The following is a 288358-nucleotide window of genomic DNA, read 5'->3' as shown; positions in this document are numbered from 1 at the left end:
ATTGGGCCTAATTCGAATAGGGCGTAACAGGCCTTGGGTTAGCGGGCTGTAAATGGGCTATATGCGAACATGCCGTTAACAGGCTTTCCATGGGCCAACCCGCCACCTTTTGACCAAGTCAAACGGGCCGGCCATTTCACAGGAATGGGCCTCTGTTGGGCCGTGCCATGTGTCGACGTATCATAGGCGCCTTTCGTCCAATGAGTGGTTGACATCCGGCCCAACAATGAGCCAACACGTGTTTCCTCCAGCCAATGATGATTTTGCACGTGGAAAATCCCCATTGGTCGGGGCTGTTAACGGGTTATCGGATCCAAAACCCAACCCAATAGCTTAACGGCATTCCGTTACGGTGGATACCACGTGTCGGTCACCCTTGACGAAAGCACTTCTGTGACGCGCGATTTATCGTCATGGAAGTGGACACTTCCGTGATGATAATTTTGGTAATGTCATGGAACACTTCTACAACAGCACAAGTATGACTATCTTGATTCTGTCATAAATTTGTCATGGATGTACATGCATGACAAAAAAAGTGATCTACTGTGACAAACATGTATCATCACGGAAGTGTATTTTTTTGTAGTGATGTCAAATACATATTCCTTCGGCTATGAGATTATGCAACTCCCGGATACCGGAGGAATACCTTGTGTGCTATCAAACATCACAACATAACTGGGTGATCATAAAGATGCTCCACAGGTATCTCTGAACATGTTTGTTGAGTTGGCATAAATCGAGATTAGGATTTTTCACTGCAAGTATCATAGAGGTATCTCTGGGCCCTCTCGGTAATACACATCATAAGCTTGCAAGCAAATGACTAAGGAGTTAGTCACAAGGTGACGTATTACAGAATGAGTAAAGAGACTTTCCGGTAATGATATTGAACTTGGTATGAAGATACCGATGATCGAATCTCGAGCAAGTAACATACCGATGGACAAAGGGAATTACGTATGTTGTCATAACGGTTCGACCAATATAGATCTTCGTAGAATATGTAGGAGACAATATGGGCTTCTAGGTTCTACTATTGGTTATTGATTGGTGAAGTGTCTCGGTCATGTCTACATAGTTCTCGAAATCGTAGGATCCGCACGCTTAACGTTCAATGACGATATAGTATTATATGAGTTATGTGATTTGGTGACCGAATGTTGTTCCGAGTCTCGGATAAGATCACAGACATTATGAGGAGTCTCGAAATTGTCGAGAGGTGAAGATTGATATATAGGACGATGGTATTCTGACACTGGAAGTGTTTTGGGGAGTACCGGGTACTTATCGGGTCACCAGAAGGGGTTCCGGGCACCCTAGGCAAAAGATATGGGCCTTCTGGGCCAAGTGGGGAAACACACCAGCCACAAGGTGCTGGTGCACCCCCCATAGCAGGCCAACCAAGGAGGAGAAGGAAAGGGGGGAGGGAAAGGAAAGTGTGGATTGGGATTCCCACTTCCTTCCCTCTCTCCCCCCTCTTTCCTTCCCCCTTGGGAAAACGTGGCAGGGGCGCAAGGCAAGGCAGGGCCCCTAGGGGGCCGGCGGCTAGCCCTAGGGTGCGCCCTAGACTCTCCCCTCCCACTCCCACCTATATATATGTGGGAGGGGGGCGCCTAGCACAGACCATATCAATTGTTAGCCGTGTGCCCCCCCCCCACTGTTCACACCCCCGGTCATATTTTTGTAGTGCTTAGGCGAAGCCCTGCGGAGATCACTTCACCATCACTATCACCACACTATCATGCTGCCGAAAATCATCTAATACCTCGCCGTCTTGCTGGATCAAGAAGGCAGAGGACGTCACCGAGCTGAACGTGTGCAGAATATAGAGGTGTTGTGCGTTCAGTACTTGATCGGTTGGAGTGCGAAGAAGTTCGACTACATCAACCGCGTTGTTAACGCTTCTGCTTACGGTTTACGAGGGTACGTAGACACACTCTCCCCCACGGTGCTATGCCTATCCATGGATATATCATTGCGTGAGCATAGAAAATATTTTGTTTTCCATGCAACATTTCCCAACAAAAAGATGGGCCAATAACGTCCCCTCCGAAGAAGTTTATTAATAATGTTGTAACCGTGTCGCCATGATCATGTGATGCTCCTTGGATGCGTGTGTTGAGGCCACGTTGGGTGTTCTCATCGTCCCATGTACGATCAGGTATGTCCTACAAAGAGAAACATTATAAATAAACCGTTAGAGGATAATATATGATATCATTGTAAATGCTTTAAAAATGTAAACATGACTACCTGATGAGATCCCTCGCCTCTAGTGTGTGGCCATTGTTCGTCCTAGTAGTTTATCTCTGGGACACGAGTCTCCTCGGGCATGGAGATCCCTCGCGTGGATAGATATGAATAAGATCCCTCACATTGGGTGTATGCGCCATATCCTATGTACGCATATGGGTTCGGGGAAAGAGTCTGCTTGGGCATCGAATCCAAGCCCTTGCCATGGTACTGAGACATCTTCCCTTGACGAAGCTATACCAAAGAAGAGTGATGCACTCCAGTGACAACGCCGTTGTCTCTACCGCATCGCATCTTTGTGGCCACGTAGTCTTGAATACATTTGAATGTTGACTACTCCCCCGCCATCTGCCCTACTTTGTTGAATATTTCAAGATGAATAATATTTGGTTGTTATTTGGTTGAAATGATTATGAAATGATGGACCTGAAAAATTTACTTGTGATTACCACGTAGTCACGATAGTAAGCTACTGGCAGCTCAATCTGTCCCTGCATCTGCTCCTTGATACATCTCCAACGTATCTATAATTTTTGCATGTTCCATGGTGCTATATTATCATTCTGGGATGTTTTACGTTCATTTTATAGCAACTTTATATCTTTTTTGGGACTAACCTATTGACATAGTGCCCAGTGCTAGTTGTTGCCTTTTGCTTGTATTTTACTTCGCAGGAAATAAATATTAAAGGGAGTCCAAACACAGCGAAAAAATTTGGAGAACTTTTTCGACCAGAAGACCCAGGATGGGACAAAATGTACCAAAGGGGAGGCCCGAGGTGGGCGCGCCCAGGGGGTTGTGCCCCCCTCGGTGACCTCCCGCACCGCCTCTTTGCCCTATAAATTGCCAAATATTCCAAAAACCCTCGGGGTAACTCTGGATCGGAAGTTCCGCCGCCGCAAGCCTCTGTAGTCAGGAAAAACCAACCAGGAGCCCGTTCTGGCACCCTGCCGGAGGGGGAGATCATCACCGGAGGCAATCTTCATCATCCCTATGGTCTCCATGATGAGGAGGGAGTAGTCCACCCTCGGGGCTGAGGGTTTGTAGCAATAGCTATGTGTTTAATCTCATTCTCTCTCTCTCTCTTGTGTTCTTGATGGCACGATCTTGATGTATCGGGGGCTTTGTTAATATAGTTGGATCATATGGTGTTTTCCCCTCTCTATCTTGTTGTGATTAATTGAGTTTTCCCTTTGAGAATTCCTTTTATTGGATTGAATACTTTTATGGATTTGAGAGCACTTGATATATGTCTTGCATATGAATACCCATGGTGACAATGGGGTATTATTTTGGTTCACTTGATATATGTTTTGGCACTCAACTTGCGGAATCCCAAGGTGACATTGGGGTAATCTATGCATAGGGGTTGATGCACTTTCTCAACTTTATTTCTCCGGTAGAAATCTTGGGGCACTCTTTGAGGTTCTTTGTGTTGGATCGAGTATTATAAATCTGAATTTGCTTTGGTATTATTTTTGTGCGAACTCTTGATAGATCGATCAAAAAGAATAGCTACAAACAATTTCTTCTTATGTTCTTTGCTAGATAAGAACTTTGGAGTGATTCTTTGTTGCACGTTGAGGGATGGTTATGTGGTCCAATTATATTAACATTGTTGAGAGATTGCACTAGTGAAAGTACGGACCCTAGGCCTCATTTTCAAGCATTGCAATACCGTATGTGCTCACTTTTGTTACTAGCTACCTTGCTGTTTTTTTATTGTTACTGTTATAAAAATCAATATCTACTATCATTACTACACTAGTATCACCATCTCTTCGCCGAACTAGTGCACCTATACAAATTACCATTGTATTTGGTGTGTTGGGGACACAAGAGACTTTTTATTATTTGGTTGCAGGGTTGTTTGAGAGAGACCATCTTCATCCTACGCCTCCCACAGATTTATAAACCTTGGGTCATCCACTTGAGGGAAAATTGCTGCTGTCCTACAAAACTCTACGCTTGGAGGCCCAACATGAGTCTACAAGAATGAAGTTGCGTAGTAGACATCAAGCTCTTTTCTGGCGCCGTTGCCGGGGAGGTGAGTGCTTGAAGGTATATCTTTAGATCTTGCAATCGAATCTTTTAGTTTATTGTTTTATGACTAGTTTGGTTTATAAAAAGAAAATTCTAATAAAATGGATTTGAGGTGGTCTCATGTTGTTAATCTTTATAATGTCTTTCTTGAAAATGATGGAAAGGAAAATTGTGCTCAATTGATAGAAGAAGAATTCAATGAAATGGTTGGCATGAATGATGAGCATGATTGCAATGTTGTTAGTATGACTTCTTGGAATATCCTAAATACTAATGATTATTGCACTAGTCATAATAAAAATGTTTCTTATAAGCATGTCAATTTTTGTGGAGTGCATAAAGTTTGTGAAGACGTGCCTTATAGGGAATATGGATTTTGTAAGAAGCATAAACATGATAGAATAAATTTTTTGCTCGAAGTGATAGATGAATTAGCTATAAAATTATTTTCTCTTTGTCCTATTACTTATGAACTTTGCAATAAAGTTGGTCACCTTAATTTCCAATGCATGCTTTTTCATGACCGAATCATGTCCAAATATTGCAATAACTTGATCACCCTAGAACTTTATAATGAACTTTGTTTATTTTTGGGGAGTGAAGAATTGACATATAAAAGTAGTTGGTTTGAAGTATTCATTTTCACAGACGATATTGAAACTAATCTAAAAAATATGTATATGTTTTGCATGGTAAATTGCAATGAGAATGCTTATATTGCCAACTATAGAAAGATGGGAAACCCAATAGAATATAAAAGGAATACTAATGAAAGGGTAAAGATATCCACTTTCCCTCCTATTATCTCTCATGATGAAATAGGTGACGAGGGGGAGCTCCCTATTCAACCAATCTCATCAATAAGAAGCTTGAAAAAATTAATTAAACCCACACATGATGTGGTGAAGAAGAAGAAAAGTAGAAAGAATAGAGGTAAAAAGGCATCTCTCCCAAATAATGTTGCTCCTATTATTGTTGTGCCTCATAAAAATGAATCAAAAATAATTGTGGAAGATGATGCGCTTGATGATGATATTGCTTCTATGTCTTATGGCACAATGTCCTAGAGCACTATTGATGATGATTTTTTTATGCCTATTGCTTGTTGTGATGATTATGATTGGGAAGATAATGGTACTACTTATAATCTTGGTAATCTTTTTGGCACCAACATGGGAAATTATGATGATAGCAATTGTTATACCATTGGCGCTATTCATACTATTAATGATGAGAGTGATTATGCTTATGATATGCCAAGCCACAAGCTTGGGGACGCTATGTTTGATGAGAATGACATGTTTGAAAATTTATTTGCTGCAATTAATGTTTGTCCCAAGCTTGGGGATGATATGCTTAATGAAGATGATCTTTTTAGCCTCCCTACTTCGAATGATCAAATTTGCTATGATGATTGCATGCCTCCTATCTATGATGATAACAAAGTTGCTACTTATGATGATTATTGTGATGATACTTATGCTATAAAAGTAGTGATAATTATTTTAATAATTTTGAATATCCTTTTACTGAACATTACTCTTTTAATGTGGAAACAATTTTTAGAATTCGAGTTTCATATGATACTCCCACTATTGTGAATGAGAATAAAATTGCTTATATGGAGAGTAATAAATTTTCTATGCTTTTGGATCATGAAAAGTATGATTTATGTGATGGTTATATTGATGAATCTATCCACGATGATACTGAAAATTATTATGAGATAGGAACTTATGAATCATGATGCTCTTGTTATGATTCAATCCTTATCTTTTATGCGAGCATCATTGAACTCATCATGCCTAGCTAAAAGGCATTAAAGAAAAGTGCTTGTTGGGAGACAACCCAACACTTTTACCTATTGTTTTTGTGTTTTCACATGATTATGCTACTATAGTAATAATTTTTATTTCTTTTGTTTCAATGAAGTGCCAAGTAAAGCCGTTGGGATAGTGTGGATGATAGTTGACTTAAATCTGTGCAAAAACAAAAACTTTTGTGCTCAGTCCATGAATTTTCAAAATTCACTGGAACGTGATTTTGATCCGAATTTTTTACAGATGATAAATATAAAAATTACCTATGTTTTCCTAATTTTTCAGAATTTTTGGAGTAGCATAAGTATGGTTGTTTTCCCATCATTACAGACTGTTCTGTTTTTGAAAGATTCTGGTTTCAATGCATATTTTGCTTGTTTCCTAGTTTCTATGGCTTGTATTGCTCAATATAAATTGTGAAAAATATAAGGTACAATAGGAATTGTGTGAGGACAATTATGAAACTTGTCTTTGATAGTACCAAGTGAATGATTTACTTTATCATACTAACCTATCTCACAAAATTCCGTTAAGTTTTGTGTGATTGAAGTGTTCAAGTTTTGGGTGAGATATCGATATGAGGAGAATAAGGAGTGACAAGACCATAATCTTGGGGATTCCCAAGGTACCCCAAGTTAATATTCAAGGAATATCCAAGCAACTAAGCTTGGGGATGCCCCGGAAGGCATCCCCTCTTTCGTCTCCAACATTATCGGTAATCTTACTTGGGGCTATATTTTCATTCGTCACATGTTATGAGTTTTGCTTGGAGCATCATTTTATTTTGTGTTGATTTACTTTCTAATATCTATAATAATTTTTTGAATCTTTTACTTCAATAAAAATGTCAAGTATAGCATTTGCCATGCTTATTTTGCAAGTATATTAGTTGCTTTTTCAAAACAGAAAGTTTATTGTTGTTGCAAAAATTCTCTAGAAAAGTCAGAATGTGATAAAATGTTGAAACTTTTTGCACAATAAGCTAAGATAAATTTTCTACAGCGTGGTAATCTTTCAGAATTTTTTAAGTTGAATAAGTATGGATCCTTCTTCATCCTTTACAGACTGTTTTGTTTAGACATATTGCTATTATGATTGCATTGTTTGCATATGTTTGTTATTTTAATGATTCTATTTGAGGATAGGTGTATTAAATATATAGAGGCCTTAAGTATGCAATGTTAAATTATAATTTTATTGATTTTCTACAGTAGAGAATGATAAGGTGTTGCATTGATTTATGAGTTCTTGTTGAGTTTTGTGTGGATGAAGTTTTTAAGAATTAGGGAAACCGTGTTATGAGATGGATGAAGAAGACACAAGAGCTCAATCTTGGGGATGCCCAAGGCATCCCAAGTTCATATTCCAAGAAGTCTCAAACATCTAAGCTAGCGGATGCCCCGGTAGGCATCCCACTTTTCTTCATCAACAATTATCGGTTATCCTCGGTTGAGCCTAAGTTTTTTGCTTCTTCACATGATGAGTGCCATTCTTAGAATTACATTTTATTTTGTTTTATTTTGTTTTTTGTTTGAATAAAGTACTTAGATCTGAATTTTTTAAATAAGAGAGAGCCCTGAAATAGCTACCCATTTACTTAACTACTCACTTGATCTTCACTTATATCTTTTTGGAGTAGTTTGTTGAAATCTCTCATGCTTCACTTATATTATTTTGAGAGATGAATTTTTTTATGCTCATGGTCTTCAATTAAATTTGTTTGAGCTTTTCAAAAGAAATTGCAATATATGAAATTACTCCCAAAGTGCTAGATATCCAAGAAGGATATAATAAAAACTTTGATGAAGATCATTGGACAAAATAAACTTGATTTTTTGTAATAGTTTTGCGGTATGATGATAGTGATATGTGAGTCATGTTAGTGAGTAATTATGCTCTAGTAAGAATATTGGTGTTATGGTTTGTGATTCCCTATGCAAGCATGAAAGTCAATAGTTATGCAATGAAATTACATCCTACTTGTGGTGCATTATTCGGTGTTAGTTGTGCTTAATGCTCGCTTATGTGAATTTTCGTTTCTTGGTTGGTTGCTTCTCAATATATTTGCTAGCCTTCATTTGTACTAAGTAGAAAAACTACTTGTGCATCCAAAATCCTTAAACTCGGTTTTGTCATATGAGGCCACCATACCTACTTATATGCGGTGTTTCCATGCCGTTCTCAGAAAATTTGTATGTGCCATCTCTAATTTTCAAAATAAATTTCCTTTTTGTGTGCTCGTACCGCTCATGACTGTAGGGGCTGGCTGATATTTTTCCATGCTAGATGTGTTATTATCAAGATGAGTGTTTATTCACTTGTCATTACACGAGAGTATGGCAAAGGTATTAGGGATGCCCAGTCCCGAAATGAGAAATGAATTTACTTTATGTTGTCAAATAATAAATTCCTTGGAAAGTGTTGGTATGGACGGCACCTGTGGATACGGTTAGCCGTGGAATGTGAAAGTATTGTGGAAAAAGGAATAAACTTTAATTTTTGTTTGGGTATCGCCTATGATATATCTAGCATGGAAAGTATTGGGAACTAATCGATCGTTTTCGTTGACAGGAAAAGCATGCCACCCAAAATGTTTTATCTCTATCTTTTTCGCTTTGAGCTCTCGCACCTCTACAAATCCCTACTTCCCTCTGCGAAGGTCGTTTCTATTTACTTTATGCAATTTTTATTTTGAGTCTCCATCTTCTCTTATAAAGCACCAACTAAGGGGCACTATGATCGTACTTGAGCATTGGGTGTAGCTAATTTGCGAGTGTGTTTCATGAATGGATCAATGATTGAGCATGATGGGCTAGGGATAACTTTATTTAGTGTTGATATTTTTAAAGACATGGTTGCTTGTTGATATGCTTGAGTATTGAAATCTTCATGTGAAAACTAGACTATTACTTTGAACCATATAATAGTCCATATGTCCATGCTACAAAAGAGAAAGAATATGTGATGAACATGTTAGGCAGCATTCCACATCAAAAATTCTGTTTTTATCATTTACCTACTCGAGGACGAGTAGAAATTAAGCTTGGGGATGCTCATACATCTCCAACGTATCTAATTTTGTTTGCTTGTTCTATGCTGCTATATTATCATTCTTGGATGTTTCACAATCATTTTAGCAACTTTATATCATTTTTTGGGACTAACCTATTGACATAGTGCCCAGTGCCAGTTGTTGTTTTTGCTTGTTTTTTACTTCACGAGAAATCAATATCAAATGGAGTCCAAACACAGCAAAATATTTTGGAGATTTTTTTGGACCTGCTGACCCAGGATGGGCTAAAAAGTACCAGAGGGGAGGCCCGAGGTGGGCACAACCCACCTGGGCACGCCTAGGAGCCCAGGCGCGTCCAGGGGGTTGTACCCACTCGGTGACCTCTCGCACTGCCTCTTCGCCCTATAAATTGCCAAATATTCCAAAAACCCTTGGGGTAACCCTAGATCGGAAATTCCACCGTCGAAAGCCTGTGTAGCAATGAAAAACCAAAGGCCATCTTCCTCTTCCATATGGTCTCCATGATGAGGAGGGAGTAGTCCACCCTCAGGGCTGAGGATTTGTACTAGTAGCTATGTGTTCAATCTCTCTCTCTATCTCTCTCTCTCTCTCTCGTGTTCTTGATGGCACGATCTTGATGTATCGGGGGCTTTGTTAATATAGTTGGATCATATGGTGTTTTCTCATCTCTATCTTGTTGTGATTAATTGAATTTTCCCTTTGAGATTTCGTTTTATTGGATTGAATACTTTGATGGATTTGAGAGCACTTGATATATGTCTTGCATATGAATACCCATGGTGACAATGGGGTATTATTTTGATTCACTTGATATATGGCACTCAACTTGCGGATTACCGAGGTGACATTGGGGTAATATATGCATAGGGGTTGATGCACGTTCTTGTCTTTATTTCTTCGATAGTAATCTTGGGGCAATCTTTGAGGTTCTGTGTGTTGGATCGAGTATTATAATTCTGAATTTGGTCTGGTGTTATTTTAGTACGAACTCTTGATAGATCGATCGGAAAGAATAGCTACAAACAATTTCTTCTTATGTTCTCTGCTAGATAAGAACTTTGGAGTGATTCGTCGTTGCACGTTGAGGGATGGTTATGTGATCCAATTATCTTAGCATTTTTGAGAGATTGCACTAGAGAAAGTATGGACCCTAGGCCTCATTTTTTAGCATTGCAATACCATGTGTGCTCACTTATGTTACTTGCTACCTTGCTGTTTTTTATTGTTACTATTACAAGAATCGATATCTACTATCATTACTACACTAGTATCACCATCTCTTAGCCAAACTAGTGCACCTATACAAATTACCATTGTATTTGGTGTGTTGGGGACACAAGATACTTTTTATTATTTGGTTGCAGGGTTGTTTGAAGATACCATCTTCATCCTACGACTCCCACGGGTTGATAAACCTTAGGTCATCCACTTGAGGGAAGATTTCTACTGTCCTACAAAACTCTGCGCTTGGAGACCCAACAGGAGTCTACTAGAATAAAGTTGTGTAGTAGACATCACTCCTCCTGTGTGCGATGTGTTGGCATCGTTGCTGGTTGACCGGTTAGGCTAGTACACGTGCTGATGCAGTACTAGTGGTTGTACGCTTGAGCTGAAGTTGCATCGCACGATATGCAGAATTAAATAATTATATCAAACTTTGTGATGAAAGCAAAGAATCTTCACGCATCGTATGGTCATCATAATAATAAAATAATGTAAATAAATTTTTACCTAAGTTGATGCACTATATCTTCTAGTGTTTCATTTTTCCCACTTGTCTACCCACTGAATGTTCTGTGCCCTCCAGTCGTAACAACCATTGCCCATATTGCTCAGCCGGTAAATTATGTAACAATGTCTGAGTTTAGTAAATTAAAAATGACACTAACTATTTAGGGAGGTCACATCTTACTTATGGATTTCCTCATCAATACATTTTGGAAAAGGTGGTGGAATATCCTGATAGAGACCGAAGTGTCTCATGACATGCTCTGGGTTGTAAGGCTCAACACACCTGCTACTTCTTGAGCTTGCGTTGGTTTTTCCCTTGAAGAGGAAAGGGTGATGCATCATAGTAGAGATAAGTATTTCCCTCAGTTAAGAACCAAGATATCAATCCTGTAGGAGAAACGCGCAAGTCCCCAATAGATGCACCTACACAAGCAATCAAACACTTTCACCCAACGCGATAAAGGGGTTGTCAATCCCTTCATGGTCACTTGCAAAGGTGAGATCTGATAGAGATAGATAGAACTAAACAAAATATAAAATACTTTTGGGTTTCTTGGTTTATAGCTCTGAAAAGAAAAGATTGCAAAATAGTAGAGCGGAAACAAATATGATGGAAAATAGACCCGGGGCCAAAGGTTTCACTAGAAGCTTCTCTCATGAAGGCAAATAATACGGTGGGTGAACAAATTACTATCGAGCAATTGATAGAAAAGCGCAAAGTCATGACGATTTCCAAGGCAATGATTATGCATATAGGCATGATGTCCGTGTCAACTAGACCGACTCCTGCCTGCATCTACTACTATTACTCCACACATCGACCGCTATCCAGCATGCATCTAGAGTATTATGTTCATAAAGAACGGAGTAATGCCTTAAGGAAGATGACATGATGTAGAGGAATAAACTCAAGCAATATGATGAAAGGCCCATCATTTTATCCTCGATGGCAGCAATTCAATACGTTTCTCGCTACCCCTACTTTGTCATTGGGTGAAATCACGCAAGATTGAACCCAAAGCTAAGCACCTCTCCCATTGCAAGAAAAACCAATCTAGTTGGCCAAACCAAACCGATATTTGAAGAGAAATATAAAGATATGAAATCATGCATATAAGAATTCAGAGAAGATTCAAATAATATTCATAGATAAGCCGATCATAAATCCACAATTCATCTGATCTCGACAAAAGAAGATTACATCAGATAGATCTCCAAGAACATCTAGGAGAACATGGTATTGAGATTCAAAGAGAGAGAAGAATCCATCTAGCTACTAGCTATGGACGAGTAGGTTTGTGGTAAAGTACTCATACTTCATCGGTAGGGCAATAGAGTTGATTTACATGCCCTCCATGATCGAATCCCCCTCCGGCAGGGTGCCGGAAAATGCCCCAAGATGGGATCTCATGCGAACAGAAGGTTGCGGTAGCAGAAACGTATTTTCGTCTATGCTTCTGGTGGTTTTGGAATATATGTGAATATATAGGAGGAAGAGCTAGGTCAAGGGAGTCCCGAGGGGCCCACCAGGTAGGGGGCGCCCCCTCCACCCTTGCCGCTGCCTCGTGGCTCTTCTAGCTTGGACTCCAAGTCCTCTAGGTGTCTTCTGGTCCCAAAAATCATCGTGAAGTTTTATTCTGTTTGGACTCCGCTTAGTATTCTTTTTCCGTGAAGCTCGAAAACAAGGAAAAAACAGAAACTGGCACTGGGCTCTAGGTTAATAGGTTAGTCCCCAAAATAATATAAAATAGCATATTAATGCATATAAAAAATCCAAAACAGATAATATAATAGCATGGAACAATAAAAAATTGTAGATACGTTGGAGACGTATCAACACCAGAGGAACAATAAGTTGCAGCGAGTCAGCCATAATGCACTATCGCTCACGCGTTCTCCTATGATTTGTCGTATACCGAAGACCATTTGTAATTGCTGCTTAGTCCATGGGCTCCATGTGACTAGTGCCTCATCAAGCATCTCAAACTATTGGTGGCACTACAGAGAAATGACACATCTGTGACATTTTAGCCCGAACGAATATACTTTCTATCATGCTTATGACACTTCTATGACGATAATTGTGACAAAACCCGGTATCATCATAGATGAGGTGGGCTCCTACTTCTATGACAAAGAATAATGAGAGACAATGGGCTTTTCGTCCTGGGTGGGTCTAGAGACGCACCTACATGACATTATTTGGGTCGTCCATGACAGAAAAATCGTGGTAGAAGCGAGGGTGAGGAAAATTTCGGGGAGTTCCCGGTTACGGTGGGTGGTCGGGGCCGAGCGATGCACGGAGGTCTGTGCATTTCTCTCGTATACGTATGCGCATGTGTGCGAGGTGTTGGGCTCTAACTGAACCCGAGCGAGGCATTCGCTTACTAATCGACCCAGAGCAATTGCACTAGCTACGTTACTGAACCCGAGTGATCGATCCATTGGTTGTTAACTGAACCCAAGCGATTCCTTCGCTACTGCTGCTAACTGAACCCGAGCGATCAATCGATCGATCGCTCTTGCTCTGGCTTACTGAAGACGATCGAACCTGCGGCCTCTTGATGAACAGTGAATGTGGGGGTTATTTGAACAAGTCAAGATGTACATGGTTGGGTTTGGATGAACAGTTCCCGGTGGGTGTTGGATGAACAGGACCCCGTAGTAGTAGGCCGTTGCCGCTGGATCAACAGGACCCTAAGAGGAGGCTATCACAGCCGATTTGGTTAGGGGTGGAACAATAGCCGGTGGAGGGCTGGTGGAACAATAGTCGGTGGAGGGCTGCATTAACAGTAGCCAGTGGATGAACAATAGCTGGTGGAGGTAGGAGGAAGACATGGTGGATGAACAGTGCAGGTGAGGGCTGAAGGAAGTTGACGGTGGGTGAACAGTAGCCCGTGGAATCCTGTTTTGCGGTATGCCACACCCCTACCGATGAACAGGACCCCCGTTTCGACCATATCCCTCCAACACAAGTCTGTTTCCTCTGTTTTGCGGTATGCCAGACCCCTCCCGATGAACATAATGTCATTTCGACCATAGCCGGTCAAATTGCGGTACACCAGACCCCGTTTCAGATGTTCTGTCCAAGCCGGTTGGCTCCCGTTGAACAAGGCACATTCCGACCCAGTCTCTTGCCTGCCGATGAACATGACATTGTTTCTCCGTTCAGACCCAGCCGGTTGGCTGCACGATGAATAGGACGCCGTTGATGCCGTCTGTTGCCTCTCCATGTACACGAATCTTGGCCGTACGTATGCGCCAGTAGGCGTTCGAGACCCCGCCCGTATGTATGTACATGGCCGTATTTTTTGGCATGTGGTTGTATGTACATGTACACAGTTTAGAAGGGACTTCCTAAAATACTACGTCGGGGGCTCTACTACTACATGTGTCGCTGCTTGCTCGGCCACGCTGCATCGTTGCACAAAGACCGACCAACTACTATGTACATACACATTAGCAACCAGAATGACAACGTGACGTACGCTTCGACCAGGTGGGTCCCGACTGTTAGGGGGGATAAGGAGGAACTTCCTTGTGTGCAAAGATAGAGATGGTCAGTCCGAGATGTCAAGGGGAGGATTCATTTTTTCGTGCCTAATATGGAGGTGCTTCCTTGCGTCCGAAGATATAGCTGGTGGGTCCCAGTTGTCAGGGGGGAATGTTTTTTTCGCAAAATACAGCTAAGCCAAAATACAGAGGCCCTTCCGGTAGGTCCCCGCTGTCAGGTGGAGGAATCATTATTTTGCGTGTAATAAGGAGGCACTTCCTTGCTACGGCCGTGGACCCACCTGTCAGCCTCTCCACATACAGTTCTCTTCCAATGTAAGTCGTTCCTTGACCACGTTGACCACACCACGCCGAGAGCACCAAGGCGGTGGACGATGGCGAGGCCTAGGAAGCGAATGACTCGGGGCCGGGGAAGACTCGACAATTGTTTCCCAAACGGAGGGGAGTACGAGGTTTACTGGTTGGGCTGCAGTGTTAGGCTACCGTCGTCTAAGAATAACAGGAGGTCTGGGTGAGTACAGGGATGGCCAGGCCAGCAATGGGAGTAGGGTGGGGCGGTGAGGCATGCACGGCAGTAGAGCCGGCCATGGGAGGCAGGAGCAGGCGGCACGACTGGCGCTAGTTTGGGCGGCTGGAGCAAGAAGACCAGAGGTTGAAGAAGCACTACGGCTGTTGGATGGATATTGTACGATCACTAGAGCTAGAATGGATCATATTGACTAAGTTGACAAAGCCCTCCGTCCGCGTCAACTTAGTAGGCTGAAGTCGCTTGAAGCTACGTCGGTATTTCCCCAAAGAGGAAGGGATGATGCAGCAGAGTGGCGGTAGGTATTCCCCTCAGATATGAAACCAAGTTTATCGAACCAGTAGGAGAACCAAGCAACACAACGTAAACAGCCCCTGCACACAGATAACAAATCCTTGCAACCCGACGTGTTACAGGGGTTGTCAATCCCTTCCAGGTATGGCGCCTCAAGATAGGAAAACGGACGTGAGATAAAATTGTAGTAGATTGATAGATCGAATGCTAAATAAAATAAATAAGAATAAATTGCAGCAAGGTATGTTTGTATTTTTGGTTTAATAGATCTGAAAATAAAAGCAAAGCAAAAGTAGATCACAAAGGCAAATGTGTGAGGAAGAGACCCGGGTGCCGTAGGTTTCACTAGTGGCTTCTCTCGAGAAAAATAGCAAACGTTGGGTGAACAAATTACTATTGGGAAATTGATAGAACTTCAAATAATCATGATGATATCCAGGCAATGATCATTACATAGGCATCACGTACAAGATTAGTAGACCGACTCCTGCCTGCATCTACTACTATTACTCCACACATCGACTGCTATCCAGCATGCATCTAGGGTATTAAGTTCATGGAGAAATGGGGTAATGCAATAAGAACGATGACATGATGTAGACAAGACCTATCTATGTAGAGATAGACCCCATCGTTTTATCCTTAGTAGCAACGATACATATGTGTCGGTTCCTCTTCTGTCACTGGGATCAAGCACCGTAAAATCGAACCCACCACAAAGCACCTGTAGCGATCCGACCTTAGACGGTCAAATCTGTGTGTTCAGTGTCATCCCTGGATCTATAATGCCGACACACACAATACTCGAAGGATTTATAACAGAGTAGCAATCACACACTTATTACATCGAATGTCTCAAAAGAGAACTTATTACAATAAATATGGCTTACGACCATCTAGATAAGATAATAGCGGAAGGATTGGAAGATAAAGTGAGTCCATCTACTCCAACGGCATAGCTGAGTGCATGACAAACGACCTAGCGCACCTTACTCCTCGTCTGAAAAGTCTGCAACATGATATGTTGCAGCCCGAAAACGGGTCAGCATATGGAATATGCTGGCAATATAACACGGTAAAGCAATGAACAGAAAAATGCTATCATTATATGCATATATGGCTGGTGGAGGCTCTATGGTTATAATGTTTTTGCGAAAAGCCAATTTTTCCCTACAACAAAGGAATATATTTTATTTAACTATCATTGTGGTTGAAACATTGAGAATGGTACCCCTATCTCAATCCCAATTTAACTAAATCCCAATTTAAAAGTGTACATTAGCAACCCAACAAATTAATTAGAGTGATGAGATCAAACCAATAATTCAAGTACCAGGTACTCAAGTTGTCCATAACCGGGGACATGGCTAACCATGATTAGTTTATACACTCTGCAGAGGTTTGCGCACTTTTCCCCACAAGACTCGATCTCCTCCGTTGGATTTCTCGCACTACATGGTGTTTGAGAAGTGGATGACCGAGACACTATCTTTCAGAAGCATTAACTCTAACCCCAGGTAGACAGTACCAACCTACATCCCCTACATCTGCTAGCCTACCACTGGAAGAGGTCATGCAACATACTCAACTATGCTAGAGCCGATAATAGCTTGTGGCTGCACACGGAAGTTTCTAGCATGAATAATCTTATGATCCCTTTGATACTGGGTGGCGGACCATAGGAGGATCACACGGTATAACCTCGGGATCTCCTGGGACAACACTGGTATAACCCCAGGTGCCCAAACCAACAATCCACCCAAATGTGTATTAAAGTTGCCACCTTAAGTTGTACCATTAGTTAGCAATCTCACATCTGTCATGGATACACTCAAACCCAATCCACGTCTACGAGCATAGCATGGCATGGAGATATAAGCATAACATAGAAGTAACTCGCAAGGTTTGATAATAAAACAGGTAATAGGTTCTACCTCATCATCTACTTCCCAATACCCACAAGTTAAACACATCCTAATCATACAATGTTTGAGGATTGTAACTAATGCATAAAAACTGGGTATGAAAAGAGTATGATCAATGTGTTACTTGCCTTGCTGACGATCCGCAAAACCTAGTGACTCATAGTAGCACGCTTCGCACTTCGGGAATTCTATCGCAAAAAACAATAGCATACATAAGCACTCAAGCAAAGATGCATGGGTAAAACTCAAATAAGAAGATCGAATCTGAAAACTCAACTAAAAGTATCCGATCTGCAAAAAGAATCAACCAAATCGGAGCTACGGAACTGAAACTACGAAAGAAACAAGATCCGTTTACCAATCTGGACTAAAGTCAAATTTTACAGTACCAAAATCTTGTTCAAGTTGGTTAAACAGAAAGAGGGCTTCGAGACAAAGATCTAGGCGCTTGTTTCACCCGATTTGGATAAACGAGCAAAAAGATAAACTAAAACGAAGATCAGGGCAGAAATCGCGATCGACAATAATCACGGAAAAACCCTAGAAAATAAAACGAGATTAACAGGCCAACGAATGAACGTTCGCTGTCTGTGGCTAACTGACGAACAACGCTCATTAAAATGAACGTCCGCTATTTAACTAAACCAAAGACAACTGAACAAAAACCGATCTAGGGTTTTACCGAAAACAAAACTGACGATCGGCGAAGAAAACAGGTGGTTCGAGCTCCGGTGAGGCGGCGAGGCGACGGGCGGCGGCGCGGGAGGCAGCGCGGCGGCGGGTGGCGGCGGTGGCTGGGCGGTGCTAGGGTTAGGGTTTGGGGCGGCGGCGGCTGGGCCTCGGGGCGCCTCGGGCTTGGGCTTATAAAGCCTGAGCTCGGACGAGTCCGGCTCGGGCACGGCCCGATAGTGTGTTAACTTTTTTTAAATAATCATGACGCGGAAAAACTAACAAAAGAAATACTAAACGGAGTCCAAAAATCCCAAAATAAATTTTCACGGTCCTTTAATAATATTGTGGACAAGGTGAACATTTATTTGGGCCTCTAATGCAATTTTGAAAAACGCATATTTTTCCTAATTCGAAATAAAATAGCAATAAAATCCAAATAAATTTATTTATTTGATTTTAAAATTTTTCCTTCAATATTTCTTTTATTTTGGAGAAGTCATATTATCTCCTCTCATATATTTTAATATGAAATTTTTTCAAAGGGAAAAATAATTAAAACCAAAATGATCCTTGTTTCGATATTTGAAAAAAAAATTCAAATATGAAAATCGTGAAATCCCCAACTCTCTCCATGGGTCCTTGAGTTGCTTAGGATTTTCTGGGATCGCAAAACAAAATGCAATAAAATATGATATGCATGAATGACCTATTTATAACATTCCAAATTGAAAATATGGGATGTTACAAACCTACCCTCCTTAAGATGAATCTCGCCCTCGAGATTCAGGTTGGCTAGAAAAGAGGTGTGGGTGGTCTTTCCGTAGATCATCTTCTCATTCCCAGGTGGCTTCATCCTCGGTATGGTGGCTCCACTGAACTTTGCAAAACTTGATAACCTTGCTGCGTGTAACTCGGCTGGCAAACTCGAGAATCTTGACGGGTTTCTCCTCATAGGCCAGATCACTATCCAACAGAATTGCTTCCAGGGGCACTATATCTCTTAGAGGGATATCGGCCATTTCAGCATGGCATTTCTTTAACTAGGAAATGTGAAACACATCATGAAATCCTGACAGTCTTTCGGGTAACTCCAACTTGTAGGTCACCTCTCCCATACGTTCCAAAACTCGGTATGGTCCTACAAATCTCGGGGCTAACTTTCCCTTTACTCCAAAGCGTTTAACTCCTCGCAGTGGTGACACACGAAGATATGCTCTATCTCCGATTTCATAGACTACCTCCTTGCGTTTTGAGTCTGCATAACTCTTCTGCCTGGATTGAGCTACCTTCAGTCTATCTCGAATTAGCTTAACCTTCTCTTCTGATCTTTAATCAAATCCGGTCCAAACAACTGACGGTCTCCAACTTCATCCCACATCAACGGTGTCCTGCACCTCCTTCCATACAAAGCTTCGAAAGGTGCCATCTTCAAACTGGCCTGGTACCTATTGTTGTATGAGAACTCCGCGTAGGGTAAATTGTCGTCCCAACTAGATCCATAATCTAGTGCACAAGCTCGCAACATGTCCTCCAGAATCTGATTGACTCTCTCGGTCTGTCCATCTATATGCGGGTGAAAAGCTGTACTGAACTCTAGCCCGGTATCCAAAGTCTGGTGCAGCTGGTGCCAAAATTTTGAAGTAAACTGCGTTCCTCTATCTAATACGATGGTCCTCGGAACTCCATGCAGACATATGATCCTGGTCATATATATCTTGGCCAACTTTGCACTTGTATAGGTGGTCTTCACTGGGATAAAGTGAGCAGCTTTGGTCAAACAATCCACTACTACCCAAATAGAATGATATCCCAATCGGGTCCTGGGCAATCCGGTGACGAAATCCATGCCAAGCTTGTCCCACTTCCATTCGGGTATCGGCATAGGTTGCAGTAATCCTGCTGGCTTCTGATGTTCTGCCTTCACTTTCTGACATACATCACATATGGCCACATACTCGGCAATATCTTTCTTCATTCCAGTCCACCAGAAACGCTCCTTCATATCCAAATACATCTTGGTGTTTCCGGTGTGTATTGAGTAGGGTGAGTCATGAGCTTCCTAAAGTATCAGCTTCCTGATCTCTGCATTATTGGGCACATAAACACGATCCTCAAACCACAAGGTGTCATTCTCATCCTCCCAAAAACCATTGGATTTTCCTTTGCTCATTCTCTCCTTTATCTCGGCAATTTCTTTGTCATCCTTTTGAGCTTCTCGAATCTTTCCCAATAATGTTGACTGAACCTCCATTGCTGCAACAAAACCTCTAGGGACTATCTCCAAACGAAGCTCCCTGAGATCCTCGTCTAACTCCTTTGGCAATCCTCCACTTATGAGGGTATTGGCATAACTCTTCCGGCTCAAGGCGTCTGCTATGACATTGGCCTTACCTGGATGATAGTGCAACTTCATATCACAATCCTTTATGAGCTCCAACCATCTCCTTTGCCCGAGGTTCAGCTCCTTCTGCGTGAAAATGTACTTCAAACTCATATGATCCGTGTACACATCATAACGGTTTCCAATAAGGAAATGTCTCAGGTCTTGAGCGCATGCACTACGGCTGCTAACTCCAAATCATGTGTGGCATAATTCAACTCATGTGGTCGAAGCTGTCGTGAGGCATATGAAACAACTCTTCCGTCTTGCATAAGTACTCCTCCAAGTCCTAAGTGAGATGCGTCGCAATACACATGGAAATCCTTGCGTATATCTGGCAAAATCGGCACTGGGGATGTAACCAAACGTTTCTTCAACTCCTGGAAACTTGCTTCACATTCTTCTATCCATTTGAACTTAGTATCTTTCTTCAGCAACACCGTCATAAGCTTTGCAATCTTGGCAAAATTCTCAATGAATCTCCGATAGTATCCCGCGAGTCCAAGAAAACTGTGGATCTCTCCAACTGAGGTGGGTGCCAACCACTTAGTGACTGACTGAACCTTGGTGGGATCCACTGCTATACCTTCTCCTAATATAACGTGTCCAAGAAATCCAACTTACTTCAACCAAACCTCAAACTTGCTGAACTTGGCATATAACTGATGTTCCCCGAGCTTCTCAAGAACTAAACGCAAATGCTCCTTGTGTTCCTCTTCATTCTTCGAGTATACCAAAATATCATCAATGAACACCACAACAAACTTATCCAAGAACTCCATGAATACCTGGTTCATCATGCTCATAAAATAGCCAGGGGCATTAGTCAATCCAAATGACATAACCATATACTCAAATAGCCTGTACCTTGTGGTGAAGGCGGTCTTAGGTATATCCTATTCTTGGATCTTCAACTGGTGGTATCCGGAATGCAGATCGATCTTGGAGAATACTTTAGCTCCTTGCAGCTGGTCAAAATAGATCATTTATCATCGGCAGTGGGTACTTGTTCTTGATCGTCACTTCATTCAACGCACAATAATCAACAACCATTCTTAATGATCCATCCTTCTTCTCAACCAAGAGCACTGGGGCTCCCCATTGTGACAAGCTTCGTCGAATGTAACCTTTCCCCAATAACTCCTTAATCTGCTTTTTAATCTCCTCCAGATCATTTGCGGGCATCCGGTATGGTCTCTTTGATATTGGTCCGGTGCCTGGCAATAACTCTATCAAAAAATCAGTGTCTCAATCTGGCTGCATGCCTAGTAACTCCTCTGGAAATACGTCTGGGTAATCCTTCACTACATGCACTTCCTCCTAAACAACTCCTGAGAGAGAATTTACTTGGGTTCTCCTCGGCGCATGCCTGGATACATACTTGATCCTTTTTCCCTCTGGGGTGGTGAGCAGAATTGACCTACTAGCACAGCCAATATTTCCTCCATACTTCAATAACCAATCCATTCCCAGTATCACATCCAATCCTTATGACTCCAAATTATTAGGTCTGAGGGGAAAACATGGCTACTAATGGTTAAGGGTATCCGATCGCACCATCGGCTGGCCATATACTCTACACCCGGTGAGCTTACTAACAAGGGTTTCCTAAGGGCTACGGTGGGTAACTTAAACTTGCCCACAAATCCCCTTGAAATGTATGAATGCGATGCACCAGTATCAAATAGAACAAGAGTGGTAAATGACTTAAAAATCTTACCGATAACTGCATCTGGTTCACTTGTCCCCTGTTGAAAGCGTTGGGCTTCTTCCCAGTGCTTCCATTGCCATTTCCGTTCTTCAACTCCGGACAATCATTGGTGTAGTGCCCAGTCTTCCCGCACTTGAAACAGGTAATGTGACTTTAATCCTTTTGGGCGGGTGTGGCTAGGTTAGAGCGGTTCTGATTGCTGCCTGCTCCATTCCCGTTTCCGTTCTTGGGGCCACTGTGGTTATGCGTACTTCCTGCATTGTGAGTGTGGCCTCCATGGTTATGGGTATATCCTCCCGAGTTCGGGGTAAATCGAGGCTTCTGCTGGGCTCCTGAATTGTACTTCTCTTGTCCATACTTCCTTTTGCGGCTCTCAATCTTCTGTTGCTTCCCTTCAATCATAAGAGCCCTGTCTACCAACTCCTGGTAGTTAGCGAATGTTGCTACCATCAACTACATGCTCATCTCATCATTCAACCCTTCCATAAACTTCTCCTACTTCGTGGCATCTGTGGCCACATCATCTGGGGCATAGCGAGATAACTTACTGAACACATCTATGTACTGAGCCACAGTACGATTTCCCTGGCATAAGTTGCGAAACTCACGCTTCTTCATACTCATAGCTCCAGTTGAGACATGAGCAGTGCGGAATGCTTGCTGAAACTGATCCCAAGTGATATTGGCTATAGGGAAAGTGGATGTGTAATTCTCCCACCATGAGGCTGTTGGTCCATCCAACTGATTTGCGGCAAAACACACCTTCTCCGCATCTGTGCAACCTACAGTGGACAACTCCCTTCCAATCCTGTGTAGCCAGTCATCCGCAACTATTGGCTCGGTGCTAATGGAAAACACCGGCGGCTGCAACCTCAGAAAACGGGCTAAGTTTTCAATTGGAGGTCGTGGTGGCAGGTTGTTGTTGTTGTTGTTGTTGTTGCCTTGGTTCTGGACTAATAGCTGCATCAAGGCATTCTGCTGCTGCATCAACTGGGTGAGCTCCGGTGGGAAGGCAAATCCGGGGTCTCGTCTCGAAGGCATCTGATGGGTTTAGAGGGGAGAGATTAGAATAGAATAAGGTCTAGTGAGGAAACACAACCCATATGCACATGAGTCAAACACAATCATATCACACCAAATCAATTCAAGCAAGGGCATACAATCGGTCTAGAGCTATTGTTACAAAAGTGCTCGGACTACTACTATATACATGGGGGAATACCACTAATCTTATGGTGGTCATTTAGAAATTTTGATCGGTGGAAGACTCCACGATATCCCCTCCAGCTTCATCTTCATAATCATCATCACTATCATTGGGGTCGGAGTCGGTGTCGTCGATGATGATGTAGTCTTTAGAACAAATTTCCTTGGGTTCGTCATCTTCTCCTCCTGGCGTGGGGTCTCCCATGAATACTCCAAGCTTCCTTGCCAGGTCGTCATTCATCTCCACTAGTATTGCGATTTCCTCCTCATATCCATTGCGTGTATACCTGAGTTCCTCTTCTAGATCCATCTTCCTGGTCATCGCCTTCTTTAAATCTATCATGCTTGCACACATCTGGTTCTCCTGTCGACGGATGTGCTGGTTTATCTCCTGGATGAAAGCTGCAATGGACATGTCCTTCCTGGTGTTGATCATCTCCCATTGCTCATCTCGGCGCCCACATATGTGGTAGATAGTGTCCTTCAGCTCCTGTTTGAAGACTTCTCCAATTCGTCCCATAGCAATGTGGGCTGCCATGCTCTTTCCTAGACTCCAGGTGGGTGCATCAAAGGAAAACTCTATGGGCTCAGTGACTAGCGTGAATGTCCTTCCTGGAACTTGAACTTGAATCATCCAACGCTCCTCTTCTGGTAAAGTGGTGGTATAGGTCCCGGTGAAGCTTGGTATTCTGATGTTCAGGTACCTAGTGACTTCCTTCAAGTGTCGTCCAAAATGTGTGTCTTCATCCAGTTGTGCAAACTTGTTCCTTGAGTCCGCCATACTAAAGGGTAGAAAATGGAGAGGAGTCAGAAATGAGTAGAAAAGAGTGACCTATGGCTCATCTTAGTGGTCATGTCCTACATTCAGCGTGTGCTCTGATAGCATCTTGTAGCGATCCGACCTCAGATAGTCAAATCTCTGTGTTCAGTGTCATCCCTGGATCGATAATGCTGACACACACAGTACTCGAAGGATTTATAACAGAGTAGCAATCACACACTTATTACATCAAATGTCTCAAAAGAGAACTTATTACAATAAATATGGCTTAAGGTCATCTAGATAAGATAACAGCGGAAGGCTTGGAAGATAAAGTAAGTCCATCAACTCCAACGGCATACCTGAGTGCATGACAAACGACCTAGCGCACCTTACTCCTCGTCTGAAAAGTCTGCAACATGATATGTTGCAGCCCGAAAACGGGTCAGCACATGGAGTATGCTGGCAATATAACATAGTAGAGCAATGAACAGATAAATGCTATCACTATATGCATATATGGCTGGTGGAGGCTCTATGGTTATAATGTTTTTGCGAAAAGCCAATTTTCCCTACAACAAAGGAATATATTTTATTTAACTATCATTGTGGTTGAAACATTGAGAATGGTACCCCCATATCAATCCCAATTTAAAAGTGTACATTAGCAACCCAACAAATTAATTTAGAGTGATGAGATCAAACCAAAAATTAAAGTACCAGATACTCAAGTTGTCCATAACCGGGGGCACGTCTAACCATGATTAGTTTGTACACTCTGCAGAGGTTTGCGCACTTTTCCCCACAGGACTCAATCTCCTCCATTGGATTTCTCGCACTACATGGTGTTTGAGAAACGGATGACCGAGACACAATCTTTCAGAAGCATTAACTCTAACCTCGGGTAGACAGTACCAACCTACATCCCCTACATCTTCTAGCCTACCCACTACAAAAAAATACACTTCCGTGATGATACGTGTTTGTCATAGTAGGTCGCTTTTTTTGTCATGCATGTACATCCATGACAAATTTATGACCGAATCAAGATAGTCATACCTGTGCTGTCGTAGAAGTGTTCCATGACATTACCAAAATTATCATCATGGAAGTGTCCACTTCCATGACGATAAATCGCGCGTCACAGAAGTGCTTTCATCAAGGGTGACCGACATTTGGCATCCACCGTAATGGAACGCCATTAAGCTATCGGGTCGGGTTTTGGATCCGATAACCCGTTAACAGCCCCAACCAATGGGGATTTTCCATGTGTAAAATCATCATTGGCTAGAGGAAACACGTGTCGGCTCATCGTCAGGACAGATGTCATCCACTCACTTGACAGAAGGCGCCTATGATACATCGACACGTGGCACGACCCAACAAGTTTAAATGGGCCGGCCCAACTAAAGGCTCACAAGATTTTTCGGACCATAATGGGCCGGCCTAGCTAAAGGCCCACGAGATTTTGCGGACCATAATGGGATGGCCCAGCTAAGGGCCCACAAGATTTCGCGGGCCATAATGGGCCAGCCCAGGTAAAGGCCCACAAGATTTTTGTGTGCCATAATAGACCGGCCCAGGTAAAGGCCCACAAAATTCTTGCGGATCATAATGGGCTGGCCCAACTAAAGGCCCACGAGATTTCACCGACATTAATGGGCCGGCCCAGCTATAGGCCCACAAGATTTTGAGGACCCTAGTAGGCCGGCCCGTTAACTGGTTGCCATGTTTTGGGCCAAATGCCGGCCCATATTTGATACGGTCTATTAATGGACTGCCACGCTCCAGGCCTAATAGTGGCCCATATGAGATCTGGCCCGTTAAAAGCCTACCACGTTCTGAGCCAAATTACGACCCAGATCAGGTCTGGCCCTTTAAGAGGTTTTGGGCCTAATTATGGCCGATATCAGATTCGGCCCGTCAACTGGACACTATGCTTTTGGGCCCACTTGCCAAAGGCACACTTAGTAATTCGGCCTGATATTAGTTTGGGCCTGTTAAGGGCCCGTTTAACATTTCGGCCCTATATTAATTTCAGCCTGTTAAAAGCCCGTCATATAGTTGGGCCTAACTACGGCCCGGTTTGCATCCGGCCTGCTCGCAGCCAATATCTGATTGGGCCAAACAAGGACCGAGACTATTTTTCGGCCTGTTAAAAGCCCGTCATATGATTCGCACAATCATGGGCCGGGGTTCATTTCGGGTTGCTGCCGGCCCGTGAGCTGATCAGTACGTTTCAGGCCCATCCTACATCGTGATTGCATGACGGCCCGATTATGTACCGTAATTTTACGGTTTGGCCGGTTTACTGCGAAGACAGGATATATATACAGTAAAATAACTACAACATCGTGAATAAGAAAAAACCTATACTATACAATAAACAAATTGCGGCATATTACATCCACTGGGCATCAAAGTTCACCACTATGATAATAAAGCACAAGCAGACAGCAGATTACATACACTAGGCATCAAAGATTGCCACCAGTGCAAATAAACACGCCGACAAAATAATATACAAAACCGACAACACTTCAATAGAGTTCAAGAAAGGTTAGCCCTGCTGGGGAGCTGCAGCGCAAGCAGCTGAGCAAGATGATGAGACTACGCTTGTTCAACACTTATATCTTCCTCACTCTGAAAGATAAACAAGCAGACAGATGACATGTTTTGCACATAAAGGTATCAGTGCTGACAATTCATCACATTTCTTACTGACGAATAAAGTGAAACAGTTTAAATTTTCATCAACACAATATGGTATTGTTCAGGTCAAGACATGGCAGGAAATGACATTGTGAAGGAGTTAGCAGCTTCACGACACCACTGGATTACAGATCAAGAACTCATAAGTATCAATGGTTAGTGTGCTGTCAGTTTATACCATTTCAGATTGGAAAATAAAGAGACGGTTTAAATAATAGTAGAATGATATGACATTTTTCATAGTTAAGACATTGCAGAATATGACATTGTGCTGTAGTGGGTAGGTTCACCACACCACTGGATTACAGATGAAGAACAGAAGCATACATGTAGTGCAAAAGAAGATCACTTGCTCTGTATAGTTTAATTTACATGGTATGAAGAAGGAACTTGGTTGTATAACTGAAAACTTAAATTGAGAAAGGACGAACTTTTGTTTATGAACTACATATAATAAACTTTAAACAAGCAATTTGATGCAAACACCAAAAATAAACAGCTGTTGCAGTCATTCCTAACCAAATATATACAACAACGTTTGAAGGCTTGAGATGGACAAACTTACATTATTGGTGAAGACAGGCTCTATAAAGGCCTTGTCCATGCTGATGGGGGGGGGGACAATTCAAGAAGTTTACCACAAAATCTTCTTCAAAAGCATTGCCTTTATTCTACATTTTGTTAAGAGTAAATATAGATGTGATAATATAAGAAAAAATGGAGAATATTTAAGATAAGATGAAGAGTGATGCTACATAACCAAGTAGCTATAAATGTAAGTGCAGCGACACAGGCAAAAGGTACAGCCAAGAGCAATGCACAGCTAAACTTCTTCAGTACCAACCTTATGGTAAGAGTAAATATAGATCTGATGTATAGAAAATGGAGGGCAAAGGAAAATAAGCTGCAGAGTGATGGTACATGAACAACTACCTGTCATTATAAGTACACTGATAAAGGACAACATGTACTTACAAGAAGAATGCAGAGCTAAAAAAACATTGGCATTGGATATATTCTACACTAATGTAACCATTCATACAGATCAGATAATTTGGAGCGAACAATTGATAAGCAAGCTATCATTCATACTGCTCTCACATAATGAACCAGGTATGTATGCAAGTACAGTGATACAGGACAACAGGTACTAACAAGAGCAAAGCAGCGGGCAGCATATTTGCGATATCCTGTTGTTCTTGTCAAACCGGAATTCTTCTTCGAGCAGATTTCCTGCAAAAAAGATCCGTAAGGCACATGCCAAAAAGTAGAAGTTCAAATTGTCATGTGATTTCACAGACAGTACCTCATCCTGGGAACGAGACCAGTGCATAACAAGGTTTTTCCATTCAATGTCTTCTAAATTTAGCATAGGAGACTTCACCGGAAATTCGTTTATAGACTTGCCATCAAAGTGTGATTTCCTCAGGTAACACCGATACTGCTGCAATGCTTCCTTGAAAAGCACAAGCAAGCTTTGCTCGTCATGACTATCCAGATTGACCCTCGCCTAGTTACAACAATGTAATGTAAATCATTGATGTGTTCAATCAGCAGAAAACAGGAAAATAATAGCCATGAATAATAGCACTTACATGTAAGTTGGACAAGAAGATGTGAAAATGGTGTTTGTCTTCACAATAATCTTCCCATGATGGGAATATATGCACGTAGTCCCTAACAACATTGAAAGCATTGTCTTTTAAACTGGGAATAAATGGAATGGGTTTCCAATCTGCAGGAATTGGCCGTCTCTGCAGTTGGGATAGGTCTTCGGCCGGTGGACTTGCTGTACTTTTTGCTGGAGTGGGATTTTTCTGTGGTACAGCTGGTGCTATGGCAAATGAAATCGGTATACCTTTTGCTGAAGTGCAGGTCCTGTGTGGTGGGGCTAGTGGTGTGGCCAGTGAAGTATGGGTACAGTCTGCTGGAGTCGGTCCTACATTTTGTGTCACTGGTTGTACAGCCAATATAAGTGGCGTGCTGTCTGATTTCTCCGGCACCACCATGTTTTTCAAGGACTTTGCTGGTGCTCCTTCAGGTTCAGCAATCACCCTCTTCCTTTCTGATGTCTGATGCACAAGAACATCATTTGAGTGGAAAAGCATGGTATGATGACAGATGGAATATGTATTGATAATGGATGGGCATGGCATCTCGACATATATGATGAGTAAACTAAGCAGATGGCGGTGCAACAAAGTAGAAGAAATGCAAGACAACATATGCAAGATACCCGCAATCAATAAAACATTGCCAAATTAGAACAGGCACCTTGATGGGTGAACAGGACAGGCCATCTGCCTTTGACTCCTCGAGGTTAGAATAGTCATTAGGATGATATTGTGAACAAGAATCAACAGGTGGGGAGCGTATGAGTTTCATTGCATCCAGAATGGCACTCAATGCCTTCCTACCAATTTTGTAAGTCATTGCAGTGTTTAGCTTCAAGAGTGGACTGCTGCTAGTGCGACACAAAGCAGCTACACAAATCATAGTGTAGATATAATGGGAAAACCTTAAGCATCAAAGTAAAATCAGCAAAGTGGAACTTGCTGAATATATGTGCTAGTATTACCGGTACGGCTAGAAAGGCTTCGGATACCAGCTCTCTTCAAGTGAAGGTGCGGTACTGTTAATATCAATGTAACTCTCAAAGGCGACACAACTCCCCGCATTTCCTTGCTATTCTTATAGGATTCAAGTGGGAAGGCCACAACAAATCCTATACCTATGTTTACAAGATCCTACGAATCAAAGAGGCTCAAAGTGTCCATCACAACCGACCGTATAGACCTCTACACTACAAATGTCCCTGCTCATCTTCAGTACAATGAACATACTGTACTACTATCATACTCCCTCCGTTCCAAAATATAAGTCTTGGTAGAGATTTCCACTATGGATCACATACAGATGTATCCAGGTACATTTTAGAGTGTAGATTCACTCATTTTGCTCCATATGTAGTCCATGGTGGAATCTATACAAAGACTTGTATTTAGGAATGGAGAGAGTACATATTAAAGAAGAACGGAAGAGGAACATGGTAAAGAAGAGCAAGCAGATTTTGGATAATAAAATGTTGGTTGCGCAGTGCCCACACATGATGAACCAGAGCGCATTAAGAATGCAACTCCTAGCTATCTCTCGGCCATTTCAGGCGGTTGGATGAAGACCCTACGTCTCCTAACCCTTCTTCTTCCTCGTCTCTGATTATTCCCATACAGAACACCGCACAGGCCGCCGGCTGGACCACCGGCCCCCACCGCCTGTGTTCCTCCGCCCCCCACCCCCACTCGCACCCCAACCCCCACCCGCGTTGAGTTTTCTTCGTTCGGCGAGGCCCCACAACCACCCAAGCCCCTTCGATCGCACCGGCGAACTCTGGCGAGCTCTAAAAAATCGACTGACCCTATTTTGAAATTTAGTCTACTGTGATTTAACTAGTGTGGAATATAAAAGGGGAAAACCATAAGCATTGTGAGTATGGTGTTGAGCGTGCCATGGCAGATCTGAAGGTGCAAACCGGACAAAGGCAACTTCGCAACCAAGACAAGAAATCAGAGTAAAGTAGTGGCGATCTATTTTCTTGCTGCGATAAATAAGTTGAGCAGATACGAAAGAGTACCGCCTCTGGTGTGGCGCAGTGTACGCATCTGCTGAGAATTTGACGGTGCTGCGGTAGCGATGGCTGTCGGCGGCGTGGAAGCAGATCTAGGAGGGTAGACGGTGGTGGCGGGGCGCGGTGGACAAGACGGTCGTAGGAGCGGCGTCGGCAAGCTGGACGACGGCGGGGATGAAGCGAGAGGACGGGATGCAAGGATCCCGGTCCGAAGCCGTGGATGAGAGAGGTCGATCTCTTGTAATGGACGGTGGCGTCGGGGTATCAGCTTTGGCATGGTGGAGGAGGACGGCGGTGGATGGGGTGGCGGACGGCGGCTGACGGAGGAGGGTGGGGTGGAGAGAGTGTTTTGGCGCCCACGGAGTACGAATGGGGAAAAGGGATGTAGAGAGGAAGGGGGGAACCATGTATTCAGGGCGCGCTTGTCTCAAATGCAAGGAAATTTACAAACTTAGCACCCGTTTCAAATTTCTACTACATCACAGCAACACTAGTCGGTTGGGGATAGGACGGTAATCTCGCATACACCGAATATTTGCCGACGAGAGTTTGTTTTTGGCGCCCACCGTGTATGAATATGAATCGGGGAGGGAGTCGATTTCGGCCGAGGAGACACTGTGTATTGGCGCCCACCGTGCATGAATCCGGGTGAGATGCGGTTACGTCATGTTTGGGTGAAATTACAAACCTACCCCTATCGAAACCTATAGAAATCCAGCATATAGGCTTTGCGTGGCAGGGATAGGCAGTAGTGATTTCCATCTCGCAGATTTTGGTTTCTGGCGGTTACTGCGACTTTCCCCACTTCGTTCAAATTTTGCAGAGTGCACGTTTACCGTGCCAACTCAATTCGAATCCCGTTTGTATTCTATTTTTTTCGGGCGAGTTCCATTTTCAATTTGAATTACATTCTATATACATCATTTTATATATATACTTTCAAAAGCACAACAAAGAATTCTGCTCCTTTATATGTATAATATGATTTACAAATACAACGATCTCGAAATCTTAAGGTTGAATTCGAATTTTTTTAACCAAATTATGTTCTACTAAAATGTATGGATCAGTAATATCTATATATTAAATAACATAGATGTGCGTTAATTCATATGAGTATGCATGTTTGATAGATCAATTTTGGTTTGAGAATTGATTACATGTATCATCATCTCAAATTCAAATATTTGAATCCCTTTTTTGTTCACTCCTTTCACACCCATCTCTCTCGCATGCATGCTCCTTCAGGTAGCTATCACTCTCTTTTCTCCAGCTCACCCACACGCTCACTTCATGTTGCTCCTATCCTCGCTAACATGGTCTCTCGATGTCTCCCTTGAGAAGTGTCACACTCTCCCTATGATTATAAATTACATGGTTTTCATTTTCTCTCACGTCTCTACTGTTCTCTGGTATCACTCGGTACCTAAGCTTTCTTTTTCACCGCCAAACACGCAGTCTCCACTCGTCTTTCACTTTGTCTTTCTCTCTATGGGATTCTCTCACACACCCTATATGTCTCTACATATGACTCATACCACTAAAATTACTCTCTCTATCTCTCCTGTAGACACAACATTTATTGCGGTCTCCTTTTCGTCTCCATCCCAGACTGACATTATTCATTTGTTTACCGATCAGACAACCCCGACTACCGTCTCCTCTCTCTCTCTCTCAGACACACACGCACAACTCCTACGACTAAAATGTGAATGGAAAATGAGATTTTGTTATACCCAAACAAAAAAGGACTGGAGGGAGTGATTGCTCTGACACGGATGCGACCTCTCATAGCGCAGGCATTGAACCGGCGCGCCGGCCAAGAGGGTCGCACTGGCTGTAGGCCCGGCTGAGCATGCCTCCTCGCCGCGTGCAACCAGCTTAAGACTGCCCCGTCTGCCTTCATTGAATCCGCGCGTGTGCCGGCAACACGTCCTTCCGCGAGCCGGCAGGCATTTTAGAACACAAAAAATGACTAAAATATAATTAATTTATGCATGGTCTTGACTTGTTGTGCTCGCACTGGTAGCAGGAACTAGTAGAGGATTTTCTTTATTTATAACTCTCCTCACATTTTTTTGGCTTTGAAGTGAATCATGGTTGTGGATATTATGTATGAATATGCAGATATCTGTGAACATGAGTTTGATGTGGAAGTTGAACTTGGAATGTCAGGCTTGCGCGTGAACTATACCATGTCCAATGCTTCATCTGTTATTGTTTGGAAAGTAATTGTTGTTATTACATGAACTAAAAAAAACATTTTGTGCCACATCAGTAGATGCACGGACATCACAATGGGCATGCTGACTGGATAAACATTTGAACCTAGCTATTTTGAAGGAAATTTTGTATTGACAACAGTTTTAGATAGCAGGAGATGCCTAGCCTGCTCTGCCTCTGCTAGCTTATTTCTGGCTTCTTCCATCTCTTCTTTGGCTTGGGTGAAGAGAGCATCTGATGGCTCTTTTCGCTTCTTCAGGAACTCAACTACATTCTCAAGGGCTGCTGCACGCTTTCTTTCAGCCTTTACTAATTCCACGAGGACACAAACAGCTGACGACCCCACCTGGCTTGTGTGTAATCCAGCATCATCTGGGAATTTGCACCTTGTGTCTAATCCAGCATCATTAGGGAACTGGCACCTTGTGTGTAATCCAGCCTCATTTTGGAAACATCATCTCGAGGTTGACCATACTTACCTCCTCGTAGGAACTGCATCCTGACATGAAGTTACTTCTTTTTTAGATCAATACTCAGAGCAACTTAGATCCATTTAGTAGAAGCCAGATAAACAGAACTCGGAGAAGTGAATTCAAAAGGAAAAAAATAAATAAAAACAGACTACAAGGTGAGAACACCCACTTCCTACATCAAGCTAAAAATGAAAGCATTAGGACGATTAAGACTCTTCTTATTACACATCGAAGAACACCACGCTTAAGAGAAACGGAAACTACAACATATACACATCGAAGAACACAAGGCTATACGAAAGTAATTGAAAGGGTGTTACTTACCAAAGCTCATTTTACAGGTTCGGTGCAGCTCCTCTTTAACTTGCCACGCTCCTTGAAGATGTCCTGAATATCCCGTGTTTGATCTTCATTGCTCCTCTGCATGTTCGCACTCGTGGTTTTAAAATCTCGACATGGCAAGAAAAATATACTACTAGTAATACTCGAGCATCCTGTGGGCAACATTAAAGCACTCGCCTGCCATGTTAGAGCATCTCCAACAAGATAAACTACTCATACAAATGCATCTTGATGCGTGCAACGCATGGGCATTTTGCTATTTCTAAAAACCTTTCCATCATTTGCCACACTACTGGTTGCAGATGAAAAACCTACCCAAGCACAGAACGATACAGGAAGGACGCACAATTACAAGCTGATATTCTATTGGACAATGGAGGTTATAACCAATTACTTTTACGGGAACAATAGCACCCATGAAATTTGAAGGTTAGGTATAAACAAAATTGGAACTGCATATGTACTGCTAAGTGATTCAATACACACATTACCAATCGAGGAGGAGAACGATGGTCGCGGCGGCCTCTGTGAGTCATGGTCGGCAACGGGAGTTAGTTCATTGTCCACGACGGTGGTACTTCTGTGCTTGGCGTTGGCTTCCGGGAAGCAGATACGAGACCGTGGAAGACGATGCCGGGGAAGAGGCTCTGTGTACGACGACGACGGTGGACCGGCTCTAGTGCGGTGTACCAGGTCATCGATGAGGCAGATGCGCTGCGGTGGACAAGTGCGCCGATGTAAAGGGGAGGAGCACGAAGGCTGTGGTGCCGTGGAGAAGTCTATTTTGCAGTGGGGATAGAAATTGGGGAGTATTCAGGTGTACTACTCTGGGTGCCGGGGTGGGGTTGGCTGGGTAGGGTGAACCTGAAGTTACGAAAACAGCCCCCTACCAAGCGTCATCCGTAGGCATGTTCCGAAGGCTATGATGGTAACTTCCCACTGCTCGAATCAGGGTCGCGGGAGATTTTCCCGCCGACCTCAAAATTTTGTGACACTGGACTCCCCGTGTGGTGTGTTGAGTGATTCGGCTAAGCAACTTGCGAGTAGTAGTAGTAAACTCTGCATATTAGGTTTGACCGAAGTCAAACTTCCTAAAGTTTGACCAAGTTTATAGAAAAATATAAACATTTACCATAACAAATATGTATGATGTGAAAGTACATTCAATAATGAAACTAATGGTATTTATTTGTTATTGTATATGTTAATATTTGTTGTTATAAGCGTTCTGAGAGTTTACAAAACTTGACTTTGACCAATGCTAATACGCGGACTTAAATAAAAACGGAGGGAGTACACATTTGTTTTCTTAGTTTCTAGTGAACTAATCATTTGTTGAAATTGTGAAATAAATATATTAGGCTATTGACTTCGAATGTAATGGTCTATACAATTCAATAGTTACAATCATTGTCGAATCCCAAGATGTATACAAGGTCTATAGTACTTCACAACATGCTCAAACTCACATAATCCCAGTCAAATGAGAATCTAAATGCATTTCATAGTTATTACTTTGTAGGATGCAACAAGAACAACCATAACTCTACATCAGCCATTATAGAAGCAACATTTTGACATATCCCAATGTGTGAATGAAACATGCAGAGAGAGCTTTTGAAGATGGAGCAGATAGGGCAGGAAAGATTGTATGTATGTGGACGAGAGAGTAGGAGACAAACCTAACGAGACAGAGAGAGAGATAGAGAGAGAAAGAGAGAGGAAGAAGTTAGGTCTGTGACAAAGATGCATACATGTAATATACATGAGATGCGTGTGCATCTGGATTCTGTATACGTGGAAGGAGAAGAGACAACATGTTTGATGAGAGAGCAGGAAAAACATGGACGAGAGGGGAAGGATCTCGTGGGTTGAGGGATTGACAATTTTGTGTGGGGGATAGAGGGATTGGTAATTTTGTGCAAGAGAGAGAGAGGGTGGGGGGAGGAGTCAGTCAGCCGTCGTCACATCACCCTGCTTCTAAATGACCTCGCATTCTCTAGCGCGGTGTGGTCGCCGTCTTTGATCTTCTCGTTGCCATCTTTGAAGATTGAGGTGTTGTGCATGTTGGGGTGCAAAGAAGCACAAGCGAGAGTGGTCCCCGTATAACCTTGGATGGGGATGAATTGTGTGCTTGAGGGAGTGTGTGTGTGTTGTGTTGCGTGTGTCCGTGTGTGTGTGTGTGTGTGTGTGTGTCAGATATAGAGAGAAAACAAACCTAAGGAGAGAAATGGGTATTCACGAAGAGATTGTGCGGGCCTTGAGGTGGGCAGGGGCCGGGTGAGGGTGTCAACATGTGCGCATTGATGCATGTGTTGCATGCAACCGTGCGAGGGACGGACGAATCGAGAGATATGGTTGTTGTGTTACGAATGCTCCTCTCACTGTCTCTCTCTCCCTCCCTCTCTCTCTCTCTCACACACACACACAAGTAAACTAGAAGACCGTTCTCTCATGTATACACAACGTATCGACATCTGTCTATGTCTCACTCATGCACGATCATTTGCACATTCACACCTCTCTATGTCTGTATCACACGCACACCGTCTCCACATTGCCCTTCCGCCACAACACACATATGGACACATACACACGTTCTCTCTCAGTCACACACACAAAATCAGTATTAAAAAAACTAGGGCGCACCTAAAACGTCCAAATCCAAATAAACATGAACTGAAGCTAAATTCAAATATATGGAAATATTGCAGCGTCAAGAACTTTCACAGGAAAAAAAGTTGAGTAATATTCGAGGATTGTTTTCACACACACAAAAAGGTTCGGTGGATGTCCTTCAAGCGTGACACGGTGACGCACCGTTCGATCGACCACGCGGCCGCGGTTCACACGCTTGCACAGGATTCCGTATCATGGCCGTGGTACTAAGGCTGGTCACAGTGGGCAAAAACATAAGCTAGTAACTAATAAAAGCGCTGCCTAAGACTAATGTTTACGTGTACTAGTACGGTTTTCTTTTAAGTTTGACCAACCTTATATATAAAACTAAAGTAAGCTCCCGCACGCGCACTCATCAATATGCCGCCGCCGTCGTTGCGCATGCCGGCGCCCGCCTGCTTCGGCCAACAATTTCTCGCCCATCACCGCCGTGTCGTCGCCATCCCTATGCCATGAAGCCGAAGGCTCGCCCGCTCACGTCGTCTGCAGTCCCTCCTCGCGATGCCGCCGCGCTGCCAAGCACGCAAGCACCTGGTGGAGCCGCGTCTATGCACGCAGCGTACGAAGGGGAGGACGAGTGCGTGCTCCAGCACGCCGGCAAGGAGGAACTAGCTTGTCATTGTCGTCTCCACCCGCGCGAAGGAGGCGCGCATGGTGGCTGTCGCGGCAGAAGCCAGTCGCGCGCGCGTCGTGCCTGCAAACCGGGTGCGGATGCGGAATCTACCTTCGAGACCTTGAATGCCACGTGGATCCTGCAATCTGAAGGAGCAATTTGGGTCAGTCGACTCATGTGAGCCGTTTGATGCAACATGGATGGCTAGAAGGGATTCTTCCACTTCTTCTGTCATCTTCTTACTTCACTCCGTCGAACTTCTTTCACAAATCAACTGGCCCAAATTATACTACTAGTACGAACGTATTAAGTACAGTAGGAACACAAAGATACGAGCAGTAGTACCAATTGCAAGAAGAACAGTAGTAAGACATAGTACTAGTACTATTGTACGTGCTAAAGAGTTCAAATAACGAGAAAGAACATAAACTTAGTTCTGCTAGGGCCTCAGCACAACACACCCTTGAAAATAAACTAATAAGCAACTAGTCCGCTTGACACTGTAGTAGAACCAGCATTAGCGACGACACTACCACCTACTTGGAGTCCGAGTCCACGTCCTCGATTTCGTCCTCGTCCCTCTTCCTCTTCCTCTTCGCCGACGCTTCTTTGCTTGAACCAAACACTAGGCTCTGCTTCTTCATCCAACCCTTGTAGATATTTAAACAAAGGTAGGCATCCATTGCTGTGTACTGGATGTGATCTTCATCTAATGTCTTCGAATCCCATGCATGATGAAACTCGTGATGAGGTTTCTTCAGTTTAGCGTACAACAGATCAATCATGGCTGCTGCCAGGGTCAGCATTGAAGGTTGAGAGGAGGACACCAGGCTTGCCTTCTGGAGATCGAAGGGCTGTCCTACAACGAGATCTATCCGACGCAGGACGTCACTGTCGTTCTTAAAGCCTACAGTAACGAATTTCACTCTTTTGTCCTTGAGGAAGTTCTTAAAATCCTGGCACTCAACGTCGGCATGGCATATGTGGTAGACCAAGCAAACGTTATGTATGCAAACCTGGATCACGGCGGGCTTCTTCCTCTCTTCGTCCTTTAGATCATTCTCTCATCCCAGGACTGTGGTGTACTCAACATCTAGCCCAGCGACCCACTCATCCGTTGAACTGTTGAACATGCGTAGGAAGCGAGCAAGCCATGCTTTCACCGTCTCAGATCCACGTGTGTAGATGACGATGAACTGATCGCCGGTGATGGCTCTAACCTGGTACTCAGCGGCGACCATGGAGATTTGGGAGGCCATGGATTTTGGAGGAGGGTTAGGAGAAGTTGAACTGTTGTACCCCGCAAAAAGAACTGGGAGCGAACTAATGTGAAAGGACGGGACGACTGGGAGCGAACTGTTGTAAGGTAGAAGACAGGGACGAGTAGGGCGTGTGAATGGCGTGGGGTTGCTGGCTTGCCCGGTGGATAAACGGCTGCAAGCCCCCAAAGAGTTCTCGAGAACTATGCGGGACCCACTAGATATCATGTCTACTAGACCCATATCGTAGGCCTGACGGTATAGCTTCTGCCTGTTCGCACGCCATGCCGGCACATGGCTGTAACTTCACTTAATTCCGTCAAACGTTGCGCCTCTCACGACCTTCGCCTCCCTCACGCGGTCGAGCCCTTTGAGACTTCAACCGGCTATAAATGAGCAATTTTTTGCCTTTTTTTAGACAAGCAATTTTTTTGCCTACTCTGCATGCATGATACTCCCTCCAGTCCTTTTTACTCCCGTCAACCGTTTGCAAAGTGTTTGACCAAATTTATACTTTTTTTGAACACCACCTTATATTAATTAACCAGCCACACTAGTACACTCATTCGATACAATATTCACCACACAGGGCGATACATTATTTACAAGAATACCATCTAATCTATTGTCAAAGCTATACTTAGCGATTGTGCCACCTTATTGGCCGAACGGCTAATCTTTGACAATTGAAGATTGTTGATCAACTTCGAGATGCTCAACGCTTTCATCTTAAGGTCACGCATAGCAGACCTTTCAACGCTTTGACAGGCATCAATGAAATCCCACGACCAAATTTATAGTAAAAATATCAATATCTACAATACTCCCAAAACACATAGGCGCGGTGCATTAACTTCTACCTCGTTTCTTGTTTCTTGACATATCAACCAATAGGAGATGTGGGCGTGCATGCTTTTAATGACTTGAGACTACCAAACATGACATGCAGTGGTTAGTTCATTGCATGAAATGCTATTAATTAGCAAATAAACATTAAGATCTCTCGTTTTCCCCTCCTCCTTGGTCACAGTGCACAATCTAAGGCTGGTTGTAATGTGGAGTATCATATACTAGTATCATGCATATGGTACTAGTCTATGATACTACATCCCTAATGCATAATATCATAAGTTGGTATCATAGAAGACTACATTTATTGCCATGCATGACACAAAGTAGCACATCATTTAATATGATACGGTATCATGATATGATACTCAAGCCTCTCTTTATTCATTTAATTCTATGCCACCTCACCAAACTTGCTTAGTTGGCATGCATGATACTACCTATGATACTCCCATTACGGGCAGCCTAAGATGACTTGCTCACCTAGACAGAGGGAGTACTGATTATAATGAGTACTCCCCTCCTTCCATCTATATAGGGCCTAATGCGTTTTTCAAGACCGCCTTTGACTATTGATAAAATTAATACTACATGACATGCATAATGTGAAAATTATATCATTGAAAGCTCCTTTCACATACGAATTTGATGATGTGCTTTGTGTAAGTTGCATGTCATATATTATTGCTCTAACATTTGGTCAAAGTTAGCCTCGAAAAACGCATTAGGCCCTATATAGATGGAAGGAGGGAGTATAAGAACTACGTTTTATAGTGAGTGTAAAAATATTGATTTGGCATTGTGAATGTTGACACATTGTGGAATAGTTTTTGAAGTCTGCAAAAGTACTCAACTAGTGATGTCGTTCTCCACAAAAAATGTGTTTACCAATGCATGCATGAACTCTAGTTACTCTAACCCCCCTCTCTTCTTTAATTCTTTGCCACATCAGCATGTTTTCTATTCCCATGTGCATGATACCAGCTAAGATACCACCATTATGGCCAGCCTTAATCATCGCATGCAATAATTTAGTGCACCTTGAAATATGAACATGTGTGGGGCGTGTTTGTTTTTAATGACTTGAGACTATACCTAGCCCGGCATGCAAGATGACTTATTATGCACCGTTCCCCATACCTACAGGAAGCCCATTCGTCTCCAATTTTTTTCCTCTCCATGTGTGGAAACAATATGCTTGCCAAACTATCCTTCTCCCTCCGGCGGTCCCACCACTCCACCCAGTGTGAAAAAATCTGCATGCATGACTCTCCTCCCCCCACGCTTGTCCAATCCATTGTGACCAGCAATATTTCCAACCCTTCGCTCCCCCGTAATTTACTCCAACAAATATGCCCACGTAGCTGTTACTTAACTGCAGGTGCATTCGGTCACTGACATATGGGCCCAATAGGGGTCTGGCCCACATGTCAGTGATGCAACTGGACCGGCAGTTAAGTCAGTGCAGCTCAGTCCATATCTTACGTAGGTGTGCCATTGTTCGCTATGAATACTGCGCCTCCCACGACATCGCTATCTCCTCCCCCTCACATTCAAGTTCATCGCTATCTCCTCCCCCTCCCTCTCATGTCGACCACCATGGCATCGCCCCTCCCAAGCCCTAGGAGCCCCTCGCTGCACCCCGCAGACGGTCATGCATCGCCGTTCCGTTCCTCACCGCCACTAGTCGAGGAGGACGCGTCGGTGTTCCACTCCTCGCCGCGACGCGTCGAGGTAGACGCGTCGGCGTTCCCAATCTCGCTAGCACGCGCGCCGGAGGACACGTCGGCTCCCTGCTACGAGGAGAACGCCGCGCCGCTCGCCGAGCCCCCCAGCCTTGAGGAGCTTTGGAAAGAAATGGATGTCGCCTTGTGGGAGGCTTTGCCTCTAGCAGAGCGCGCTAAAATAGAGGCGGAGAAGAAGGTCGAGGAAGAGAAGCGCACCGCGGAACAAGCTACCTGGGAGGCCTATGTCGTGTCCGAGAGAGTCAGGCAATTGGCTCTTTGACAGAAGGCTCGTGCGAGGGCCGTGAGGGTGGTGGAGGACGCCCGTGCCGATGCCCTGAGTGCAGTCGGGCCCAAGCGCCTCATCTACGCTTGGCGGTACATGGACCGGGTGCACGCTTCCAGCAAGGAGGAGTACCTGTTGGCGCCGGATCACCACACCGGTGAGATCGCGCTCGCCCGCCGGCAAGCTGCCAATCAGCACCTCGCGAGTTGCGAGGCTGAGGAAGAGGCGTTGTGTCGGCGCGCTGGGAAACGGCTGCGCACCAGGGCACTCGTGGCGCGCCGCAAGCGCTCCTGCGAGCGCCGTGGCTTTTAGGAGGAGTATAATTTTTGTTTCGTAAGGCGATCTCATTAGTTTGGTGACGCAAATGATAAATCCCGTACGTTCAGGAATTTTTAGCGTCCTTAATTTAGTATGTAAAAGGGAAAGTTTGGAAACCTTGTGTATTCGTACGCATTTTCCAAGTACGTGCATATAGCACAAACTTTACTATATACTATCGCACTACACGTCTGCACTGTCGCACTAAACGTGAGACCTGGTCTCATATAATTTTTTTCCACTATCGCACTACACGTCTCTCTCGGTATATGCTTGCAGACTATGCTACTCCCTCTGTCCAGGTCAATAATTCATCTTCGGTTGTGCACCGTGACCAAGAAGGAGGGAAGACTTATACACCTAGACGGAGGGAGTACTACTATTACTTTTGTACGTGCAAATGCATGTTTTAACATTACGATGCGGTTTTTGTAAAAGTAGAAAAACAGCACTAGTCAAGCTTGTGAAACGATTCAATGCAAAACAAATGCAAAAATGCTCATTTGATTGTTTACTTTTAGCTTCCTTCTCTGTGGTTATTTCTCTGTCATACTTTGTACGGAGTATCTCACTGGTTGGAAAGGCATGCAAATTCCCAAACTGCTTCCTACACCCTGTATCTCACTGGTTGTCGGCGTTGACGTTGTCGCCCATGTCATCGAGGATGAGGTTGCTGAGGTCGGGGAAGAAGTCGTCGTTCGCAACTAATCATGTGGACTAGCATAGTAGTAGGATACAGAGTAGAAACATGAATTTTACCATGATTTCGAACAGGAAGGACAGAAACACATACGGTGCAACGGGAGCAGCACCGTTGGCATTGAGGTTGTCGCCCATGTCCAAACACCACGTAGACACAGTCTTTGAGCACGGTTCGTAGTCGTTCCACGCTCGGGCATTGAAGTTTGTAACTATTTTAGATTAGAATATACTACTCCTTCGGTGCTAGTAGTAGAGCAGAGTCCTACTCTACTACTATACTCAAGCAAGTTAGGGCATAGCATTGTAGGGAGTACCAGTACTGTGATCACTCAAGCAAGTTGTCTAGCATCGACATGACCCTACGCTGCTGGTATGTGTCTCGTAAGTCAAGCGGCGTGCTGTAGTCATCATCACCTGTCCACTTCCCGCAGCACATATTCGCTTCTCCATCTTTGTCCGCACATAATCTCGTCCAATCTTCCTTCCCCGCTAAGGCGCCTCCCCCCTCGTCCGAAACCCAAGCACTAACAATGGCAGGACCGAGCAGCGTCCACCGAAAGAGTGTCTGGAATTCGCTCCCCACAGAGGTAATCAAACTCATTGTTTCGCGTGTGGACAATCTCAGTACCATGCCGCTCGTCGCGTGCTCATCGGGGCTATACCGTTTACTCAAAGCCCTCAGGCCGGAGCTTTTTAAGCCAGCTCCTTGCTTGCTGATGCCGTCGGATCTTCAGAAACGATGTGTCACGCAGCATAATGATCATAGGGTGGCGAGCATCAACCCCCTTGACTGCGATCCGATCCCCGTCAGCCTCAACTACATTAACAGTATGTACTGGGTCGGCATGAACACGTCTTGGATGGTGCTCGTCGACGGTCGCGGCAGCTGGATGCTCGTGGAGGTCTACACCCGGCGATTGATCCCCCTTCCTTCGATTAACACTGCACTACTTTGGCACAGCGGCCCAGAATCCTCGGAATCTTACAGTAGCCAACATGATACCAAGTTTGATTTGCTCAAGGTTGTAATCTGCCAAGTGCCCACAAGATCTGCGAATTATAAAGACTTCAAGCTAATTGCGTTCTTCAACCGCGGTCTCGCCTATCTAACAGGTCACTGCGGTAAGTGGATAAATCTGCACGTCCATCGCCGGATCATACATCCTCCATGGTTCTCTGATGCCATTGAAAATAAGGGCTTCATTTACGCTGTTGACTCCTTCTATGGCTGGACGTATTGCTGGCCTACTCCAGTCATGTTACTTTCCTATGATATCATGATGGTTTGCTTATATTACTGTCAACATTTGCTGAAAAAATATTCATGCTCATAACATGCTGTTCTTAAGATTGACTAAACCAAGAGCCCTTTTTTATTTGACTCCAACTTGATATGATGTTGTTGGCCTCCTGGTGTCCTTACCCTTCCTAATTCCAGAACCTTATAAAGAAAAGCAGCATGGCAGTTGTAGGTGGTTCCTGGCTCGATCATATGACGGTGGAAGATTCATGATCGTTCGCACGTACCGGACGTGTTGTTTCGCGGAATACAATCACAGTCACTGCAAGGTCTTTGAGCAGGATCCCAGCTTCTTTGGGCCTTCAGGAATTTTTGACTGGAGGCTGGTAAGTAGCCTTGGTACACGCTCTTTGTTTGTCGGACTGAATTATCCGATTAACCAGGAGATAACCGACGGCAAGGATCATGATGGCAGCGCGGTTGCGTTCATCAGGCAAAACTGTGTGTACAGAGCGTACCATGCGTCTCTGCATGCACCATACCCTGATATGTGCTGCCATGCTCTGCAGCCCAAAGTAGGAGAGAGGGTCGCAAGTATCAGACTTCGACCTGCTGGCTGGAGTTTCCCCCGTCAGGCACCCATCTGGTTCAAGCCGTCAGCCAATCTCTACATCTTAATAAATAGTAACGTCTAACTGAGCCAGTTAGTTAGATGCGTACACTTGGTGTAGTAGGATCTTTATTTAGTTTGATGCATACACTTGTTCTTTTTTGGTATCCCTTTTGTAATGATGGCTGATGTTTGGTTTGGAAGAGAGAGCTGCGTCTTCACTCTTCTGGCCTGCTTACTGCTTCTGTTGCACCCCCATCCCTGGTTGCTGCTGCTGTTGTTTTCAATGTACAATTAGTAGTATATTTCGTCTGTTGGTTGAATAAATGTGTTGTTAGAACGACAAACACAATGTTTTGGAAGTCGTTGCATGGTTCGATCCTTTAGTGCCCCGTACCGTACGTAGCGCATACTATTTATCGTACGGAACACATTTTTTTTGAAACTCAGAACACATTTTTCCACTTGTTGATAACATGCAACCCACTTATGAAGTCCCAATAGAGAAGCCCATAATTAACTGGAAGGGAGGCTCTCACATGAATCCAGCCCAGGTACATGCTCATGGTCCCCTAAACATAAATAAGTAAATAAATAAATAAATAAAGCTAAATGCTCATGCACCAGTTATTTGGGAAAATAGGTAGCCCAGTATTTCTTTTTGAAGAATACCCAAACTAGGCCTATTTGTTTTCTCTGAATTACTGGGCTACAAATCTTTCAAGACGAGGAGGGATGCATTCCATCCTGGCTTAAGAGTATGGTCAATGTTTGTTAAAAGTAATATCAAAAGGGGTTGAAAATTCCAAAAAAATTATAGCAAATGGGATATAAGTTTCTTTTTTTGGTTTTTGTTCTTCACTGATATCTTATACGTATTTCATTGGATTTAACATGACATAGTACTAATGTATTTTTAAATTTGTTTTAGTATGGCTATTAATTTTTGGATTAAGAATATTTCGTTCCGAACAAAAATTTGCGAATTTTCAAAATTTCCCACATATTTAGTTAATTTTTTGACCCTCGTACTGACCAGAAAATGGCTAGCAATTCTAAAAATGGAAAACGGGCTGCAATAAATTCCATATGAATTAGAAAATGAGTAAAAATTATAAAAATAATAGCAAATGGGCTGTACATGCCACAGATTTCGAGGCTGACTTGTTTATGCAAGGCTTTGTCAGTGAACACATGATTCTAGCAGCAGTTAGTGTTGGATGTCCATCCAACGGCTGACGTGCTTCTTCAATCTCCGATCTTCCTACTCCGGCTGCCTAAACTAGCGCCGGCGGGACTGCCTACTCCCTCCTCTTGTGGCCTGTAATGCCGCGCAGGCTTCCCCGGCCCACCCTACTCCCTCCGCTGGCCTGGCCGCACGCAATAACCCGCCTCCTTATTACGTGAAAAAATGATTCCTCCCACTGACATTTGGGGTGCACCGGTTGAGAGGCTGACCTGTAGGCCTACTAAGTTGACGCGTACTTAGGGCTTGTCAACTTAGTCAACAAACGATTCTAGCAGCAGTAACCGTTGGATTTGAATTGAACGGTCCTGCTGCTTCTTCAATCGCTGCTCTTCTTGCACCAGCTGCCCAAACCAGCGCTAGGGAGACCGCCTGCTCCTGCCTCCAGTGGCCGGCTGTGCTGCCAATGAGGCCTCATCGCCCCCTACTACTCCCACCGCTAGCCAGGCCCTGCGGCGACGGCAGCCTCACACCGCAGCCGAACCAGTGAACCCTCATACTACTCTCCGCGTGGGCATCCACTGCCGTGTCTTCCCCGGCTCCGTGTCGTCCCCTTCCTAGGCCTTGCCGTCGTCCACCACCTTGGTGCTCTCGGCGCGCCGTGGTCAATGACATTCCATCGGAAGAGTACTGTACGTGGAGAGGCTGACAGCTGGGTCCACGGCGATAGCCCAATTTTTTTGTGATTTTCCAAGTAAGTCGCTTTGTCAGGCCTGTTGGGCTGCAAATCTTTCAAGACGAGGAGAGCTTTCATTCGGCTGGCTGAGAAAATGGCCCATCAGTAATGCTAACAAAAAGAATATGGGCTCCACAAAAAACCTTAATAATTAGCAAATGGGCTGTAAATTATTAGAAATAATGGCAGATGGGCTCCACATTGTGTCTCCTATTAATAAGTACGGCCGTCGTGCTTCTTCAATCTCTTCTCTTCCTGCTCCAGCCGCTCAAACAGGCGCTGGCGGGACTGCCTGCTCCCTCCTCCCCACGGCCGGCTCTTCTGTCGCGCAGGCCTCACCGCCCCACCGTACTCCCATCGCTGGATTAGCCATACGTCTACTCACCCACACCTGCTGTTATTCTCCGGCGACAGCAGACGAACCAGTAAACCCTCATACTGTCGTACTCCCCTCCGCGTGGGAAACAACTGCCGAGTCTTCCCTGCCTCCGTGTCGTTCCCTTCCTAGGCCTCGCCGTCGTCCACCACCCTGGTGCTCTCGGCGCGGCCTGGTCAACATGGTCAATGACTGACATGCATCTGAAGTGGACTTTACGTGGAGAGGCCGACAGCTGGGTCCATGGCCGCACGCAAGGAAATGCCTCCTTATTATGCGCAAAATAATGATTCCTCCACCTGACATCAGGGACCCACTGAAAGGGCCTCTGTATTTCGCGAAAAAACGTTACCGCTGCTGACAGCTCGGACCCACCAGCTATATCTTCGCACGCAAGGAAGTGCCCCCTTATTACACATAAAAAAATGAATACTCCCCCTGTTAGCTGGGACCCAGTATAGTGGCAGGCTGACTTGTGGGCCTACTAAGTTGACGAGGACGGAGGGCTTTGTCAACCTAGTCAATATGCACGATTCTAGCTCCAGTGACCGTACGATGTCCATCCAACGGCCGTAGTGCTTCTTCAACCTCTGGTCTTCTTGCTCCAGCCGCCCAAACCAGTGCCGGTCGTGCCTCGTGCTCCTGCCTCCTGTGGCCAACTGCGATGCGGCGGAGGCCTCACCGCCCCCTACTACTCCCACCGCTGGCCAGGCCATCCCTGTACTCACCCACACCCCCTGTTATTCTACGGCGACGGCAGCCTCACACCATAGCGAACCAGTGAACCCTCATACTCCTCTACGCGTGGGCATTCACTGCCGCGTCTTCCCCGGCTCCGCGTCGTCTCCTTCCTAGGCTTCGCCGTCGTCCACCGCCCTGGTGCTCTCGGCGCGGTGTGGTCAACGTGGTCAAGGAACGGCTTCCATCGGACGTGGACTGTACATGGAGAGGCTGACAGCTGGGTCCACGGCCGCAACAAGGAAGTGCCTCCTTATTACATGCAAAATAATTATTCCTCCACCTGACAGCGGGACCCACCGGACCGGCCACCGTATTTCGTGAAAATAAAGGTTTCCCCCTGACTGCTGGGACCCACTAGCTACATCTTCGCACGCAAGGAAGTGCGTTCGGGCAAAAAAATGATTCGCCCCCTGACTGTTGGGACCCACCAGCTACATCTTCGCAGGCAAGGAAGTGCCTGACAGTCGAGACCCACCTAGTCGAAGCGTACGTAGCGTTGTCATTCTGGTCGCGAATGTGTACGTACATACTGGTCGATGTAGAGGTGCACACGTGTTGTAGTAGAGGCGCGCACGTAGCATTTACACGTACTTACAGTGGCCAGGGTGCAAGAAAGAAAATACGGCCACATATGTGTACATACGGGCGGGGTCTCAAACGCCTACTCGCGCATACGTACGACCAAGACTCGTGTACATGGCTGGGTCGAAACGGAGAAACAACGTTGTCGTCGTGTTCATGGGGAGGCAACGGAATGCATTGTGTTCATGGGGAGGCACCGGAATGCGTCGTGTTCATCGGGAGGGCTTGGACGGAACAGGCAATGGAAACGAGGCCTGGCATACCGCAGAACGGAGGAAACCGCCTTATGTTCGACCGACCACGTTCGAAACGGGATCCTGTTGATCGGGAGGGGTCTGGCGTACTGCAAAACGGAGGAAACGGACCTCCTACGGTCGAAACGGGGGTCCTGTTCATCGGGAGGGGTGTGGCGTACCGCAAAACGGAGGAAACAGACTTGTGTTGGAGCTCTACGGTCGAAACGGGGGTCCTGTTCATCGGGAGGGGTGTGGCGTACCGCAAAACAGGACTCCACGGGATACTGTTCATCTCCACCGTCGACCCCCTCCAGCCTCCACGAGCTACTGTTCATCCACCGTCGACCTCCTCCAGCCTCCACCTGCGACTGTTCATCCACGGGCTCCTGTTCATCCAGCCTCCACCGTGCGCTACTCCACCGGCTACTGTTCAACCAGCCCTCTCCACGGGCTCCTGTTCAACCACCCCTCCACGGGCTACTGTTCATCCTGCCCTCCACCATCTACTGGTCATCCTGCCCTCCATGGGGTGGTCCTGTTCATCCAGCCCTCCACGGGTTCCTGTTCATCCAGCCCCAACCGGCTCGATCGATCGGGGTCCTGTTCATCCAGAGGCAACACCATGTGGTCCTGTTCATGCAGAGGCAACACCAAGGAATCGCTCGATCGGGTTCAGTTAACAGCCATCGATCGATCGCTCGGGTTCAGTAACGCGTAGCCTGCAGTGCAATCACTCGGGTTCAGTTAGAGCCAACGCCTCGCACACACACGCGTACGTGTACGAGAGAAACGCGCATCACTCGGCCCCCGACCTCCCACCGTAACCGGGAACTCCCTGAAATTTTCCTCACCCTCTCTTCTACCATTGTTTTTTCTGTCATGGACGGCCCAAAGAATGTCATGCAGCTGCGTCTCCGGCCCGCCCAGGACGGAAAGCCCATTTTCTATCATGATTTTTTGTCATAGAAGTAGGAGCCCACCACATCTATGATGATACCGGGGTTTGTCACAATTATCGTCATAGAAGTGTCATATGTATGACAGAATTTTTTTTCGTTCGGCCCAAAATGTCACGGATGTGTCTTTTTTTTATAGTGACCACTGGAAGAGGTCATGCAACATACTCAACTATGCTAGAGCCCATAATAGCTTTTGGCTGCACACGAAAGTTTCTAGCATGAATAATCTTATGATGCCTTTGAGCCTGGGTGGCGCACCATAGGAGGATCACACGGTATAACCCTGGGATCTCCTAGCACAACACTGGTATAACCCAAGGTGCCCAAACCAACAATCCACCCAGATGTTTATTAAAGTTGCCACCTTAAGTTGTTCCATTAGTTAACAATCTCACATCTATCATGGATACACTCAAATCCAATCCATGTCTACGAGCATAGCATGGCGATATAAGCATAACGTAGAAGTAACTCCCAAGATTTGATAATAAAACAGGTAATAGGTTCTACATCATCATCTACTTCCCAATACCCACAAGTTAAACACTTCTAATCATGCAATGTTCGAGGATTGTAAGTAATGCAAAAAAACTAGGTATGAAAAGAGTATGATCAATGTGTTACTTGCCTTGCTGACGATCCGCAAAACCTAGTGACTCGTAGTAGCATGCTTCCCACTCCGGGAATTCTATCGCAAACAAACAATAGGATACATAAGCTCTCAAGCAAATATGCATGGGTAAAACTCAAATAAGAAGACTGAATCTGAAAAATCAACTAAAAAGATTCGATTTACAAAAAGAATCAACCAAATCGGAGCTACGGAACTGAAACTACGAAAGAAACTAGATTTGTTTACTAATCTGGACTAAAGTCAAATTTTACAGTACCAAAATCTTGTTCAAGTTGGTTAAACAGAAAGAGGGCTTTCACACAAAGATCTAGGCGCTTGTTTCACCCGTTTTGGATAAACGAGTGAAAAGATAAACTAAAACGAAGATCAGGGCAGACATCACGATCGAAAATAATCGCGGAAAAACCCTGGAAAATAAAACAAGACGAACAGGCCAACAAATGAACGTTTGTTGTCTACGGCTAACTGACGAACAGCGCTCGTTAAAACGAACGTTCGGACAAACGCCCGCTATTTAACTAAACCGAGGAAAACCAAACAAAAATCGATCTAAAAGAATAAAATCAATCTAGGGTTTTTATCGAAAACAAAACCGACCAAAACCGGCGAAGAAAACCGGCGGCGCAAACTCCGGCGAGGCGGCGGCGCGGGAGGCAGTGCGGCGGTGCTAGGGTGTAATCCCCAAAAAATTTAACCATGATTTGTTAATTAAAATTTTGCCAAGAAATTAAATTTTCATTTTTTGTGGAATTATCTTTTGATTTCAGAACCACTCTTTTCCTTGACATTGTGGAGTGTTCACCCCAACTGAAAACCTTTCAAAAATATTGTTGGACTTGTTTACCCTCTCAAGAAAAACATTTCTTTTATCAGTGGATTTATTTGCATAATTATTTTCCCTGAGCTTTATTTCTTTAGAAATGATTTTTCATAAGTTTTGGAGCCTCTTTTCCACTACAACCCTTTGGTAAAATTAGTTATAAGTTTCACCAAAATTTGGAGAGGTCAAGGGATGCTCCCACATCACTCTTATGCAAAAATCTCTTTTAGTCATTTGGAAATTTTGAGCTCTACCCCAAATTTTCAAATGTGATCCAGTTTGTAAAATTGCACTACAACCTATTTAAATATTTCTTTAAAGCTTACACCAAAATTAGGGGATGTTAGTAGTAGCGTATAATTCAACTTTATGCAAAAACCCATTTATGTTCTTTGAAATTTTTGAGCAAACCATCCTCTTTTGCTCTCTGGTCCAGTTTGGCATTTTCTACTGCAACCCTAGTTTATTTTGCTCTAGTTCCCATGAGCTTTTTCCTGCTTATAGTCCACCCTACCAAACCCTTAACTCTAGGAGATTGGACCCATTGGAGTATTTTTCGTCCATGCAATAATGCCCTTTTCATTCTGTCCAGATTTGGTTTTCTCAAAAATTTGCACTAACAAGTTTTTGTTCTTGACAAACTAACCTTGCCACCCTCCTTGACATCTAAAGAGACTATGATCTGGAGTTTTTGGCCACCCCAAGAGATGCTTAGATGACCATAGCTTTCTGTCAAGCACCTTGTGTGCATGGTCAGATTTGACATGGTTTTTAGTTTGCACATTGGACCTACTTGCTTTGCCTAACCAGCATGTCGACTAACCTCCTGGCTACCTCTAACCTAGATCTGTTAATCCCCAGCCCCATCCAAGCCTCCTGGCATGCCTTGGCATTTTGCCGAACGTGCGTGCTCTGGGCGCGCCCAGAGCGCATGTAACACCCTCGATGCGACTATAGCTCCCACGTGTCGAGGCACGACTTAGAGGCATAATCGCATTGAAGGCATATGTCGCAAGTTAGGCAATCTTCACAACATCCCATGTAATATGAATAATAAAGGGGAGAACATAGTTGGCTTACACTCGCCACATCAATCAAGTACATAAATAACATTACATCATCCAAAACACTCATGGCCCGACTACAACACCAAAATAGAAGAAAACCAACATGCGACAACGGTCCCAATCACCCCCAACTGGGCACCACTACTGATCATCGGGAAAGGAAACATAGTATCGTTGAGAGTCTTCGTCGAACTCCCACTTGAGCTCATACGCGTCTCCTGGAGCGGAATCATCAGGCCCTGCATCTGGTGTAATAGTAATCTGTGAGCCACAGGGACTCAGCAATCTCGCACCCTCGCGATCAAAACTATTTAAGCTAATAGGAAGGATAGGCAAATATATGTGGAACTGCAGCAAGCGACTAGCATATATGGTGGCTAACTTATACGCAAAAGAGAGCGAGAAGAGGAGGCAAAGCACGAGCGAGAAGCTAGAGAACAACCTGCGCAAACATTACTCCAACACCGTGTCCACTTCCCGGACTCCGCCGAGAAGAGGCCATCACGGTAACACACTCAGTTGATTCGTTTTAATTAATTAAGGTTCAAGTTATCTACAACCGGACATTAACAAATTCCCATCTGCCCATAACCGCGGGCACGGCTTTCAAAAGTTTAATCCCTGCAGGGGAGTCCCAACTTAGCCCATGAAAAGCTCTCACGGTCAATGAAGGAATAGACCTCCTCCCAAGAAGTTCCGATCATACTCGGTATCTCGGTAATTCAAGACAACTCCGACAATGGTAAAACAAGTCCAGCAACACCACCCGCTGTGCCGACAAATCCCGATAGGAGCTGCACATATCTCGTTCTCAGGGCACACCGGATAAGCTAAGCATACGGGAGCCAACGTAACCCAAGTTGCCGAGGGACGGCCCCGCATGGTGCTCTAGGTTGGACCAACACTCAGAGGAGCACTGGCCCGGGGGGGATAAAATAAGATGACCCTTGAGTCCGCGAAACCCAAGGGAAAGGCTAGGTGGCAAATGGTAAAACCAAGGTTGGGCACTGCTGGAGGAGTTTTATTCAAGGCGGACAGTCAAGGGGTTCCCATTATAACCCAACCGCGTAAGGAACGCAATATCCGGGAACATAACACCGATATGACGGAAACTAGGGCGGCAAGAGTGGAACAAAACACTAGGCGAGAGGCCGAGCCTTCCACCCTTTACCAAATATATAGATGCATTAAGATAACATAGCAATATAATGATATCCCAACAAGTAAATAAAAGATGTTCCAACAAGGAACGGCCTCCAATCTTCACCTGCAACTAGCAACGCTATAAGAGGGGCTGAGCAAAGCGGTAACATAGCCAATCAACGGTTTGCTAGGTCATGGTGGGTTAGAGGTTTGACATGGCAATTGGGAGGCTGACAAGCAAATGGTAGGCATCGTAGCATTGGCATAGCAAAGAGCGAGCAAACTAGCATAGCAAAGATAGTAGTGATTTCGAGGGTATGATCATCTTGCCTGCAAAGCTGTCAGAGTTGACTGGATCCTCAAGAGCAAACTCAACGGGCTCCTCGTTAGCGAACTCGTCTCCCGGCTCTACCCAAACAAGACAAACAAGCAACAAGGATACAATCAACCACGGGCAAGCTCAAACAATAAGATGCAAAGATGGTATGCTATGCGGGATGCGATGCGGGATGCAAAATGCAAGATATGACAGGAAATGCATGAACCTGGCCTCAACTTGGAAAACCAAGTGTGCCACTGGAAAGATGGGATGAAATCGCTTGAAAACGATATAAAGAACGCCGGAATCGGAGTTACGGTTTGGAAATGGCAAGCGATTCAATATTTGCACCGGTCTGCGATTTACAGCAAGTAGGTATCTAAATGCAACGAAATGAACATGCTACAGCCACCAAACATGACAACAAAATACATGGCAGGGATGCACACAAGATGCTTAACAGAAGACTAGCACTGAGCCAGGTCAAATTCATCCATTATGAGGTTCAAACAAGCATGGCAAAAACGCAAATGCAAAACAGATTCCAGACTTATTGAAATTAACACTTGTCTGAAATTTCAGATCACGAAGCCCTCTTCGGAGCAGAAAAACAACATGATACATGACCTGATTGTGACAAAGAAGAGCATGGCATGGAGCTACTCAACAAGCTTAACAAAAGACCCAAAGTGACCTGGGGCCAAAAGGGTTCACAAAATATACTAACGGGTACACGAACATAGCTAAAACACAATCAGTTTTCAGACTTAGTGAAAACTGAGACATGCTGAAATATAACTCATGAAGGCATGTAAACGAGCTCGATGCATGTCATGGCAAGGCAAGCATACATCCATTAAGAAGGCACAAAATGCTAGATAGAAATGGCAAGAACAATGGCATAGCATGCACGGATCAACTACAATAACATCGGCAAAATCGCAAACAAGTTGACGATCTGCCCAGATTCACAACGAAGCAAACGTAGAGCTCGATTGACTCAAGCTAGGGTGCTCCATAATTGCAAGTAAAGACATGGATGGATAGAGCATAACATTATTAACAAAACTCCTTTACTGATCATCCTCAAAAGAGGCACGGGTCACTAGGAAACAAGCTGAACATATGGCATCATGAACTAAACAATCCCAGACTTAGTGAAAACAACTAAGTCTCTGAAAACAGATTTACCGGGTGCCTCACTTTGCAAGCTTGCACAAGTCACCACACACATCCTAAAAATGCATGGGTTGCACCTCTGGAAAGATAACAAGATGCTTAACAAAACATATGAAGGACTCACAGGCATATCATGCACACAACAATCATGGCAAAAAAGACAAAAGTCTAAGATGAACTAGCAGATCTGACAATTAACTCACAAAGCCTCCTTCTAGCAGCATTTCGGGCATCAAGATGAGCTCAAATGAAAATGATGCAATGTAATGAAATGATGTACTCGTCGAGACGGACATTTTGATATACTATATGTCCAAAACGGAGCTACGGATGCGGAGATATCACCGGTCAAAATATGCACGAAAAATTAGGGTTCGGGGATAAAAAGTCAACCGAGGTGAGATTGGATCTCAGATCTGGATTGCACGGGAACCGAGGCACGCCGGAGAGGAACTTGAAGCTCGCCGGAGTTCTTGCCGGAGAGGAAGAAGAGGAGGCTGGACGTGGGGAGGGGCGGCGCCGGAGTTGGCGAGGGGCGGCGCCGGCTCGGGCGGCGTGGTGGCGGAGGTCCGCGGCGGCGGGCGCGGATGGCGGCTGCGCCGGCCGGCGGCGGGGCGCAGGCTCCGGCGTGGAGCCGCGGTGGCGCGGCGGCCGGTGGGCGGCGCGCGGCGTAGAGGACGAAGGCGGGGCGGCGGCGCGGGGTCGGCCCGGGAGCGCGGCGTCGAGGGCCGGCCTCGGGCCTGGCGGGCCGGCGGCGGTGGATGCGGCTGACGGCCACGTGGCGCGTCGTGGTTGGCTGGGCGTGGCGGGGCGGATGCGTCCGATCAGGCGGCGGACATGTCCGTCGGTGGCGGGGGAATTTTAGGGTTTCGGGGAGAGGGAGAGATCCGAAATCGGGGGGTGTCTATTTATAGGCACAAGTGGAGCTAGGAGAGTCCAAATGAGGTGCGGTTTTCGGCCACGCGATCATGATCGAACGCGCTAGGATATGGAGCAGATTTTGGTGGGTTTTGGGCCAAATTGGAGGGGTGTTGGGCTGCAACACACACGAGGCCTTTTCGGTCCCTCGGTTAATCGTTGGAGTATCAAACGAAGTCCAAATGATACGAAACTTGACAGGCGGTCTACCGGTAGTAAACCAAGGCTGCTTGGCAAGTCTCGGTCCAATCTGGAAATGTTTAATCCCCACACACGAAAGAAAGCTAGAAATGACCACCGGAGGAGAACGAAGCGCCGGAATGCCAAACGGACAACGGGGAAAATGCTTGAATACATGAGATGAACACGTATGCAAATGCAATGCACATGATGACATGATATGAGATGCATGACAACGGACACAACACACGGAGACAAAGACCCGAACCCGAGAAATACATATAACTTAACGCCAGAAACGGCAAGAGTTGGAGTACAAATAGGGAAAGTTACATCCGGGGTGTTACAGCGCACGTTTTGCACACGCGCGCAGCCGAGCCGCCGCATCGTGCCCCTGGCCTTTGCTCGCCCACAGGGCCGCGCACCGACCTCGCCCGCTCACCAGAACCCTCCAGGCCGCTCCTGGAGCCCCACAACGCCGCCGTCAGGTCGGCCATGGCAGCTAGCGGCCGGCCACAGCAGGCTCCTGCCATGGACAGCACCGCCCGAGCCACTCTCGCTCGCTAGCTCGCCCCTGAAGCAGTGCCCGCTCGTCTACAAGCCTCTACCGCCATCCCCAACCTCGATACGTCGTGCTGCAAGCTACAGAACGGCGGTTCGCCGTTCCTATCCACTGCCGCCGTCGATCCTATCCACGGCCGCCGCGGAACCGACCTAGTCACGCTACAAAAAGGAGCCCTGAGCTTGTCCAGACCCCCAGGCAGCCTCAAGCCATCTCACTAGCGTCCCCATAGCCAGCCATCGACGGAGGGAGGCCGTCTTCCTAATCTTCGGCCAGTTCAGCCGCCGCCACGCTCCGGTTCAATTTGTCGCAAGCAGGACCTCCCTCGTCCATCCAGTGCTCCCATCCTCTTCCCCTTAACCTTGCAGAGCCACCCCACCCCTCAGATTCGACTCGGAACCACCGTAGCCCAAACCCCCAAATCCTCCCGAAGCCACCTCCGCCGCGGAGCTCGCCGTCGGCGACTCTCTCCACCCCTTCCAACCTAGCAACCACTGGGAGGTCCGCCAGGGCTGGCGGATCCATCCCTGCCCTCGGAGCCCCGTGAGAAGCCACCAATCGCCAGCGTTGATCGCCGGAGCTCCGCCTCCTCTTGGACAGAGAAGGAAGAAAACGCGGGCGACTGGTCAAACCTGACCAGTGGGCCCAAGGGACCCACTGGCATTGACCCAACGACGGCCCGCGCTGTTTTTAAGTGAAAGTGTAAAACCCAGAGTACGTCTTCCCTGCCCCAAAAATATATTTTCATTCGAACTGTTTTCTTTTTCTGTTTTAATTAAATACAGAGTTTTCAGTGAACTTTGACTGGCTATAACTTTTTAAATATAAGTCCAATTGACTTGATTCTTTTTATGTTTTTTCTCAAATTTTGTCTAGTTTATTTTCGTATTTATTTGAAAATTTTCCAAGCAACTTTTTTGTACGATTTTGAAACTATGTGTTAATTCGAAATTTTCTTAAATCGGATTTTTGGAGAGAGAAGGCAACTTCCAAAAAGTGCACCCCCACTTGCATTCTCTTGAAGGCAAGCATTCTGAACCCTGGCATAATATTGTTGTGTGTTGTTTGATACGGTACAACACCATCTTGACACGAAGTATTCGTTATTTTATGTGACGATATGATCATACTCATGAGTGCGCAAATGAAGATTTCTTGCGGTTAAAATTTGATATGCTTGTGATAGTAATCACCCTCTTTTGCCTTTCATGCCCACCGGAAGGAATCCGGGAAATCCTCTGTCTTGGGTAGACATGAGCTTGTCCCTAGTTCTTCACTAAGACGGTTATGTGCGGTACGATGAGCGGTGATTCTGTCTGATTGGTATGAAATATACTTCTTATGCTTATCATGCAGGTAATGCTTTAACCTCCTGAGTCAACCATAGATCGAGTCTTGTTCCAGTAACTCCCATACTTGTCTCGTACTACCACTTGTCCCAACCATAGGTAGGGTACGGTTCAGTCAGTTTTCAACCCCTTCCTAGCACACACCGTACAGAGAGGCCATGGTGGAAGATACCGGCTGCATCCGGTAGGCATGCCACCTGGTCCGGGGGCATGGGTGTTTCGGTTGGAGCCGAAGGGGGTAGCTCCCGTAGTTCGCGCGGGTTATAAATTTTTTGATCCCATGCTAGTCGAGGTTGTAGCCTCCCCACTTAGAGTTTCGCTTAATGGGTGTCGTGGGTGATTCCAGACACCGGTAAGTTAGGCTGGTGTGTGCAGTCACGTGTGTTTTCAATTAAAAGACCGTAGACGGAATTAGTCCCGACGGACTAAAGGAATCCGTTACTTGTGGGTAAAGAGTACACCCTCTATAGAGATTATATCTATTCGAATAGCCGTGTCCATGGTTAAGGACTACAGTCCGGGATGGGTCAAGTGTCGGTCTTAGTGTCGGTCTTCGGAGGAACAATTGCTAAACCAGAACATGGCTCATGACTTGTGACTCATGATGACTATGATTATTATTATTATGAACTAACCATTTACATTATTTGAATTATTGAGCATCCCTGGGACGGTTCTACCTCCTGGATGTTCACTGTGATTACTCTCATATAAGCCCTTTATGTGGTGTCGTGGAGACGCCCGACTGTGGCATTCTTGTTATTTACTTACTCTATATGCCCTTTATGTGGTGTCGCACAGACGCCCGACTATGGCATGTTTGCCACTTATTTCCTTTATAAGACCTTTATGTGACATCGCTCAGACACCCGACTAAGGCATGCTTTATACGATTAACCTTTCGAGGCGTCGCTTCCGACACCCGATCGGTGCATTCTTTTTTCTACTCCCTTATTATATATTCATGTTGTATGTGATTAACCTGCTTGCGTGCATCCTGGATGTTTATTTTGTGACTGACGTGAGATCCTAGAATAATTCAGAGCATGATTATCATTTGTTATGTTATACCTCTGTTCATAATGTTTGCGAGTACATTCAAAAGTACTCACTGGCTTGTCCCTGGCTATTGTCTTGGCCAGATTTCTTGCGTGGAGAGGAGCGTCGCGATGACAACCCCGGAACTTACGCAATGGTGATAGCAGCCTCGTGAAGATAGGAGTTATCCAGGTCAGCTGTTCCTGTGGGAAATGGAGTCCCATAGACGCTGATGATCCGCAAACCGCTTCCCCCATCAACCACTAGAAACCATTTGTTGTACTAATAGGCCAGAATGGTCTTGTACTACTCATTTTGTATCTTGCTTGGATTTTCTGTATCAAGTTGGTGTCTCATCAGCTAACAGTAATCCTAGGGCTGGTGAGCATAAGGGCCATTTTCTGGGAAATTAATATCCCGAAAATCCGGTCCCGACAACCTTGGTATCAGAGCCAGGCTGACCATTGGCTAATCCTATCTTGGCCAGGTCAATAAACCTAGGTAAATCAACCCACCAGACCTTAACCTAACCCCAGCCAAGCTTCTCATGTAAGATAGCCACAAAGTGACCCCGACACCTTTTGGCAGTCGGTGCCTAACCTATCAGCCTAGCCTGTCGATCACACGCCAGTGACCGACACCTAAAATGTCTCATTCTCAAGCGTGCGAAGGAAGACTCCGTCCCCGTTTTCTATAATAAGGGCACGCTAGCCTCAACCCAAGACAACACAACCTCTACCCCAAACCGAGCTAAAATGCCTGGACCCGTTGTTCACAATGAGACCACATCAACCAACCTTGGAGGTTTTGTGACCCTGTTAGCAAACCTCACCCGCTCTGCCTTTGCATTAGAAGAGCTCCCAGAATATGTCATGTACCAAGGGCCCATGAGCGGTGAGAGCCGTCAATTCTGGGCCACTATGCACGTCTATGGTAGAGGTCTATCGCCAAAACGCCCCTACATGTTCACCGAAAGAACAACTTACTTTGAGCCACAAGCCATTCAACTAGCTGCTCGAGAGGCTATAGTTCAACTCCGACACTTGTCACCCATAGTTAACTGTCGCTCGTTCTACTACTACCCCAGCCGTGATGGATATGGTAGACCACCCCAGGTTGCCAATGGAGATCACGAGACGGATCCTGCATTGTTGCATCTGGTGCGCTATGTAAGTGCACTAGAGGAACTGTTCGATCAAATCACCCTTGATCTGATCGCAGCCCGTGGAGAACTGATTCGCCAAGCCCCGGCAAGAAGAGGAGATGAGCCCGACGCCGATAACCCAGTCGTACTGTTTGGACAACTGATCGAGTCCTTGAGGTCTGCCTCACCCATCGACCAAAACACTTTGGTGTCCCCAGAAGTGCTTCGTCGCCTTTTGGGAACACGCTCCAATGGGATCATGGCCAACAACCCCCGCGATGGTCATCATCGCTCCCCCGACCCTGTAGCTCCTCAACCCCCTCCAGCTAATCCCGACGGTGAAACCCGTGGAGAAGCCTCGGCGTCCACAAGGCATGCCCGCTTAGATATAAATGAGGTATACTAAGTCACTTGAGTAGTACCAAGTCTTAGTATGTCCACTCCCTGTAATTGTGTGATCTTGTATCGCCATAATTAAATATTGTATGCTTATGTGCCCCTATTTTAAATAATAGCCATGCATAAGTATGTTGGCGTATGATTGCATTTTTTTATTCTGGGCGTAGCTACCAAAAACCACCCCGATGACACCCACAGTAATACGTCACTCTTGTGAGAAATGTGTATCTGTGGCATTAACCCCGGCCCCATAGAGCAGAACCGACAGACTAGTTGCCCCTCACCGTGATAAATGACCCAGCCCAGATGCTGTATAAAAGGCCACCTCGTGACCTTACCAAGCATCCCTCACCTTGTGCACAACTCTCACAGCGATTTCTTTGCCATGCCGAGCCCTAGTATTTATCTGAGAACTCCAGATGCAACCCCAGGTAGTTTTGTTAAAATATTGTGGGACTTTACCTACTGTACCATGAGTTCTATCCATCCACCCCAGTACGAGTTGCTCAAATCGAGCATCACCCCATCCACCTCAAAGTATTGGGCAGTAGTGCACATCCCTCCCGCAAACCCAAACCAAGACCCAACAGAAGTCTCCTTCGTGGGAAAATCTATGCCCACCCCGCAAATGGCCATAGAAGCTACTGCGTACGAAGCGCTTGCTCGCCTTCGATTCGCGGTACCCTATGCCAGCGAACGAGGGTATTATTACTTCCCGAGTCATGCAGCACCCGGAGAAGTAGCATTGTTTCCTGGTGGGCGAATTGAGAGAGACCCAGTACTGGCCAACCTTGCCCAGTATGTCATCGCTCAAGAGCGTTTGACCCAGCGAGTAATGGGTTATCTCCAGAGCCTCGCTGATTTAAACCCTCAGATCGCCATTGGCAGGCCACTGAGGCCCGACCAGGAGAGACGCATTCATCGACTAGCCAATCCACTTCCCCCGATAGAAGAAGAGTGTACCCCAGAGCCAGAGACGTTTTCTCAAGACCCTGTCTATTTACCATTTTCATTGTAGGCATCACTGCTATGTTTATTGTCCCAGCATTTATTTATGTGTTGCAACTTATGCGTGGTATCCTAGATTTGTGCGACAAATTAAATAATTGGTTTCAATTAATATGAAGTAGTTTTTACTGCTGTTAATTTTGATTAATTGTCGTCGCTCTTGGTAATTTTGGAAGTAAGATTTTTTTCTGAGTTGTTGCAGCATACATCTCTTCATGACATAGATATTTTTTTATTCTTGCAGGACCACGACAGCGGTCTCACAACCACTCGACCTCGTGCACTAATTGCAAATTCGTGTGCACATGTAGCATCTAACTGATTTCCTCCCGAACACACCACAATCTCTGAAGGAAAGATTTGTGGGTTATTAATCGGGTGGAAGTTGCCTGCAGCACACCGACAGCAGTTAGCACCCGACACCAGCACCTAATCCTCATGATCGCCGCCGCCGTGGAGAGCTAACACTCGAGCAGCAGCATCACGATGATCATCGAGGATCATCATGCACAAGAGCACGGAGAACCCCAGCAATGTCGCCAACCCTCTGCACACCAGGATCATGTACCAGTCCAGCATCACCTCCGCCATTAGAGCCTCGTCTCGAGCTCCTGCAAGCAGAAATGGAGGAGAAGGAAGGAGAAGGAGAAGCAAGGCCAGGTGCGAGGAAGAAGAAAGGAGCACCTCGGTCATTTTATAGCCCGAGATCGGTGTATGGTGGGCGAAGTCAACCAGCGCCGCTCGTCGCTCGCTCGCCGGTGTTCGGAGGCGAATCCGCGAGTAGTGCCGACAGCGCACTAGCTCGTGAGGTGAGTGCATGCTGCACCGGCAGCTAGCACGCCGCGCACTACCGCGGTACGGCCTAGATGCCCTACGCGGTAGATTTCGCCGGTGGAGAAAGCGCGCAAGAGAGAGGAAGAAGAGAGAGCCAGAGGTAGAAGAAGAGACTGACAATGGGCCCCGGGTCCACCTGTCAGCCAGAGAGAGCACTGTGCTCTTGGGTACGGCCATCATATTTTGGGAATTTAGAATTTTATTCTAAATTTTCTGTAACAAACCATGGATTTTTCAACGCAGAACCAGTATTCCACACTGTAGTTTTGCACCACTTATTTGCCTATTCACTGTAGCAACATTTTATTGCATGAGTAGGATGGTTATTTTTCTGATATTACTTTGAGATAGTAAGAGTAATTCTTTTTCAAAGCAGCCCTTAGCCAATCTCGAGGACGAGATTTTTCTTAAGGGGGGTAGTGTTGTAACACCCCAAATTTTTTAACCATGATTTGTTTATTAAAATTTTGCCAAGAAATTAATTTTTCATTTTTTGTGGAATTATCTTTTGATTTAAGAACCACTCTTTTCCTTGATATTGTGGAGTGTTCACCCCAAGTGAAAACCTTTCAAAAATATTGTTGGACTTGTTTACCCTCTCAAGAAAAACATTTCTTTTATCAGTGGATTTATTTGCATAATTATTTTCCCTAAGCTTTATTTCTTTAGAAATGATTTTTCATAAGTTTTGGAGCCTCTTTTGCACTACAACCCTTTGGTAAAATTAGTTATAAGTTTCACCAAAATTTAGAGATGTCATGGGATGCTCCCACATCACTTTTATGCAAAATTCTCTTTTAGTCATTTGGAAATTTTGAGCTCTACCCCAAATTTTCAAATGTGATCCAGTTTGTAAAATTGCACTACAACCTATTTAAATATTTCTTTAAAGCTTCCACCAAAATTAGGGGATGTTAGTAGTAGTGTATAATTCAACTTTATGCAAAAACCCATTAATGTTCTTTGAAAATTTTGAGCAAACCATCCTCTTTTGCTCTCTGGTCCAGTTTGGCATTTTCTACTGCAACCCTAGTTTATTTTGCTCTAGTGCCCATGAGCTTTTTCCTTCTTATAGTCGACCCTACCAAACCCTTAAGTCCAGGAGATTGGACCCATTGGAGTATTTTTGGTCCATGCAATAATGCCCTTCTCATTCTGTCCAGATTTGGTTTTCTCAAAAACTTGCACTAACAAGTTTTTGTTCTTGACAAACTAACCTTGCCACCCTCTTTGTCATCTAAAGAGACTATGATATGGAGTTTTTGGCCACCCCAAGAGATGCTTAGATGACCATAGCTTTTTGTCAAGCACCTTGTGTGCATGGTCAGATTTGCATGGTTTTTAGTTTGCACATTGGACCTACTTGCTTTGCCTAACCAGCATGTCCACTAAGCTCCTAGCTACCTCTAACCTAGATCTGTTAATCCCCCAGCCCCATCCAAGCCTCCTGGCATGCCTTGGCATTTTGCCGAACACGTAGTGTGCGTGCTCTGGGCGCGCCCAGAGCGCATATTTTGCACGCGCGCGTAGCTGAGCCGCCGCGTCGTGCCAATGGCCTTTGCTCGCCCACAGGGCCGCGCCCCGGCCTCGCCCGCTCACCAGAACCCTCCAGGCCGCCCCTGGAGCCCCACAGCATCGCTGTCAGGTTGGCCATGGCAGCTAGCGACCGGCCACAGGAGGCTCCTACCATGGACGGCGCCGCCCGAGCCACTCTCGCTCACCAGCTCGCCCCTGAAGCAGTGCCCGCTCGTCTGCTAACCTCTGCCGCCATCCCCAGCCTCGACACGTCGCGCTGCAAGCTACAGAACGGCGGTTCGCCATTCATATCCACTGTCGCCGTCGATCCTATCCACGGCCACCGCGGAACTGACCTATTCACGCTATAAAAAGGAGCCCCGAGCTCGTCCAAACCCCCATGCAGCCTCAAGCCATCTCACTAGCGCCCCCATAGCCAGCCATCGACGGAGGGAGGCTGTCTTCCTCATCTCCGGCCAGTTCGGCCGCCGCCACGCTCCGGTTCAATTCGTCGCAAGCAGGACCTCCCCCGTCCATCCAGTGCTCCCATCCTCTTCCCCTTGACCTTGCGGAGCCACCCCACCCCTCAGCTTCGACCGGGAACCACCATAGCCCAAACCCCCAAATCCTCCTGAAGCCACCTCCGCCGCGGAGCTCGCCGCCGGTGACTCCCTCCACCCCTGCCAACCTAGCAACCACTAGGAGGACCGCCCGGGACTGGCGGATCCATCCCTGCCCTTGGAGCCCCGGGAGAAGCCACCAATCGCCGGCGTTGATCGCCGGAGCTCCGCCCATTCTCGGACAGAGAAGGAAGAAAACGCGGGCAACTGGTCAAACCTGACCAATGGGCCCAAGTGACCCACTGGCAGTGACCCAGCGATGGCCCGCGCTGTTTTTAAGTGAAAGCATAAAACCCAGAGTATGTCTTCCCTGCCCCAAAAACGTTTTCTTTTTTTGTTTTAATTAAAAACAGAGTTTTGACTGAACTTTGACTGGATATAACTTTTTAAATATAAATCCAATTGACTTGATTCTTATTCTGTTGTTTCTTAAATTTTCTCTAGTTTATTTTCATATTTATTTGGAAATTTTCCAAGCAATTTTTTGTACGATTTTGAAACTATGTGTTAATTCGAAATTTTCTTAAATAGGATTTTTGGAGAGAGAAGGTAACTTTCAAAAAGTGCACCCCCACTTGCATACTCTTGAAGGGAAGCATTCTGAACCCTGGCATAATATTGTTGTGTGTTGTTTGATACAGTACAACACCATCCTGACACGAAGTATTCGTTATTTTATGTGACGATATGATCATACTCATGAGTGCGCAAATGAAGATTTCTTGCGGTTAAAATTTGATATGCTTGTGATAGTAATCACCCTCTTATGCCTTCATGCCCACTGGAAGGAATCCGGGAAAGCCTCTGTCTTGGGTAGACACGAGCTTGTCCCTAGTTCTTCGTCGAGACGGTTATGTCTGGTAAGTCATGGTGGGGTACGATGAGCGGTGATTCTGTCTGATTGGTATGAAATATACTTCTTATGCTTATCATGCAGGTAATGCTTTAACCTCCTGAGTCGACCATAGACTGAGTCTTATTCCAGTAACTCCCATACTTGTCTCGTACTACCACTTGTCCCTGCCATAGGTAGGGTACGGTTCAGTCAGTTGTCAACCCCTTCCTAGCACACACCATACAGAGAGGCCATGGTGGAAGATACCGGCTGCATCTGGTAGGCATGCCACCTGGTCCGGGGGCATGGGTGTTTTGGTTGGAGCCGAAGGGGGTAGCTCCCCTAGTTTGCGTGCATTATAAATTTTGTGATCCCATGCTAGTCGAGGTTGTAGCCTCCCCACTTAGAGTTTCGCTTAACGGGTGTCATGGTGATTCAAGACACCGGTAAGTTAGGCTGGTGTGTGAAGTGAGGTGTGTTTTCAATTAAAAGACCGTAGACGGAATTAGTCCCGACGGACTAAAGGAATCCGTTACTCGTCGGTAAAGAGTACACCCTCTGTAGAGATTATATCTATTCAAATAGCTGTGTCCATTGTTAAGGACTACAGTCTGGGATGGGTCAAGTGTCGGTCTTAGTGTCGGTCTTCGGAGGAACAATTGCTAAACCAGAACATGGATCATGACTTGTGACTCGTGATGACTATGATTATTATTATTATGAACTAACCATTTACATCATTTGAATTATTGAGCATCCCTGGGACGGTTCTACCTCCTGGATGTTCACTGTGATTACTCTCATATAAGCCCTTTATGTGGTGTCGCGGAGACGCCCGACTGTGGCATGCTTGTTATTTACTTACTCTATAATCCCTTTATGTGGTGTCGCACGGACGCCCGACTGTGGCATGTTTTCCGCTTATTTCCTTTATAAGCCCTTTATGTGACGTCGCTCAGACGCCCGACTGAGGCATGCTTTATACTATTAACCTTTCGAGGCGTCGCTTCCGACACCCGATCGGTGCATTCTTTTTTCTACTACCTTATTACATATTCATGTTGTATGTGATTAACCTGCTTGCATGCATCCTGGATATTTATTTTGTGACTAACGTGAGATCATAGAATAATTGAGAGCATGGTTATCATTTGTTATGTTATACCTGTGTTCTTAATGTTTGCGAGTACATTCAAAAGTACTCACTAGCTTCTCCCTGACTATTGTCTTGGCCAGATTTCTTGCGTGGAGAGGAGTGTTGCGATGACAACCCTGGAACTTACGCAATGGTGATAGCAGCCTCATGAAGATAGGAGTTATCCAGGTCAGCTGTTCCTGTGAGAAATGGAGTCCCATACACACTGATGATCCGCAGATCGCTTCCGCCATCAACCAATAGAAACCATTTGTTGTACTAATAGGCCAGAATGGTCTTGTACTACTCATTTTGTATTTTGCTTAGAGTTTCTGTATCAAGTTGGTATCAGAGCCAACCCTCGCGGTTACATGGATGTTTGCGGACAGGTGCGCGGTCATGTTGTTCATGACGTTTGTGACCCGTCGTGGCACATGACATGACATATGTACCGGACTGGATGCACAAACGTATGTGCCAAGAGGGAACGTTCCTGTGGCCCAACGAGGACGTCAGTTCCTCTGAGTGGCGGTGTATATGATAGCCTGGCTTATTAGGGATGATAGACTACTCATATCAATAAAGAATTCCTTCTTTTCTGGGAGCCCATTCGGGCAGAACTCCAAAGTTAAGCGTGCTCAGCTTGGAGTAGTTTCAGGATGGGTGACCGACCAGGATGTTGCTCCCGGGTGCGCATGAGTGAGGACAAAGTGGGCAGAAAAGACTAGTATTGATCTGTGGGGCCAGTCTAGATCCCGCGAGGAGTAACGACCACCGGCGGGTGTGTCCGGGGCGTTACATAGGGTTAGGGTTTGGGGCGGCGGCGGCTGGGCCTCGGGGTGCCTCGGGCTTGGGCTTATAAAGCCTGAGCTCGGACGAGTCCGGCTCGGGCACAGCCCAATAGGTCGGTTGACATTTTTTTAAATAATCCTGATGCAGAAAAACTAACAAAATAAATACTAAACGAAGTCCAAAAATCCCGAAATAAATTTTCACGGTACTCTAATAATATTGCGGACAAGGTGAACATTTATTTGGGCCTCTAATGCAATTATGAAAAACGCATATTTTTTCTAATTCAAAACAAAATAGAAATAAAATCCAAATAAAATTATTTATTTGATTTTAACATTTTCCTCCAATATTTCTTTTATTTTGGAGAAGTCATATTATCTCCTCTCATATATTTAATAAGAAATATTTTCAAAGGGAAAAAATAATTAAAACCAAAATGATCCTTGTTTCGATATTTGAAAAAAAATCCAAATATGAAAATCGTGAAATCCCCAACTCTCTTCGTGGGTCCTTGGGTTGCTTAGGATTTTCTAGGGTCGCAAAACAAAATGCAATAAAATATGATATGCACGAATGACCTATTTATAACATTCCAAATTGAAAATTTGGGATGTTACAACACCTCTTCCCATTGCAAGATAAATAGATCAAGTTGGTCAGACAAAACCCAAATATCGGAGAAGAAATACGAGGCTATAAGTAATCATGCATAAAAGAGAGGAAAGAAACTCAAATACTTTTATGGATATAAAAAGATAGATCTGATCATAAACTCAAAGTTCATCGATGCCAATAAACACACCGCAAAAGAGTTACATCATATGGATCTCCATGAAACCATTGTAATGATAATAAATAGAGAGAGAGAGAGAGCGCGCGAGAAAGCCATCTAGCTACTAACTACGAACTAGAAGGTCTACAAAGAACTACTCACGCATCATCGGAGAGGCACCAATGGAGGTGGTGAACACCATCCAAGATGGTGTCTAGATTGGATCTGGTGGTTCTGGTTCTGTGGCGGCTGGATGAATATTTTATCGACTCCCCTAGGGTTTTGGGAATAATGGGGTATTTATAGAGCAAAGAGGCGGTTCGGGGGGCACCCGAGGTGGGCACAACCCACCAGGGCGCGCCTGGGCCTCCTGGTGCACCCTGGTGGGTTGTGCTCTCCTCGGAGCACCCCCCTAGGCGCAGCCAGGGCCCATTATGTTCCTTCTGGTCCATAAATAATCTCTGTAAAGTTTCATTGCATTTGGACTCCATTTGATATTGATTTCCTAAGATGTAAAAAACATGCAGAAAACAACAACTGGCACTTGGCACTATGTCAATAGGTTAGTACCATAAAATGACTATAAAATGAGTATAAAACATCCATGATTGATAATATAACATGGAACAACAAAAAATTATATATACGTTGGAGACGTATCAACATCCCCAAGCTTAACTCCTACTCATCCTCGAGTAGGGAAGTGATAAAAACAGAATTTTTTATGTGGGAAGCTGCCTAACATGTCATATCATTTTCTTTATTTATAGCATGAACATTTGGAGTTTTATGTGATTCAAAGCAATAGTCTAGTTTTGACATGATAATTTAAATACTCAAGCATATCAACAAGCAACCATGTCTTTCAAAATATCAACACTAAATTAAGCTATCCCTAGCCCATCATGCTCAATCATTGATCCATTCATGAAACACACTCGCATATTAACTACACCCAATACTCAAGTATGATCATATTGCCTCCTAGTCGGTGCTTTTATAAGAGAAGATGGAGACTCAAATTCAAAATAAAAATTGCATAAAGTAAAAGAAAGGCCCTTCGCAGAGGGAAGTAGGGATTTATTGAGGTGCCAGAGCTCAAAGCGAAAAACTTAGAGATAAAAACATTTTGGGAGGTGTATCCGTCCCACCAGCGAAAACGACTTAGAGTTCCAAACACTTTCCATGCTAGATATATCATAGGCGGTTCCCAAACATAAAATAATGTTTATTCCTTTTTCCACCATACTTCCACTTTCCATGGCTTACCGTATCCACGGGTGCCTTCCATACCAACACTTTCCTAGGAATTTATTATTTGACAACATAAAGTAAACTTATTTATTTTTTAATTTTGGGACTGGGCATCCCTAATACCTTTACCTTACTCTCGTGCAATGACAAGTGAATAAACACTCATCGTGAGAATAACACATCTATCATGGAAAATATTAGCCACCCCTCAACGCTCCGCGAGCGAAATGAACACACAAAACAGAAGTTTATTTTGAAAATTAGAGATGTCACATGCAAATTTGCTTAGAACGGCAAAAGAATACAACATATAGGTAGATATAGTGGACTCGTGTGGCAAAACTGGTTTAAAGGATTTTGGATGCACAAGTAGAGATCATACTTAGTGCAAAAATAAAGGCTAGCAAAAGATTGAGAAGCGACCAACCAAGAAACGGATAATCTCATAAGCGAGCATTTAGCACAATTAACACCGAATAATGCACCATAAGTAGGATATAATTTCATTGCATGACTATTAACTTTCGTGCTTGCATAGGGAATCACAAACCTTAACACCAATATTCTTACAATAGCATAATTACTCATCAACATGACTCACATATCACATCATCATATCTCAAAACTATTACTAAGAATCAAGTTTATTTTGTCCAATGATCTTCATTAAATTTTTTATTATATCCTTCTTGGACATCTATCACCTTGGGACTAATTTTCATAAGCTCAAACAAATATAAGTGAAGATCATGAGCATAATATTTCTGTCTTTCTCTAAAATTAATCTAAGTGAAGCAAGAGAGAATTTCTTGAATATTTTACTAAGTCTCAAATAAATCTAAGTGAAGCAAGAGAGAATTTCTTCAAAAATACTAAACCACACCGTGCTAAAAATATATAAGTGAAGCACTAGAGCAAGTCCATAGCTCATAAAATTTTAAGTGAAGCATAGAGAGCAATTCTAACAAGTCATGACATAACTTTGGCTCTCTCAAATGGGTGTATCCAGCAAGGGATCTAGACTCAAAACACAAAATAAAACAAGCAAAAACTCATATCATACAAGACGCTCCAAGCAAAACACATAGTATGTGACGAATAAAAATATAGCTTCGAGTAAAATACCGATGGTCGTTAGAAGAAAGAGGGGATGCCACTCAGGGGCATCCCCAAGCTTAGTTGGTTGCTCATTTTTGGATAATAGCTTGGGATTCTGTAGCATCCCCAATCTTGGCCTCTTCTACTCCTTATTCCTTCATCCATCGTAAGATAACCCAAAACTTGAAAACTTCAATCACACAAAACTCAACAAACCTTCGTGAGATCCGTTAGTATAAGAGAATAAATCACTACTATAAGTGCGGTATCAAACCAATTCATATTTTGTTCTTGCATTATATCTACTGTATTCCAACTTTTCTATGGCAAAAACTCATCAAAGAAAACCATAGAGCCATCAAAACAAGCACACAACACAAACAAAACAGAATCCATCAAAACAGAACAGTCTGTAGCAATATGACTATTTCGAATACTTCTGTAACTCCAAAAATTCTGCAAAACTAGGACGACCTGAGAAATTTGTATATTTATCTACTGAAAAAGGAATGCGTATTTTATCTCTCCCTGGTTAAAAATGAGCATTAATTTCGTGAGCACAAAAGTTTCTGTTTTTTCAGCAAAATCAAACAACTATCACGCAAGAAGATCCTAAAGGCTTTACTTAGCACAAATACTAATTAGAACATAAAAACCACAATCATAACAGTAGCATAATTGTGCTAACAATGAAGAACAGGAAACAAAAAGCAAAAATTAAATTTTATTCATTGGGTTGCCTCCCAACAAGCGCTATAGTTTTACGCCCTTAGCTTGGCGTAAAGCAAGGATCTAAGTTTTGTCATCTTTGGTTCGAGATCCATAAGATGACCTCGTGATTGATTCATATGCTGCCTAATTATTTTTCTAGGGAAGTGTTCCATATCCTTCCTGAAAGGAAATTGGAACTTAATATTGCCTTCTTTCATATCAATCACGCCACCGATAGTGCATAGAAACGGTCTACCAAGAATAATTGGACACGGCGGATTGTAATCAATATCAAGAACAATAATATCCATGGGCACATAATTCCTATTTGGAATAATAATAACATCATTAATTCTTCCCATAGGCTTTTAATAGTAGAATCTTCCAAGTGCAAATTCAAAGAACATGATTCAATATCAGTAAGACCAAGCACATCACATAAAGATTTCGGAATCGTAAAAACAGTAGCACCCAAGTCACACAAAGCAAAACACTCATAATTTTTAATCTTGACTTTGATAGTAGGTTCTCATTCATCATGCAATTTTCTAGGAATTGAAACTTCTAATTCCAATTTTTCTAAAAGCTTTCATCATAGCATTAACAATATATTTAGTAAAAGCTTTATTTTGTTCATAAGCATGGGGTGAATTTATCATGGATTGCAATAGAGAAATACAATCAATCAAAGAGCAACTATCATAATTAAAGTCTTTGTAATCCAAAAGAGTGGGCACATCACTAGCTAAAGTTTTGACCTCTTCAAACCCACTTTTATCAATTTTCTCAACAAGATTTTCATCCTCCAAAATATTGGGATGCCTTCTAGCTAAAGTTGACTCTTCTCCTGTCCCTATTTCATCAATCTTAACTTTACTAAACATGGAATCAATAGAAGAAACACCAATCATTTTAAGATCTTCATCACTTTTATCTTCTAATGAGATTGGTTTAGCGGCCATTTGATTCACTAAGGTAGCTTGTGCATGTGATATTTTTCCTAGCAAACTTTCAGCAAAAGCATACTTAGATTAGAGTTTGCAAACTTCTCTACTAATATCATCAAGTTGTTTTGTGATAGCATCCAACACAATGGAGTGTTAAGTTCTTCAGTAAAATACTTATTATGCTCAAATTGTGTAGTCATATATTCCATAGTACTTTTCTCAATTTCAAGAAAAAATATTTGGGTAAGGAACATCATAATATTTTTTGGAGCATCATGACTACGCAAACAAGAACACACACAAAAATAGATCCGGCAAGAAAAACGGTGAACGGAAAAAGAGGGCGAATAAAACAGCAAATTTTTGTAAAGTGGAGGAGAGGAAAACGAGAGGCAAATGGAAAATAATGTAAATTGCGAGGTGATGCGATTTGTGATTAGGAACCTGGTATATGTTGAAGATCCTCCCCGGAAACGGCGCCAGAAATGTTGCGTTGACGGGAAACTATCTTGACTTGATCATCCCCGGCAACGGCGCTAGAAATTCCTTTTGATGTCGCTTGAAGCTACGTCGGTATTTCCCCAAAGAGGAAGGTATGATGCAGCACATCGGCGGTAGGTATTTCAATCAGACATGAAACCAGGGTTATCGAACTAGTAGGAGAACCAAGCAACACAATGTAAACAGCCTGTGCACACAGATAACAAATCCTCGCAACCCAATGTGTTAAAGGGGTTGTCAATCCCTTCCAGGTACGTCGCCTCAAGATAGGCAAACGGACGTGAGATAAAATTATAGTAGATTGATAGACCGAACACCAAATAAACTAAATAAGAATAAATTGCTGCAATGTATTTTTGTATTTTTGGTTTAATAGATCTTAAAATAAAAGCAAAGGAAAAGTAGATCGCAAAGGCAAATATGAAAGAAATAGACCCGGGGGCCGTAGGTTTCACTAGTGGCTTCTCTCGAGAAAAATAGCAAATGGTGGGTGAACAAATTACTGTTGGGAAATTGATAGAAGTTCAAATAACCATGACGATATCCAGGCAATGATCATTACATAGGCATCACGTCCCAGATTAGTAGACTGACTCCTGCTTGCATCTACTACTATTACTCCACATATCGACCGCTATCTAGCATGCATCTAGTGTATTACGTTCATGGAGAAATGGAGTAATGCAATAAGAATGATGACATGATGTAGAGAAGATCTATTTATGTAGAGATAGACCCCACCGTTTTATCCTTTGTAGCAACGATACATATGTGTCGGTTACCCTTCTGTCACTGGGATCAAGCACCGTAAGATCGAACCCACTACAAACCACCTCTTCCCATTGCAAGATAAATAGAACAAGTTGGCCAAAAAACCCAAATATTGGAGAATAAATACGAGGCTATAAGCAATCATGCATAAAGTAGATAAAGAAACTCAAATACTTTCATGGATATAAAAAGATAAATCTGATCATAAACTCAAAGTTCATCGATCCCAACAAACACACCGCAAAAGAGTTACATCATATGGATCTCCAAGAGACCATTGTATTGAGAATCGAGAGAGAGAGAGAGAGAGAGAGGAAGCCATCTAGCTACTAACTACGGACCCGAAGATCTACAAAGAACTACTCACGCATCATCGGAGAGGCACCAATGGAGGTGGTGAACCCCATCCGAGATGGTGTCTAGATTGGATCTGGTGGTTCTGGACTCTGCGGCGGCTGGACGAATATTTTGTCGACTCCCCTATGGTTTTGGGAATATTGGGGTATTTATAGAGCAAAGAGGCGGTCTGGGGGGCACAAAGGTGGGCACAACCCACCAAGGCGCGCCTGGGCCTCCTGGCGCACCCTGGTGGGTTGTGCTCTCCTCGAAGCATCCCCAGGCGCAGCCAGTGCCCATTATGTTCCTTCTGGTCCAAAAAAAATCTCCGTAAAGTTTCACATTTGGACTCCATTTGATATTGATTTCTTGTGATGTAAAAAACATGCAGAGAATAACAATTGGCACTTGGCACTATGTCAATAGGTTAGTACCAAAAAATGATATAAAATGATTATAAAACATACTAGATTGATAATATAACAGCATGTAACAATCAAAAATTATAGATACGTTGGAGACGTATCATAGGCCCACAAGTCAGCCTCCAACTATGGCTGGTCCCAGCTAGCAGGTGAGTATTCATTTTTTGTGTGTAATAAGGAGGCACCTCCTTGCATGCGAAGAAATAGCTGGTGGGTCCGAGCTGTCAGCGGGAGGAACATTTTTTTCATGAAATACAGAGTCCCTTACGGTGGGTCCCTGCTGTCAGGTGGAGGAAGCTTTATTTTGTGCGTAATAAGGAGGCACTTCCTTTCGTGCGGCCGTGGACCCAGCTGTCAGCATCTCCATGTATATTCCTCTTCCGATAGATGTCGTTCATTGACCATGTTGACCACGCCGCGCTGAGATCACTAGGGCGGTGGACGATCGTGAGGCCTAGGAAGGGAATGACATGGAGCCAGGGAAGACTCGACAGTTGTTTCCCATGCGAAGAGGAGTACGAGGGTTTACTGGTTCGTCTGCCATCGCTGGAGAATAACAACAGGTGTGGGTGAGTAGAGGGATGGCCATGCCAGCGATGGGTGTAGGGTGGGGCGGTGAGGCCTGCACGGCAGCATAGTCGGCCATGGGAGGACGGAGCAGGCAGTCCCTCCGGCGCTGGTTTGAGTGACTGTAGTAGGAAGTGCCAAGATTGAAGAAGCATGACAGTCGTTGGATGGACATCCAACAGTAACTGCTCTTGTGTGTTGACTAAGTTGACAAGGCCTTGCTTGCGCGTCAACCTTTCTTTTAGGAAAGCGTATGCATCAACTTAGTAGGCCCACAAGTCAGCCTAAAATATATGGAAAACAACATACAACCCAACTTCCATTATTGCTAATAAATGTACAACCCATTGGCTAATTCTTAAGGATTTTCTTAAGCCCATATTCCTTTTGTTACCATTACAACCCATATTCTAATCACGGTTAAAAGTTCAAAGAAATTTTCATATCTTAGTGCAGTCCAAACTGTTTTTAATCCCGAAATTTCGAATCACATTCAAATTAATTTAAAAATAATAAATTTATATCAATTTAAAATCCAACATAATTTTCCAAGCAAAAAAAGAATTAAATTCAAAATCTCGAAATCTGAAAAAGACATTTGAAACTAATTGCTGGTTTGTTGTGTTTTTAAAATTTACATCCCATTTCTTACTACTTCATTTTCTAGGCAAGCGAATACATCGCTCTCGCCTTGAAAGATTTGCAGCCCAGCAGGGCTGAGAAATCAAGTAGGCTAGCCATTTTCTTTAAAAAACGTAGAACTGGGCTAGCCCCAGAAAGAAAAAAACACAACTGGGCTCATGAATTTTTTTAAAAGGGGCGCTTCATTACTTAAAAGATTTAAGCATTACACCCGGCTTCTGCATAACTAAGATGCACACAGCCAAATAAGATCCTCTCACACAAAATAAAAATAGAAGGTGAATTACAAAGAAACATGAAGAGTCTGTATAACGCCTAAAGTGGAGGGGAGCCAATCCTTAGATCATGCTGCTATCAATGTTGGGTAAAAGTATCCCTCGTTGTAGCCTCCAATCGTGCACACACCTCCGTAAACAGGCCTCGACTCACCATGCGTTGTAGAGAGGACCATAAATGAAGAGCCCCAGTACACCTATAGATAACTTGCAACAGAGAAGTAATTTTATCATTAAAAACCTTATCATTCCTACATAGCCAAAGCGACCAAATAACGTCAAGCGCTCCCACCCTGAGAAGAGTTATAAACATGTGATCAGTCCCATGTAACCAGTTGCCAAATACATTAGCAACACTACAGCGAGGATACAAGCCAGAAGCTATTTGGATGACTAACCATATAGAGTGAGCCAATTTGCATTGGAAGAATAAATGTTTTATTGTCTCCTCATGGTGACAAAAGACACATTGCGGGCTTCCATGCCAATTCCTCTTAATAAGGTTATCTATAGTAAGAATGACTCCGCTACGAAGATACCATGCAAAGATCTTATTCTTAAGAGGTATCTTCATCTTCCAGATCTTCTTGTTGTTAACAACTGGCACATCAGACTGGATTAACGCTCTATACATAGAATCCACTCAGAATTGTCCATTCCATTGGAGGTTCCATTGGAACACATCAGACCTATGTGACAATTGCACCGTGGACAACCGTTGGAGCAGGATGTTCCATGATTGTAGTTTGGGTCCAATTAGGTCTCTTCTGAACGTCACATTTGGCGGAAATGATTCCATTACCATGACAATGGTATCACCTTTGTGGCCCACAATGTTGTATAGAGCCGGATATTGTTCCCAGAGTGTGGCATTTTCTAGCCACTTGTCCTCCCAGAATCTAATTTTCGAGCCGTCCTTAATCGAGAATGATCCATAGCAGAAGAAATATTTCTTCGTAGCCATTAGACCCACCGAAAAGTGGGAATCCCCAGGCTTCCAATATACTTGGGATACCACCTTGGAACCCACATATTTCCTCCTTAGGAGGGTTTTCCATACACCATCTTCCGTTAGTAATTTAAACAACCATTTGCCGAGGAGGGCCCCATTCTTAACCTCAAGGTCATGAATGCCCAACCCGCCTTCGTCTTTGGGACGGCAAACCAGACTCCATTTAGTTAGTCGATATTTCTTTCTCTCACCATCTCCTTGCGAAAAGAATCTTGATCAAAAGTAATCCAATCTATGTAAAACTCCTTTCGGTAACTGGAAGAAGGAAATCATATGTAGTACCATATTACTAAGTGCTGAATTTATGAGGACCAATCTTCCACCAAGAGACAAAAATTTACCATTCCAACTGCTAAGTCTATTTTGCGGTCTCTCCTTGATGTGTTCCCATTCAACATTTGTGAGTCTCCGATAATGTATCGGTATCCCCAAATATGTGATCGGAAACTGACCCAACCCACATCCGAACAGTTTAGCGTATAGGTGGGCCTCGTCTTGAGCCTCGCTAAAGAAAAACAATTCACTTTTATGAAAATTGATCTTAAGACCCGAGAGTTGCTCAAATGCTGATAAAATCAGTTTCAAATTTCTTGCTTTCTCGAGGTCATGATCTAGGAAGAGAATTGTATCATCGGCATATTGAAGTATAGAGAGACCACCATCAACTAGATGATTTGCTACCCCATCAATTTGGCCATCAACCTTGGCATGCTCAATCATGACCGCGAGCATATCCGCCACTATATTTAATAGCATGGGTGATACCGAGTCACCTTGTCACAATCCCTTCTTCGTTTGGAAATAATGTGCAACATCATTATTGACCTTAATGGCAACACCACCTCCAGAAACGAAGCTATGGATCATAGTGTGCCACTCTGCAGAAAATCCTTTCATTCTGAGATTCTATTAAAGAAAAGGCCACTTGACTTTGTCATAAGCCTTTTCAAAGTCTATTTCGAGTACCACCCCATTTAACTTTTTTCGATGTAATTCATGGACTGTTTCATGAAGGATAACAACTCCATCTAGGATGTGTCTGCCTTGCATAAAAGCTTTATATGAAGGTTGAACCACATGTCCAACAACCGAATTTAGCCTAATAGTCGCAACATTCGTGAATATTTTAAAACTAACATTAAGGAGGCAAATAGGTCTATATTGTTGTATCCATTCAGCCTCATTAACCTTAGCTAATAAAATAATCTCACCAAAGTTTAAGTGAAACAATCCTGGTTGGCCAGCATGTAGGTCGGTAAACAAAAGAAGGAGATCCGGTTTGATGACTTCCTAGAATTTCTGATAGAACTCAGCGGGAAAACTATTCGGACCCGGGGCTTTGTTATGCTCCATTAGGAAAACCGCCTTTCTAACTTCCTCCTCGGAGTATGGGGCTGTTAGAAAGTTGTTTTCCTCATCAGAGACCTAAGGGATATCATCTGTTCGGGTCTCATCCATCGAGAAGTTTCCTTCCTCTTGGGCTCCGAACAAATTTTTATAATAATTAGTGATATAATATTTAAGTTTCTCATGCCCCTCAATCACCCCCTCATCCTGTTGTAGGGAATGAATAATTTTCTTTTGGTGTATGCCATTGGTGAATCCATGGAAGTATATAGAATTCGAATCACCTTTCAGGATAAATTCAGAGTTAGAATGTTGGTACCATTTGAGTTCCTCTTCACACAGCAAGTTAGCTATCTGTGCATTCGAATGATTCTTGATTTCGATTTCATGCTCAGATAGAGGTATAACCTCTGCCAAAGCTTCTAATTCATCAATGATAGACGAAAGACGAAGCTTCTCCTTTTTGAGGATACCCACCGTATGCCTGGCCCAACCACCAAGGAATTTATGTAATGCACACATTTTTTATTCCATATGTGTATTGGGGTAGGCCCGATGATTGGTTTCTCCAACACCTCCTTGACCATGTCATGGAAGCCATCCCGAAGTAACCACCCAAGTTCGAACTTGAACTTGCGTCTATGTTGTGGTTGTGGCAACCCAGTAGTTAGAAGAATGGGTGTGTGGTCTGATATAGCCTCGATATGAGGTAGAGCACAAACAGAAACCATAGGAAATTGATTCCCAGACGGTATCCATTAAAACGTGATCTAGTTTCTCATATGTCGGTTGTGGAAGACTGTTCGCCCATGTGAATTGTCTTCCAATCATAGAATCCTCGCAAATCTAGACTGTCGATGATAGCATTGAAAAGGAAAGGCCAATGATTATCGAACCTACCACGACTTTTCTCATTTGGAAATCAAAGCAAGTTGAAATCCCCACCTATAAGAATGGGATAGGGATTATCTTTCGCCAGATTAACCAATTCACAGAGAAAATTGGCCTTGAACTCATCCTGGGCTGCCCCATACATGACGACGAGGGTCCATGTGAAGTTGTCGGCCTTGTTGCGAATATGGAGTTTAAAATGAAACTCACCATTTGAACTAGCTAAAACATCCATAGTCCCTGTATTTATGCCAAGTAAAATGCCCCCAGAATGACCTCTAGGCAGTCGCCAAACCCAAGTGAAGTCTATCCCGCCAGAAAGACGGTTAAGTAGATTTACTAAGAAATCACGTTTCCCCATTTCAGACATAGCCAAAAAATATATATTGTATTCCCTATTACATTCCGTAAAGAATAAATGTTTAGCCAAGTCACGAAGACCTCTACTATCAAAAAACATTCCATTCATGAGGAAACAATAGGAGATTTAGAACACTTTGCCCTATTATGGGACTTACTATCTTTTTTTGAATGTGGGTTCTTTGATTTTACGTCCGGATGCTGTAAGCTCAATCAATGAACTAAGCCCGGTTCATCTAGACCCACGTATGAAAACATCCCTACTAAATGAGAGAGTAGCTAACCATCTGATGTGGCATGCAGCTCCTCCTCATCAATATGGGAGACATAAGACTTGCAAGAAACACGCGGAGTAACTTTTAATCAGTCATATTCCAAATGTTTCAAATAGTTAGTCGAAATAGAAATCTCCTTCCGATTCTTTCCAATACTAACACCCACATTATTCAACTTAGAATTGATGGCAGTATTGGAAAAGGCTAAAAAGGATTTGGATGGCGACATAATACCTTGATTGTCGAGGTTATGTGCTGCTTTACGCCGCATAGCCTTGGCTAAGGAGTCCTCATCTGTTACGTAGAACCATCTTTGGCAACCGTATGCCAACAACTTCGGCGTGTAGGAGTCAACCCCAATTGTGGTCGTGGAGTCGGCTCTGATACCGAAGGAGGGGATGATGGTGAAGTAGCAACCCCCTCCCTAACAGTCTCAACCGCTGACTGTAGTGATGAGGCCGCCGCCAGAAGCATGTTAGGGACCAGCGTTACCTCGTACGATGGTTGTTGCGTGTGCGTGGCTACCGACAAAGGGGATGATGGTGGTGTAGAAATCCCTCTCCAATAGCAACCGTCGAAGATGTGAATGTTGGCATCATAGCGGTCGATGTAGAAGGGGCTGTCGTCGACGACGATCAAGCGGCTCAGCACGGCTCCACCAGCTCCTGAGCAGGAATGGCCGGGTCGAGGTGGTAAACATGAAATAAAACCCTGGCTAGACGGGCCACAGCCCCCGCACAGCCCCGTTGTTACCCTGGCCCGTCTCTAAAGCTAGTAAATAACAACCTATTTCCGAAAAAAGTAAATAACAACTGCGCGACCTACTGGGTCCCTGGTGTCAGCCGCTTGTTGTGTAATTTTCTTGTTTATTGTCTACACTGACAATGGGGTGGTCCCCAGATGTCCAACCATTAGGAGGGACCATTTTTTGGACTTGTAATAACGAGGCACTTGCTTGTGTACTGCCATGACCGTGGTGGGTCCCTACTGTCATCCTCTCCATGTACAGTCATCTCCTTATTCCTCTCGGTTGTTGACCACGTTGACAAAGCCAAATGGTGGTGCACCAGGCACGGAGAGCGAACCAAGGTGGAGGACAAAAGTGAGGCCTCGGATGGAACGAACAGGAGCCGTGAAAGATGCCAGTCTAGCCGCATACGGAGGGGAGTATGAGGGTTGACTGGTTCGGGTGCGGATGCGTGTTGGGGCTGACATCGCCGGAGAATAACAGGACGTGTGGGGGAATAGAGGGATGGACTAGCAAACGTTTGAGGGCACGGTAGGGCGGCGGAGGCGCAGCCAGCCATGGGAGGCGGGAACAGGCGCAACCGACAGGGTGGTTTGGTTTGGGCGGTCGGAGGAAGAAGATAAGAGATGTTGGATGTCAATCCAATGGCTGGTAGGCAGAATCATTTGTTGACTAGTAAGTCGACACCACCTTGGATAGGGTTTTTCCTCATGGGTCCCAAATGTCAGAATCCAAATCTGTCATGGCCATGCAGCCTTCCTTATGAAACTTTACAGCCCATTTCATGTGCTAGTTCAAAATAGGTTTGTGGGTTTTGGTGGGGGCTAATCACTTGGGTTCTTTAATGCACAATGGGCTCAAGCAGCTAGCGAGAGTGATGTTATTTCCCTTGGTTGGGATTTGTTACAATATTCTCTCTTAATTAAACAAATGGCAAGCCATTTGCCTTGTTTCAAACAAAATATGATAGTCACAACCGAGTTGAAACCCAGATTACAAACTGTACAAAAGCACGAGGGTTAATTGTTCATTAGGTTTAGACAAAACCCGGATTGGAAAGGGCAACAACATCTAATTCCAGCAATGTTTTTGGCAGTCACAGTCAAATGGATCGGTCAAGTCCATATAATGCATCCCGGGACATAAAATTTACTAGATTATGACCACAAGATGTTGTAAACAGAAGCCTGACACCTTCAGAAGCCCTTTTGTCCACCTGAAACTCCTTTTTTCTCTTCAACACACCCATCCGTCAAAACCATGCTACTCATAAACTTAAGCCTGATGGACAATAGTAACCTCGCATTCAGCAAGAATAATTTGACACATGTAGTGTTTGCATGGTTGGCTACATATTGTCTTCAATCGAATGTCATGAGAAGTGAGAAAATCCCGGTGCTTACGAATCCATCGATTGGTTATAACTTTCTTACTCGTCCTGTTGCCTAAATAGACACGAAGATTGAAAACAATTAAGGTCTAAAAAAGAGTGTCGAAAGAGCAACAGCTGAATGGTTAGTTCTAGTACACTATATGCGGGCTTCCAATGTGCGTGAAATTATCACCTCTATATACAACTTTTCGAGACATGGAAAGCATTGCAGCAAGCCAATAATCTTGTTCAGATCAAAACTATTCATATGGATATATAAGATCTTGACAGAATCTAGCACCATTGATAGGCTATCCATGGCCAAACTCTTCATTGAGCATTGAACATAATATTAGTACAAAATGTGTACTCCAAGATGATATAGAACTTATGCGCAGAAATTTAAAATGCAGCTTCTGATTACAAGTGTAGATGATAATATACGGTACCTGAAGAACTATGGAGCCAAACACCATCTTGAAATGAGCATAGAGATCATGTATGACACCCAAGGTCTCCAGTTTAGGCACAGAGACGACAATTATTTGCGACGGTGAATAACTAGAATCAAGGATCAACCTTTGAAGTGAAAGGGCATCTTCGATGATGAGCTGCCTTCCATCAAAAGAAATTCCAATTGTTACAAGGTTAGGCAACTTTATTTGGAGACAATCGATTCTAACTACGAAAACAAGCACCAGGCACTCCAGGGCAGGGCAACTGGAGTGGATGATGTTGTGCAAGGAGGCCTCTGACATACGAACCTGCACAAGTGAAAGTTTTTTTGAGAAATGGGGGTCAAAGGTTTAGTACCAGATTGTCTGGTAGGGAGCACAGTGCAAAGGTGGCGGTGTTGAGAGAGGAGGAAAAACGCGAGATGGACATCAATGCTGAGGGTGCAAGTAGATGGCATGAAGTATCAATGTGATTTCCAGGGGAATAGTAGAACTCAAGAAGTTGTAGTTCTATGAATTCAGGATTTCAGCAAGGCGTCCACTATGCAGGGCATGCTATGCATGCTCAGATAGCATGCCGGAGGCATAGGCTTTGAATGGAGCCCTGGTGGGAGGAGATGATGGCTCTAGGGAATTAAAAATCATTAAAGAGAGATAGCTGACGGTAGTCGAGATTAAGGGGCGCGACGCGCCATAGAGGGCTCCATCAAGTTGAGAGGTCTTGGGTGCGGTAGAAATCCTTGGTGGGGAGAAGCGAGATGATCTCCCCAAGGATGGTGTCTGGGAGATCGCTGAGGCGGCCAACCCGAGATTCTACGGGTTCCTGGGATCCAGTGGGGACGGGCTCGCCGCTTCTCCTCGTGCTACTGGGTGCGGGATCTACAACAGGCGTCACCGCTAGCTGGAGCCTCATCTTCTTGGCAATGGGGTCAACTAACTGCATTTTCCTGAGGGCGTCGCGTCGAGCTCACGGGTTTGAGTAGAGTAATGAATGACGAGCCTAGTTGTAGTGCGAGTAAAGAAGAAGGAGAGCTGGGGTTTTCTGTAGTAGAGAGGAAGAAGGGGAGCTAGGGTTTTCTGTAAGAGTGAGGTGAGGAATTTGGGGGTATGAGTGGAGCGAGCTGAGGTGAGGTGGGTGGGAGTGAGGAGGAAGAAGAGCGCCTAGGTTTTTTTGGTGGGCGGTGTGCTGGGTAGTGCCCCTCATTAAGTAGATAAACGGGCTTTTGAATTGATTTTATTATTTACTAGGGTGGATGGGCTCTTTGTCTTGGGCCTGGAGAAACAATTACTACTGGTATAGTGGAGACACTCTACAGCTACCCAGAAAAACAATTGCTACTCGTATAGTGGATACACTACCGCTTCTGGCTCCTCCGAGGTCATCGAAATGTCTCCTGCTACTGAATGTCATATTCTTTGGTTCACCGACATGCGGGCCATGCAGTGCGTGGGCCCAAATGCCATCCAACAAATTAGAAGGCAGTATGCAGGCGGAGAGTCACCCCGGTCGTAGCGCGACAGTAACGAGTCATCATATCACAAAACCCCACCTCCCCGCGGTCTAAGTTTGACAGACGAAGCAACCATCATTTGAAACTTCACTGAATCCCCTTCTCCCTCACCATCTTCAAGAAAGCTAACACTTGCATCTGCCATTGTTCTTCTCTCCCAACGAAGGGAAGGTAAGGGGATCCGTGATGTTGGTATATTTTCTTTCAGAAAAAAAGAAAGCAAAGCAGTAACCGATCATCCACTACTACAGGATGCTGCTAACGTGACACTATGATCAGAGACCCTGTGACGAAACTGTGTGCGATGCATTAACCGCAAACGGTGACGTAAAAACCCATCAAAAAAGATGCAAAACATTTGCGATGACAGATACATCAAACATGCTTCTGATTTTAGTTACGTGTGTGATGCGGGGCATCCGGTTCATTTCAATGAACTATTTGCAATGCGGAAGAAGAACAGAAACGGGCAGCCAAATGATGGCGTGTGCGATATACAGCATACAGTTCAGTTGGATTAACTGTTTGTGATGAGGCAGAATAATAGAAACGGGCAGCCGGATGAAGGTGTGTGCGATTGAGGGCATATACTTCAGACGGATGAATTGTTTGCGATTAGGCAACACAACAAAACGGTCAGCCAGATCAACATGTCTACGATTGACGACATACACTTCACACGGATGAACTGTTTGTGATTAGGCACGTCAAACAGAAATAGTTAGACAGATCAACGTGTGTCCGCTAGACGGGCACACATTCTAATTAAAATAAACATGTGTGATGGTAATAACGAGCGTGCACGGTTGTTGGAACAAAATGTGTGCTGACATCGCCTATTGCGGTGCACCCTATGGTGCAAATGGCACGTACGCGGCCGAGAAAGCGTGCCACACTTAGAAATTATAGAACTGTGAATAAATTTAGAGCATGCGTCCCATCACATTCCAAATTACTACCATGCTATATTTAATTGCAAACCTGTTCACACCGATCAAAACATAAATGGTTTCCCACTTAGGAGCGTATTAGTACTCGGTTATAAATACTACTACTCCAAGATGACTGCACATTCCTCCTCAACTCCTCATCCACAAAAACAAACAAGTCATTCATCGTCGTTCCCTTGCGTCTGCCATGGCCAGCATGAGTTCTGGGTCGAAAGATTACTACCAGGGAAAGCCAAGCATGGAAGCGGAAGCATGGGAGATGTCCTGCCTCGCCGCGAAAGCAGTCGACATGTCCCACCGCATGGCCGTAGCACCATAGAGCTCCTGCCGTGCCGTCCATGTAGGAGACTGGTCCGGCCCCGCCGCAGAAGTAGCAGAGATGTCCCGTCACACTGCAAATGAACAGAGATGTCCTCCCGCACCATGGTGGCTTAGGAAATTGTCTCGCGGGCAGGCGAGGACTCTCATAGGCACATGCACACTATGTTCGATGACCTGACGGGTCGGATCTCCGACTGGATGAAGCAGCATGACGAGATGAATGCCTCGTTTGAAAATGCTACCAGCGTCATACGGGGACTAGGGGAGGACAAGGCGAAGCTCCGCACCGAGAGCCACCTGTTGAGGGCAAAGATCGTCGGAACGACGAAGCAGCATGAGGAGACCACTGCCTTGTTGTAGAGGACCGACATCATCGTCAAGAAACATATGGACAAGAATGCCATGCTCCGCATCCAACATCAAAGGATGGAGGAGGAATCCGCGGATGCTCTCAAGCAGCGCCTTGAGGACACAAAAGAGCTCATCGCCGCTCGCCGCGGAGACTAGTTCTTGCAGCCTGCAGCAGTGCATCAAGAAAGTAGAGATCAGTGAGCCACATCGTTGTCTTCCTTCTTCTTCTGCCCTTGTGTATTTCGGGCGTTGCCGCATGTGGATTTTTTAATTATCTTCCTAAATATGTAACACAATTATTATCCACTGTCATCGTCCTTATATTCATGGGTTAATTAGATAAATGCCACTCTAATTATGACAACTCATAAAAATGGCACTGCAATTTCCCAACTTTGAAAAATGCCACTACAATTTGTGCAAACTTTGAAAAACGCCACTACAGACTTCGAAAAATGCCACTGGAAATGACATGAAATGGAATTTTTCAAAGTTTGGAAATTACAGTGGCACTTCTTGGAATGGCTAGATTTGGAGTGGCATTTATCAAATTAATCCTATATTCATCAGTCTTGCTATAAGTCGTAGTCGATACTATATAGGTCCATCGGATCTTACATCAAGATCTGTGCAAAACTTTCTTTCTAGATTTTCTTTTTTCTCTCTTAAATCTCAGTCGAGTGAGACATAGCCATGCCATGAAATGGGGGCTCGAGCTCCATTAATGGAGACGTTGGGAGGGAGGTGGGCGGTAGATAGAGGTCAAAGGGCTCTCCTCCTGATGAGCACACGCAGGGGTCTAATCTCACGCCTCCTGTACTCAAATAGCTGCCCGCACGGCACCTCCTAGCCAATAAAAAAGGGGACGCATGGCGGCACGTAAATGATAAGTAGAACGCCGACGGTTTCAATAATACTTGTGATTTTGATTTGTAACATGACAACACTTGGTCCAAAATGACTTTGTTGATTCTTAATGTCTACGCCTTCGCAAATCGGACAAATTTTTTTACCACAACATGTTGGTGCCATGTCATGACACCATGCCAAGTTTCATGATTTTTAGGCGAGTTTTGGATTTACGGGAATTTTAAAACCAAGTTTCTCGATGTTTCCGGCCGAGCCAAGACGCCCAGATGTTTGACTTCCATTCCTACTTCTTGCATGGGACCTAGAAATTCGCCCAAGTACACATAAATGATTTTTCAAATAACTTTGGCGCACTGGAGCATGCGCTTGTTGTTCAAATTTGAATTATCTGCATTAAACGCCTGGAAATTCAATTAATGTATAAAACCGCCAAACGAACCCAGAATAATTCCAAAATTTAGCACAAAACTCCTATTTTGTGTGAGCTGCCTGTGTAAAAAAATCAAGACGGGAGAAGGCAATGTATGTCGTTTCGCACACGGAGGTGACACGTTCCCTCTCGGAACCACAAGCCTTCTTGAGAGAAGCCCCGATTTGCAAGAAGCTTATACCAAAGCTCATCCCAATTCAGCCTAGAAATTCACCACAGCATGTTGGTGCCATGTCATGAGACCATGCCAAGTTTCATGATTTCATGCGTGTTTTGGATTTACAGGAATTAAAAAACCAAGTTTCTTAATATTTCTGGCCGAGCCACGATGCCCAGATGTTTGAATTTCTATCCGATTTCTTGCACGGGACCTAGAAATTCGCCCAAGGACACACATGTGATTTTTCAGCAAACTTTGGTGCACTAGAGTATGTGCTTGTAGTTCAAATTTGAATTATGCACATTAAATGCCCAAAAACTCAATTAATGTATAAAAAGGCCAAGCGAACCTGGAATAATTCCAAATTTTAACACGACACTCATATGGTTCTATGTTGCCTATGTAAAAAATCAAGGGGTGAGGCAACCTATATCGTTTCGCACACAAAGCTGACATGTTCCCCCTCGGGAACCACGAGTCTTCTTGAGAGAAGCTCCGGTTTGCAAGAAGCTTCTACCAAAACTTGTCCAAATTCGGCCAATTTTTTTACCACAACATGTTGGTGCCATGAAATGACACCATGCCAAGTTCCATATTTTCAGGTGAGTTTTGAATTTATCGGAATTGAAAAAAAACCAAGTTTCTCAATGTTTTCGGCCGCGCCATGGCGCATAGATATTTGAATTTCATTCCCATTTCTTGCATGGGATCTAGAAATTCACCCAAGTACACACATGTGGTTTTTCAACCAACCTTGGTGCACTGGAGCATGTGCTTGTAGTTCAAATTTGAATCATTTCGCATTAAATAACCAAAAACTCAATAAATGGATAAAGAGGGCCAAATGAACCTGGAATAATCCAAATTTAAACACGACATGCATATAGTTCTATGTTTGCTTTGTGAAAAAAATCGAGGAGGGGGGCATTGTAAGTCATTTCGCAAACAAAGGTGACACGTTCCCTCTTGAAACCACACACCTTCTTCAAAGAAGCTACAATTTGCAAGAAGCTGATGCCAAAACTTGTCCCAATTAGGCCAATTTTTTTACCACAGCATGCTGGTGCCATGAATCGACACCATGCCAAGTTTCATGATTTCCAGGCGAGTTTGGGATTTACATGAATTTAAAAACCAAGTTTCTCAATGTTTCCGGCTGAGCCACGACACCCAGATGTTTGAATTTGATTCCCATTCTTGCACTGGACCTATAAATTCACCCAAAGACACACATGTGATTTTTAAACAAACTTTGGTGCACTTGAGCCTATGCTTGTAGTTCAAATTCGAGTTATGCCTATTAAATGCCTAGAAACTCAATTAATGCATAAAAATGCCAAACGAACTCGGAATAATTCCAAAGTCTAACGCAACACTCATGTAGTTGCATGTTTACTGTAGATAAATGTTCTAGCAATTCAAACACCATCCTTTCCATCCGTAACACCATTTTGTCTTTCAAAACATAATGACAAAATCATGTATGCCACAAACAGTTTACTAGCAAGAGTCATGTGGGATGCGATATAAGATATCTTGGCGCACCATCTTATCAGGCTTATGTAGGAAGCTTTGTCGTCCACAGTCCATCGCCCACGCTTGAACCATACTTGCGCGCCAGTTTCTCGCGACATCGACCAAAAATTTTCTGCCACCACAGAAATATCTATCTCCCCGCCCCTCCCTCCCACCAAAAGGCACATTTTCACTGTTCCTCCTTGCTTTCCAAGTTCAAACTTTCACTGCTGCTTACTAGCAGCTCAGCCTCCTTGCGGGCGGTCCTTCTTCTTGAAGCGACGGCTCCTCGCCGGCGGCCCTTCTTCTTGCAGCAACGCCTCCTTGCCGGCGACCCTTCTTCTTGCAGCGCTGCCTCCTTGCCGCCGACCCTTTTTCTTGCTGCGCGGCCTCCATGTCGGCGACCCTTCTTCTTGCTGCGTGGCCCTGTCGATATGGTCAGGTAATCCACACACCACCCACACCATCCTCCTCTTTTCCCGTCCCACATGCCCAGACCGACAGCGTGACACCTTTCGCCAAAATCACTGGCCCCATCCTCCAATTAAGCGCCAACCACAGCCATTTTGCATGCAATAAAACATGGAGCTTAGTAGCATCTTGCAGCGAAGAAGCAAATCATGGCCGCACAGGCGGATGAGGTCGCCAAGGCTGCCATGCGTGCCGACCACCAGATCTTGGAGGAGCACCTCATCTTCGAGGCCACCGTCGACACCGCCACACGGTTGCCTACTTTAAAATACAGTTCCTGCTATTTTCTCGAGGCCACCGCTAGTGCCTTCTAGTGATTTGTCCTCTGTAATGTTAATATGCAATCTGATATTCTAAAATGTAATGTTCAGTTAACAGTTTGGTCCAACAATTGCTACATTTCTAGTACCATTCTCAAGCATTAATTCTTTGTTTCGTTAACTGTCTTATCTTCTAGTACATGTTTCTATTCTGCAATGTCGTTCTCAGTTAACTGTTTTGGTTCGTTTTGGTCTGTTTTCCATTTAACTGTTTGGTTCAATTCTGCAATCTGATTTTTATTTTTTGTGGGTACAATTTTTTATTGTTATGCATGTGAGAAATGAATCAAATTTGGCTGTACTCAATACATATTCTACTGATAGTATGGCAACTCTCAATTAACCTGCTCAAGATCTTCCTTATATTTGTTGCAGGGAAACAATGGGAGACACTCGGTTTACCATCGAGGTGCATGGTCCTTTCGCTAATAGCACATTATTGTGCAGTTGCAGGAATCATTCGAATATTTAGGTTTCTTACAATTTGGTCTTGCACATGTAGGTCCTGTTGTTAGAGGCTTAGACCCACTGTTCGACCCATTTTGCATATGGGGAAATGAGATGTCCATGAACATCAGTCAAGTCAAGAAACTCATAAAGATGGTTAGGATGAAGAAACCCGCGATGAATAACATCAAGATCTTTGTTTGCACAATGAAGAAGACATCGGTCAACTATAGGATGGCACTAAGTCTTTTACCTTGTTTTTACCCCTTGCGCCATTACAAAATTTATAACAACGATTTATGCATATCTTTGTTTTCAGTACTTTTCAAAGAAGTTCACCGATGGTTACCTCTCAAACCACCTGCATGGTCAAGAGGTGATGAAGGCATTCATTCAACACCCATGGTACAATACTGAAGTCTTCCTGCAGAGGACGAAGGTTGGGTGAGCAATTATCCATAGCCACTGGCCTAAAGTTGCAAGGACGTTCAACATCACTGAAGGTTCAATATTCGCCTCCCACTTCTGCAGTTTCCCAGATGAGGTTCATCTCTCTATTTACCGTGTATGATGCTACTTTTCCAAAGGTTTTCGATGTTGCATGTGAAACTTGGTGCTGTTGTGTAATGGTGTAGCTAGCTATATCCCTCTTTGGTGTAACTGAGTACTGAAGCTATCTAATGTACTTCGATTATGAAATCCTGTTTGCCGTTATACGGATAGGAAATATCTGTTGTGATTTATAAGAAATGTCAATTTGATTACTACATGGATTATCAATGATAGGCTAATTACCCTGCTTATTGGGGTTTTCTATTGCATACAATTACTCAGACAACACCATGGGCGATGAACTCAAACAACCCACATAGTTTCTAGAAAGTAGGTGTGTTGGGTGAACTAACAATCACACACGGCTTCCGGCAAAGAAGTGTTTGCATTAGGCCACCTTGCACAAGCGTTTCCACACAAAAAACTTTGTGTGATATGCATACGAATGGGAACGTTCTTCTGGGATTCACTGTGTGGGATGTACATATGAACAGAAACGATTGGGCTTTGATGCCTCTCCTGATTCCACAAGAGCTTATTTTGCCCCCGCCTGTGTGGCCGGAGGGCCTATCCCCGACGGTTTTTGGGTCATGTGGGAAGGACCCCCTATCGCACACACTCACTAGGCAATGGTTTAAAACTCTGTCATGGAAAGGGGGTAAACAATGTTTGTATAGCATGTCTCTGCACCAGTGATCACTCTCCTTTTTGTTTCATTGTCATTGCAATTGTGTTTTCCTTTCAATTGTCTCATATTCGTCAGTTTCATGATAGACTAAGGAGAATCGGGCAAAGATCTGTCGATGTTGGAGCAGACGCGGGAGACTGATCCCCACGAGACAGAGAGCTCCAAGAAGATGGAGGCCGCCAACGAGCTGACCCCAAATACGCTCACGGCCAATACTGAGATGGTCAATGCCCCATTTGAGGTTACAACCCCCGTGGCCATGCAGGAGCAATTTTCCTTCTTCGAGGATGTGTCCCCCCTGCTGAGCTTCCCAAGGTGATTTTCTTCTTTGCCAATCTTGATTGTGGTTTTTCATCTAAGTATGTGGTGATAAATAATGCAAAATTTTATTAGCTTCAATGCCATGCTACCTTCCTTGTCGTGCATACTTTTGACTCTACATAGTGGTTTAAATAACTTGTGTTTTTTCTATTGGAAAGTAATTCAGAATTCATTTATGTTTCAATTAGAGCCCTGATGCAGAAAAGGATTGTGTGGTTGTGCATGTCACTCGCTATGAGGCGGATGGCCTGAATATACGCACTTGAAAAACAAAGTACTTGGGCTGTTGTATCCTGGAAGCCATTTGCACTTATACCAAAGTTGAGGTGTATTCCAGCCTCACTATTGTTAGGCATGTTGTCCAGGGTGTACTGAAGCACAACAAGTTCAAAGCTACTCCTTTGTTTGTGAGGCATACTGTTCTTGTCAAGCTTACGCAGGAAGATGATGTTGCATTCCTCCAAAAACAAGTTTATGAGTGGCAAGGCCACAAGGTTATCTTCAGGAAGGTTCATAGGATTGAGCTATTGCCGGACGTCCTCGAGATATTCAGGGCAAGCTTCGTCTTGTGTCCATCCCAAATTAGATCAAGGCATGAAATAGTTTCCCCAGCTAGTGTTTAAAAGTAGTTTGGATTGTGTCTAATTATCCGAACCTTTCCTATTATCGAGCCATGTAGGGCTAGTACTCTGTTTGAATCTGTCTATGGGAACGACTGCTATTTTTGTGTGCCCGTGAATCATGTGAGAACAATCCTAGTTGTTGCCAAAACGGATGCGTCCTCACTAGTTTTTTCATGTAATATGTCATGGTAAGACATACGTTGTCACGGTTTATCATACGAGCAGAGTATGTTTGATGAAATAGAGTACATGTTCGAGAACTATGCGCCGATGTATAAATAGGGTACGTAAGGCTGGTTAAGTACATGTAAACACTGTTGGTGCTACCCCACATGTAAGCAGTTGTGCAAAACACGGCACATTGGCTCGGCTCGCTTCAACACTAGAAAAGTCCGCTATCGACCAGCAAACAATCAATAATCTGTTGTCTGACATATAAGCAACTATGTATCTTGTTACAGTGGTTCATGCAGTTAACTAATGCCACAATGTAAATTCCAAACGTTCACACACTAGTCCAGCGTTCATGTGGAACATTCACATTACATTCGGCTTCATAAAATACTTGAAAAAGCATAAGTTAAGAAATTTTATACATCTCAATGATTCATAGAACACAACAAAAATTTACTAGTTCACCGAAAAAGACAAAGTTGTGAGAAGGTTTACAAATCAAGAAAAATCAAGCAAGGCTTCTCTGAGCAAAGGGCCTCCCTAGGAAGGCTTTAATTTCCCGGAGTTCACTTTGGTTTTTCTTGTTGCCACCATCCAGGGTTAGGTTCTCTCATTTCAGAATAACCAATTATAATTGTGTTCTCAGTTGGAATGCTGAATTGAACCATTAGTGTACGGACCATCTGAACTTCTTGTGCAGTTCCGCTAAATTTAAACACCGCTATTTGCAGAAATAAGAAGAACACAATGCCTCTTGTCCGTGCACCTGTCCCAAAAACCTCCATGAAGTGATACGTCTCCAACGTATCTATAATTTTTTATTTCTCCAACGTAATGGGCTTATTTTTACACTTTTATATTATTTTTGGGACTAACCTATTAACCGGAGGCCCAGCCCAAATTGCTGTTTTTTTGCCTATTTTAGAGTTTCGCCGAAAAGGAATATCAAACGGAGTCCAAACGGAATGAAACCTTTGGGAGCGTTATTTTTGGAACAAATGTGATCCAGGAGACTTGGAGTGGTCGCCAAGCAATCAACGAGGCGGCCACGAGGCAGGGTGGCGCGCTCACCCCCTGGGCGCGCCCTCCACACTCGTGGACGCCCCGTTGCTCCACCAACGTACTTCTTCCTTCTATATATATCCATATACCCCGCAAACATCCAGGAGCACCACGAAACCCTATTGCCACCATCGCAACCTTCTGTACCCAAGAGATCCCATCTTGGGGCCTTTTCTGGAGCACCGCCGGAGGGGGCATTGATCACAGAGGGCCTCTACATGAACTCCATGGCCCCTCCGATGATGTGTGAGTAGTTTACTTCAGACCTTCGGGTCCATAGCTAGTAGTTAGATGGCTTCTTCTCTCTCTTTGGATCTCAATACAAAGTTCTCCTCGATTCTCTTGCAGATCTATTCGATGTAATCTTCTTTTGCGGTGTGTTTGTCGAGATCCGATGAATTGTGGGTTTATGATCAAGTTTATCTATGAACAATATTTGAATCTTCTCTGAATTCTTTTATGTATGATTGGTTTATCTTTGCAAGTCTCTTCGAATTATCAGTTTGGTTTGGCCTACTATATTGATCTTCTTGAAGTGGGAGAAGTGCTTAGCTTTGGGTTGAATCTTGCGGTGCTCGATCCCAATGACAGAATGGGAAACGACACGTATTGTATTGTTGCCATCGAGGATAAAAAGATGGGGTTTATATCATATTGCATGAATTTATTCCTCTACATCATGTCAACTTGCTTAAGGCGTTACTCTGTTCTTATGAACTTAATACTCTAGATGCATGCTGGATAGCGGTCGATGTGTGGAGTAATAGTAGTAGATGCAAAATCGTTTCGGTCTACTTGTCATGGACGTGATGCCTATATACATGATCATGCCTAGATATTCTCATAATTATTCTCTTTTCTATCAATTGCTCGACAGTAATTTGTTCACCCACCGTAATACTTATGCTATCTTGAGAGAAGCCACTAGTGACACCTATGGCCCACGGGTCTATTCTCTATCATTTAAGTTTCCAATGTACTTTATTTTGCAATATTTACTTTCAATCTATATGATAAAAATACCAAAAATATTTATCTTATTATTATCATCTCTATCAGATCTCACTCTTGCAAGTGGCCATGAAGGGATTGACAACCTGAAAGTGCCAGTGATCGACTAGAGGGGGGTGAATAGGCGATTTTTATGAAAGTCTTCAAAACATGGAAGTTTCGAAGACAAACGATAGAAATAAACCTATTACCATGCAGCGGAAGGTAGACTACACTAAGCAAGCCATAGTCATGTACTCAATGAAGTGAAAGCACAATGACTAATAGCAACTAGGAAGTATAGATCAGGTAGGAAGATAGTGTGAAGCCAATCAGAACAAGCAGTCACTCAGTGAAGAAAAAAGATAATGCAATCATACAATGACTTCACCAGGACCAACAATAAGTAAAGGGATGGGAAGGATGAAACCAGTGACTTGTTGAAGACAATGATTAGTTGGACTAGTTCCAGTTGCTGTGACAACTGTACGTCTGGTTAGGGAGGCTGAGATTTAACTTAGAAGACCACGTCTTCACCTTATTCCCCTTGAGCTAAGGACACCCAGTCCTCGCCCAATCACTCTGGTAAGTCTTCAAGGTAGACTTCGAAACCTTCACAGACTTCGTTCACCGGCGATCCACAATGACTCTTGGATGCTCAGAATGCGACGCCTAACCGGCTGGAGGATTCACAGTCCTCAAGTGTAATAAGTCTTTAGATCACACAGACAGGAAGACTTCAGTGATGCCTAACACTCTTTGGCTCTGGGTGTTTAGGGCTTTGTCCTCGCAAGGAATTCTCTCTCAAAAGCTTCGAGGTGGGTTGCTCTCAAATGACAAAAGCCGTACACTAACTCTGAGCAGCCAACCGTTTATGGTTGTAGGGGGTGGGCTATTTATAGACACTAGGCAACCCGACTTTATTTGTCCGAAATGACCCTGGGTCACTAAGGAACTTACACGTGTTCCAATGGTCAGATTTCAAACACACATGGCAACTTTACTTGAGCTACAAGAAAAGCTGACTTACCCAGCTCTCGATAAGATTAGCTCTCATTGTCTTCGCTCGAAGACATAGGATTTTGGTTAAGCATCACTTCAGTCATTCTGACTGGTTCACTTGGACCCCACTTAACAGTACGGTGGTTCCTATGACTCAACAAAGAAGAAAAAGAACGAAGAAACAACTAAGTCTTCGCGCTCCATAGTCTTCACACGATGTCTTCTCTTGTCATAGTATTCAATGTGAATGTCTTCACATACCACCTTTGACTTCAATGTCTGCATACATTTTTAGGGGTCATCTCTGGTAGGAAAACCGAATCAATGAGGGACTTCTACCTATGTTATCATGTAATTCTCACAAACACATTAGTCCCTCAACCAGGTTTGTCGTCAATACTCCAAAACCAACTAGGGGTAGCACTAGATGCACTCACAATCTCCCCCTTTTTGGTGATTGATGACAAACTGGTTGAAGTTTTCAACGGGGAATAAAATATGTGAAATTGTAAAGGATAGGGTATTGTCTTCATAAGTTGCAAAGGCTCCCCCTGAAGATGTGCATATAAGTAATTTGCTCTTGGAATGGAAATGCACATGGCAGGTTGTACATGTGGAGATCCTCTTCAACCTATGATGACAATTCATCATGCATGATATGATGTAACAAAGATAATGACATGCATAATGGAAAATGGACATCTGGAAAATGATCTAAGTGCGGAATTTATCATCGCACATGCGGAATTTATCATCGCACATGCGGAATTTATCATCGCATCACAGAATAGCAAATATGTAGAAGACGACCATTGAGTTTAAGTGTTACAACTCAAAGAACCAAATGTATCTAAAACGAGAGTTGTAAGCACTTGGAAAATGTAGCAAAAAGTAAAGCAACCACCCATATTGACCCGCTTGAAGACTATCAACTCATATGCTTCTCCCCCTTTTGTTAGTGAGGACCAAAAAGGTTTGAAGACATAGAGCACCTACTCGTTCCCATGAGGAGAAGGCGAGGCAGCAGGGTCGTCGTTGAGATCCGGTGGTGCAGAGGAACTTGGTGCAGTGTCGATACGCGCTGAAGTTGGAGGAGGTGAAGTTGCATCATCTTGGTCGTCGATGACTCTGGCATTTACGGTCGCAGCTGAGGACGAGTAGTCAGAGTCTTCAAGTGAGGGAGTCCGACGCAAGTGAGCATTTCTGGGAGGAGTTGAGTCAAACTTGAACCATTCGGTGAAGCCATCGTCTTGCAGATCAGCTTCAGCACTGAGTAGGGTCAAACTCTTCCACGACCTCCGACAGGTTTCATGAGTGACAAAGGCATTCTTGGTGGCAAGATTGAGAATGCGGTTGACATCGACCAAGAGGCTTTGCATATGATGCTTAAGCCAGTCGTGATGTTTGTCCTGTTTCTGATGCAGCGCGACGAGAAGCTCTCGGTCATTTAGGACACGAGATCGCCTTCGAGGCCTTTGCGCAATGGTGCTACCAGTGGCGTCAGTCTGAGCGCGAGGGGGACGTGTGTTAACAGCAAGAGAATAAACACGAGAAACTGCCGGAACTCCTTCAATAGGTTGGGTGAATCTTTGGTGATCAACATTGTGAAGATAAAGGGGATCCTTAGCAGGCTCTGGGTAAATAGCTTCAACTGACGGATCAACCTCTCGCAAGAATATGATATGACTGCGCGCAGACGGCTAATAGTTGAAGGCGGAGTGACGCTTGATAAGACGCATGACCCATGGAGCATAGAATTTCAACCCAGAAATGTCGGAGCCAGATGCAGCCAACTTGTAACGCCCTCGATGCGGCTATATCTCCCACGCGTCGAAGCATGACTTAGAGGCATAACCGCATTGAAAGCAATGTCGCAAGTGAGGTAATCTTCACACAACCCAAGTTATACATAAGGGAAAGAGATACATAGTTGGCTTACAATCGTCACTTCACACAATTACATGAATAAAGCATTACATCATCTAGATACACTCAAGGTCTGACTACGGAACCAAAATAAAAGAAGACTACCCCAAATGCTACACAGATCGCCGATCGACCCCAACTGGGCACCACTACTGATCATCTGGGAAAGACACGTAGTAACGGCGAGAGTCTTCATCGAACTCCCACTTGAGCTCAAGCGCATCATCTGGAACGGTATCATCGGTCCATGCATCTGGTTTTGGAAGTAATCTATGAGTCACGGGGACTCAGCAATCTCGCACCCTCGCGATCAAGACTATTTAAGCTTATAGGTAAGACAAGGTATGACGTGGAGCTGCAGTAAGCGACTAGCATATATGGTGGCTAACATACGCAAATGAGAGAGAGAAGAGAAGGAAAAAGCACGGTCGAACAACTATGATCAAGAAGTGATCCTAGAACAACCTACGTCAAGCATTACTCCAACACCGTGTTCACTTCCCGGACTCCGCCGAGAAGAGACCATCACGGTTACACACACGGTTGATTCATTTTAATTAAGTTAAGTTTCATGTTATCTACAACCGGACATTAACAAATTCCCATCTTCCCATAACCGCGGGCACGGCTTTTGAAAGTTCAAATCCCTGTAGGGGACTCCCAACTTAGCCCATCACAAGCTCTCATGGTCAACGAAGGATATTCCTTCTCCCAAGACATTCTGATCAGACTCGGCATCCCGGTTACAAGACATCCTCGACAATGCTAAAACAAGTCCAGCAACATCGCCCGAATGTGCCAACAAATCCCGATAGGATCTGCACATATCTCGTTCTCAGGGCACACTCAGATGAACACTACGTACAACTAAAACCAACCCTCAAGTTTCCCCAAGGTGGCGCTGCAAGTGGCTCTGTTTTGGACCAACACTCAAAGGAGCACTGGCCCGGGGGGTTTAATAAAGATGACCGTTGGGCTCCGGAAACCTAAGGGAAAAAGAGGCTAGGTGGAAAATGGTAAAACCAAGGTTGGGCATTGCTGGAGGAGTTTTATTCAAGGCGAACTGTCAAGGGGTTCCCATTATAACCCAACCGTGTAAGGAACGCAAAATCCAGGAACATAACACCGATATGACGGAAACTAGGGCGGCAAGAGTGAAACAAAACACCAGGCATAAGGCCGAGCCTTCCACCCTTTACCAAGTATATAGGTGTATTAAGATAAACAAGATAATATGGTGATATCCCAACAATAATCAATGTTCCAACAAGGAACGATCTCCAAACTTCACCTGCAACTAGCAATGCTATAAGAGGGGCTGAGCAAAGCGGTAACATAGCCAATCAACAGTTTGCTAGAACATGGTGGGTTAGAGGGTTGACATGGCAATTGGGAGGCATGATAATCAAGTGGTAGGTATCGTAGCATAGGCATAGCAAAAGAGCGAGCATCTAGCAAGCAAAGATAGAAGTGATTTCGAGGGTATGGTCATCTTGCCTGCAAAGTACTCAGAGTTGACTTGTTCCTCGTAAGCGAACTCAACGGGCTCCTCGTTCATGAACTTGTCTTCCGGCTCTACCCAAACAAGAACAACAGGCAAATGGAACACAATCAACCACGTGCAATGCTCAAACAACATGATGCAAACATGGTATGATATGCGGGATGCGGTATGTGATGCATATGCAAGATTTGACAAGGAATGATTGAACCTGGCCTCAACTTGGAAATCCAAGAGTGCCACTGAAAGTTGAGGTGATTTCGGTTGAAATCGATATAAAGATCACCGGAATCGGATGCACGGTTTGGAAATGGCAAGCAAAACAAATATGGCACCGGTCTGCGATAATCAGCAAGTGACCAACTAAATGCATCAATATAAATATCCTACAGCACTCAAACATGTCAACCAAATACATGGCAGGGATCACCTCATGAAGCTTGACAAAAGATGAACACTGAGCTATGGCTAATTCATCAATTAACAGGTTCAAACAAGCATGGCAAAAGTGCAATTGATAACAGGTTTCAGACTTAGTGAAATTAACACAAGTCAGGAATTTATCATCAGGAAGCACACTTTAGAGCATGAAAACTACATGCTACAGGAAGTTAACATGGCAAAGCAAGGCATGGAATGAAGCTACTCAAAGCACTTAACAAAAGTCCCTTAGTGACCTTGAGCCAAAAGGGATCATAAAATACAATTGCAAGCATGTGAACATATCAAAAACATAAACAGATTCAGACTTTGAGAAAAACTGGAGCATGCAAAACAGTAAACGAGTAGGCATATTTACGAGCTCGATGCACTCACTACAGAGCATGGCATGACAAACTAAGCATACACCCATCAAGAAGACATGGCATAGAACCTAGACATGCCAAGAACAACATCGTAGCATGCACGGATCAATAGCAACATCCTCGGCAAAATCGCTAAACATGTCAACAATCTGCCAGGATCATTTTATAGCAAAAGTAGAGCTCGATTGACTCAAGCTAGGTTGCTCCATAAATGCAAACAAAGACATGGATGGATAGAGCACCACAATTTTAACAAAACCTCCTTACTGATCATCCTCAAAAGAGGCACGTATCACTAGGAAACAACATGAACATATGGCATAACAACAAAATCAGGACAAGGACTTAGTGAAATTCTAAGTCCCTGAAGTCAGCATCAACGATCACGCTACTTCGCAAGCTTGAGCTAGTCACACAAATATCACAAAAATACATGGCAAGCACCTCTGTAAAGATAACATGGCATGTAACAAAACACATGTAGAGCTCAGGATCATAGCATGCACACATTAATCATGGCAAAAATGACAAAAGGCTATTTGCTGAAACAGATCTGACAAATTCATCACATAGCCCTCTTCCAACAGCATTTCGGGCATCAAGATGATCTCAAATGAAAATGATGCAATGAGATGAAATGATGTAATCGTCGAGACGAACATTTTGATATACTACACGCACGATTCGGAGCTACGGATGCAGAGTTATGGCATGCGAAAAAATGCAAAAAAATACTGAGAGAGGGCCAAAAAGTCAACCGGATCTAGGGTTTGCATGTGCGGATCCCGAGGTTCGCCTGGATCTTCACCGGAAAACTTGAACTCGCCGGAGTTAGCGAAAGGAGTCGCCGGAGAGGAGGAAGGGATTGCCGCGGCGCGGGGTCGCTGGACATGGGGCGCGGGGTCGACGGATGGTGGCGCGGAGGTGCGCTCCGGCGAGCCCCGGGCGGATCCGGGGCGGCGCAAGGCGGCGGTGGCGCGCGCCGGCGTGCGAGCAGGCGACGGCGGCGGAGATGGCGGTGCGGTGGCGCGTGGCGGCCGGCGGCGCTCGGCAGCGTGGAAGGCGAGATGCGAGCGGGCGGCTCGGGCGACCAGGCGGCGGCGCGGTGCGCCGAGCCGGGGGGATCTGGGTCTCCCGGGCCCGCGCGGGAGAGGCGGCGGTACGGGCCAGGTGGCGGTGCCTGAGTGGAGGAAGGAGGCGGCGGTGGCGACATGGCGAGCTCCCATTGGTCGGAGCGACGTGGCGGTGGCGAGCGGACATGTCCGACGCGGTGAGGACGCGTGCGGCGGCACGAGGCGAGGAGTTTGAGGGTTTCGGGGAAAAGATCCGAAAACGAAAATGAAGTGGTCTATTTATAGAGGTAGAGGGAGCTAGGAAGTTCCAAATGAGGTGCGGTTTGCGGCCACGTGATCGTGATCGAATGCTCTAGATGATGGGAGAGGTTTAGGTGGGTTTTGGGCCAGTTTGGAAGGGTGTTGGGCTGCAACACACATGAGGTCTTCTCGGTCCCTCGGTTAACCATTGGAGTATCAAACAAAGTCCAAATGGCACAAAACTTGACAGGCGGTCTAGCGGTAGTAAACCAAGGCCGCATGACAAGTCTCGGTCCAATCCGAAAACGTTTAACACCCTCACATGAAAACAGGTAGAAAGGGACACCGGGTGACATAGGAGTGCCGGAATGCAAAACGGACAACGGGGAAAATGCTCGGATGCATAAGACGAACACGTATGCAAATGCAATGCACATGATGACATGATATGAGATGCATGACACACAAGCAAATGACAATGCAACAACAGCGAATAACTGGAAGACACCTGGCACATCGGTCTCGGGGCGCTACAACACTCCACCACTACGAGAGGATCTCGTCCCGAGATCTAGAATGGCACCGGAGGGAAAAACGGAAGAGAAAGAGAAGAGGTAAAAGTAAGTTGCTTCTTTGACAAACGAGTGAAACCAAAGAACCTTGAAAAGGTTAAGCCATTTCGAGAAAAGAATACAACGGAGATGAATGAAGTTGAAAACAATCCGTTAGCAAAAGAGGAACAAGGAAGAACAACTTCGGGCGGCACTTCGATTCAAAAGAAAAAGGAGTTGAATAAGAACTTGGTAAGATGAGAAGGTACTTGCTGGAATCACAATACACTGCCTCCGTAACTATTGAATGAATGGAACAAGGGTAAGAAAGATCTCAGACAGCACTCTGATTGAAAAGAGATGCAAGGCTTGATAAGGCGAAAAGAACTTGAGCAAAAAGGCACAACACTCCAGTTAAATGGATAGGCATGAAAAGAACGCGATCCAAGATGATGAGAGAAAAGAGCAACATCACAATGGCTCCGGAAAAAAAGAATAGAAGATAGATAATTGAAATAAAAGAATGGAGAAGAAAATGCCATCTTATGCCACAAAAGAGCTTGAGAAGGCATCCTTAGGAGACGGGTCGAGCGGAGTTGTTGGAACACCAACAATGAAAAGAATAACCTTGATATGGTCTTATGGAATACATCTCAAATTATGAGGTGACTGCCAGCCACTTACGGGAAAAGAATTGGATTGAAATCAACAAGGAGACGAGAAAGCTATTTCACCGGGAGTATAAAAGAAGAACTTGGGTCACTTATGAGCACCATAGATAGCAACAATCCTTAGGGAAGGCTTTAGGTGAAACATGACACAAGATAGCTCCAACTAGTTGGTTGATGGATTTAAAATACCTCATTCTTAATAACATGTGAATCATGAAACATGAACTCAAATTATCAAGAATGACATAATACCACCTCCAATGATAAGGTAGAAAGAATTGCACTCCAGATGCAAGATGAAGAATGCTTGAGCTCCTTAGAAAAGAATCTCGATGAACACTTCGAGAAGGAATATAAATCCTTGATGAACCATCATGTAGAACCTTCATGAAGAACTCCGGTAAACAAAAAGAATAACAGAAATAAATAAATAAAAAGAAGTTGGAAACACAAGGTGAAACCTTGTAATGATTTAGATGGATCTCCGTGATAATTAGAGCTTGGAACTCCGGGAAAAAGAGAAGATGAACAATTGACAACGAGAATTAGTCATTGTGAATGAACTCCGGAGGAACGAATCCATCATTTGGATGAAGCAAGAATAAGAATTATGTTATGCGTATCCTTCACCAATTGAAGTTGATGAAAAGCAACGGATTTGGCATACTACTTATTCTCGTAGAAAGGATTAAGATAGATATAGCGTCAACTTGGAAAGGTCTTCAACGAACCATCGGTAGGATTGAAACAACGAATGAATTGGTATGATAAACAAGGAAGAGAAATCTTGAACGAACCACCATAAGAATTGAAAATGAACGAAGTAAAAAAGGATGAATCACCGGGAAGAATTAGCAAGTGAACGAAAATGTTGGCTAGGATTTAGATACATGAGAGCGAAGAGATCAAGAATTGATTAGAGAATATTCGAATGATGCACCGGTAAGATTTTGAGAACAATAGCTAAAAGATGAGAATGAAAAATTATGATATGATGGCCTCCGAAGAATCAGACTAAAAAGACTACTGGATTGCTCCAGAAGGATGAAAATAATTCTCACAACCAAAATAAAATTATGAGAGGATGGCAACAAGCTAGAATCACGAATCTTGAAGAGAATGGAGCAAGATTGAGAGAAAAATCTTCTTCGGTCTTCAAATGCAGAGAATGACGACGAGAAACACCACCATGAATTATTTAGATGCTCTAGAAGAATCAAAGTGAAGAGATTGAGCCAACGATGAAAAGAATTTGACTGATGATGAATCATTCTTATGTCAAACTTTGAAAAGAATTTAGGATAGCTCCGGGAAAATAAGAAGAGTTAGGTAAGATCCTGGGAAAAGACCTGTGGGTTAGGGCCCACACAAAAGAAACACCGTAGAACGATTTAAAAGAGAGAAAGCACCGGTTGAATTAAATGGCTAGAATGAGATAACAACCTTGAAAGAGCTTTAATGGATAACGAAAGCAGAGTGGAAACACGAATCTTCGCGATATCTTGAGCACTCCGGAACAATTGAATAGCAAGCAGGGAATGATTATGAGGTGCACCAGCATAAGAAAAGCATTTGAAACAAGGAAAATACTATGTGATCAACACATAAGGCTTGAATTGAATCCACCGGAAGAGAAAAAGGAACGAAGAATGATGAACTTGAAGCTCCGTTAGAATCTTCATGAGAAACACCGGGTAAGAACATTGAAAGAAAAGAAAGAAGAGACTTTAGATGAATAAGATGGACACTTGATCAAGAAATCTGAGTCCTTGAAGAAAAAGGGTGGGTGGGTGGGAAAACAAAGGCAGCTTGGGACGAATGAAATGAACACCGTTGAGGAGAACTGAGATTGGATCTTGCAAATGTTGAAGTGATCGGATCCACTTGAAGGGAAGCTCACTAGTTGAGAAGAAATTGAAATGATAAACTCGATGATCGAGAAGGATTAGTATTCACATAGAAATATGAGAACACCACTTAGGAAAGGTATGGAATCAACATTTGACTTCGAAGCAACTCGAATACCACAACTCAAAAACAAAACAAAGGATTGGCTTGCAAAATAAGCCAGAACAAACATATGATAGAGATTTCGTCCGAAGTTTTTGTGGTGGGGCCTACACGGGCTCGATCGTACAGCACCATCATGTACAAGGCAGTGCACATGACATACGAAGCGTCCCCGAGTCGGCATAGCCAAGGACTCTTTAAGACACAACGAGACCACTGTAAAACCAACCATGGATAGGCGGACCACTAGACGTCCAACCCCAATTTCATATCATACATCTGTCGGATGGATATCCTAAGAGCTACTTGAATTCCCACTTATAAACTCCCGAAATTTTCCGGTTATGCAATCAGGCGTTGGGGATACAGGGGAAGCATAATATCTCACCCAAAACAAGCAAATCCTACATCCAGCTGTATCCATCCTTCAACACATAACTGAGAAACCTTCGGAAATCATTTACCTCAACCTTCGAAAAGCATCAATTATACAAGTTATGGCAATACTCCCGAACTCCCGCCCCAGTACTGGGTGCCATCGAGGTTATCTTACCGACAACTGCATAAAAGAGATTTTTGATGTCGGTGAAACTCAGGTATTCCAGAATCTCAATGATAAAATTGTGATGACAACACCTCGGAGCTCAACTCCCCGGGACACTGCCACAATGTAACACCCTCGATGCGACTATATCTCCCACGTGTCGAGGCACGACTTAGAGGCATAATCGCATTGAAGGCATATGTCGCAAGTTAGGCAATCTTCACAACATCCCATGTAATACAGATAATAAAAGGGGAGATAACATAGTTGGCTTACACTAGCCACGTCAATCAAGTACATAAATAACATTACATCATCCAAACACTCATGGCCCGACTACGGCGCCAAAATAAAAGATAACCCAACATGCGACACGGTCCCGATCACCCCCAACTGGGCACCACTACTGATCATCAGGAAAAGAAACATAGTATCGTTGAGAGTCCTCGTCGAACTCCCACTTGAGCTCAAGCGCGTCACCTGGAGCGGAATCATCAGGCCCTGCATCTGGTGTAATAGTAATCTATGAGCCACAGGGACTCAGCAATCTCGCACCCCCGCGATCTAGACTATTTAAGCCTATAGGTAAGGCAAGGTAAATATGTGTGGAGTTGCAGCAAGTGACTAGCATATATGGTGGATATCCTATTCGCAAAAGAGAGCGAGAAGAGGAGGCAAAGTGCGAGCGAGAAACTAGAGGACAACCTGCGCAAACATTACTCCAACACCGTGTCCACTTCCCGGACTCCACCGAGAAGAGGCCATCACGGTAACTCACATGGTTGATTCATTTTAGTTAAGTTAAGGTTCAAGTTATCTACAACCGGACATTAACCAATTCCCATCTGCCCATAACCACGGGCACGGCTTTCGAAAGTTCAAATCCCTGCAGGGGAGTCCCAACTTAGCCCATGACAAGCTCTCACGGTCAACGAAGGAATAGACCTCCTCCCGAGACGTTCCGATCAGACTCGGTACCTCGGTTCTTCAAGACACTTCAATAGGTTAAAACAAGACCAGCAACACCGCCCGAATGTGCTGACAAATCCCGATAGGAGCTGCACATATCTCTTTCTCAGGGCACACTCAGATTGTCCAAACTTCCGATAGGCCAGCCCAGAGTTGCCCCTGGTGGCTACTGGTGGCTTACGAGGTGGACCAACACTCAGAGGAGCACTGGCCCGGGGGGGTTTAAAATAAGATGACCCTCGGGCTCCGGAAACCCAAGGGAAAAAGAGGCTAGGTGGCAAATGGTAAAACCAAGGTTGGGCATTGCTGGAAAAGCTTTAATCAAGGCGAACTATCAAGGGGTTCCCATTATAACCCAACCGCGTAAGGAACGCAAAATCCGAGAACATAACACCGATATGACGGAAACTAGGGCGGCAAGAGTGGAACAAAACACTAGGCGAGAGGCCGAGCCTTCCACCCTTTACCAAGTATATAGATGCATTAAGATAACAAGATAATATAATGATATCCCAACAAGTAAATAAATAATGTTCCAACAAGGAACGGTCTCCAATCTTCACCTGCAACTAGCAATGCTATAAGAGGGGCTGAGCAAAGCGTTAACATAGCCAATCAACGGTTTCATAGGACATGGTGGGTTAGAGGTTTGAAATGGCAATTTGGGAGGCTTGAAAGTAAGTGGTAGGCATCGTAGCATTGGCAGAGCAAAAGAGCGAGCAATCTAGCATAGCAAAGATAGTAGTGATTTCGAGGGTATGATCATCTTGCCTGAAATCCCGCAAGGAAGAAGAACGAGTCCATGAAGAAGACAAACGAACATAGATGAACAGGTCCTCACAAATGCGACGTTACCAGAACCAACCCGAAGAAGCAAATACCGGAAAGGAAGCACACAACATAGTAAACAACCAACACAAGAACATGGTATGATATGCGGGATGCAGTATGCGATGCATATGCATGATTTGACAAGGGATGCAAGAACCTAGCCTCAACTTGGAAATCCAAGTGTGCCACTGGAAAGGTGAGATGAAATCGCTTGAAAACGAGATGAAGAACGCCGGAATCGGAGTCACGGTTTGGAAATGGCGAGCGATTCAAATATGGACACGGTCTGCAATTTACAGCAAGTGGCCATCTAAATGCAATGAGATGAACATGCTACAGCACCCAAACATGGCATCAAAATACATGGCGGGGATGCATTCATGATGCTTAACAAAAGTCTAGCACTGAGCTACGGCCATTCCTCCATTAACAGGTTCAAACAAGCATGGCAAAAATGCATATGGCAAACAGATTTCAGACTTAGTGAAATTAACACTTGTCTGAAATTTCAGATCAGATAGCACTCTTCGGAGCAACAAAACTACATGCTACAGGACCTGAACATGGCAAAGTAAAGCATGGCATGGAGCTACTCAAAGCGCTTAAGAAAAGTCCCTTAGTGACCTTGAGCCAAAAGGGATCAGAAAATACAATTGCAAGCATGTGAACATGGCAAAAACATAATCAGTTCTCAGACTTAGTGAAAACTGCAGCATGCTGAAAACAGATATCAAGTAGGCATGTTTACGAGCTCGATGCACTCACTACGGAGCAAGTCATGATAATCTAAGCATACACCCATCAAGAATACACAAAATTCAAGCTATACATGGCAAGAACAATAGCATAGCATGCACGGATCAACTACAACATCATCGGCAAAATCGTTAACAAGTAGACAATCTGCCCAGATTCACGAAGTAGCAAAAGTAGAGCTCGATTGACTCAAGCTAGGTTGCTCCATAATTGCAAACAAAGACATGGATGGATATAACACTACAATATTAACAAAACATCCTTACTGATCATCCCCAAAAGAGGCACGGATCACTAGGAAACAACATGAACATATGGCCATATGACATAAATAGCTCAAGGACTTAGTGGAAATGCTATGTCCCTGAAATCAGCATTACCAAGTGCCTCACTTTGCAAGCTTGTGCTATTCACCACACACATCATAAAAATACATGGGTTGCACCTCTGGAAAGATGGCAAAACCCTTAACAAAACATATGTAGAGCTCATGGGCATATCATGCACACAATAATCATGGCAAAAATGACAAATATCTAAATGGAGTTGCAGATCTGACAATTATCTCAAGTAGCACTCTTCCAACAGCATTTCGGGCATCAAGATGAACTCAAATGAAAATGATGCAATGAGATGAAATGATGTACTCTCTGAGACGAACATTTTGATATGCTATATGCATGAATCGGAGCTACAGATGCAAAGTTATGGCATGATGAACATGGGCATATGAAACATGGAAATCTCGGGGACTTAGAGATATCTCCGGAAAAAAACAAATCGAGCGGGGAATAATATGTGACGCTCAGGGCGCGGGATAGTGAGCAGGGCTCACCCATGGGCCGAGCCCATCTGAGGAGGATCGAGCTGGGCCGGAGAAGGTGGACCGGGCCGGCCGGAGCTGGGCCGGATCGGGGAGGCGTTGGCCCATGCGGGAAGGTGGCGTCGCCCTCCCTGTTCCTGGACGGGGACGAGGCAGGGCCACCGGCGTCGACCTTGGAACTCCGGCGAGGTTCCCCGGGGCGCGCAGGACAGCGAACAGCGTCGAAGGAGCATGGCGGCGCGGCACGGGTCCGGGATCCACCAGATCTGGAGCGGAGCAGCGAGGGACGAGGGGTGAGGCGAAGCCGGCGTCGGGTCTGGGCGCGAGGTCACCGGTGAGGAACGCCGAGGAGGACGAGGAGCTCCTACTCCGGCGAGGTTGAATAGGGAGGCGGGACGGGGGCACGGCGAGGCACGGGCGGCGGCGCGCAGCGTCCCCGGCAAGAGAGAGAGGCGGCGGCGCGCGGACGGACGCTCGGGCGGCGGTGGTTCGGTCGCCGGAGTTGGCTGCCGGCGACGCGCGAAGGTGGCGGGGTCGGCGAACGGGCGGCGAGGTGCGGTTGCTCACAGGCCTGGGCGGCGGCGAGACTCGGGCTCGCGCGGGCCCGATCCGGGTCCGCGGGCCGCGCGGTGGGAGGACGGCGGCAGTGACAAGTGGCGCTGCGGGATTGGCCTGGAGCGGTGGCGGAGGTGACGTGGCAGGCTCTCATTGGCCGGAGTGAGGTGGCGGCGGCGGCTGGACATTGTCCGGCGCGGGACGAAATGTCCGGCGGCGCGCGGAGGAGGAGGTTAGGGTTTCGACCGTGAATTTCGGGAGGGGAGCACATATTTATAGGTAGAGGGAGCTAGGAGAGTCCAAATGAGGTGCGGTTTTCGGCCACGCGATCGTGATCGAACGCTCTAGATGATGGAGAGGATTTAAGTGGGTTTTGGGCCAAAATGGAGGGGTGTTGGGCTGCAACACACACGAGGCCTTTTCGGTCCCTCGGTTAACCGTTGGAGTATCAAACGAAGTCCAAACAATACGAAACTTGACAGGCAGTCTACCGGTGGTAAATCAAGCCCGCTTGGCAAGTCTCGGTCCAATCTGGAAATGTTTAATCCCCACACATGAAAGAAAGGTAGAAATGACCACCGGAGGAGAATGAAGCGCCGGAATGCAAAACGGACAATGGGGAAAATGCTCGAATGCATGAGATGAACACGTATGCAAATGCAATGCACATGATGACATGATATGCAATGCATGACATGCAAGCAATGACAAGGCAACAACAACGAATAACTGGACGACACCTGGCACAACGGTCTCGGGGCGTTACAACACTCCACCACTACGAGAGGATCTCGTCCCGAGATCTAGAATGGCACCAGAGGGAACAACGGAAGAGAAAAAGAAGAGGTAAAACTAAGTTGCTCCTTTGACAAACGAGTGAAACCAAATAACCTTGAAAAGGTTAAGACATTTCGAGAAAAAGAATACGACGGAGATGAACAAAGTTGAAAACACTCCGTTAGAAAAGAGGAACAACGAACCTTGCGAAAGCCTTGAGGTTAAAGGGAAGATATATATTGAAAACACCCCGGTTAAGAAGTTATGGAAGACTTGATACGGTGAAAAGAACTTGAGCAGAGGACACGACACTCCGGTTAAATGGATAGGCAAGAAAGGAACAAGGTCCTGACAAGAACAAAAGAAAGGTTGAAGATAGCAACATCACAATGCCTCCGGAACGAAGGAAAACAAGATCTCGAGGTAGCACGCTTACAACAAATGCTAAAACGGAGTTGTTGGAAAACCCACAACGAAAAGAATAAGCTTGATATGGTCTTATGGAATACATCTCGAATTATGAGGTGACAACCTGCCACTCACGGAAAAAGAATTGGATTGATATGAACAAATTGGCGAGAAAGTATATCGCACCGGGAAGGATAAATGAAGAATTTGGATCATTTATAAGCACCATAATAGCAACAAACCTTAGAGAAGGCTTTAGGTGAAATATAACCCAAGATAATTCCAATGACGAGATTGATGGATTTAAAATACCTCATTCTTAATAACATGTGAATCATGAAACATGAACTCAAATTATCAAGAATGACATAATACCAGCTCCAATGACACGGTTGAAAGAATTGCACTCCGGATGCAAGATGAAGAAACTTAAGCTCCTTAGAAAAGAATCTTGATGAACGCTTCGAGAAGGAAATAAGTCCTTGATGAACCATCATGTATAGCCTCCAAGAAGAAACTCCGGTAACAAAAGAATAAAAAGAAAGAGAAATTGAAAACACAAGGTGAATCCTTGCAATGATTTAGATGAATCTCCGTTGTAATATAATTGAAAGAGGTTGGAACTCCGGGAAGAAAAGATAAGATGAAAGATTGAGATCAAGAATCTTGATGAACCTCCGGAATAGGAAATTAAACATTTGGGTGAATCAAGAATAAGAATTATGTTATGCTCATCCTTCATCAATTAAATTGATGACAAGCAACGGATTTGGCATACTACTTATTCTCGTTGAAAGGATTAAGATAGATATAGAGCAAACTTGGGAAGGTCTTGAATGCACCACAAGTAGGATTGAAATAACAAATAAATTGATATGATAAACGAAAGAAGAGAATCTTGAATGAACCGCCGTATGAATTGGAAATGAACGAAGTAAAGATAACGAAACATCGGGAAGAATTATGAAATGAACGAAGATACTTGAGAAAATTTAGATACAAGAGGACGAATAGTTCACGAACTGATTAGAGATCACTTGAATGATGCACGGTAATATTGGAGAATGGCAACAGAAAGCTGAGAATGAATAAACATGAATTGATGGACTCCGGATAATCAAACTGAGAAGACTCTTGAATATCTCCTGATGGGTGAAAAGGATTCTCACAATCGAAAATAATTATGAGAGGATGGCAACAAGCTTGAACCAGGAATCTTGAGGAGAGTGGAGCAAGATTGAGAGAAAAATCCTCTTCGGTCTTCAAAATCCGAGAATTACAACGAGAAACACCACCATGAATTGTTGAGGCACACCGGAAGAATCAAAAGCGAAGAGAGTTAGCCAACAATTCAAAGAATTGTGAAAGATCTAGGAGAAGACATTTGACTGATGATAAATCATTCTTACGTCAAAGTTCGAAAATAATTTGAGAATACCTCCGGGAAAATAAGAAGAGTCAGCTAAGATCCTGGAAAAAGACCTATGGGTTAGGGCCCACTCAAAAGAAAGACCGTTTAGGGATTTAAAAAGAGAGAATGCACCAGTTGAATTAAATGGCTTGAATGAGATAAACAACCTCGAAATAGATTGAACGGATCTTGAATGACAAGACGAGCCTTTTGAGAAAGCTTTGAGCACGCCGGAACAAATGAATAGTGAGAAGTGAATTGTTATGAGGTACACCGGTATGAGAAGGCATTGAAATGAGGAAAGGGGTAAGATCAACAAAGCTTGACTTGAAACCACCGGAGAAGATAAAAGAAAGAAGAATGATGAACTAGAAGCTCCGTTAGTATCTTCATGAGAATCACCGGATAAGAACATTGAAGGAAAAGAATGGAGAGGCCTCACATCAATAAGATGGATACTCGATTAAGAAATCTGAGTCCTTGAAGAAAACAAGGGAGGGAGGGCGGGAAAACAAAGACAACTTGGGATGGATGAACGAACACTGTTGAGAAAGCTGAGATTGGATCTTGCGGATGTTGAAATGTTTGGAACCACTTTGAGAGAAAACATGCCGGTTGAAAAGGGTTGACAACACAATCTCGATGATCAAGACGGATTAGTATTAACATCGGAGTATGAGAAAACCACTTGGGAAAGGTATGGAATCAACATTTGACTTCGAAGCAACTCGAATACCACAACTGAAAACAAAACAAAGGATTGGCTTGCAGAATAAGCCAGAACAAACATATGATAGAAATTTCGTCCGATGTTTTCGTGGTGGGGCCTACACGGGCTCGATCGTACAGCACCATCATGTACAAGGCAGTGCACATGACATACGAAGCGTCCCCGAGTCGGCATAGCCAAGGACTCTTTAAGACACAACGAGATCACTGTAAAATCGACCGTGAATAGGCGGACCACTAGACGTCGAACCCCAATTTCATATCATACATCTGTTGGAAAGATATCCTAAGAGCTACTTGAATTCCCACCTATGAAACTCCCGAAATTTTCCGGTTATGCAATCAGGTGTTGGGGATACAGGGGAAGCATAATATCTCACCCAAAACTAGCAAATCCTACATCCAGCTGTATCCATCCTTCAACACATAACCAAGAAACCTTCGGAAATCATCTACCTCAACCTTCGAAAAGCATCCGTTATACAAGCTATGGCAATACTCCCGAACTCCCGCCCCAGTACTGGGTGGCGTCGAGGTTATCTCACCAACGAACTGCATAAAAGAGATTTTCGATGTCGGTGTACTAAACTCAGGTATTCCAGAACTGCAACGATAAAATTATGACGACAACACCTCAGAGCTCAACTCCCCGGGACACTTCCACAAAACCCCTGACAGGAGGCACCAAGCGAATGTTCTCATCATAAAACCATCGGAACGATTCCAAGATACCCGCGTGATCCTAAAATTTTTTTTAGTGAAATTTGAGAAGAGAAGAGTCAAAACTCTACGTCAGGATGCCTTACCAGAGCGATGAGGAGACTGGGAAGTAAAAAGAATTCCCAAACTCTCCGATATATAATTCCTAAATGACTCAAAACATTTTTCTGGACATAACTCGGCCGCTAAAAACGATCAAGCAATGGGGCTCCTAAGGTCGGGGAAGGCTCTGATTACCAACTTGTAACACCCTCGATGCGACTATATCTCCCACGTGTCGAGGCACGACTTAGAGGCATAATCTCATTGAAGGCATATGTCGCAAGTTAGGCAATCTTCACAACATCCCATGTAATATAGATAATAAAAGGGGAGATAACATAGTTGGCTTACACTCGCCACGTCAATCAAGTACATAAATAACATTACATCATCCAAACACTCATGACCCGACTACGGCGCCAAAATAAAAGTAACCCAACATGCGACACGGTCCCGATCACCCCAACTGGGCACCACTACTGATCATCAGGAAAAGAAACATAGTATCGTTGAGAGTCCTCGTCGAACTCCCACTTGAGCTCAAGTGCGTCACCTGGAGTGGAATCATCAGGCCCTGCATCTGGTGTAATAGTAATCTATGAGCCACAGGGACTCAGCAATCTCGCACCCTCACGATCAAGACTATTTAAGCCTATAGGTAAGGCAAGGTAAATATGTGTGGAGCTGCAGCAAGCGACTAGCATATATGGTGGCTATCCTATTCGCAAAAGAGAGCGAGAAGAGGAGGCAAAGCACGAGCGAGAAACTAGAGGACGACCCGTGCAAACATTACTCCAACACCGTGTCCACTTCCCGGACTCCGCCGAGAAGAGGCCATCACGGTAACTCACATGGTTGATTCATTTTAGTTAAGTTAAGGTTCAAGTTATCTACAACCGGATATTAACAAATTCCCATCTGCCCATAACCGCAGGCACGGCTTTCGAAAGTTCAAATCCCTGCAGGGGAGTCCCAACTTAGCCCATGACAAGCTCTCATGGTCAACAGAGGAATAGACCTCCTCCCGAGACGTTCCGATCAGACTCGGTACCTCGGTTCTTCAAGACACTTCGACAGGTTAAAACAAGACCAGAAACACCGCCCGAATGTGCCGACAAATCCCGATAGGAGCTGCACATATCTCTTTCTCAGGGCACACTCAGATTGTCCAAACTTCCGGTAGGACAGCCCAGAGTTGCCCCAGGTGGCCACTGGCGGCTGATGAGGTGGACCAACACTCAGAGGAGCACTGGCCCGGGGGGGTTTAAAATAAGATGACCCTCGGGCTCCGGAAACACAAGGGAAAAAGAGGCTAGGTGGCAGATGGTAAAACCAAGGTTGGGCATTGCTAGAAAAGCTTTAATCAAGGCGAACTATCAAGGGGTTCCCATTATAACCCAACCACGTAAGGAAGGCAAAATCCGAGAACATAACACCGCTATGACGGAAACTAGGGCGGCAAGAGTGGAACAAAACACTAGGCGAGAGGCCGAGCCTTCCACCCTTTACCAAGTATATAGATGCATTGAGATAACAAGATAATATAATGATATCCCAACAAGTAAATAAATAATGTTCCAACAAGGAACGGTCTCCAATCTTCACCTGCAACTAGCAACGCTATAAGAGGGGCTGAGCAAAGGGGTAACATAGCCAATCAACGGTTTTCTAGGACATGGTGGGTTAGAGGTTTGACATGGCAATTTGGGAGGCTTGAAAGCAAGTGGTAGGCATCGTAGCATTGGCATAGCAAAAGAGCGAGCAATCTAGCATAGCAAAGATAGTAGTGATTTCGAGGGTATGATCATCTTGCCTGAAATCCCGCAAGGAAGAAGAACGAGTCCATGAAGAAGACAAACAGACGTAGACGAACGGGTCCTCACAAACGCGAGGTTAATGGAACCAACCCGAAGAAGCAAACACCAGAAAGGAAGCACACAACATAGTAAACAACCAACACAAGAACATGGTATGATATGCGGGATGCGGTATGCGATGCATATAAATGATTTGACAAGGGATGCAAGAACCTGGCCTCAACATGGAAATCCAAGTGTGCCACTAGAAAGGTGAGATGAAATTGCTAGAAAACGATATGACGAACGCTGGAATCAGAGTCACGGTTTGGAAATGGCAAGCGATTCAAATATGGACACGGTCTGCAATTTACAGCAAGTGGCCATCTAAATGCAATGAGATGAACATGCTACAGCACCCAAACATGGCATCAAAATACATGGCAGGGATGCATTCATGATGCTTAACAAAAGTCTAGCACTGAGCTATGGCCAATTCCTCCATTAACAGGTTCAAACAAGCATGGCAAAAATGCATATGGCAAACAGATTTCAGACTTAGTGAAATTAACACTTGTCTAAAATTTCAGATCAGATAGCACTCTTCGGAGCAACAAAACTACATGCTACAGGACCTGAACATGGCAAAGTAAAGCATGGCATGGAGCTACTCAAAGATCTTAACAAAAGTCCCTTAGTGACCTTGAGCCAAAAGGGATCATAAAATACAATTGCAAGCATGTGAACATGGCAAAAACATAATCAGTTCTCAGACTTAGTGAAAACTGGAGCATGCTAAAAACAGATATCAAGTAGGCATGTTTACAAGCTCGATGCACTCACTACGGAGAAAGTCATGATAATCTAAGCATACACCCATCAAGAATACACAAAATTCAAGCTAGACATGGCAAGAACAATAGCATAGCATGCACGGATCAACTACAACATCATCGGCAAAATCGCTAACAAGTAGACAATCTGCCCAGATTCACGAAGTAGCAAAAGTAGAGCTCGATTGACTCAAGCTAGGGTACTCAATAATTGCAAACAAAGACATGGATGGATAGAGAACTACAAGATTAACAAAACATCCATACTGGTCATCCTCAAAAGAGGCACGAATCACTAGGAAACAACATGAACATATGGCCATATGAGATAAACAGCTCAAGGACTTAGTGGAAATGCTAAGTCCCTGAAATCAGCATTACCAAGTGCCTCACTTTGCAAGCTCTGGAAAGATGGAAAAACCCTTAACAAAACATATGTAGAGCTCATGGGCATATCATGCACACCATAATCATGGAAAAATGACAAATATCTAAATGGAGTAGCAGATCTGACAATTATCTCAAGTAGCACTCTTCCAACAGCATTTTGGGCATCAAGATGAACTCAAATGAAAATGATGCAATGAGATGAAATGATGTACTCTCTGAGACGAACATTTTGATATGCTATATGCATGAATCGGAACTACGGATGCAAAGTTATGGCATGATGAACAAGGGCATATGAAACATGGAAATCTCGGGGACTTAGGGATATCTCCGGAAAAAAAACAAATCGAGCGGGGAATAATATGTGACGCTCAGGGCGCGGGATAGCGAGCGGGGATCACCCATGGGCCGAGCCCATCTAAGGAGGATCGAGCTGGGCCGGAGAATGTGGACCGGGCCGGCCGGAGCTGGGCCGGACCGGGGAGGTGTTGGCCCACGCGGGGAGGTGGCGTCGCCCTTCCTGTTCCTGGACGGGGACGAGGCAGGGCCACCGGCGTCGACCTTGGAACTCCGGCGAGGTTCCCCGGGGCGCGCAGGACGGCGAACAGCGTCGAAGGAGCATGGCGGCGCGGCACGGGTCCGGGATCCACCAGATCCGGAGCGGAGCAGCGAGGGACGAGGGGTGAGGCGAAGCCGGCGTCGGGTCTGGGCGCGAGGTCACTGGTGAGGAACGCCGAGGAGGCCGAGGAGCTCCTACTCCGGCAAAGTTGAATAGGGAGGCGGCACGGGGGCGCGGCGAGGCACGGGGCGGCGGCGCGCAGCGTCCCCGGCGAGCGAGAGAGAGGCGGCGGCGCGCGGACGGACGCTCGGGCGTCGATGGTTCGGTCGCGGAGTTGGCCGCCGGCGACGCACGAAGGCGGCGGGGTCGGCGAACGGGCGACGAGGCGCGGTTGCTCATAGGCCTGGGCGGCGGCGAGACTCGGGCTCGCGCGGGCCCGATCCGGGTCCGCGGGCCGCGCGGTGGGAGGACGGCGGCAGTGACAAGTGGCGCTGCGGGATTGGCCTGGAGCGGTGGCGGAGGTGACATGGCAGGCTCTCATTGGCCAGAGTGAGGTGGCGGCGGCGGCTGGACATTGTCCGGCGCGGGACGAAATGTCCGGCGGCGCGCGGAGGAGGAGGTTAGGGTTTCAACAGCGAATTTCGAGAGGGGAGCACATATTTATAGGTAGAGGGAGCTAGGGGAGTCCAAATGAGGTGCGGTTTTCGGCCACACGATCGTGATCGAACGGTCTAGATGATGGAGAGGATTTAGGTGGGTTTTGGGCCAAAATGGTGGGGTGTTGGACTGCAACATACACGAGGCCTTTTCGGTCCCTCGGTTAACCGTTGGAGTATCAGACGAAGTCCAAACGATACGAAACTTGACAGGCTGTCTACCGGTGGTAAACCAAGGCCGCTTGGCAAGTCTCGGTCCAATCTAGAAATGTTTAATCCCCACACACAAAAGAAAGGTAGAAATGACCACCGGAGGAGAACGAAGCACCGGAATGCAAAACGGACAACGGGGAAAATGCTCGAATGCATGAGACGAACACGTATGCAAATGCAATGCACATGATGACATGATATGCAATGCATGACACGCAAGAAATGACAAGGCTACAACAACGAATAACTAGACGACACCTGGCACAACGGTCTCGGGGCGTTACACACAACCCCTAAATGACAGGAGGCACCAAGAACAATGTTCTCGTCACAAATCGATCGGAACGATTCCAAGACACCTGCGTGATCCTAAAATTTTTTTAGTGAAATTTGAGAAGAGAAGAGTCAAAACTCTACGTCGGGATGCCTTACCAGAGCGATGAAGGGACTGGGGAGTAAAAAGAATTCCTAACTCTCCGATATATATAATCCTAAATGACTCGAAATATTTTTCTAGACTCAACAACGCCAACGATTCGATCAAGTAGGGGGCTCCTAAGGTCGGGGAAGGCTCTAATTACCAACTTGTAACACCATCGATGCGGCTATATCTCCCACGTGTCGAAGCACGACTTAGAGGAATAACCGCATTGAAAGCAATGTCGCAAGTGAGGTAATCTTCACACAACCCAAGTTATACATAAGGGAAAGAGATACTGAAAGTGCAACTATCCCTGGGTGGTTTTGGTAATTCCTAACAACATATATCTCATTGAGCTAACATTATTCCAAGATTAATATTTACGGAAAAGCTTAATGAATGGCATGGCATGGATGAGGAAAGTGGATCCCTCAAAATTCTAAGGACAAAAAGTTTGGCTCAAGCTTGAAGCTCAAGACTCTACATTTTATATTTTAGTGATCCAAGATCACACTGAGTCTATAGGAAAAGCCAATACTATCAAGGAGGGATGAGGTGTTGCTTAATGGCTTGCTTGCTCAAAATACTTAGTGATATGCTCCAAAATCCTCAACTACCTTCCCACATCCCCATATGACCTAAACCAAAAGTGAAACTCGGCCCCACCGATTCTTTCTATCCGGCGCCACCGAGTTTCAAATGTCATAGCCACTTCCACAAACCCTAGGCAAATCGGTCTCACCGATAGGGATCTCGGTCTCACCGAGATGGGATTGTAATCTCTCTGTTTCCCTTCTTAACGTTTCGGTCTTACCGAGATGAGCGATCGGTCCCACCGAGATTGCAATGTAAACTCTCTGTTTCCCTTTTGTAACACTCCGGTCTCACCGAGATGAGCGAATCGGTCCCACCGAGTTTACCTGACCAACTCTCTGGTTAGCCTATTACCAAAATCGGTCCCACCGAGTTTGTGTAATCGGTCACACCAAGATTACGTTATGCCCTAACCCTAACCATATCGGTCCTACCGAGTTGCATCTCAGTCCCACCGAAAATCCTAACGGTCACTAGGTTTGCTGAATCGGTCCGACCGAGTTTAACTATTCGGTCCCACCGAGTTTGGAAAATTGTGTGTAACGGTTAGATTTTGTGTGGAGGCTATATATACCCCTCCACCCACTCTTCATTTGAAAAGAGAGCCATCAGAACATACCTACACTTCCAATACACATTTTCTGAGAGAGAACCACCTACACTTGTGTTGAGGTCAAGATATTCCATTCCAACCATATGAATCTTGATCTCTAGCCTTCCCCAAGTTGCTTTCCACTCAAATCTTCTTTCCACCAAATCCAAATCCTTTGAGAGAGAGTTGAGTGTTGGGGAGACTATCATTTGAAGCACAAGAGCAAGGAGTTCATCATCAACACACCATTTGGTACTTCCTGGAGAGTGGTGTCTCCTAGATTGGCTAGGTGTCACTTGGGAGCCTCCGACAAGATTGTGGAGTTGAACCAAGGAGTTTGTAAGGGCAAGGAGATCGCCTACTTCATGAAGATCTACCGCTAGTGAGGCAAGTCCTTCATGGGAGACGGCCGTGATGGAATAGACAAGGTTGCTTCTTCATGGACCCTTCGTGGGTGGAGCCCTCCGTGGACTCGCGCAACCGTTACCCTCCGTGGGTTGAAGTCTCCATCAACGTGGATGTATGATAGCACCACCTATCGGAGCAACGACAAAAACATCCGTGTCTCCAATTGCGTTTGAATCCTCCAACCCTTCCCTTTACATTCTTGCAAGTTGCATGCTTTACTTTCTGCTGCTCATATACTCTTTTGCATGCTTGCTTGAATTGTGTGGAGATTGCTTGACTTGTGCTAAGATAGCTAAAATCTGCCAAGAACTAAAATTGGGAAAAGGCTAGATTTTTATTTGGTCAAGTAGTCTAATCACCCCCCCTCTAGACATACTTCCGATCCTACAAGTGGTATCAGAGCTTTGGTCTCCATTTGCTTTGATTTCCATAGCTTTTGGCGGTCATTGCCTTGGTTTCACAACCTAGGAGAGTATGGCGTCTAGGAGGGAAATTATCACCGTAGAGGTCCTTACTTTGATGGCACTAATTTTGCTAGTTGGAAGCATAAGATGAAAATGCATATTCTTGGACATAACCCCGCCGTTTGGGCTATTGTGTGTATTGGCTTGCAAGGTGAATTCTTTGACGGGAAAGAACCGAACCGTGAAGCCACCATGGAAGAGTTGAAAATGCTGTAATACAACGCTCAAGCTTGTGATATCCTCTTCAACAGATTGTGCCCCAAAGAATTCAACAAAATCAGCCGTCTTGAGAATGCAAAGGAAATTTGGGATACTTTGATTGATATGCACGAAGGTACCGACTCCGTCAAGGAATCCAAATTGGATGTGCTTCAAAGTCAACTTGACAAGTTCAAAATGAAGGATGGTGAAGGTGTTGCTGAAATGTACTCTAGGCTTGCTCTCATCACAAATGAGATTGCCGGCTTAGGGAGTGAAGAGATGACCGATAGATTAATCATCAAGAAGATCCTAAGAGCCATGGATGGAAAATATGATACCGTATGCACATTGATCCAAATGATGCCAAATTACAATGATCTCAAGCCAACGGAAGTCATCGGAAGAATTGTTGCTCATGAGATGTCACTCAAGGATAAAGAGGAACTTCAGAACAAATCAAGTGGTGCTTACAAAGCCTCATGTGAAGCCCCCACATCATCGAGTGAGAAACAAACCTTCAATGAAGAATTGAACTTAATGGTGAAGAACTTCAACAAGTTCTACAAGAGTAGAAGCAAAGAGAGAAGCTCCAAGTCAAGGTCCTACAATGACAAAAGATCTTCTAGTCGAGAGCAAAACTGATACAATTGTGGAAGGCCCGGACACTATTCCAATGAGTGTACGGCCCCCTACAAGAGAAGAGAAGATTCTCCCAAGAGAAGAAGTAGAAGAGAAGAATCACCATCTAGAGAAAGAAGGAGTAGAGATGATCGTTATGAACGAAGACCCTCACGGAGAAGCAAAGATTCGGAAAGAAAGGACAAGTCATCAAGGAGCTACACAAAACGAAGACATCAAGCTCATGTTGGTGAATGGGTATCCGGCTCCGACTCCGACAACCACTCCGAGAGAAGCTATCACTCCGACTTTGAATATACTCAAGATGAAGGTGTTGCCGGTCTTGCACTTGTGACAACCAACTCCTACGACATATTTGACTCACCAAATGAAGGAGTTGGAACATGCTTCATGGCTAAAGGCCCAAAGGTATCACATCCTGAGTATGTTGATTTCAATAGTGATGAAGATGACTTGTTAGGTGATGATGATTTACTTGTTGAAAACTCTAGTGATGAATACTGTAATGAAACGTCAATTAATCATGCTAATCAAGATAAGACGAATGACAATGATAAGGAGAAGATTGAGTCTCTAACTAAAGAACTAAACACTCTTAAGTTAGCTCATGAAACTATCTTAGGAGATCATTGAGAACTTTTAAGGACTCATGAGAAATTACGCTTTGAAAAGCTCAACCTTGATCAAGAGCATGAGTTCTTAAAAGCAATCAATGATGATCTTCGTAAGAAAAGTTCTTCTTACATTGCCAAGCGTTTACTCTTATCCACTTACATGCCTCAAGTCAAGTCTAGTAACAAGAACAAGAAAGATTCTTCCTCTAGTAGTAACAATAATCATGCTAAATCCAATATTGTTGCTTCTAGTAGTTCTCTTGATTGCACTAATGATTCTCTTAGCCAAGTTACACTTGAGCAAGAAAATAGCTTATTGAAGGGAATTATAGAGAAATGTGTTTACAAGAGCCTTGCCGGAAGTAAGCAATTCGAGGAAATTGTACGCAAGCAAGGAAGGCACCGGAAGAATCAAGGTGCTGGTTTTGAACGAAAGTTCAATGCCAATGGAGTTGAGTGGGAAGAAGATCAATACCCCAAGACGAAGTTTGTTCCTCAACAAGAGAAGTATGATCCTACTTCTTTCAAAGGGACACAAGCTCAAGATGATCTTCCACCACAAGACCACAAGCAAAAAGGCAAGGACAAGCTTCAAGAGGAAATTGATGCATTTTAAGAAGCTCCTAAGGCCTTGGTCAAGTGGGTTCCCAAGACTACTTCAAGTTCCACTTCATCAAGTACAACTACAACACCGAGGATTCCCATCAAGATGGTGTGGATCCCGAAGAAGAAGAACTAGAGAGTTCTTGAGGGTGACTCCGCCAACATACTTCACTCTTATCATCTTGGCAAGAACAAGTGCAATCAACTTCCACATCTTGCACTAGTTCAAGGAGTCACAAACCCTCTTGTTGGTAAGACAAGGGACAAGGTAACCTAAAAGCTTTCATAGACATCATCTTGTGTGTGCATCACTTTATGTCTATGGATATCCTTGTTTGTTCCTTGTGGGACTAACCCGTCTAGGTATTGAAAGTGCAACTCACTCCAATGGATAGCTTCAAATGATCTATATCAACATTGAGCATCCACATCTTTAACATCTACATGAAGTCATCATCGACAAAACCCAAGGTTAGTTCATCCCTCTTAGGGGGGATCTCACATCTAGGGGGAGCTTTACTCTAAGAATTGAGCTAAAGCAACTCTAATGGTGTGAACACAACAATGCTTTATGTAAAAGTGGTAACCCCACTTGTGCTTAAACGATGAGTATGACCTATGATCAAATGTTCTCATTTGACTCCTAAGTCAATATACTGATATATAGATTACCTAGTCATTGCAAATTGTTTGATAGATGCTAGAATTGGTTGTGCATGCTTTGCCACATATTTCAATTGCCATTTTATTGTGTGAGCATGTTGATTGCATATTTTACTCATTCGAGGACATCCACTTGTTGTTTTGATTGATTGGTTTTCTTTTCTTTTGCCAAGTGGATGGACAAGAATGCCTAAGAACCCTCTCTAGCTATCTATGCTTTTCTCGTCTCAAACTCTATTCATGCTACATCAAAAAATTTGATCAAGTGAGATTTGAACCACTCTATGTGAGGAGCACTCGGAGTCCCCGATTCGTCATAGACTTAAACTTCCAAAACTTCTTTGTGCGTTTCGGTCTAACCGATTCATCCATTTCGGTCATACCGAGATCACTAAGTCGATCTAGGTTTTCAATCTCGGTGCAACCGATTTGAACCTTTCGGTCACACCGAGTTTCAGTAACTGATTGCAGTTATGAATCTCGGTGCCACCGAGTTGTTCCACTCGGTCACACCGACAGGGTCGGGCTATATATACCCACGGGTCAAATTTTGGAAAACTTTCCGAACCTCCTCGAACCGCGCTTAGCCCGCTCTGCCTCCAGGGTCTCCGGATCGTCTTCCTCGTCGCCAGCCGCCTCCTGCCGCTAGTCTCCACCGTCGTCAAGGGGAATCATCCCTGCCGTTGCCGCTGTAGCGAGTTCATCGCCGAACTAGGGTATGAACTCGATCACTGTGCTATCCCTATCTGATTCCTAGCACATTGTGTTCGCCATGTATCTTGCCACGATTGAGATCATTCTTATCCAGTCAAAACACTCCGTAGTTTAGTCATGAATTGAAAATTTAGGGTTAGGTTCCCGCCGAAACCATCTCGGGCCCACCGAGTTGTGGAACTCGGTACCATCGATTCGGCTCAGGTCATTGCACATGTAATTTTCGGTCTAACCGAGAATTGCAAATCGGTGTGACCGAGTTCAGGACTTTGTGAAACCCTAGCAGTCTCGGTGCCACCGAACTGTGACTCGGTCTAACCGAGTTCACTAGTTTAGGTTCCAATAGCTGCTTCGGTATCACCGAGTTTACAAATCGGTTGATCCGAAATGCTTTCTGTGGAAAACTAAAAGTAAGTTTTTGACTCATTCTTTTGCAAAAACCTCTGCATTTTCTGATGCTCATCCACTCTATCTCATCTATATCTATTCACAGGGTCTGCTGTCAGTGTTTGCAATGTCTAATCAGAGTGACAGCCAGAACAGGTCAGAGGAGCAGGTTCACCTGAGTGAGGGCACTAGTCCCTCTAGCAGTTTAGATGATGGTAGCAGGAGCACCCCAAGAAACTTACCCAAAGCTTCCACCAGGGCCAGAAAGAAGAAGACCTCTGAATCTGAGGATGAAGACTATGTGGCAGTTGAGGATGAGGCCACTTCCAAGAATAAAGTGGTTAAGAAGGAATATAGCACTGCTGCTGCCACCAAGCCAGGCATGAAGCAAAAGGTTCATGCAAAGAGAATTCAAATGTCGAAGGCCAGAGCATCTACTCAAGTCCCTTTGGGATTTGAACCCAAAGAGGCTGCTGCAGAAGGGAAGAAGAGGAAGGAGAGGATCAAAAAGACCACTGCTAGAGTGCTTGGGAGATCCTCAATAATGAGAGATTCTAAAGAGGAAGAGGAAGAAGAGGTTGCTGCACCAGCACCCAAGGCACAAAAGCTGATGGGTGATGCTATAAAGTCAGGGGCTGCAACATCAAAGCCCAAAGAAGCACCCAAAGCAGCCTCGAAGCCCAAGAGTGCACCTAAGAGGAATACCAGGAGTATACCAGCTACTGAGAAGAACAAGGCCCCAGTGCCTGAAGTTGCTGCTGATGAAGATGATGAAGGACAAGTCCTGAGGAAGCTCAAACCCAAAATCCCAGATCACAATGATGCTCATCCAGTAGCTGAGACCATGAAGATAAGGAAGGACTCAGGTCTGAGGCTATGGAGAGAGTCAGATCCATATGCCACCAGGAGAAGGACTGTTGTTGATTACAGGTTCCACACAAAGGAATAGCAGGACTTCTATGAGACAGTGTTGCTTGACAAGAAGCCCATAGTGTGTGACATGAGATGGGTCGACTGGGACTACATCAAGGAGAATGAGGATCACTATCCAGGTGTACATGATAGTTTCAAGGCTTGTGGAGTCGATGAGTTTGTGGCTTAGAAGCTCACAAAATGGAATGATGCGCTCATCATGCAGTTCTACTCCACAGCTCATTTCTACCCAGATGGAAGGATTGTCTGGATGTCTGAAGGTACGAGGTACCAGTCCACGGTTGCTGAATGGGCGAAGTTGATCAATGCCCCAAAAGAGAGTGAAGATGACTTGGATGTCTATGCCAACAAGAAGAAGGATCACAACACAATGGCACACATGTACAAGGAGATCCCAGATGCTGCTCTTGAGACACATAAGTTTGGATCTGTACATTACCTTCTGTCAGGCTTGCCAACCATCAACTGGATCCTCAGGCACACTCTCTTGCCAAAGTCAGGTGATCACAAGATGATCAGAGGCCATGCAATTAACTTGCTTCACATCTTTGATGTCCCACAGAAGTTCAAAGTCATGAGCCTAATAGTTGAAACAATCAAGAGGACAACTGCATATCAGAAGAGGAGTTGTGGGTATGCCCCACAGATCCAGGAGCTAATCAACTCCAAGATGGGCACTGGTACATATCTGCTGGACAAGGAGCACATGCCTATCTATCCAGACTTCGAGGACAACATTGTGGTTATGAATGAGGATGAACCATCTTCAATGCACGCACAAGCCAAGAAGGAGAAGGCAAAAGCTGAAAAGGCTGCAAGGATGCCAACTACTGAAGAAGCATCTCAGTATCTCCTGAAGAGCAAGCAAGATCAGCTTGGCTACCTGATTGCATCCACTCTGAGGATTGAGAAGGGACTGGCCACCCTGACTCAAAACCAGGAGAGCTTGGAAAGAATCATGGAGCAGAAGTTCTATGACATGGATGTGAATGTAACTGAGATTCAGTCAGTTGTGGAGCAGCTACAGGATGACATGCAGGAGAGGAAGGGCAGAACAACCACTGATGCATTTGCTAGAGTGCCTAGAGCTCAGAGGTCTACTGCAGTACCAGTACCAGACACTAGAGCCACTTCATCTGCACCAGCTACAGCTTCAGCGCAACCAGCTCCAGCACCTACTCCATCAGCTCCATCCACATCAACTGAAGTCTTCGTCCAAGGAGCCATCTCTACGCCACCACCAGAAGACCAAGCTTGAGAGATGTTTTAGTGCTATGCATTTTCTATGAACTTTTTGGTAACTTGTTGCCAAAGGGGGAGAAACATGTATAGATCATAGGCTTCGAGAGAGAGCGTTGCTTTTTAGTCTCTCTTGCTTTGGTGGTTGAACTTTGTTTGTCTTTTGATTGCTTGATATACTATGCTATTATCTGTGAGACATTGATGATCATGTGGTTGATCATAAGCTACACTTATGCTTGTTAGATGATATTATCTTACTTATCCTTATATGATCATTCACTTTGCTTGGTGATGAGTGCATGTATTCAATCTTTATTATTTTGAGCGTTCCACCAAGATGTATGTGACATGGAAGAGTAACCCATGATCCTAACTCATTGTGCATTTGCAGTCCAAAGCAAATCTTAAGATATGCACAAATTTAGGGGGAGCTCTTGCTTTTCACATACTTCTCAAAGCGACTACATCTTTCACTCTTATTATCATTTGTTGAAGCTTTGATCTATATGTTGTCATCAATTACCAAAAAGGGGGAGATTGAAAGTGCAACTATCCCTGGGTGGTTTTGGTAATTCCTAACAACATATAGCTCATTGAGCTAACATTATTCCAAGATTAATATTTCAGGAAAAGCTCAATGAATGGCATGGCATGGATGAGGAAAGTGGATCCCTCAAAATTCTAAGGACAAAAGGTTTGGCTCAAGCTTGAAGCTCAAGACTCTACATTTTATATTTTAGTGATCCAAGATCACATTGAGTCTATAGGAAAAGCCAATACTATCAAGGAGGGATGAGGTGTTGCTTAATGGCTTGCTTGCTCAAAATGCTTAGTGATATGCTCCAAAATCCTCAACTACCTTCCCACATCCACATATGACCTAAACCAAAATTCAAACTCGGCCCCACCGATTCTTTCTATCCGGCGCCACCGAGTTTCAAATGTCATAGCCACTGCCAAAAACCCTAGGCAAATCGGTCTCACCGATAGGGATCTCGGTCTCACCGAGATGGGATTGTAATCTCTCTGTTTCCCTTCGTAATGTTTCGGTCTTACCGAGATGAGCGAATCGGTCCCACCGAGTTTACCTGACCAACTCTCTGGTTAGCTTATTACCAAAATCGGTCCCACCGAGTTTGTGTAATCGGTCACACCGAGATTACGTTATGCCCTAACCCTAACCATATCGGTCCTACCGAGTTGCATCTCAGTCCCACCGAAAATCCTAACGGTCACTAGGTTTGCTGAATTGGTCCGACCAAGTTTAACCATTCGGTCCCACCGAGTTTGGCAAATTGTGTGTAACGGTTAGATTTTGTGTGGAGGCTATATATACCCCTCCACCCACTCTTCATTCGAAAAGAGGGCCATCAGAACATACCTACACTTCCAATACACATTTTCTGAGAGAGAACCACCTACACTTGTGTTGAGGTCAAGATATTCCATTCCAACCATATGAATCTTGATCTCTAGCCTTCCCCAAGTTTCTTTCCACTCAAATCTTCTTTCCACCAAATCCAAATCCTGTGAGAGAGAGTTGAGTGTTGGGGAGACTATCATTTGAAGCACAAGAGCAAGGAGTTCATCATCAACACACCATTTGTTACTTCTTGGAGAGTGGTGTCTCCTAGATTGGCTAGGTGTCACTTGGGAGCCTCCGAAAAGATTGTGGAGTTGAACCAAGGAGTTTGTAAGGTCAAGGAGATCGCCTACTTCGTGAAGATCTACCGCTAGTGAGGCAAGTCCTTCGTGGGCGACGGCCGTGATGGAATAGACAAGGTTGCTTCTTCGTGGACCCTTCGTGGGTGGAGCCCTCCATGGACTCGCGCAACCGTTACCCTCCGTGGGTTGAAGTCTCCATAAACGTGGATGTACGATAGCACCACCTATCGGAACCACGACAAAAAAATCCGTGTCTCCAATTGCGTTTGAATCCTCCAAACCCTTCCCTTTACATTCTTGCAAGTTGCATGCTTTACTTTACGCTGCTCATATACTCTTTTACATGCTTGCTTGAATTGTGTGGAGATTGCTTAACTTGTGCTAAGATAGCTAAAATCTGCCAAGAACTAAAATTGGGAAAAGGCTAGATTTTTATTTGGTCAAGTAGTCTAATCACTGCCCCTCTAGACATACTTTCGATCCTACAGATACATAGTTGGCTTACAATCGCCACTTCACACAATTACATGAATAAAGCATTACATCATCCAGATACACTCAAGGTTCGACTACGGAACCAAAATAAAAGAAGACTACCCCAAATGCTACACAGATCCCCGATCGACCCCAACTGGGCACCACTACTGATCATCTGGGAAAGACACGTAGTAACGGCGAGAGTCTTCATCGAACTCCCACTTGAGCTCAAGCGCATTGTCTGGAACGGTATCATCGGTCCCTGCATCTGGTTTTGGAAGTAATCTGTGAGTCACGGGGACTCAGCAATCTCGCACCCTCGCGATCAAGACTATTTAAGCTTATAGGTAAGACAAGGTATGACGTGGAGCTGCAGCAAGCGACTAGCATATATGGTGGCTAACATACGCAAATAAGAGCGAGAAGAGAAGGCAAAAGCATAGTCGAACAACTATGATCAAGAAGTGATCCTAGAACAACCTACGTCAAGCATTACTCCAACACCGTGTTCACTTCCCGAACTCCGCCGAGAAGAGACCATCACGGTTACACACGCGGTTGATTCATTTTAATTAAGTTAAGTTTCATGTTATCTACAACCAGACATTAACAAATTCCCATCTACCCATAACCGCGGGCACGGCTTTCGAAAGTTCAAATCCCTGCAGGGGAGTCCCAACTTAGCCCATCACAAGCTCTCACGGTCAACGAAGGATATTCTTTCTCCCAATACATTCCGATCAGACTCGGCATCCCGGTTACAAGACATCCTCGACAATGGTAAAACAAGTCCAGCAACACCGCTGAATGTGCTGACAAATCCCGATAGGAGCTGCACATATCTTGTTCTCAGGGCACACTCAGATGAACACTACGTACAACTAAAACCAACCCTCAAGTTTCCCCAAGGTGGCGCTGCAAGTGGCTCTGTTTTGGACCAACACTCAGAGGAGCACTGCCCCAGGGGGTTTAATAAAGATGACCCTTGGGCTCCGAAAACCCAAGGGAAAAAGAGGCTAGGTGGAAAATGGTAAAACCAAGGTTGGGCATTGCTAGAGGAGTTTTATTCAAGGCGAACTGCCAAGGGGTTCCAATTATAACCCAACCATGTAAGGAAAGCAAAATCCAGGAACATAACACCGATATGACGGAAACTAGGGCGGCAAGAGTTGAACAAAACACCAGGCATAAGGCCGAGCCTTCCATCCTTTACCAAGTATATAGGTGTATTAAGATAAACAAGATAATATGGTGATATCCCAACAATATTCAATGTTCCAACAAGGAACGATCTCCAAACTTCACCTGCAACTAGCAACGCTATAAGAGGGGCTGAGCAAAGCGGTAACATAGCCAATCAACGGTTTGCTAGGACATGGTGGGTTAGAGGTTTGACATGGCAATTGGGAGGCATGATAAGCAAGTGGTAGGTATCGTATCATAGGCATAGCAAAAGAGCGAGCATCTAGCAAGCAAAGATAAAAGTGATTTCGAGGGTATGGTCATCTTGCCTGCAAAGTACTTAGAGTTGACTTGATCCTCGTAAGAGAACTCAACGGGCTCCTCGTTCACGAACTCCTCTCCCGGCTCTACCCAAACAAGAACAATAGGCAAACGGAACACAATCAACCACGTGCAATGCTCAAACAACATGATGCAAACATGGTATGATATGCGGGATGCGGTATGTGATGCATATGCAAGATTTGACAAGGAATGATTGAACCTGGCCTCAACATGGAAATCCAAGAGTGCCACTGGAAATGCGAGGTGATTTCAGTTGAAATCGATATAAAGATCACCGGAATCGGATGCACGGTTTGGAAATGGCAAGCAAAACAAATATGGCACCGGTCTGTGATAATCAGCAAGTGACCAACTAAATGTATCAAGATAAATATGCTACAGCACTCAAACATGTCAACAAAATACATGGCAGGGATCCACTCATGAAGCTTGACAAAAGATGAACACTGAGCTATGGCTAATTCATCCATTAACAGGTTGAAACAAGCATGGCAAAACTACAAATGATAACAGGTTTCGGACTTGGTGAAATTAACACAAGTCTAGAATTTATCATCAGGAAGCACACTTTAGAGCATGAAAACTACATGCTACAGGAAGTTAACATGGCAAATCAAGGCATGGCATGATGCTACTCAAAGCACTTAACGAAAGTCCCTTAGTGACCTTGAGCCAAAAGGGATTAGAAAAAACAATTGCAAGCATGTGAACATAGCAAAAATATAAACAGATTCAGACTTAGAGAAAAACTAGAGCATGCAAAACAGTTAACAAGTAGGCATGTTGACGAGCTCGATGCACTCACTACAGAGCATGGCATGACAAACTAATCATACACCCATCAATAAGACATGGCATAGAAGCTAGAAATGGCAAGAACAACATCATAGCATGCACGGATCAATAGCAACATCCTCGGCAAAATCGCTAAACATGTCAACAATCTGCCCGGATCATTTTATAGCAAAAGTAGAGCTTGATTGACTCAAGTTAGGGTGCTCCATAAATGCAAACAAAGACATGGATGGATAGATCACCACAATTTTAACAAAACCTCCTTACTGATCATCCTCAAAAGAGGCATAGATCACTAGGAAACAACATGAACATATGGCATAACAACAAAATCAGGACAAGGACTTTGTGAAATTCTAAGTCCCTGAAATCAGCATCAACGATCACGCTACTTCGCAAGCTTGAGCTATTCACGACAAATATCACAAAAATACATGGCAAGCACCTCTATAAAGATAACTTGGCATATGACAAAACACATGTAGAGCTCAGGATCATAGCATGCACACATTAATCATGGCAAAAATGACAAAAGACTATTTGCTGAAACAGATCTGACAAATTCATCACCTAGCCCTCTTCCAACAGCATTTCGGGCATCAAGATGAGCTCAAATGAAAATTATGCAATGAGATGAAATGATGTACTCGTCGAGACGAACATTTTGATATGCTACATGCACGATTCGGAGCTACGGATCCAGAGTTATGGCATGCGGAAAAATGCAAAAAAATACGGAGAGAGGGGCAAAAAGTCAACCGGATATAGGGTTTGCACACGCGGATCCCGAGGTTCGCCTGGATCTTTGCCGGAAAACTTGAACTCGCCGGAGTTGGGGAAAGGAGTCGCCGGAGGGGAGGAAGGGGTTGCCGCGGTGCGGGGTCGCCGGACTTGGGGCGCGGGGTCGCCGGACGGTGGCGGCGCCTGAGTGGAGGAAGGAGGCGGTGGTGGCGACGTGGTGAGCTCCCATTGGTCGGAGCGACGTGGCGGCGGTGAGCGGACATGTCTGACGCAGTGAGGACACGTCCGGCGCGAGGGGAGGAGTTTTAGGGTTTCGGGGAAAAGATCCGAAAACGAAAATGAAGTGGTCTATTTATAGAGGTAGAGGGAGCTAGGAAGCTCCAAATGAGGTGCGGTTTGTGGCCACGCGATCGTGATCGAACGCTCTAGATGATGGGAGAGGTTTAGGTGGGCTTTGGGCCAGTTTGGAAGGGTGTTGGGCTGCAACACACACGAGGCCTTCTCGGTCCCTCGATTAACCGTTGGAGTATCAAACAAAGTCCAAATGGCACGAAACTTGACAGGTGGTCTACCGATAGTAAACCAAGGCCACATGACAAGTCTCGGTCCAATCCGAAAACATTTAACACCCGCACGTGAAAAAAGGTAGAAAGGGACACCGGGTGACATAGGAGCGCCGGAATGCAAAACGGACAACGGGGAAAATGCTCGAATGCATGAGATGAACACGTATGGAAATGCAATGCACATGATGACATGATATGAGATGCATGACACGCAAGCAAATGACAAGGCAACAACAGCAAATAACTGGAAGACACCTGGCACATCGGTCTCGGGGCGCTACACAACTGCCTGATGAAGAAGTCTTGAGCATTGAAGCTGATGCCATTGAAGATATAGAAAACCAAAGTCTTCATTGCTCCTTCAAGCTTTGCTGCAGATGAATGTCCTTTGACAGGCCATAGAGTCTTCCTGATGATAAGGTAAATGGTGCGAGGAAGGTACTCTAGGTCTTCAACAAAGAACTCAGACGGGTATTCAGCGTCGCGAGGCAAAGGCTTCATCATGCTCATCATTTGACTCGTGTTGGGTTCTGGCTTCTGAAAGATGCTTTCCAGGGCAGTTTGGTGTTGTTGACAACCTGGTTCATAGTATTCACCAGGAGAGGTAGGCCTGTGAGCTCAATTATATCAAGAGATTTAGCTTCATGATGGACATTGCCTGTTATCCACTCAAGGACCGAAGTCTTTGGATCCTTGTTGTAGCCTCGAATATGGAGAGTTGCATAGAACTGTAGCAGAAGCTCTTCATTCCAGTGCTCCTTATCTATGACAAACTTCAATAGACCAGCATCTCTGAAGCAATCTAACGCTTCTTCAAGGCAGGGCATGCCAGCTATAGCTTTAGAGTCTAGGCGCATATGTGGAAATATGCGCTCTTGATTGTATAGGAAGCATGAATAGTAGCTGCGCTGCTGATAGCTCCAGAACCGATCTGATGAAATACGAGTTCTGGTATAAGGGTTCTTGGAGCTGTTGAAGAAGGTGTTATGTGCCACGAAGCCATTCACATTGAAGACCCCAGGAGAAGTGGCAGTGCCTGGGAATCGTGGAAGTCTTGGCTTGGGCTTTTGGACTTAAGGTCTGTGCTCGACATGATACTCAAGTTGTGGACCCACAGCAGGTGGAGGAACCAGAACAGGCCAGCGGACCATCACAGGCTGACCACGATCAAATGCCAGCTCAATTGTATGAGGTCTTGGAGGGGGAACAGGAGCATTGGCATTGTCTTCATGGGCTTTAGGGGCCACATTGGTTTCAGGTGCTTGTACCTCAGGTGCTTCAGCATTAACTTCGGGTGCTGCAGTGGCTTCAGATGCTTGGACTTCTGGCACCGCAGTAGCTTCAGGCACCGTATTCGCTTCAGCCATGACGACGTCATTGGCTTCAGCGGTGATGTTGGTGGCCGCCTCAGGGTTGTTAACCTCCACTTCAGGAGCTGGAGGGGCGGACACGTTCTCCTCGAGAACAACATCTTGGTGGGATGGGGGTGTAGCAACTCTTTCAACTCTTGGTGCTTCTTCTTCATCGGCTGATGCAGCCGGAATATCTTCAGCCATTTTGGCTTCGGACTCAGACACGTGCATGGTGGGAGTGACTTGGGGCCTTGGTCCTTTGCGAAGCCTGCGTAATGCTGGTGACGCTTGTGGAGATGGAGTGCGCTGGGCCTCAAATTCATCGTCTTCTTGCACTGGTGGGGTAGCTTGCGGTTGGGGAGAGCTTGGAGTATCTTGTCATTGTGGGTGATCAGCCCACGATGCATCCTGAGCAGTTGGCGTCAGAGGACGACCAATGCTGATGAGCTCGCTGTGCATGAGCACATGCGATGATACCAATTGGTGCTCGATCTAAGGAAGGACTTCATCATCTTCAACATTGTCATGAGGACCAATGTCTTCAGTTGGGTGGGGTCAACAGCTGGATTGTCTTCAGCTTCAGGAGCCTCTGGAGAAGCAGGCTCATGTATTACCACTTAGCGTTCTTGATTTTCACACGCAGGACGAGCCACTGAGATTGGCTCGACCTCAAGGGGCTTTGTGGGAGCAGCCCGATCTCTCTTCTTGGTTTTGCGTTTCTTGGTTGGAGGAGCATCATCAGTATTGCCCTTGGTTTTTGCGTTTTCTGGCTTCAACTTCAGCAGCCCGTGTTTTCTTCAGTTCAGAAGCCACTGTGGGGACCTTAGGCTTCGAGCCTGTCATACTAGCTAGGAAGACAATTGGATGTACTTCCTGCCTTGGTGCATCAGGTTCTGCCATAGCTGGCTTCTTCTTCTTCTTGGCCGCCATTCGGGGGTCGATTCCTGGTTGCCCCAAAGCCTTGCGCTTTTCAGCCTCATTGTATCCTTGGACACATTTAGCAGCAAGATCCTTCATGCGCTCACGAGAACCCTTGGCTTCTTCGCGTTTGGTTCGGAAAGCTTCCTTAAGCTCATGCATCATAGTCTGGAAGTTATGAATGTATTCAACGTTGAGGTTGGCCATGTGCTTCTTGAACTGAGCCTTTTCATATCGATCTTATGCTTCAGTTCAACAATCTTCTGAGCTAGAGCCAGCTTAGCAGCAATGGCTCCATGGAAGGCGACGCTTAGGCCAATCGGAAGCTGAAGATCATCAAAGCTGACATTTGGGCTGTCAAACCACTCATCAATGAATGTGTTGATGATTTCAACATCAAAGAGAGGAAGGTCATTGAAGATTTCTACCTCTTTCTTGCTCTTGATCATCTTCTCAAGAACATCATCGCCAAGATCGACATCGCTGGACAGATCAATGGCGTCATTGCGCAGAATAGCAGCAGCGGTCAGTGCTTGGCTAGTGGGTTGAAAGGGCATCTTCACTTTGGAGGGCTTGGAGATGCGTGACAAATCTTCAGACTGCACACTGAGTTCAAGAGGTGCAGTGGCCAGAGGCTTCGCTCGTGAGGCCTTTGGTGCTGGGGAAGGCTTCGAAGCTTGAGGTTTCTTCAGCTTCTTGGGCTTCGGTGGTGCAGGCGCTTCGTCAGTGTCAGCGTCGTCTGCAGACTCAACCACGGCTGTCCCTTGAACCATGATATGAGTGATGAGACCTTCTAGGTTGTAGAAGGGCCCAAAAAGATTGGGTTCAGCTTCGCGTGTGCCATCGGCACGAGGAGCAGAGGGGCCTGGATTGAAGTCTAATCCCTGTGACTTCTTGTTTTCTTTGGCAGAATTCTTCGCAAATTGGAAGTTGCGCTTGAACAGATTATCGTCACGGCACCACAATAATGAAGATGGGTCTACATCTGCAGGCTGTGGTCCACGGACCATGCACGGATAGAAGCCTTGTTCAATGGCTTCAGCTCTGGACCTGGGTTGAAGATTTCTGTATAGAATGTCTCCCCATGGTCGTTTTATGGCATTCTTCTCAGCATACTCCTGGGTCACGAACCTGTACTTGAACCACTGTTCTGCCCAATATCTTCGAATCCATTGGATTCGAGTTTTTCGCTGATTGTAGTCCTCCTCTGGATCTGTCTTGTACAGCTCATAGAGGTCAGGAGGCAAATCTCTTGAGGTGTTGCCACAACGCTGTCTGCCACCCTTCCTTGCAGATTTCTCTGGTGCCATGAAGTTTAAACTGAAAGGCTTCAAAGCTGTCAAAGTCTTTCGTCTACTGGTCAGACAAGAACTGGCTTCAGGAGAATTTATATGATGCTGTAAGAATTCTGCAAATGAATGCAGACTATGAGAACCAAGGGATTCTCCCACGGACATGTACCTGTGATAGCATTAAGGTGCGAGGGAAGGGGAAGAGGTCATATGCATTCTCAGAAGATTTTGAAGATTAATCAGTTTAGAAGACATTGACCTCATAGTGCGAAGACATTCACTTATAGATAGAGAGTTGGTTCCAGATTTGTACGAATCCACGAATAAGTACAAGTGAGGAATCTAACTACTTTGTGAAGCATAAGTGTACATACTTGGAAGATTATGAGATGCAGTATGAAATAGATTCAACTTGTGTGAATAGAAACTGCTTGTGGTAGAAAATGATGAATCTATAGGATCAAAGGGGCTGTAAAAAGGAGGTTTTATTTACCACACGAAGAACTACTAGACGGAGTGGAAGAGGATGCCGAGCAGTTCGAATCTTTCGTGCCCTGACTTGGCGACGGAGGACACCTACGGCGACAGCGGAGAAGACGATGTCCGCGGTCGGCGTGAAGACGGCGTCGGTGAGGTCGCGGCAGCGAAGCGCTTCGTCGTTGGCGTCGTCGAGGGCTAGCGGTGGCGCTAGGGTTTGTGCGAGAGTGGAAGAAAAGATAATGATTGTGGTGAGGCATGTATATATAGGGATAGGGATGGCATAGTGTTATTACACAGGTGCCCCTGGCAATTCACATCTGAAGGACACGTGGCTATCATGCAACACATCGGAGGTTGTTCCATGTTCCCACGCACGCCTGGATTGTCGGGTGGTCGTTCCCACTTCTCCGAGTTCCAGGTGAAAGGATTTAGCATTGAAAACGGATTAATGTTTGTCTCTGTGTCTTCTGCTGACCAGGATGCAAAGAAGACATTTTGATAGTGTCAATAGAATGCATATGATTTGGATAGATAGACTTAGGAAAGAAGCATAGAGGGGTTAGGGTCCGATCACATTCAGTTAGTTCAAAAGATTCAGTAAGAAGCCATAGCTATAAGTGAATGATGTAGAGGACAGAAACCAAATCAGTATGTTGAAGATAATTATGAGGACATTTTAACATTGAAGACAAACAAAATGCAAAGACTTTGCAAATGTAACGCATGAGAAAAATACTTCAAAGGGAAAAATTTTGGTGGTGGCGTTACCCACCGTATAGGAAATATTAGACACAGACACGGCGCACAATTATCGTGGCACTCCGAAGTCAAATTCCACATTAATATATTCACACTCAGAATGTAAGTCTTCATTGATTAAAGATATACTTTACTTCGTGTGTTGCACATCTAAGTCATCAACATGCTTAATTGTTAGGATGTGTGCCTGATCACAGGACATTTGAGGATTAAAAGATATTTAGCTCACACCGTAACTTGCAAAACCTCTTCTCATCCAAGGGCTTGGTGAAGATATCTGCCAATTGCTCTTCAGTGTTGACGTGTATGATATCAATATCTTCCTTCATAACATGATCTTTGAGAAAGTGATGACGAATTTCAATGTGCTTTGTCTTCGAGTGCTAAACTGGGTTGTTGGCAATCTTGATGGCGCTTTTGTTGTCGCATTAGAGTGGCACTTGCTTCAGATGAATGCCATAGTCTTTGAGTGTTTGCTTCATCCAGAGGAGCTGAGCGCAGCAAGATCCAGCAGCAATGTGTTCAGATTCAACAGTGGAGAGAGATACACAGTTCTGCTTCTTTGAAGACCAACATACAAGTGATCGTCCCAGAAAATGACATTTGCCTGATGTAGACTTGCGATCCACCTTGTCACCAGCATAATCAGTATCCGAGAATCCAACTAGTGTTGGGGTGTGAGCCCTTTGGATACCATAATCCTAGTGTTGGGGTGTGAGCCAAATATCTGAGAATTTGCTTCACAGCTAAGTGATGTGATTCCTTTGGTGCCACTTGGAACCGGGCACACATGCAAACACTAAGCATGATATCTGGCCTAGATGCACATAAATAAAGCAAGGAACCAATCATAGAGCGCTATACCTTTTGATCGAACTCTTTACCATTGTCGTCGGGACCCAGATGGTGTTTGGCTGGCATTCGCGTCGTGTAGCCTTTGCAGTCTTGCATTCCAAATTTCTTCAGGCAATCTTTGAGGTATTGATGACGTTGCGTTGCTGACATATTTGAAGACCAAGGAAGAACTTCAGCTCACCCATCATGGACATCTGATATTGCTCTTGCATCATATATCCAAACTCTTCACTATATTTCTAATTAGTGCAGCCGAAGATAATGTCATCCACATATATTTGGCACACAAACAGTTCACCATCATATGTCTTCGTGAAGGGAGTGGGATCGAGAGAACCAGGTTTGAAGCCTTTGCTCTTCAGGAAGTCTTTGAGTGTGTCATACCAAGCCTGAGGGGCTTGTTTGAGGCCATACAGTGCCTTGTTGAGCTTGTACACCATGTCAGGATGTTTTGGATCTTCAAAGCCAGGCGGTTGTGCAACATACACTTCTTCTTCAGTCTTGCCATTGAGAAAAGCGCTCTTCACATCCATTTGATACAGAAGAATGTTATGATGATTTGCATAGGCCAGCAGTATGCGTATGGCTTCAAGCCTAGCCATAGGAGCAAATGTTTCATCAAAGTCAATCCCGTCAACTTGAGTGTATCGATCAACGAGACGAGCTTTGTTTCTGACAACTTGACCATGCTCATCTTGCTTGTTGCGATATATCCATTTAGTGCCTATTATATTGTGCTTACGAGGATCGGGATGCTTAAACAGTTCCCAAACGTTATTCAGCTCAAACTGCTGAAGCTCTTCTTGCATGGCTTGAATCCATTCAGGTTCCATGAAGGCTTCATCAACTTTCTTGGGTTCAGATATTGAGATGAATGCGAAGTGCCCATAGAAGTTAGCTAGCTGCGTTGCCCTTGAACGAGTGAGTGGACCTGGTGCATTGATGCTATCAATTCTCCTTTCAATCCGTACTTCATTTGCAACACGAGGATGGACAGGACGAAGATTTTGCTCTTGCTGATCATTGTCATCGTTAGAAGGATTGTCTTCAGGTTGAGCATTGTCTTCAGGTTGATCAGGTGCAGAGATGATAAGTTCCTCTTCAGGCTGAGCTTCAGATGGTATGATTTCTCCAGTTCCCATAAGTTTGATTGATTCACTGGATGGAACTTCATCTAGCACATTTGGCAGGTGCTATCTTTGCGAGCCGTTAGTCTCATCGAACCGCACATCCACAGTTTCAACCACTTTATAGTGAAAGAGGTTGAAGACTCTGTAGGAGTGCGAATCCTTTCCATATCCAAGCATAAAACCTTCATGTGCTTTCGGTGCAAATTTTGAAGTGTGATGTGGATCCTTGATCCAGCACCTGGCGCCAAATACTCTGAAGTAACTGACATTTGGCTTCTTGCCAGTAAGGAGCTCATAGGATGTCTTGTTCAGAAGCTTGTGAAGATAAACATGTTTGATGATATGGCATGCAGTATCAATGGCTTCAGGCCAGAACTTTCTTGGAGTCTTGTATTCATCAAGCATCGTCCGGGCCATCTCAATAAGTGTTCTATTCTTGCGTTCGACGACGCCATTCTGCTGCGGCGTGTACGGAGCTGAGAATTCATGTGTGATGCCCAAAGTATCAAGATAAGTATCTAGGCCAGTGTTCTTGAATTCAGTGCCATTGTCACTTCTGATGTGCTTGATCTTGACGCCATAGTTGTTCATGGCTCGATTGGCGAAGCGTCTGAAAACATCCCGCACTTCAGTCTTGTAGAGGATTATATGCACCCAAGTGTATCTTGAATAATCATCAACAATGACAAAGCCATAGAGACAAGTAGTAGTAGTAAGAGTTGAGTAATGAGTGGGACCGAAAAGGTCCATGTGGAGCAGTTCGAAGGGTTGAGTCGTTTTCATGATTGTCTTCGAGGGATGCTTGGCCCTCATCATATTTCCTGCTTCACAGGCACCACATAAGTGATCCTTCTTGAACTTGACGCCCTCGATGCCTATGACATGCTTCTTCATTGCAAGGGTGTGCAGGTTCCTCATGCCAGCATGCCCTAGCCTCCGATGCCAGAGCCAGCATTCAGAAGATTCTGCTAGAAGACATACGGCAAGTTGTGGTCCTGCTGAGAAATCTACCACATACAAATCATCTTTCTGATACCCTTCAAAGACTAGAGACTTGTCAGATTCCATTAGAACAAGGCAACAATATTTTCCAAACATCACAATCTTGTTCAAATCGCAAAGCATTGAGACAGACATTAAGTTGAAACCAAGGGATTCAACAAGCATGAATTTATCCATGTGTTGATCCCTTGAGATTGCAACTCTACCTAGACCCAATACCTTGCTTTTACCAGTGTCAGCAAATGTGATGTGACTTTTGTCAGATGGATGTAAGGTTGAGTACATGAGAAGACTTCGCTTGCCAGTCATGTGATTAGTACACCCACTATCAATAATCCACTCTGAAGCAGCTGGTGTCGTACCCTACAGTTAGGGGGATAGGCTTCACGAAGAGAATTGTGAAGCATAAACATTTGACGAGCAAGTGGATTATGAAAGCTTAGATCGAGGTTAGGACTGATAGGGCAAGTAGCAAGCGACTCAGGAACAAAATACATAATAAGACCATTTGGGCATTTGATCTCGCGCCCTACAAGATGTTTAAGGTCCCCAGCAATAGCTTCAGACGAATTTGATTGTCGGCTGGAGACCTTTCCCTGCAAAAGAGAGTTAAGATTTCTTAGCCACCCACATTTTCAAGGGCGGGTTCGAAGCAATGAGTCTAAGTGCAGCATCTGAGAATTTTGGCTTTGGAGCCCTAGCAAAAAGTCTTGCAGGTGGACAATAGTACTCATAAGAATAAGCAGAGTAGTTCTTGGTCTTATGAACACGGCGGTTTGATGAAACACGCTCATATTCATAGGCCTGAGTATGGCTTCCCTGCAAAACATTTGCATTAGTGCGACTCAGGTGAGTCCTTTGTCTGTATGAAGCCTTTGGACCATATGAAGCCTGTGGTCCGGGGTTTGTCTTCTTCACTTGTGGTGTCATGATGACATTCACAGGAAGATTCTCCAGCAACCTTTTCGGCACCCAGACCTTCTTCATAGGTGGCCCATTCGTGCAGTTAGTACCAATATACCTGGCAAACACTTCACCATTCTGATTCTTAAAAAGTTTATAGTTTGCATCAACGGATTCATCAATAACAATGGGATTAGCACAATTGAAGCCTGACAGGGTGGATGGATCCACTAAGGGTTCCTTTGCAGCAACCCATGTGGTTTTGGGGTACTGCTCAGGTTTCCAGTAAGAGCCATCAGCATTCATTTTCCTTTCGAACCCAAGACCCTCTTTTCTAGGGTTTCAGTTCAGGATCTGCCTTTTGAGGACATCACATAGTGTATGATGCCCTTTGAGACTTTTTTACATCCTTGTTTCAAGCAATGTCTTCAACCTAGCATTTTCATCAGCAATTTCAGTGGTATCCTCAGCAGAGGGGTTAGTTACCACATCAATAGTTGAAGATATTGCAATAGTAGCAGCAGTAGAACATCCAGGAACAGAAGTAGCATTGTCACGCTCAATGCATTTAAGACATGGTGGTTCAAATCCTTCCTAAGCGGGACTGATCTGTTTGGCGCGAAGTGACTCGTTTTCCTTTTGAAGATCTTCATGAGCCACTCTCAATTTCTCAAGATCTTGCTTCCTTCGAAGATAATCATAGGAAAGCTTTAATGAGTTGTTGAGAGCGTTTCATGACGCCTTTCAAGTTCCTCATACTTAACATGAAGATTTTTTATGTCTTCAATTAAGGACTGAGATCGAGTCATTTCAGCGTCTAACAGGTCATCGCTTTTGTCTAATAGTTTTTGAATATGTTCCATAGCTTTCTGTTGTTTAGTTGCAATTTTAGCAAGTGTTTTGTAGCTGGGTTTGGAACCACAATCAGAGTCATCTTCACTGGATGTTTGATAGTGAGTAGTGCGTGTGTTTACCTTGGCACCGCGTGCCATGAAGCAGTAGGTGGGAGCGGAGTAGTCCATGTCATTTGCATCGGTGTCGGTGATGAAGTCATTGTCTTCAGTGTTGAAGATGGACTTGGCAACGTATGTTGTAGCCAGACTCGCAACGCCAGAATCGGACTCCTCCTCAGACTCCACCTCCGCCTCCTCAGAAGCGGACTCCTCCTCTGAATCCATTTCCTTGCCAACAAATGCACGAACCTTGCCAGATGAGCTCTTCTTGTGTGATGAAAACTTTGAGGAAGACTTGGTAGAAGACTTTGAGTATTTCTTCTTCTTCTTCTTGTCGTCAGAATCATACTCCTTGCTCTTCTTTTCTTCTTGTTCTCATTGCCCCACTGTGGACACTCAGAGATGTAGTGGCCAGGTTTCTTGCACTTGTGGCATGTTCTCTTCTTGTAGTCATGAGCAGAAGCTTCATCATTCCTTCAGCTTGATCGTGAAGACTTTCTGAAGCCTTTCTTCTTGGTGAATTTTTGGAACTTCTTCATAAGCATAGCAAGCTCCTTTCCAATGTCTTCAGGATCATCAGAACTGCTGTCATATTCTTCTTCAGATGAGGAGACAGCTTTTGCCTTCAAGGCATGAGTTCACCCATAGTTGGGACCGTAGATGTCTCTTTTCTCAGAAAGATGAAACTCATGTGTGTTGAGCCTCTCAAGTATGTCAGACAAATCGAGTTTCTTGAAGTCAGGACGTTCTTGAATCATCAGGGCTAGGGTGTCAAATGAGCTGTGAAGTGATCTCAGGAGGGTCTTGACGACTTCATGCTTGGTGATCTCAATAGCACCGAGGGCTTGAAGCTCATTTGTGATGTCAGTGAGTCGATCAAACGTGAGCTGGACATTCTCATTGTCATTTCTCTTGAAGCGGTTGAAGAGGTTGCGAAGGACGCTGATTCTCTGATCTCTCTGGGTTGAGACACCTTTGTTGACCTTGGAGAGCTAGTCCCAGATTAGCTTAGATGTTTCCAAAGCACTCACACGGCCATACTGTCCTTTGGTCAGATGACCACAGATGATGTTCTTGGCAGTGGAGTCCAGTTGAACAAACTTCTTGACATCAGCAGCGGTGACACCTTCACCAACCTTGGGAACGCCATTCTTGACGACATACCATAGGTCGACATCAATGGCTTCAAGATGCATGCGCATCTTATTCTACCAGTAGGGATGTTCAGTTCCATCGAAGACTGGGCACGCAACGAAGACTTTGATTATCCCTGCAGTCGACATAGCTAAAACTCTAGGTGGTTAAACCGAATCACATAGAACAAGGGAGTACCTTGCTCTGATACCAATTGAAAGTGCTAGTGATCGACTAGAGGGGGGGTGAATAGGCGATTTTTATGAAAGTCTTCAAAACATGGAAGTTTCGAAGACAAACGATAGAAATAAACCTAGTACCATGTAGCGGAAGGTAGACTACACTAAGCAAGCCATAGTCATGTATTCAATGAAGTGAAAGCATAATGACTAATAGCAACTAGGCAGTATAGATCAGGTAGGAAGATAGTGTGAAGCCAATCAGAACAAGCAGTCACTCAGTGAAGACAAAAGATAATGCAATCATACAATGACTTCACCAGGACCAACAATAAGTAAAGGGATGGGAAGGATGAAACCAGTGACTTGTTGAAGACAATGATTTGTTGGACCAGTTCCAGTTGCTGTGACAACTGTACGTCTGGTTAGGGAGGCTGAGATTTAACTCAGAAGACCACGTCTTTACCTTATTCCCCTTGAGCTAAGGACACCCAGTCCTCGCCCAATCACTCTGGTAAGTCTTCAAGGTAGACTTCCAAACCTTCACAGACTTCGTTCACCGGCGATCCACAATGACTCTTGGATGCTCAGAACGCGACGCCTAACCGGCTGGAGGATTCACATTTCTCAAGTGTAATAAGTCTTCAGATCACACAGACAGGAAGACTTCAGTGATGCCTGACACTCTTTGGCTTTGGGTGTTTAGGGCTTTGTCCTTGCAAGGAATTCTCTCTCAAAGGCTTCGAGGTGGGTTGCTCTCAAACGACAAAAGCCGTACACTAACTCTGAGCAGCTAACCGTTTATGGTTGTAGGGGGTGGGCTATCTATAGCCACTAGGCAACCCGACCTGATTTGTCCGAAATGACCCTGGGTCACTAAGGAACTGACAGCGGTCCAACGGTCAGATTTCAAACACACACGGCAACTTTACTTGACATACAAGCAAAGCTGACTTACCCAGCTCTGGATAAGATTAGCTCTCATTGTCTTTGCTCGAAGACATAGGATTTTGGTTAAGCATCACTTCAGTCATTCTGACTGGTTCACTTGGACCCCACTTAACAGTACGGTGGTTCCTATGACTCAACAAAGAAGAAAAAGAATGACGAAACAACTAAGTCTTCACGCGATGTCTTCTCTTGTCATAGTCTTCAATGTGAATGTCTTCACATACCACCTTTGACTTCAATGTCTTCATACATTTTTAGGGGTCATCTCTGGTAGGAAAACCGAATCAATGAGGGACTTCTACCTGTGTTATCCTGCAATTCTCACAAACACATTAGTCCCTCAACCAGGTTTGTCGTCAATACTCCAAAACCAACTAGGGGTGGCAGTAGATGCACTTACACAACCCCTTTATCGCGTTGGTTGTGAGGTTCTTATTTGTTTGTGTAGGTACGAGGTGACTTGCACGTGGTCTCCTACTGGATTGATACCTTGGTTCTCAAAAACTGAGGGAAATACTTACGCTGCTTTACTGCATCACCCATTCCTCTTCAAGGGAAAACCAACGCAGTGCTCAAGAGGTAGCAAGAAGGATTTCTAGCGCCGTTGCCCGGGAGATCTACGCCATGTCAAGACATACCAAGTTCCCATCACAACTCTTATCCTTCGCATTACATTATTTGCCATTTGCCTCTTGTTTTCCTCTCCCCCACCTCACCCTTGCCGTTTTATTCTCCCACTTTTTCCGTTCTCCTTCTTCTCGTGTGTATATTTCTTTGTGTTTCCATGTGCATTTTATTTGCTTGCATCTTTGCTTGCTAAAAATCTGTTGTTATGGATGCACTTAAAGTGTTCTACTTGGATCATCTTCGATCCTTATGCGCTCGTGCTGAAACCCCAACTAGCCTAGTTGATGGGAAATCTTTAGATGAGCATGCTCATTTCGTGCGTCACCGTTTGTCTGAAAAAGGGATACTCTTATGGGATCAAATAAACAGATTGCTATGTTATGCTTGGAATCTTTGTGAAATTTGTGATCTGACTTGTTGCTCTAAGAACCCTAAAAAACACCTCCCCTACCTATGTGAGTTTAATGATAATGAAATCTTATCTTCTTATGCAAAGGGTGTTTATAGTTACTACAATATCGAACAAATTGAAGAATTTGTTGCTTTTAAGGGTGCTTATGAAGTTGCTTCTTTGATTGAAAAGTATGATATTACTCTCTACGAATCTGAAAATCTTGACATACTTAAATACTGCCATGAAAACTATGCTCATAATGTCTATGTCAAAGAATTTGTTGAAAGAATGACCACTGCTTCAGAAGAAAATAATGATATGCATGAATCTATAGATAATCATGATTCTGATGATTTGATTGAAATATCCCTTGATGAACATGATGCTTGTTATTCTTGTGGCCATGATACCCATATTTATGAAGATGAATTTGCTATAGTTCCTTATGTTAAACATGAGATCATTGCTATTGCACCCATACTTGATAGTTCATTCGATGAAAAGCATGATTGCAATGATGTTATCATAAATTCTCTTAATGACATTTGTGTTAATGATATGCAAAACCTCAAGCTTGGGGATGCTAGTTTGGCTATGACTACTATTTATTGCAATGATCATGATTGGGGTGATTGTTCTTATGAACTTGAAAAATTATTTAATCCCCATGATAAATATGAGATTGATAATAGTGTTTGCATTATTATTAAAAGTGGGTTTGGAAGAGTGTCAACTTTAGATCCCACATATTTGGAGAATTTTCAATCTTATGAAATTTTTGATAAAAGTGGGTTTGGAGAGGTCATGACTATAGTTAATGTTAATCCCACTATTTTGGAAGAGTGTCAACTTTGCATGCATGTGGATCGTGTTGAAAATATTTTATGTGATAGCTATTTTGTTGGATTTTCTTATGATTTCTACATGTAATTATTATGAGAGACGAAAATATGGTGGTAGAAATTTTCATGTTACTAAATGACCTCTCGTTATGTTGAGATTGTTACTGTTTCTTTCCGCTTCCTTGCATATGCTAGTTTTTGCTTAGCTTGATAATTTGTTTGCCTATAAGATGCCTATGCATAGGAACCATGTTAGACTTAGATGTGTTTGTTACGTGTTTTATGATGCTCTCTTTGTGCTTCAATTCTTGTCTTTCATGTGAGCATTGTTGAAATCTTATGCCTAGCTATAAGGCTTTAAAGAAAAGCGCTTGTTGGGAGACAACCCAATATTTTTCCTTGCTGTTATTCAATAAATAATTTATCTAGCCTCTGTTTAGGTTGTGTTTTTTGTGTTTAATTAGTGTTTGTGCCAAGTAGAACTGTTGGGAAGAATTGGGGAAAGTCTTTTTGATCTTTCTGTAAAAAACAGAAACTTTAGCGCTCACGAGAATTTCTGCCATGTTTTATTGGAGAGTGATATTTAGTTAATTACTTTTTAAGATGCTTAATAGATAAATTCCTCACGTCCAGAAATTTATTTTAGAATTTTTGGGGTTCAAGAAGTTTGCATTAGTTACAGATTACTACAGACTGTTCTGTTTTTGATAGATTCTGTTTTCCGTGTGTTGTTTGCTTATTTTGATGAATCTATGGCTAGAAAAATAGTTTATAAACCATAGAGAAATTGGAATACAGTAGGTTTAACACCAATATAAATAAAGAATAAGTTCATTACAGTACCTTGAAGTGGTGTTTTGTTTTCTTTCGCTAACGGAGCTCATGAGATTCTCTTGTTAAGTTTTGTGTTGTGAAGTTTTCAAGTTTTGGGTAAAGATTTGATGGATTATGGAACAAGGAGTGGAAAGAGCCTAAGCTTGGGTATGCCCATGGCACCCCAAGGTAAAATACATGGACACCAAAAAGCCTAAGCTTGAGGATGCCCCGAAAGGCATCCCCTCTTTTATCTTTGTTCATCAGTAACTTTACTTGGAGCTATATTTTTATTCGCCACATGATATGTGTTTTGCTTGGAGCGTCTTGTATGATTTGAGTCTTTTATTTTTAGTTTACCACAATCATCCTTGCTGTACACACCTTTTGAGAGAGATACACATGAATTGGAATTTATTAGAATACTCTATGTGCTTCACTTATATCTTTTGAGCTATGTAGTTTTTTCTCTAGTGCTTCACTTATATCTTTTAGAGCATAGTGGTGGTTTTATTTTATAGAAATAATTGATGTATCATGATTCACTTATATTATTTTGAGAGTCCTTTAGATCAACATGGCAATTTGATTTTAGGCATAATAAAAACTTTCATATAAGAGCATTGAATACTAAGAAAAGTTTGGTACTTGATAATTGTTTTGAGATGTGGAGATGGTGATATTAGAGTCATGCTAGTTGAGTAGTTCTGAATTTGAGAAATACTTGTGTTGAAGTTTGTGATTCCCGTAGCATGCACGTATGGTGAACCGTTATGTGATGAAACCGGAGCATGGTTTATTTATTGATTGCCTTCCTTATGAGTGGCGGTCGGGGACGAGCGATGGTCTTTTCCTACCAATCTATTCCCCTAGGAGCATCCGTGTAGTACTTTGTTTCGATAACTAATAGATTTTTGCAGTAAGTATGTGAGTTCTTTATGACAAATGTTGAGTCCATGGATTATACACACCCTCACCCTCCCACATTTGCTAGCCTCTCTAGTACTGTGCAACTTTCGCTGGTACCATAAACCCACCATATACCTTCCTCAAAATAGCCACCATACCTACCTATTATGGCATTTCCATAGCCATTCCAAGATATATTGCCATGCAACTTTCCATCGTTCCATTATTATGACACGCTTCATCATTGTCATATTTCTTTGCATGATCATGTAGTTGACATCATATTTGTGGCAAAGCCACCGTTCATAATTCTTTCATATATGTCACTCTTGATTCATTGCATATCCCGATACACCGCCGGAGGCATTCACATAGAGTCATATTTTGTTCTAAGTATTGAGTTGTAATTCTTGAGTTGTAAGTAAAAAGAAGTGTGATGATCATCATTATGAGAGCATTGTCCCAATGAGGAAAGGATGGTGGAGACTATGATTCCCCCACAAGTTGGGATGAGACTCCAGACGGAAAATAAAAAAAGAGAAAAGAGGCCAAAAAAGAAAAAAAAAGGAAAGAAGGCCCAAATAAAAAAATGAGAGAAAAAGAGAGAAGGGACAATGTTACTATCCTTTTACCACAATTGTGCTTCAAAATAGCACCATGATCTTCATGATAGAGAGTTTCCTATGTTGTCACTTTCATAAACTAGTGGGAATTTTCCATTATAGAACTTGGCTTGTATATTCCAATGATGGGCTTCCTCAAATTGCCCTAGGTCTTCGTGAGTAAGCAAGTTGGATGCACACCCACTTAGTTTCTTTTGTTGAGCTTTCATACACTTATAGCTCTAGTGCATCCTTTGCATGACAATCCCTACTCATTCACATTGATATCTATTAATGGGCATCTCCATAGCCCGTTGATACGCCTAGTTGATGTGAAACTATCTTCTCCTTTTTGTCTTCTCCACAACCACCATTCTATTCCACCATAGTGCTATATCCATGGCTCACGCTCATATATTGCGTGAAGATCGAAAAAGTTTGAGAACATCAAAAGTATGAAACAATTGCTTGGCTTGTCATCAGGGTTGTGCATGATTTAATATTCTGTGTGATGAAGATAGATCATAGCCAGACTATATGATTTGTAGGGATAACTTTCTTTGGCCATGTTATTTTGAGAAGACATAATTGCTTAGTTAGTATGCTTGAAGTATTATTATTTCTATGTCAATATTAAACCTTTATCTTGAATCTTTCGGATCTGAACATTCATGCCACACTGAAGAAAAATTACATTGAGAAATATGTTAGGAAGCATTCCACATCAAAAATTCTGTTTTTATCATTTACCTACTCAAGGACGAGCAGGAATTAAGCTTGGGGATGCTTGATACGTCTCCAACATATCTATAATTTTTTATTGCTCCATGATATTATATTATCTATTTTGGATGTTAATGGGCTTATTTTTACACTTATATATTATTTTTGGGACTAACCTATTAACCGGAGGCCCAGCCCAAATTTCTGTTTTTTTTGCCTATTTTAGAGTTTCGCCGAAAAGGAATATCAAACGGAGTCCAAACGGAATGAAACCTTCGGGAGCGTTATTTTTGGAACAAACGTGATCCAAGAGACTTGGAGTCGACGTCAAACAATCAATGAGGCGGCCATGAGGCAGGGGGCGTGCCCACCCCCCTGGGCGCGCCCTCCACCCTCATGGGCCCCTCATTGCTCCACCGACGTACTTCTTCCTCCTATATATATATATATATCCATATACCCCGCAAACATCCAGGAGCACCATGTTTCCACCGCCGCAACCTTCTGTGCCCAAGAGATCCCATCTTGGGGCCTTTTCCGGAGCTCCGCCGGAGGGGGCATTGATCACGGAGGGCCTCTACATCAACTCGATTGCCCCTCCGATGATGTGTGAGTAGTTTACTTCAGACCTTCGGGTCCATATCTAGTAGCTAGATGGCTTCTTCTCTCTCTTTGGATCTCAATACAAAGTTCTCCTTGATTCTCTTGGAGATCTATTCAATGTAATCTTCTTTTGAGGTGTGTTTGTCGAGATCCGATGAATAGTGGGTTTATGATCAAGTTTATCTATGAACAATATTTGAATCTTCTCTGAATTCTTTTATGTATGATTGGTTTATCTTTGCAAGTCTCTTCGAATTATCAGTTTGGTTTGGCCTACTAGATTGATCTTTCTTGCAATAGGAGAAGTGCTTAGCTTTGGGTTCAATCTTGCGGAGCTCGATCCCAGTGACATAAAGGGAAACGACACCTATTATATTATTGCCATGGAGGATAAAACAATGGGGTTTATATCATATTGCATGAATTTATCCCTCTACATCATGTCATCTTGCTTAAGGCGTTACTCTCTTCTTATGAACTTAATACTCTAGATGCATGCTGGATAGCGATCGATGTGTGGAGTAATAGTAGTAGATGCAGAATCGTTTCGGTCTACTTGTCACGGACGTGATGCCTATATACATGATCATGCCTAGATATTCTCATAGTTATTCTCTTTTATATCAATTGCTCGACAATAATTTGTTCACCCACTGTAATACTTATGCTATCTTGAGAGAAGCCACTAGAGAAACCTATGGCCCCTAGGTCTATTCTCCATCATATAAGTTTCCAATCTACTTTATTTTGCAATCTTTGCTTTCAATCTATATCATAAAAATACCAAAAATATTTATCTTATTATTATCATCTCTATCAGATCTCACTCTTGCAAGTGGTCGTGAAGGGATTGACAACCCTTTTATCGCATTGGTTGCGAGGTTCTTATTTGTTTGTGTAGGTACGTAGTGACTCGCGCATGGTCTCCTACTGTATTGATACCTTGGTTCTCAAAAACTGAGGGAAATACTTATGCTGCTTTACTGCATCACCCTTTCCTCTTCAAGGGAAAACCAACGCAGTGCTCAAGAGGTAGCATGTAGCCATGCCCGCTAGTCCTCTGTCCATCCGTGAATTGGGAGAAAGTGCATTCCCGACTAGGATGCAGTTGTTTTCACTCATCCCTACACTGCAATTAAGAAGTAAAACATACGAATCAGCTTCTTTTAGATTGCGTTGGTTATTCTACCTAGTTAGTACCGATGTAGGAATACCTGTAAGACGGTAGGTTAGACGACGACAGCTAGGAATAGCCATCTCATTTTGTGCAGTTCTACTAAAACTGAGGTGTGTACTTTTGATTGTAAAGATAGAAACGATATAGAGACATACATCCCTATTTGCGTAAATATGAAATACTATTATTTAAACAGTGACAGTTATTTGAAGTGGCATATGATTAACAACAACGTCTATTGTGTTACAATTAGCACTACATTGACAGTATGAAAGTGCCATTAAGTAAGAAGTCACATCACATCACATCAACACTGCCACTAGATTAACATGCAGAACAATAGCATTAGTATTACTGTCATGAGAGTAGCACATGGTCAGTAAATGTGCAATCAAATTTGTGCAGTTCCACTGGGATGAAGCAATGTTAGCGGAGTGAGATTTAAGTGTAACTGCAAAAACACAATTCATGGGAAATAAAGCAAGACAGAATCACTTCATAAAATGGTGGTGTCATTGCTTCAATTTATTGACGACACTAGACTGACAACAACATTACTTAATAGTGACATTAGGTGGCATTGCTTCAACTTATCGATGGCACTAGACCATTACTTAATAGTGACATTAGGCGGCATTGCTTCATGCTTCATGTGATTTTACATTAACGGTAGCGTTATGGGCGTAGTGACAGCAGGGGCATAAAGTGGTGAGGCAGATGTGGTTGCCGAGAGAGGCAAACAATCAGGCAATATGTCTGCATTTGTCCCATTTTTTATCTCCTCGGTGACATTTTCCTACGTGAGCACAGGAAATCTAGACCCACTCGTTCTCATTTGCGTTGTCCCCCAACACCCCTCACTTTCTTTCCTTTTTCGACCAAGAGACAGGTCCACCTTCCCCCACCCTTCGCCATCGACCCCGCTTTCTTTGCCTTTTCAACCAAGGGACCGGTTGGGTAGCCAGTATCTACTACTTTCCCCCATTTCCTCTTAGAACCAAGTCCTAGATTCATGCTACAGCTTTCCCACTTTCTTCCCTGTTTGAACCAACTCGTAGATTCGACAGTATGAACTAGCTTTACCTCTAAAATAGTAAAAGTCTAGGTGGCTTTGGAATGGCCAAACGAAGTAGAAAAAGATCCACACACAGCCACATGGGAAGCTGGGGCAGTAGAGCAAGACATGTTTCGAAGGAATATATACCTGAGGGTCGTTGAGATGTGGCAAAGACGGTGTCGGGAGGCCACATCTTGGCCACAATACCACAGGTTGGAAGAAGGGGTCGGAGGCCCTCCTGAGCCGGCGCTGTCTCGGAGAGAACGGCACAGCCGCCGATCGGGACGCGCGAGCAGTTGTTGGTCTCCTCCCTCGCCGTCGATGACCGCCTGAACGATGCACCTACACCCTTGCCCCGGCCGAGGTGGTCTGGCTAGATTTGTGACCAGCCGTGAGCAGAGAGGAGAGTGTGTCGCCACCTATGTCTTGCTTAGATCTGGAGAGCAAGAGAGAGTGAAAGAGAGGAACCCTAGTAAAGCAAGCACCGAGGCTCCTGCTTATATATAGTGAGTGATTTTGTTGTAGCATCCATTATTAAATTTAATACGCACGAGCCACTATTTTCATTTAAAGTTTAAGTAAAAAAAAGTCGATGAATAACGTGCCACCGCTTCCATGTTGCACTATCAAATCGCCGCATCCAGGATGCACTATGTATTGTATCATTCACGTGCGGTCCCGGACCCTCCATCAAGTTGAAAACTAGACTAGTCAAAATGTAAATTGGGATGCCTCTTTGTAAACAAATGTGCTCCTAGCTTCAAAAAAATGCACTCCTAGGTGTACCCGCGAGTGGGTGTGAGAGAACTAGTGCGTCCGTGCACCGCTTCTCTTCGTGAGAGTACAATATGCAACGCCCAAAGAACGTTCGCCACAAGAGTAATAGTATAAGTGTGTGACGTGTGAGTTAAAATAAAAGGTGCGCAACGTCTTTTATTTTATAGAAGTTCTGAGGGTAGGATATGAAGAGCACATATGTGTTTGACGTCTACCTACAGATAGACAGTGGGTGCGAGAGGACTCGGGGGAGTCGTGACTCGTGAGGGTGCATGTGTGCGTGAGAGGGAGAGGGGGCACGTATCAATGCAATGCATGTGTCCATAAATCATATCTGACAAACGTTCTCCACAAGCCGTTTACCGACGAACGTCGTAAGAACCGTTAGATCGGCATTCAAGAGCAGCAGGTTTGGCATGGCATTTAACTGAACAGCCACTCCTCCGACACACAAATCTTCCACGTGAGTGTTAGCAACTACCATATGCTCCTCCCTCCGTTCCGAAATATAGTGCATATAGCTTTATTAAAAATTTGAGCCTCGCAAACTTTTATCGAGTTTTCGTATAACAAAATGCACATATAGAATACCCAGTATATGTCATTTCATTCATCTTCGAGAGGTAACTATAAAGATGGGGGAGGAGTGTACAAAGAAAGACCTTCGTATCACCTGCAGCAATTTCAACCATCCTTTGGTGTGGAGGAATATCATAGGAACTCTATATGACATGATTTTTATAGGATTTTTCCTTTAGAGCCAATTGGTTCATAGGAATAGATTCATATACTCCACATTTCATTTTTATAGATTTAGAGCCACTTGGTTCATATGAATGTATTCCTATACTCCCACAATTTCGGAGGAAAATAAACATTAGCCTAGATTCAATAGAAAAGTTCCTATGATGTGAACCAAATGACACTCTTTTCCAATCCCTACTCATAGGAATTGAGATACATGTCATCTCTTTCCCTACAACTTCCATATATACATCTTCTATTCTTAAATAGCTAGTACAACCCACTAGCCTTTTTCCTCGACATGCAACTATGGCACATGAACACGTCATGCATGCAAAGTCATAAATCACATTGTTTTTGTACTCTATGCATTCAAGCAGCACATCATCAATTTGTGCATGTTACTCTTAAGTTATTTCTTGCATTAGATTTTGTATTGACAATATATGTGTTGGTCATGTGCACACATATGTAGTTCACATTCACATTTTTATTAGAAATGTCATTCTTTTAAGTGCAATTCATTTTTTCTCTTTGTATTACATTTTCATTTTAAGCATACATTCACTTCCCATTAGTTATTGATTTTTTGGATGAACTTTTTATGCATTATTACGTAGCAACGGGTATATCAAAATACTGGGCCCATGCGTCATTGCCTTTCGGTCGAGCCTACGTCCACAATTATTTGTACGTATATCTCCACTCCTCACCGAATCCTAAATTGTGCCTCATTCTCGTAAAACCAAGCGGCCCACCCATATTAAGGCGTCGACTTGAACTCAATCCCTCTCCAGTTTACGCCGTAGTACTCCTACAAACCCTACCCGCTGCACGCATCATCGGTTTTCTTTAAGAGGGTGAGGGATAAGTAGATTTGTAGTGGAGGCTCCTACCCTAGGGCGCCCTAGGTAGCTGATGCATGCATCATTGGTTTTCTTTTTTCTTTATGCTCTTGCGCCCTAGAGCAAAATGATGGTTGTTTTGTCCGTCCAGCATAATGCGGGAAAGGTAGGGCTTTGTGATTTGACCCCTGATACGTCTCCAACATATCTATAATTTTTTATTATTCCATGCTGTTAGATTATCATTCTTGGATATTTTACAATCATTTTATAGAAACTTTATATCCTTTTTGGGACTAATCTATTGATATAGTGCCCGGTGCCAGTTGTTGTTTTTTGCTCGTTTTTTACTTTGCAGAAAATCGATACCAAACGGAGTCCAAATGCAACAAACTTTTTGGGGATTTTTCTGTACCAGAGGGGGGCTCCAAGGGGAGCACAACCCACCAGGGCGTGCCTGGGGGCCCAGACATGCCCAGGTGGGTTGTGCCCACCTCGATGGCCTCCCGTATAGCCTCTTTGCTCTATAAATACCCCTAAATTCCAGAAATCCTAAGGGACTCGACGGAAATCAATTCCAGCCTCTGCAAGTTCCAAAAACCACAAATCCAATCTAGACACCATCACGGAGGGGTTCATCATCCTCATTGGTGCCTCTCCGATGATGCGTGAGTAGTTCATTGTAGACCTGCGGGTCCGTAGTTAGTAGCTAGATGGCTTCCTCTCTCTCTCTCTTTTAATTCTCAATACAATGGTCTCTTGGAGATATATTTGACGTAACTCTTTTTGCGGTGTCTTTGTTGGGATCCGATGAACTTTGAGTTTATGATTAGCTGAATGTTTTTATCCATGAAAGTTATTTCAGTCTATTGATATCTTATATGCATGATTACTTATAGCCTCATATTTATTCTTCCAATCTTTGGTATAGTTAGGTCGACTAGATTGATTTTTCTTGCCATGGGAAGAGGTGCTTTGTGATGGGTTCGATCTTACGGTGCTCGATCCTAGTGACAAAAGGGGAAACGACACGTATGTATCGTTGTTATTAAGGACAACAAGACGGGGTCTATTTTTACATAAATAGATCTTGTCTACATCATGTCATCATTCTTATTGCATTACTCTGTTTCTCCATGAACTTAATACACTAGATGCACACTGGATAGCGGTCGATGTGTGGAGTAATAGTAGTAGATGCAGGCAGGAGTCCATCTAGTAACCTTGGACGTGATGCCTATATAATGATCATTGCCTGGATATCATCGTCATTATTTTATGTTCTATCAATTGCCCAACAGTAATTAGTTTACCCATTGTATGCTATTTTTACTCGAGAGAAGCCACTAGTGAAATCTATGGCCCCTGGGTCTCTTTTTTATTATATTTTCCTTCGAGATCTATTTTTATTTGCATTTATTTTCAAATCTATATTTCCAAAAACCCAAAAATACCTTGCTGCACTTTATTTTACTTTGCATTTATTCGAGGTCTATTTATCCAATCTATCATATTTTTATCCCGTCAACTCGACAATTTATCGGACCGTTACCTGGAAGGGATTGGCAACCCCTTTGACATGTCGGGTTGCAAGTATTTGTTCTTTGTGTGCAGGTACTATTTACTAGTGTTGTGTGATTCTCCTACTAGTTCGATAACCTTGGTCTCATCACTGAGAGAAATATCTAACGTAGTTGTGCTGCATCATCCCTTCTTCTTTGGGAAAATACCGACGTAGTTCAAGCCGCAATCAAAGAATCAATTTTTGGCGCCGTTGCCGGGGAGACATCATCAACATCTACCAGGTTCCTAATCACAAATCTCATCTCCTCGCAATTACATTATTTGCCATTTGCCTCTCGTTTTCATCTCCCCCACTTCACAAAATTTGTCGTTTTATTCGCCCTTTTTTTGTTCGTGTTTCTCGTGGAGTTCCTGTCACCATGACTGCCTTTGGTATGGCAGAAACAGATGATGGCCTAACTCCTAAAATTGGATGATCTGGCAATATGGATGCTAAAACATTTTTTCTTGGGCAAGGGAATGTTATAGGAAAAGAACATATCCAAGAATTTTTCAATTGTGTTGGAAATTTAAGTCTGATGATCCTAAACTTAAGGGGACTAAATCTTATGCTGAAGCTATTTCAGCGCTAGTTCTGAAACTTGAAAATAAATTTATCCGCACTCATCCTACCTTGTAAAGATTTTTTTGAGTTTCCCCTTACAAAGGATCCTAAAGCAAAAAAGTTAGCCACCCTTGTTCTTCTGAATGAATTTGATTACATAATACGGGAAGCTAGGGAAATTTTTGATTTCTATGATACGAATCGTGAAAAAACAGTGATAGATGTAATTCTTTATGATAGGTTTATGTGCTAAGACATTTTCTTGGGGATAATCAAATCTTTGATGAGAATCTTAAGAAGGAAGTCCATGTTTTAGATATAATCCAACAAGTTTTCAATGATGTTAATCAACACTATTCTTGGATTGTTGCTGGAAATCAAAGGGGTTACGATGATAAGAAACTTGATAGTGCTAAAGTCTCTATGGATAAGGTGTTTTATGTTGTATATGCAAAACCTCCTAACAAAACACCTCTAAACAGAATGAAACTAAAGATGAAAACACTTAGATTCATTGCATTATGCCTAGCTAGGGGCATAAAACAATAGCGCTTGTTGGGAGGCAACCCAATGAATAAAAATTATTTTTGTCTTTTTATTTCTGTTCTTGAGTGTTTGAACAATTATGCTACTGTTATGATTGTGTTTTTATGTTTCATTTAGTGTTTGTACCAAGCAAAGCATTTGGGGTCATGTTGGGTGATAGTTAATTTGATCTTGCTGAAAAACAGAAACTTTTGTGCCCCAAAAAATATTCTTATTTTTAACATAAGCGCAATAAAATATTGATTCTTTTTGCAAAATATTAATATAAAAATTTCCCTTGTTATCCTAAGTTTTAAGAATTTTTGGAGTTACAGAAGTATCAAAAGTTTTTTCAGATTACTACAGACTGTTCTGTTTTTGATCGATTTTGTTTTCTTTGTGTTGTGTGCTTATTTAGATGAATCTATGGTTTCTATTGGAGGGTATAAGCTATAGCAAAGTTGGAATATATTAGATATAATGCAAAAATAAAATATGAATGGGTTTGCAACAATAGTAATAGTAGTGATTTTCTTTCTTATACCGACGGATCTCACAAAGGTTTTGTGAAGTTTTGTGTGATTGAAGTTTTCAAGTTTTGGGTGAGATCACGATGTATGAAGGAATAAGGAGTAAGAAGAACCTAATATTGGGGATGCCCGTGGCATCTCAAGATATTATATAAAAGAGAAGCAAGAAACTAAGCTTGGTGATGCCCGAGTGCCATCCCATCTTTCTTCTAACAACCATCGATATTTTACTTGGAGCTATATTTTTATTCGTCACATATCATGAGTTTTTCTTGTAGTGTCTTGTGTGATTTGAGTCTTTGCTTGTTTTACTTTTTATTTTTAGTCATCTATCCTTGCTGGACACACCTATTTGAGAGAGCCAAAATTATGCTATGATTTGTTAGAATTGCTCTCTATGCTTCACTTAAATCTTTTTGAGCTATGGAATTGCTCTTGTGCTTCACTTATATCATTTTGAGCATGGTGTGCTTTATTATTTTTGAAGAAATGCTCTCATGCTTCACTTAGATTTATTTAAGAGTTAGTAAATTTATCTAGAAATTCTCTCATGCTTCACTTAAATTATTTTGAGAGAAGAAAATTGTTATGCTCATATTCTTCACATAGATTTGTTTGAGCTTTCAAAAGCAACATATGAAATTAGTCCCAAAGTGATAGATATTCAATAGGGATATAATAAAAACTTTTATGAAGATCATTGGACAAAATAAACTTGATTCCTTTAACAATTTTGTGATATGGTGATATAATTTGTGAATCATGTTGATGAGTAATTATGCTATAGTAAGAATATTGGTGTTAAGGTGTGTGATTCCCTATGCAAGCACGAAAGTCAATAGTTATGCAATGAAATTATATGCTACTTGTGATGCATTATTTGGTGTTAGTTATGCTTAATGCTCGCTTATGATATTTTTTGTTTCTTGGTTGGATGCTTCTCAATCTTTTTCTAGCCTTCATTTGCACTAACTATGATCACTACTGTGCATCCAAAATTCTTAAACCCAATTTTGTCACACGAGTCCACTATACCTACCTATATGAGGTATTCTTTTGCCATTCTAAGAAAATTTGTATGTGCCACCTCTAATTTTCAAAACAAAGTTCTCTTTTGTGTTCTCGTACCGCTCCTGAAACGGTAGGGGGTGGCTGATATGTTTCCATGCTAGATGTGTTATTTTAAAGATGAGTGTTTATTCACTTGTCATTGCACGAGATTTTGGAAAAGGTATTAGGGATGCCCAGTCCTGAAATAAAAAATGAATTTACTTTATGTTGTCAAATAATAAATTCCTTGGAAAGTGTTGGTATGGACTGCACCCATGGATTCGGTTAGTCGTGGAATGTGAAAGTATGGTGGAAAAAGGAATGAAGTTTATTTTTTTGTTTGGGAACCGCCTATGATATATCTAGCTAGCCTGGAAAGTATGGGAACTACTCGATCGTTTTCGTTGACAGGAAAAGCATGCCACCCAAAATGTTTTATCTCTATCTTTTTCCGTTGAGCTCTGGCACCTCTACAAATCCCTACTTCCCTCTGCAAAGGGCCTTTCTTTTACTTTATACAATTTTTATTTTTATTTGAGTCTCCATCTTCTCTTATAAAGCACCAGCTAAGGGGCACTATGATCGTACTTGAGCATTGAATGTAGCTAATATGCGAGTGCGTTTCATGAATGGATCAATGATTGAGCATAATGGGCTAGGGATAACTTGCTTTAGTATTGATATTTTGAAAGACATGGTTGCTTGTTGATATGCTTGAGTATTGAAATCTTCATGTCAAAACTAGACTATTGCTTTGAATCATATAAAAGTCCAAATGTCCATGCTACAAAGAAAAGAATATGTGATGAACATGTTAGACAACATTCCACATCAAAAATTCTGTATTTTATCATTTACCCACTCGAGGACGACCAGGAATTAAGCTTGGGGATGCTGATACGTCTCCAACGTATCTATAACATTTGATTGTTCCATCTTATTATATTATCATTCTTGGATGTTTTACAATCATTTTATAGCAACTTTATATCATTTTTGGGACTAACCTATTGACATAGTGCCCAGTGCTAGTTTCTATTTTTTGCTTATTTTTTACTTCACATAAAATCAATACCAAATGGATTCCAAACATAGTAAAACTTTTTGGAGATTTTTTCTGGACCAGAAGACACCTGTTGGGCCAAAGAAGTAGGTGGCTTGTGCCCACCTTGTTGGCCTCCCGTAGTGCCTCTTTGCTCTATAAATACCCCAATATTCCATAAACCCTAGGGGAGTTGACAAAAATCAATTCCAGGCGCCGCAAGTTCCAGAAACCACATATCCAATCTAGACACCACCACGGAGGGGTTAATCGTCCTCATTGGTGCCTCTCGGATGATGCATGAGTAGTTCATTGTAGGCCTACGGGTCTGTAGTTAGTAGCTAGATGGCTTCCTCTATCTCTTTTGATTCTCAATACAATAGTCTCTTGGAGATCTATTTGATGTAACTCCTTTTGCGGTGTGTTCGTTGGGATCCGATGAACTTTGAGTTTATGATCAGATCAATGTTTTTATCCATGAAATTATATGAATCTTTTGATCTCTTATATGAATGATTACTTATAGCCTCGTATTTCTTCTTTGAATCTTTGGTTTAGTTGGGCCGACTAGATCAATTTTTCTTGTGATGGGAAGAGGTGCTTTGTGATGGGTTGGATCTTACGGTGCTCGATCCCAGTGACAGAAGGGGAAACGACACGTATGTATCATTGCTAATAAGGACAACAAGATGGGTTCTATTTTTACATAAATAGATCTTGTCTACATCATCTCATGTTTCTTATTGCATTACTCCATTTCTCCATGGAATTAGTACACTAGATGCATGATGGATTGCAGTCGATGTGTGGAGTTATTGCAGTAGATGTAGGCAGGAGTCAGTCTACTAATCTTGGACGTGATGCCTATAAAATGATCATTGCCCGGGTATCGTCATGATTATTTCAAGTTCTATCAATTTCCCAACAATAATTGGTTTACCCACCGTATGCTATTTTTCTCGAGAGAAGCCACTAGTGAAATCTACGGCCCCCGGGTCCCTTCTTTATTATATTTGCCTTCGGCATCTATTTTTATTTGCTTTTATTTTCAGATCAATATTTCCAAAAAGCCAAAAATACCTAGCTGCACTTTATTTTAATTAGCATTTATTCGAGATCTCTTTATACAATCTATCATATTTTTATCCCGTCAATTCAATAATTTCTATCACCGTTACCGAGAAGGGATTGACAACCCCTTTAACATGTCAGGTTGCAAGTATTTGTTCTTTGTGTGCAGGTACTGTTTATGTAGTGTTGCGTGATTCTCCTACTGGTTTGATATCCTTGGTCTCATCACTGAGGGAAATACCTACCATCGCTGTGCTGCATCATCCCTTCCTCTTTGGGGAAATACCGACGTACACTACCACTACTAGGGAAAACCTTATACGCAGAATCTTAGCAGTAGCGCTTGTTAAAAAGGGCGCTAGTGCTAAATAGCAGTAGCCTGTGCAGGTTTAACATGCTACAGATACACACATAGTAGTAGCGCGTCTCCCTTTAAACACGCTACTACAAAAATTCTCACTACTAAGCCGATAGGCTACATATAGTAGTAGCAGTCTTTTAGAAACAGTGCTACCGCTAAGATTATTTTAACAGCGCGTTTATGGTGAAAGGCACTACTGCTAATGAAAAGAAACTAAAATGAAAAACAAATTTAAAATTAAATGAAAATGAAAGAAATAGAAAAAGGAGAAAGGAAAAATATAAAATATAAAGAAAAATAAATGAAAAAGGGGCAAAATGGAGAAAGGCATAGCAGTAGTGTTTGTTCAGAAGAGGTGTTATAGATAATGTAGCAGTAGCACCTGTTTAGACCCCCACTATAGGAAGAGAAAAGGAAATAAGAAAAGAAAAGGAAAATGCATAGCTATAGTAGTAGTGCGTTTAGTAAAAATCACTATAGCTAACTTGGCTATAGCGCTTTTTCTGAAACGCGCTACTGCTAAGTTTGACTTAACCCAAAAGCGGTCCCCTCCCCCCCAGCCACCACTTCTCCCCCAAATCCCTTGCCCCACTTCGTTGTCATCTCCCTAATTCGCCATTGCCCCACTTCGCCGCCGTCTCCTGCCAACATCGACACCCCCGGAGCCACCAGAGCCGCACGGCGTCGACGCCACCGGAGCCGCGCGGCCTCATCAACGCCACTGAAGCCTCCCTCGGCGCCACCGGAGCCACCCCTCGATGCCCCTGCCTCCCTCGCCACAACCGCTTCCCTTGCCATCACCGGAGATGCCCCTGCCTCCCTCACCACCACTGCCTCCCTGGCCATACCGGAGCCAGCCTTTGTAAGCCCTCACCACTCCTCTCTCTCATGCATAGCACAAACATCAGACAGAGAACTAGCTAGCTAGGTTAACTAGTTTAATTAGGTCAATTAGCTAGGTTAGTGCAAAATTTTAGTTAGGGCCTTGACAGAGAACTAGGCTGGCTAACTAGTTTAATTAGGTTAATTCTCTAGGTTAGTGCAAAAATTTATTTAGGGTTTTGATAGAGAACTAGCTAGGTTAACTAGTTTAATTAGGTTAATTATCTTGGCAAACTAGGTTAACTAGCTTGGTTAACTAACTAGGTTAAATAGCTAGGTTAATTAGGTTCGTTAGGTTAACAAGCTAGGTTAACTAACTAGGTTAAATTGCTAGGTTAATTAGGTTTGTTAGGTTAACAAGCTAGGTTAACTAGTTTCGCTAGGTTGGAGGAAACAATTATTTTAGAGCATTAGGTCAGAAGGGTTAGAGAAATGGAGTTCCTTTGCAATTTAATTGGGTTCTATCCTAGGCAGAGATGGGTTAGAGAAAATAATGTGTGTGTGTGAGAGAGAGAGAGAGATAGGGAGGAATAGCTAGAACATAAATTGGGTTCTCTCCTAGGCAGAGAAGTGTTTAGTGAGGTCATTTTGCAAAGGTTTTAGATTTTTGAAAGACCATTATTTTTCTAGGAAAAGAATTTAGGCAAGTTTTATTTTAAAGATGATCTCTTCCTAGACTTTTATTGTTGATTATATCTTTTCATTGAAGTGGTCACGTTATATCTTTTCATTGAAGTGGTTCGATTGCGCCCAAGTGGCCTTTTGTTGTTTCCAGGGAATGAAGCCGAGTGGCCTATGTTTTGCCGGAATGTTGATTCATTTCCATTCCAGCAAAGTTCAGGTGCTCGATTTGTCCACTTTTTAGCAAAGGTCGTGTCGAAATTTTCCATGAATTTCGGCATGACTTGTGCTACAAACTAGGACATACCGAGTGCCTGGGATTTGCGGCGCCGGGAAGGTTTCAACGTTCCTGCAAAACATATGCCTTTTTATGTCATTATTCATTTTATTAGGTCTACATTAATTGACTAGATTTAATTGTAGGAGAGCTAGTATGCCAGGTCGTGATGCCATAGTCAAGGCCAAGGGGTGAGGGTTGGAGAGCTAGTAAGAGTTCCTAAGTCGCGATGATCAGGAGCCCCCCCTTTAACATGGAAGCGAATTGTGTGAAAAAAGAGGGAGCCCCTGTGCCACTCGCCATCAGTCTCCGGAGGTTCCTGCAGGTTAGCGCGAGGGAGGAATACAGGTTGCACTCGCGCTTGCCGGTCTACTACTGGTTGTTCCGCAAGAAGATGAAGGCACTGAGGGCCTAGTGAGGTGACGTGCGCAGGGCGTGCCGCGTGCCAGAGCTCGATCGCTCAGATTTGTCAGCGTTGCAGGGACGGACCCGAGCACAAGCGCCATGCCAGCATGAGTAGCCCCCATTGCGGGATGAGTAGGGGGGAAATGGGCAGTGTGGGTGGCCGTGATGGATAATAGGCAAGCAGGTGATAATCATGAAATGACTCAAGCAGAGAGGCAGGTTAGCTCAGATAGATGCAAGAACGATACATGCCACTTGGACGGACCCGACCGGCCTGGGGATGATGCAGCCCGAGGGGCACCCCCAGCAGGGTAAGCTAAAGATTCAAAAGGATACAAGTCGCTAGGACAGTCCCGTGCGACTTGGGGATGATGCTGCCCGAGGGGCGCCCCCAACTGAATGAACTAGAAAGAGCCACATGTTACCGTAGCTGGAGCGGTGTTGGAGTAGCTGAAGATGCGCGTTGAAGGAGTCGTTCCTCACGAGCCGCCAAGGCCCTGAGTGTAACACCCATGATGCGGCTATATCTCCCACATGTCGGGGCACGACTTAGAGGCATAACCGCATGGTAGGCATGTCGCAATAGGGGTAATCTTTACACATCCCATGTACTGAATAAGAAAGGGATAAAGAGTTGGCTAACAATCGCCACTTCACCTAATACATAAATATAGAATACATCATCCAGAATACAATCAAGGTCCGACTACGGAACCAACATAAATAAAGACAACCTCAAATGCTAGATCTCCAATTGTCCTGACTGGGCTCCACTACTGATCAACTAGAAACGAAACAACACCACAAAACCGATCTTCATCGGTCTCCCACTTGAGCTCGGTTGTGTTACCTGCACTAGTATCTTCGGCACCTGCAACTTTTTGGAAGTATCTATGAGCCACGAGGACTCAGCAGTCTCACACCCTCGCGATCAAGACTATTTAAGCTTTAAGGGGAGTAAAAGGTAGTGAGGTGGAGTTGCAGCAAACACTAGCATATATGGTGGCTAACTTACGCAAATAAGAGAGAGAAGAGAAGGAAACCAATGGTCATGAACTAGAAGTGATCAAGAAGTGATCCTGAAACTACTTACGTTCAAACATAACTCCAAAGCCGTTTTCACTTCCCGGACCCCGCCGAGAAGAGACCATCACGGCTACACACACGGTTGATCCATTTTAAATTAAGTTAAGAGTCAGGTTTTCTACAACCGGATATTAAAAAAATTCCCATCTGCCCATAACCGCTGGCACGGCTTTCAAAAGTTCAAAACCCTACAGGGGTGTCCCAACTTAGCCCATCATAAGCTTTGACGGTCAACAAAGGATATTCCTTCTCTCGGGAAGACCCGATCAGACTCGGAATCCCGGTTATAAGACATTTCGACAATGGTAAAACAAGACCAGCAAGACCGCCCGATGCGCCGACATCCTGATAGGAGCTGCACATATCTCGTTCTCAGGGCAACACCGGATGAACACTACGTACAGCTAAAACCAGCCCTCAAGTTTCCCTGAGGTGGCGCCGCAAGTGGCTCTGGTTCGGACCAACACTTAGACAAGCACTGGCCCGGGGGGTTAAAATAAAGATGACCCTTGAGTCTGCAGAACCCAAGGGAAAAAATGCTAGGTTGCAAATGGTAAAACCAAGGTTAGGCCTTGCTGGAGGAGTTTTATTCAAAGCGAACTGTCAAGGGGTTCCCATAACACCCAACCGCGTAAGGAACGCAAAATCAAGGAACATAACACCGGTATGACGGAAACTAGGGCGGCAAGAGTGGAACAAAACACCAGGCATAAGGCCGAGCCTTCCACCCTTTACCATGTATATAGATGCATTAAAGTAAAAAATATATAATAATGATATCCCAACAAATATCCATGTTCCAACATGGAACAAACTCCATCTTCACCTGCAACTAGCAACACTATAAGAGGGGCTGAGCAAAGCGGTAACATAGCCAAACAACGGTTTGCTAGGTAAGGTGGGTTAGAGGCTTGACATGGCAATATGGGAGGCATGATATAGCAAGTGGTAGGTATCGCAGCATAGCAAAAGAGCGAGCAACTAGCAAGCAAAGATAGAAGTGATTTTGAGGGTATGGTCATCTTGCCTGAGATCCCGCAAGGAAGAAGAATGAGTCCATGAAGAAGACAAACGAACGTAGTCGAACGGATCCTCACACAAGCGATGTTACCGGAACTAACAAGAAGAAACAACACCGGAAAGGAGCAAACAACATGGTGAACAACCCTCACATAAACATGGCATGATGCACAACCAAGTATGATGCATGTCCGGTTTAAATATGCATGGCATGGCAAAGTGCAACAAACAACACTACAACACCATGTGACTTATTTAGTTCTCTCCCGTTTATGTACCCAACAAGGTTAAATGTTATTAAACATGGCAAGAGGAGAAGCATAAATAAATTATCTATTTAGGCAAGTTTTAATGAGGCTGGAATGCCAAACAACAATTCCGGTAAAACCCCATATGCATTTAGCAATTTAAGGCAAACAACAATTTTAAAAAATTTAAATGTTATTATCATGATTTGGATGACATGTGCAAGTTTTATCAAGTTTATGAAAATGTTGATAAGAGCATGCTATGAAGCATTTGTTATCGTGGCGGAAACGAAAGGGGTGCCACGGCAACGATAACGGGAATGGTGCCACGACGGCGAAACGGAAATGATGCCACGGCAACATTCCGATGATTCGGTAGCTCTCGGGGATATCGGTACAAAAGGAAATGGGTGTGACGGGAGCGCGTCATGCAAGATGGTGGGGTGATCCCGGTAACCGGGTTCCCACGGGTTAGCGGCAAACGAGGAGGACCGAGCAAGTGACAACTTGGACACGATGCAAACATAGGGTGCAACTCATACATCACACAACATGCATTCGTTCCGCGGATCATCGTATCGGCGGTTATACCTTCGAAGTGTGCAATCGGGATAGTTCGAGATCGTTGAGGGAAGTAGAGGAAGTAGTGGTACTATCGGCCCTCGACGGTAGTTGTACACGGTTCGTGGATGTTCGAGTCACCGGTAGAGGTACTTGGCATAGCGTTACAAGGTTGGTCTCGCCGGTCTCGGTCTCGGCAGCGTAGTCGTACAAGCGCGACATTAGACTTGTCGAACCCGAACTCTTCGGGGGGGCGTCGTGGTACTTGGCGAATCCCGTAGTCGTGCATTTTCCAACATCAAACTTGGAGGGGCACCGACGGCGTTGTACTTGGCGAATCCTGGACGGTCTTGGCGGTGTAGTCGAACTTGACGAATCCGAAGGGGTACTTAGTGAATCCGCATAGTTGTACACACGTTGAAGTAGTGGTACTCCGATGTCGATGATTTTTGAACTTGGAGTGCCATCGGTAGTTTCCTGACTTGGGTCTCCGTGTGCACGTCTTGACGGGTCCGGGGGGTCTCGGTGGTGGCCATGGTCTCCATGATGGCGCCGTGGTGGTCTAGCAGCAGCAACAACAAGGGCGTCGAGGACCATGGGCGCAGAGGAGATGGTGAGGAGGTGGGTCTAGAGGCGAGCAACCATGCGGGGGCGAGCGAGTGCCTCGTCCTCTGCTCGCACGTAGCAAAGGCGTGGTTGGAGGAGGAGGCAGCAGGGGCGCCGGGGTTGGCGCGGTCGGAGGCCAGGGCCGCGAGGCGGAGTAGCGGGCTTCGTCCTCCTTGCTCCATTGCTCGATGCAGGAGCAGGCGCCGACGAGTCTTGGGGCACTTGAGAAGGGCGGCGGCGGCGGAGAAGCTCCAGGGCGGCGGCTTGAACCAAGGCGATGGGGACAGCGCGAGACAGGGAGACGTGGCCCTCGAGCTCGAGCGGCGAGACAGCGAAGGTTGTCGAGCGGGAGCCGGGCGTCGCTTGGCGGCAGTGCCGATGCTGGTCGCGGCTACCGGAGGGAGATGGGGCGCGGGCATGGACGGAAGGAGCGGCGCTGTGGGATCAGGATCGAGCATGGAGGCTCCTGCGTGAGTGCGAGAGAGAAGGTGAGGGAGAGAGCGAGGGGGTTCGAGGAGATGGGGGTTCGAACGGGGCTCTCTGGTGGCGGCGCTAGGAGGAGAGCAAGGTGCGGGCTAGGGTTTAGGTTTAGATGGGCTGGGGGAATGGATGGGCAGGCCTGGGCTGCAGGAGGCCGGCTGGGCTGTCTCTCTCCTCTCTCTCATACTTTCTTTAACAAAAAAGAATTAGAGAGAAGAAAAGAAAGAGAGGGTTAGGGAAAGAAGTTGGACATGGGGATTATTTTCTCGGACTCACAACAATGCGAGGAATTTGAAAAAATAGACTAAGGATTTTAGAGGAAGTAAAATCCACACCTGTTGGATTTAACTCAGACAAGTTTTAATTTCGAAACCCATTTGAATGGACTCCAAATGGGTTGAGATTATAGGGGGTGACCCTACACACCAAATGTGATTTATGGGCAGATTTGGAACATTTATGGAGAAGTAAAAATTGCAACTCAAATTTACTAAAAGGTCGAAAAGGAAGGATAGAAAATCGAGTCGGATAAAAGAAGAGTTGAAGAATAAAGCAAATGTGTTATGGGTGATCTCTAGTTAATGGAATATTTATTATAGCTCCCTAATAATATTGGGAGTGTAAGTGCTAAAGAGAAATCACCATTGTGAACATCCCTCGATTTAAATGGACCGAAAATCCATACGGTTTATTTAGTAGAGTTTTACAAAATTAAATGGCATGATGACATGATGCAACGCAAAATATGCAAAGAGGAATGCAACAAGCAAAACAAAACACACGACAAAACCCCGAAAACATGGAAGGCATCTGAAACTCCGGTCTTGGGGCATCACAACACTCCACCACTACGAGAGGATCTCGTCCCGAGATCTAGGATGGCACCGGAGAGAAACGGAAGAGGAAGAGAAGAGGTAAAACTAAGTTGCTTCTTTGAAAAACTAGTGAAACCAGAGAACCTTGAGAGGTTAAACAGTTTTGAGATGAGAATACAACCGAGATGAACGAGGTTGAAAACACTCCGTTAGAAAGGAGGAGCAAGGAACATTATGGGAATCTTGTAGGTTGACAGGCATAAGAAAAGGGTTTCAATGGACAATAAGTACATGCAAGCACTCCGGTTGAAACAAGATGTACAAGGAACGAGAAAAATCAATTACGAGAACACTCCGATTAACACAAGATAGAGAAGGAATAAGAATGATATAATTTGGGCAGCACTCCGACTGTAAATGGAAAGAATACAACATGAACTTGGGAAGATTGGATGATACTTGATGAAATCAACAACACACTGCCTCTGGAACAAATGTAAGAATGGAATCAAAAGAACGGAGGAGAAAACAACATCTTCTACCTCAAATGAGCTTGAAAAAAAGCATCGTTAGGAGAAGGGTCGAACGGAGTTGTTGGAAAACCAACAACGAAAAGAGTAAGCTTGTAGTGGGCTTATGGAAAACTTCTCAAAACTATGAGCTGAAATTCTGCCACTAACGGAAACAATAGATTGGATTTATATGAACAAGGAGACGAGAAGCTTATATCACCAGGAGGATAAATGAAGAAATTGGGTCATTTATAACCACCATAAATAGCAACAATCCTTAGGGAAAGCTTTAGGTGAAATATAACTCAAGATAACTCCAATGAAGAGATTGATGGATTGAAGAGATGTCTTGAGCAAAGAGAAAATGATGGATTTAAACATGTCACTCTTTGAAAACTTGTGAATCATTAAACACGAAGGGAAATTGTCAAGAATGACATAACACCAACTCAAAATACAAGGTAGAAAGAATTGCACAACGGAATGCAAGATGAAGAATACATGAGTTCCTCTGAAAAGAATCTTGATGAGCACTTCGAGAAGGAATTAAATCCTTGATGAGCCATCATGTAGAGCCTCCATGAAGAACTCCGGTAATAAAAGGATAACGAGAAGAAAGAGAAGTTGAGAACACAAGGTGAATCCTTGCAAAGATTTAGATGGATATTACACTCCAGAAGAATGAATCCATCACTTGGATGAAGCAAGAATAATAATTATGTTATACGTATCCTTTCATCAATTTACATTGATGACAAGTAACGGATTTGGCATTCTACTTATTCTCGTAGAAAGGATTAAGATAGATATAGCGCAAACTTGAAGAGGCCTTCGATGAACCACCGGTAGGATTGAAACAACGAATAAATTCATATGATAACCAAGGAAGAAAACTCTTGAACGAACCACCGTAAGAATTAAAAATGAACAAAGAAAAAGATAAGGAAAAAACCGGGAAGAATTATAAAAAGAACGAAGATACTTGAGGGAACTTGACACAAGAGAACGAAGAGATCATGAGCTGATTAGAGAATATTTGAATGATGCACCGGTAATATTTGGAGAACGAGAGCTGAAAGCTGAGAATGAATAAACCCGAAATGATGGCCTTCGGAGAATCAAACTGAAAAGACTCCTGAATTGCTCCGGATGGGTGAAAAGAATTCTCACAATCAAAACCAATTATGAGAGGATGGCGTCAAGCTAGACCCATGAATCTTTAAGAGAATGGAGCAAGATTTAAGAGAAATTCTTCTTCAGTCTTCAAATGCAGAGAATGATGATGAGAAATTGTTGAGGCACTCCGGAATGGAAATTAGAAAGGTTGAACCAACAATGAAAAGAATTTGAAAGATCTTGGAGAAAAACATATGACTGATGACAATTCATTCTTACATCAACCTTTGAAATGAATTTGGAAATACCTCCGGAAAACTAGAAGAGTCAGGTAAGATCCTGGGAAAAGACATGTGGGTTAGGGCCCACTCAAAAGATACACCGTTGAACGATTACTTGAAAGGGAAATTGCACCGGTAAGAATTAAATGACTTGAATGAGATAACAACCTCAAAAAGAGCTTGAACGAAAGCAGAGTGGAAACACGAATCTTCGAGATATCTTCAGCACTTCGGATCAATTGAATAGCGATAAGTGGATGATTAAGAGGTGCACCGACATGAGAAGGCATTTTAAACGAGGAAAGGAATATGATCAACAATGCTTGAATTGAATCCACCGGAGAAGAAAGAGAACAAAGAGTGATGAACTAGAAGCTCCGTTAGAATCTTCCTGAGAACCACCAGATAAGAACATTGACGGAAAAGAGTGGAGAGAATTCACACCCATACGGCGGATACTTGATTAAGAAATATGAGTCCTTGAAGAAAAAGGGTGGGAGGGCGGGAAAACAAAAGACAGCTTGGGATGGATGAAACGAACACCGTTGAGAAAGCTGAGATTGGATCTTGCAAATGGGAAAAATGCTAGGATCAACTTGAAGAGGATCGCACCGGTTGGAAATAGAATTGAGATGAAAATCTTGATAAATAAGAAGGTTTAGTATTTCACATAGGAATATGAGAACACCGCTTAGGAAAGGTATGGAATCAACACTTGACATTGAAGCAACTCGAATACCACAACTGAAAACAAAAACAAAGGATTGGCTTGCAAAATATGCCGGAAACAAACATATGATAGATCCCATATCGTATCATGTGTCTGTTGGAAAGATATCCTACGATATACTTGAATTCCCACGTATAAACTCCCGAAACTTTCTGTTTATGCAATCAGGTGTTGGGGATACAGGGGAAGCATAATATCTCACCCAAAACTAAGAAATCCTAAATCCAGCTGTATCCATCCTTCAACACATAACCAAGAAACCTTCGGAAATCATTTACCTCAACCTTCGAAAGGCATCCGTTATATGAGTTATGGCAATACTCCCGAACTCCCGCCCCAGTACTGGGTGGCGTCGAGGTTATCTCACCAACAACTGCATAAAAGAGATTTTTGATGTTGGCGAACTCAGGTATTCTAGAACTGCAACGATAAAATTGTGACGACAACACATCGGAGCTCAACTCCCCGGGACACTGCCACAACCCCTAAATGTCAGGAGGCACCAAGAACAATGTTCTTGTCACAAAACCATCGGAACGATTCCAAGATACCCGCGTGATCCTAAAAAAATTTCATGAAATTTGAGGAGAGAAGAGTCAAAATTCTACGTCAGGAGGCCTCACCAGAGCGACGAAGGGACTGAGGAGTAAAAATAATCCTACTCTCCTATATATATAATCCTAAGACTAGAAACATTTTGTTCTAGACTCAACAACGTCAGCGATTCAATCAAGCAGAGGGCTCCTAAGTCGGGGATGGCTTTGATTACCAACCTGTAACACCCACGATGCGACTATATCTCCCATGTGTCGGGGCACGACTTAGAGGCATAACCGCATGGTAGGCATGTCGCAAGAGGGGTAATCTTTACACATCCCGTGTACTGAATAAGGAAGGGATAAAGAGTTGGCTTACAATCGCCACTTCACACAATACATAAATATATCATACATCATCCAGAATACAATCAAGGTCCAACTACGGAACCAAAATAAATAAAGACAACCCCAAATGCTAGATCCCCAATCGTCCTGACTGGGCTCCACTACTGATCAACTGGAAACGAAACAACACCATGAACACGATCTTCATCTGGCTCCCACTTGAGCTCGGTTGTGTCACCTGCACTAGTAGGTATCATCGGCACCTGCAACTGTTTGGAAGTATCTGTGAGCCACGAGGACTCAGCAATCTCACACCCTCGCGATCAAGACTATTTAAGCTTTAAGGGGAGTAAAAGGTAGTGAGGTGGAGTTGCAGCAAGCACTAGCATATATGGTGGCTAACTTACGCAAATAAGAGCGAGAAGAGAAGCAAAGCAACGGTCGTGAACTAGAAGTGATCAAGAAGTGATCCTGAAACTACTTATGTTCAAACATAACTCCAAAGCCGTGTTCACGTCCCGGACCCCTTCGAGAAGAGACCATCACGGCTACACACGTGGTTGATCCATTTTAAATTAAGTTAAGAGTCAGGATTTCTACAACCGAATATTAACAAATTCCCATCTGCCCATAACCGCGGTCACGACTTTCGGAAGTTCAAAACCCTGCAGGGGTGTCCCAACTTAGCCCATCACAAGCTCTCACGATCAATAAAGGATATTCCTTCTCCTAGGAAGACCCGATCAGACTCGGAGTCCCGGTTACAAGACATTTCGACAATGGTAAAACAAGACCAACAAGACCTCCCAATGCGCCGACATCCTGATAGGAGCTGCACATATCTCGTTCTCAGGGCAACACCGGATGAACACTACGTACAGCTAAAACCAGCCCTCAAGTTTCCTCGAGGTGGCACCGCAAGTGGCTCTGGTTCAGACCAACACTTAGACAAGCACTGGACCGGGGGGGGTTAAAATAAAGATGAACCTTGAGTCTGCAGAATCCAAGGGAAAATGGCTAGGTGGCAAATGGTAAAACCAAGGTTGGGCCTTGCTGGAGGAGTTTTATTCAAAGCGAACTGTCAAGGGGTTCCCATAACACCCAACCGCGTAAGGAACGCAAAATCAATGAACATAACACCAGTATGACGGAAACTAGGGCGTCAAGAGTGGAACAAAACACCAGGCATAAGGCCGAGCCTTCCACCCGTTACCAAGTATATAGATGCATTAAAGTAAACAATATACAATACTGATATCCCAACAAATATCCATGTTCCAACATGGAACAAACTCCATCTTCACCTGCAACTAGCAACGCTATAAGAGGGGCTGAGCAAAGCGGTAACATAGCCAAACAACGGTTTGCTAGGTAAGGTGGGTTAGAGCCTTGACATGGCAATATGGGAGGCATGATATAGCAAGTGGTAGGTATCGCAACATATCAAAAGAGCGAGCAACTAGCAAGCAAAGATAGAAGTGATTTCGAGGGCATGGTCATCTTGCCTGAGATCCCGCAAGGAAGAAGAACGAGTCCATGAAGAAGACAAACAGACGTAGTCAAACGGATCCTCACACACGCGACATTACCGGAAATAACAAGAATAAGCAACACCGGAAAGGAGCAAACAAAATGGTGAACAACCCTCACATAAACATGGCATGATGCACAACCAAGTATGATGCATGTCCGGTTTAAATATGCATGGCATGGCAAAGTGCAACAAACAACACTACAAATTAAGTGGATCTCAATATGCAATGAGTTGCATATTGATGAAACACCATGTGACTTATTTAGTTCTCTCCCGTTTTATGTACCCAACAAGGTTAAATGTTATTAAACATGGCAAGAGGTGAAGCATAAATAAATTATCTATTTAGGCAAGTTTAAATGAGGCCGCAACGCCAAACAAAAATTCCGGTAAAACCCCACATGCATTTAGCAATTTAACGCAAACAACAATTTGAAACATTTTAAATGTTATTATCATGATGCGGATGATATGTGCAAGTTTTATGAAAGTTTATGAAAATGTTGATAAGAGCATGTTATGAAGCATTTTTCATCGTGGCGGAAACAAAAGGGGTTCGACGGCAACGATAACGGGAATGGTGCCACGGCGATGAAACGGAAATGATGCCACGACAACATTCCGATGATCCGGTAGCTCACGGGGATACCGGTGCAAAAGGAAATGGGTGTGATGGGAGCGCGTCATGCAAGATGGTGGGGTGATCCCAGTAACCGGGTTCCCACGGGTTAGCGGCAAACAAGGAGGACCGAGCAAGTGACAACTTGAACACGGTGCAAACATAGGGTGCAACTCATACATCACACAACATGCATTCGTTCCGCGGGTCATCGTCTCGACGGTTATACCTTCGAAGCATGCAATCGGGATGGTTCGGGTTCATCGAGGGAAGTAGAGGAAGTAGTGGTACTATCGACCCTCGACGGTAGTTGTACACGGTTCATGGATGTTCGAGTCACCGGTAGAGGTACTTGGCATAGAGTTACAAGGTCGGTCTCGCCGGTCTCGGTCTCGGCAGCGTAGTTGTACAAGCACGACATCAGACTTGTCAAACCCAAAATCTTCGAGGGGGGGGGCGTCATTGCACTTGGTGAATCCCGTCGTCGTGCACGTTCCAACATCAAACTTGGAGTTGCACTGACGACGTTGTACTGGGTGAATCCTGGATGGTCTTGGCGGTGTAGTCGAACTTGACGAATCCGAAGGGGTACTCAACGAATCTGCATAGTTGTACACACGTTGAAGTAGTGGTACTCCGATGTCGACAATTGTTGAACTTAGAGGGCCATTGGTAGTTTCCTGATTTGGGTCTCCGTGTGCACGTCTTGACGGGTCCGGGGGGTCTCAGGGGTGTCCATGGTCTCCATGATGGCGCCGTGGTGGTCTAGCAGCAGCAGCAACAAGGGCATCAAGGCCCATGGGCGCAGAGGAGATGGTGAGGATGTGGGTCCAGAGGCGAGAAACCATGGAGGGGGCGAGCGAGCGCCTCGTCCTCTGCTCGCACGTAGCAGAGGCGTGGTTGGAGGAGGAGGCAGTAGGGGCGCCGGGATTGGCGCGGTCGGAGGCCAGGGCCGCGGGGCGGAGCAGCGGGCTTCGTCCTCCTTGCTCCCCTGCTCGATGTAGGAGCAGGCGCCGATGAGACTTGAGGCGCTGGAGAAGGGCGCCGGCGGCGGAGAAGCTCCAGAGCGGCGGCTTGGACCAAGGCGACGGGGACAGCGCGAGACAGGGAGACGCGGGAGACGTGGCCCTCGACCTCGAGCGGCGAGACGACGAAGGCGGCCGAGCGGGAGCCGGACGTCGCTTGGCGGCAGGGACGGCGCTAGTCGCGGCTACCGGAGGGAGATGGGGCGTGGGCATGGACGGAAGGAGCGGCGCTATGGGATCAGGATCAAGAACGGGGGCTCCTGCGTGTGTGTGAGCAGAAGGTGACGGAGAGAGCGAGGGGGATCAAGGAGATGGGGGTTCGAACGGGGCTCTCTGGTGGCGGCGCTAGGAGGAGAGCAAGGTGCGGGCTAGGGTTTAGGTTTAGATGGGCTAGGGGAATGGATGGGCCGGCCTGGGCTGAAGGAGGCCGGCTGGGCTGTCTCTCTCCTCTCTCTCTCTCATACTTTCTTTAACAGAAAAGAATTAGAGAGAAGAAAAGAAAGAGAGGGTTAGGGAAAGAAGTTGGACATGGGGATTATTTTCCCGGATTCACAACAATGCGAGGAATTTGAAAAAAATAGACTAAGGATTTTAGAGGAAGTAAAATCCACACCTGTTGGATTTAACTCAGACAAGTTTGAATTTCGAAACCCATTTGAATGGACTCCATATGGGTTGACATTATAGGGGGTGACCCTACACACCAAATGTGATTTATGGGCAGATTTGGAACATTTATGGAGAAGTAAAAATTGCAACTCAAATTTACTAAAAGGTCGAAAAGGAAGGATAGAAAATCGAGTCGGATAAAAGAAGAGTTGAAGAATAAAGCAAATGTGTTATGGGTGATCTCTAGTTAATGGAATATTTATTATAGCTCCCTAATAATATTGGGAGTGTAGGTTCTAAAGAGAAATCACCATTGTGAATATCCCTCAATTTAAATGGACCAAAAATCCATACAGTTTATTTAGTAGAGTTTTACAAAATTAAATGGCATGATGACATGATGCAATGCAAAATATGCAAAGAGGAATGCAACAAGCAAAACAAAACACACGACGGAACCCGGAAAACATGAAAGGCATCTGAAACTCCGGTCTTGGGGCGTCACATTGAGCCTCAGGAGGCTCGGGGGTTCGGGTGGTTCCTTGAGGACCGTCGCCATCTTCGCTAGGTTAGGATGATGCCTGGCCTCCTGAGCTACCAGGATGCTTCGCAGATGGCGCTGGAAGGTGACCGCCGCGCTCGGCAAGCCGAATGGCATCCGAACGTAGCTGTGAGGTGGACCGTCGCACCGACCAACGTGTGAAGGCCATCAGCGCTCCTGAGATGCAGCCCTGTTGAGCCCTGGAATGTCGACGTAGACGCAGAGCCCGCCATCCTCGCCAGGATGGGGAGCTACGCCAGGTGGTGGGCGGCGGTCGCCACGTATGGCCCTTGCCTCTTGAAACTCTTGGGTCGCCTTGATGATGAACTCCTGAGCACAGGGCGCTCCTCGCCCAGCGCCCTCCTAAGCGAAATGTGCGGCGAAGCGTGCCTCCACGTGGTGCCCGAGCGCCTCCCTCGTGATGTTGGCTAGGTCTGAGGCCCTCTAGAAGAGAGCCCTCGAGCCTTGACCGAGGAGGTCCTGAGGTTGTGCCGCTGGAGACACCGCTCTCCTTAGGCACTGGGTGGAGTAGCTTCTTCTTCTTCTTGGGGATGGCCTCAAGAGGGTATAGGGTGCCTTCGTTGTCGGGGTCTTTGATCGCAGCGACTTGGAAGGCACGCTCAAGGGAGCACACCGCATCTCTTTCTTCAGAGGGGACTGTGATCACTCCGCCACTCCCTGGCATCTTGAGGACATTCTAACTGTGGTGGGTCGCTGCCATAAACTTGGCCAATGCTGGATACCAAAGGATGGCGTTGTACGGCAGACGGATGTGGGCGACATCGAAGTTGATGAGCTCGGTGCGGTAGTTGTAACGCTGGCCGATGGTGACTGGGAGGCGGACCTGCCCTATCGGGGTGGTGGAGCCGTCGGTCACTCCTGAGAAAGCCTTGGTACACTGTAGCTGATCATATGGCACTTGGAGGCTATCGAACATCTCGACGAACAGGACATTGAGCCATGCGCCGCCGTCGATGATTGTCTTGGTGACTTGGATGTTGCTGATGACGGGTGAACAGAGCATCAGAAGTACGCCGGTGGTGGCCGCACACTTGAGCTGGCCCGCCGAGCTGAAGGTGATGGCGCACTTGGACCACCTGAGCGGGTGCATGGCCTCGGGCCTGGGAAGGGCCGCATTCACCTCATGAGCAAACTACTTGAAGATGCGCTGGGAAGCTGGGACCTGAGTGTTACGCCCCTGATTCAATCGTACACTAATCATACACGCAAACGTGTACGATCAAGATCAGGGACTCACGGGAAGATATCAAAACACAACTCTAAAAATAAAATAAGTCATAAAAGCATCATATTAAAAGCCAGGGGCCTCGAGGGCTCAATACAAGAGCTCGATCATAGACGAGTCAGCGGAAGCAACAATATCTGAGTATAGACTTAAGTTAAACATGTTTGCCTTAAGAAGGCTAGCACAAAATGGGATACAGATCGAAAGAGGCGCAGGCCTCCTGCCTGGGATCCTCCTAAACTACTCCTGGTCGTCATCAGCGGCCTGCACGTAGTACTAGGCACCTCACGAGTACTAGCAGTCATCATCGACAGTGGCATCTAGCTCCTAGACTCCAACTTCTGATCACAACAATCGGATATAGAAAGGGAGAAAAAGGGGAGAAAAGCAACCGTGAGTACTCAACCAAAGTACTCGCAAGCAAGGAACTACACTACATATGCATTGGTATCAATGAAAGTGGGTAGTATATGTGGACTGAACTGCAGAATGCCGGAATAAGAGGGGGATAGCTAGTCCTATCAAAGACTATGCTTCTGGCCGCCTACATCTTGCACCATGTAGAAGAGAGTAGATGGTAAGTTCACCAAGTAACATCGCATAGCATAACCCTACCCGGTGATCCTCCCCTCTTCGCCCTATGAGAGAGCGATCACCGGTTGTATCTGGCACTTGGAAGGGTGTGTTTTATTAAGTATCCGGTTCTAGTTGTCATAAGGTCAAGGTACAACTCCGGGTCCTCCTTTTACCGAGGGACACGACTACTCGAATAGATCAACTTCCCTGGAGGGGTGCACCACATTTCCCAACACGCTCGATCCCCTTTGGCCGGATACACTTTCCTAGGTCATGCCCGGCCTCGGAAGATCAACACGTCGCAGCCCCACCTAGGCACAATAGAGAGGTCAGCACGCCGGTCTAAATCCTATGGCATAGGGGTCTGGGCCCATCGCTCATTGCACACCTGCACGTTGCGTACACAACTAGTGAGCAGACCTAGCAACCTCCATTACAAAGGAAGTTGCATTATGCGGTCCAACCCGGCAAGCGCCGCTCAGTCACTGACATCACGAAGGCTTCGACTGATACCACAACGTCGAGTGCCCATAACTGTTCCCGCGTAGTTGGTTAGTGCGTATAGGCCAGTGGCCAGACTCAGATCAAATACCAAGATCTCGTTAAGCGTGTTATCTTGAAGTAACCGCAAACGCCGACCAGGGCCAGGCCCACCTCTCACCTGGGAGGTCTTGTTCGGGAACGTAGTAATTTCAAAAAAATTCCTATGCACACGCAAGATCATGGTGATGCATAGCAACGAGAGGGGAGAGTGTTGTCTATGTACCCTCGTAGACCGGCAATGGAAGCGTTGACACAATGTAGAGGAAGTAGTCATACGTCTTCCCGATCCGACCGATCCAAGTACAGAACGTACGGCACCTCCGAGTTCTGCACACGTTCAACTCGGTGACGTCCCTCGAGCTCCTATCCAGCAAAACGTTGAGGGAGAGTTTCGTCAGCACGACGTCGTGATGACGGTGATGATGTTCTACCGACGCAGGGCCTCGCCTAAGCACCGCTACGATATGACCGAGGTGGAATATGGTGGAAGGGGGCACCGCACATGGCTAAGGAACGATCACGAGGATCAACTTGTGTGTCATGGGGTGCCCCCTTGCCTCAGTATATAAAGGAGGGAGAGGGGGAGGGGCGGCCGGCCCTGTGGGTGCGCCTGGAGGAGTCCTACTCCAACCGGGAGTAGGACTCCCCCCTTTTGCCTTGTTGGAAAAGGAAGGAGGAAGGGAGAAAGAGGAAAGGGGGGCGCCGCCCCCCTTCCTTGTCCTATTCAGACTAGGGGGGAGGGGGCGCGAGGCCTTCCCTGGCCGGCCCTCCTCTTCTCCCTTATGGCCCATGTAGGCCCAATAACCCCCGGGGGGGTTCCGGTAACCCCCCGGAACTCCGGTAAAATCCCAATTTCACCCGGTACGTTTCCAATATCCAAATATAGGCTTCCAATATATCAATCTTTATGTCTCGACCATTTCAAGACTCCTCGTCATGTCCGTGATCACATTCGGGACTCCGAACAACCTTCGGTACATCAAAATACAAAAACCATAATTACGATCGTCACCGAACTTTAAGCGTGCGGACCCTACGGGTTCGAGAACTATGTAGACATGACCAAGACATGTCTTCGATCAATAACCAATATCGGAACCTGGATGCTCATATTGGCTCCTACATATTCTACGAAGATCTTTATCGGTCAGACCGCATAACAACATACGTTGTTCCCTTTGTCATCGGTATGTTACTTGCCCGAGATTCGATCGTCGGTATCTCAATACCTAGTTCAATCTCGTTACCGACAAGTCTCTTTACTCGTTCCGTAATACATCATCCCGCAACTAACTTATTAGTTGCAATGCTTGCAAGGCTTGAGTGATGTGCATTACCGAGAGGGCCCAGAGATACCTCTCCGACAATCGGAGTGACAAATCCTAATCTCAAAATAGACCAACCCAACAAGTACCTTCGGAGACACCTGTAGAGCACCTTTATAATCACCCAGTTACGTTGTGATGTTTGGTAGCAAACAAAGTGTTCCTCCGGTAAACGGGAGTTGCATAATCTCATAGTCATAGGAACATGTATAAGTTATGAAGAAAGCAATAGCAACAAACTAAACGATCAAGTGCTAAGCTAACGGAATGGGTCAATTCAATCACATCATTCTCCTAATGATGTGATCCCGTTAATCAAATGACAACTCATGTCTATGGTTAGGGAACATAACCATCTTTGATCAACGAGCTAGTCAAGTAGAGGCATACTAGTGACACTATGTTTTGTCTATGTATTCACACATGTATTATGTTTCCGGTTAATACAATTCTAGCATGAATAATAAACATTTATCATGATATAAGGAAATAAATAATAATTTTATTATTGCCTCTATGGCATATTTCCTTCAGTCTCAAACTTGCACTAGAGTCAATAATCTAGATTACACAGTAATGATTCTAACACCCATGGAGCCTTGGTGCTGATCATGTTTTGCTCGTGGAAGAGGCTTAGTCAGCGGGTCTGCAACATTCAGATCCGTATGTATCTTGCAAACTTCTATGTCTCCCACTTGGACTAAATCCCGAATGGAATTGAAGCGTCTCTTGATGTGCTTTGTTCTCTTGTGAAATCTGGATTCCTTCACCAAGGAAATTGCACCAGTATTGTCACAAAAGATTTTCATCGGACCCGATGCACTAGGTATGACACCTAGATCGGATATGAACTCCTTCATCCAGACTCCTTCATTTGCTGCTTTCGAAGCAGCTATGTAATCGGCTTCACATGTAGATCCCGCCACAATGCTTTGTTTAGAACTGCACCAACTGACAGCTCCACCGTTCAGTAAAAACACGTATCCAGTTTGCGATTTAGAATCGTCCGGATCAGTGTCAAAGCTTGCATCAATGTAACCATTTACGATGAGATCTTTGTCACCTCCATATACGAGAAACATATCCTTAGTCCTTTTCAGGTATTTCAGGATGTTCTTGACCGCTGTCCAGTGATCCACTGCTGGATTACTTTGGTACCTCCCTGCTAGACTTATAGCAAGGCACACATCAGGTCTGGTACACACCATTGCATACATGATAGAGCCTATGGCTGAAGCATAGGGAACATCTTTCATTTTCTCTCTATCTTCTGCGGTGGTCGGACATTGAGTCTTACTCAACTTCACACCTTGTAACACAGGCAAGAACCCTTTCTTTGCTTGATCCATTTTGAACTTCTTCAAAACCTTGTCAAGGTATGTGCTTTGTGAAAGTCCAATTAAGCATCTTGATCTATCTCTATAGATCTTAATGCCCAATATGTAAGCAGCTTCACCGAGGTCTTTCATTGACAAACTCTTATTCAAGTATTCCTTTATGCTATCCAGAAATTCTATATCATTTCCAATCAATAATATGTCATCCACATATAATATCAGAAATGCTACAGAGCTCCCACTCACTTTCTTGTAAATATAGGCTTCTCCAAAAGTCTGTACAAAACCAAATGCTTTGATCACACTATCAAAGCGTTTATTCCAACTCCGAGAGGCTTGCACCAGTCCATAAATGGATCGCTGGAGCTTGCACACTTTGTTAGCTCCCTTTGGATCAACAAAACCTTTTGGTTGCATCATATACAACTCTTCTTCCAGAAATCCATTTAGGAATGCAGTTTGACATCCATTTGCCAAATTTCATAATCATAAAATGCGGCAATTGCTAACATGATTCGGACAGACTTAAGCATCGCTACGGGTGAGAAGGTCTCATCGTAGTCAATCCCTTGAACTTGTCAAAAACCTTTTGCAACAAGTCGAGCTTTGTAGACAGTAACATTACCGCCAGCGTCAGTCTTCTTCTTGAAGATCCATTTATTCTCAATTGCTTGCCGATCAACGGGCAAGTCAACCAAAGTCCACACTTTGTTCTCATACATGGATCCCATCTCAGATTTCATGGCTTCTAGCCATTTTGTGGAATCTGGGCTCACCATCGCTTCTTCATAGTTCGTAGGTTCATCATGATCTAGTAGCATGACTTCCAGAACAGGATTACCGTACCACTCTGGTGCAGATCTTACTCTGGTTGATCTACGAAGTTCGGTAGTAACTTGATCTGAAGTTTCATGATCATTATCATTAGCTTCCTCACTAATTGGTGTAGGTGTCACAGAAACCGGTTTCTGTGATGTACTACTATCCAATAAGGGAGCAGGTATAGTTACCTCATCAAGTTCTACTTTTCTCCCACTCACTTCTTTCGAGAGAAACTCCTTCTCTAGAAAAACTCCGAATTTAGCAACAAAAGTCTTGCCTTCGAATCTGTGGTATCCTATGAAGACACATTTCTCCGATTTGGGTTCGAGCTTATCAGGTTGAAGCTTTTTCACATAAGCCTCGCAGCCCCAAACTTTTAGAAACGACAACTTTGGTTTCTTGCCAAACCACAGTTCATAAGGCGTCGTCTCAACGGATTTCGATGGTGTCCTATTTAACGTGAATGCAGCCGTCTCTAAAGCATAACCCCAAAACAATAACGGTAAATCAGTAAGAGACATCATAGATCGCACCATATCTAATAAAGTACAATTACGACGTTCAGACACACCATTACGATGTGGTGTTCCGGGTGGCATGAGTTGCGAAACTATTCCGCATTGTTTCAAATGTAGACCAAACTCGTAACTCAAATATTCTCCTCCACTATTAGATCGTAGAAACTTTATTTTCTTGTTACGATGATTTTCAACTTCACTATGAAATTCTTTGAACTTTTGAAATGTTTCATACTTATGTTTCATTAAGTAGATATACCCATATATGCTTAAATCATCCCGTGAAGGTGAGAAAATAACAATATCCGCCACGAGCCTCAACATTCATTGGACCACATACATCTGTATGTATGATTTCCAACAAATCCGTTGCTCTCTCCATAGTACTGGAGAACGGTGTTTTAGTCATCTTACCCATGAGGCACGGTTCGCAAGTACCAAGTGATTCATAATCAAGTGGTTCCAAAAGTCCATCAGTATGGAGTTTCTTCATGCGCTTTACACCAATATGACCTAAACGGTAGTGCCACAAATAAGTTGCACTATCATTATCAACTCTGCATCTTTTGATTTCAGCATTATGAATATGTGTATCACTACTATCGAGATTCATCAAAAATAGACCACTCTTCAAAGGTGCATGACCATAAAAGATATTACTCATATAAATAGAACAACCATTATTCTTTGATTTAAATGAATAACCATCTCGCATCAAACAAGATCCAGATATAATGTTCATGCTCAACACTGGCACCAAATAACAATTATTTAGGTCTAATACTAATCCCGAAGGTAGATGTAGAGGTAGCGTGCCGACCGTGATCACATCGACTTTGGAACCATTTCCCACGTGCATCGTCACCTCGTCCTTAGCCAATCTTCGCTTAATCCGTAGCCCCTGTTTCGAGTTGCAAATGTTAGCAACAGAACCAGTATCAAATACCCTGGTGCTACTGCGAGCATTAGTAAGGTACACATCAATAACATGTATATCATATATACCTTTGTTCACTTTGCCATCCTTCTTAGCCGCCAAATACTTGGGGCAGTTCCGCTTCCAGTGACCAGTCTGCTTGCAATAGAAGCACTCAGTCTCAGGCTTAGGTCCAGACTTGGGTTTCTTCTCCTGAGCAGCAACTTATTTGCTGTTCTTCTTGAAGTTCCCTTTCTTCTTCCCTTTGCCCTTTTTCTTGAAACTGGTGGTCTTATTGACCATCAACACTTGATGCTCCTTCTTGATTTCTACCTCCGCGGCTTTTAGCATTGCGAAGAGCTCAAGAATAGTTTTATTCATCCCTTGCATATTATAGTTCATCACGAAGCTTTTGTAGCTTGGTGGTAGTGATTGACGAACTCTGTCAATGACACTATCAACAGGAAGATTAACCCCTAGTTGAGTCAAGTGATTATGATACCCGGACATTTTGAGTATATGTTCACTAACAGAACTATTCTCCTCCATCTTGCAGCTATAGAACTTATTTGAGACTTCATATCTCTCAATACGGGCATTTGCTTGAAACATTAACTTCAACTCCTGGAACATCTCATATGCTCCATGACGTTCAAAACGTCGTTGAAGACCCGGTTCTAAACTGTAAAGCATGGCACACTAAACTATCGAGTAGTCATCACCTTTGCTCTGCCAGACATTCATAACATCTGGTGTTGCTCCTGCAACAGGCTTGGCACTTAGCGGTGCTTCCAGGACGTAATTCTTCTGTGCAGCAATGAGGATAATCCTCAAGTTACGGACCCAGTCCGTGTAATTGCTACCATCATCTTTCAACTTTGCTTTCTCAAGGAACGCATTAAAATTCAACGGAACAACAGCACGAGCCATCTATCTACAATCAAACATAGACAAGCAAAATACTATCAGGTACTAAGTTCATGATAAATTTAAGTTCAATTAATCATATTTCTTAAGAACTCCCACTTAGAAAGATATCCCTCTAATCCTCTAAGTGATCACGTGATCCAAATCAACTAAACCATGTCTGATCATCACGTGAGATGGAGTAGTATCAATGGTGAACATCAATATGTTGATCATATCTACTATATGATTCACGCTCGACCTTTCGGTCTCCCTGTTCCGAGGCCATATCTGTTATATGCTAGGCTCGTCAAGTTAAACCTGAGTATTCCGCGTGTGCAACTGTTTTGCACCCGTTGTATTTGAACGTAGAGCCTATCACACCCGATCATCACGTGGTGTCTCAGCACGAAGAACTTTCACAACGGTGAATACTCAGGGAGAACACTTATACTTTGATAATTTAGTGAGGGATCATCTTATAATGCTACCGTCAATCAAAGCAAGATAAGATGCATAAAAGATAAACATCACATGCAATCAATATAAGTGATATGATATGGCCATCATCATCTTGTGCTTGTGATCTCCATCTCCGAAGCATCGTCATGATCACCATCGTCACCGGCGCGGCACCTTGATCACCATCGTAGCATCGTTGTCGTCTTGCCAATCTTATGCTTCCACGACTATCGCTACCGCTTAGTGATAAAGTAAAGTATTACAGCGCAATTGCATTGCATACAATAAAGCGACAACCATATGGCTCCTGCCAGTTGCCGATAAATCGGTTACAAAACACGATCATCTCATACAATAAAATTTAGCATCATGTCTTGACCATATCGCATCACAACATGCCCTGCAAAAACAAGTTAGACGTCCTCTACTTTGTTGTTGCAAGTTTTACGTGGCTGCTTCGGGCTTAGCAAGAATCGTTCTTACCTACGCATCAAAACCACAACGATAGTTTGTCAAGTTGGTTCTATTTTCACCTTCGCAAGGACCGGGCGTAGCCACACTTGGTTCAACTAAAGTTGGAGAAACTGACACCCGCCAGCCACCTGTGTGCAAAGCACGTCGGTAGAACCAGTCTCGCGTAAGCGTACGCGTAATGTCGGTCCAGGCCGCTTCATCCAACAATACCGCCGAACCAAAGTATGACATGCTGGTAAGCAGTATGACTTATATCACCCACAACTCACTTGTGTTCTACTTGTGCACAACATCAACGCATACAACCTAGGCTCGGATGCCACTGTTGGGGAACGTAGTAATTTCAAAAAAATTCCTACGCACACGCAAGATCATGGTGATGCATAGCAACGAGAGGGGAGAGTGTTGTCTACGTACCCTCGTAGACCGGCAACGGAAGAGTTAACACAACATAGAGGAAGTAGTCGTACATCTTCCTGATCCGACCGATCCAAGTACCGAACATACGGCACCTCCGAGTTCTGCACACCTTCAACTCGGTGACGTCCCTCGAGCTGTGATCCAGCAAAATGTTGAGGGAGAGTTCGGTAAGCACGACGGCGTGATGACGGTGATGATGTTCTACCGACGCAAGGCTTCGCCTAAGAACCGCTATGATATGACCGAGGTGGAATATGGTGGAAGGGAGCACCGCACACGGCTAAGGAACGATCACGAGGATCAACTTGTGTGTCATGGGGTGCCCCCTTGCCTCAGTATATAAAGGAGGGAGAGGGGGAGGTGCGGCCGGCCCTATGGGTGCGCCTGGAGGAGTCCTACTCCAACCGGGAGTAGGACTCCCCCCTCTTGCCTTGTTGGAAAAGGAAGGAGGAAGGGAGAAAGAGGAAAGGGGGGCGTCGCCCCCCCTTCCTTGTCCTATTCGGACTAGGGGGGGAGGGGGCGCGGGCCTGCCCTGGCCGGCCCTCCTCTTCTCCCTTATGGCCCATGTAGGCCAAATAACCCCCGGGGGGGTTCCGGTAACCCCCCAGTACTCCGGTAAAATCCCGATTTCACCCAGAACGTTTCCGATATCCAAATATGGGCTTCCAATATATCAATCTTTATCTCTCGACCATTTCGAGACTCCTCGTCATGTCCATGATCACATCCGAGACTCCAAACAACCTTCGGTACATCAAAACACAAAAACCCTAATTACGATCGTCATCGAACTTTAAGCGTGCGGACCCTATGGGTTCGAGAACTATGTAGACATGACCGAGACATGTCTCCGGTCAATAACCAATAGCGGAACCTGGATGCTCATATTGGCTCCTACATATTCTACGAAGATCTTTATCGGTCAGAACGCATAACAACATACGTTGTTCCCTTTGTCATCGGTATGTTACTTGCCCGAGATTCGATCGTCGGTATCTCAATACCTAGTTCAATCTCGTTACCGGCAAGTCTCTTTACTCGTTCCGTAATATATCATCCCGCAACTAACTTATTAGTTGCAATGCTTGCAAGGCTTGAGTGATGTGCATTACCGAGAGGGCCCAGAGATACCTCTCCGACAATCGGAGTGACAAATCCTAATCTCGAAATACGCCAACCCAACAAGTACCTTCGGAGACACCTGTAGAGCACCTTTATAATCACCCAGTTACGTTGTGATGTTTGGTATCACACAAAGTGTTCCTCCGGTAAACGGGAGTTGCATAATCTCATAGTCATAGGAACATGTATAAGTTATGAAGAAAGCAATAGCAACAAACCAAACGATCAAGTGCTAAGCTAACGGAATGTGTCAAGTCAATCACATCATTCTCCTAATGATGTGATCCCATTAATCAAATGACAACTCATGTCTATGGTTAGGAAACATAACCATCTTTGATCAACGAGCTAGTCAAGTAGAGGCATACTAGTGACACTCTGTTTTGTCTATGTATTCACACATGTATTATGTTTCCGGTTAATACAATTCTAGCATGAATAATAAAGATTTATCATGATATAGGGAAATAAATAATAACTTTATTATTGCCTCTAGGGCATATTTCCTTCAGGTCTCAACCTGCCCTGTCGCTCCGCCACAAAGATCCACACAGAGGGCCGCTGGGAAATTATGTCCTTTCAGCCCCCAGTTAGTGAATCAACCGCGCGTACTCAATGAGCCGGCCCGAATTTAGTCACAACATGTATCATGTGTAATATGTATAGTATATACCCGTGATCAACACACGACGTGATCACGGTCCGATAGTATAGCATGGTAGACTAACAAGAATGTAGGGCCATTGATGATAAACTAGCATCCTATACTAAGCATTTAGGATTGCAGGTAAGGTATCAACAGCTGTAGCAACAATGACAGGCTATACATCAGAATAGGACACTACTCTAATGCAAGCAGTAGAGAGAGAATAGGCGATATCTGGTGATCAAGGGGGGGGGCTTGCCTGGTTGCTCTGGAAAGAAAGAGGGGTCGTCAACACCGTAGTCGATCGGGGCAGCAGCAGCGACGTCAGTCTCCTAGTCTATCGGAGAGAAGAGGAGGAAAACAATGAATATAATGCAAACAGATGCATAGCGAGGCATGACATGGCAAGTAGTGGTGCTAGGGGTCCCCTAACGTAGTATGAGGTGATACCGATGAAGGGGGGAAACATCCGGGAAAATATCCTCGGTGTTTCGTGTTTTCGTACAGATGAATCGGAGGGGGAAGGTTGCGTGTTTGCTATGCTAGTGATGTGTGGGGGACGAACGGGCTGCGTATCCGGATTCGTCTTGTCCTTCTGAGTAACTTTCATGTACAAAGTTTTTCCATCCGAGCTACGATTTATTTTACATTGATTTTGAAAGATTTAAATCATTTTTAGCATTTATCTAATTATTTTAATACAACATTATCGCTTGCTGACGCCAGCATGACGTCAGCATGACGTCACAAGTCAACAGGGGTGTTGACTTGTCAAATTGACATGTGGGTCTCATTGTCATACTCTGTTTTAATTAACTAACAGTTAGTTAGGTTAATTAGTGATTAGATTAATCTAATTATGATTAATTAATTAATTAATTAATTTAATATTTAGTGTTTTTTATATTTATTTTTAAATTAATTTTAATTTAATTAATTACATATATATATATATTCGTTCTGGGCCATGGGATCTGTTTGGCAGTGGCCCACAGGGGCTGGCGGATCGGGTGCGGGCGCTGCCCGAACAGGCGTGGGCGCCGGGCACTGCGGGTGCAGCCCAACACAGCGCGGCGGGGCACCGGTGGAGCATGCGCGCGGGACAACTGCGGGTCGAGGGCGGCGACTGCGGGGCCGGCGGCGAGCGGACGTGGCGCAGTGATGACCCACAAGTATAGCGGATCTATCGTAGTCCTTTCAATAAGTAAGAGTGTCAAACCCAACGAGGAGCAGAAGGAAATGATAAGCGGTTTTCAGCAAGGTATTCTCTGCAAGTACTGAAATAAGTGGTAATAGATAGTTTTGTGATAAGGTAAATTGTAATGAGCAACAAGTAACAAAAGTAAATAAAGTGTAGCAAGGTGGCCCAATCCTTTTTGTAGCAAAGGACAAGCTGGAACAAACTCTTATATAAGGAAAAGCGCTCCCGAGGACACATGGGAATATTGTCATCACGTTCATATGATTCGCGTTCGATACTTTGATAATTTGATATGTGGGTGGACCGGTGCTTGGGTGTTGTTCTTACTTGAACAAGCATCCCACTTATGATTAACCTATATTGCAAGCATCCGCAACTACAACAAAAGTATTAAGGTAAACCTAACCATAGCATGAAACATATGGATCCAAATCAGCCCCTTACAAAGCAACGCATAAACTAGGGTTTAAGCTTCTGTCACTCTAGCAACCCATCATCTACTTATTACTTCCCAATGCCTTCCTCTAGGCCCAAATAATGGTGAAGTGTTATGTAGTCAACGTTCACATAACACCACTAGAGGCTAGACAACATACATCTTATCAAAATATCAAATGAATACCAAATTCACATGACTACTAATAGCAAGACTTCTCCCTTATCCTCAGGAACAAACGTAATTACTCACAAAGAATATTCATGTTCATAATCAGAGGGGTAATAATATGCATATAGGATCTGAACATATGATCTTCCACCAAATAAACCAACTAGCATCAACTACAAGGATTAATCAACACTACTGGCAACCTACTAGCACCAATCCCGGATTTTGAGACAAGAATTGGATACAAGAGATGAACTAGGGTTTGGAGATGAGATGGTGCTGGTGAAGATGTTGATGGAGATTGCCCTCTCCCGATGAGAGGAGCGTTGGTGATGACGACGGTGTTGATTTCCCGCTCCCGGAGGGAAGTATCCCCGGCAGAACAGCTCTGCCGGAGCTCTAGATTGGTTCCGCCAAGGTTCCGCCTCATGGCAGCGGAGTCTCGTCCCGAAAAGTACCTTCTTATTTTTTTCTCATCGAAAGACTTTATATAGCAGAAGATGGACGTCGGAGAGCCACCAGGGGGCCCACGAGGTAGGGGTGCGCGCCCTAGGGGGGGCGCCCCCCACCCTCGTGAGCAGGGTGTGGGCCCCCTGGCCTTCATCTTTGGCGAGGATTTTTCTTTATTTATTTTAAGATGTTCCGTGGAGTTTTAGGACTTTTGGAGTTGCGCAGAATAGGTCTCTAATATTTGCTCCTTTTCCAGCCATGAATTCCAGCTGCCTGCATTCTCCCTCCTTATGTAAACCTTGTAAAATAAGAGAGAATAGCCATAAGTATTGTGACATAAAGTGAAATAACAGCCCATAATGCAATAAATATCGATATAAAAGCTTGATGCAAAATGGACATATAAACTCCCCCAAGCTTAGACCTCGCTTGTCCTCAAGCAAAAAGCCCATAACAATAAATATGTCCTCATGTTTAGAGGTAGAGGCGTCGATAAAAATAAAATACGGACATGAAGGCATCATGATTATTCTCATAACAGCAACATATATAGATTTTGTCATATGATTACTTATGTTCAAGTGATGATCTATTCACAATGCAAAAGTATAAATCATAAACCTTATTGGGCTCCGACAAACTATAATCTCAGTCATTGAAGCAATTGCAATTTATCATAACATCGGAAAGAGTCTATGTCAGAGCTAAAAAGCAAGTCCACATACTCAACTATCATTTAGTCCTCCATAATTGCTAACACTCACGCAATACCTATGGTTACAGAGTTTTAATCGGACACAAAGAAAGATAGGGGCTTATAGTTTTGCCCCACAACCTTTTCCCTCAAGGGTAATGTCAACAATAATGGTTCATGCTCCCCTACATCCAATTAGATATATATATCATGTTCTTTCCAACATGCTGAGCTTGCCAAAGGATAAAATGAAAAAGAAAAGGTGAAGATCACCATGACTCTTGCATAAGGTAGAAGATAATAATAAAGGATAGGCCCTTCGTAGAGGGAAGCAGAGGTTGCCATGCGCTTTTATGGTTGGATGCATAAAATCTCAATGCGAAAGAACGTCACTTTATATTGCCCCTTGTGATATGAACCTTTATTATGCAGTCCTCGCTTTTATTACTTCCACATCACAAGATCGTATAAAGCTTATTTCTCCCACACCAATCAATCATACATATTTAGAGCAATCTTTATTGCTTTGCACCGATGACAACTTACTTGAAGGATCTTACTCAATCCATAGGTTGATATGGTGGACTCTCATGGCCAAACTAGTTTAAGGGTATTTGGAAGCACAAGTAGTATTTCTACTTGGTGCTGAGAATTTGGCTAGCATGAGGGGGAAAGGCAATCTCAACAAGTTAGAGGATCCATGACAACATACTTTATCTCAGATATAAGAAAGACATAACTCATTACGTTGTCTTCCTTGTCCAACATCAACTCTTTAGCATGTCATATTTTAATGAGTGCTCCCAATCATAAAAGATGTCAATGACAATATATCTATATGTGAAAACCTCTCTTTCCTTATTACTTCCTATTAATTACAACAATGACCAAAGCTATGTCTGCCAACTCCCAACAACTTTTAATCATCATACCCTTTCTATGTGAAGTCATTACTCTCAATAAGATCAATATGAACTCTTTGTTTCTTTTTAATCTTTTTCTCTTTTCTTTTATTCACCCAAGATCATGGCAAAATAATCAAGCCCTTGACTCAACACTAATCTTTATTATATATAACTCATGGACTCGATTACAAAGAGAGATCATAAAGCAAACCCAAAACTATATCATGCCATAAACTTTATTCTACTAGATCAAGATACTACTAATAGGATCGAACTAAGAAAACGATAAAGATAGGAGTTGTGATTGTGACACGATAATGGGGCACCTCCCCCAAGCTTGGCAGTTGCCAAGGGGAGTGCCCATACCCATGTGATTATATCTCCTTTGTCAGTGAAGAAGGTGGAGGTGACGGATAATCGCACATCGAGCGTAAGAGGTCCTCCAGCTTGCGAATAATGCCCTTGAGTGCGACAATATGCTCCTTCAACAAAATATTTTCTTGTGTGAGATACTTGTTTTGTATACAAGCTAACTCAATCATCTTGAAAGCTTCGATCTCAGTTGGGGTAAGAAGGTTATGATCAATTTGAAGGATGTATTTTGCTGTTGGAGCTTGATCCTCCGTGGCCTTCTTGATCCTTTCATCCTTGTTGACCCTCGTGGGTTCTTCCCTCTTCAGATCTATCTTCATTAGCCAAGCATCGTTGTCACCATTGTTAGAGGAGGGAGACGACATGATGCCTAGCCTGGAAAACCCTGACAGAAAATAGCTCGAAACAAGAACAGGGGAGATTTGCATGATACGGGAGTCAAAACCTTCGGGAGAATATATAATGAATTTTTGCCGACCAATATACATATCGTGCAAGAAAACAGAGTTCGGAAGGCACGTGAGGTGCTCACGAGGTAGGGGGCGTTCCCAGAGGGGTAGGGCGCGCCCACCACCCTCGTGGGGCCCTCGTGTCCTTCCCGAACTTCTACTTATTTTTCTATTTTTCTAAATATTCCAAAATGGAGAAATATTGCCTTAAAATTGTTTTGGAGTTGGTTTACTTACAGTACCACATACCTATTCCTTTTTGGACTCTGAAACGGTCTGGAAGGTGTCCCTTATGTATTCCTTCGGGGTTACGGTTTCAATAATATTGGTTTCAACATTTATGGGATTACCTAAGATATAATCTTTGATTCTTTGACCGTTTAGCACCTTCGGATTTGTGCCCTCGAAGTTGTTGATCTTTATGGCACCGGAGCGATAGACCTCTTCGATAACATAGGGGCCTTCCCATTTAGAGAGAAGTTTTCCTGCAAAAAATCTTAAACGAGAGTTGTATAGCAATACATAATCACCTACATTAAACTCATGCTTTTGTATCCTTTTGTCGTGCCATCTTTTAACTTTTTCTTTAAACAACTTGGCATTTTCATAAGCTTGGGTTCTCCATTCATCAAGTGAGCTAATATCAAATAACCTCTTCTCACCGGCAAGTTCAAAATCATAATTGAGCTCTTTAATAGCCCAATACGCCTTATGTTCTAGTTTGAGAGGTAAGTGACACGCTTTTCCATAAACCATTTTATACGGAGACATACCCATAAGATTTTTGTATGCAGTTCTATAAGCCCATAATGCATCATCAAGTTTCTTGGACCAATTCTTCCTAGACCTATTAACAATCTTTTGCAAAATTAATTTGAGCTCTCTATTGCTCAACTCTACTTGACCACTAGACTAAGGGTGATAAGGAGATGCAATTCTATGATTAACATCATATTTAGCAAGCATTTTACGGAAGGCACCATGAATAAAGTGTGAACCACCATCATTCATTAAATATCTAGGGACTCCAAACCTCGGAAAAATAACTTCTTTAAGCATTTTAATAGAAGTGTTATGATCAGCACTACTAGTTGGAATAGCTTCTACCCACTTAGTAACGTAATCAACAGCAACTAAAATATGAGTATATCCATTAGAGGCAGGAAAAGGTCCCATATAATCAAAGCCCCAAACATCAAATGGTTCAATAACAAGAGAATAATTCATAGGCATTTCTTGACGTCTACTAATATTACCAATTCTTTGGCATTCATCACAAGACAAGACAAACTTACGAGCATCCTTGAAGAGAGTAGGCCAATAAAAACCAGATTGCAATACCTTATGTCCAGTTCTATCTCCAGCGTGGTGTCCTCCATAAGCCTCGCAATGACACTTGCGTAGGATCTGTTCCTGTTCATGCTCAGGTACACAACGTCTAATAACACCATCTAGTCCTTCTTTATAAAGATGTGGGTCATCCCAAAAGTAATGTCTCAAGTCATAGAAAAACTTTTTCTTTTGCTGGTATGTGAAGCTAGGTGGTATAAACTTAGCAACAATATAATTAGCATAATCAGCATACCATGGAGTACTACAAGAAGTACTTATAACATTTAATTGTTCATCAGGAAAGCTATCATTAATAGGTAGTGGGTCATCAAGAACATTCTCTAACCTAGACAAGTTGTCTGCAAGGGGGTTCTCAGCTCCCTTTCTATCAACAATATGCAAATCAAATTCTTGTAGCAAGAGAACCCATCTAATAAGTCTAGGTTTAGCATCTTTCTTTGCCATAAGGTATTTAATAGCAGCATGATCAGTGTGAATAGTTACTTTAGAATCAACAATATAAGGTCTGAACTTATCACAAGCAAATACAACTGCTAAAAGCTCTTTTTCAGTAGTAGCATAATTTCTTTGAGCATTGTCTAGAGTCTTACTAGCATAATGAATAACATTTAATTTCTTATCAACTCTTTTCCCTAGAACAGCACCTACAGCATAATCACTAGCATCACACATAATTTCAAAGGGTACATTCCAATCAGGTGGCTGAACAACAGGTGCATAGACTAATGCTTTCTTAAGTGTTTCAAATGCTTCTACACAATCATCATCAAAGACAAATGGTGTATCTTTTTGCAATAAATTAGTCAGAGGCCGAGAAATTTTTGAGAAGTCCTTAATGAACCTCCTGTAAAATCCGGTGTGACCAAGGAAACTTCTTATACCTTTGATGTCCTTGGGACATGGCATCTTTTCAATAGAATCAACCTTGGCTTTATCAACTTCAATATCTCTTTCAGAAACTTTGTGCCTCAAGACAATACCTTCATTAACCATAAAGTGGCACTTTTCCCAATTCAAGACAAGATTAGTTTCTTCACATCTCTGCAAAACTCGATCAAGGTTGCTCAAGCAATCATCAAAAGAGGAACCATAGGCGGAAAAATCGTCCATGAAAACCCCACAAATCTTTTCACAAAAGTCGGAGAATATAGCCATCATGCATCTCTGAAAGGTAGCAGGTGCATTACATAAACCAAAAGGCATACGTCTATAAGCAAAAGTACCAAAAGGGCATGTAAAAGTAGTCTTTGATTGATCTCTAGCCGACACAGGTATTTGAGAGAAACCAGAATAACCATCTAGAAAGCAATAGTGTGTATGTTTGCATAATCTTTCTAGCATTTGTTCAATAAAAGGTATGGGGTAATGATCTTTCTTAGTAGCTTTATTTAATTTGCGGAAATCAATTACCATCCTATAACATGTGATAATTCTTTGCGGAATCAATTCATCTTTATCATTAGGAACAACAGTAATACCTCCCTTCTTAGGGACACAATGGACAGGACTTACCCACTCACTATCAGCAACAGGATAGATTATACCTGCCTCCAGAAGCTTTAGTATTTCTTTTCCTACCACTTCTTTCATTTTAGGATTCAGACGTCGTTGAGGATCACGAACTGGTTTGGCATCTGCTTCCAAATTTATTTTATGTTGACATAGAGTGGGCCTAATGCCCTTAAGATCATCAAGAGTATATCCAATAGCAGCACGATGCTTCTTCAGAGTTTTCAATAATCTTTCTTCTTCATGCTCTGAAAGGTTAGCACTAATAATAACAGGATATATCTTCTTTTCATCAAGATAAGCATATTTAAGATTATCAGGCAACGGTTTAAGCTCAAACACGGGATCACCCTTGGGTGGAGGAGGATCCCCTAAGATTTTAACAGGAAAATTGTGATGTAGAATAGGTTCCTGTTTAAAGAATACTTCATCTATTTCCCTTCTTTCATTCATGAACATATCATTTTCATGGTCTAGCAAATAGTGTTCTAACGGATCACTAGGAGGTACGGCAATAGAAGCAAGACCAATAATTTCATCCTCACTAGGTAATTCTTCCTCACGATGTTGTTTACTAAATTTAGAGAAATTAAACTCATGAACCATATCATCCAAGCCAATAGTAACAACATTCTTTTTGCAATCTGTCCTAGCATTAACATTGTTCAAGAAGGGTCTACCAAATATAATGGGACAAAAGCTATCTTGCGGAGAAGTAAGAACAAAAAAATCATCAGGATATTTAGTTTTCCCACACAAGACTTCAACATCTCTAACAATTCCCATCGCTGAAATAGTATCTCTATTGGCAAGTTTAATTGTGACATCAATATCTTCTAACTCAGCAGGTGCAATTTCATGCTTGATTTCTTTATACAAGTCATAAGGTATAACACTAGCACTAGCACCCATATCACATAAGCCATGATAACAATGATCTCCTATTTTAACAGAAATAACAGGCACGCCTACCACAGGTCTATGTTTATCTTTATCACAAGGTTTAGCAATTCTAGCAGTTTCACCTTCGAACTGAATAACATGCCCATCAATATTATTAGACAAGAGATCTTTAACAATAGCAATATTAGGTTCTACTTTAACTTTCTCAGGAGATGTATAAGTTCTAATATTGCTTTTACGAACAACAGTTGAAGCTTTAGCATGATCCTTTAGTCTAACAGGGAAAGGTGGTTTCTCAACATAAGAAGTAGGAACAATAGGATCATTATAAGTGACAGTCTTTTCTTCAACTTTAATAGGTGCAGCTACTTTTACTTCTATGGGAGGATGATATTTAAACCACTTCTTCTTAGGGAGATCAACATAAGTAGCAAAAGATTCATAGAAAGAAGCTACTATCTCAGAGTCAAGTCCATATTTAGTCCTAAACTTACGGAAAATATCGGTGTCCATAAAAGATTTAACACAATCAAACTTAGGTGTCATACCTGACTCCTTACCTTCGTCGAGGTCCCAATCTTCAGAGTTGCATTTAATTCTATCCAATAAATTCCATTTAAATTCAATAGTCTTCATCATAAAAGAGCCAGCACAAGAAGTATCAAGCATGGTGCGATTGTTTTCAGAAAGCCAAGCATAAAAACTTTGCATAATTATTTCTCTCAAGAGATCATGATTGGGGCATGAATATAACATTGATTTAAGCCTCCCCCAAGCTTGAGCGATGCTTTCTCCTTTGCGAGGCCAGAAATTATATAAATAATTGCGATCACGATGAAAAAGATGCATAGGGTAATACTTTTGATGAAATTCCAATTTCAATCATTTATAGTTCCATGATCTCATATCATCACATAGCCTATACCATATCAATGCGTCTCCCTTCAAAGATAAACGGAAGACCATCTTCTTAGCAACATCATCGGGTATACCTGCAAGCTTAAACAATCCACAAACTTCATCCACATATATTAAGTGCTCATCAGGATGCTTTGTTCCATCTCCTGTAAAAGGGTTAGCCAGCAGTTTTTCCATCATACCCGAAGGAAATTCAAAAGGAGTTTCATTTTGAATAGGTTCAGTAGGTTTAGGAGAAACTCTTTGCTCTACTGGACGGGGTGAAGATACCCTGAAGAAGCCCCTTAGAGAATTACTTTCCATAGTAGCAAGTGATAGTAAATTTCAGCACACTATATAAATTTTTCCTTACCAAAGGCGCTACACTCCCCGGCAACGGCGCCAGAAAAGAGTCTTGATGACCCACAAGTATAGGGGATCTATCATAGTCCTTTCGGTAAGTAAGAGTGTCGAACCCAACGAGGAGTAGATGGAAATGATAAGCGGTTTTCAGCAAGGTATTCTCTGCAATTACTGAAATAAGTTGTAACAGATAGTTTTGTGATAAGGTAAATTGTAAGGAGCAACAAGTAACAAAATTAAATAAAGTGCAGCAAGGTGGCCCAATCCTTTTTGTAGCAAAGGACAAGCCGGAACAAACTCTTATATAAGGAAAAGCGCTCCCGAGGACACATGGGAATATCGTCAAGCTAGTTTTCATCACGTTCATATGATCCGCGTTCGATGCTTTGATAATTTGATATGTGGGTGGACCAGTGCTTGGGTGCTGTTCTTACTTGAACAAGCATCCCACTTATGATTAACCTCTATTGCAAGCATCCGCAACTACAACAAAAGTATTAAGGTAAACCTAACCATAGCATGAAACATATGGATCCAAATCAGCCCCTTACGAAGCAACGCATAAACTAGGGTTTAAGCTTCTGTCACTCTAGCAACCCATCATCTACTTATTACTTCCCAATTCCTTCCTCTAGGCCCAAATAATGGTGAAGTGTTATGTAGTCGACGTTCACATAACACCACTCGAGGCTAGACAACATACATCTTATCAAAATATCAAACGAATACCAAATTCACATGACTACTAATAGCAAGACTTCTCCCTTGTCCTCAGGAACAAACGCAATTACTCACAAAGCATATTCATGTTCATAATCAGAGGGGTAATAATATGCATATAGGATCTGAACATATGACCTTCCACCAAATAAACCAACTAGCATCAACTACAAGGAGTAATCAACACTACTAGCACCAATCCCGGACTTTGAGACAAGAATTGGATACAAGAGATGAACTAGGGTTTGGAGATGAGATGGTGCTGGTGAAGATGTTGATGGAGATTGCCCTCTCCCGATGATAGCAGCGTTGGTGATGACGATGGTGATGATTTCCCCCTCCCGGAGGGAAGTATCCCCGGTAGAACGGCTCTGCCGGAGCTCTAGATTGGTTCCGCCTCGTGACGGCGGAGTCTCGTCCCGAAAAGTTCCTTCTTATTTTTTTCTCATCGAAAGACTTCATATAGCAGAAGATGGACGTCGGAGAGCCACCAGGGGGCCCACGAGGTAGGGGGCGCGCCCTAGGGGGAGGGGGGTGCGCCCCCCACCCTCGTGAGCAGGGTGTGGGCCCCCGGCCTTCATCTTTGGCGAGGATTTTTCTTTATTTATTTTAAGATGTTCCGTGGAGTTTCAGGACTTTTGGAGTTGCACAGAATAGGTCTCTAATATTTGCTCCTTTTCCAGCCGAGAATTCCAACTGCCGGCATTCTCCCTCCTTATGTAAACCTTGTAAAATAAGAGAGAATAGCCATAAGTATTGTGACATAAAGTGAAATAACAGCCCATAATGCAATAAATATCGATATAAAAGCATGATGCAAAATGGACGTATCACGCAGTGGCTAGCAGAGGTGGCAGCAGGCGAGCTGGAGCACGGCGAGACGGGCGACAATGGGAGCGGGCGAGCACGGGGCCAAGCGGGAGCGGTGCTGCGGGAGCCTAACTTGCGCGAGGGCCGAGCAGGCGCAACTGGGCGCTGGCGCGGTGTCGGAGGTGGCCATGGGTACGGCAAAGCGAAGCAACAACACGGTTGGGACGGCGGAGCCGCGACAGCACGGCAAGGAGGGCTGCGGGTCGAAGGGCGCGAGGCTTGGCGCGACCACACGCGGGGGAGCGTGTAGAGGCGTAGTCAGGCCCGAGGGAGTGGCTGCAGGGTGAGCAGGGGGTGGCCGGGGTGCACGGCAGCAGCGGCTGGGCCACGCGCGGGCGCCCGAGCTTGAGGCGGCACAAGCGCGGGAAGAGGGAGCGGCCACTCGCAGGGCAGCGTGGAGCGACGGGAGCAGGCCACGGGCGGGGCGCGGCGAGCACGGGGAGGCCGACCGGTGACTACGGCGGCCGGCCACGCGGGCGCGCGCAGAGAGCACATGGGTGCAGGGGAGCTCATCGGGCGGGCGCGGTCGAGGCGGGCACCGGGGAGGCGCATCGGCAGGAGCAGCAGAGTAGCAGAGGCAGGGCGAGCGGGTGGTGGTGAGCGCGCAAGCGGGCACGAGGGAGAGAGGAGGGGCGCTGACGAGGGGAAGGTAGAGCATTTGCAGCGGGGCTTGAGGTGGGGGACAGGCACGACGCGCGCGGGGGAGGAAGTCCGGCGGGGAAGGCTAGGCGAGGTGGCATCCGGCGAGGTCCTCGGGCGGCGGCGACATGCAATCGAGCGGTAGGCGTCGGCGGGTCGTCGAGCGGCGACGGGGTCGCAGCCCCGATCCAGATCTGATCTGGAGGGGGGAAGCGAGAGGGAGTGGGGGAAGTGTCGGTTAGGGTTTGGGTGTCCAGGGGGGATATGGAGTGGGGGTGGGCTTGCCGGTTGGGCCGGCCTGGTGGCCAGCTGGGCCACAGATGGCCCAATGGGGGGAGTTTTTTCTGTTTTTATTTATTTTTTATTTTATTTTCTGTTTTATTTCAATTTAAATTATTTAGGCATTTTCTAAAAAATTATTTTCTTCACAATAATTACCTATGTAATAATTGTCACTAACCGAATAATTTTGTTTTAATGTTTGAAAGCTTTTATCGTTTGCCATATTTTTGAATATGATTTTTGAACCAGTTTTTGAACCGACGTGAGATTAGCGATAGTAACAGAGGTGACGTGGCATCATTAGCATGGGTTTACTGTAGCATAATTATCCGGGCGTTACAAAACTCCTCCACTACAAGAAATCTCGTCCCGAGATTTTAGGAGGTAGAGGGAAACAGTGCGGGGTATTCATCACGCAGGCGGTCCTCGCGCTCCCAAGTGGTTTCATCTTCAGAGTGATGCGACCACTGGACATTGAGGAACTTGATCGCTTTCTGACGTGTGAGGCGTTCAGCTTGGTCGAGAAGGCGGACCGGATGCTCTTTATAGGATTAGGTCCTGCTGCATTTCGAGCACTTCATGATCCACTGCTCGGATTGGGTCCTTGAAGCAATGGCGGAGCTGTGACACGTGGAACACATCATTAACCTGAGAAAGGTTCGGCGGAAGCTCCAGTTGATTTGCCACTTTTCCATGCCTTTCGAGAATAGTGAATGGGCCAATATAGCGAGGAGCTAGCTTGCCCTTGATCCCGAAGCAGTGAGCACCCTTCATTGGTGTAACTTGAAGATAAGCCTTTTCGCCAGGTTGATAGACCATGTCTTTGTGATGACGGTCATACTTACTTTTCTGACGTGACTGAATAGTCTTGAGATTCTCGCGAATAATGAGGACTTTTTCTTTGGCTTGTTGGATGATATCCAGACCGAAGATTGGACGTTTCCCCGGTTTCTGACTAGTTCAGAGGGGTCCGACACTTTCGTCCATATAACACTTCGAAGGGGGCCATCTTCAGACTAGCTGGATAGCTATTATTATAAGAGAACTCGGCATACGGAAGAGATTCCTCCCCCTTCTTACTGAAGGAAATTACACAAGATCGAAGCATTTCTTCGAGAACTTGGTTGACACGTTTAACCTGTCCTTGCGACTGAGGATGAAACGCAGTACTGAACGACAGATGAGTTCCCATATCTTCTTGGAAACTTGCCCAGAGCCTTGAAGTAAACAAGCTGCCACTGTCTGAATGATAACCAGTGGAATACCAAGAAGTGAAACAATTCTGGACATGTAGAGAGTTGCAAGCTGACTAGCAGTGATTGTTTCTTTAACCGCCAAAAAATGTGCAACTTCAGAAAGCCGATCAATGATGACAATAATAGCATCATTACCTTTCTGCGATTTGGGAAACCCAGTGACGAAGTCCATCTCAACATGGTCCCATTTCCATTCAGGAGTAGTGATAGGTTGCAGAGTCCCAGCAGGCCTTTGATGCTCTGCTTTGATACGGCGGCAAATGTCACACTCGGCAACATATCGAGCAATGTCTTGCTTCATATTAGACCACCAGAATCTCTGACGGATGTCTTGGAACATCTTTGTACTCTCGGGATGAATAGATAAAGGCATATCATGAGCTTCTTTCATAACCTTTTTTGTCTGATCCAGGTTTTTCCTCGAACATGGTACCACTAGGCGGCCTTTGAAGTACAAGGCGCCATCATTGGCGATAGTGAAGAATGAGGGCTTTCCTTCTACGAGATGGTGTTTAATCTTCTGGACATCAGAGTCATAACCTTGAATAGTCTTTATACCGTCTACGAGATTTGGTACGACAGCCAGGGTATTTAGAGAACCCTTAGTAACAACATGAAGACTCATCTTTTGGAACTCTGGGGGAGGGGGAGCGAGTGCACTAGGAGGGACAATATGAAGGTTCGGCTTTCTAAACTCTTCGACCAGCGAGGGTTGAACTTTGTGAACCTAGAGGTGATTACAGTAAGACTTGCGGCTCAAGGCATCAACCATTACATTAGCCTTGCCTGGGGTATAGGATATACCTACATGGAAGTCTGCAACAGTCTCCATACATCTCTGCTGACAGAGGTTCATGTCTGGCTGAGTAAACATATACTTCAGACTTTGGTGGTCGGTGAAGATCTCGCAATGATTACCGAGAAGGTAATGTCTCCACTGCTTCAGAGCATGAATGATAGCAGCAAGCTCGAGATCTTGAACTAGGTAGTTTTCTTCGTGAGGGTGCAGTTGTCGAGAGGCGTAAGCAATCACTCTACGCTCTTGCATTAGGACACAACCTAATCCTTGACGGGAAGCGTCGCGGTAAATGATGAAGCCCTTCTTAGTATCAGGTGGAGCAAGCACTGGGGCAGAAGTCAACTTGCCTTTGAGTGCCTGGAAACTTTCATGACATTTGTCTGTCCATTGGAACTTGAAGCCCTTATGCAACAGGTTAGTTAGAGGCCTGGCGATCTTGGAGAAGTTCTCGACAGATCGACGGCAATAGCTGGTGAGTCCGAGAAAACTTCTAACTTGCTTGAAATTCTTCGGAGGAGTCCAATCGAGAATAGACCGGACTCGTTCAGGGTTGACGGCAATACCATCCTTGGAGATGACATGCCCAAGATAGGTTACTTCAGGGAGCCAGAATTCATAGTTGGAATACTTAGCATACAGTTGATGCTCTCGAAGCTTTTCCAGCACAAGACGAAGATGTTCAGGATGTTCTTCTTTGTGCTTGGAAAATACCAGGATATCATCCATATAAACCACGACGAACTTGTCGAGGTAATCCATGAATATATAGTTCATCAGACGAGAGAAGGTGGCTGGAGCATTCGTTAAGCCGAATGACATGACGGTGTATTCGTACGATCCATATCGAGTCACAAAGGAGGTCTTTGGGATATCCTCTTCAAGAACACGGATCTGGTGGTAACCCAACCTCAAGTCAAGTTTGGAGAACACTAATGAACCAGCCAGTTGATCATAAAGATTATTGATCCGAGGGAGGGGATATTTGTTATGTATAGTGGCTTCGTTAATAGGACAATAATCTTGGACTAATTGGTTTGTCCCATCCTTCTTCTTAACAAAGAGAGAAGGTGCTCCCCAAGGAGAGCAACTAGGGCGAATGAAACCTTTGCGAAGAGATTTGTCGATTCCTCCTTAAGCTCAATGAGTTCATGCGGCGGCATCTTATAGGGTCGTTTGGCTATAGGAGTGGTGCCTGGTTTCAAGTCAATGATGAATTTGACAGCTCTAGCAGGGGGAATCCATGGAAGTTCTTCAGGAAAGATGTCTTGGAATTCGCAAACGGTGGGAATGTTTTCCATGCCCTCGAGTGGTGCAGCGTTCAATGCATTGAAGGCATAAAGCTGTGCCTCGGCATTTTGAACAAGATGAGCCTGGTAAGTAACTATCTCATCCATCTTAGTGGCACAAACTATAGAAGCAGTATGCGCTTTTATCCAATCCATCCCCAGAATGAGGTCGATGTTAGACGACTTCAGGATAATGGGAGAGGCATAGAATTCCAGCCCTTCGATTTCCACAGGGACGTCGATGCCAACCATGGAGGTTTGACATTGTCCCACGGGGGTTTTTACCACTACTGAAGTGTTCATCTCCTCACATCTAACGTCGTGCTTGTATGCAAAATCTTCTGACATGAATGAATGTGATGCTCCTGAATCGAATAAAACAGATGCAGGTACTTAATTTACGAGGAGTGTACCCATCACAGTAGCAGGCTGGTCTTGAGCTTAATTGAGATCAACGTGGTTGGCATGAACACGACCATAAGACCTGGCATTGGTGTTGCGGGGATGGTTGCTTCCACGGCCAGCTGCGGGAAGGGCCAGTTGATTTTGGTTCTGAAAACAGTTCCTGGCGAGGTGACCTGGTTGGCCACACTTGTAGCACAGACCATTATTGGGAGTGGGAATAGGAGCTCGGGTGGTGGAGCTGGAAGTCTTGGCTGCCTAGTTGGTGGGGGAGGCAGACGCAGTGCAGCATAGGACTGCCTTGGAGCAGGTGCAGTTGGCTGATACATGTTGTTGGGAATCCATATCCTACGCTTCTGCGAGGACGGGCCCGAAGATGAGCCTGTGTCACGGTTGCACTTGTGAGAGCTCTAGTGTTCCTGCAGACCTGTTTCGACATTGATGGCCTTGTTCACCAAGGTGGTGAAATCAGCAAAGTCATGCACTAGAAGTGCGAGCTTGATGTCAGCTTGAAGGCCATGATGGAACTTCTCCTGTCTGCGTGCATCAGTTGCGATGTCTTCTTCAGCATAGCAGGATAAATCCAGAAACTCCCGCTGATAAGCTTCGACAGTTTTGTTGCCCTGGGTGAGGCTGCGGAACTCACGCTTCTTCTGGTCCATGACTCCCTGAGGAATGAAGCGGGCACGGAAAGAAGCTTGGAAGTCTGGTGTAACACCCCGGATGTAACTTACCCAATTTGTACTCCAACTCTTGCCGTTTCCGGTGTTAAGTTATTTTATTTTCTCGGGTTCGGGTCTTTGTCTCCGTGTGTTGTTATCGTTGCCATGCATCTCATATCATGTCATCATGTGCATTGCATTTGCATACGTGTTCATCTCATGCATTTGAGCATTTTCCCCGTTGTCCGTTTTGCATTCCGGCGCTTCGTTCTCCTCCGGTGGTCATTTCTAGCCTTCTTTCGTGTGTGGGGATTAAACATTCCCGGATTGGACCGAGACTTGCCAAGCGGCCTTGGTTCACTACCGGTAGACCGCCTGTCAAGTTTCGTACCATTTGGACTTCGTTTGATACTCCAACGGTTAACCGAGGGACCGAAAAGGCCTCTTGTGTGTTGCAGCCCAACACCCCTCCATTTTGGCCCAAAACCCATCAAAACCCTCTCCATCATCTAGAGCATTCGATCACAATCGCGTGGCTGAAAACCGCACCTCATTTGGACTCTCCTAGCTCCCTCTATGCCTATATATAGACCCCTCCTCTAAATTCGCGGATCCCCTCTCCCAAACACTAAAAAAGATCTCCTCCGCCGCCACCGGACACGTACGCCGGTGCCGGACGTGTCCGCCCCGCTCCCCCAGCCACTCTCCTCCTGCCACGCGTCCCGGCCTTTCCCCGCCGCCGAGGCCCGCGCGGCCCGCCTCCGGCCCTCCCTAACCCGAAGCCGAGCGCCGCCTCCCGCGCCTCTTCCTCCTCGCGATGCTCGCCACCTCCCGCGCCGGTGTGTGCCCCGCCGCCGCCTCGCAGTCAACACCGGCGAGTCGCCGTGCCACCTCCGCCGCCCCGGTTCGCCTCCTCGCCGCCCGGCCTTCTCCACCTCGCCGCTGCGCCGTCCCGGGCCAGATCCGGGCATCTCCGGCCTCCTCCTGCCTTCCCCGCGCCCTCACCGCTTCGCCGGAGTCCGGCGAGCCTCCGGCGACCTCGGGGTCAACCGGTGAACAGTACCATGCCGAGCTGCTACAGTGCCAGATCTGAGATCCAGATCCACCGCGGGTTGACTTTCTCCCGAAACCCTAGTTCATGTTGCCCTGTTCAACGTGCCGTAACTTTGCATCCGTAGCTCCATTTTTGGCTTATAGCATATCAAAATGTTCGTCTCAGAGAGTACATCATTTCATTTCATTGCATCATTTTCATTTGAGTTCATCTTGATGCCCGAAATGCTGTTAGAAGAGGGCTACTTGAGATAATTGTCAGATCTGCTGCTCCAATTAGATATTTGTCATTTTTGCCATGATTATTGTGTGCATGATATGCCCATGAGCTCTACATATGTTTTTTTAAGGGTGTTGCCATCTTTCCAGAGGTGCAAGCCATGTATTTTTGTGATGTGTGTGGTGACTAGCACGAGCTTGCAAAGTGAGGCACTTAGTAATGCTGATTTCAGGGACTTAGCAATTCCACCAAGTCCTTGAGTTGTTTATCTCATGTTGCCATATGTTCATGTTTTTTCCTAGTGATCTGTGCCTCTTTTGAGGATGATCAGTAAGGATGTTTTGTTAATCTTGTAGTGCTCTATGGAGCATTCTAGCTTGAGTCAATCGAGCTCTACTTTTGCTACTTCTTGAATCTGGGCAGATTGTCTACTTGTTAGCGATTTTGCCGAGGATGTTGTAGTTGATCCGTGCATGCTATGCTATTGTTCTTGCCATGTCTAGCTTGCATTTTGTGTATTCTTGATGGATGTATGCTTATCTTGTCACGACTTGCTCCGTAGTGAGTGCATCGAGCTTGTAAACATGCCTACTTGATACCTGTTTTCAGCATGTTACCGTTTTCACTAAGTCTGAGAACTGATTATGTGTTTGCCATGTTCACATGCTAGCAATTGTATTTTCTGATCCCTTTCGGCTCAGGGTCACTAAGGGACTTTTGTTAAGCTCTTTGAGTAGCTCCATGCCATGCTTTACTTTGCCATGTTCAGGTCCTGTAGCATATAGTTTTGTTGCTCCAAAGTGTGCTACCTGATCTGAAATTCCAGACAAGTGTTAATTTCACTAAGTCTGAGATCTGTTTACCATATGCATTTTTGCCATGCTTGTTTGAACCTGTTAATGGATGGATTGGCCGTAGCTCAGTGCTAGACTTTTGTTAAGCATCTTGAATGCATCCCTACCATGTATTTTGATGCCATGTTTGGGTGATGTAGCATGTTCATCTTGTTGCATTTAGATGGCTACTTGCTGTAAATCGCAGAATGTGGTCATATTTGAATTGCTTGCCATTCCCAAACCGTAACTCCGATTCCGGCGTTCTTTATATCGTTTTCAAGCGATTTCATCTCATCTTTCCAGTTGCACACTTGGATTTCCAAGTTGAGGCCATGCTCATGCATTCCTTGTCACATCTTGCATATGCATCCCGCATCGCATCCCGCATAGCATATCATCTTTGCATCATATTGTTTGAGCTTTGCACGTGGTTGATTGTGTTCCGTTTGCTTGTTTGTCTTGTTTGGGTAGAGCTGGGAGAAGAGTTCGCTAACGAGGAGCCCGTTGAGTTTGCTTTTGAGGATCCAGTCAACTCTGACAACTTTGCAGGCAAGATAATCATACCCTCGAAATCACTACTATCTTTGCTATGCTAGATGCTCGCTCTTTTGCTATGCCAATGCTACGATGCCTACCACTTGCCTTCAAGCCTCCCAAATTGCCATGTCAAACCTCTAACCCACCATGTCCTAGCAAACCGTTGATTGGCTATGTTACCGCTTTGCTCAGCCCCTCTTATAGCGTTGCTAGTTGCAGGTGAAGATTGGAGGCCGTTCCTTGTTGGCACATTATTTACTTGTTGGGATATCATTATATTATCTTGTTAGCTTAATGCATCTATATACTTGGTAAAGGGTGGAAGGCTTGGCCTCTCGCCTAGTGTTTTGTTCCACTCTTGCCGCCCTAGTTTCCGTCATATCGGTGTTATGTTCCCGGATTTTGCGTTCCTTACGCGGTAGGGTTATAATGTGAACCCCTTGACAGTCTGCCTTGAATAAAACTCCTCCAGCAATGCCCAACCTTGGTTTTACCATTTTCCACCTAGCCTTTTCCCTTGGGTGTTGGTCCAACCTAGAGCACCGTGCGGGGCCGTCCCTTGGCAACTTGGGTTACGTTGGCTCCCGTACGCTTAGCTTATCCGGTGTGCCCTGAGAACAAGATATGTGCAGCTCCTATCGGGATTTGTCGGCACAGTGGGTGGTGTTGCTGGACTTGTTTTACCATTGTCGGAGTTGTCTTGAAGAACCGAGATACCGAGTCTGATCGGAACGTCTCGGGAGGAGGTCTATTCCTTCGTTGACCGTGAGAGCTTGTCATGGGCTAAGTTGGGACTCCCCTGCAGGGATTTGAACTTTCGAAAGTCGTGCCCGCGGTTATGGGCAGATGGGAATTTGTTAATGTCCCGTTGTAGATAATTTAAACCTTAACTTAATTAAAATGAATCAACTGAGTGTGTTACTGTGATGGCCTCTTCTCGGCGGAGTCCGGGAAGTGGACACGGTGTTGGAGTAATGCTTGCGCAGGTTGCCCTCTAGTTTCTCGCTCACACTTTGCCTCCTCTTCTCGCTCTCTTTTGCGAACAGGATAGCCACCATATTTGCTAGTCGCTTGCTTCAGCTCCACATATTTACCTTGCCTTACCTATGAGCTTAAATAGTCTTGATCACGAGGGTGCGAGATTGTTGAGTCCCTGTGGCTCACAGATTACTATTAAACCAGATGCAGGGCCTGACGATTCCGCTCCAGGTGATGCGCTCAAGCTCAAGTGGGAGTTCGACGAGGACTCTCAACGATACTATGTTTCCTTTCCTGAGGATCAGTAGTGGTGCCCTGTTGGGGGTGATCGGGACCGTGTCGCATGTTGGCTTATCTTTTATTTTGGCGTCGTAGTCGGGCCATGAGTGTTGAATGATGTAATGCTATTTTATGTACTTGATTGACGTGGCGAGTGTAAGCCAACTACGTTATCTCCCCTTTTATTATCTATATTACATGGGATGTTGTGAAGATTGCCTAACTTGCGACATATGCCTTCAATGCGATTATGCCTCTAAGTCGTGCCTCGACATGTGGGAGAGATAGTCGCATAGAGGGTGTTACAAGTTGGTAATCAGAGCCTTCCCCGACCTTAGGAGCCCCATTGCTTGATCATTATTAGCGGCCGAGTTGTGTCTAGAAAAATGTTTTGAGTCATTTAGGAATTATATATCGGAGAGTTTAGGAATTCTTTTTACTTCCCAGTCTCCTCATCGCTCTGGTAAGGCATCCTGACGTAGAGTTTTGACTCTTCTCTTCTCAATTTTTACTAAAAAAATTTTAGGATCACGCGGGTATCTTGGGATCGTCCTGTCAGGGGTTTTGTGGAAGTGTCCCGGGGAGTTGAGCTCTGAGGTGTTGTCGTCATAATTTTATCGTTGCAGTTCTGGAATACCTGAGTCTAGTACGCCGACATCGAAAATCTCTTTTATGCAGTTCGTTGGTGAGATAACCTCGACGCCACCTAGTACTGGGGCGAGAGTTCGGGAGTATCGGCATAACTTGTATAACGGATGCTTTTTGAAGGTTGAGGTAGATTGTTTCCGAAATTTTTCTCGGTTATGTGTTGAAGGATGGATAAAGCTGGATGTAGGATTTTCTAGAATTGGGTGAGATATTATGCTTCCCCTGTATCCCCAACACCTGTTTGCATAACCGGAAAGGTCCGGGAGATTCATAGGTGGGAATTCTAGTAGCTCTAGTTCTTCTTCCATGGATAGTTGGTTTGAGATTGGGATTTCTTACCGATTATTCGTTCTTGATCCGTACCTTGTTGATTTATTTCTCTACCTTAATTCTAAGTGGCTTCTCAATTTATGGATATGTGACCATTTCAAGAGGAATGCATTCGTTCATTTTGTTCGGATGTGAAGACTATATGTTGCAATTTTCATTCCGTTGGATTCAGCTTCAATATTTGTCTATCAATGTGCTAATGGATGTCAACCTCTTCAGGATGGCTCCTCCAACGCGCACGACTCCGAATCCTGATCCGCCACCACCTCCACCTCCTCCGGAGGCATGGCAAGCTGTGATGGCCGCAACCAATGCAAACACACAGTTGATCATGCAAATTCTTCAAGAGCGTAATCAAGGCAACCAAGGAACCAAGGCAACAATCAGAATCACTTTGCTACACTCAACCAGTTCCTTGCTAATGGGCCAAAGACTTTCAGCAATTGTGTTGAGGCAACCGATGCTGACGATTGGCTCGTGGATCTATGCAAGCATTTCGAGTGCAGTAACGTCATGCCTGAGGACTTTGTCAAGTTCGCTTCCTTCCAACTCAAAGATCAAGTTGCAGAATGGTTCCAGCAGTACAAGGATTCCAGAGGTGGACGTGTTATCACTTGGGATGAATTCCGTCAAGATTTCAGAGCTCACCATATCCCTAAGAGCGTGGTTGAAAGCAAGCATGAGGAATTCTGCAACCTGAAGCAAGGCTCTTTGTCTGTCTACGACTACAACAAGTTGTTTCAGAAGCTCGCCCGTTTTGCCAAGCAGGACGTCCCTGATGAGAAGAGCATGATATACCAGTTCAGGGGTGGTCTCAGAGAAGAAATCCAGCTCGCTCTTGTCCTCTTTGAGCCCTTGAGGTACGATGAGTTCTACAACATGGCATTGAAGCAAGAGGCTGCTCAATTGAGGTGTGATGTTTCCAAGAAGAGAGTCAGAGATGCTACTCCTTCTTCCTCTACTCAAGTGGCCAAGCAGCAGAAGTATTGGCTTCCTCCTCCTCCGTTCCGGTAGCCGTATCAGCAAAAGAGCAAAGGTGGCAGTGGATCTTCCCACCCACCCAACCCTGGCTTTCAGAACAAGACTTCGTCTCAACCTCCAAGATCGAGTGCTCCGTATCACCGTCCGCTTTCAGAGGTCACGTGCAGCAAGTGCCAACAGAAGGGTCACTATGCCAACAAGTGTTTCAACCAGAGGTGTCTTCCTCCTCCTCCTCCTGTCAGATCGGCAAGTACAGCTGTGGTCAAGCATAACCCCAAGCACGCTAAGGTCAACTTGTTGAATGCAACTCAGGCAGAGGACTCATCAGATGTCATCATGGGTAACTTTCCAGTTAACTCTTTTCCCGCAAAAGTTCTTTTTGACACTGGTGCATCGCATTGTTTCATGTCAAGATCATTTGTTTCCAAGCATGACTTCGTTTCGCAAATGTTGGGTAAACCTATGGGAGTGGTTTCTCCGGCTAAGTCTATGAGGCCTACTTCCATAGTCCCGGATATTTTTATCATGATGGATGATTTCAAGTTTTTGGCTTCCCCAATGGTTCTTGGTAACTCGGATATTGATCTTTTTCTCGGGATCGATTGGCTTTCTAAGCACAAGGCTCAGCTTGATTGTGCAGCTAGGCAGATTCAATTGACTCATTCGTCTGAGGATGTAATTGTCTTTGCCGCTCGTGATGATACAATCCGTCTGTTTTCTCTCAATGAAAAGGGTGAACTGGATGCTATCTCGCAAATTCCAGTCGTTTGCAAATATCAAGACGTCTTTCCAGAAGAGCTTCCAGGAATGCCTCCGCACCGGCCAGTTGAATTCGTTATTGATCTTGAGCCTGGCACGGAACCAGTGTGCAAGCGTCCTTACAAGCTCGGACCTGAAGAGTTGAAGGAGCTGAAGAAGCAACTCGATATTCAAGAGAGAATGGGTCTCATCCAGCCTAGTTCTTCTCCGTGGGGTTGTGGTGTTCTTTTTGTGAAGAAGAAGGATGGAATGGACCGACTTTGTGTTGATTACCGTCCATTGAACAAGAAGACCATGAAGAACAAATACCCACTTCCCAACATCAATGAGCTGTTCGAACAACTCAAAGGTGCACAAGTTTTCTCCAAGCTTGATCTCCGTATGGGTTATCATCAGATTCGAATCCGTGAGCAAGATATTCCCAAGATGGCTTTCAGGACAAGCTATGGTTCATACGAATACATTGTCATGTCTTTTGGCCTTGTCAACGCTCCTCCGACGTTCTCTCGCATGATGAACTTCATCTTCAACGCCTACACCAATGACTTCGTTTTGGTCTATCTCGACGACATTCTGGTTTTCTCGAAGAACAAGGAAGATCATGCCAAGCACTTGCGTTTGGTACTCGATAAGTTGAGGGAACACAAGTTCTACGCCAAGTTCTCCAAGTGCGAATTTTGGCTTGATGAGGTTCTTTATCTTGGTCATATCATCTCTGCCAAGGGCATTGCAGTGAATCCTGAGAAGGTGTCTGCAATTGTGAATTGGGAACCTCCTCAGAACGTGAAGCAACTTCGTAGCTTCCTCGGTCTCGCAAGCTACTGCCGAAGATTCGTTGAAAACTTTTCTAAGATCACGAAGCCTCTCTCAAATCTTCTCCAGAAGCACGTCAAGTACGTTTGGTCTCCGGAGTGTGACATTGCTTTCAACACTTTGAAAGAGAAATTGGTCACTGCTCCAGTTCTGACTCCGCCTGATGAATCCAAGCTATACGAGGTCTTTTGTGATGCCTCTCTCCAAGGTCTTGGCGCAGTGTTGATGCAAGAGAAGAAAGTTGTTGCTTATACCTCTCGCCAGTTGAAGCCCAATGAGAATAACTACCCCACTCATGATCTCGAGTTGGCGGCAGTTGTGCATGCTCTTTTGACTTGGAGACATCTCTTATTGGGAAGAAAAGTGGACATTTTCACTGATCACAAGAGTCTCAAGTACATTTTCACTCAGCCTAATCTCAACCTCAGACAAACTCGATGGGTCGAAATGATTCAAGAGTATAATCCGAGTATCGAGTATACTCCAGGCAAGGCCAATGTGATTGCTGACGCATTGAGCAGGAAGGCTTTTTGCAACAGTCTGATTCTCAAGCCTTATCAACCCGAGCTTTGTGAAGCTTTCCACAAACTTAATCTGCAAGTTGTTCCTCAAGGTTTCCTCGCCAACCTTCAAGTCTCTCCTACCTTGGAAGACCAGATTCGCCAAGCCCAGCTTCTTGATGCTCTGGTGAAAAAGGTGAAGATTGGGATTGCCAAGAGTCAACCCAAGTACAAGTGCTACCGCCTTGATGACAAGGATACTCTCTTCTTCGAGGATCGTATTGTTGTGCCCAAAGGTGAACTTCGTAAAGTGATCCTGAACGAGGCTCACAATTCCCTCCTCTCCATCCACCCTAGGAGCACGAAGATGTATCAGGACCTCAAGCAGGCTTATTGGTGGACTCGAATGAAGCGAGAGATTGCTCAGTTCGTGATTAAATGTGATGTCTGCAGAAGAGTGAAGGCAGAGCACCAAAGGCCAGCGGGTCTCCTCCAACCTCTTGCCATTCCAGAATGTAAGTTTGACCACATTGAAATGGACTTCGTGACTGGGTTTCCAAAGTCCAAGCGTGGCAATGATGCTATATTTGTTGTCATCGACAAGCTCACCAAAGTGGCTCACTTTCTGCCTATCAAAGAGTCAATCACTGCAGCTCAATTGGCGGAACTCTATACCTCTCGAATTGTCTCTCTGCACAGTATTCCACAAGTGATCTCTTCAGACCGTGGCAGCATCTTTACCTCCAAGTTTTGGGATTCTTTTCAGAAGGCCATGGGCACCAACATCTGCTTCAGTACAGCTTTCCATCCTCAAACTAGCGGTCAAGTCGAGCGTGTCAACCAGATTCCTGAAGATATGCTCAGGGCTTGTGTGATCTCCTTCGGCATGAAGTGGGAGGATTGTCTTCCTTATGCTGATTTCTCCTACAACAACAGTTTTCAAGCAAGTTCGGGCAAGGCCCCATTTGAAATTCTGTATGGCAGGAAGTGTCGTACCCCTCTCAACTGGTCTGAAACCGGTGAACGTCAGCTTCTCAGAAATGACTTAATCACAGAGGCAGAGGAAATGTGCAAAACCATTCGAGATAACCTCAAAGAAGCCCAATCCCGCCAGAAGAGCTACTATGACAGTAAGCACCGTGATTTGGCTTTCGAGATCGGAGATCATGTTTACCTCCGCGTCTCTCCTATGAAAGTTACTCGTCGCTTCGGTATCAAAGGGAAGCTTGCCCCTAGATACGTGGGACCTTTCAAGATTGTCAGCAAGAGAGGCGATCTCGCCTATCAACTCGAGCTTCCTTCAAACTTTGCAAATGTTCATGATGTGTTCCATCTCTCTCAGCTTCGAAAGTGCTTCAAGACTCCTGACCGCACCGTCAACTTCGAGGACATTGAGCTCCAAGAAGATCTCTCCTATCGTGAGCACCCAGTTGCTATTCTTGAAGAGACTGAACGCAAGACTCGCAACAAGTCAATCAAATTCCTCAAAGTCAAGTGGTCACACCATTCTGACCGTGAAGCTACCTGGGAACGCGAGGATCACCTCCATTCTGAGTACCCGGCGTTATTTCAGTCCTAGATCTCGGGACGAGATCCTTTCGTAGTGGTGGAGTGTTGTAGCACCCCGGATGTAACTTACCCAATTTGTACTCCAACTCTTGCCGTTTCCGGCGTTAAGTTATTTTATTTTCTTTGGTTCGGGTCTTTGTCTCCGTGTGTTGTTATCATTGCCATGCATCTCATACCATGTCATCATGTGCATTGCATTTGCATACGTGTTCATCTCATGCATTTGGACATTTTCCCTGTTGTCCGTTTTGCATTCCGGCGCTTCGTTCTCCTCTGGTGGTCATTTCTAGCCTTCTTTCGTGTGTGGGGATTAAACATTCCCGGATTGGACAGAGACTTGCCAAGCGGCCCTGGTTCACTACCGGTAGACTGCCTGTCAAGTTTCGTACCATTTGGACTTCGTTTGATACTCCAACGGTTAACCGAGGGACCAAAAAGGCCTCGTGTGTGTTGCAGCCCAACACCCCTCCATTTTGGCCCAACACCCCTCCATCTCCGGCCTCCTCCTGCCTCTCCCGCGCCCTCACCGCTTCACCGGAGTCCGGTGAGCCTCCGGCGACCTCGGGGTCAACCGGTGAACAGTACCACGCCGAGCTGCTACAGTGCCAGATCTGAGATCCAGATCCACCGCGGGTTGACTTTCTCCCGAAACCCTAGTTCATGTTGCCATGTTCATCGTCCCGTAACCTTGCATCCGTAGCTCCGTTTTTAGCTTATAGCATATCAAAATGTTCATCTCAGAGAGTAAATCATTTGATTTCATTGCATCATTTTCATTTGAGTTCATCTTGATGCCCGAAATGCTGTTAGAAGAGGGCTACTTGAGATAATTGTCAGATCTGCTGCTCCATTTAGATATTTGTCATTTTTGCCAAGATTATTGTGTGCATGATATGCCCATAAGCTCTACATATGTTTTGTTAAGGGTTTTGCCATCTTTCCAGAGGTGCAACCCATGTATTTTTGTGATGTGTGTGGTGACTAGCACGAGCTTGCAAAGTGAGGCACTTGGTAATGCTGATTTCAGGGACTTAGCAATTCCACTAAGTCCTTGAGCTGTTTATCTCATGTTGTCATATGTTCATGTTTTTTCCTAGTGATCTGTGCCTCTTTTGAGGATGATCAGTAAGGATGTTTTGTTAATCTTGTAGTGCTCTATCAATCCATGTATTTGTTTGCAATTATGGAGCACCCTAGCTTGAGTCAATCGAGCTCTACTTTTGCTACTTCGTGAATCTGGGCAGATTGTCTACTTGTTAGCGATTTTGCCGAGGATGTTGTAGTTGATCCGTGCATGCTATGCTATTGTTATTGCCATGTCTAGCTTGCATTTTGTGTATTCTTGACGGATGTATGCTTAGCTTGTCACGACTTGCTCCGTAGTGAGTGCATCGAGCTTGTAAACATGCCTACTTGATACCTGTTTTCAGCATGTTACCGTTTTCACTAAGTCTGAGAACTGATTATGTGTTTGCCATGTTCACATGCTTGCAATTGTATTTTCTGATCCCTTTTGGCTCAAGGTCACTAAGGGACTTTTGTTAAACTATTTGAGTAGCTCCATGCCATGCTTTACTTTGCCATGTTCAGGTCCTGTAGCATATAGTTTTGTTGCTCCGAAGTGTGCTACCTGATCTGAAATTCTAGACAAGTGTTAATTTCACTAAGTCTGAGATCTGTTTACCATATGCATTTTTGCCATGCTTGTTTGAACCTGTTAATGGATGAATTGACCATAGCTCAGTGCTAGACTTTTGTTAAGCATCTTGAATGCATCCCTGCCATGTATTTTGATGCAATGTTTGGGTGGTGTAGCATGTTCATCTTGTTGCATTTAGATGGCTACTTGCTGTAAATCGCAGAATGTGGTCATATTTGAATTGCTTGCCATTTCCAAACCGTAACTCCGATTCCGGCGTTCTTTATATCGTTTTCAAGCGATTTCATCTCATCTTTCCAGTTGCACACTTGTATTTCCAAGTTGAGGCCATGCTCATGCATTCCTTGTCACATCTTGCATATGCATCCCGCATCGCATCCCGCATAGCATATCATCTTTGCATCATATTGTTTGAGCTTTGCACGTGGTTGATTGTGTTCCGTTTGCTTGTTTGTCTTGTTTGGGTAGAGCTGGGAGAAGAGTTCGCTAACGAGGAGCCCGTTGAGTTTGCTTTTGAGGATCCAGTCAACTCTGACAACTTTGCAGGCAAGATGATCATACCCTCGAAATCACTACTATCTTTGCTATGCTAGATGCTCGCTCTTTTGCTATGCCAATGCTATGATGCCTACCACTTGCTTTCAAGCCTCCCAAATTGCCATGTCAAACCTCTAACCCACCATGTCCTAGCAAAGCATTGATTGGCTATGTTACCGCTTTGCTCAGCCCCTCTTATAGCGTTGCTAGTTGCAGGTGAAGATTGGAGGCCGTTCCTTGTTGGCACATTATTTACTTGTTGGGATATCATTATATTATCTTGTTAGCTTAATGCATCTATATACTTGGTAAAGGGTGGAAGGCTCGGCCTCTCGCCTAGTGTTTTGTTCCACTCTTGCCGCCCTAGTTTCCGTCATATCGGTGTTATGTTCCCGGATTTTGCGTTCCTTACGCGGTTGGGTTATAATGGGAACCCCTTGACAGTCCGCCTTGAATGAAACTCCGCCAGCAATGCCCAACCTTGGTTTTACCATTTGCCACCTAGCCTTTTCCCTTGGGTTTCACGGACTCAAGGGTCATCTTATTTTAAACCCCCCCAGGCCAGTGCTCCTCTGAGTGTTGGTCCAACCTAGAGCACCGTGCGGGGCCGTCCCTTGGCAACTTGGGTTACGTTGGCTCCCGTACGCTTAGCTTATCTGGTGTGCCCTGAGAATGAGATATGTGCAGCTCCTATCGGGATTTGTCGGCACAGCGGGTGGTGTTGCTGGACTTGTTTTACCATTGTCGGAGTTGTCTTGAAGAACCGGGATACCGAGTCTGATCGGAACGTCTCGGGAGGAGGTCTATTCCTTCGTTGACCGTGAGAGCTTGTCATGGGCTAAGTTGGGACTCCCTTGCAGGGATTTGAACTTTCGAAAGCCGTGCCCGCGGTTATGGGCAGATGGGGATTTGTTAATGTCCGGTTGTAGATAACTTAAACCTTAACTTAATTAAAATGAATCAACTGAGTGTGTTACCGTGATGGCCTCTTCTCGGCGGAGTCCGGGAAGTGGACACGGTGTTGGAGTAATGCTTGCGCAGGTTGCCCTCTAGTTTCTCGCTCGCGCTTTGCCTCCTCTTCTCGCTCTCTTTTGCGAACAGGATAGCCACCATATTTGCTAGTCGCTTGCTGCAGCTCCACATATTTACCTTGCCTTACCTTTGAGCTTAAATAGTCTTGATCGCGAGGGTGCGAGATTGCTGAGTCCCTGTGGCTCACAGATTACTATTAAACCAGATGCAGGGCCTGACGATTCCGCTCCAGGTGATGCGCTCGAGCTCAAGTGGGAGTTCGACGAGGACTCTCAACGATACTATGTTTCCTTTCCTGAGGATCAGTAGTGGTGCCCTGTTGGGGGTGATCGGGACCGTGTCGCATGTTGGTTTATCTTTTATTTTGGCGCCGTAGTCGGGCCATGAGTGTTGAATGATGTAATGCTATTTTATGTACTTGATTGACGTGGCGAGTGTAAGCCAACTACGTTATCTCCCCTTTTATTATCTATATTACATGGGATGTTGTGAAGATTGCCTAACTTGCGACATATGCCTTCAATGCGATTATGCCTCTAAGTCGTGCCTCGACACGTGGGAGAGATAGTCGCATAGAGGGTGTTACATCTGGCCAAGTGATGATTGTCCCAACCGGCAGAGTATGCCTGTGGCTGTCCCACCATTGAGCAGCGAGTCTGTTCAAGAAGAAGGAAGCAAAGGTGACATAGCTGGCAGGTGCTACATCAGTAGACTCCATCTCATAGGTGATGTCACGGAGCCAGTCATCAGCATCCAGAGGCTAAGTTGAGCTGCGGTACACAGTTGGGTTGAGGTGCATGAAATCCTGCAGAGTCACTTGGGTTGGCTGTTGGTTCATATTGGGGCGAGGAAACTGAGCCATAATATTCTCCATGAACTGGTGATTTAACTCAAACTATTGCATCATGCCAGCCAGGTACTCAGGAGGTGGTGGGGGATGGCCACCATGACCACGACCACCTGGTCTAACCATCCTGCTAATATATAACAGGGGTAGTTCAGCATTGGGAAATTTGCAAACACAGAAGCTTTCATGATGAAACATGCATAATGACAAGGAGCACGATAGATACTACATAGCAGTCGGCATATCTTACAAAAGGGATCATGCATAGAGTTCAGTACACGGAGTTCAGTACATAGACTATGAACATCATAGGCGGCACGCAGGCTCGCGGTGAATGCATCTACCACTAACAAGCAAGCCAACATCAGTCCCAGGAGGAACTATCAAGGTAGGTGTAGCCGGACAGCTGGTAGTGACACGACGGGAAGTCCTCCACGTCAGTAGCCTGGAGTCCGCAGATACTCTGGTGCAGAACCAGACGTGCAGGAGGCAGAAGAGGACCAAGTGCGGGAGAGTAGCCTCCCACATCTAGCCGGCCAACACCCTGGGGCATCACGGGCCTGGCTGGGTAGATCACAGAACGCAATAGATCACCAGATCAGACAAGGGGGTGCAACATCGTCAGAGCACGGTATAGGTGCTGAGGGGTGGTGTACAACTCGTGGCGAAGAGCTTGGTTAGCTCTATCTAGCCCATCAGCATGCAGAACTAGGTTCTGATGGTAGAAGGGCTCTCGAGTGACAGTTGAGTAGGCAGTAGTGTAGTATCCCTCCGCGCCAACATCAGATGCGATATCAATGTGCCTGAAAGGGGAGGTGTCCAACTCCTGATACTCTCCACGAAGACGTGTCAGAGCAGCATAAGCAGCATCGTCGACTGCCATGTCGATAGTCACTCCAACACCATGAGCAGTGTGCAACACGGTAGAGGAGTCATACTCCCGAGAGTAGAGGTGGACGATGGCACGATACTGCTCCTGGTTAAAGTCCTGGTACTCCTCGTAGACGGTGTACTCAGGGTGCCAGTGATAACCCAGATAGGTCATCATCTTAGCTAGCACAGCAGGTGATCCAGAGGCACCAATGGCCATCGTGTGGCACACAACCTGCCTCGTGGGTTCCATCTAAAAACAAATATATTTCAAAGGAGTCAAATGACAGTGTGGATATTGTTCAAAATACTAGTCTAAGGAATAACTAGGGCTTATCCAGCTTTGGGGTGAACGTGGTCACGGGATCCTAGTGTTAGAGTTAGTAAATTCGTTTAACCCGAGTAGAAGAGAGTTCAAAGTCCCAGAGTAAAGATCGAGGAGTAAAAGATCCTAATACCACCCAAATGGCGATGTGGGCCCGTAAGACACACATCCATGTTAGTAAAAAGTTTTGCAAGTCTAGACTCCACTTCGGGCAAGGAGTGTGGAAGGGGGATTCCTACAGCCAGTCGGCTCTGATACCAACTTGTGATGCCCCCGGTTCCATCGTACACTAATCATACACACAAACGTGTACGATCAAGATCAGGGACTCACAGGAAGATATCACAACACAACTCTAAAAATAAAATAAGTCGTACAAGCATCATATTACAAGCCAGGGGCATCGTGGGCTCGAATACAAGAGCTCGATCATAGACGAGTCAGCGGAAGCAACAATATCTGAGTACAAACATAAGTTAAACAAGTTTGTCTTAATAAGGCTAGCACAAACTGGGATACAGATCGAAAGAGGCGCATGCCTCCTGCCTGGGATCCTCCTAAACTACTCCAGGACGTCGTCAGCGGCCTGCACGTAGTAGTAGGCACCTCCCGAGTAGTAGCAGTGTCATTGACAGTGGCGTCTGGCTCCTGGACTCCAACGTCTGGTCGCAACAATCGGATATAGAAAGGGGAAAAGGGGGAGAAAATCAACCGTGAGTACTCATCTAAAGTACTCGCAAGAAAGGAACTACACTACATATGCATTGGTATCAATGAAAGGGGGTAGTATATGTGGACTGAACTGCAGAATGCCGGAATAAGAGGGGGATAGCTAGTCCTGTCGAAGACTACGCTTCTGGCCGCATCCATCTTGAAGCATGTAGAAGAGAGTAGATGGTAAGTTCACCAAGTAACATCGCATAGCATAACCCTACCCGGTGATCCTCCCCTCGTCGCCCTGTGAGAGAGCGATCACCGGTTGTATCTGGCACTTGGAAGGGTGTGTTTTATTAAGTATCCGGTTCTAGTTGTCATAAGGTCAAAGTACAACTTGTCGTCCTTTTACCGAGGGACACGGCTATTTGAATAGATCAACTTCCCTGCAGGGGTGCACCACATTTCCCAACACGCTCGATCCCCTTTGGCCGGCCACTCTTTCCTAGGTCATTCCCGGCCTCGGAAGAACAACACGTCGCAGCCCCACCTAGTCACAACAGAGAGGTCAGTACGCCAGTCTAAATCCTATGCCGTAGGGGTCTGGGCCCATCGCCCAGTGCACACCTGCACGTTGCGTATGCAGCCGGTGAGCAGACCTAGCAACCTCCATTACAAAGGAAGTTGCGTTACGCGGTCCAACCCGGCGCGCACCGCTTAGTCGCTAATGTCATGAAGGCTTCGGCTGATACCACGACGTCGAGTGCCCATAACTATTCCCGCGTAGTTGGTTAGTGCGTATAGGCCAGTGGGCAGACTCAGATCAAATACCAAGATCTCGTTAAGAGTGTTATCTTGAAGTAACCGCGAATGCCGACCAAGGCCAGGCCCACCTCTCACCTGGGTGGTCTCAACCTGCCCTTTCGCTCCGCCACAAAGATCCACACAAAGGGCCGTCGGGAAACTATGTCCTTTCAGCGCCCAATTCGTGAATCAACCACGGGTACTCAACGAGCCGACCCGACTTTAGTCACAACATGTATCGTGTGTAATATGTATATTATATACCCGTGATCAACACCCGACGTGATCACGGTCCAATAGTATAGCATGGCAGACTGAAAAGAATGTAGGGCCACTGATGATAAACTAGTATCCTATACTAAGCATTTAGGATTGTAGGTATGGTATCAATAGCTGTAGCAACAATGACAGGCTATGCATCAGAATAGGATTAATGGAAAGTAATAACATGCTACACTACTCTAATGCAAATAGTAGAGAGAGAATAGGCGATATCTGGTGATCAAGGGGGGGCTTTCCTAGTTGCTCTGGCAAGAAAGAGGGGTCGTCAACACCGTAGTCGATCGGGGCAGTAGCAGTGGCGTCAGTCTCGTAGTCTATCGGAGAGAAGAGGGGGAAGAAACAATGAATATAATACAAACAGATGCATAGCGATGCATGGCATGGCAAGTAGCGGTGCTAGGTGTCCCCTAACGCAGTATGAGGTGATACCGGTGAAGGGGGGGAACATCTGGGAAAATATCCCTAGTGTTTCGCATTTTTGTACAGATGAATTGGAGGGGGAAAGTTGCTTGTTTGCTCTGCTAGGGATGTGTGGCGGACAAACGGGCTGCGTATCCGGATTCGTCTCCGTCGTTCTGCGTAACTTTCATGTACAAAGTTTTTCCATCCGAGCTATGGTTTATTTTATATTGATTTTAAAAGATTTAAATCATTTTTATCATTTATCTAATTATTTTAATACAACATTATCCACAACAGTGCTTGCTAACACTAGCATGACATCAGCATGACGTCAGCAGTCAACAGGGGCCCCACTATCATACTCTATTTTAATTAACTAACGGTTAATGAGGTTAATTTGTGAATAGATTAATCTAATTGTGATTAATTATCTTAATTAATTAATTAATTTAATTATTTTTATATTTATATTTATTATTATTTATTAATTTTCATTTATTTATATTATTTTTTTTTCGTTCAGGGGCCGTGGGCCCCGTTTAGTAGTGGCCCAGAGGGGCTCGCGGATTGGGCGCGGGTGCCGCCCGAACGGGCGTGGGCGCCGGGCACTGCGGGCGTAGCCCAACAGAGGACGACGGGGCGCCGGTGGAGCACGCGCGCGGGACAAGTGTGGGTCGCGGGCGGCGACTGCGGGGCCGGCGGCGAGCGGACATGGCGCAATGGCTGACAGAGGTGGCCGCAGGCGAGCTGGAGCACGGCGAGACGGGCGACAGCGGGAGCGGGCGAGCACGAGGCCAAGCGGGAGCGGTGCTGCGGGCGCCTAACCGACACGAGGGCCGAGCAGGCGCAGCTAGGAGCTGGCGCGGCGTCGGAGGTGGCCGCGGGCACGGCGGAGCGAAGCAGCAGCGTGGTTGGGACGGCGGAGCCGTGGCAGCACGACGAGGGGTGCCGCGGGTCGAAGGGCGCGAGGCCTGGCGCGGCCACATGCGGGGGAGCGTGCAGAGGTATAGCCAGGAGCGAGGGAGTGGCTGCAGGGCGAGCAGGGGGTGGCTGGGGTGCACGGCAGCAGCGGCTGGGCCATGCGCGGGCGCGCGAGCTTGAGGCGGCACGGGCGCGGGAAGAGGGAGCGGCGACTCGCAGGGCAGCGTGGAGCGGTGGGCGCAGGCCACGGGCGGGGCGCGGCGAGCACGGGGAGGCCGACCATTGACTACGGCGGCCAGCCACGCGGGTGCGCGCACGCAGAGAGCACACGGGTGCAGGGGAGCGCATGGGGCGGGCGCGGTCGACGTCAAGATGAAGTAGTAGAGGCAGGGCGAGCGGGTGGTGGTGAGCGCGCGTGCGGGCGCGAGGGAGAGAGGAGGGGTGCTCACGAGGGGAAGGTAGGGCATGGGCAACGGGGCTTGAGGTGGGGGACGGGGACGATACGCGCGGTGGAGGCAATCCGGCGGGGAAGGCTTGGCGAGGTGGCCTCCGGCGAGGTCCTAGGGCGGCGGCGACGTGCAGTCCAGCGGCAGGCGTCGGTGGGTGGTTGAGCGGCGACGGGGTCGCAGCCCCGATCTAGGTCGGATCGGGAGGGGGGAAGCGAGAGGGAGTGGGGGAAGTTTCGGTTAGGGTTTGGGTGTCCAGGGGGGATATGGAGTGGGGGTGGGCTAGCCGGTTGGGCCGGCCTGGTGGCCAGCTGGCCACAGATGGCCCAGTTTGGGTGGATTTTTTTGTTTTTTTGTATTTGTTTGTTTTATGTTTTTATTTCATTATTTATTTATTTTCTTTTCTCTTTTATTTCAATTTAAATTATTTAGACATTTTCTAAAAAAGTATTTTCTTCACAATAATTACCTATGTAATAATTGGCACTACAATTTTGTTTTAACGTTTGAAAACTTTTATCGTTTACCGTATTTTTGAATATGATTTTTGAACCGGTTTTTGAACTGACGCGAGATTAGCGATAGTAATAGAAGTGACGTGGCATCATTAGCATGGGTTTACTATAGCATAATTATTTGGGCGTTACACTGAGCACCGCCCAAGATGCAGGCGATAGCGCGCGGCTCCTGGAAGCCCTCAGCCCCCTCGTCGTGATGGTGGTCGTCGTTCCTCCTTGGCGGTGGCGGCAGCGGAGGGAGGCCAGCATTGCCCTGAGGACGGTCCTCACGAGGCTAGTCCGTCCAGGCGCCCTCGCGAGGCTATTCGTGCCAGTGATCCTCACGAGGCCGGTCGCGCCACTCCTGACGGGGGCCGCGGTCGTCCCAGCGACCCCCACTTTGTCCCCCTCCTCGGGCGTAGCCCTGGTAGTTGAGCTCGGGGCGCCGACCGAAGCGTCCATCTCGAATGGCCCTGAGCTCTTGGCAGTCGTTGGCATTGTGTCTGTGTACGTTGTGGAAGGCGCATAACGGACGGATGCTCTTGGATGACTCGGGGTGGTCCCGGCTGCGCTTCATGTCCGGCTCCACCGCGAGCACGGCTACTCCCTTGAGCTTCACGTCCTTGGCCTTCGCTTTCTTCTCTTCTGGGTCAGCATCAAGGAGCTCAAGGAGAGAGAGGCGCCCCTCCTTAGCTCTTGCGCACTTGGTCGCCATGTTAAACGTCTCTAGAGCCGTGCACAACTCCTCGTGGATGGAGAGCTCCTCCTTCATCTTGACGTCGCAGACGCCATCAGAGGACGCTGAGATGATGGCCTCGTCCATCACCTTGGAAATCTTGAGGCGAACGCTGTTGAAGCGCTGGATGTACTGCTGCAGGGTCTCTCCTGGCTGTTGTTTGATGCGGCGCAGGTCACCCGCGGCCGGTGGGCGGTCGTGAGTGCCCTAGAAGTTGGTGACGAAGCGGTCGCGCATCTCACCCCAGGAGGAGATTGACCTCGGGGGCAAATTCAGGAGCCATGAGTGAGCGCCATCTTCGTGAGCGATGGGAAACTAGTTCGCCATGACTTTCTTGTCGACGTTGGCCGCATCGATGCTCAGTTCGTAGAGCTGCAAGAACTCCGCATAGTCGGGGTTCCGTCGTAGCGCGGAGGCAGGTCTGGCTTGAACTTGCCTGGCCAGACTACGCTACGCAGCTCAGGAGTGAAGGCACGGCAGCCTAATGTGGACACCGGGGCCCGTCGTGTGGGCGGATCTTGATCTTGATACCTACGCACCGCCACCGTAGGCGGCACGCCGTCTTGACGTGGTGGCGCCGGGAGTGCAGGAGCGTTTTTCGGTGGTCGGGGAACTTCTTGGCAGCTTCCTTCTTCGTGCGTGGGCACCCGATGCGGCGGGTCGCGCCGAGGGGCCTCGTGTCTTGGTGCCAGGACGTCGTCTTGGTGTGGAGGTGGCGGAGGCGCTCCATGAGCTAGGTCGCTCGCAGCCGGGGGAGCGCGAGGCAACGAGAGAGATGGTGTGGGGGAGCCCCTAGTGGCGCTGGCGAGCTCGGCGATGCGGTCCATCCAGTCCTCGTAGAGGTCGTCGACCCGGCGGTAGCGCAGGGGCTCGCATGCCATGAGCAGCGCGACCTGCCCATCCGTGGGCGCGCAGTGAGTGTGGGACGATGAGCCGGCCGGAGTCAGCGATGGGGTGGTGGTGCAGCCATCCCGCTGCACAGAGGGGTGCAGCGATGATGCTTGCTGCTCATTTCCCGCCGGGCCTGTGGCGGCGTTGGCGGCGGGTGATGGAGAACGATGGGGAGGCCCGCCGATAGCAGCTATCTGAGCAACACGGGCGGCGAGGGCGGCTCGACGCTCGGCGCGGGCTCGACGTGCGTCCACCATGGACGTGGTGGAGCAGCGGAGCATGGATCGACGGAAGAAAAGCTTCAGCGCACCGCTACCTGGCGCGCCAAATGTCGGATTACGGGTTTCGACAAACCCTTGAGGTTCGAACACTGGGGTGCGCACGAAGATCTCTCTCCCCTAGCTCACGCTTTCGCCATGATCTCAAAGCCTAGCTCGCTGAACCTGAGGAACAAGGGACACAAGAGTTTATACTGGTTCGGGCCATTGTTGTGGTCTAATACCCTACTCCAGTGTGGTGTGGTGGATTGCCTTGTAGGCTGAGGATGAACAAGTACAAGGAATGAATAGCCTCCTGAGGAGAGGTGTTCTTGAGCTCAGTGAGCTTGTATGGTGTCCTTGGTGGAATGGATCCAGTCCTAGATCAGATGAGATCACCCCCTCCTACGGTGGTGGCTAGTACTATATTAGTGGCCTGGGTCCTCTCCCCAAATATTAGGCGGGAAGGGATCCCACAACGGCCAATTTGAAGGGAGACAACTAGTACACGTTATCCTGACAAAAGGTGGTCTTCGCTTGCCAAAGGCTCTGGTGATGACACCGTCATGGGTTCCGCAGTGACCTTCGTCCTGCTGGTCTTGGTCGCATTGCACCGATATGGAAACCTTCGCCTCATGCCTCAGGACTCCTCACCTGCGCTTGCGCCTTTAGCACCAAAGAGGCAACAAGTACTCTGCGCCCGCTGGCGCCCGCCTGGCCTTGGTCCCCATGGCTCACGTCACGCGCTCCTCGCGAGGTGCCCTTTGCATAGATATCTCCGCTCCTTGGGAGCCATCCTAGAGAGGACGCCCCAGAGAAGGTCTTGGTGTCATCCGCCTCGCGAGGCTTGGCCCCTCGTGTAACACCCCAGATGTAATTTACCATATTTGTACTCCGACTCTTGCCATTTTTGGCTCTAACTTATGAGATTTCCCCATGGCTGGGTTTTGTCTTCGTTTTGCATTTTTGTCCATGTCATGCATTTCATATCATGTCATCATGTGCATCGCATTTGCATACGTGTTCGTCTCATGCATCCGAGCATTTTCCCCGTTGTCCATTTTGCTATCCGACGCTCCTATGTCCTCCAGCGCCCCCTTTTGCCTCTTTTCGTGTGCGGGTGTTGAACTTTCTCAAAATGGACCGAGATTTGCCAAGCGGCCTTGGTACACCACCAGCGGGAAGGGATCCCACAACGGCCAATTTGAAGGGAGACAACTAGTACAAGTTATCCTGACAAAAGGTGGTCTTCGCCTGCCAAAGGCTCTGCTGATGACACCGTCGTGGGTTCCGCAGTGACCTTCGTCCTGCTGGTCTTGGTCGCATTGCACCGATATGGAAACCTTCGCCTCATGCCTCAGGACTCCTCACCTGCGCTTGCGCCTTTAGCACCAAAGAGGCAACAAGTACTCTGCGCCCGCTGGCGCCCACCTGGCCTTGGTCGCCATGGCTCACGTCACACGCTCCTCGCGAGGTGCCCTTTGCATAGATATCTCCGCTCCTTGGGAGCCATCCTAGAGAGGACGCCCCGGAGAAGGTCTTGGTGTCGTCCGCCTCGCGAGGCTTGCCCCCTCGTGTAACACCCCGGATGTAATTTACCATATTTGTACTCCGACTCTTGCCATTTTTGGCTCTAACTTATGAGATTTCCCCATGGCTGGGTTTTGTCTTCGTTTTGCATTTTTGTCCATGTCATGCATTTCATATCATGTCATCATGTGCATCGCATTTGCATACGTGTTCGTCTCATGCATCCGAGCATTTTCCCCGTTGTCCATTTTGCTATCCGACACTCCTACGTCCTCCGGCGCCCCCTTTTGCCTCTTTTCGTGTGCGGGTGTTGAACTTTCTCAAAATGGACCGAGATTTTCCAAGCGGCCTTGGTACACCACCGGCGGGAAGGGATCCCACAACGGCCAATTTGAAGGGAGACAACTAGTACAAGTTATCCTGACAAAAGGTGGTCTTCGCCTGCCAAAGGCTCTGCTGATGACACCGTCGTGGGTTCCGCAGTGACCTTCATCCTGCTGGTCTTGGTCGCATTGCACCGATATGGAAACCTTTGCCTCATGCCTCAGGACTCCTCACCTGCGCTTGCGCCTTTAGCACCAAAGAGGCAACAAGTACTCTGCGCCCGCTGGCGCCCGCCTGGCCTTGGTCGCCATGGCTCACGTCACGCGCTCCTCGCGAGGTGCCCTTTGCATAGATATCTCCGCTCCTTGGGAGCCATCCTAGAGAGGACGCCCCGGAGAAGGTCTTGGTGTCGTCCGCCTCGCGAGGCTTGGCCCCTCGTGTAACACCCCGGATGTAATTTACCATATTTGTACTCCGACTCTTGCCATTTTTGGCTCTAACTTATGAGATTTCCCCATGGCTGGGTTTTGTCTTCGTTTTGCATTTTTGTCCATGTCATGCATTTCATATCATGTCATCATGTGCATCGCATTTGCATACGTGTTCTTCTCATGCATCCGAGCATTTTCCCCGTTGTCCATTTTGCTATCCGACACTCCTACGTCCTCCGGCGCCCCCTTTTGCCTCTTTTCGTGTGCGGGTGTTGAACTTTCTCAAAATGGACCGAGATTTGCCAAGCGGCCTTGGTACACCACCGGTAGACTGCATGTCAAGGTTCGTGCCATTTGGAGTCCGTTTGATACTCCAACGGTTAACCGGGGAACCGTAAAGGCCTCGTGTGTGTTGCAGACCAACACCTCTCCAAAGTGGCCCAAAACCCATCCAAACCCCCTCCATCCTCTCGGCCATTCGATCATGATCGTGTGGCCAAAAACCGCACCTCTTTTGGACTCTCCTAGCTCCCAGAATCTATAAATAGGTGCTCCCCTCCGAAATGCGGGTCCCGAAACCCTAGTTTCGTCCTCTGCGCCGCCGGACACGTCCGCCCCGCCGCCCGCGGCCAACCGGCGCCCGCCACGTGGCAGGTCGCCGCCTCCCACCGCGCCGGCCCGGGGGGCCCGACCGCGGCCCTCCCGGCCCGGGTCGCCGCCGCCCACGCCCCCGCGCCTCCCCGTGGCGACCGCCGCCTCCCTCGCCACGCCTCCACATCGGCCGCCGCCTCGGCCTCGCCGCCTCCGCTGCCCTCCGGCGACCGCGCCTCGCCGCCTCGCCTCCATGCTGCCCGCGCCGCGAGCCGCGCCTCCCAGCGTCGGATCCGCGCTGCCCCGAACTCCGGCCGCCGCCTGCTGCCTTCTCCGGCCACCTCCTCCACAAACTCCGGCGAGATCTAGGCGAACTCCGATGAACCTCGATCCATGTGCCCGAAACACTAGATCTGTTCTAGGAGGGGATGAATTCCACTAAGTCACCTTTCCCTGTAACATTCTGAAGCTCTGTTCATTGCATCATAACTCTGTCATCGTAGCTCCGTTTTGGGCGTGTGATATATCGAAATGTTCGTTAGGATGTGCTATTCATTTTGCTCCATTGCACCATGCTTGTTTGAGTCCATCTTGATGCCCTAATGACTATTGCAAGAGTGCTACAAAAAGTTAGTTCCTGTTTCTTAACAGATCTTGAGCATTTGTCATTTTTGCCATGTTTATTGTTTGCTGCATATGTGCATGAGCTCTACATGTGTTTTGGGCTATGCCATGCCATCTTTACAAGGGTGTATGCCATGTATTTTTTTGATCAATGTGGTGACTAGCACAAGCATGCAAAGTAGCTCTCATGATATTGCTGATTTCAGGGACTTAGAATTCCACTAAGTCATTTCCCTGCTGTTATTTTTATGCCATGTATTCATGTTGCTACAGAGAGATCCATGCTTCTATTGAGTATGTTCACTAAGGATGATTATTACATATGGTTGTGGTCTATCCATCCATGTCCCTATTTGCATTTATGGAGTAACCTAGCATGACTCAATCTTGCTCTACTTTTGCTATAAAATGTTCCTAGCAGATTGTTTACGTGTTAATCAATTTTGCCAAGGTTGTTGTAGTTGATCCATGCATTCTATGAGATTGCTCTTTCCATGGTTAGCTTCTTGATCATGTCTTTTGCTGGTAGTATGCTTAGTTTGTCATGTAATGCCTTCATAACTCTGTTTTTGCCATGTCCAGTTTTCTGCAAAGTCTGAATCTGTTAACAAAACTTGCTATGTTTACATGGGTGCCATCATAAATTATGATCCTTTTTGGCTTATGGTAAGTAAGGGACTTTAGTTATATGCTTTGAGTAGATTCATGCCATGCCTTGTATTGCTATGTTCTGATCCTGTAGCATGTTGTTATCTTGTTCTAAACATTGCTTCCTGATGTTAATTCCTGGCATGTTGTTATTTTCACTAAGTCTGTGAAGCTGATATCTTTTGCTATTTTGCCATGCTTGTTTGAGCCTTCTATTTTGTGATTTAGCCGTAGCTTAGTGTTCATCTTTTTTCAAGCATCTTGAGTAGATCACTTCAATGTGCTTTGTTTCTATGTTGGAGTGCAGTAGCTTAATGTCTTGTTGCATTCTAGATGGCATCGTGTTGTTAATCGCAGAATTGTGCCTTTATTGTTTTGCTTGCCATTTGCAAACCGTGCATCCGATTCCGGTGATCTTTATATTGATTTCGATCGAAATCAACTCATCTTTCTAGCGGAACTCTTGGTTTGCCAATTTGAGGCCTGGTTCAATCTTTTCCTTCCAGAGCATGCATATGCATTGAATATCACATCCCGCATATCATGCAATGTTTTGCATCATGTTGCTTGCGCATTGCACCGTGGTTGATTGTGGTTTCCTTTGCTTGTGTTCTTGCCTTGGGTAGAGCCGGGAGACGAGTTCGTGATCAAGGAACCCATTGAGTACGCTTACGAGGATCAAGCTTACGTCAACTCAGAGAACTTTGCAGGCAAGATGACCATACCCTCAAAATCACTTCTATTTTTGCTTGCTAGTTGCTCGCTCTATTGTTGTGCCGCGATACCTACCACTTGCTATATCATGACTCCCATATTGCCATGTCAAACATCTAACCCACCTTGTCCTAGCAAACCATTGTTTGGCTATGTTACCGCGTTGCTCAGCCCCTCTTATAGCGTTGCTAGTTGCAGGTGAAGTTTTGGAGTTTGTTCCTTGTTGGAACATGTTTATTGTTGGGATATCATTATTATATCTTGTCTACTTTAATGCACCTATCTACTTGGTAAAGGGTGAAAGGCTCGGCCTTATGCCTGGTGCTTTGTTCCACTCTTGCCGCCAAATTTTCTGTCATACCGGTGTTATGTTCCTTGATTTTGCGTTCCTTACGCGGTTGAGTTATAATGGGAACCCCTTGACAGTTCGCCTTGAATAAAACTCCTCCAGCAAGGCCCAACCTTGGTTTTACCATTTGCCACCTAAGCCTTTTTCCCTTGGGTTCCGTGGACCCAAGGGTCATCTTTATTTTAAACCCCCGGGCGAGTGCTCCTCTGAGTGTTGGTCCAACCTGTCAGCAGCCGGCGGCCACCAGGGGCACCTCTGGGTTGGCCAACCAGAATCTTGGACAATCCGGTGTGCCCTGAGAACGAGATATGTGCAGCTCCTATCGAGATTTGTCGGCACATTCGGGTGAATTTGCTGGTCTTGTTTTACCATTGTCTAAATGTCTTGTAACCTGGATTCCGAGTCTGATCGGGTCATCCTGGGAGAAGGAATATCCTTCATTGACCGTGAGAGCTTGTGATGGGCTAAGTTGGGACACCCCTCAAGGGTTTTGAATTTTCGAAAGCCGTGACCGCGGTTATGGGCAGATGGGAATTTTTTAATATCCGGTAGTAGAAAGCCTGACACTTAACTTAATTAAAATGAATCAACGGTGTGTGTAGCCGTGATGGTCCCTTTCCGGCGGAGTCTGGGAAGTGAACACGGTTCTTGTCTTATGTTTGAATGTAAGTAGTTTCAGGATCACTTCTTGATCACCTCCAGTTCACGACCGTGCTTTGCTTCTCTTCTTGCTCTGATTTGCGTAAGTTAGCCACCATATATGCTAGTGATTGCTGCAGCTCCACCTCACCACCTCTTCCTACCCATAAGCTTAAATAGTCTTGATCGCGAGGGTGTGAGATTGCTGAGTCCCCGTGACTCACAGATTACTTCCAAAACCAGATGCAGGTGCCGATGATGCCAATATAGGGGATGCGACCGAACTCAAGTGGGAGTTCGACGAGGATTCATGACGTTACAATGTTTCCTTTCCAGACGATCACTAGTGGTGCCCAGTTGGGGCGATCGGGGATCTTATGCATTTGGGGTTGTCTTTATTTTGGTTCCGTAGTTGGACCTTGATTGTATTCTGGATGATGTACTGCTATATTTATGTATTGTGTGAAGTGGCGATTGTAAGCCAACTCTTTATCTCTTTCTTATTCAGTACATGGGATGTGTAGACATTACCCCTCTGGCGACATGCCTACAATGCGGTTATGCCTCTAAGTCGTGCTCCGACACGTGGGAGATATAGCCGCATCGTGGGTGTTACAAGTTGGTATCAGAGACTTCCCCGACTTAGGAGCCCCCTGCTTGATCGAATCGCTGGCGTTGTTGAGTATAGAAAAAAAATTGAGTCTTATAGGATTATATATATCAGAGAGTTGGATTCTTTTTACTCCTCAGTCCCTTCGTCGCTCTGGTGAGGCCTCCTGACGTCGAGTTTTGACTCTTCTCTTCTCAAATTTCATGAATTTTTTTAGGATCACGCGGGTATCTTGGAATCATTCCGATGGTTTTGTGATGAGAACATTGTTCTTGGTGCCTCCTGACATTTAGGGGTTGTGGCAGTGTCCCGGGGAGTTGAGCTCCGAGGTTTTGTCATCACAACTTTACCGTTGTAGTTCTGGAATACCTGAGTTTCGCCGACATAAAAAATCTCCTTTATGCAGTTGTTGGTGAGATAACCTTGACGCCACCCAGTAGTGGGGCGGGAGTTCGGGAGTATTGACATAACTCGTATAACGGATGCTTTTCGAAGGTTGATGTAAATGATTTCCGAAGGTTTCTTGGTTATGTGTTGAAGGATGGATACAGCTGGATGTAGGATTTGCTAGTTTAGGGTGAGATATTATGCTTCCCCTGTATCCCCAACACCTGATTGCATAACCAGAAAGTTTCGGGAGTTTCATAGGTGGGAATTCATGTAGCTCTAGTATTTCTTCCAGCAGATATTTGGTTTGTGATTGGGTAATCCTTACCAATTATTTTTTCATATCCGTACCTTGTTGATTTTATTCTTCTATCTCTATCTAAGTGGCATCTCAATTTATGGAAGTGTCATGATTTACTTTGGAATTCATTCGTTCATTCTTGTTCGAATGTTAAGGCTATATGTTGCAATTTCGATCCATTGATTCAGCTTGAATATATGTCTGTTAAGATGCTAAGGGATGTCAACCTCTTTAGTATGGCTCCTCCAACGCGTCAGAATCCGGAACCTCCGCCACCACCTCCACCTCCGGAGGCATGGCAAGCTGTCATGGCTGCCACCAACGCCAACACGCAGATGCTTATGCAACTCCTGCAAGAGCGCAACCAACAAAATCAAGGCCATGGCAACAATCAAGCTTAGTTTGCTACCCTCAACCAGTTCCTCGCAAACCAGCCGAAGTCCTTTAGTAACTGTGTCGAGGCCACAGACGCTGACGATTGGCTCGTGGATATCTGCAAACATTTTGAGTGTAGCAACGTCAGGCCTAAGGACTTTGTCAAGTTTGCTTCGTTCCAACTCAAAGACCAAGCTGCTGAGTGGTATCAACAATACAAAGATTCCGGAGGAGGTCGCGTGATTACCTGGGATGATTTCCGCCGAGACTTCAAAGCTCACCACATTCCTCAAAGTGTTGTTGAGAGCAAGCGTGAGGAGTTCCGCAATATAAAGCAAGGCAGCTTGTCTGTTTACCAGTGCAACATCCTGTTCAGAGGCTCGCTCGCTTCGCCAAACAAGACGTCCCTGACGAGAAGAGCATGATTTATCAATTCAGAGGTGGCCTCAGAGAAGATCTACAACTAGCTCTCATGCTTTTTGAGCCGACCAAGTATGATGAATTCTACAACATGGCACTAAAGCAAGAAGCTTCTCAGATCAAGTGCGATGCTTCTAAGAAGAGAGTCAGGGATGCAACTCCTTCTTCTTCTTCAACTCAAGTGGCAGCTAAGCAGCAAAAGTTCTAGTTGCCTCCTCCTCCTCCGTTTCGTCAGCCTTATCAGCAGAAGAGCAAAGGTGGCAATGGATCTTCCCACCCACCCAACCCAGGCTATCAGAACAAAGCTTCGTCCCATGCTCCAAGGTCAAGTGCTCCGTATCACCGGCCGCTCTCAGAGGTTACGTGCAACAAGTGTCGGCAGAAAGGGCACTATGCGAACAAATGCTTCAACAAGAGGCGCCTTCCGCCTCCTCCTCCTGTGAGATCTGCCAGCATTGAAGTGGTCAAGAATAATCCCAAGTTTGCAAAGGTCAACATGATGAACGCAGCTCAGGCACATGACTCTTCAGAACTAATCATGGGTAACCTTCCTGTTAATGATATTCCTGCAAAAGTTCTTTTTGACAATAGTGCATCACTTAGTTTCATCTCAAGACCATTTGCATCTAAACATGAGTTGGCTTTCCAAGTTTTTCCTAGTCCGTTAGCAATTGTCTCACCAGGTAAGCGCATGAACGCAAACTCCATGGTTCCGGATGTTTCTATCAAGATGGGTGAGTACAAATTTCTGTCCTCTCCAATTGTTCTTGGGAACTCGGATATTGATCTAATTCTCGGCATGGACTGGCTTTCTAAGCACAAGTCTCAGCTTGATTGTGCTGCCAGGAAGATTCAATTGACACACTCGTCTGAGGATGTGATCATCTATGCCGCTCGTGACGATACCATTCGACTATTTTCTCTCAATGAGAAGGGCGAGTTGAATGCCATCTCTCAGATTCTAGTCGTTTGTGAATATCAAGATGTCTTTTCAGAAGAGCTTCCAGGAATGCCTCCTCACGGACTAGTTGAATTCGTCATCGATCTTTAGCCTGGCACGGAACCTGTTTGCAAACGTCCTTACAAGCTCGGACCTGAAGAGTTGAAGGAGCTGAAGAAAAAACTCGATATACAAGAGCGTATGGGTCTGATTCGGACGAGTTCTTCTCCATGGGGTTGTGGTGTTCTTTTTGTCAAGAAGAAAGATGGCACGGACCGACTCGGCGTCGACTACCGTCCATTGAACAAGAAGACCATAAAGAACAAGTACCCAGTTCCCAACATCAATGAGCTTTTCGAACAAATCAAAGGTGCTCAAGTATTCTCAAAGCTTGACCTCCGTATGGGCTATCATCAGATTCGCATTCGTGAACAAGACATCCCCAAGACAGCATTCAGAACAAGCTATGGTTCCTATGAATACACTGTCATGTCTTTCGGCCTTGTCAACGCTCCTCCAACATTATCTCGCATGATGAACTTCATCTTCAACCCTTACACAAATGATTTCGTCTTGGTGTATATCGATGACATATTGGTCTTTTCCAAGAACAAGGAGGATCATGCCAAGCATTTGAGATTGGTGCTGGACAAACTCGGAGAACATCAATTCTATGTGAAGTTCTCAAAGTGTGAGTTTTGGCTCGATGAGGTTCTCTACCTTGGGCATATCATCTCCGCCAAGGGCATAGCTGTTAATCCTGAGAAGGTGTCCGCAATTGTGAATTGTGAACCGCCTCAGAATGTGAAGCAGCTCCGCAGTTTCCTTGGGCTTGCAAGCTATTGTCGAAGATTCGTTGAGAATTTCTCTAAGATCGCAAAGCCTCTTTCCAACCTCCTCCATAAGCATGTGAAGTATGTCTAGACGCTTGAATGTGACATCGCTTTGAACATCCTCAAAGAGAAGTTAGTCACAGCTCCAGTTCTGACTCCTCCTGATGAATCCAAACCATTCGAGGTTTTCTGTGATGCTTCCCTGCAAGGTCTCGGTGCTGTGTTAATGCAAGAGAAGAAAGTTGTGCCCTATACCTCTCGCCAGTTAAAGCCCAACGAAAAGAACTACCCCACTCACGACCTCGAGTTGGCGGCAGTTGTCCATGCTCTTTTAACATGGAGACATCTCTTGTTGGGAAGGAAATGGGACATCTTCACTGATCACAAGAGTCTCAGGTACATCTTCACTCAGCCAAACCTCAACCTCAGGCAGACTCGTTGGGTCGAGATGATTCAAGAGTATAATCCGAGTATTGAATATACTCCAGGCAAGGCCAATGTCATTGCTGACGCTTTGAGCAGGAAGGCTTACTGCAACAGTTTGATTCTCAAGCCCTTCCAACCGGATCTTTGTGAAGCTTTCCGCAAACTTAATCTCCATGTTGTTCCTCAAGGATTTCTTGCCAACCTCCAAGTCTCTCCTACTTTGGAAGATCGGATTCGTGAGGCTCAACTTCTTGATTCCATGGTGAAGAAGTTGAAGAATGGGATTGCCAAGAGCCAACCCAAGTACAAGTGCTATCGCCTTGATGACAAAGATACTCTATTCTTCGAGAATTGAAATTTTGTCCCTAAAGGTGACCTTCGTAAAGTCATTATGAACGAGGCTCACAATTCACTCCTATCTACTCATCCTGGAAGTACAAAGATGTACCATGACCTCAAGCAGTCGTATTGGTGGACTCAAATGAAGTGGGAAATTGCTTAGTTCGTGAATGAATGTGATGTGTGCAAAAGAGTGAAAGCTGAACACCAATGGCCAGCTGGTCTCCTCCAACCTCTTGCCATTCCAGAATGGATGTTTGACCATATTGAGATGGACTTCGTGACTGGATTTCCCAAGTCCAAGCGCAGAAATGATGCTATCTTTGTTGTCATCGACAAGCTTACAAAAGTGGCTTATTTTCTTCCTATCAAAGAATCTATCACAGCAGCTCAGTTGGCAGAGCTATATACCTCCAGGATTGTCTCCTTACACGGCATTCCGCAGTTGACATCTTTAGATCGTGGAAGCATCTTTACCTCTAAGTTCTGGGACTCCTTCCAGAAGGCTATGGGCACCAACATTCGCTTCAGCACAACCTTTCATCCTCAAACTAGTGGACAAGTCGTGTGAGTAAATCAAATTCTTGAAGATATGCTCAGGGCTTGTGTCATTTCTTTCGGTATGAAGTGGGAATATTTTCTTCCATATGACGAGTTCTCCTACAACAACAACTTCCAAGCGAGTTTGGGCAAGGCCCCATTCGAGATTCTCTATGGCAGAAAGTTCCGTACTCCTCTTAACTGGCCAGAGACTCGTGAACGCCAACTTCTTGGCAATGACTTGATCACAGAGGCTGAAGAAATGTGCAAAGTCATTCGTGAAAATCTCAAAGCCGCGCATTTGCGCCAGAAGAGTTACTATGATAGCAAGCATCGTGACTTCGCTTTTGAGATAGGAGACCATGTCTACCTCCGCGTCTCTCCAATGAAAGGTACTCGTCGCTTCGGTATCAAAGGGAAGCTTGCACCTAGATACATGGGTCCTTACAAGATCATTGGCAAAAGAGGCGATCTCACCTATCAACTTGAGCTTCCATCCATCTTTGCAAATGTGCACGACGTGTTTCACGTGTTACAGGTTCGCAAGTGTTTCAAGACTCCTGACCGCACCATCAACTTCGAAGAGATTGATCTCCAAGAAGACCTGTCTTATCATGAGCATCCCGTTGCTATTCTTGAAGAAACTGAGCGCAAGACTCGCAACAAGTCTATCAAATTCCTGAAAGTGAAGTGGTCACATCATTCCGACCGAGAAGCCACCTGGGAACGCGAGGACCACCTCCATTCCGAATATCCAGAGTTCTTTCAGTCCTAGATCTCGGGACGAGATCCTTTCGTAGTGGTGGAGTGTTGTAACACCCCGGATGTAATTTACCATATTTGTACTCCGACTCTTGCCATTTTCGTCTCTAAGTTATGAGATTTCCCTGTGGTTGGGTTTTGTCTTTGTTTTGCATTTTTTTCCATGTCATGCATTTCATATCATGTCATCATGTGCATCGCATTTGCATACGTGTTTGTCTCATGCATCCGAGCATTTTCCCCGTTGTCCGTTTTGCTATCCGACACTCCTACGTCCTCCGGCGCCCCCTTTTGCCTCTTTTCGTGTGCGGGTGTTAAACTTTCTCGAAATGGACCGAGATTTGCCAAGCGGCCTTGGTACACCACCGGTAGACCGCCTGTCGAGATTCGTGCCATTTGGAGTCCGTTTGATACTCCAACGGTTAACCGGGGAACAGTAAAGGCCTCATGTGTGTTGCAGCCCAACACCCCTCCGAAGTGGCCCAAAACCCATCCAAACCCCCTCCATCCTCTTGGCCATTCAATCACGATCGCATGGCCGAAAACCGCACCTCTCTTGGACTCTCCTAGCTCCGAGAATCTATAAATAGGTGCTCCCCTCCGAAATCCATGTCCCGAAACCCTAGTTTCGTCCTCTCCACCGCCGGACGTGTCCGCTCCCGCCGGACACGCCCGCGCCGCCGCCCGCGGCCAACCGGCGCCCACCACGTGGCAGGTCGCCGCCTCCCACCGCGCCGGCCCGCGGGGCCCGACCGCGGCCCTCTCGGCCCGGGTCGCCGCCGCCCGCGCCCCCGCGCCTCCCCGCGGCGACCGCCGCCTCCCTCGCCGCGCCTCCACGCCGGCTGCCGCCTCCGCCTCGCCGCCTCCGCCGCCCTCCGGCGACCGCGCCTCGCCGCCTCGCCTCCACGCCACCCACGCCGCGAGCCGCGCCTCCCAGCGCCGGATGACCATACCCTCGAAATCACTTCTATTTTTGCTTGCTAGTTGCTCGCTCTATTGCTATGCCGCAATACCTAACACTTGCTCTATCATGAATCCCATATTGCCATGTCAAACCTCTAACCCACATTTTCCTAGGAAACCGTTGTTTGTCTATGTTACCACTTTGCTCAGCCCCTCTTATAGCGTTGCTAGTTGCAGGTGAAGTTTTGAAGTTTGTTCCTTGTTGGAACATGTTTATTGTTGGGATATCATTATTATATCTTGTCTACTTTAATGCACCTATATACTTGGTAAAGGGTGGAAGGCTCGGCCTTATGCCTGGCGTTTTGTTCCACTCTTGCCGCCCTAGTTTCCGTCATACCGGTGTTATGTTACTTGATTTTGCGTTCCTTACGCGGTTGGCTTATAATGGGAACCCCCGGGCCAGTGATCCTCTGAGTGTTGGTCGAACCTGTCAGCAGCCGGTGGCCACCAGGGGCAACTCTGGGATGGCCTACCAGAATCTTGGATAATCCGGTGTGCCCTGAGAACGAGATATGTGTAGCTCCTACCGGGATTTGTCGGCACATTCTGGTGGCTTTGCTGGTCTTGTTTTACCATTGTCGGAATGTCTTGTAACCGGGAATCCGAGTCTGATCGGGTCGTCCTGGGAGAAGGAATATCCTTCGTTGACCGTGAGAGCTTGTGATGAGCTAAGTTGGGACACCCCTGCAGGGTTTTGAATTTTCAAAAGCCGTGCCCGCGGTTATGGGCAGATGGGAATTTGTTAATATCCGGTAGTAGAAAACCTAACACTTAACTTAATTAATATGAATCAACATCGTGTGTAGGAGTGATGGTCCCTTTCCGGCGGAGTCCGGGAAGTGAACACTGTTCTTGTGTTATGTTTGAACATAAGTAGTTTCAGGATCACTTCTTGATCACCTCTAGTTCACGACCATGCTTTGCTTCTCTTCTTGCTCTGATTTGCGTAAGTTAGCCACCATACATGCTAGTGCTTGCTGGAGCTCCACCTCACTACCTCTTCCTACCCATAAGCTTAAATAGTCTTGATCGCAAGGGTGTGAGATTGCTGAGTCCCCGTGACTCACAGATTACTTCCAAAACCAGATGCAGGTGCTGATGATGCCAGTATAGGGGATGCGACCGAACTCAAGTGGGAGTTCGACGAGGAATCAGGACGTTACTATGTTTCCTTTCCAGACGATCAGTAGTGGAGCCCAGTTGGGGCGATCGGGGATCTTATGCATTTGGGGTTGTCTTTATTTTGGTTCCGTAGTCGGACCTTGATTGTATTCTGGATGATGTAATGCTATATTTATGTATTGTGTGAAGTGGCGATTGTAAGCCAACTCTTTATCTCTTTCTTATTAAGTACATGGGATGTGTAAAGATTACTCCTCTTGCGACATGCCTACAATGCGGTTATGCCTCTAAGTCGTGCTCCGACACGTGGGAGATATAGCTGCATCGTGGGTGTTACACCTCACGAGGGTATTAAGTGGTTGCTGGTGAAGATGGGCCATACTAGGCCGCTAATGGACCCATGCCCTGGGCCGCAGGCAGGCAAGTCTGGGTACCCCCGTTCCCAGGACACCGACAACGCCATTTTTGAGCCAACAGCGCTCGCCGAAGCACGATCGTGCTACGGTAATCTAATAGGCTGCATCGTACGGACAACCGCCGCCATCAACGATAAGAAACTCAAGAAGAAAGAAAATATGAGAGCCTACCTCCTAAAGAAGCTGCACTAGATATTCTTGTTCCCGGGCCGGGATGAAAAGGAATATAAAAATCCAGATAAGGACCCAACAATGAAGAAGATAAACAAACACGCCATCACCAAGATTAGCGACGCGTTGGCCGCCTAGAAAGCAAGGTTGAAACATTGGATCGTCAACAAAAAGGGAGCCCTACTCCGAGATTGTAAAGGATAATCCGACAACCACTGAAGAGCAGTTTGAAATATTCAAGGCGCCTTGCGAGGCCGAAGCTGCCAAAAAAAGTCGAAGTACATGAAGGGGCTTCAACAGAGGAACATGGGGTGCCACCACCTCAGAAGCCGTGGTTACGACGGGAAGAGGTCCATGTGGGCCAAGGAGGACACAGAACACCAAAGTCTGGCATCCCAGACCCCTTGGCGAACTTCACCGCCCCGTCGGAGCCTGACGTCCTTAGGGCACGACACCATTGGTACTCAGTCAAGAAGGTTTTCAAGACGGACCCGATCACGACGGAGTTCATGAGATTGCTAGTAATTTTAGTTTCTGATCAATTCGACTGCACATTTAGTCATATTTGTAAACGATCCTTGTTCCTTTTGCAGAGAGAGCAACACATGATTGTGGCCGAAAGCGACTTGTCGTCTGAGTCGTTGGTGAGGCCCAAGTGGGACACCCCATTCAACCGGGCGTTGAACATATTGAAACTACTCCCGGTGGACACTCGGCCGTCGTATGGACGCGTGCATGGTGTCGGAGACGGCGCCATATGGAAGAAGTACTACCATGAGACCACGGAGGAAAGAAAGGAAAGACGGAGGTTAACTGAAGAAAACATCGACAAGAAGGTTGACATTACGGTTGAGAAGAAATCAGCTGAGACAGTCGCAACAGCGGTAGCTGCCGCAAAACAGGTGATTGCAGATATGTCTAATGTCTTGGTTCCGGCCGTTTTTAGTTGGAGCTGGCAAAATCCAGAAAAAAATGCAGCAGACTTTCCCCTTGTCGACTTCTTTGGGAGCAGCTCGACTAGCATTGCACCAGCACCTGCACCTGCTCCTACACCGCCTCCCACACCAGCTCCTGCACCGGCTCCTGTACCTGCTCATAGCAGCTCATCCTCCGTCTTGTACGTGCTCGGCGGTGCTTCGTGTTTGGCTGAGCTCGATGCCCTCATGGTATCTGCCACACCGTCCCTCTTCAATAAATGTATAATCTCATGCTTCCATTGCCTTTCTTATGTCTCACGTCGAAGACATGTCTTTGCAGGCCAACGTAACCCCATGCACCATATTGTATACCATCGGCGACCAGAAGGTGGACGTGGGGAAGGCGGCGATAATGAAGCCGAAGGAACCATTGTTCCACAGCCGGCTGATCCCCCTAACATCTTCAAGGTATCCGTGGTCAGTGTCAAACCGGGCCACGAGAATTTGGCTCCTCGGATACTAGGGGGATGACGACGAGACCCCGCGGTGGCTTGGTGGTTGCAATGGATGGGTCCTGTTGTGGCCAAAGAGTCTGCTTCGTCTGGAGGCAGCCGGGAGCACACCCACGAGCACGCAGCCTCAGCAAGGTATGGACATCAACACCCCACCTACCCAATTAGCATCGGTTGTCGTGCTATGTGATAGCGGTCGGGGTGAGGAAGAGGATCCATTAGTCGCTGATGACGTCGTTGTAGATGAGGATGACGATGACGATGACACTCAACAGTATCTCAATACTGGCGCCTATGATGAGTACTCAGGGTCTGAGCGTCATGAGTCCGTGCCTGAATTGCCGCCTCCGGAGGCTGAACGTATTATAGACGAACTTCCATTAGGAAAGAAGCATAGGAAGATATGGAGGAAAGGCAACAAAGCTGCTTCTATGATCCAGCCGCCTCAGCAGCCTCAGGTTCAAGACCCGTATACCTATCCCCGGTGCGACAAATTGGCATATCGCCGTTGAACCAATCCTACCTAAGGCAGCGTTAGAGGCCATACACGGTGATCTAAGGAGACTTCATGATGATGTGCTGCGGAGAGAGAAAAGCCTCATCGCCTTGGAAAATCCAGGATACCCACTCTACGTGGTTAACGTGCCGCGACAAAGGTCGTACGTCCACACATGCCCCGCGGACAAGTTCTTCATTTGATTCGATTACATCTTCGACATGTTTCACTTGAAGAAGCTGGATTTTACGTTTTCCCACCTTTATGCCTTGTACATGAACTACATCATCAGGATTGAGCAGATACCTTATATGTGTGTCGATGACCCGTACTTCATGCACGAGGGCTTCTTGGCAGTCTACGCACAGCACCATGAATATGCGAGGGACTAGATCGCCGGTTTCATGGTCGCCAATAAGGACAAGGAGGTGATTATCATGCCTTATCATCCCCTATAAGTCATCCATGCGGATATCCTTCCATCGATTTCAATCATTCATTTGCACGGTGGAGGCTAGTTAATTTGAGGATTACTTATTTTGCACAGCGGTGAGCGTGCCGTCCTCATCATCCTTTACCCCGATACTCCCACGTTCTTTACTTGGACTCATCAAAGAACATGAACAAAAAGGATTACACCCACATCAAGTCTGTTCTCGACAGTGCTATCTTTTACTATGGCATACAGGGTGGAGAGATCAAGGACAAGAAGACAAGGGACGGTAGGCCCGCCTTCAACCATAAGACAGACTTCTGCTGCATCCAACAACCGAGTGCTACTCTGCGTGATGGATTCTATGTCCTACACCACATGCTGGAGTACAAATGGGATCAGCAGGACCTTCGCATGTTACCTAAATCCGGCGATGCCCATATTCTGCAATGGGCAAAGAACGTAGGAGATATCTGTCGGTGTCAAAACCGGCGGATCTCGGGTAGGGTGTCCCGAACTATGCGTCTAAGGTCGATGGTAACAGGAGACAGGGGACACGATGTTTACCCAGGTTCGGGCCCTCTTGATGGATATCATACCCTATGTCATGCTTGCTTGATCTTGATGAGTATGAGGATTACAAGAGTTGATCTACCACGAGATCGTTGTGGCTAAACCCTAGAAGTCTACCTGTATGATTGTGATTGTCCCTAAGGACTAAAACCCTCCGGTTTATATAGACACCGGAGGGGACTAGGGTTACACAAAGTCGGTTACATAGAAAGGAAATATACATCCGGACACCATGCTTGCATTCCACGCAAAGGACAGTCCCATCTGGACACAGGAAGAAGTCTTCTATCTTGTATCTTCATGGCCCAACAGTCCGGCCCATGTCACACAGGCCGGATGCCCGAGGACCCCTTAATCCAGGACCCCCTTAGTAGCCCCTGAACCAGGCTTCAATGACATTGTGTCCGGCGCATAGATCGTCTTCAGCATTGCAAGGCAGGTTCCTCCTACTCCAAAGCGGTCTTTCGAACATAGAAGACGAGTCCAGCTCTGCAAAGCGAGTACCACACACAACCGCAGAAAGTACAAAATTAAACAAGTCCCATCTACTGACATCTTTTTGTAGTCGGACGCCACGTCTCCGCCCGGTCATTACTTCGAACCATCTTTTAGCCTCCCGCTTCACGTTTTGAGATGCGGTTTTTATTGGTACGTCTTGTCGAAGCAGAGATCGCGTCCCTTTATCACGGGATCCTCATTAATATGGGTGCGGGTAATCCAATCGTGTTGTTGGAGATCCCTTGTGAATAGGCGAGCATAAAGGCCCATGAGGAGGCGTTCGATATTCTTCGCCTTTGTAAAGGGACACCAACCTGTCCTTCCTCTTCCTCAACCTTCCCAACCTCAAGCTCCAGCGCCCAGGATTCGATTTCTCCCATTGTTATCCTGCCCTCTAGTTATGTCCGGATCCATCTCCCAAGGCAGGTGAGCGGCCTCCTCGGTCACCGAGGAGGACATCGTGAAGCTTTGGAAGGCGAGGTACCTGACTGTGGAGATCCCCCACAGGCTCCCTTCGAAAGGGCAGGTTATCCCCACACCAAAATCAGGCGAATGGGTTGTATTCATCTCCCACTTCCTCCGTGGGTTAGGGTTCGCTCTTCACCCCTTCGTTCACGGCCTCATGTTCTATTATGGGCTAGATTTTCATGATCTGCCTCCAGAATCTTTCCTTCACATCTCGGCATTTGTCGTCGTGTGCGAAGCCTTTCTCTGCGTCCCCCCACACTTCGGCACATGGCTCAAGATTTCAATGTGAAGCTGAAGCTAGTTAACGGGGAGCAAGCAGAGTGCGGCAGTGCTATGGTGAGCAAGCTCGCCAGCACTGTCTGGCCAAAAGGCACCTTCGCGGAAACTTCCAACTTATGGCAACAGGAGTGGTTCTATATCACCGAACCCCGCGGCACCAAATGGGCAGCCGCACCTGCATTCTGATCCGGCCCTCCACTGCAGCTCGCATCATGGATAAATAAGGGGCTAGACTGGGGATCAACCAATGAAGTACAGATGTTGCAAAGTCGTATCCGGAGTATCCTTGAGAGGGATGTTGGCCTCGTCAATGTGGTCCAAGTGGTGCTAGTCCGCCTGATTCTCCCGTGCCAGCGACGACCTCTCCGTATGTGGGAGTTCAATCCGGAGGGACCGTGGACCCTTCAGCAATTTTTCGGCACAATGCACAAAGGGATGTGGGAACTGTTCTTCAAAACTCGAGAGCAGCGGCCGGATACGTCAGAGGACGTCGGTCTCAACTGCAACCGTCCGGATACATGGTAAGCACCCAACTTCTGATCACCACTTGGTTGATTATCCCATTGCAATGTACTGAGAGTTCTATTTTCAACCAGGGCTGGATAAAGAAAGCGGAACGAAGTAGATGTTCAGCTGCACTTCCTGAAGACTCATTTGATCCAGTGTTGGCGAGGATGTTGGTCCCATCGCCGTATCAAGTTCCAGCGCCAGAGGACAAGAAAAAGAGCGAAGAGGCCGAAAGCAGCCTCCATTCTGCAAGTATGCCGGACACAATGTCCGGAGGGGCTGAAGCTCCCTCTTCAAAAGACGAAGGGGAAAGAGAAGGTGACATTCCTTCCCCTCATGGGAGGAAAAGAACTGCATCCGAAAACTTGGAGGTCGAAGCACCGAAGAGAGGGAAGGCATCCCTACACCATGGTTCGGGTTCCGAAGCCACCGTCGTTGCAAGGCACTTCTATATGGACAAGCCCCTTGCCCAATCATAAGTGAACAAGAATGTTCTAGACATATCCTGCTCTTTTCAAATTACAGGGTAATATTTAAACTATATGCTTGTAGTTCAGCTCACAGTCCGCCCCGACAGTCCTCCTCATCAGGGGACTTATCTTCGGGGATGATGGAAAGCGAGACGCCTTCTCATGCTTCCTCGCCTCCTAGGGCGGATGACTTCTAGGTGTCATCCCGGAGAATCTCCCCTGACCATCAAGCGGTGTGGGGGACAATGAAGACAACACCCGAGGGCGGTACTTCGATCCTTAAGGGTCCGGGGGGTGCAGCCCATGTGAGGGCTAGCAATGAAGGCCCCAAACTATCTGGCTTACAGCCGAAGACGATCCTAGGGTTGAGCAGATGTATCCCTTTGAAGGGAATGCATACTCCCACGGCAGCCTCTAGGAATTCGGAGGTGCCAGATACTCTGACGAGCACATTACAAAGTGTGTCCATCTCAGAGGAACATCGTACCTTAATGGGTACGCTTGTTGAAAGAGTTCTATCCGCGAGAAGCGGTTTGAATGAAGCTTTCCTGGGCCTGTTGAGAGGCTTCGAGGTATGTGACGTAATAGTTTTAACTATTTTTCATGCACAATGCACCTGTGTACAGATACTAGCCCCTGAGGCTCTGGTCGGCTTCCACTAGGAGGCGATCAGAGGATCAAAAAGACATGTTTAGGAAGTAACCTTATTGATCCAAACACATGCTGTTACGCCCATGGCGACTGCCTAAGCTACGGAAGTTGCAGATCTAAAGCAGAAGCTTGAGTTAGTGGATGAGGATATCACTTTTATTAATAGGCGGCTCGACGAGGCACAAGGTATGTGTTGGCGTAGCTTCTTTATGCATGTATAGTAGTATGAGCACGAGGATAAAAATTATATGAATAACGGTAGATGGTGCTGCCGTGGTTGAGACCCTTCGGGCTGAACTTGCCCGGGCAAAGGAGCAGGCCAGAGTGAGCGACGCAACTGCCAAGGAGGCGGCTGCAGATTTAAAGGCCGAACAGGCCGGCCTGCGCCAGTGCCAGGACAGAATATCCTCCGTAGAGCGAGAGCTGAAGGATGCTAATAGTAGGTGCAAATCTCTCGAGGAAGATAACAAAACCAAGGCAGCCGAACTCAACAAGGCCTTACTAGAGGCGAAAGAAGCGCGATCCGATTCTAGAGCGGCTCGGGAGGAGACCCGACAGGCTGGGGAGATAGTGGGTGGTAAGCCCTTTCTTTTACAGAGTAAGTTGGCGACCCAAAGTATGCCTTGCTTAACCAAATATGGAGTTCTCCAGACGTGTTCTTGGATCTGCCAAGGAGTCTTTCCGACGTGGCGTAGTTCTTTCGGGCACAGGAGGGACGTGCTGTGGAGAGGCTTTTCTGGTCGCAATTCAATGAGGCAAAGTGTCCGGCGCTGCTGAACGAACAGATGGCCCAGTGGGCTGAGCTACACAAGATGTCCGGAGCTGCCATGAAAGAAGTCGTAGTTTCGCTATGGCCAGCCGAACCTATTCCAAGCAGTTATTTTGGTTTGGTACAGCGGCTTGTTGATGCAGTGTTGCGTATTGACGCCGTCAAGCGGTCAGCGTGCATAGAAGGTGCGCGGATGGCCTTCGCCCGTGTCAAGAGGCATTGGGCAAAGATGAAGGCCACCGATGTTGCAATCGAGGGTCCGCCTGGGAGTAAGGACCATCGCACGCCGGAGCATTATTTGGAGGACGTCCTAGAGGGCTCCCGCTTGATAGAGGGTCAGTGCTCGAAGGATATTATATTTGAATAAATGTACCGGAATTGTAAAAACAATATGATGATACGTTGAAGCTGTGTTATATATTCTTGCCATTATTTCCTCCTGTGTGGTCGTTTCTTATAAACTGAAAGCTTTCTAGTCGTCGGCTTCGGCCCCCTCGCGTATAATACAGGGGTGTTCTGAATAGTACCTGCTTACTCTTGACCCAATGTCTTCGTCCGGAATGGAGGTGTCAGTGCGGCGAACAAGCCAATCGTACTATAGGGCTTTAACACCTTCACTTAGCCATAGGAGTTTTAAAGTGGGTCTACGATGTAGCCCCTGGTTTGTACGCAGTTATCCGAATATGGTTGGGTGACATAGGTGACCAGAAAATGGTCTTTCGTGTAATACAGAAGAAATTGCAAAAGATTCTGATAAGTAATCGAGTGGTTGACCAGCTCTCGCCGCATCATGACAGCCAGTTTTCAGCTTTCTCTATTGTGGTGATTGACCAGGTGAACCGAAAACACAATCGCAGTAGTTCTCCCTTTACTACCCTATCCGATAGGTCGGAACGTAGGCTAGCAAGCACAGGAGCCGGGCAACCCAACTGTTGACCAAAGACATGATTCGGAGCTGATGCATATAAGGCCAAACTCGTGACGCCGAAGTGCGCTATAGAGTTGTTCGGACTTTTTTGGCAATCCATATGTTGCCGTATCAAGCCCCTGGCGATTCACGCCGAGGTGTTTGCGTGAAGCAACCGAAGAATCAAGGTTCAGTTGGAAAAGTAAATATTGAACACTGATTAAGTTCACTAAAATCTGATTGATACGTCGAACGTAATCTTATAGATTATGACACCACCATGCGGGGCATTTTATGTGCCAGGGGTTGAGGGTTAGGGAAGAGGCTTTGTACGGGTTTCAAATAGAACTTTTGGTGTACAAAAAATCTTTTGCATCTCCTATCGCACGTCTGCGCTGCCTGTGCTTCCATGAAAAGGCTTCCGTAAAGGGAGCGATCCCTGGTTATTTGCAGGGAAGCATGACTCATAAAGAGCCCCTTAAGGTCCATGGGATGGACAAGTATTAATTTACCTGTAACAAAACTATAGAGAAATAGTTAGAAAAGAGGAAAGATTAAAGTTTGGACTAACCGATTTGTAGGCTTGTCCGTTTTGTGCCTCCGCCGATGACCAAGGTATTTTGAGTGCATAGTTAGGTATGCGCGGTGCAAAATCCGCGGGTATAAGAGGCGAGCGACGTAGGCGAAGTTGCTAATCCAGCTCTGAAATTCCAGGCAAGATTGTGATAACAGTAAAACCACATGCTATATGGGCACTGGCTTGGTCAGGTAAGCTAGTCGGCCTTAAGTGTCGATGTCGCTGTACCACAGATGGGATAGCTACCCTGTGGAGAGTATCCTCGACATAGATGGGAGGACCGGTTTGAGGACGTACTCTTAGTTCCATGCACCAGACCCAGTGGGCATGTCACATCTTTGGGGGATCTAGTCCAAAGACCTCGTCACAATCTCCCTGCCGGTATATCGAATGGTGTACTACGCTAGCGACGGCTAGTGGCAACAAGTCGGGATTGTATCATGTGGGTAAAGTGTACAACCTCTGCAGAGTGTAAAACTATTCGAATAGTCATGTCCACTTTCATGGACGACACATGAATCTTTCTTGACATACAGGACCTGTCTTGCTTATTCCCTCTTTGCCCCTATTCTTGAAGCCTATGAAGGACGTGAGTTGATCAAGGATCCTCACTTTGATGAAAGTTATTCTGGAGATAAAACTTGTTTTCATCTAAAACTGCTTTTATCCAACTACTTTATTTGTCAAACAAAATTAGCTTTATGCAAATGAGCCATACATCCTTCCTTTGAAGACACATGTAGCTATTAGGTCCTTCCCCGTGGGAGGCATGTTGACTACGTAATGTACTCATGGCAATAATTTTGTTGACAACAGAGTTCCATGAAGACGAAGGTGATGACTACAACTACTATGGTGATCTATAGAAGTGAGGTCACGTGGACTACATCGACTACCTGTGGCTAAGATGGGGTCGCTACGCATTTGTACTTTCCGCTCTTTTCTGATTATAATGACATGAGACATTTCACTAGGTCTGTCTTGTGGCAAATATACTACTTATAATGCGTTTATGTATTCTGCAATGATACCATTTCACCGTGTTGTCAACATTGATCCTGGGGTTGACATTTAAACACAGGAGGATCTGGAAGATAATTTCGGGTTCTCACATATGTGGGGGCTGCATGATCTGTCGTTTTAAAATTCTTCCTAAAAATACAAGACTGGAAGAATGCAAAAGGTGCATCATCTATGATATGTTTAGCGTTTCTATTTGAACTAGAATAGGATTGCACAAGCGTATTCAAAAAGTAATCTGAACTAGTGCATAAAAGGAACTGCTGGTGCTGGCAAACCACACCTCATTTTAATAATGTTCACAGGTGTATAATAAGGTTGATAACGACGGCCACATTGAACAAAGTACATCATTCAGCGTCTGGTTGAAAGGTATTGTTTGTACACTACTGCCTCTTATGACCAGTGATTTGATGCATGGATGTTGTTATGTAGCCCATCCGAGCGGGCCATGCACCTCCTGGATCTTTGCTGCTGCTACTTGTAACACCCACAATGCGACTATAACTCCCACATGTCGGGGCACGACTTAGAGGCATAGCCGCATGGTAGGTTTGTCGCAAGAGGGGTAATCTTCACACAATCCCATGTACTGAATAAGAAAGGGATAAAGAGTTGGCTTACAATCGCCACTTCACACAAATACAAGTTAAACATACATCATCCACAATACAATCAAGGTCCAACTACGGAACCAAAATAAAAGAAGACAACCGCAAATGCTAGATCCCCGATCGTCCCAACTGGGCTCCACTACTGCTCAACCGGAAAAGACAAATAAAAACGACCAAGATCTTCATCGAGATCCCACTTGAGCTCGGTTGCGTCACCTGCACTAGTATCATCGGCACCTGCAACTGTTTGGAAGTATCTGTGAGTCACGAGGTCTTAGCAATCTCACACCCGCGAGATCAAGACTATTTAAGCTTATGGGTAGGAAAGGGTAGTGAGGTGGAGCTGCAACACTAAGCATATATGGTGGCTAACATACGCAAATAAGAGCGAGAAGAGAAGCAACGCAACGGTCGAGAAGCTAGAAGTGATCCTGAAAGCTACTTATGTTCAAGCATAACACAAGACCGTGTTCACTTCCCGGAATCCTGAAAGCTACTTACGTTCAAGCTACACAAGCAGTCGATGCATTTTAATTAAGTTAAGTGTCAAGTTCTCTACAACCGGATATTAACAAATTCCCATCTGCCACATAACCGGGGGCACGACTTTCGAAAGTTCAAACCCTGCAGGAGTGTCCCAACTTAGCCCATCACAAGCTCTCACGGTCAACGAAGGATATTCCTTCTCCCAGGAAGACCCGATCAGTCTCGGAATCCTGGTTACAAGACATTTCGACAATGGTAAAACAAGACTAGCAAAGCCGCCCGGATGTGCCGAAAAATCCTGATAGGAGCTGCACATATCACGTTCTCAAGGCACACTGGATGAACACTACGTACAGCTAAAACCAACCCTCATGTTTCCCCAAGGTGGCGCTGCAGGTGGCTCTATTTTGGACCAACACTCAGAGGAGCACTGGCCCGCGGGGGTTAAAATAAAGATGACCCTCGTTCTCTGGAAACCCAAGGGAAAAAGCCTTAGGTTGTTAGGCAAATGTAAAACCAAGGTTGGGCCTTGATAGAGGAGTTTTATTCAAAGAGAACTGTCAAGGGGTTCCCATAACACCCAACCGCGTAAGGAACGCAAAATCAAGGAACGTAACACCAGTATGACGGAAACTAGGGCGGCAAGAGTGGAACAAAACACCAGGCATAAGGCTGAGCCTTCCATTCTTTACCAAGTATATAGATGCATTAATTAAAATAAGAAATATTGTGATATCCCAACATATCCATCTTCCAACATGGAACAAGCTTCATCTTCACCTGAAACTAGCAACGCTATAAGAGGGGCTGAGCAAAAGCGGTAACTTAGCCAAACAACGGTTTGCTAGGAAGGAGGGTTAGAGGCTTGACATGGCAATATGGGAGGCATGATATAGAAAGTGGTAGGTAGCGCGACATAGCAATAGAGCGAACAACTAGTGTCGTGGTAAAAGCCTACTCCAGTTGTGATGGAATTGCTAGGGTTTCGATGACCAGGGAGCGAATCCGCTTTGCCTGGCTCTCGAGTTATTGTTGTCTGTCCCTAAACCGCCGCCGGGTCGTCCCTTTATATACACAGGTTGACGCCCGGTGGTTTACAGAATCCCGAGGCCGACTCATAAACGTGCTCGGTTCGGTTTCCACCTTTCCTTGCCTTACAATATAAGTTACATATCATATGGCGGTTTATACCTACGGGCCCTAATCCGCCTTTGGGCCCTGGGCCTTCGTGTTAGATCTCCTCTGTAAAGCGCCATACATCTTGTCTTCATGGGCTTCAAACATGACTAACTCCTTGTAGGCATAACCCGCCCCCCCATGGCCGGTTTATATTTTAATAGTAATATCCCCAACATTAGCCCCCAGATTGATTTGAACTCGTTCATGTCAATCTTCAACACTTAGCAAAATTCCTCCTTAAGCACCTTCGCATAGATCTTGTAAACCGCCATGACGTCATCTTCCAGGTTCGTAATAAACCGCCATGACGTCACCTATTTATTAAAAATTGGATATATCTCACCTTCATTAATGAGCCTCCGACAATCCAGGCGACAGCTCTGTCACCTATCCAACTTTTGGGCTCCTCGATTTTCGTCCTTGTCACTTATCCCTTCTCCTTATAAATAGACCGGGGGGTCCTTTTCATTTTCCCCCTTTTGCCTCCCTGCTTCTTCTTCCTTGCGCCGACCTGACCAGTACACGTAGCCGCCGTCATCAAGCTCCGCCCTCGTCTTCACCTCCGGCCGCTGCATCAACCTGAACGTTCCAGAGAAACGCGGCGCGCCTCCGCTGCTTCAACAGCTTCGGTAAGTTCCTCCTCCCTTCCTCTGTAGATCCTCTAGGGTTCTCGCGAGTTCATAGAATCTTTCATGGCGTTCTACCCTTGTTCTTCATTAGATCCTATATGTCAGACTTCAAACTTGATGTTCCTTTGTGCGGTAGCCATGATAGCCCTTATTTTGCCTATCAAACCATGCCTTTTGTGTATAAAAACCAATCTTGGACTTTGCGAACTACTTCAGCACCAACTTTTAGGTCTAAATCTTTTCCTTTTCCTAACATACGGTAGATCCAAAATTCCAATGTGAAACTGTGAAACCAGTTTTTCCTCATTTAGTCATTTTTGCTTCATATCTGTACTTTCATTGTGTGCGTAGGTGGTTTATCCTTTAGAAAATAATCTGTCCTACGCCATTAGTCCCCTTGTAAACCGCCAATCATTTTACCATTTATAATAGCATCAACCTCCGGTTTGAACGATTTTGCATGTTGAATACCTTTTCCTTAACCTGCTATGCTTTATGCTTGCCAACCATGAGTCTTAAACCGCCATCAATCTTTTTCCAGCTCTTCATTCGAAATGGACAAACAATTTTATGCTTGTAACTGGGTCCCTTCTCGGGTTACTGAAGAAGAGCTAGATGGATGCGTCAGAACTGGCGCTTTACCAAAATGAAGCGAAATTCACTGGCGCATTCCTGGTCTAGAAAATCCTCCTACCCCTAAGGACGGTGAACTAGTGGTATTTGTTGATCACATGAGCTATCGTTTTAAACCACCCGGATCCAAGTTTTTTCGTGATGTGCTTGCCAGCTTCCAGATCCACCCTCAAGATATTGGACCCAACTCTGTGTCCAATATTTGCGACTTTCAAGTGTTTTGTGAGGCTTATCTGCAAGAAGAGCCAACTATTGAATTGTTCCGGGATTTTTTCCATTTGAACCGTCGTACTGAATTTGTAGACGGGCCCAACACTGAACTTGGCGGCGTCTCCATTCAGAAAAGGAAGGACGTCAGCTTCCCTCATGCCAAACTTCATAGCCATCCTAAGGATTGGAACCAGACTTGGTTCTACTATAAGGATAATTCCCCTGAAGATGAGAACCCTCTGTCGGGTTATCGTGCTCACCGGCTTACCAACACACATCCATTTCCGCAACGACTGACCGCCAAGGAACGGGCCACATATGCACCACAACTCGCCAAGCTCAGAGCTTTCATGGCTAACGGTTTGACAGGAGTTGATTTTGTTCGTTGCTGGATATCTTGGAGTATTTTACCGTTAAGCCGCCGCCCCGGCTTAATGTGCGAGTACACAGGGGACTCAAAAGATCTCCAATGACATATTGATATTGAGCTAATAGAGGCTGAAGTTACTGAGTCTGTTAAGAAGATATTGAATGAATCGGAGGCTCTCTGCAGCAAGACCGGGTTAAGTCCCTTCTATACCTTGAATAAACCGCCAGCTGTAAGAATTGTCTCACTCCTGCTTATACTTGATATTCTTAACTGTGTAATCTTTTATATCCTCTGTCAATCTTTTAACAGGGTGACGTCCCATTTTGGAAGAAGAAACCTCAAGATAAACCGGCCAAGATCCCTCGACCTAAGACGAAGGTTGTCAAGAAACCTGCCAAGAAGAAGGCAGCTAAGTCCACCGGGTTGAACCTCGATGATGATCTTGATAATCCGGCCTCATAGGTAGAGCATGACTCTCTTGGTTCGTTTTTCATACACCTCATTGACAATGATTATTATTAGGATGACGCTGAAGGCAACCAAGCCGATGACGCAGAGGTAATTATCCTTTCCTTCGGTTCAAACCCTCTGCCAACACAAAAATCCGTCAAGCAATCCGGAAAGTAAGATTTTCTCACCCCTAGCTCACTTGGACCCACACTTTCTTTTGAAGAAGCAACAACACGAAGCTCGCCGCACAACCCGGCACAACGGCCAAGTAGTCACTTCGGCCGATTTACCGAATACTCCAGTTCGGAAACGTCGATCTGAGGTCTCACAAACTTCCGATACTTCTTATCCCAAGGCGGGTTATTTCCTGCAAACTCTTAATCCATCCGATTCAAATTAAAACGCCACATGCATCATCTAGCGAGTCAACGGCCACACAGCTCCCTCCTCTTAAGACTGTTCCTGGGTAAACACTTTAAACTTACTCCTTTTGACGCTTTATATCTGCGTGTTATGCTGACCTTTATATCTTTTTCTTTCAGAGCCAAGGCCAGATAAACTGTCTGATGATCATGTGGTTATTGAACTGGAAAGAACTCCAGAACCGGAAGGAACAAATGCTGATGGCATGTTTGATGATCCGCCACCTCAAGATCATGACTTTGTTATTGAACAAGTAGAAGTTGATGCAACAGGCCATGCTGATAAACCGACAAGCCCGATCCGCACTGATGATAAACCCTCCAGTCCGGCTAAGGCAACTGATAAATCGTCAACTCTAGTCAAGGATGCTGGTGACAAGGAAGATGACATTATGATTACTGGTGTTGGTCACACCACCCCTGGCAATCATGTTGCGTTATCAAAGCATAATGCCAAGGAGGAACTTTCTGCTATGGGTAAAGGCAAATGGAGCACAGACTTATCAAGCTACGCCCACCTCAACTCCCAAGAACTTCATTCTGGTTTTTTAAACCGTATGTACACAAACCGTGACAATGAAGATGGTTTAGTAAATCTGATGAATGAGCGATATGAGGTAACTACATAACCGTTTCTCTCTTATGTCCAATTTCAAGTACCAACTCTAGTAGCCCCCAAGGGCCGATTTATGATGCCAATCTAAACCGGGACTTTGTAATCTCTCAACTTTGCATGCTTATGTGACGCCCCTAATTCAACCGTACACTAATCATACATGCAAATGTGTACGATCAAGATCAAGGACTCACGGGAAGATATCACAACACAACTCTAGACACAATTTAAAATAATACAAGCTTTATATTACAAACCAGGGGCCTCATGGGCTCGAATACATAAGCTCGAAAACATAAGAGTCAGCGGAACCAACAATATCTGAGTACAAACATAAGTTAAACAAGATTGCCTTAAGAAGGCTAGCATAAAAGTAGCAACGATCAAAAAGGCAAGGCCTCCTGCCTAGGACCTCCTAACTACTCCTCGAAGTCGAACTCCACGTAGAATCATCCTCGGGATCCTCTGGCTCCTGGACTCCATCATATGATCCCAGTAACCGGGAAAAGGGGAAAAAGAAGTAGGAAAGCAACCGTGAGTACTCATCCAAAGTACTCACAAGCAAGGAGGTACACTACATATGCATTGGTATCAAATGAAAGGGGTAGTATATGTGGACTGAACTCCAGGATGCCAGAATAAGAGGGGGATAGCTAGTCCTGTCAAAGACTACGCTTCTGCCAGTCTCCATCTTGCAGCATGTAGAAGAGAGTAGATGGTAAGTTCACCAAGTATCATCGCATAGCATAATCCTACCCGGCAATCCTCTCCTCGTCACCCTATGAGAGAGCGATCACCGGGTTGTATCTGGCACTTGGAAGGGTGTATTTTATTAAGTATCCAGTTCTAGTTGTCATAAGGTCAAGTTACAACTCCTGGTCGTCCTTTTACTGAGGGACACTGCTATTCGAATAGATAAACTTCCCTGCAGGGGTGCACCACATTTCCGAACATGCTTGATCCCCTTTGGCCAGACACACTTTCCTGGGTCATGCCCGGCCTCGGAAGATCAACACGTCGCAGCCCTACCTAGGCACAACAGAGAGGTCAGCACGCCGGTCTAAATCCTAAGCGCGCTGGGGTCTGGTCCCATCGCCCATTGCACACCTGCACATTGCGTACACGGCCGGTGAGCAGACCTAGCAACCTCCATTACAAAGGAAGTTGCGTTACGCGGTCCAACCCGGCGCACGCCGCTCAGTCGCTGACGTCAAGACGGCTTCTGCTGATACCACGATGTCGAGTGCCCATAATTGTTCCTGCGTTGTTGGTTAGTGCGTATAGGCCAGTGGCCAGACTCACATCAAATACCAAGATCTCGTTAAGCGTGTTATCTTGAAGTAACTGCGAACGCCGACCAGGGCCAGGCCCACCTCTCACCTGGGTGGTCCCAACCTGCCCTGTTGCTCCGCCACAAAGATCCACACAAAGGGTCGTCGGAAAAGTATGTCCTTTCAGCCCCCAATTCGTGAATCAACCGCGGGTACTCAATGACCCGACCCGACTTTAGTCACAACATGTACCATGTGTAATATGTATAGTATATACCCGTGATCAACACCCGACGTGATCACGGCCCGATAGTATAGCATGGCAGACTGACAAGAATGTACGACCACTGATGATAAACTAGCATCCTATACTAAGCATTTAGGATTGCAGGTAAGGAATCAACAGCTATAGCAACAATGACAGGCTATGCATCAAAATAGGATTAACGGAAAATTAGTAACATGCTACACTACTCTAATGCAAGCAGTAGAGAGAAGAATAGGCGATATCGAGTTGATCAAGGGGGGGGGGCTTGCCTGGTTGCTCTGGCAAGTAGGGGTCTTCAACAACATAGTCGATCGGGGCACCAACAGTGTCGTCAGTCTCGTAGTCTACCGGAGATAAGAGGGGGAAGAAACAATGAATACAATGCAAATAGATGCATAACAATGCATGACATGACAATGAGCGGTGCTAGGTGGGCCCTAACGCAGTAGGAGGTGATACCGGCGAAGGGGGAAAACATCCGGGAAAGTATCCCCGGTGTTTCGCGTTTTCGAACATATGAATCGGAGGGGGAAAGTTGCGTGTTTTCTATACTAGGGATGCGTAGCGAACGAACGGGCTGCGTATCTGGATTCGTCTCGTCGTTTTGAGCAACTTTCATGTACAAAATTTTTTCATCTGAGTTACGATTTATTTTATATTGAATTTCAAAGTTTAAATGATTTTATGGATTTATTTTAATTTGACATATTAGATTGACTAAATGCTAAGTGCAACCGAAAGCGTACCCAGCAGCGTGTGCTACAGGCTGATAGGTGGGGGCCGTTGACCGCTAACTCAGTAGTCAACAGTCAAATGTTGACTGGTCAGCGGGTCCAGCAGGGCCCATATGTCATTGACTGGGACTAGCCCAGTCAGCAGTTGAGTGGTCAAAGTTGTGACTGGGTCCACCAGTCATTGATTAATTACTCTAATTAGGATTACTAGAGAATGAGTCCCACTTGTCAACGTTGGTGGGTTAGTCTAGTTTTAATCTAACTAATCTAATTAGCAATTAGAGGAGGGCCGGCTTGCTGGGCACTAGATAAAGCCCAGCCGGCTTCACCGTGGCTGTGCATGCATGCACAGGCACACGGCGGCTACGGCCGGCCATGGCCATGAGCTCGCATGGGAGCGGCCATGGGCACGAGCGGGCTGGTCCAACAAGATTAACTACTGTTCTCTACTTTAACTACTGTTTTGTATTTAGTTTAGGTACTAAATAATTTCAGTTAAATGTGCAAAGTACCACATAAATTCTAGACAGTATTTTGGGCTAGTCCAACAAGTTTCAACTATTTTTGAATATTTTACTTATTTATTTAAATCACATTATTTCAATAAAAAGCTTATGGGCCAGTTTCAAAAATCTTTAGGGGCACTTATATATTTTGGAAAATGTTAAGTCTTACATGAAAATTAGCTAGTAAATATTTTCAACCCAACCTACATTTTTATTTTAACTTTTTTAAAATTTTAATTATTTGACTGTACTTTAAATTTGAATTTTAATCGGGTTACGTTCAAAGTGAGGTTTAGAAAAATTAAATGGGATGACATGGCACCATTAGTGTGTGATTACTGTAGATTTACTACCGGGGTGTTACAAATCTCCTCCACTACAAAAAATCTCGTCCCGAGATTTAAGAGGTGGAGAAAGGGGGAAGTTCTGGGTAGGAAATTCTAGTGAGTGTTCTCGGTCTTGGTTGCTCTTCTCAAAGAGATCGATCCTCTACGTTGATGTCTTCATTTCTTTGTTTCAGGTCATGATGAAGTCGACATCCTTTCTTCGGGAAGTCCATAGTAATTACGAAAGACTAAAGGGTGGTCATTCCTGGAGAACGGAACTCTGCAAGGTTGACCATCTGGTCGATAACATTAGGGAAGGTGGGGCAAAGTAACTCTCGAATTAAAACTTAAGAAAATATCAAGAGCAAAGTATGAAGGTCGCATGAGAAGTTCTGAGCGGGCATGCAATCGCTCGTTGCCTGAAACGGAGTGTGAAAAGGGGTTTAGAGCAACGAAAATAAGTATTTCGTATGATATCAGAATAGATCATTAGGAAGGTGGCTCGCGAATTACCTAGGAAACTGAGAGCAAGGGATAACTTTGTCAACAAGGTGTATAGGATAGTCAGGTTTCGATCCTGTGGAACTGTGGCTTATGGGCCCGCCATGTGGGTTAAAAGTAGGAAGGGCGGTGACATCTTGCATGATCATGTAAGCAAGGCAAGCCAGAGGATAGTTTGTCGGTTATGTCGGCAACAACATCGGCACCAAGGGCGAGGGACAAAGAGAACCATTTTCCTGCTCGTTGAACGAGGCGGACCAGTAGGCAAAGTTCTCGTCCATCGGTGGTTACCGGAATGTCATCAACAAAAGTAACAGGGTCTTTCTGACAGAATTATACACCGAGGTGTTTACAAAAGCAGTAGAATATTACTTCTTGGATCATATAGATCACAATAAAGTTTAAACCAAACAATGGAAAGGAAAATGTATCATCAGATTAAACAGAACAATGGAAAGGAAAATGTGTTTAAACACATATTTCAGGGGTATATCCTTCCCAAGGACATGCAGAGCATGATATCCATGACAGTATAGAAAGAAGAAAACCATTTAGGTAAGTGGAGAGGAATTTCATGACGTTACCCATACAACTTCATTTGGATAATTGATAAAGAAATTTTTGCATTGTGCTTCAAATGTTCTTATTGAAGATCAGAGTACCACAAACATGCTTCGAGATAGTATTGACATGGTCATCAGGTGAAGATCAGACTATGGAAACACAAAGGAACCATAAGGAATAACTTGTAGAATAAGTCTTACAATTTCCTTATGGAAGAATGGATAACCTTGCTGAAAAGGAATCTATAACAATAGGCCTCCGGCCAGGTGTGCTAGGCACGACATCACCTTACATGGTCACATAAAGACCAATGTTATAACTCTTGGAAATATGTTACAACCATCATATCTGACCGAGATTCCGATCTGATTGGTGTTGGGATACCTCAGACTCGGGATGCCAGAGAAGAAAAGCTGCAACACCAATTGACGAGATGACATTGTAAGATTATCGGTAAATGAACTATGGAAGCGAGTTCCGAAACAAGAGTTCATCATTAAGCCAAGGAGAGGATGAGGAGGTGGCTGATGGACTCAGCGATAATTCATCGAGATTTCCAAAAATATGGATTTGCTCAATCATGTGAACAAGGAGATAACATTTGTCAGATCAAATGATATAATGCTGTATGCCCGAGGGAAACATATGCAATTAAATATTGATCGAAAAGTGCATCCAAAAATATGGACTAAGTAGCACGATCAATGTTAGGGTGATGAGTTAATAACCAACACATGAAGAAAGAAACTATCATTCGTAACTTACAAGCAATAGGGTTGCTAGAAGTTTTCAATTCACACATCATAGTTTATTTGTCGGCATTCCGGTTGTAAACAACACGGGGACCAAGAAAGAATGGTGATGGTGAGAAGTATCACTTGTATCAAGAATTCTTAAGAGGTGGTGAAATTCTCACGACATTTCTGACATAAAAGATGGTAATACTCCAAGGTAAAGAATAACAAATGCTTGATAGCAAGGAACTCAAGGTATAACACAAAACACGAACAAGTTTGTGTTCGATGGAAGGGAATAAAGTGGTTAATGATAACACAAATCATCGAGGGCATGGATGGTATTTCTCATCATGAATTCAAAATATATCTTGGAAGAGCTCAGAATGTTGATGATGATCATGACACATTTGTCGAGAGATTTCAAGATGTAATCGATCGGCGATGACATCAAGTCAAAGGAATGGTGAAGCGAAAGGTTATTGGAACCAAGGGTATGACACAAACTCGAAATCAAGCTTGTTGTTTAAGGTGAAATGATATGATGAGGAAGATCGACGTAAGGTTAGCTCATCGTCAAAAATTGTGCTCCGGAAAGAACGACCAGGTAGCACAGTTAAAATTTAGCCCAAAAATGATATAGCCGAGCAGGCTAGGAATGACTTGAATGATTATTAAACTCGTAAGCAATGAAAATTACTTAGAGTTATTGAATCGGAGTGCAGAATCTATTCACTTATCGGTGTTCTCGAGTGAAATAACTCAGAACCCAGGGGACATCTGAAATCAGTGAGAAGCAATACTAGATGAAGACTCATAGGAAGCAACACAGTTCTTTGATATTCTCGAGATATCATAGTGTAATACTCGACGGTAGATCGAAGTAAAGGTTGGACATGTGCAATGATCTGTAGAAGACAAGTACCTCAACTTGTCAGAGAAATGGTATTAAGGAGAAAATATGGTCGGAACCACGATTGCAAAGGGATCAATTCACAGATACCAGATGATATTTTATCAAGGAAATAATCATTAGTACAAGAAGCTTCCATGATAGGATCTACATCGTGTCCACGGGCATGAACACAAAGTTCAAGGTCGACTCCCACTTCTCCAATGCATAATCTATCATCCACTTCTCATTTTCAATGGAGTTGTAGTGTTGAAATTTTATCTGGTAAATTACCAGGGGAATATGACTCGTGAAAACTCTCAGGTTCACCCGATTATAGGGAAGGTATAGGTTAAACCCATCGGGTTATCTCGGGAACAGATACCACAAGCTTTAATAGTAAATAACACAAGCTCGATAGTAGAGCATGGTTGACAAAAGCATAGGCTACAATTTACCAAAGGCATTATGTATCCGAGGACAGGCTCACAATCTTATTGAATATTAAGGACGTTGTCGGATAAATTTCTGACAAAGGGTCTGGTGGTCCACAAGGGATCTGATGTTTGCATCGGTACTCAACGAGCGGAAGAAAGAATGCAAGGAGATCAGATTATTGAAACAACTAACTAATTCAAAGCTCAAATGCAAAGGAATTATGAATTCCAAGACAAGGGTTCAGAAGCAAAGCTATGATTAGGGAAGGATAAGTAGAATAGCCTTAGGGGTACAATTGATGGCAATTTGATTGGTTGAGATCCAGCTCATGTTTAAAATGACGTCTGAGTCGAAAGGATGAATTCTAGGATCTGATTGAGGATTGTGAGCATTCGCAACATATTGAATCAATGGACTCAAAATGATAGTGACAAAGGCTGCCAATAAGATCACTATTCTTATGGGAGTAACCATAATGCAAGCAAGCAAGAATTTCAAGAGCAATAAGCTGCTAGGGATTTTCAGAAGATCGAATATTATTTCGAAGACCTTAGTGAAACACATAAACAACTGGGGATGAGAGGATACTCCGTAAGTGCGAGGAATTATCCGTAGGGGTGTTTATGTGGTAACAAAGTATTCTTGAAACAATAGAGAGATTTCTGAGTATCTTGTAATAATAAGATCATCGGGGAATGGTTGTATGAATGACAAGTGTACGTAGTCATCCATAGGGGCTTATCGGTGGTCGGGAATAGCAAAAGCGGTGGCACAAAGTCTCGAGAGAATATCAAAGAGTATCTTCGAAATCTTCTAGTGCACCAAGTAATCATCTGGAGTAAGGGGCTCCGTGAGGAAGTAGTTACGAGAACGTAGAGTCGGCGTTAGTAAAATCATTTAACCCGAATAGAAGAGAGATCAGAGTCCTAGAGTATAGACGAGAAATAAAAGATCCTAATACCACCCAGTGGTGACGTGGGCCCATAAGCCACACAACCATGTTAGTAAAAAATTCAATGACTAGACTCAACTTCAGCCAAGTAGTGTGGAAGGGGGATTCCTACAGGTAGTCGGCTCTGATACCAACTTGTGATGCCCCCGATTCAACCGTACAATAATCATACACGCAAATGTGTATGATCAAGATCAAGGACTCACGGGAAGATATCACAACACAACTCTAGACACAATTTAAAATAATACAAGCTTTATATTACAAGCCAGGGGCCTCATGGGCTCGAATACATAAGCTCGAAAACACAAGAGTCAGCGGAACCAACAATATCTGAGAACAGACATAAGTTAAACAAGATTGCCTTAAGAAGGCTAGCACAAAAGTAGCAATGATCGAAAAGGTAAGGCCTCCTGCCTGGGACCTCCTAACTACTCCTCGAAGTCGAACTCCATGTAGAATCATCCTCGGGATCCTCTGGCTCCTGGACTCCATCATATGATCGCAGCAACCGGGAAAAGGGGAAAAGGAAGTAGGAAAGCAACCGTGAGTACTCATCCAAAGTACTCGCAAGCAAGGAGCTACACTACATATGCATTGGTATCAAATGAAAGGTGTAGTATATGTGGACTGAACTGCATAATGCCAGAATAAGAGGGGATAGCTAGTCCTGTCGAAGACTACGCTTCTGCCAGTCTCCATCTTGCAGCATGTAGAAGAGAGTAGATGGTAAGTTCACCAAGTATCATCGCATAGCATAATCCTACCCAGCGATCCTCTCCTCGCCGCCCTGTGAGAGAGCGATCACCGGGTTGTATCTGGCACTTGGAAGCGTGTATGTTATTAAGTATCCGGTTCTAGTTGTCATAAGGTCAAGGTACAACTCCGGGTCGTCCTTTTACCGAGGGACACGGCTATGCGAATAGATAAACTTCCCTGCAGGGGTGCACCACATTTTCCAACACGCTTGATCCCCTTTGGCCGGACACACTTTCCTGGGTCATGCCCGGCCTTGGAAGATCAACACGTGGCAGCCCTACCTAGGCACAACAGAGAGGTCAGCACGCCGGTCTAAATCCTAAGCGCGCAGGGGTCTGGGCCCATCGCCTATTGCACACTTGCACGTTACGTACGCGGCCGGTGAGCAGACCTAGCAACCTCCATTACAGAGGAAGTTGCGTTACGCGGTCCAACCCGGTGCACGCCGCTCAGTCGCTGACGTCAAGACGGCTTCTGCTGATACCACGATGTCGAGTGCCCATAATTGTTCCTGCGTTGTTGGTTAGTGCATATAGGCCAGTGGCCAGACTCACATCAAATACCAAGATCTCGTTAAGCGTGTTGTCTAGAAGTAAACGCGAACGCCGACCAGGGCCAGGCCCACCTCTCACCTGGGTGGTCTCAACCTGCCCTGTCGCTCCGCCACAAAGATGCACACAAAGGGCCATCGAGAAAGTATGTCCTTTCAGCCCCCAATTTGTGAATCAACCATGGGTACTCAACGAGCCGACCCGACTTTAGTCACAACATGTATCATGTGTAATATGTATAGTATATACCCGTGATCAACACCCGACGTGATCACGGCTCGATAGTATAGCATGGCAGACTGACAAGAATGTAGGGCCACTGATGATAAACTAGCGTCCTATACTAAGCATTTAGGATTGCAGGTAAGGAATCAACAGCTGTAGCAACAATGACAGGCTATGCATCAGAATAGGATTAATGGAAAGCAGTAACATGCTACACTACTCCAATGCAAGCAGTAGAGAGAAGAATAGGCGATAGCGGGCTGATCAAGGGGGAGGGGGGCTTGCCAGGTTGCTCTGGCAAGTAGGAGGCGTCAACAACATAGTCGATCGGGGCACCAGCAGCGACGTCAGTCTCGTAGTCTACCGGAGAGAAGAGGGGGAAGAAACAATGAATACAATGCAAACAGATGCATAACGATGCATGACATAACAATGAGCGGTGCTAGGTGGGCCCTAACACAGTAGAAGGTGATACCGGCGAAGGGGGGAAACATCCGGGAAAGTATCCTCGGTGTTTCGCGTTTTCAAACAGATGAATCGGAGGGAGAAAATTGCGTGTTTGCTATGCTAGGGATGCGTGGCGGATGAACGGGGTGCGTATCCGGATTCGTTTCGTTGTTCTGAGCAACTTTCATGTACAAAGTTTTTTCATCTGAGTTACGGTTTATTTTATATTGAATTTCAAAGTTTAAATGATTTTCTGATTTTCTGGATTTATTTTAATTTGACATATTAAATTGACTAAATGCTAAGTGCACCTAAAAGCGTACCCAGTAGCGTGTGCTACAGGCTGATAGGTGCGGGCCGTTGACCGTTGACTCAGTAGTCAACAGTCAAATGTTGACTGGTCAGCGGGTCCTGCAAGGCCCATATGTCATTGACTGGGACTAGCCCAGTTAGCAGTTGACTGGTCAAAGTTGTGACTGGGTCCACCAGTCATTGATTGACTTATTTTAACAAGGGTTTAATTACTCTAATTAGGATTACTAGAGAATGAGTCCCACTTGTCAACGTTAGTGGATTAGTCTAGTTTTAATCTAACTAATCTAATTAGCAATTAGAGGAGGGCCGGCTTGCTGGGCACTGTATAAAGCCCAGTCGGCTTCATCGTGGCTGTGCATGCATGCACAGGCACACGGCGGCTACGGCCAGCCACGACCATGAGCTCGCACGGGAGTGGCCATGGGCACGAGCGGGCTGGCACGAGCGGGCTGGCACGAGCGGGTGTGCAGTTGAGTGCAGGGGGCGCATGGGGTGGAGTCCGCGGCCTACGGCGAGCAGCAGACATCAACGGCGACAGCGACGGCGGCCGCGGCAAGCAGTGCGACATCAGCGGCGACATTGGCAAGAAACGGCAGTGGCGGCATCAGTAGCAACAACGGCGGGGTGAGGCCATGGCGCACCGGCGCGCGCGACAGGAGCAGCAATGGGACGCGGACACGCACAGGCGGCTGTGGCGCCGTCAGGAGGCCTACGAGGCGCAGCCGGCGCAGGGTGAGCGCGAGCGTGCGCAGGCGCACGGGGGAGCAGAGCTCCGAGCGCGGCCACGGGAGGATGCGGGAGATGGCTACGTTGACGAATCGAGACGGAAATCAGTGGGGAATGGAGGAGGAGCTCACAGTGAACACAAAGATGAGGTCGGGGAGGCCGGGGCTGGACCGAAGCGGCGGCAAACAACGACGGACGACATAGATGTACGTGGTGAAGATGGCGGCGATGGCGGGCGTACGAGCCGCCCCGGCTCGGTTTTGTTCTCGGGAAGGACGAAGTGGACCGTGGCGGTTCTTCTGGGCATCTTCTTGCGGCGCGAGAAGCGCGGTGGCCGCGGCATCGATGACGACATGGTGACGACCGAGCTCGGGATCGAGTGGATCGAGTGTGGAGAAGGGGAGGAGTGAGCTAGGGTTGTCTAGGGTGTCGGGTGTCGGCCTTATCCTCTCCCAGACTCCCTGTAGCGCCAGACGTCGAGCATCGGCGGACATGGCGCCGTGGATGGCTGCCACGCCATGGCTCTGCCTACTCTGTACATCATGAAGCTGATGGAAAGGTTCACGTGGTGGGCTGGGTTGTTAACTGTAGACATAGAGCCCAAGTGTACATTGGTGTTTAGCATTTTCCCTTTTTCTTTTTTTTTGTTTTCTACTTTAACTATTGTTTTGTATTTAGTTTAGGTACTAAATAATTTCAGTTAAATGTGCAAAGTATCACATAAATTCTAGACAGTATTTTGGGCTAGTCCAACAAGTTTCAACTATTTTTGAATATTTTACCTATTTATTTAAATCACATTATTTCAATAAAAAGCTTATGGGCCAATTTCAAAAATCTTTAGGGGCACTTATATATTTTGGAAAATGTTAACTCTTACATGAAAATTAGCCAGTAAATATTTTCAACCCAACCAACATTTTTATTTTACCTTTTTAAAATTTTAATTATTTGACTGTACTTTAAATTGTATTTTAATCGGGTTAGGATCAAAGTGAGGTTTAGAAAAATTAAATGGGATGACATGGCACCATTAGTGTGTGATTACTGTAGATTAACTACCGGGGTGTTATAGCTTAGCCTCCAAGGGCCGGTTGAGCTCTTTAAAATGAACCGGTAGTTTTAGAATTGTAATCTTTAAAACTTTTGCCTGTGTAGTCCCCAAGGGCCGGTTTATCTTTCCAAGCTGAACCGGGACTTTAACCAATGTTTACTTTGATTAAATATACATTAACCCCCATGTGCCAAGTGTATAACTTGTTATGTGCTTGGTACTTCAAATATGTACTGCCAACTCATGATATGTCCTTTTCTTATAGGCTGAGCTGAGCAAAAAGGAAGCAAAAAAGAAAATATCAAATCCCAGCAAGCAGAAACCTCCAAAGCCGAAGAGGAACTGACCAGTGCCTTAGCAGCCATGGAGAATCTGAAGGAAACTATTAAGAAGGAACGGGCGGATTGGTGTGTAGAGAAAGCCGCATTGCAAAAGAGAGCTAACGCAGAAGCAGCCCTTAAATCGGTGGTCGAATAGCTGACCAGTTTAAAGCGGCAGATAAATGCCATGACCTCTGCTGTGTTTGGTAAGTATCCTCATCTGAAGTTTTTTTTTCAATATACATTATCCCATCAGTTACCGGTTTACTGATGCTTGCAATGACACTGGAACTCGCATTACCCATCTGGGCTCTAACATGCGGATGAAGCTGAAGGCTGCCTATACTCTGAAAGAGCAGTTATATTCCGGAGCTCAACGGGCCATTTGCATCGCTGCTCATAACAAACCGCCTCCAACCTTGATAAAGGAAACCATTGAGAAGCTGCCAATGCTGCCTGCCCGGTTGGACGAACTAAAGAGATCAGCTGCAAGGTCAGGTGCGCTGACTACGCTAATCCGGGCTAAGGGATGTATACTAGATCTTGACTCGTCGGACATAGGCCACGGCTATCCTGGCGTAAAGGAGGACGGTTCGGAGTTTAACAATGACGATCTTCGAAGGTTGACAAGGGAAATGCGCCCCTTAGCGAGCAAATTGGCTGAGGAAACAGATCTCTCTCACTATGAGCCGGTTTATGATTCTAATCATAAAAGATATCCTGCGCCAACACATGATGTAGAAGATCTTATTCCGCCAATCCGTAAGCACACCTGTGCCCCTGATGTTCACCCCTCAAACCTTATAAGTGATGAAGCTGTGTTCCAAGCCTTAACTGGAATCGATTGGGCAACCATTAACTTCCAGCCACTGGGTAGAGAGGAGGAAGATGCACCAGCGCAAGAGGATCCACATCCTTCAAGTAAGCCTGGTGATGAGTTATGATCCGGAGGCCGGTTTAGCCTTCTGCGTATTGCCACACTTGCTAAAAACAATTATTCTTTTTAGGCATTAAAGCGTCTTATAATAGGCTAGTTCAAAATACTTGCTCTGCTATGCCATCGTGCATATTTATGTTTCCTGATACTGTTAATCCATCCTGCTTTAGAGTATATTATGTTCATAATTTGTATCAGTGTTATGCAAACTGTTCCTGCATACAAGAAGTTTGAAAGTGTCCTTGCGGTTTACCGCTAGACGGGTCATGATGCCCAAATATATAGCCGGGGTTTTATAACCAGGGCTGTACTTTGAAAAGAATCAAAGATGAAAGAGATGATACCTGTGATATTGAATCATACTGTTGGTTGACCAACTTTTGTATATTTAAGGGTGATAACCCCAATCTTGAATATTGATAACTCCTTCCATGTTTGCTGGTTTATGATAAAACCGTACCGGGTTAAAATAAACACCGGTGTATTCATATATAATGCTGGTGACTTGTAGTCAAAACCAAACCGGGTCAATAACCGCCGGATTATAGTTGATCATGTACTAACAACTTATCGTTGAAAGCCAACCCGGGTTAATAAACGCCGGTTTATCATAAGATGTTAAAAAAGCTCACCAAAGGAGAAAAAACTTGTCAAATAAAAACACAAAAAGAACATGCAGAGCTTTTCATGGGCTGCCAGGCCCTAAATCAAGGCTTTTCATGGGCTGCCAGACCACTGAGTTAAACCATTTTTCGAAGCCTTTTAAGATGGACCTCACATTAACCAATCGTCGTTTTAACTTTGACAAGTTTAGGGTCTATGAGATTGACTTGTCAAATGTTCGGCGGGTCCAGGATTACCTGGACGGAGTGGATTACTTAAAAAGGCAGGATAACCCGGGGTTTTAGGTGAATACACCTCGCTTCCAAGCCTGGCTTGATAGCCTATTGCAAGGGTGTAAGTTCTTTGTTCTTTGAGAAGCGAATAGCCCCGAAGCAACATTTGAGTTGTGCTCGGTGGGTGCCTATGTTTGAGTTGTGCTATTGCAACACTCTCTTTGGCCCCACATGATTTCCTTTTGGCCTTAAGCCGATCAAGAGGTGTAGCTATGGTTCAAATACAACCAAGCCCCCAAGTGATTTCCCTAATGGCCTTATGCCAATCAAGAGGTGTAGCTATGGTTCAAATATGACCAAGCCCCCAAGTGATTTCCTTTGATATATGTGGCCTTATAAGACAGATTAATGGGAAATAGAACTCCGCTTTATAAACAGAAGCCCCCATGTAACCACACATGATGTAATAAAAACAACAAAGACCCCACTTTAGCTGAGGCTCCGGTTTATTATAGTGATCATAATATATACATTGTCATAAATATGTACATAAGAAGAGCATGTGGCTCAAGTATAATAAGGCCGAAGATGAGCTATATTCCATGGCCGTTGGGTCTCCTCCTCCGATTTTACGTGAGTCTTTGTGCTCTCGAACATCGATAAGGTAGTATGATCCGTTGTGCAGATTTTTGCTGACCACAAAGGTCCTTCCCAAGGTGGGGACAACTTGTGCATATCAGTCTGATCCTGGATGAGCCGAAGCACCAGATCACCTTCTTGAAAAGTTCTGGTTTTAACCCGGCGGCTATGATAACATCGCAGGTCCTGCTGGTAAATCGCTGAACGAGCCGATGCAATATCACGCTCCTCATCTAGTTGGTCCAGTGAATCCTGACGTGCTTTCTCATTATCAGCTTCAACATAAGCCGCCACACGGGGCGAGTCATGACGGATGTCACTAGGGAGAACCGCCTCTGCTTCGTAAACCATGAAGAAAGGCGTGTAACCTGTAGATCTGTTCGGTGTGTTATTGATACTCCATAATAGAGAAGGTAACTCCTCCGCCCAACAAATCGACGTCCAACCATAATCTGGGGCTTGATGCCTCTCAAAATTTCTTGATTGGCTCTCTCTGCTTGACCATTGGATTGGGGGTGAGCCACTGATGACATGTCAAGCGTATGTGCTCACGTTGACAAAATTCTTCCATAGCCCCCTTAGACAGATTAGTACCATTATCAGTTATGATGCTGTGTGGAAAACCAAAATGGAAGATCACCTTTTTGATGAATTGAACCGCTGTGGCTGCATCACACTTACTGATTGGCTCTGCCTCTACCCACTTGGTGATCTTATCAATCGCCACCAAAAGGTGGGTCTTCTTATCCTCGGACCTCTTAAAGGGCCCAACCATATCCAGCCCCCAAGTTGCAAATGGCCAAGTGATTGGAACCGTCCTTAATTCTTGAGCCGGAACATGAGCGCGGTGTGGAAACTTCTGACAACCATCACTGCTTTACTAAATCCTCAGTGTCAGCATGAGCCGTCAACTGATAGAAGCCGTGCCGAAAAGCCTTAGCTACCAAGGATTTGGAACCGGCGTGGTGACTACAATCTCCTTCGTGGATCTCACGCAAAATCTCACAGCCTTCCTCAAGAGATACACAACGCTGAAACGCCCCTGTTGCACTGCAATGATGCAACTCCCCATTGATAATGGTCATTGACTTGGATCACCGAATTATCTGCCGGGCCAAAGTTTCATCCTCTAGTAACTCGCCACGGTTCATATATGCCAAGTATGGGGCCGTCCAATCCGGGATAACATGAAGAGCTGCCACTAACCGAGCCTCCGGGTCAGGAACAGCCAAATCCTCCTCCGTAGGTAACTTGACCGACGGATTATGTAGCACATCCAGAAAGACATTTGGTGGCACTTGTTTACATTGAGAGCCTAAGCAACTTAAAGCATCCGCCGCTTCATTCTTTCTCTGGTCTATATGGTCAACCTGATAACCCTTGAAATGACCCGCCACTATGTCTACCTCTTGTCGATACACTGCCATGAATGGATCCTTGGAATCCCAAGTGCCAAACACCTGTTGAGCCACCAGGTCCGAGTCACCAAAGCACTTAACCCGACTTAAATTAATCTCCTTAGCCATCCAAAGACCATGGAGGAAGGCCTCATATTTAGCTGCATTGTTAGTGCAAGGGGACATTAAACAGAGAACATAACAAAACTTATCACTTCATGGGGAAGTTAATATGACTCCAGCCCTCGAGCCCTCCAATTGTCTGGACCCAGAAAAATGAATAGTCCAATAAGTGTTATCTGGCTTTTCCTCTGGTGCCTGCAAGTCTGTCCAGTCGTTGACGAAATCCACAAGTGCTTGGGACTTGTTTGTTGTATGAGGTATATATTTTAACCCGTGAGGCCCAAGCTCAATAGCCCACTTGGCGACCCGGCCAGTTGCTTCTGTAGTGACCCGACCTGAATGGATCAAGTCTCTGTGCTTAAGTGTCATCCCTGGATTGGTATGCTGACACACACAGAACTCAAGGATTTATAACAGAGGTAAATCACATGTAAAAATAACGTAAATATTATTACCTCAATCCAAAATAGCGGAAGTAACAAGGTTGTGGATTCCCATCAACACCAACGGCAAAGTTGAGTGTAGAAATCGTAACCCTAACGTATCACTTACTCATCGTAAGATAATCCTGCAACATGAGACGTTGCAGCCACAAAGGGTCAGTACATTGAATGTACTGGCAAATTCACACCATAGAGAATGATGAACAATGGCTATCACTACATGCATATATGGCTGGTGGAAAAGCTCTACGGTCATAAGGTTTTTGCGAAAAGCCAATTTTTCCCTACTGCAAAGGAATAAATTTTATTTAACTATCAAGGTGGTTGTTGAACATTGAGAATGGTTGACAGCATTCTCAATCCCAATTAAGTAACATCATTAAACCCAACAAACTTAATTTAAAGTAACATGATGAGATTCACATGATAATCCAAGTACTAGATACTCAAGTTGTCCATAACCAGGGACACGGCTAACCATGATTAGTTTATACACTCTGCAGAGGTTTGCGCACTTTTCCCCACAAGACTCGATCGCCTCCGTTTGGTTTCTCGCACTACATGGTGTTTGAGAAGACGGATGACCGAGATATAGTCTTTCAAAAGCGCTAGCACCTTACGATGGATAGACCGTTACACCTACTTTCCCCTACATCAGCTAGTCTACCCTGTAAGAGTTCGCACGACTTAATCAACTATGCTAGAGCCCATAATAGCTTATGGCTGCACACGGAAGTTTCTAGTATGAAAAATCTCATGATCCCTTTGAGCCTGGGTGGCGGTCCATTAAAAAACAGGCAATCCTGGTCTACCCAGGTGCCTAGACAGGCAATCCTGGAATACCCAGGTGCCTCAATCCACCCAGATGTGTGTTTAAGTTGCCACCTTAAGTAAACCATTAATTAACAATCTCACATCTGTCATGAATACTCTCAAAACCCAATCCACGTCTACGAGCATAGCATGGCAATGTAAGCATAACGTAATAGTAACTCCCAAGGGTTTGATAATAAACAGGTAATAGGTACTACCTCATCAACTACCTCCCAATACTCACATGTTATCAATCCTACTCATGCAATGTTTGAGGGTGAAACTAATGCATAAAAACTGGGTATGAAAGGGATATGATCAAAGTGTGAACTTGCCTGCAATGTTGATGAAGATGATTCACACTCATAACTCTTGATAGTTCTACTCGTCACACTCCGGTCAATCTATCGTAAGCAAGCAATAGTAACCACACATAAGCAATCACTCAGAAGATCGGGAAGAACGAAGAAGACAGTTCGGAAAACATCAAAACCAAGCAAATAACTCTTGCAACATAAAACAATTTCTAACAGTACCAAAATTATATGAATTTGGCCTTATCAGAAAGTTTAGGTCAAGAGCTTCGATTTGCAAAAAGAATCAACTCAAACGGAGCTACGAAACTCAAGTTATGATCAAAAGAAGTTTGAATTCAAATCTGATCTAATTTAAATTTTAAACTTTTCAAAAACATGTTTGAGTTGTATTACTGGATAGAGGAGATCAGAACGAAGAAGTGGGCGTTGGTTTCGTTGGATTTGGACAAACGAGTAAAAAGTTATGGCTATTTGAAAAATTAGGGCCAAACTGTTTTACGGAAGAAAAAATAGCTACGGGCTAGGGTCTAATGTATAAATACGTAGACTAATTGATAATCTACTTATTTTATCATATTAGTCTAAAAATAATAAACTACGGAGGTATAAGAAGAAAAAAATAAAGAAAGATACCTTTATAAGGCAGAGAAAAGACAACTTTGGAGAAAGGAGACAATTTCCAAAAGTCGCGCCGGAGAGGAGAAATATATTTTTCTTAAATGAATCTAGTCAAACCAAAATATTGATTTAACCCGAATCGGATGATTTTTGGAGGCTCTATGGGTCTATATTTATTGGTGGAAAAGAGGCTTAGGGGTCAAAGGCTAGGCAATGTGAGACTAAACGTAGACGAAAATATACGAAACAGAGAAGCAAAGAGGCGGATGGCCTAAAGGCCTTCGGCCGGCCGCTACGGTGCAAATTTTTTTTTTACAAAATTCAGCCTAAGAAAAAAAAGGCTGGCTGGGCCTGGCCTATTTAAGAGAAAAACAATGGGGCGCCAGAAGCTACTATACTGCGCATGTAGGCGATAAATAAATATGGGCCGCACGTATAGTTTAAAAAAAATAGAAACAGAAGGAAAACCGAATAACAAAATAAAATAAAAACTTTATATAGGCATATTATATATCAAAAATTTTAGAAAAAGATTTTCTACGACATGAACATTTTTCTGGCATTAAATAAAATACACACAAATTCTAATAATTCTAACAGTGCTCCTGCTCTAATAAGATCCAACAAAAATCATTTTAAAAATACCAAAATGAAATCAAATTTATTTCTCTCCAATTTTTTGTTGTAGGGAATCATGTTACCCTATTTTCCATGTATTTTATTTTTGGAGAAAAATGATTTGAATAAAATCCAAATAACTCCAAATTGAAAAATAATTACAAAAAGACTTTGAATTTGATCCTTTGAAACTCCCAACTCATATTTCATATAATTTGAAGAAGTCATTTTATCTCCTCTCGTGAAAATCATTGAGTTGCATAAAGTTTCAGAATTGAAAATATTTTCCAAATGAAATTCAAATATTTTCAACACCCCTTGTCATTTAAATAAATGGAAGAAGTCATGTCATCTTCTCTCCAGGGTTTCATGGTGAAACGAATTTGAATTCATGGAGATCACGAATGAAAAATGAAAGTTTGGGAAAGTCCTTTTATTCCCTCTCATTTAACTTTCAAAAAGGTTTCAAATTTCACTCAATTTCACATAATCAATCAAACAATCAATCAAATCTATCTATTTATTATAACATACCAAAATTTAGAATTTTTGGATGTTACAAACCTACCACCCTTAAAAGGAATCTCGTCCTCGAGATTCGGAGAGGCTAGAAAGAAATAGGTTAGGTTCGGGGTCTCTTCAAAATTTCATCAATCGTCTCCGGGGTCTGGGGTGCTACCACCCTTAGAAGTATGGTTACGGTTCCATCAAAACTCATATACTTCATCCATATTGTTAACAGTGTCGGTCTTCTCAGATTTTTAGGATAATTCCTTATCTGGGCTCTTTCGGTAGTGGCATAACCTTTTCCTCAATTCTTTTGTCCTTTCATCTTGGTAAGGTTATTCCGAGACTGGGTCTTCTTACCTGACGGGTCTGGCGCCAGTACTAAACAACTAATCGATATCTCATGGTGGTCAACAATTTATGGTTTCTCCTGCAGGAAATGGGTCTGGGTTGATCCTCACCGTATAACCTACGGTTGGCAAAAGCTGCCTTATACAAGGGAAAAATTCTTATACCATTCTAGGGTTTAAACAAGGTTTGATCATCATCTCTCTACTATAGGTAAGTCACTCAGATTTACCATCCCATATAGCAAGGCGAACAATAAGAGAAAGTCGGTATGGTGATCAATCCATCCCGCACCCAAATCATTACCTTGTATACGGTTTAGCGAATCTCACATTCTAACACTCGGTCATCCTCACAAGCATTGCAGAATTTCTCTTGTCGACGAACCAAGTTCGGATATATACATAGATTCTGCAAGCCAGACAAACATCTATCGTTCCTTCACAACTCTCAGGTTTTTTGTAAACCCCTATAAAATCATCTGTCGGTAAAATCGTAACTTCTACCAGGGTTTTTCCTTCAGCTAGAGTGTGCTTGATTCTTGGCAGGTCCTGGGGCCTGTGGGTTATGGCCCATCTCATTACGTTGTAATCCTTGAGCTCATCCTAGGGGCTACTGATTATTATTCCAACTTCCAACTTCATACCTCCTTTATATCCAATAGTAATTCATCTCTTCATCCTCGCGGGATATCCCTCATACCGAGATAAAAGCTTATACTTATGAAGTCCATATTCCACTTCGTGGAACATCATTATCCTTTCTAGGGTCAAGCGTCCTTACAGGGGAATATTGGCCATCTCTGCATGGCACTTCTTCAACTGGGAAACATGAAACATATCATGAACTCCTGACAGTCCTTCGGGTGACTCCAACTTGTTGGCCACTTCTCCCATACGCTCCAAAACTCGGTATGGTCCTACAAATCTCGGGGCTAACTGTCCCTTAACTCCAAATCGTTTAACTCCCCGCAGAGGGGACACACGAAGACATGCTCTATCTCCAATTTCATAGACTACCTCCTTGAGTTTTTGAGTCTACTTAACTCTTCTTCCTAGACTGAGCTACCTTCAGTCTATCTTGAATAAACTTACCATTCTCTTCTGACTCCTTGATCACATTTGGTCAAAACAGTTGAAGGTCTCCAACTTCATCCCACATACTCTTGGGGTTTCACACATATCGAGACAAAACTCGTATTCATTTTGTCCGAAATCCACTCAGTGGAGTATCCTTATCTTTTCCAGGGGTCAACGGTTCTTACAGGGTACTACCACCCTTAAAATGCACAAATCTTCCATAGACCATATTTCTCATATCCTCAGAAATGATCAAAATCTTTCTTCACAGAGTAACAACTCATAAAATCCATATCAGTACCAACGATGCTAACTTTATTCACTCTCAATTGATTACAATCTCTCGCTTTTCCATTACATGTCTCAACTCAACACCTCAATATAAAAGAAAATGTTCTCTCTTCTACTACTCCATTTCTTTTGTTGCAAACTCAACTATCTAGCACAAGTTTCCTTCTCCTTGGGGCATTCTCTGGCAAAGTGCCCTGCTCCATTACAACTAAAACATATTACTTCTGACAAGTATCTAGGTTTCCATTTTGGCCAATTGTTGAGGTAGTGCCCTGACTCCTTACACCTGTAACAGGTGATATGACTCAGGTCCCTCCTGGGCTCCACCCGGTTTCTCTTCCTGGACTTTTCCATTACAATCAGGGCTTCTATTTCCTGTGAGTCATATTCTACATCCTCTGTCGGAAATTCTACTAGATCCCCATTCATACAATTCTGGGAGATGTGTCCTTCTTCTCCACATGAATAGCAAGACTTGGTGCAGGGTTTAATTGGTTCTTCTTTGGGTGTGTCCTCCATCTCTTCCTTCATCACAACTTTCATTAGGGCTCCTTTCATTACTTCTTTCTTCTGCTGGATGGTTCGTTGTACCATGGGGTAAATGTGACACTGAGCAGGATAGTGGGTAGTCCCTTCACACAAGAAACAAGTAATCTGCGTAGTTGGGCATTCTTCAACTTGGTGAATTCCTTCACAATTAGGGCATTCATCCTTGTGTTCTTTATGGGTGTGTCCGATTTCTCCACAAATCTTGCGTGCACAAGGTTTCTTCATGTCCTTTCCATAAGGCTTCAACTTCTGGGAAACAAGTCGAGACTTTGGCAAAGTCAACTTAAATTCTCTCCAAGTGGTTACTCCTTGCCATCCATTCATGGTTTTTTATATCCTCCACCAAGTAGCAGCACCTCTTTCAAAGCACTGAAGAGCATGCTGGGTCATATCATTTCCATCTATAGGGTTATTCTCCATGTGATCCTCCATGTTCTGAATCCATCGGTCTGTCTCCAATTGACTCATCGGTCCAGAAAATATAAGCTCATCTTCATTCATCCTCTATTGGGTCCATGGGTTTGGGGTAAGATAAGAGAGAGGGAGAGGGATACACACAATGCAAACAACAGTTTTAAAAAGACAGATTTTATTGGGGCTGTCGGAAAACATCAAACAAATGACAACTCACAAACGTCGCATCTAACGTAGGTATATAACAGGGGTATGGTCTTCTAAAGGTCAATAAATCTTCAACGTCTCCAAACTCTTCAAGTCTTGTTCATGCCTCCAATGGCTTGTTCCGATCATGCTTGTCTTTCTCAAGTCCTTTTTTCTAGATTCATCTCTGTTGACACGAAGTCTCTCGTGACCTCCTTTAATATTTTTGGAGTTGCGTTCCAAACTTCCGGGTTTCAACATCCTTGACATGAACCATGGCACTACGGTCCTTCCGTTCCTGACTAATCTCCTGTATCTCGAGGTTTTGCTCCTCCAGCTTGGCTACTTTCAGCTTCTAGGTCCCGAGTTCTTTACGAAATGCTTCCTTTCAAATACGGCTTCTTGTGGCTCCATCTTAACTTCTTGATGTAATACTCCAGATCCTGGTGATACACCGGCTAAGGTTAAAACTTCATATTGCTGATGGGTGCTCCATCAGCCTTCTACCATCCAATCCTTCCATGCATATACATGCTTAACTCAGCACGGTGACAATAGTATAAGCGGGAGATAACTTCATGGATAGCTGTGTTTCTGCTCTTGTCATTTCCATGAGCTATCATTCCATAGTTGATATCTCCTGCCTTAGGGTTTTCTTGACAAATCCTTGAGTTCTTAACTCTACATGCTCCGGTCTTTCTCCGATACACCTTGATCTCGGGTACTGACAACTTCCATAGTCTTCCAAGTTCCATAAGGGTAGCCTTCCTAGGTCATACAAATCTGGGAATTCTTCAGAGCCTTGAAATTCTCCTAGTCTTCAGAGTTTTCAACAGTTATAGTTTCCATTATCATAATGTATGGTAAAATCCTCTTCATTCCGAAGGGTCTCGGTTGTCCGATATCTTATACTTCTTGGAGTGGTCTTATCAGTCGAATCTTCGTGTGGTCAAAAGGGGAAAGGGGTATGGTCTCACTAAAGGGAATTTTTTTTTGAATAAGCTCAGAAGAGAAGAGATGTAAAAGATCTTTTGAAAGGGAAAGTTGTAGAGAAAATTCTTTGCTATGGGCTTGCCAGTTTCTAGGGTCACGTCCTACAGTCAACATGTGCTCTGATACTATCTTGTAGCGACCCGACCCGAATGGATCAAGTCTCTGTGCTTAAGTGTCATCCTTGGATCGGTATGCTGACACACACATACTCAAGGATTTATAACAGAGGTAAATCACATGTAAAAGTAACATAAATATTATTACCTCAATCCAAAATAGCGGAAGTAACAAGGTTGTGGATTCCCATTAACACCAACGGCAAAGTTGAGTGTAGAAATCGTAACCCTAACGTATCACTTACTCGTCGTAAGATAATCCTGCAACATGAGACATTGCAGCCATAAAGGGTCTGTACATTGAATGTACTGGCAAATTCACACCATAGAGAATGATGAACAATGGCTATCACTACATGCATATATGGATGGTGGAAAAGCTCTACGGTTATAAGGTTTTTGCGAAAAGCCAATTTTTCCCTACTGCAAAGGAATAAATTTTATTTAACTATCAAGGTGGTTGTTGAACGTTGAGAATGGTTGACAGCATTCTCAATCCCAATTAAGTAACATCATTAAACCCAACAAACTTAATTTAAAGTAACATGATGAGATTCACATGATAATCCAAGTACTAGATACTCAAGTTGTCCATAACCGAGGACACGGCTAACCATGATTAGTTTATACACTCTGCAGAGGTTTGCTGTAACGCCCTCGATGTGGCTATATCTCCCACGTGTCGAAGCACGACTTAGAGGCATAACCGCATTGAAAGCAATGTCGCAAGTGAGGTAATCTTCACACAACCCATGTAATACATAAGGGAAAGAGATACATAGTTGGCTTACAATCGCCACTTCACACAATACATGAATAAAGCATTACAACATCCAAATACAATCAAGGTCCGACTACGGAACCAAAATAAAAGAAGAACCCCAAATGCGACAAAGGTCCCCGATCAACCCCAACTGGGCTCCACTACTGATCAACTAGAACGAAGTAACGCAAAGGACAAGATCTTCATCGAGCTCCTCCTGAGCTGGGTTGCGTCACCTGCACGGACTCATCGGCACCTGCAAGCTGGCTTTGGAAGTATCTGTGAGCCACGGGGACTCAGCAATCTCGCACCCTCGCGATCAAGACTATTTAAGCTTATGGGTAAGGTAAAGGTATGAGATGGAGCTGCAGCAAGCGACTAGCATATATGGTGGCTAACATACGAAAATGAGAGCGAGAAGAGAAGGCAAAGCATGATCGAGAAACTATGATCAAGAAGTGATCCTAGAACAACCTACGTCAAGCATAACTCCAACACCGTGTTCACTTCCCGGACCCCGGCGAGAATAGACCATCACGGTTACACACGCGGTTGATGTATTTTAATTAAGGTCAACTTCATGTTTTCTACAACCGGACATTAACAAATTCCCATCTGCCCATAACCGCGGGCACGGCTTTCGAAAGTTCAATCCCTGCAGGGTGTCCCAACTTAGCCCATCACAAGCTCTCACGGTCAACGAAGGAATAGACCTCCTCCCGAGACATTCCAATCAGACTCGGTATCCCGGTACAACAAGACATTTCGACAGGGTAAAACTAAACCAGCAACACCGCCCCGAATGTGCCGACAAATCCCGATAGGTGCTGCACATATCTCTTTCTCAGGGCACACTCAGATGAGACATCCTACGAGTAAAACCAACCCTCAAGTTGCCCCGAGGTGGCCCCGCAGTCTACTCGGTCGGACCAACACTCAGAGGTGGACCCGCACGGGCCCGGGGGGGGGGGGGTGTTAAAATAAAGATGACCCTTGGGCGCGCGACCCCCAAGGGAAAAGAAAAGGGCTAGGCGGTGAATGGTAAAACCAATGTTGGGCATTGCTGGAAAAGCTTTACGTAAGGCGAACTGTCAAGGGGTTCCCAAAATAGCCCAACCGCGTAAGGAACGCCAAATCCAGGAACATAACACCGATATGACGGAAACTAGGGCGGCAAGAGTGGAACAAAACACCAGGCATAAGGCCGAGCCTTCCACCCTTTACCAAGTATATAGATGCATTAATTAAATAAGATATATAGTGATATCCCAACAAGTAAACATGTTCCAACAAGGAACAACATCTCCATGTTCCAACGAGGAACAAACTTCAATCTTCACCTGCAACTAACAACGCTATAAGAGGGGTGAGCAAAGCGGTAACATAGCCAATCAACGGTTTGCTAGGACAAGGTGGGTTAGAGGCTTGGTTCAACAATATAGGAGGCATGATAAGCAAGTGGTAGGTATCGCAGCATAGGCATAGCAAAAGAGCGAGCATCTAGCAAGCAAAGATAGTAGTGATTTCGAGGGTATGATCATCTTGCCTGCACAGTTGTCAGAGTTGACTGGATCCTCGAAAGCAAACTCAACGGGCTCCTCGTTAGCGAACTCGTCTCCCGGATCTACCCAAACAAGACAAACAAGCAACAAGGATACAATCAACCACGTGCAAGAACCCAAACAAGACGATGCGATGATGATATGCTATGCGGGATGCAAAATGCAAGATATGACAGGAAACGCATGAACCTGGCCTCAACTTGGAATTCCAAGTGTGCCACTGGAAAGATGAGATGAAATCGCTTGAAAACGATATAAAGAACGCTGGAATCGGAGTTACCGTTTTGAAATGGCAAGCGATACAAAAATGACACCGGTCTGCGATTTACAGCAAGTACGCATCTAAATGCAACGAAATGAATATGCTACAGCACCCAAACATGACAACAAAATACATGGCAGGGATGCACACAAGATTATTAACAAAAGTCTAGCACTGAGCTACGGCCAATTCATCCATTAACAGGTTCAAACAAGCATGGCAAAAATGCATATGGCAAACAGATCTCAGACTTAGTGAAATTAACACTTGTCTGGAATTTCAGATCAGGTAGCCCTCTTCGGAGAAACAAAACTATATGCTACAGGATCTGAACATGGCAAAGTAAAGCATGGCATGGAGCTACTCGAAGAGCTTAACAAAAGTCCATTAGTGACCTTGAGCCAAAAGGGATCAGAAAATACATTTGCAAGCATGTGAACATAGCAAAAACATAATCAGTTTTCAGACTTAGTGAAAACTGGAGCATGCTGAAAACAGATATCAAGTAGGCATGTTTACGAGCTCGATGCACTCACTACGGTGCAAGTCATGACAAGATAATCATACATCCATCAAGAAGGCACAAAATGCAAGCTAGACATGGCAAGATCAATAGCATGGCATGCACGGATCAACTACAACATCATCGGCAAAATTGCAAACAAGTTGACAATCTGCCCAGATTCACAAAGTAGCAAAAGTAGAGCTCGATTGACTCAAGCTAGGGTGCTCCATAATTGCAAACAAAGACATGGATGGATAGAGAACTACAATATTAACAAAACATCCTTACTGATCATCCTCAAAAGAGGCACGGATCACTAGGAAACAACATGAACATATGGCATCATGAGATAAACAGACCAAGGACTTAGTAGAATTGCTAAGTCCCTGAAATCAGCACTAACAAGTGCTCCACTTTGCAAGCTTGCACAAGTCACCTCACACACCACAAAAATACATGGGTTGCACCTCTGGAAAGATGACAAAACCCTTAACAAAACACATGTAGAGCATCAGGGTATATCATGCACACATTAATCATGGAAAAAATGACAAAAAGCTAAACGGAGTAGCAGAACTGACAATTAACTCAAGTAGCCCTCTTCTAATAGCATTTCGGGCATCAAGATGAACTCAAATGAAAATGATGCAATGGAATGAAATGATCTACTCTCTGAGATGAACATTTTGATATGCTATATGCATGAATCGGAGCTACGGTTGCAAAGTTACGATGCGATGAACAAGGGCACATGGATCTGAAAATACGGGGACTTGTAGAAAATTATACCCTCGCAAAAAGTCAACCCAGGACGGGGCGGATCCGGGACGGAGCGGTGCAGATCTGAGACGGGTGTTTGGTTCGGGGAGTGGTGGATCTGATCCCGATCCACGGGATCTCGCCGGAGACGATGGAGATGGCCGGACTTGGAGGAGATCGCCGGAGTAGGCGTGCGGCGGTGGGGATGGCCGAGTCCGGCCGGCCGGGGCGCTGCGGGGCTCGCCGGAGTCATGGCGCCGGCGTCGAGGTGGTGTGGCGAGGGCGGCGGCCGGTTGCGATTCGGGGCGGCGCGGTGGTGTCCCGGCGAGTCGCCGGCGGGCGGCACGGGGCGGCGAGGGAGCTCACCGGCGGCGGGGAGAGCGGCGAAGGCGGCGGGGACTCGGGCGGCACGCGGCAGGGAGAGGCGCGCTGGGCGGCGGCGGGATCTGGGCCCGCGTGGGCCTGCCACGGGCCCCGCGGGCCGGCGGCGGCGCGGTGAGGAGAGAGAGGGAGGCGGGGCTGAGGTGGCGCGAGGGGAGTGGTCGAGCGGAGTGGTGGAGCTGAGGTGGCGAGCTCCAATAGGCCGGAGTGAGGTGGCGGGCGTGGCCGGACATGTCCGGCGGCGCGGGACGAAATGTCCGGCGGCGCGCGGAGGAGTTTTAGGGTTTGATCTGCGCGAGATTTTCGGAGGGAAACACATATATATAGGTAGAGGGAGCTAGGAGAGTCCAAATGAGGTGCGGTTTTCGGCCACGCGATCGTGATCGAACGCTCTAGAAGAAGGAGAGGGTTTAGGTGGGTTTTGGGCCAAATTGGAGGGGTGTTGGGCTGCAACACACATGAGGCCTTTTTGGTCCCTCGGTTAACTGTTGGAGTATCAAACGAAGTCCAAATGATACGAAACTTGACAGGCGGTCTACCGGTAGTAAACCAAGGCCGCTTGGCGAGTCTCGGTCCAATCCGGAAATGTTTAATCCCCACACTTGAAAGAAAGCTAGAAATGACCACCGGAGGAGAACGAAGCGCCGGAATGCAAAACGGACAACGGGGAAAATGCTCGAATGCATGAGATGAACATGTATGCAAATACAATGCACATGATGACATGATATGCAATGCATGACACGCAAGCAATGACAAGGCAAACAACAGCGAATAACTGGCGGACACCTGGCACATCGGTCTCGGGGCGTCACAACACTCCACCACTACGAGAGGATCTCGTCCCGAGATCTAGAATGGCACCGGAGGGACAACGGAAGAGATAATAGAAGAGGTAAAACAAATTGCTTCTTTGACAAACGAGTGAAACCAAAGAACCTTGAAAGGTTGAATAACTTGAAAGAAAGAAAAACAACAGAGATGAACAAAGTTGAAAGCACTCCGTTAAGAAAGAGGAACAAGGAAGAACAAATTCGGACAGCACTCCGGTAGAAAAGAGAAGCAAAATTTGATAAGATGAGAGAACTTGAAAAGAGGGCACGATACTCCGGTTAAATGGACAATCATAAGAAGAACATGATCTTTGATGAAACAAGATGATGGTTGAAGAAAGCAACATCACAATGCCCCCGGAACGAAAGAATAGAATATAGATAATTGGAAAAGAATGGAGAAGAAAATGCCATCTTATGCCACAAAAGAGCTTGAGAAGCCATCCTTAGGAAACGGGTCGAGCGAAGTTGTTGGAAAACCAACAACGAAAGGAATAAGCTTGATATGGTCTTATGGAATACATCTCAAATTATGAGGTGACAACCTGCCACTCACGGGAAGCAGAATTGGATTGGTATGAACAAGGAGACGAGAAACTTACATCACCGGGAGGATAAATGAAGAACTTGGGTCCTTTATAAGCACCATAATAGCAACAATCCTTAGGGAAAACTTTAGGTGAAATATAACCCAAGATAGCTCCAACGAAGAGGTTGATGGATTTAAAAGACCTCATTCTTAACAATATGTGAATCATGAACCATGAGGTCAAATTATCAAGAATGACATAATACCACCTCCAATGATAAAGTAGAAAAAAATTGCGCTCCGGATTACAAGATGAAGAATATTTGAGCTCTTCGGAAAAGAATCTCGATGAAAACTTCGAGAAGGGATAAAATCCTTGATGAACCATCATGTAAAACCTTCATGAAGAACTCCGGTAAAACAAAAGAATGATCAAACGGAAAGAAAGGGTAGTTGAAAACACAAGGTGAAGCCTTGCAATGATATAGATGGAGCTTCGCGACGAGATAATGCGGAAAATCTTGGAACTCCAAAAAAGAAAAGATGAAACAAGTTCGACCGAGAATTTTGATGAGGCTCTGGAATAAGTAATTGAATTTACTCGATGAAATAAGAATAAGAATTACATTATGCTTATCCTTCACCAATTAAATTGATGACAATCAACGGATTTGACATATTACTTATTCTCGTAGAAAGGATTAAGATAGATACAGCGCAAACTTGAGAAAGTCTTCCACGAACCACCAGAAGGATTGAAACAACGAATAAAACCTAAAGAAACACCTGGAAGAATTAAGCAAATGAACGAAGACGCTTGAGAGAATTTAGATACATGAGAGCGAAGAGATCACGAATCTTGAAGAGAATGGAGCAAGATTGAGAGAAAATCTTCTTCGGTCTCCAAAATCTGAGAATTACGACGAGAAACACCACCAAGAATCGTTTAGGTACTCCGGAAGAATCAAAACGAAGAGGTTGAACCAACGATGAAAAGAATTTGGAAGATCTTGGAGAAGACATTTGACTGATGATAACTCATTCTTACGTCAAACTTTAAAAGGAATTTAGGATAGCTCCGGGAAATAAGAAGAGTCAGGTAAGATCCTGGGAAAAGAACTGTGGGTTAGGACCCACTCAAAAGAAGCACCGTTGAAATGATTTAAAAGAGAGGTTGCACCGGTTGAATTAAATGACTTGAATGAGATAACAACCTCGAAAGAGCTTGAACAAATGCAGAGTGGAAACATGAATCTTCGAGATATCTTGAGCACTCCGGAACAATTAAATGGTGAGAAGTGAATGAATATGAGGTGCACCGGCATGAGAAGATATTTGAAACAAGGAAAAAGATATGATTAACACCGAAAGCTTGAATTGGTTCCACCGGAGAAGAAAATGAGTGACGAGAGACGAAGTTGAAGCTTCGTTAGCATCTTTCTGAGAATCACCAGGTAAGAACATGAAGGAAAAGAATGGAGAGACTTCACATCAATGAAGGATACTTGAATAATAAATCTAAGTCCTTGAAGAAAACAGGGGTGGGAGGGAGGGAAAACAAAGGCAAGTTGGAGACGGATGAAACAAACACCGTTCAGAAGAAACTGATATTTGATCTTGCGGATGTTGAAATGATCGGATCCACTTGAAGAGAAACACGCCGGTTAAAAAGGATTGACAAAAACAATCTTGATGATCAAGAAGGATTGGTATTCATAACAGAGTATGAGAACACCATTTGGGGAAGGTATGGAATCAACATTTGACTTCGAAGCAACTCGAATACCACAACTCAAAAACAAAACAAAGGATTGGCTTGCGGAATAAGCCGGAACAAACATATGATAGAGATTTCGTCCGAAGTTTTCGTGGTGGGGCCTACACGGGCTCGATCGTACAACACCATCATGTGCAAGGCAGTGCACATGACATACGAAGCGTCCCCGAGTCGGCATAGCCAAGGACTCTTTAAGACACAACGAGACCACTGTAAAACCGACCGTGAATAGGCGGACCACTAGACGTCGAACCCCAATTTCATATCATACATCTGTCGGAAAGATATCCTAAGGGATACTTGAATTCCCACTTATAAACTCCCGAAACTTTCCGGTTATGCAATCAGGTGTTGGGGATACAGGGGAAGCATAATATCTCACCCAAATCTAGCAAATCCTACATCCAGCTTTATCCATCCTTCAACACATAACCAAGAAACCTTTGGAAATCGTCTACCTCAACCTTCGAAAAGCATCCGTTATACAAGTTATGGCAATACTCCCGAACTCCCGCCCCAGTACTGGGTGGTGTCGAGGTTATCTCACCAACGAACTGCATAAAAGAGATTTTCGATGTCGGCGTACTAAACTCAGGTATTCCAGAACTGCAACGATAAAATTATGACGACAACACCTCAGAGCTCAACTCCCCGGGACACTTCCACAAAACCCCTGACAGGAGGCACCAAGACAATGTTCTCATCATAAAACCATCGGAACGATTCCAAGATACCCGCGTGATCCTAAATTTTTTTAGTGAAATTTTAGAAGAGAAGAGTCAAAACTCTACGTCAGGATGCCTTACTAGAGCGATGAGGAGACTGGGAAGTAAAAATAATTCCTAAACTCTCCGATATATAATTCCTAAATGACTCAAAACATTTTTCTAGACACAACTCGGCTGCTAAAAACAATCAAGCAATGGGGCTCCTAAGGTCGGGGAAGGCTCTGATTACCAACTTGTAACGCCCTCGATGCGGCTATATCTCCCACGTGTCGAAGCACGACTTAGAGGCATAACCGCATTGAAAGCAATGTCGCAAGTGAGGTAATCTTCACACAACCCATGTAATACATAAGGGAAAGAGATACATAGTTGGCTTACAATCGCCACTTCACACAATACATGAATAAAGAATTACAACATCCAAATACAATCAAGGTCCGACTACGGAACCAAAATAAAAGAAGAACCCCAAATGCGACAAAGGTCCCCGATCGACCCCAACTGGGCTCCACTACTGATCAACTAGAACGAAGCAACGCAAAGGACAAGATCTTCATCGAGCTCCTCCTGAGCTGGGTTGCGTCACCTGCATGGACTCATCGGCACCTGCAAGCTGGTTTTGGAAGTATCTGTGAGCCACGGGGACTCAGCAATCTCGCACCCTCGCGATCAAGACTATTTAAGCTTATGGGTAAGGTAAAGGTATGAGATGGAGCTGCAGCAAGCGACTAGCATATATGGTGGCTAACATACGAAAATGAGAGCGAGAAGAGAAGGCAAAGCACGATCGAGAAACTATGATCAAGAAGTGTTCCTAGAACAACCTACGTCAAGCATAACTCCAACACCGTGTTCACTTCCCGGACCCCGCCGAGAAGAGACCATCACGGTTACACACGCGGTTGATGTATTTTAATTAAGGTCAACTTCATGTTTTCTACAACCGGACATTAACAAATTCCCATCTTCCCATAACCGCGGGCACGGCTTTCGAAAGTTCAATCCCTGCAGGGTGTCCCAACTTAGCCCATCACAAGCTCTCACGGTCAACGAAGGAATAGACCTCCTCCCGAGACATTCCGATCAGACTCGGTATCCCGGTACAACAAGACATTTCGACAGGGTAAAACTAAACCAGCAACACCGCCCGAATGTGCCGACAAATCCCGATAGGAGCTGCACATATCTCTTTCTCAGGGCACACTCAGATGAGACATCCTACGAGTAAAACCAACCCTCAAGTTGCCCCGAGGTGGCCCCGCAGTCTACTCGGTCGGACCAACACTCAGAGGTGGACCCGCACTGGCCCCCGGGGGGGGGGGGGTTAAATTAAAGATGACCCTTGGGCGCGCGACCCCCAAGGGAAAAGAAAAGGGCTAGGCGGTGAATGGTAAAACCAATGTTGGGCATTGCTGGAAAAGCTTTACTTAAGGTGAACTGTCAAGGGGTTCCCATAATAGCCCAACCGCGTAAGGAACGCCAAATCCGGGAACATAACACCGATATGACGGAAACTAGGGCGGCAAGAGTGGAACAAAACACCAGGCATAAGGCCGAGCTTTCCACCCTTTACCAAGTATATAGATGCATTAATTAAATAAGATATATAGTGATATCCCAATAATTAAACATGTTCCAACAAGGAACAACATCTCCATGTTCCAACGAGGAACAAACTTCAATCTTCACCTGCAACTAACAACGCTATAAGAGGGGCTGAGCAAAGCGGTAACATAGCCAATCAACGGTTTGCTAGGACAAGGTGGGTTAGAGGCTTGGTTCAACAATATAGGAGGCATGATAAGCAAGTGGTAGGTATCGCAGCATAGGCATAGCAAAAGAGCGAGCATCTAGCAAGCAAAGATAGTAGTGATTTCGAGGGTATGATCATCTTGCTTGCACAGTTATCAGAGTTGACTGGATCCTCGAAAGCAAACTCAACGTGCTCCTTGTTAGCGAACTCATCTCCCGGCTCTACCCAAACAATACAAACAAGCAACAAGGATACAATCAACCACGTGCAAGAACCCAAACAAGACGATGCGATGATGATATGCTATGCGGGATGCGATGCGGGATGCAAAATGCAAGATATGACAGGAAACGCATGAAACTGGCCTCATCTTGGAATTCCAAGTGTGCCACTGGAAAGATGAGATGAAATCTCTTGAAAACGATATAAAGAACGCTGGAATCGGAGTTACGGTTTTAAAATGGCAAGCGATACAAAAATGACACTGGTCTGCGATTTACAGCAAGTAGGCATCTAAATGCAACGAAATGAATATGCTACAGCACCCAAACATGACAATAAAATACATGGCAGGGATGCACACAAGATGCTTAACAAAAGTCTAGCACTTAGCTACGGCCAATTCATCCATTAACAGGTTCAAACAAGCATGGAAAAAATGCATATGGCAAACAGATCTCAGACTTGGTGAAATTAACACTTGTCTGGAATTTCAGATCAGGTAGCCCTCTTCATAGCAACAAAACTACATGCTACAGGATCTGAACATGGCAAAGTAAAGCATGGCATGGAGCTACTAAAAGAGCTTAACAAAAGTCCCTTAGTGACCTTGAGCAAAAAGGGATCAGAAAATACAATTGCAAGCATGTGAACATAGCAAAAACATAATTAGCTTTCAGACTTAGTGAACTGGAGCATGCTGAAAACAGATATCAAGTAGGCATGTTTACGAGCTCGATGCACTCACTACGGTGCAAGTCATGACAAGATAAGCATACATCCATCAAGAAGGCACAAAATTCAAGCTAGACATGACAAGATCAATAGCATAGCATGCACGGATCAACTACAACATCATCGGCAAAATTGCAAACAAGTTGACAATCTGCCCAGATTCACAAAGTAGCAAAAGTAGAGCTCGATTGACTCAAGATAGGGTGCTCCATAATTGCAAACAAAGACATGGATGGATATAGCACTACAATATTAACAAAACATCCTTACTGATCATCCTCAAAAGAGGCACGGATCACTAGGAAACAACATGAACAAATGGCATCATGAGATAAACAGACCAAGGACTTAGTAGAATTGCTAAGTCCCTGAAATCAGCACTAACAAGTGCTCCACTTTGCAAGCTTGCAAAAGTCTCCTCACACATCAAAAAAAATACATGGGTTGCACCTCTGGAAAGATGACAAAACCCTTAAAAAAACACATATAGAGCATCAGGGCATATCATGCACACATTAATCATGGCAAAAATGACAAAAAGCTAAACGGAGTAGCAGAACTGACAATTAACTCAAGTAGCCCTCTTCTAACAGCATTTCGGGCATCAAGATGAACTCAAATGAAAATGATGCAATGGAATGAAATGATGTACTCTCTGAGATGAACATTTTGATATGCTATATGCATGAATCGGAGCTACTGATGCAAAGTTACGATGCGATGAACAAGGGCACATGGATCTGAAAATACGGGGACTTGGTAGAAAATTATACCCTCGCGAAAAGTCAACCCGGGACGGGACAGATCCGGGACGGAGCGGTGCAGATTTGAGACGGGTGTTTGGTTCGGGGAGTGGTGGATCTGATCCCGATCCACGGGATCTCGCCGGAGACGATGGAGATGGCCGGACTTGGAGGAGATCGTCGGAGTAGGCGTGCGGCGGTGGGGATGGCCGAGTCCGGCCGGCCGGGGCGCCGCGGGGCTCGCCGGAGTCATGGCGCCGGCATCAAGGTGGTGTGGCGAGGGCGGCGGCCGGTGGCGATTCGGGGCGGCGTGGTGGTGTCCCGGCGAGGCGCCGGTCGCCGGCGGGCGGCACGGGGCGACGAGGGAGCTCGCCGGCGGCGGGGAGAGCGGCGAAGGCGGCGGGGACTCGGGCGGCGCGCGGCAGGGAGAGGCGCGCTGGGCGGCAGCGGGATCTAGGCCCGCGCGGGCCTGCCTCGTGCCCCGCGAGCCGGCGGCGGCGTGGTGAGGAGAGAGAGGGAGGCGGGGCTCAGGTGGCGCGAGGGGAGTGGTCGAGCGGAGCGGTGGAGCTGAGGTGGCGGGCTCCGATAGGCCGGAGTGAGGTGGCGGGCGTGGCCAGACATGTCCGGTGGCGCGGGACGAAATGTCCGGCGGCGCGCGGAGGAGTTTTAGGGTTTGATCTGCGCGAGATTTTCGGAGGGAAACACATATATATAGGTAGAGGGAGTTAGGAGAGTCCAAATGAGGTGCGGTTTTCGGCCACGCGATCGTGATTGAACGCTCTAGAAGAAGGAGAGCGTTTAGGTCGGTTTTGGGCCAAATTGGAGGGGTGTTGGGCTGCAACACACACGAGGCCTTTTCGGTCCCTCGGTTAACCGTTGGAGTATCAAACGAAGTCCAAATGATACGAAACTTGACAGGCGGTCTACCGGTAGTAAACCAAGGCCGCTTGGCAAGTCTCGGTCCAATCCGGAAATGTTTAATCCCCACACACGAAAGAAAGCTAGAAATGACCGCCGGAGGATAACGAAGCGCCGGAATGCAAAACAGACAACGGGGAAAATGCTCGAATGCATGAGACGAACACGTATGCAAATGCAATGCACATGATGACATGATATGCAATGCATGACACGCAAGCAATGACAAGGCAAACAACAGCGAATAACTGGCGGACACCTGGCACATCGGTCTCGGGGCGTCACATTTGCGCACTTTCCCCCACAAGACTCGATCGCCTCCGTTTGGTTTCTCGCACTACATGGTGTATGAGAAGACGGATGACCGAGACATAGTCTTTCAGAAGCACTAGCACCTTACGATGGATAGACCGTTACACCTACTTTCCCCTACATCTGCTAGTCTACCCTGTAAGAGTTCGCACGACTTAATCAACTATGCTAGAGCCCATAATAGCTTGTGGCTGCACATGGAAGTTTCTAGTATGAAAAATCTCATGATCCCTTTGAGCCTGGGTGGCGGTCCATAAAACAATAGGCAATCCTGGTCTACCCAGGTGCCTAGACAGGCAATCCTGGAATACCCAGGTGCCTCAATCCACCCAGATGTGTGTTTAAGTTGCCACCTTAAGTAAACCATTAATTAACAACCTCACATCTGTCATAAATACTCTCAAAACCCAATCCACGTCTACGAGCATAGCATGGCAATGTAAGCATAACGTAATAGTAACTCCCAAGGGTTTGATAATAAACAGGTAATAGGTAGTACCTCATCAACTACCTCCCAATACCCACATGTTATCAATCCTACTCATGCAATGTTTGAGGGTGAAACTAACGCATAAAAACTGGGTATGGAAGGGATATGATCAAAGTGTGAACTTCCCTGCAATGTTGATGAAGATGATTCGCACTCATAACTCTTGATAGTTCTACTCGTCACACTCCGGTCAATCTATCGTAAGCAAGCAATAGTAACCACACATAAGCAATCACTTAGAAGATCGGGAAGAACGAAGAAGACCGTTCGGAAAACATCAAAACCAAGCAAATAACTCTTGCAACATAAAACAATTTCTAACAGTACCAAAATTATATGAATTTGGCCTTATCAGAAAGTTTAGGTCAAGAGCTTCGATTTGCAAAAAGAATCAACTCAAACGAGCTACGAAACTCAAGTTATGATCAAACAAAGTTTGAATTCAAATCTGATCTAATATAAATTTTAAATTTTTCAAAAACATGTTTGAGTTGGATTACTGGATAGAGAAGATCATAACGAAGAAGTGGGCGTTGGTTTCGTTGGATTTGGACAAACGAGTAAAAAGTTATGGCTATTTGAAAAATCAGGGCCAAGCTGTTTTACAGAAGAAAAAATAGCTACGGGCTAGGGTCTAATGTATAAATACGTAGACTAATTGATAATCTAATTATTTTATCATATAAGTCTAAAAATAATAAACTATGGAGGCATAAGAAGAAAAAAAACAAAGAAAGATACCTTTATAAGGCAGAGAAAAGACAACTTTGGAGAAAGGAGACAATTTCCAAAAGTCGCGCCGGAGAGGAGAAATATTTTTTTTAAAATGAATCTAGTCAAACCAAAATATTGATTTAACCCGAAATGGATGATTTTTGGAGGCTCTATGGGTCTATATTTATTGGTGGAAAAGAGGCTTAGGGGTCAAAGGCTAGACAATGTGGAACTAAACATAGACGAAAATATACGAAACAGAGAAGAAAAGAGGCGGATGGGCCTAAAAGCCTTCGGCCGGCCGCGCGCACGCTACGGTGCAGTTTTTTTTTTAAAAATTCGGCCTAAGAGAAAAAAAGGCTGGCTGGGCCTGGCCTATTTAAGAGAAAAACAATGGGGCGCCAGAAGCTACTATACTGCGCATGTAGACGGTAAATAAATATGGCCGCATGTACAGTTTTAAAAAAAATAGAAACAGAAGGAAAACCGAATAACAAAATAAAATAAAAATTTTATATAAGCATATTATATATCAAAATTTTCAGAAAAAGATTTTCTACGACATGAACATTTTTCTGGCATTAAATAAAATACACACAAATTCTAATAATTCTAACAGTGCTCCTGCTCTAATAAGATCCAACAAAAATCATTTTAAAATTACCAAAATGAAATCAAATTTATTTCTCTCCAATTTTATGTTGTAGGGAATCATGTTACCCTATTTTCCATGTATTTTATTTTTGGAGAAAAATGATTTGAATAAAATCCAAATAACTCCAAATTGAAAAATAATTCCAAAAAGACTTTGAATTTGATCCTTTGAAACTCCCAACTCATATTTCATATAATTTGA

Source organism: Triticum urartu, chromosome 4A (assembly GCF_056163025.1).
Source record: "Triticum urartu cultivar PI428250 chromosome 4A, HENAU_Tu73, whole genome shotgun sequence".
In the NCBI taxonomy this organism is placed as follows: Eukaryota; Viridiplantae; Streptophyta; class Magnoliopsida; order Poales; family Poaceae; genus Triticum; species Triticum urartu.
The sequence above is the reverse complement of the archived record's forward strand: the minus strand, read 5'-3'. Positions refer to the sequence as shown.